Source organism: Notamacropus eugenii, chromosome 4, assembly GCF_028372415.1.
Source record: "Notamacropus eugenii isolate mMacEug1 chromosome 4, mMacEug1.pri_v2, whole genome shotgun sequence".
Classification (NCBI taxonomy): Eukaryota; Metazoa; Chordata; class Mammalia; order Diprotodontia; family Macropodidae; genus Notamacropus; species Notamacropus eugenii.
The window spans coordinates 196,770,863-197,059,220 of NC_092875.1; positions in this window are offsets into that span (position 1 = coordinate 196,770,863).

A 288,358-nucleotide genomic window follows, 5' to 3' on the forward strand; every position below is an offset into this window, starting at 1 on the left:
TTGTAGCAATTTTTAAGAACTTGAAGACAATTCTTCATGTAGAAGAATTTCCACTTGACCCCAGTGGTCTGAACTAAACATAATGGATGAATAATTATAGGGTATACATATAGTCCTGATTTAAGGGGGGATCCTAAATAATTGAGCTGTTCAAAAGCCAAATGGCCCAGAGCAGTTTCCCCACCCTTGGGCTAAAGAAATGTTAGGCTTCCCTTCCCTGGGAAGCAGTGCATAGAGAACTACTTTTTAATAATATTATTGAGTCGATCCTTGGCCAGACAAATATTGGAGTAGATAGTCCCTGAAGTCTCTGCCAACTCTTCCATGATTTTGTGAAGTATTTATTAATTTGGCTCTGTCAATTTGGACATTATTTTCTATAGAGTCACATCCCTTATTTTAGAATGGATATCAATGGAAAATTAGAATTAACTTTACTGAAATTTGTTTTACAGTCAACTTTGTTGAACCACCTATTTTGTTCAGTATGAGTTAATCATAGCTCCTTCTATGTGTTTAATAAAATGGTTTGAGATTCTTTGACTTCAGAAACAATATGGTTATGTTAGAAGTAGGCATCACTCACATGGAAGTCACTGGTAACCCAAGAAACTTCTTTCACTGTCAACCATATACCTCTTTCTTTAACCTCTAATCCTGTCTTCTTTCTTCTGTTCCTCTTTTCCTGTTCTTTCATTTTTCCTCCATAGTTTCATCTTAGACCTGCCAGTGACACCTATGGGTGTTATTTGATCAAGTGATACCCATTGGGCTTGGGGAAAATTCTTGTCTTTGGACAGCAGCCTGTACTCTTAATGGACTGTTTATCAATGACTTTGTTACAAGCTTGTTGAAAGGCATCAGGCAAGTATGTTCAGTCCTGTGTGTCTCAGAGACATCTTCACTAGAACAGGTATAATGTCAGACCCCACATCCCATATAACTTAAAGTGATATGATGCAGCTGAATTAACTTAATTAAAGGAGAAATGAATGTGTCCCTGAGCTTGTATGTTATTTAAAAACAAAGAGCTATATTCCTTGCTCTTGTGTTGATATTTCTTTCTGTGACCTTGCATTGTGATTTCTCCCACTGTCAAATGAGATGATAATACCATATGCTACCTACCTGCCTCTTGACCATGCTGTGAGGATTATTAACCTCTGAAGAGGAATTTTCTCATCTTGAAATGAGAAGCACTGCACAGAGGCCAATGTTTATGATATGGAGGTGTGAAGGTTTGCCTGTAGCTTCTCACTCAAAGAGATATAGATACCTCTAAAGCTTGATGATAGAAATAAATGTTTTGCACCTTTCATCTTCACACCTAGCAACACTTAATAAGTCTTGGTTAATGATACCCTGGCAGGCAGATAATTGCTTGTCTCCTCATTCTGAAGATGAATAAACCAAGTCCCAAAGGTTGTCGTGAGAAACAGGATGGTACATTAGAAATAATGCTGGCCTTGTAGTCAAGAAGGTAGTTGGTTTGAATTCAACTTCTGACATTATCTGTCAGACCTCAGGCCAGTAAGTTAACCTTTCTGATCCTCAGTTTCACCATCTGTCTAAGGAAGGTAACAATGACCGCATTACTTGTCTCAGAGATTATTGTACGGACAATACTTTGGAAGCTTTAAGGAATTATAGGAATGTAATTTATCATTATAACTTACACAAAGTCAAGTTGAAGAAGGAAAAATGTTGAATAAACTCAAGTAAAATTGGCTCCCATGCATTGTACTATGGAGGCTTCTCTGGCAGTTATCTGCCTCAGCTCTAAGTAGTGGCTCTTAAGTTTTTTCCATCATCCTCCCTTTCACCTTCACTCCTTTAATTCCTCTTTATTCCACATGGAAGTAAAAGTTAGTAGGTACTCAAACAAAAATATCATCCAAAAATCCATACCTTTCCCACATCTCCATTTTTTTCTAAACATGGAACTTGTTTGAACCTGCAATAGCTATCCCCAAAGCTGCAAAACAAACACTCTAACACCCCAACAATTTTGGAGGAATATAAAGTGAGACAAGAGGAAGAAGCAAGGGATTTATAGGGTGGTGAAAAGAGCAATGAGAAGCAGAGCTAGTGCCCTTCTCTACAGCTGTGGAGAAATGTTATAGTGTGAGCAAGTGGCAGCTAAAACAGATGTATAGGATGAGGTGAATCTGAACTTGCTTTTGGGTTCCTGGTTGACTCTTATGGTTTCACTTCTTTCCCAAGTACAGGTGGCCAAACAACAATCCTGATATCTCAGATGGGTATTAGATATTAGATAACAGTTTTGTGAGATCAAGAGGTCAGAGATCATGAGTTCTTTTCATCTGAGCTGACTGGTGGCAAAGGGAGTTTCTGCATCTGAGAGGTTAACTACTAACAAGAGGAATTCATTCAATTCCTGAGACTTTGTCTTAGCCATTTATGGGAAACAGCTTAGCACTTGAATAGATATATTCCAATCTAATTCATGTTACATGAAAATTAAGGGGATTGCACAAATTGATATCTAAGTTCTCTTCTAACTTAAATATATGATTATATTTATTATTCTATCTTTTCAGCACCTTATGCATCTGCCCCTTTCTCTTCCAAGTTCAAAAAATGTTTAATAAGAACAGAGACAAAACAGGAAAAAACTCCCCTCAAGGAGTTTATATCCCATTTGGGAGATAGGGGTGATTCTGTGGTTCTAGGTGCATGGGAGGAGACTATATGTCAAATCAGAGAATAACACAAAGTAAGGTGTGATAGAAGAAAAGATGTGATCAAGAAAAAGCAACATAGGAAAATATTAAAATGGAGAGGTGATTTTCAGTTGGAGAAATAAAGTGAGGCTTAACAAAAGAGTTGGCACCTGAGCCAAGCTTTGAAAGAAATGGAAGTTCCTAATGGAGAAGATAAAGGAGCACAAAAGAGTGGGAGAGTCCTGCATTATTGTGCAGAGTGGGGATGTAACATGCTAAGTTGAAGAAAAAAGAAAGAAGTCTGTTTTTGGTTTTTTTAGAACACTATACATGAGAAGTTGAAAATGGTCAGATGCATGAAAAGGTATGTTAGAGGTAGATGGTTAAAGGTCTTAAATGTCAGGTTAAGAAATTTCTATTTAATTAGATGGGCATTAGAAAGTCAATAAAAGTTTTTGATCATGGGAGTTCTTAGTTAGACAAACATACATACATACATATATACAAATGTACATATAGATGTGTGTATGTGTATATATACATATATATATATGTGTGTGTGTGTGTGTGTGTGTGTGTGTGTGTGTGTGTGTGTGTATGGTTATATATAAAGAAGATTAACTTGGGAGGTGGATGAAGGAGAGACCAATGTGGAAAGAGACTGAAAGCAACGACACCAATTACAAGACTACTACAAATATCTAGGCAAGAATGATTACAACCTTGTTGGTGGTATGAATGTATACAAGGGACCAAATGGGAGAGAGATTATATAAGTAAAATTAACAGGAATTGGCACCTTTTGGATATGTAGGTTTAGGGAGGAGACAGACTCAAAGATGACTAGAGTTTCAAGTCTAGGAACTGGGAGACTGACGAGGTCATCAGTAGGAAATACAGTAAAAGGGAAAGTATTTGGGAGAAAGAAAATGAATTCCATTTTGGACTTCAAGTTTAAGACATCCAGGAATGTGCTGAAACCAGTTTGAACCATTTCTTGAGATCTTATCGTTAATATTTTCAGAATGAATATTTACACCTCTGAAACTGAAAATCAATATAAAGCAAGGTTTAATTCATTATTTTAAATATCCAGATTTAATAAAGTGCTGGATTAAATGTTGATAGTGAAAATTAAAATGTGCCATATACTTTTTTCCCCACAGAGCAGATAGTCAAATATTTGCTAGTTACCCCTGGTAGATATCCTAGTAGAATTACCCACCAAGCAACTGGAAATATGGGAACAGATATCAGCAGTAGATTATAGCTCAATATGCAGGGTACCCCCAAAATCTTAGTGCAGTTTTAAGCCGCTTTGGGACACCTTAGATATTGATCTGGGAATCATTTTCATAGAGGTGAGAAATGAATTCACATAATGAGATGAGGTCAACAAGGAGAATGTTAAAAAGAAGAGAAAAATGGACAAAGGCATAGCCTTAGGGAAGGTATCATCACCATTTGAAATCACAGGTGGAATGATGAACTGAAAAATGCTGAGCAGAAGTCAGACAGGTAAGAGAAATAGACTGTAACAATGCTATAGATGGCCACAAAGGGTAGATGATCCAGCAAGCCAGAATGATCAGTCATCCAATCAAGCAGGGAATATGCAATGAGGTATCATAGCTCAAAGTAAGCTAATGAAATCTTGGCATGCATTAAGATGTGCCTTCAAGGAAGAAAGAGGCTACAAGGAGCTTGCAGTAGCACAGTTTATGAAGGATACTGATAAACTGGGGATTATACAGAGGAAGACAATCAATACAGTGAAAATTCCTGTATGAGAATGAGTGAGGTTGGACTTGTTCTGCTTGGTCCCAAAGGACAGAAATAAGAGCACTGGGTGGAAATTGTAAAAGATGCAAATTTAGTTGGGGGTGTGTGTGTGTGTGTGTGTGTGTGTGTGTGTGTGTGTGTGTGTGTGTGTGTGTGTGTGTGTGTGTGTATAAAATACCCAAATAAATAGAAGGACCCAAAGGAGAATAGATTGTGTGAGAAATGGGGATAGAGAGTTCTTCCTTATTAGCTATTTTCATACTGAGACTAAATGACCATTTAGAGGTTATTTTGAAGTGGGAATACATTTTTTCAATATATTTCACTAATTGGCTGCTAAGACCCCTTCCAACACAAAAATTCTATGTTTATGAGTATTTTCCTGGCATGCATGAGAGCCAATGACCTGATAAACTCATGTATATAGATTTCCATAGAATTCTGGAACAGGTTTTATTCATGAACTTAAACCTTTATGTTGGAAAAGTAGGTTAAAAATGTAAATACCAGCTGATGACCCAGGTTTACTTTTGTCTGTGTTTCCCATTAGAGTCGCAACATTTGAAATAATGTTTTTGTATCCTGAAAGAATTAATGCATTTCCAAAATGTCTAATTAGGGAGTATGTCATAGGCATGCGCAAGATGACAACTTTCTTATGTGCAATCTTATGTATGCCTTCATGGAATATATAGCATTCTCCTGTCAATGGCCACAGTCTTTTCAGAGAAAAAAAGACAAAAAGATGTTAGACTTCATCTGAAAAGCTAGTTTATGGAAGAATATCTGATTTTATTGATACTGTAATGATGAGAAAAGTCATTTTATCTTGGTGCCATCCCATGGGTGATGTTACCCGCCTCTCTTCCAATAAGTATACACAGCAATAACAAGTCCGTGACTGTATAGGATAATTGGGTCCTCCTTGATGCATTTGAGGATAGTCAATCTGAGAATTACTGTAATTGAACAAATGCCACTATGAGTGCAAGAGTGAGGCCTCTATTGATCTGGTAGGAATAAAATTGGTTCTCTCAAGTCTAGGTGGAATACACTGTGTTTCTATGGGGAGTACTCTTTCCCAGGAAAAAAGATACAATTATTCTCTCCAAGAAAACTCTTGAGAAAAACAGAAACAAAGATTTTTAAGAGAATCTTGAATACACACACAAAATGCAGGCCAGCTTTTGGATAACTTCCTGCTTGGGTAAACATTGCACTGGGGCTGTCTCATCCTTCTCAAGGCTCATTTATTCTATCTGAGCTTTTTAATTCTAGTATTCACATTTTAAAACTCTAGTTTAAAACCTTTGCTTGAAATGGAAGGATGCTGATCACTGCTTTGTATATGAACATGAAATGCACAATAATTGTTTTGGAAAACCCTAGAACACAGAAAGCAGAACCAGCTGTAAATAGGAATATATGGGAGGCCATACAGAGAATTTTCCATGGCCTCCAGCAGCCATAGTATATACACTGTAGTCCCTAAGGTGTCTGAACAGCTAGACAAGCTGTGGAAAGAAGAAAATTAGATATCAATGCTGAAGACTTGCCAGATGGATGCTGAATCAAGCCACTTTGTATACAATTCTCTCTCTGAATAGGATTGAAAGAATTGAAGAAATCACTGCATTTTGCATATAAAAATTAACAGCTTTGTTTTCTAACACTGCTCCTTGACACGCCTGCTCAGCACCAAAAATACAGAGTGAATGTGGATTTGCTACATAAATCTGCAGAGCCCTTGAAAATAAGTGTTAAGGATAACAAATAGAATCAACCAAAAGCATCTTGGAAATAGACTGCAAAATGGTACACATAAAGAAATTAGTATTATATTCCATCTGAATATTTTAAACATGTTTAATATAGGTTTAGGAAGTACTAATTCCCTAGTGGTTAAGAAATAGCCTTTTAGTTGTTTGTTTGTTTGTTTGTTTTTAATTTTCTTTCATGAGATAGCAGTTTTTAGCCTGAAGAGAAGGGTCAGGTGGGCCATGATATCTGTGGTCCAGTATTTGAAATGCTATTATGAAGAAGTGATATTGGACCTGCTCTGTTTGGCCCCAGAAGTTAAAAGTGGGAGCAAGAAGTAGAAATTTAAAAGAATCAAATTTCAAATTGAAGTTAAAGAAAACTTCATAATGGTCATAACTATCTCAAATTAGAAGGTGCGCCTGAGACGATAGTAGTTTCCTCCTTATTGGAGCTCCTGGGGCAATCTTTTAGTGAAGGCAGAGATGTTAGAAAGGTTGCAGTAGGAATTCCTTTACAGTATGGTTTGGACTAGGCAGCCACTACATTCCTTCCAAATCAGAGATTCTAAAATTTTGTAATACCACGACTAGACTCAGCTTCCCTTCACCGAGATTTATTATCTTGCTCAAATCATTTACTTGGCTCCCTATTGCCCAATAAAAGCTCATATTTTAATGGCATTTTAAGGTCTCTGGAGTGCTTTTCTTGTGATGGTCTTGTGATTACTTAATATTTTCCTCATTTTGTAGATGAGCCAAGAGACTAAGACAGGTTGGATACCTAGCAGAGAGTAACATGAACAGTATGTGCCTGGGGCAAGACTCCAACCAAGTTCTTCTGGCTCTGACTACTCTTCTTTCCCATACCAACCTGCATTTCATGAACTTCACTAAATTCAGAAAGCACTTGTTAAGCTCCTACTATATGTCAGCCACTGGGCTTTAGACTCTTAAAGGATGGCCTGAGGCACTGAAATATTCTGTGACTTCTCCAGGATCACAGTTTGGGTCAGAGATAGGATTTGAACCCAGCCCTGACTCTGAGGCTAACTCTCATTATTCCATGTTTCATCTCATCTGTTTTGTGTCTCACATTTCATAGTATATTTATAATAATTATTATTATTAACTAAATTAATTTTGCATGAAAAGAATGCTGGATTTTAAATCAGAGAATCTGGGTCTGAGGCAACTCATCTCAGGTAAATATTGGGTAAAATGTTTAACCTTTCTGGGCCTCTGTTTTCTTATCTGTAAAATGAAGGGGAGAGACAAGATTCTAAAGTCCATCGCATTTTATCTTTGCTACTGTTTTTATTTTATTGGAAGTTTTAAAAACATTTTTCTCACTATAAGGGGAGAAAGAGAAGGGAATAGACATTGATAGAGCACCTACTGTGTGCCAGGCAATGTGGCAAATGTTTTATAAATATGACCTCATTTCATTCTCCCAATTATTCTGAGACATGTTATTATACTCATTTTATAGTTTGGGGAACTGAAATAAACAGGGTAAGTGACTTGACCAGGATCATACAGCTGATAAAAATCTGAGCCCACATTTGAACTGCCTTCCTGACTTGAGGCCCAGTTGTCTACCCACCACAACACCTGGGTAATTTATAATTCCTTGAAGTAGGAAGTGTACTATTAAAGAAGTTATTTTGAAGTGTAACTGTTTAGTCCTTCTGGATTAATAATAAGATACACTAATATGTGAGTGTGTATATATATACATATTTATATACATATACACATATATGTGTACATATAGATATATATCTATATACACATATATACACATACATATATACATATGTGCTACTTGTCTGGCAAATTCAATTATTCAGGTGTCAACCAATTAGCAAGCATTTATTAACTGCTTACCACTTTCCTGGAACTGTACTAAGCTCTAGAATATACATAAAAAAAGAAAAAATAATAATTCCTGTGTTCAAAAAATTTTCATTTTAATAAAGGAGATAAGACATATAAATCAGTCTATATAAGATGACAAGATAGAAGGTTACCTCAGAGGAGATTAAATTAGCAACCAAGGGGATGTGGGACATAGTCATAAAGGAGAGAGCACTTAAGTTGAGTCTTAAAGGAAGCCTGGGATTCCAAGACAGGAGGCTGAGAAGGAGAGAATTTAATGCCTATAGAACCACCAGTGAAAAGTCACGGAGATGAGCTATGGAGTGCTGTTTGAGAGGAAGGAAATAAGTCAACTTAGCTGGAGGAGTACTTGGAGGAAGTACTGGAAAGTCACAAAGATATAACTTGTGAATAGCTTTAAATGACAGATGACTTTATATTTTATTCTAGGGGTAATACTGAGTCATTGGAACCAAGAACTAAAGTGAGAGAAAAGCAGGAATTGACCTCTAGGGCCTAGGAACTTCATATACATGTTTCCTATGCCCTCATCCAGTGGCTGCTGTTTTTAATTTTAGGTGCAATTCTAGCAGGCTTTATAAAATACAACCAAACAGCAACAATATTCTATTCCTTCAGCCACAATAACTTTAGGCACTATTTCTCCCCTAAAAATAAACTCTCTCTCCCCCCCCCTCCTCTCTGTGAGTATGTGTGTGTGTCTCCTATCCCCTAGCTACTCTTGAAAGTCTCAGTTCAATCAGTCTCTGAATCAATGTCCCTGACAGTATCAGGTGAGCTAGAAAAAAATTAAAACATTATGAGGGAAACAAAATCATTTTGGTGACTTTTCTCTTTTTCTCCAGATGTAGATTAGTACATTCAGCTCCATAAATCAATGGACAGTTTTTAGTCTCTACATTTGTCAGACTTTAAATCATTTGCTGAGCCCAGATTTCATAAGTGTTGGCTTTGGAATGAGAAGGAGCCCAGGAAATACCACTGATAAGGTCTGGCATTATGTTTCTCTCTCTGACACTCACCAGATCAGCACTGGCTAGAGTATAAGCTTTCTTTATAAGTCTGGTAGGAGGCTGCCTTCATGGTATGTCCCTTTGACCCTAAATATCTCCTTCACAGTGAGGCACTGCTCATGATATTTTCTTCTTTTCCCATTCTAAGAAAGCATAAATATCCCTAAAAGGGTAAAGTCTTAATCCTATATAAGCTATACCTTAGTGAGAATTGTTTGATTTCAAGGAACAAGATAGGCGGATGGGTGAAAAGATTAGAAATATCAGAGAACGAGATAGAATGGGGAGAAATGTAAGGAAATGGAGAAGTAGGATGTGAAATGCAATCTAGGAGCTAGACATCAAAGGTAAACCTTATCTAATTCATTATCTTCCTTACAGTCATCTTTGATGATATACATATTCAGACAAGCAACCATTTGGACTTTATTAAAACAACAAAAGAATTTTTAAAATTCTAACAACTATTATATGAAGTGGGGACCTTTTCTTGAATTAAAAAAAAAAATAGATCAATCCCAGATTTTTTTTAAAATCAATTACCCAATGGGAAAGAGATGGATGAGCATTGATTACCTCCTATATGTGCTGGGGATGATGGATGATGGCAGTCAGAGCATTGATCGTTGGAAACAGGCTCACATAGGCCACATATCTTTTATTGGAGGGCCACCCACTCTAAGGATTTATATATAAGCAACAAATTCCATTGCTTAACTTCATGTTGTGCCAAGGCAAGGTCTTTGGAAAGGCTTTGAACATTGACTACAATGTCGTTTAGGACCAAGCAATTTTTCAAATTTATTTTTCAGAACAATTTGTCCAGACATAATGAACATGAAGCAATTCCAAAAAGATTCTGTTTATAAAGCTGCGAAGCCTAATGGGAGGCTCACATAGTGGGATTCCTATCATGACTATAAAATAAATTCATTTTGGATTACACACTAGAGATCCAACCTTGTAATTTTGCTTTATTATGCTTTTGGAAATTAAAAACTCTGTTTTTAAAAAATCCTTATGAATTCATAAAAATGGCAGGTCTGATATTCTGGATAATAACTATTTAAGATCAGTATCATTTTGCCATGCCTCAAATAGGACTTCAAATATGTGAGTTAAATCAAGCAGAATGTACTGCAAGCAGACTGACTGACTATATAAGGCATATTTCTTTGTATGGCTCATTTTTTTTTGAAAACTATCTTCAACTTCAGCCTTATCCACTCTTCCAAGAAACACATGAAGTCCATTTTGGTTACAAAGAACAATTCTATGTTCTATAAAGCATATGCTATTCCCTTTATGTGTTTGTTGAAGGCAGCATTTGAGAGAAGGTTGGTAAGTCTAATGAACATTTATAGTTGCTACTGGGTTCAATAGTTTTGTACTGCTTAACTCACTATCCAGATCATTGTCATCAGAATTTCACCTTACTACTTGTATGACCTTGGGCAAGTCACAAGCTTTTGGGAAGCTAGTTTTTCCTTATCTGTGAAATGATAAGTTCCAAGTAACTTATCACAGATGTTTCTTCCAGTTTTAAATCTATAATCTTATTAAGATTTAGGACACTGCAAACACTGTAAAAGAAAAAAAATCTATCATATGGAATAAAGAAAAGAGGTTGTGTCCTTCTTTTTAAAATGATATCTTCCAATTGGAGGTACTTTAAGAGATGACAGACATGAATTATTGTCAGTATAAAGTATATGGAATTTGATAGAAATGGAATCAAGCTGAGCTCCTGGCAATGAATTCTGTAGGATAAAAATGCAAATAACCTCTTCACTTTGGAACCAGATCTCTGATAAAAATGATTTCAAACTTTCCAACATTGAGGAACCTATGGAATATTGTATAAATCTGCAAACATTAGTCATTAGATAAGCCCTAGATTATTCTGGAAGTGATATGGATGCAAATTTAGCCAACACCTAAGTAGCATTTTACAAATGAGGAAATGAAGTAATCATAGTCTAAGAGTTTCCATGTGTCTCAGAGGCCAATCCTTCTACAATATACTCATGTCATCCCTCCTCAACAAAAACATGTAGAGTATATTTTCATGTCACTGTGCTAGCAGATGAAGAGAGTATTAAGTATTAAGAAAGTATTAATTTGCATTCTTGAACCCCCAAATCCAAAAATCTAGTTGGAAAATCAGTGTCTATGAATTTAAGTATAATTACACATAGATTCAGATAGTGAATAATACTTCAATAATACAAGGTAGGAAATATAAAAAGCATAGTGAAATGGATAATAAATGGCATAGGAGGTCAGAGGAAAGAGGCTGCCATTTCTCACCAATTCTCAGAGAAATTAGCAAGAGGAAGCATTTGATTTACACCTTGAAGAGCAAGCAGGTCTGAATAACTATGGAGGACAGAAATTATTCAGGGAACATCTCAGTCAGCCCACACATGAACAATAATCCCCTCTGCAAACCAATGTAACATAAATGTTTACAAAGTAAGCTATATACAGGACACATAGGAAATAATTAACAAAGAAAGTCACTAGAATTAGAGGGACTCAGAAAAGCTTCCTGTCAAAGATGGTGGGACTTAAAAGGATGCCAGGGAACTCAAAAGGAAGAGTTGAGGAAGAAAGAGCATTCCAGACATGGGAGATATGCATAGAAAATGCCTGGAGACAAAAGATGGAATGTTTTGTTTGTGGAACAGTGAGAAGGCTATTGTCATTTGATCAAAGGGTCTGTGATGGAAAAAGATTGGATTGGTTGATCGTTGTCCTTCATTCTCAAAGAGGAGTAAAATGACATCATCATGATAAAGTCAAGTTTCAATGTGTCCAACTGTGACTGATCAGACCAATATGAGCTCAGAATGCTCTACTACAGGATGGGCACAAATAGTTTGTGTGAACATTTGGGCTGGATACTCCAAATTTGCTCATCCAGCATTTTCTTTGACCTGTTTTAATTCTGCTTTGCTCATAGAGTGCAGCATCTTTTCTGATGTGGATACACCACGCTGAGCACTCCTGTGCCAGTGTCTCTCATGTCACACAATCAATTTTAAAGTTCTTGAGAGAAACCTTGAGAGGGTTCTTGTATCGCTTCTTCTGGCCACCACGTGATCGCCTTCCCTGTGTGAGTTCTCCATAAAACAGTCTTTTTGGCAAGCATACATTTTACATTTAAACAATGTGGCCAGCCCATGGGAATTGCACTCTCTGAAGCATAATTTGATTGCTTAGCAGTTTAGTTCAAGCAAGGACCTCAGTGTCTGGTACTTTATCTTGCCACATGATCTTCAGAACCACATGATCTTCAGAATCTTCCTAAGACAATTGAAATGAAAGCGATTCCATTTCCTGGCATGGTACTGGTAGACTGTCCATGTTTCATAGTCATACAACAATGAGATCAACACAATGGCTCTGTAGACCTTCAGTTTGGTAGTCAGTTTAATACCTCTTCTCTCCCATACTTTCGTTCAGAGCCTCCCAAACACTGAGCTAACTTTGGCACACATCAACCTCATTATCAAGAAGACTGGATAAGTAACTATGTCCATATGAAGGATTTTGAATGCCAAATAGAACAATTTTACTTTCATCCTGGAAGCAATATAGAATCACTAGAGTTTATTGGGGAGGGGGAGGTAAAAAGCTCAGACCTTTTAGGAAAGTGACTTTGAGGACAAATGGAGGATAAATTGGAGTAGGGAGATACTTAAGGCATACAGACCTATTAATAGGTTATTATATAATTATAATAGTGGGTAATACAGTACTATAATACCTGCAGTGTCAGAGGAAAGAAGGAAGCATACATGAGAGATGTTTCAGAGGAAAAATCAACAGGTTTTGGCAACAGCTAGAACTGTGTTGTAGAAGAGATGGTGAGAAATCAAATACTATTCCTAGATTGTTAATCTAAGGGACTGGTAGGATAGGATTGCCTCCTATAGTAATAGGGAAGGTAAGAATGGAAGAGAGATTGGGGAAAAGATAATAAGTTCTCTTTTGGACATGTTTAGATGTCTTGTGAGTGAGGTAAATAAGATTTGTATGTAAGTGCATCATTTCTCTGAGGTGAAGAAGCAAAATCAGCTCAGACACAAAAGAAAAAGACACTTCATGTCTGGAGTTAAGCTTCAGGGTTTAGGAAAAATAAGTAAGGAATAAAGGGCCATAATCTTAAGTGGTTTCTAGGAAAAGGAAGATGTTAAATGACTTACTCGTGGTGTCATAGCTAAGTGTTAGTTTACCTTCTTGTTAGAAGGTAAACTGTCTGACAGCAAAACTACTTTTTTTTTGTTGTATCTCTAGCACTTGGCACAGTGTTGGCCATATAATGTGCACTTCATAGATGCTTTTGGATTTATTTGACTGATGTCCTAAAGAAAAGGCAAAACATTCCCCTACCCCAAGTTGTTTATATTTAAAGAGCAAAGGGAGGAGATAATGGTTAGTTAAATGGGTATGTATATGATGTATGTAGTCTGAGAAATATTGTACCACATAAGTAATAGAATTCATGCACATATAAGAAGTATACGCTGCCTCTTTTTATTGGTTGCTCTAGTGAATCTGTCAGAAAATATTCACAGTGAAAGTTGAAAAGCTATAGTCAAATTAGAGACATAGAAGAAAAATTGAACAATTATTTTAAAAAATACAGTTGACAAAATGGGGGGGACAATGCATTGAAGAAAACAACTCCTTAAAAAGTAGAATTGGCCAAATGGAAAAGGAGGTACAAAAGATAACTGAAGAAAACAATTTGTTCAAAAATAGAATTGGGCAAACGGAAGCTAATGATTCTATGAGACATCAAGGATCAGTCAAACAAAAGCAAAAGTATGAAAAAGTAGAAGCAAACATAAAATATGTCACTGGAAATACAACTAACTTGGAAAATAAATTCAGGAGAGAAAACTTAAGAATTATTGGTCTATCTGAAAGCCAGGATAAAAAAAAAAGCCTGGACATCATCTTCTAGGAAATCTTGAAGGAAAACTGCCCCAAGGTCCTACAACCAGAAGGTAAAATAGTCATTGAAAAATTCACCAGTCACCTCCTGAAAGAGATTCCAAATTGAAAATGCTGAGGAATATTATAACCAAATTTCAGAATTATCAGGTGAAGGAGATAATACTACAAATAGCTGGAAAAATACTCGAATATCATGGAACAAGAATAAGGATCATGTAGGACCTTGCAGCTTCCACATTAAAAGACTGGGTGGCTTGAAATAGGATATTCCTTAAGGCAAAGGAACTTGGATTACAACCAAGGATCAACTACTCAGCAAAATTTAGCACAATCTTTCAGGCAAGGAGATGTGCATTCAGTGAAATAGGGGACTTCCAGGCCTTTCTGATGAAAAGACTGGAGATCTATGGAAAACGTGATTTTCAAATACAAGACTCAAGAGAAACATAAAAAGGTAAATAGGAAAAGGGAAAAATAAAATATGTTATTCAATAAAGGCAAATTGGTGCATCGCTACATGGGAACATGATTCTTGTAAATCTTGAGAATTGCATCTTTATTATGACATTTTAAAGGGACATACATAGAGAGAGAGTGTAGGTATAAATTGACTGATGTGAAGAAAAAAATATAATTAAGGGTTGAAAAGAGATTGTATTGGGAGAAAAGGAAAGGAGGAGGCAGAGAAGGGTAAATTACATCACAAGAAGTGGTACAGAAACATATTGTAGTAGTGAGGGAGATGAGCATTATTGGACTTTACTCTCATCAGATTTGGCTCAAGGAGGGAATAATGTGGCCAGTTAGACATAGAAAACTAACTTGCCCTACAGACAGTAGGAGGGGAAAGGAAAAAGAAAAGGAAGCAGGTGGTTAGAAAGGAGGGATAAAATAGCAAGGGAAAAGGGAAAGACAGGTGAGAAGATTGAGAGAAGCGAAGGAAAATTGAGGGATGCAGTAGTCAAAAGTAAAACTCTTTTGAGGAGGGAAAGAAAGGAGAAACAAAAGCATAAATGGGGAGAGATAGGATGGAGATAAAGACTCAGAGAATACTTATAACTGTGAATGTGAATGGGATGAGCTCTCCCGTAAAATGGAAACAGATAGCACAGTAGATCAAAAAAACATAATATTACAATATGCTATTTACAAGAAACAGGGGGATATACAAAGGGAGAATATATTATGCTTTAGCTGAAGCTAAAAAAAAAAAAAGCAAGGGTAGCAATCCTAATCTCAGACAAAGCAAAAGCAAAAAACTATGGAAGAAAGCTATATCCTACTTAAAGGGACCACAGACAAAGACGTAATCTCAATACTAAAGATATATTCACCAAGTAGCATAGGATCCAGATTCTTGGAGGAGACATTAAAAGAGTTACAGAAAGAAATAGCAAAACTTTATGAGTGGGGAATATTAACCTCCCCCTATCTGAACTAGATAAATCTAACCACAAAGCAAACAAGACAGAACTTAAGGAGGTGAAAAGAATTTTAGAAAATCTCATTATGGTAGACCTCTGGATACAATTGAATGGGGATAAAAAGGAATATACCATTTTCTCAGTGGTACATGACAGCTACTCAAAAGTTGACCATGTGTTAGGGAATAACAATCTCACAATCCAATGCAGAAAAGGCAGAAATATTAACTATATCCTTTGTCAGTTCAAGATACAATCAAAATTACATGAAATAAAGGTCCATGGAAAAATAGACTGAAAATTAATTGGAAGCTAAATAATCTAATCCTAAAGAATGAGTGGATTAAACAACCAATCATAGAAATAATAAATAACTTCATTCGAGAGAATGACAATCATGAAACAGCATACCAAAGTGTATGAGATGGAGCAAAATTGGTTTAGGAGAGGTTTTATACCTCTGAATGCTTACATGAATAAAAGAGAGAAAGAAGAGATCAATGAATTGGTCATGCAATTAAAAAAGCTAAAAAAAAGAAGAAATTAAAAATCCCCAATTAAATACCAAATTAGAAATTCTGGAAACCAAAGGAGAGATTAATGAAATTGAAATAAAAAATTGTTTAAATAATCAATAAAACTAAGAGGAGGTTTTGCCAGGCCTAGAGGCCTGAGGGCTACCCGAGTCTTCTTACCTCTATCCCGAGGTCTTCGGTTGGCCAAACCGGATGCTCGTATGAGAGAAAGGACGTTCCAGAGTCGAACAAGGGTTGAGCTTTATTTCAGGGTCTAGTTACAAGTGCAGGGGAATTCTTCCTTAGGAGGGAGCGAAGAATCTCCCAAGGAGGCAAAGATCTTACAATAAGAGATTGGAAGTAGAAGTATAAGTGGGGAGAGAGGGGGAGGGGAGAGAGGAGAGAGGAAAAGCGGAGCCTTGTTGTCCTGTCCGCTCCGCGCCCCTCCACCCAAGAGAGCTTTCAGGCTTTCCTGATCCTACTTAAACCCTCCAGCAGCATAGTTTGCATCTGAATACCGTGCTGTTAGATAACAATAGTGTGCCCAGATCCAGGACAATCTCGAGGGCAGGGAGAGCTCTCTCCCATCACGTTTCTCACGGGAAGAGGCGGAAATACACGAGATAGCTCGGTTCACCTCGATTCCCAGTCGTTTCCTGGGGGGTCTCGTGAGAACTCTAAGATTTAGAAGTTCCCACCTTTACCCGCCCGAGACTGTCCACCTGGAATTGAGCTTCCATCCCCAACAAGGTTTTATGAAAAAAAAACAATAAAATTGATAAACCCTTGGTTAATGTGACTTAAAAAAAAAAGAAAGCCAGTATTAAAAATGAAAATGGTGAATTCAGCACAAATGAAAAGGAAATTAAAACAACAATTAGAAACTGTTTTGTACATCTATATGCCATAAATTTGACAATCTTAGTGAAATGGAAGAATATTTACAAAAAATATGAATTGCCCAGATTAACAAAAGAGGAAGTAAAATGCTTAAGTAATCCCATCTCAGAAAAAGAAATTAAGTAAGCCATTAATGAACTCCCTAGAAAAAATTCTCCAGTCAGATGGAATTATTAGTGAATTACAACATTTAAGGTACAATTAATTCCAATACTATGTAGACTACTTGGGGAAATAGATGAAGGGGTCCTACTAATTTTTTAAAAATTGATTCATTTATTTTTAGTTTTCAACATTCATTTCCACAAGATTTTGAGTTCCAAATTTTCTCCTCATCTCTCCTCTTCTCCCACACCAAGACACTGTGCATTCTGATTACCACTTCCCCAATCTGCTCTCCCTTCCATCACACCCCTCCCTTCCTTTCTCTCCATCTCCTCTATTTTCTTGTAGGGCAAGATAGATTTCTATAGCCCATTACCTGTATTTCTTATTTACCAGTTACAAGTAAAAACAATTTTTAACATTAGTTTTTAAAACTTTGAGTTTCAACTTCTCTCCGTTCCTCCTTAACCACTCATCCCCAAGGAGAAGGCAAGCAATTCAATACAGGTTATATATGTGAAGTTATGCAAAAGATATCCATAAAAATCATGTTGTGAAAGATAAACTGTTTCCCTCCATCCTATCCTGCCCCCCATTTATTCTATTCTCTCTTTTGATGTTGTCCCTCCCCAGAAGTGTTTACTCCTAATTACCCCCCTTCCATTTTCCCTCCCTTCTATCATTCCCCCCAAACTCCACTTCTCCCCTACTTTCCTATAGTGTAAGATAGATTTTCATACCAAATTGAGTGTGCATGTTATTCCCTCCTTAAGCCAAATCTGATGAGAGTAAGCTTCACTTTTTCCTCTCACCTCTCCCTTTTCCTCACCATTGAAAATGTTTTGTCTTGACTTTTCTGTGAGAGATAATTTGCCCCATTCCATTTTTCCCTTTCTCCTCCCAATATATTCCTCTCTCACACGTTAATTTTATTTTTTTAGATATCATCCCTTCCTATTCAAGTCACCCTGTGCCATCTGTCTGTATGTATATAATCCCTCCAACTACTACAACTGAAGACTTAACAAATATTATCTTTCCATGTAGGAATGTAAACACTTCAAAGTTAGTAAGTTCTTATGATTTCTTTTTCTTGTTTACCTTTTCATGCTTCTCTTGATTCTTTTGTTTGAAAGTCAAATTTTCTATTTAATTCTGGTCTTTCCACCAAGAATGCTTGAAAATTCTCTATTTCATTGAAAGACCATTTTTTCCCCTTTAGTATTATACTAAGTTTTGCTGGTGATTCTTGGTTTTAATCCTAGCACCTTTGACTTCTGGAATATCCTACTCCCAGCCCTTCAGTCCCTTAATGTAGAAGTTGCTAGATCTTGTGTTATACTGATTGTATTTCCACAATACTCAAATTATTTCTTTTTGACTGCTTACAATATTTTCTCCTTGATCTGGGAACTCTGGAATTTGGCTACAATATTCCTAGTTTTCTTTTGGGATCTCTTTTAGGATGCAATTGGTGGATTCTTTCAATATTTATTTTGCTCTCCAATTCCAGAATATCAGGGCAATTTTCCTTGATAATTGCTTCAAAGATGGTGTCTACACTCTTTTTTTAATCATATTTTTCAAGCAGCACAATAATTTCAAAATTATCTCTCCTGGATCTATTTTCCAGGTCAGTTCTTTTTACAATGAGACATTTCACATTGTCTGCTATGTTTTCTTTCTTTTGGTTTTGTTTTATAATTTCTTGATTTTTTTCATAAACTCATTAGCTTCTATCTGCTCCATTCTCATCTTTAAGGAATTATTTTCTTCAGTGATCTTTTGTATCTCCTTTTCTATCTGGCCAATTTTGCTTTGTAGGGCATTGCTTTCAGGATCTCTTTTGTCACTTTGGTTGGTCTATCTTTTAAAGTGTATTTTCTTCAGCATTTTTTGGGTCTCCTTTAGCAAGCAGTTGATTAGTTTTTCATGATTTTCTTGCTTCACTCTCATTTCTCTTCCCAGTTTTTGCTCTACTTCTCTTAGTTGATTTTCAAAATCCTTTTTGAGCTCTTCCATGACCTGAAACCAATTCATATTTTTTTTGGAGGCTTTGGATGGAGGAACTTTGACTTTGTTTTCTTCTATTTGCACACTTTGGTCTTCCTTGTCACCAAAGTAAGACTCTATAGTCTGATTCTTTTTCTGGTTTTTGCTCATTTATCCAGTCATTTACTTGACTTTTGAGCTCTTTGTCAAGGTAGTTCTCTGCTTCCAATGGAGGTTGAGGAAGTGTACTGTCAGCTGCTTGATGCCCCACAGTCTGTGAATCTACAGCTTGAGAAACAATGACTGTGTCTGCCCCTGCTGCTGCTGTGGCTGCTTCAGCTTCCTCCACCCCTTCACCCCTCTGCCACCTTGGAGCTGGGGCCAGATCACTCCATTCTTCTGCACTGGTTCCACAGGTTTTTTCCACTGACTTTCCAATTTATCCTCAGTGTTTTGAGGTTATGAAGTCTGGAAACCATCACAGATGTGAGAGATTCAATCTCCCCAAAGTCTGCTCAGGTCCTCTCTGTGCACTCATGGCCCTCATTGGTCTGTGCTCTGCTCCCTACGTGACATGATAGATATTTCCTGGCAACCATCCAGCTTGGAAAGGGGATTTGCTTCACTCTGTTATTCTGTGGACTCTGCAGCTCCAGAATTTGTTTAGAGCCATTTTTCCAGGTGTTTTGCTGGACTTGCCACAAGCACTCTAGAAAGTCTGTGCTATTACTCCACCATCCTGGCTCCAACCCCCCTCCCCCAATTTTTTAATTGTACAAATATGCTACTGATACTAAACCGAGAAGAGTAAAAACAGAAAAAGAAAATTATATACCAATTTCCCTAATGAATATATATATGTAAAAATTTTAAATAAAATATCAGTAAAATGATTACAGCAAGTTATCACAAGAATAATACAATATAACAAGGCAGAATTTATACCCAGAATGCAGGGCTGGTTTAATATTGGAAAACTATCAGCATAATCGATCTTATCAACAACAAAACTAACAGCAATATTAAGATCATCTCAAAAAATGAAGAAAAAGCTTTTGACAAAAAGCAACACCAATTTCTATTAAAAACACTAGAGAACACAGGAAAAAATACAATCTTCCATAAAATGATAAGTAGTACCTACCTAAAACCATTAGTAAGCATTGCATGTAATGGGGATAAGCTGGAAGCTTTTCCAGTAAGATCAGGTTGAAACAAGAATATCTATTATCAACACTTATTTAATATGGCATTAGAAAAATTAACTTTAGCTATAAGGGATGATAAAGAAATTGAAAGAATTAGAATAGACAAAGAAGAAAATAAGTTATCACTCTTTACAGATAATATGATGGTACACTTAGAGAATCCTAGAGAATCAAGTAAAAAACTACTTGAAATAATAAATACCTTTGGCAAAGTTGCAGGATATAAAATAAACTCACATAAATAATCTGCCTTTCTATACATTACTTACAAAACCCAACAGCAAGAGATAGAAAGAGAAATTCAATTTAAAATTACTGTAGACATTATAAAGTATTTGGAAGTCTACCAGCCAAAACAAACCCAAGAACTATATGAACACAATCATAAAACACTTTATACACAAATAAAGGCAGATCTAGATAATTGGAAAAACATCAATTGCTCGTAGGTAGGCCAAATGAAAATAATAAAAGTGACAATTCTAGCTAAATTAATGTACTTTTTCAGTGTCACATCAACCAAACTACCAAAAATTATTACATAGAGCAAGAAAAAAATAATACAAAAATCATCTGGAAGAACAAAAGGTCCAGAATATTAAGGGAATTAATGAAATGAAATGCTAGGCATATGAGATCTTAAATTGGATTATAAAGCAGCAATCATCAAAACTACTTGGTACTGGCTAAGAAATACAGTGGTAGATCAGTGGAATATGTTAGGTGCAGAAAACAGAGTAGTCAGTGACTATGACAATCTACTGTTTTATAAACCCCTCGATTCCAGCTTCTGGGATAAGAACTCCTTATTTGACAAAATATACTGGGAAAACTAGAAAATATTATGGCAGAAATTGGGCACAGAACAATACAAAAATAAAGTCCAAATGCATACACAATTTAGATGTAAAGGCTGATACTATAAACAATTTAGTGGAGCAAGGAATAGTTTATCTGTCAGATTTATGGAGAATGGAGGAATTTATGACAAAACAAAAGATAGAGAACATTATAATGTAAAATGGATAACTTTGATTACATTAAATTGAAAAGGTTTTGCACAAACAAAGCCATTGCAACCAAGATTATGAGGGAAGCAGAAAACTGGGAAAGTATTTTTACAACTAGTGTCTCTTAAAAAGGCCTCATTTCTAAAAACTGAGTCAAATTTACAAGAATACAAGTCATTCCCCAGTTGATAAATGGTCAAAGGATATGAACAGGAAGTTTTTAGAGGAAGAAATTAAAGCTATCTATAGTTATATGAAAAAAAGCTCTAAATAACTACTGATTAGAGAAAGACAAATCAAAACAACTCTGAGGTACCATATCACACCTATCAGATTGGCTTACATGACAAAAAAGGAAAATGATAAATGTTGGAGAAGATGTAAGAAAATTGCAACACTAATTCATTGTTGGTGGAGTTGTGAACTGATGAACCATTCTGGAGAACAATTATGCCCAAAGGATTATAAATCTGTACAAACCTTTCGTCCAGCAATACCACTTCTAGGGCTGTATCCCAAAGAGACCATAAAAATTAGAAAAGAATCCATATGTGCAAAAATATTTATAGCAGTTCTTTTTGTGGTGGCCAAGAACTGGAAATCAAGGGGATGCTCATCAGTTGGAGAATGACTGAAGAAGCTGTGGTACATGAATGTAACATAATACTCTTGTGGTATAAGAAATGACAAACGGAGCGACAGAGCCAAGATGGAGGAGTAGAAGGACTGACTTGCTCTAGCTCTCCCCATAGCCCTTAAGATGCCAGTAAAAATGATTATAAACAAATTTTAGAGCAGCAGGAATCACAAAATGACAGAGTGAAACAGATTTCCATCCCAAGACAGCCTGGAAGATCAACAGGAAACGTGTATCACATTAGACTCAGAGTGGAACGCAGCCCAGTATGAGCCATGTGGCATTGATAGGACTAGTATAGGCTTCAAGGTACAAAATCTTGGACAGTTACTGCGGTTTTCAGATTTCTCAATCTATAAATGCCAAGAAAGTAAGAAAGCTCTTTCAGCTGGATGAGAGGGGAACTCATTCTGACCCAAGCCCTGACCCCAGGGCGGCTGCAGTCACTGCCTCAGCAGTCTCAACTTTTGGGATCCTTGGCCTAAAGACCCTGGGGAAATAGAGCACCTGACCTGGGTCTCAGTCCTGAGTGGTGGTCCTAGGGTAAGGAGTAGTGCAGGCATGGTCAGCTGGTTGCATCTATGGAGAGGGAATACTACTTACAGTTCAGGGCAGAAAAAGATTATTTTGGTTTCTCACAGACCAGAATCCAGGCAAGGACAGAAGTAACTCCTCTCACTTGATTTTGCCACCTTTAAGGAACTGAAAACTTACAGGTTCCTAAAGACATCTCAGAGAGCAGTTGAACAAAACCTCTGAAGCCTGGGGTAGTGTACCCTCCACTTCACAAAGGACTAAAAAGTCAAGTAATTGGCTGGGAAAATGCCAAAAAAGGGGGAAAAATTAACACTACAGAAGGTTACTTTCTTGGTGAAAAGGTATTTTATTCCATCCTTTCTGATGAGGAAGAGCAAAGCATACAATCAGAGGAAGACAGCAAGGTCAAAGCTTCCAAAAAAAAATGCAGTGGTCTCAGACCATGTAAGAGCTCTAAAAGGATTTTAAAAATTAAGTAAGAGAGGTAGGGGAAAAATTGGGAAGAGAAATGAGAGTACTGCATGAAAATCATGAAAAGCAAGTCAGCATCTTGCTAAAGATGACCCAAAAAATGCTGAAGAAAATAACACTTTTAAAAATAGGCTAATTCAAATGGCAAAAGAGGACCAAAAAGCCAATGAAGAGAAGAATGCCCTAAAAAGCAGAATTGGCCAAATGGAAATGGAGATTCAAAAACTCACTGAAGAAAATAATTCTTTAAAAATTAGAATGGAGTTTCATTCCTTTACCCAGAGTATCTCTAACTCCATCTCTATCTCTATCTCTGGCTCTGTCTCTATCTATCTATAAATAAGACTGACCAGTGGTTTCAAAATTAACCCTGCTGCCAACCTACAAAAGAGATTTGCTACAATGTTAAGAGAAGAAGCATGAGAGAGTGGATAGAGAAATTGACCCTGTATGTAGCACAGTGTATGACACATTGTAGGTACTTAATAAATGTTTATTGATTGATTGGATTCAAATAAAAAAATAAAAATTAGAATGGAGCAGATGGAAGCTAATGACTTTATGAGAAACCGTGAAATTGTAAAACAAAGCCAAAAGGATGAAAAAATAGAAAACAATGTGAAGTATCTCACTGGAAAAACAACTGACCTAGAAGACAGATCCAGGAAAGACAACAGAAAAATTATTAGTCTACCTGAAAAACATGATCAGAAAAGAGCCTAGACATTGTTTTCCAAGAAATTATCAAGGAAAACTGCCTTGATATTCTAGAACCAGAGGATAAAATAGAAATGGAAAGAATTTCCCAATCACCTCCTGAAAGAGATCCTGAAAGGAAAACTTCTAGGAATATTGTAACCAAATTCCACAGTTCCTAGGTCAAGGAGAAAATATTACAAACAGCCAGAAAGAAACAATTCAAGTATTGTATAAATACAATCGGAATAACACAGAATTTAGCAGCTTCTACATTAAGAGATCACAGGGCTTGAAATATGATATTTCAGAGGTCAAAGGAGATAGGATTAAAACCAAGGATCACTGACCCAGAAAAATTGAATATAAAACTTCAGGGGGAAAAATGAATGAAATGAAATAGGAATAGAAGATTTTCAAGCATTCTTGCGGAAACTACCAGAGATGAATAGAAAATTTGACTTTCAAATACAAGAACTAAGAGAAACAAGAAAAGGTAAACAGGAAAGAGGAGCCTTAAGGAACTCATTAACGTTTATCTGGTTACATTCCTACATGGAAAGATGTTATTTGTAACTCAGGAGACCTCTTTCACTATTAGAGTAGTTAGAAGAAATATATAAACACATACACAGTATATATGTATGTATATACATATATATATGTAAGTATGTATGGGTATGTATGTATATGTATCATATATGTGTAGGTATGTATATGTATATGGGGTTATATGTATATGTGTATATAGATATAGATAGTCAGAAGGCACATATGAAGGAAAAATACCTAAAAAATAAAATTTTCTTTTGAGTGGAATGTACTAGGAATAAGAAAAAGGGAAAAGTAGAATGTAGCAAATCATCTCACATAAAAGAGGCAAGAAAGAGCTTTTACAATGGGGGAAGAGAGGGAAATGAAAGGGAATAAGTGAGCCTTACTCTCATGAGATTTAGCTTAAGGAGGGAATAACACACACTCAGTTGAATACGGAAATCTATTTTACCCTTCAGGAAGGCAGAGGGGAAGGGGATAGGAGAGAGAAGATAATAGAAGGTACAAGAAAATGGGGAAAGAGATCATCAGAAACAAATATTATTGTGAGAGGACAGGTCAAAGGAGAGAATGGAATAAATAGAGGGCAGAACAGGACAGAGAGAAATGTGGTTAGTCTTTCACAACATAACTATAATGGAAGTGTTTTGCATGGCTTCACATGTATGGCCTATAATAAATTGCTTGTTTTCTCAATCAAGGTGGGTGGGGAGGGGGAATGGGAGAGAATACGGAACTCAAGGCTTTAATAACGAATGTTAAAAATTGTTTTAGTATGAAACTGAAAAATAAGATGTACAGGCATTAGGGTATAGAAATCTATCTTGCCCTACAGGAAAATAGAGGGGGAAGGGGATGGAGGAAGGGAGGGTAATAGAAGAGAGGACAAACTAGAGGGAGGTAGGGATGGAATGCATCCTGTTCTGGAGTTGGGAGAGATGGGGAGAAAATTTTAATTCAAATTTTTGTGGAAGTGAATGTTGAGAACTGAAAAATAAGTGAATTATATATTTTTTAAAAAAGAAATCACAAACAAGGCAGACTTCTGAAAAACCTGGAAAGACATATGAAATGATGCTGATTGAAGTGAGCAGAACCAGGAGAATATGGTACACAGCAACAGCCACATTGTGCAATGACTGACTTTGAGAGACTTAGCTCTGATTCTCAGCTATACAAGGACCTAAAACAACTCCCAAAGACTCATGATGGAAAATGCCATCCACACCCAGAAAAAGAAATCTGGATTCTGAATGCAGATTGAATAATATCATATGCTTTCTTTTGTTGTTGTTGTTTTTCTTTCTCAAGGTTTCTCCCATTTGTTCTAATTCTTTTATACTAATGTGAAAATATGTTTAATAAGCATGTATATAGAGAGCCTATATCAGATTTCTCCCCATCTTGGGGAGGAGGGAAGGGAGGAAGGTCAAGAAAATTGAAAACTTATGAAAATGAATGTTGAAAACTAAAACTAAATAAATTAATTTAAAAATGAAAAGTCATAAAGAACAATGCTATCCCCAAACAAGACATATATGAAGATATTCTTTTTCAGAAGTGAGAGGTCCATAGATGTGGAACAATGCAGATTTTTAAAAATATTTTTTATGTATTCATCAGTTTTTCCTAATATTTTTCTTCTTCCTCTTTTTATCCTCTCTTTATTTGGGAAAAAAATGTTATATGGGGTGGCTTTCTTGGAGAAAGAAGAGGAATGTATACTATTCAGAGAGATTTAGGTGAGATATATATGTAGATATGTGTGTGTATATATGTGCATGTATATGCATATATGTGGATATGCAGATAGATATGTATATATGTATATACATATATATACACATACATCATTTATTTTTATAAAGTGTCACTGTCCTCAAAGAGCTTATATTCTAATGGGGCAGACAACTTGTATATAAATGGGCAAATGCATAATGAATAAGGCATCTGAAAAAATTGGGCCATAATATAATAATGACATTCATATACATTTTAGAAAATATGCACTGTCTCTTTATTAAATTTTAGGGTTCTCTGGTGAATCAATTAACAATCAATCCTTAAGTATTTACTAAGCACCTACTAAATACCAGTCACTATACTAGGCACTAGGCATTCAAGTCAAAAGAATCATATGCATCATTTTTAAGGAACTTAAAATAGACCTATGACTTCAGGATAATTATTCCATGTTGAGTGACCTCCACGAATGAAGGTTCACAGGAACTGACCTACGTGTCTCTGAAGCCTCTCTGCTCCAAGATCATCTGTCTGCAAAGACAAAAGTTTCGGAGTAAGGTTTCTATGATAGTTGCCTAAGCCTGGATTTCAAGTTGGCACCTTGACAAATAAAGTGCAAGGCTAGAAATTGCACATCTGTTTACCAATAAACAATAACCCTTTATGTGTTGATATGGAGGAAAAAAGATTGGCACCCTCCCTGCTCTAACCTGTTCTTTAAAATATTTATGCTTGTCCTGTAGTCACTTATAACCCTCTACTGTGGTTAATTGGAGGCACTTAGTCCCACTGCTGGCCTCTTGCTGTGATAAATATTTAATCACAGTGGGGGGAAAGCTCCTAGTTGAGAAAAGACATCAGTCACTGGCTCTTGAAAACAGAACAAAGGGCATAGTTACCTAGAAGAAGCCTTCACTCTATAGTCCAGGGTTAAGAAAGGTCTACCTAATTACCTCTGCTGAGAAACAGCAGTCTTTTTCTCACTGACTTTCTGACATTTAGACTCCCCCCACCCCCCCACTTCTTCCTGTTGGTGTAAAAATGGACTGAATACAAAACTAAAGTCCACTTTGCTAGTGAATTTTCTTTTGGTCACTGAATTAGGTCTTGAATATCTGGTGTGTCACCCTTACTCTGTCATTTTTCTCCCCAATTAAAAATAATGGCTGGCATTGTTCTGTCAGGCTACAAAACATTACTGTAGGGAAAAAAATAGCTGGTATCTCCACTGAGCTATTGTCCACTAATTTGAAGTTCAATCTTTGCCTCCTATCCATGTCTTTGCCTCTCCATGTATTATGGTGACATCAAGAAATTCAAGTTCCCATGGGAAAGTTCTTGACAGACACCATTGCACCTGACCCCATTTCTAGTGAAACAACATCCATGGAAATGGAGTGGCATAATGACATGCTTTAACCGTAGTGCCACCACTGAGTCTCATGATTTCCTCGAAACAAACTTCTTTGAATCTGCACTCAGTTTCTGCTCTTTCGTTATGCTAGTTGTGAATTTAGTATTTTGGTCCATTTGGTATTCTGGGCAAGTCTGTCTATTAGATAAAAACATTTTAGTGAAACACATGGGGTGATGTTTCAAAATATATTTTACACAAGAGGACAAAGGAAAGCATGTTCTTTTTATTGATTAAGCAGATTTACTTATTAATGAATTGTGTGTATACATAAGTATACACACATATACACGTATGTACATGTGTATATAATATTTTCCTCCTTGGCTTTCTATTCCTACCCCAAAGTTTTGAGGAGAAGATCCGAGATTTTGTTTTCACTTTCACCAAGTATTCTAGTTCCAGGAAGCCGCCAGTACTCTGCAGTGCACATTCCAAATTTCTGTTGTCTTGTCATGAATACATCAACAAGCTTGACTGTGTTTAAATAAATCCTACTTGCAGAAATTTAGAAAAAGAGTTAAATGTAGTTCACACTTGTTTGATTGTACCGAACAAATTTTCAAGATATTCTTTATGGAGGAAAGTGTTGCTATGAAATTGCACCTACAATTTTCCTGATGGAAAGTATGGTTTAAAAATGAGTTATAATCCAGGTTCTTCCACTCATCAATACTTTATGAGTGACCTTGAACAAATCACTCAGTCTTACTGAGAGTCAGTTTCTTGAATACTCAAATGAGGTTAATTAATTTCAGTTCAAAAATCATTCATCCATTCACCAAACATGCAATGAAGAAATGAATGAAAAAGTATTTATTAAGCATTTAACATATTCAAAATACTGTGAGTTGGAAAGAGAAAAATTCGACAGTCTTTTCTCTCAAGGAACTCACATTCTAATGAAAGAGACAGCATATATGGGATGGAAAGATCCCATGATTCTTAGTGTACAGTGGCAAAGCATATGGCGACACCTCATCTTTCATTTCCATTGATAAAAATCATCCATTTCTGATGTTGAACAATTCACAGTTCCAAGAAATTTAGTGGCAAAAACTTTCTTTTCTGGGTCTTCAGATGTTGTGTTTATAGCACATACAAGAGTAGTTGCCAGGCTGCATCTTCCCCTGGGGCTGCTTTCCAGGATGATGGCTAAGTGTGCTGAGTTAAATATATTGCTATTCTGAAAGTTTGAAGGTACAGGGTTCTGAGCTGTCTCCATATACAAGAATAAAGGCTGTAACCAATAGAAGATTGCTCTCAGAGCCACGAATAACCAAGTTTAAGTCCTAGCTCTGAAATACATTGTCTGTGGGACTGAACAATTCACTTAACCTCCAGTGCCCCAGACAACTCTCCAAGACTAAGTTATAAAACAGTTGTATTGGTATAAGAAGTTCACTGGGGAGCCCATGAGATAGATTAAATAACAGATCCAAATTGTTCAAAAATGAATAAACCAGTGTACTGTATGGCAAATGATGCCAAGATAAAAAAGACTATCCCTGCTTTCAAGGAATTTGCAATCTAGTGGAAAGTATTTTTGAAACTCTTTATAAATTGTAGAGCACCATACAAATGGAAGGTGCTGTTGTTAAACAGTATAATGGAAAGGATACACTAAATTTGGTCACAGGATCCAAGACCATCTATCTAAACCTGGAAGGGAGTTGAGAAGCTACCAAGTCCAACCCTCTCGTTTCATAGGAGAAGAAATGAAGCCTAGGAGGTTAAAAGAGAACTAGATTAAAACCTGAGCCTGGCCCCTTACTCTTTGTGTGACTTTGAACAAGTAACAACTTTTCTGATTACCATTGTCCTCAACTCCAAAGTGGGGGAGAACTGTGGATGAGAATTTTCATCACATACTGAGTTGATCTTCTTCTGAAACATGTTATAGAGAGTTGTCTGTGGGCATTTAAGGCAAAATGAATTATCAGGCATCTTTTGTGATTCCAAGGGCAAACCCCCATCCTTATCCATCTATGCCACACTGCCTCAAAATAGAGACCAAAATGCTTTTTTATTAACTAATTTATAGTCATGGTATTGGAAAGATATGATATATGCCAAACATTTTATCACTATTACATAAAATAAATATTTTAGTACTTCCGGGATTCATTGCTTTATAATTGTAAGTATAGATAATAGTCAAGTTATCAAGATAAGTAATTATTAAGTAAACACTATGTGCCAGGCACTGTACTTAATAGAAGGGAATACAAATACAAGTTAAACAAACAATCCCTGCCTTCAAGAAGCTTACATTCATAAGAAGCAAGACAACCTGTTAAAATTAAGCTGAAAAGGGGAAAGGTATAAATAAGAGCAAAGGAGAGGAAAATCTGGAAATCAGAAGTAATGTCTTGAAATGAAGGCAGAGTTGGCCTGGGAATCAGATAATCAAAGGAAGAAGCTGCAGAGACAGAAGGTACTTTCAATGTGAGAAGTCTAGATTTAGAGTAAACTTTTTGAGTGAAGTATCTCAAACTTTCCAAGAATCAGAAGTATATCCTCTCTCTGTCTCAATCCCTCTCTCTCTCTCTTCTCTCTCTCTCTCTCTCTCTCTCTCTCTCTCTCTCTCTCTCTCTCTCTCTCTCTCTCTCTCTCTCTCTCTCTCCTCCCCTTCTCTTCTTCTCTTCACTCTCCCTCTCCTCTTTATCTTTGAAATAGATCATTTGTGAAAATCATTTGACTGTAAAATTTATTACACCATCACCAACCTGCTGATGAGTCTTTCTTACTTTACTTAGATTGGGAGTTGGAAAAGAGGCATACAGTGCATTACTGGACCTCTACTGAAAGGTTTTCCAAATTGTTATAGACTGTGAGATTCTAGTCTTTTTGCAATCATTAACTTGGCTTTGAAATGAAGGATTGCTCTCATCCAGTCTTCTTTGAAATGAGTCCAAGAAGTCCCTCAACATTATAAAGTGGAAAACTTAGTACCCACTTACCAAATTTTATCTAATGCCTAGTAGTTAATTTGTGGAAGGAAAATATACATAAGTACATTCAAAGAACATGAACAAGTTATAATGGACCACAAAGTAAAAATGAGCTCTCAGGATAACCGAGATATTAAAAATAATAAGAACTAACATTTATACAGGACTTTAAAATTTTCAAAATGTTCCCCTATATTGTCTCATTTGATTCTTGATGAACCCTTCAAGATAAGTAAGAAACACATTATTATACCAATTTTAGTTGAAGAAATTGAATGTTAAGGTTAAATGATTTTCCTCTGATTACTTAGCTAGTAAGAGTCTCATGAAGGATTTAAATTGTGGTCTCCTAAGACCAACTTTAGTGCTCTAACCATTATACTAGACAATTTTTCAATAGCATTGGTTGGGCAGGTTACTCAATTTCCCTGGGATTCAATTTTCTAACCTGTCAAATGAGGTTTAGGATTAAACTAGATGGTCTCCTTCCAGCTCTAAATCCTATGAGTAAACAGAAGGTTAGCATAGGAACTTTAATCCACTGGCATCAGTCCATTCAACATTAATGAGGCCTTTAAAAGAATACTCTATATTACTGAAGCCTGCATCAACAATTGAAGTGAGCAGTAGAGAGGATCCTGACAAAAACAAAGAATGAAAAGTCTGAGCCATAGTCACTAAGAAAAAACTATCACCTTAAACACAGCCATGAGAAGAAAGGATTATAAAGTGGTACTTAAGAAGTTCTCAGGTTCATAAAGTGATATTGCAGGAAGGATCAGCAGCTGTTACCCATTACTCTACCGTGTGAATCAAGAAGTAGCCCTGAAAATCACGAGAAGGTACTTAAATTGGACACATAAAAATAGATTATAAAATTTCTGAGGTACTGAAGTTCATTGCCTTGGGAGGTTATGGACTGTTACTTTCTAGAGAATTCTTAAATGCAAGACCAATATCTGGGCAGGAGTTTTTAACATGGAATCTATGTAGGATCTGGAAACTTAGATGAGAAAAATACATTACATCTTTATTTTGACTAACATCTAAATGAAATCAAACTTTTCCTTCAAGTATTTAATGACATGATTCTACAAAGTAATCTATAGTCTTCACCAAGCCTCCACTGAGGTCTATGACAAACAAAAGATTAAGAGCCTCTAGTCTAGAAGAATAAAATGGATTCCTGTTAGATGTCAGAAAATGGCTCCTGAAGATTTTTCCAGATCTGTAGTGCTTTCTGTCCTAGTGAATAGAAACACATTTGTAAGACTGAGAACAACCCTTTGAAGATGTTATAAACTTAAGCTTTTTAAAGAAAATTATGTGATGGATGAATCTTTATAGTTTGAGACAGTGCTTAGATCAAAATGGAAATGAACTTAATGGATCAGACACAAGTGAATGCATGAATGATATCTCCTACCATAAATATACAGTGAAATATATTACCAGGGAAGGAAATTGAAAAAAAAGTTCTATGAATAATGATGAAGAATAGGCAGATCAATATGGATCTCATTGTAGTTTGAGCCCACTCTGAAGATAGTTCTTCCCTGAAACATATATATGCGCATTAAAAGAATTTCTTAGAAGGCAAAAGAGGTTAGTATTGCATTTTGTGCTATCTTAATTGAATAAAACCCAGGCATTCCTAAGATGACTTTTGAATTTGAAGAGTACTTAAATGAAGGGGATACAAGGCAGTCAAAAACTGATACATTTGGGAATGAGTTCTGAGCTTGAGGAAGAAATTATTCTTAGATCATTTCAATTCAACTTAACAGATTTGTTCACTACCCACTAAATGTTGAGTAATATGCTGTGCATTGAGAGTTTAAAGATAAAAAACAAGACTCTCTGACCTCAAAGGACTTACTTTCTGAGGCTGGGGGGCAAGGATTAAATCAGTTCAAGAATTATCTGACTAGCACTATAGTACGTTTGCTTTCCAAGTATTCCACATAAGGGAATCTCTCTCTCTCTCTCTCTCTGTCTCTCTCTCTCTGTCTGTCTGTCTCTCAGAATTGTTCTTTGATTTCATGCAATATATTTAAATACAATAAATCTGACAAACTTTTGTCAAGTGTCTGCTATGTACAGGGTATTGTGCCTTATTTATTATGTGTTATTTATCATGTGTTCAATAAATCAGCACAATCCAATGCACATTTATTTAGCAAGCACTGTGTGCCAGGCACTGGGTCAACTTCTAAGGACACAAATAATAAAAAAGAGAGTTTATCTTTGTCCTCAAAAAGCCTACAGTCTATTTGAGTAAGACAACACAAAAAATGGAAAGCTGGAAAGTTGGGGGATGAGATGGGGAGGGAAGAGTGTACCAGCAAAGAATACTGAAAAGGAAAGACCAAATAGGCAAGAGGAAAACAAGGAGAATAATTTATGAAAACCTAGATAGAAGAGAATGTCAAAGAAAATAGCATGATGGACAGTATCAAAGGCTGACAAAAGATCAAGAAATACTAGTATTGAGAAAAGGATCACAAGATTAGGGAATGGATTAATCATTAGTTACTTTAAGTAGAATAGTATTAGTTGAATGATCACATCAAAAAACAGACTGTTAAGAGTTAAGAGGAGAATGAGACCAAAAAAATGGAGGTACCTATTATGAGTAGCCCTCTCAAGAAGTTTAGCCAAAAAAAGAGATACATAGAACGACATAAGGTGGAGATAAATAGATCAAGTGAGGGTTTTTAGAAGATGGGAGGAATACACAAATGTTTCTAGCAATAAGGAAAGACTGAAAATAAGTGATAGAGTTGAAATGTTAGATGGAACAATCTCCTAGTGAAAATGTGATCATTTTTGTGGGTAAAAGGGTTTGCCTTGGCAAGAAGAAAGCCCACCTTATTGTAAGATACAAAGTGAAGGCAGGCATAGTGCCAGAAAGCATCTGGATGACATAAAATGAGGGGTTAGACAAGGTAGCTCTAGACAAATGTCCTCAATTTTTTCAGTAAAATATAAGGTGAAATTCTCGGCTGAGAAGGTGAAATGGGCAGGAGATGAGAGGTTTATAGAGTCATTGTAGTATACGGGTTTATGAGTTAATTACATAAAAATAGATGGATTGCCTTCTAACAGAAAGGGTCCAATTGAAGTTATGTTACATAAGTGTGTAGTGGACACAAATCTGCATGGTTCTGTAATTTTCTACACCCTTATTCAATAGCATTTCTGTAGAAGTAAAAGCAATTATGGTATGAATAATCCAAGAGGGAGGCATGACAGAGCAAGATCAGTGATATGAGTATAAAGTACTCAGAGGAGGAAAGTCCAGAGCTGAACTAGTCCCACAGAGGTCAGGATGGGGAAAGAAGGAAAGAGTGGCTTATGGATAGGTGATTGGGAAAAAACTAAAGAATCAAAGTATTGGAATTTATAGTGTAGATGAGGAACAGAGTTTGAAGTTACAAGGTAGAGTGGGAATGAGAGTAGAATGTGATCAGATAAAGGAATTTCAGAGTTCATGAACAGGGAAGTGGTACATTTATGGGTAAGAGCAAAACCATGATGATCTTCTTAGGTGCTTGATTGGGGGTGTAGTAACAGGTCATAAAATTAATAAGCTGAGGTACTAGGAGGTTCAGGTATTTGAGGGAAGAAAACAATCTATGTGGTACTAACCAGATGGAATCTTAGAATCAGAGAATGTAAAAGAAGAAACTTCAGGGACCATCTGTCTCAACCCATAGAACAAATTAATCACTACTGCACTGTGCTTGAGGGACAGGTGTTAATCCTGAGTCCACTTAACAACTCTCAAGGAATGGGACCTCCAGATCTAATGAACCAGCCCAAACCCATTTTGTGCAGCTCTAATTTTACAAAAGTTGTTGTTTTTCTATGAATTCAAGACTAAATTTGTCTCCTTGAATTTTCTACCCATTGCTTGTGATTCTACCTTTGGGGTCAAACAGAACAGTCTTTCCTTCACAAGACAATCCTTCAAATACTTGAACACAACTATCATTCCCCCTACCCTCTTCCTGTCAGTTTTCTATGGTCTCAATTAAACATGCCCAGTTTTTTCAACCATCATACATCGTGTTTCTCATGTTTCTCATACATCATGAATTCAAGGTGCTTTAAAACTCACATGTATATAGGTATACATATATATGTACATATATACATGTGTGTGCATATATATATACATATATATGTATATATATATATACATGTGCTTGTTGCCTCATCCCCCACACCGCAATTAGAATGAAAGTCATTGGAAGTAGGGATTTTATCATTCATTGTATTGTACCTCCCAGGTCCTAGCACAGTATCTGGAACATAGTAAATATTAATATTCACTAATTTATTGACAACTTTTTTGTTTCTTTGGATCTATTTTCCCTGTTTTTATTCTGTACAGTTGTGTTCCTCTACAAAAGTTCACTCCACAAAGCTTGTTGAATTTATTTTATTTAAAGATACTACATGGAATCAAAAGTAATTATTTCCAGAAAGAGTCCTTGAATATCTCAATCAGGACTTCATAAACATTTCTACTGGGAAATCATTTGCTTTTAAAGCAATTCATATCTAAAAATGATTCAAAAAATTTCCTTTCAGTTGTAAGTTCTTATGATCTAACTTATAGCTTTATTTACAAGTTATATGTATATATAAATATACGCATACATGTATGCAACATATATATTACAGTGTGTATACATGCACACACGTATATGTATGTATGTATGTTTTTGCATGAATTTGTTCACTCATTAGAGGGTAATCCATTTATTATAGTTGTATCCCTAGTGCTTATCATTGTATCATTGTACTTGCCACATAGTAGGTCCTTGATTTTCTTTGTTGATTGATTGATTTTAGAGCAATTTATACAAGATGAGCAGCCTCTCCTGGAGGTCTGGCATTCACCCAGATTGCCAGGTATCATTTAGGCTGTAAGGAAATTGGCATAAGTGCGCAATCATACATATGGCAAGTCAGAGCTTCCTTTTGCACAGTGTGGATATGACTTTGGACAGAGGTTTGTGGTTGAGTGATGTCTTCGTCCAAAATGTAATCGTTGCTGATCATTTTTAAATCATTTGTCCAAATAATGAAAATACAGATGTACTGCTTTGTGAATAAACTGAGGAAATGGAAATTCAGAGTGAATAAACATATCCATTAGGAAATTATTTGCTTTTAAAAGAATTCACATCTCAAAATGTATCACCAAATATTTCCTTTCAGCTGTAAATTGTTCTTGTAATATAACAAATATCTATATTTACATATTGAATATAACAATACAATAAATAATACAAAGTAAGACAGACTACCAATAGCAATGCTGAGGACATTTAACTTTTTTTCCCTCAAATTCAGAATGATCAGCCTCATATATTCCAAAGCAAAGAAAAAAGGATCCACGAATTCATTTTAGCTGTCATTTACATTTCTCAAGACAAATTCACTTTTTCACCTTCGTTTATTCAATTGGGCTTTTTACAGACCCTAAATTCATAAGGGCATTTTCCAACTAACTTTGCCTTACTTTGTACTACGAATATCTTCCCTAAGAGGCTCATGGTATAAAAATCTCTTGTTAAAATAAATGTATTAAGTAGGGTTTTCCCTACTTCCCTTCACCATCGAAGCAGAGGAAAAATGATGTGCCATCAGTACTGACATGTTTTTACTATACTATTATTTCTGGACCACCTTGACAGTAGAGTACAATAAAGGTTCATTTGTTATATGTATGCAACAATAGATTTAATTTTTTTTCTATTATTGCATTCACAGCAATTCCTTATTATGAAATACAACATGATATATGCAAGGGTGTAGAAAAAAATCCCTATGTGGCTTATCTATTTTCTGGAACAGCACAGTTAAACAATATAATGTTTTACTACTTGTCTAACCTTCTTATTGTTTTGATACACTTCATGGTAAGTAGTGAACCATTGTTCATTCCCACCTTGTTTTTAATCTTAAGGAAAGCCAGAGAGAAGGTGTGCCCATTTGTATTCTAGGTCATAGTCCTACACACAGTTCAAACACACTTCTTAAACATTTATCTATTTCCATTTGGGGTTTGTATTTCCTTTAGTTGAGCTTTCTCCCTTGCTCATGAGCTTTCTTTCCTCCCTCAATATAGAAAAGCATATTCATCTTCTACATTTCATTTTACAGATCATTTCCCAAAGAAAGAATTAGGAAGAAAAAAACCTGGATAAAAATTCTATTAAGATTATTACTATAGTCAAAAACAACTCCATCAATACAAACAAAATGGCATGTTTCACACTTTAGGAATATCACTTTTTCATAACTACCCCCTGCTGCCTTTTCTCTTCCTAAAGCTTCAGAATGTTAACCACCAATATGAAGACCATTTGGACTACACTGAAATCAGTAAAGTATGGAACACATCAGAAGAAACTGATCTATGTACACAGTCTGTCTGTAAACTTCAGGCAAATCCCATCATTCTCCTTTAATAATAGATTTTGAAGTCTGAATTATTACCTAGATTCTGCACCTTACTTTGACTACATAAATACAACTATACTGAATGCAGAGTTTAGAATGGTGTCAGTGGATGACATCCATATTAATATGATTCCTATACTACAAGCATCCTCCCTCCACCCCCAATCCCTGCCTCTGCTATCTACAACAGGTTTGCCTATGTCCAAAAGCTGTCATCTCAGGGGGTTTGTGACCTACAAGTGATCTGTCTTTGAGTTGGAAGAAGCTGACAAAAAGATGCCAAGCCCCCTCTGCTTTAAATCAATAATCTCGAGTAGAAAGTTAAAACTCTACTGATCTTCTTAAGAAAAAAAAAAACCCACTGCTGCAAAAAGATGAAAATGATTAAGCATGGGTTTGCCACGTACAAGCACTGATGCATTTTTCATTTTCAAAGGGTTGTAAAATGCAGCTTGTGGTTTTTAGCAATGGCTATAGTAAATTTACTCCACTTCACCTTATACTCTGATAGGCAAGGGATAAAGAAATAGCTGACAAAATACAGCTCACCAGAACACATTTTTACAACACACCTTCGCCACCATTTGAAATGCCTTATTTCATCACCTCACTGGCTGTCAAGGAAAAAAACTTCAAGATATTTACACATGCAAATACTTTACTGATGGTAGGTAGGTATTCTGTTAGATTGCATGTGGTAACTGAGTTAGTTTGGTCAAACAGGGAAACAAGAAAATGGAGACAGATGAACAGAAGTTGAATCTGTATTTTAGTACTGGAAATTTGGCAGGTATGTGGAGTGGATAAAGTTCAAAGAGAGGGGTATTCAACCCACAAATGTGCTGATTTTAGGGCTATGCCAGAGAAATGAAAATTAATTATTTCAAAGTCAATACCACAAAAATTGCTGGGATAAATATTTTTGGGATATGTGGTACCTTGCTTTTTTGTATTCTTCCTTACTCATTAATTTTTCTGTCCTTGGATATAAAAACCTGACAGCAAGTTGTGAAGAAAGGCTCTACGCCAACCAATTGCTTTGATTTGATCCTTTTATTGACAAAACGGTTCACTACTAGCAGAAATGTGAAAAGCAATTAAACATTCAGCTTTCACAGGTTATTTTTCAACTAGTAAACATTTTTAAAAGAATTCTTTTTCATTTCTTTGCAATGGTTTTTCACTCAAAATAATTTAGCTTTTTCTTTAATTCTGAATGTTTTGTCTTCAAATACAAAGAAATCATTCTTGACTTGATGCCTTTGTTTGGCAAAAGAGCTCCATAAATGACATATTGTGACCTTAGACTATTGCAATGGCCTCCTAAGTAGTCTTCCTACCCCATTTCTATCCCCTCTCCCATCCTCCACATTTCAAACAAAATTATTTTCCTAAAGTACAGGTCCAGGTGTATAAACCTCTTCTCATTAAACTATATTATATCAGTATTACCTCTAAAATCTGTTATAAATGCTCATATTAAACATTTAAATCTCTTCACAATCCAGTCCCTTCAAACCTTTCTGGCCTCCCTATACAGTACTTCTCTCCAGACATTCTGAAATCCATGCATACTGGCCTACTTTCTATATTATTCACATTCTGCTTCATCTTCTGACTCTCTGCTTTTGCAATGACTCTTCCCCATGCCTGGAATACTCTCCCTTCTCAGAGAGACCACCCCACCCGGAACTTTATTCCCCAACCCACATAATTTTACAATGACATTGGTACAGTTCTTAAGTACATTACAACACAATTCTTACTTGTTGTATCATATGTTCGTAGATCTAGAGCTACCAGGGACTTTAGAGGTCATCTAGGCTGACACCTTTAACATATTAAGAAAACAAAAATGTTAAATCACCTGCCCAAGGTCACAAGGTTATAAATGGTGGCACAAGGATTTCAACCCACACATCCATTGCTCTTTCTACTGTTGTTGCTGTGCAGCCATTTCAGTTGTGTCCTATTCTTTGTGACCATTTGGGGTTTTCTTGGTAAAGATAGTGGAGTACTTTTCCATTTCCTTCTCCAGCTCATTTTACAGATGAGGAAAATAAGACAAACTAGGTTAGGTGACTTGCCTAAGGTCACATTGAGACTGAATTTGAACGCAGTTCTTCCTGACTCCAGGCCCAGTGCTCTATCTACTGTACCACCTAGTTTCCTACTATTCTACATTAGAATTGTCTTTCATGACTTTGTAATAGCTTCTGATGATTCTCTCTGTCTTCAGTTTATCTGCTCTCCAAACCATACTCCCCAGTACTGTCAAACTAATGTAATTGGATATCCAGATCATATCACTTCTCTGTTAAAACACCTTCAGTGTTTCTCCATGGCCTTCCCAATAAAATATACATTTCATTACCTGGCATACAAGACACTCCAGTATCTGAATCCCAACCTTACCTTTCCATACTTATCTCATATCACTCTTCTTATCAAACTCCAAAACCCTGGAAAATTGAGTCATGAGCCATTCTCTGACCTTACTTCAACTTCTGTCTCTATAGATTTAAACAGACCAAATCCTGTTCCTGGAACAAAGAAATCTTCTGTTCTACAGCTATGGACATTATTCTCTGCTTTCAAAGTTCCATACATATGCCCTTCTCTTCCTTAAGCACTCCATTTAGAAACTCTTCCCTCACTGATTATTTTTGTACTGATGTTTTATTTCTCTCATTCACTTAATTCTTTTCTAACTTCCTTTACATTTATTTGAATATATTAATACATGAACCTTTTTCCAAGACACTTCCTTACCTTCTGTATTTCCACAACCCCTTGGGAATTCCCCCTTTATGTGCCATTTTAGACTCCTACTGGGACAACACGGACTATTTTATTTATTTACACTTGTTTCCTTGACATTTTAGCACAATGCCTGATCTACAGCATTTAATGAATGCTCACTCATTCACTCTATCTGTTTATCTATCTATCTATCTTCTGTCTGTCTGTCTGTCTATTAATCTACATATTTCACTCCCATCCCTTACAAGATTGTAAGACCGTCAAAGAGGGGAGTCATATTATTTTTCTTCTTGCATCTAGCAGTATGGTTTTGATAAAGTAAGTACTTAGTAAGTGTTTCTTGAACTAAAGAGGCAGTATTTAATAGCTATGTGTAATGTTAATTCAAGGTTAATGGTGGATGGGGGGAAGAGTTAAAGATCTTCCTCACCCATTAATAGACTTCAATACTTTTTGCTAATTTCCATTGAGGCAATGGGTCAGAGAGTCATTCCCTCTGGCTCTGAAAAGTGTATATATACTCTGAGGTGAGGTTTTATTGGGGGATTACTCATTGGAATGTTTCTTTAGACAGAGGAGATTCCCGGTAGCTGCTAAAGACCATCTGGCTTTGAAAATCCAAATGCTGGTGCTTCTCTCTCTGGTAACTATGCATGTAATAGTCTGACAATTGGATCTGTGTGTTGATCTGTGATATCTGTATTGCTTATGATCAGACGATTGGAAGTCCTATCTGTTAGTCTCCATTTCTCTGTTTGTATTTTCTCTGAAGTTTAGGGTGCTGACCTTTTTCCCCTGAACTCAGTAAATGATATATGTGCTTTCCTTTTAGAAAAGTAGATAGAAGAACCTATGACAGCAGGCCGTCCTGTGTATGTTGAGGTCCTTGCTGTTACACTATAGTCTGAAGACTGTACTACCTCCTGTTTGACTGAGGCTATCTGTAGGCAACAGATGAAAGCACAATGTTACTTCAGAGATAATTGTCTTAGAGGGAGAAAGTCACCCTTCAGTTGAGACATATTGATGCTAACAGTTCACCTTCAGGGTCTTATTGTCCAGATGACTTTCCCCGTTTCTGTGTGTGTATGTGCATCTACTCTGATGTGGAGTTTAAAATGATTTCTCTGAGTATCATGTTGTTGCTGCTATTATTTCCTACATTTTTCTTGTCCTTAGGTCTTCAGTGACTTCTGTGAAAAGGACTTGTCAGTTCTTTAGCATGATAATTCTGGTAACCATTTTTCGTCTCTATAATGCAAATCAGCCAGTCAGGTACGCTAAGTCACTTGGGGGAAAAGGAAAAGAAAAAAACCTTGTTTATCTTTTATTCTGAACTTCTTTTCCCCTGTAGCTCCTCAGAGTATCTCAGTCTAAATTTGAAAAAGAATTTTGGTCCAAAATTCCTTTTAAATCATTTGATATATCACTAATTTGGGTCAATTTTAAATCATCCCAGAGATCACACTTGGCAAAACTGCATGGGTGCTGGCCAAAGTTGTGGAGAAAAGATTCAAACCCTTCATGCCTGGAAATAAACTCATGAGTAAGATTTAAAAAGGCCAGGTGAGGTTGAGAATGTGTTCTATATTCCTATTTTATTGAGCACTCTTGCCAGAAGAAAAATCACTGATTTTCTTATAGGACATTAGAAAGAAGAGTATGTAAGGAAGAATAAATATAAAATCATGCCATAGTCCAAAAAGAATGGTGTCATGTGTGCTAAGTTTCAAAATAAGCTGAAGCTGATCAGGGAAAAGTAAACTTTTTCATCTCTACTTGGGAAAAGAAAATTAAAGAAGGGATAGGAATGCTTAAGGTGGATGGGATAATAATAAAAAGTGACAGGGCCACCAAATATTATTTGGATTTTATTCACCTCTGTCAAAGAAAATGATCTTTCAACTGAAAAGGACAAAATAATGTCTAATAGGGAGGTGAAACCTAAGATAAAGAGGAAAATAATAAGAAAGTCCTTAGCTACCTTTAATGAGTATAGGTCATGTGGCCCAGAAAAGTTACAAGTCTGAATGTTGAAATAACTGGCAGATATTATGGTCTAGAGGAAACAATAATGGATTTGGAGTTATACTAACCAGGATTCAAACTTACCTTATTTCCCCCTTGTGATCTTAGGCAAATTACATAAATGCCACAGGTTTCATTTTCTTCAATTTTAAAGTACAGCATTTGCAAAAGAAGATGTCAAAAGGACTTTCTATCTAAAGATCTATGATATTATATGATTACTGAAGAACTGCCAATAATCTTTGAAAAAACACGAAAAACTGGAGAAAAAGCAAAACATTGGAGGAAGACAAATATCTCCCCGTTATAAAGAGAGAGGGCTATACATTTTAAGATAGGGAATTTGACCAATTCCTGTCAAACATCATATATTATATTATTAAAGCATTGTTTAATTAACCGCTTATAGAAGATGAAGTGACCACAAAGATGAAGCATGACTTTTACTAGTAATACACTGCTATGTATTAACCTTATTTTTTATTTTTATACAGAGTAACTAGATTGGTAAATTAGGGAAATATTGGAGTTATAATTTACAAAGGTTCTCATGCTATTCCTTTGTAAGAGATGGGAGATTTGGGCTAAATATTAATATACTTAAATGTATTCACAACTGGCTGAAAAACTGAACTGAAAGAATAATCATTAATCATCCAGTCATCTTGGAAGAAGGCTGCCAGTAGACTTGGCCAGAAATGTGTTTTTGGAAGAAGTTATTTGATTTAGCATTTTCTTGATTATTGGTAACTTTGGAGAGAGTAGTTTCACTTGAATGAAGTGATTGGAAGCCAGAATGCAGATATTGTAGAAGAATTGGAGAAGAGGAGGAAACAATAAATATAAATGCTTTTGGTTTAGGTCACATTAATAAGAAAATCAAAATGTATTTTTTAAAGTTATATGCACAAACACCACTTACATCCACTCTAATATCTTGTCATGGTACAGAAATAAGGCTGAGCTCTTGAAGGTTATACAAATAGAGAATGTGATATGGAAGGTCCTACTTAACTGGAAGGACTTTGAGTGAGAGTTTGATAAAAAAAAAACAAAAACAAAAAACTATGTGCCTTTAGTTTGAGGACCAGACTGGCTAAGTTTCAGTACTCTCATCACCAGAATGGCCATGGAGTTGTATATTTTATGAAGATAGAAACTATTAAATGTCTTTTTAAGGCATAAAAGGGTTGTGGTCCAAGTAGAGTACTATCAACAGGCGACCCAAACCAATTGAAAGGAAAGTCTTTGCCATATTAAGGAATTATTTCTTTTGAAAGCAAATCTCTGCTCTCAAGGAACACATATTCCAATGACACTACACATATACTAGATTTCAGCTTCAAGTCAGATGAAAACATCCCATAACCTTCAGGATACATCATCAAAGCAGATAGTAATGAATATTCCATGATGCCATTTCCACTGATAAAAACCATATCAATTTTTGATGTGGAACCTCTTGACAAGTTCAAGGTTATTGATGGTGAGAACTTTATTTTCCAGGTCCATAGTAACTGTGGCAGTGACAATAAAGGCAATGTTTAAGTTTACATTTTAGGATAAAGAGAATTTCTCAGAAACAAGAGCAAATTAAATCACCTTAACTCTCCCATATTTACCTCCAAACAACTATAAAGTAGGACCTCAAAACAAATCCTGGAATAGGAAAACCAGCAAAAAGATGGAATGAAACAATCTTTGAGACCAAGAAACTAGGAAGATAGGCAGGAAAAGTCAGTCTTCTTTAGGTAAAAGGGGAGCATAGTCCAAGACAGGAGGCTTCCCAGCAAGTCCCACCCCAACAAATCAATGGTAGATCCTGAGTCCTAGTGCAGTTTAGCTGGCAAATACCAACAATATCACCCCCCACCCCCAACACACACACACACACATGCTTCTCAGTATATCCAGGGGAAGAGGCATATTCAAGCTCTACAGACCACCACATACTTCAGTATAGCCACAGACAAACAGACAGCCACTACCAACCATACTACCACAAGCTTCTGTATATCCCTGGCAAAGGCGAAAACACCCTACAAGTCTCAGCACACAGCAGGATAAAGAACTGGGACTCTAGCTCAGCCTCAGGTAAGCTACCAGACCCCTATGGTCTCTAGCAGTACCAGTAAACATTCACACCTACACCCACCCTTTCAGCACAGCACCAGACACAAGAGTCCTCCATGGGCCTCAGTGCAGCATTAGTGCAACACCACATAGACTGCCAAGGCCTGCAGCCCTGGCACAAGAACCCTGAGACAATGCCCCTTCTACTCTGGGAGATCAAATTTAAAAGAAATGAGAAAGGCTAAAATAATGAATAAAAGACAACAAAAAAGAATCAGACCATAGAAAGTTATCATGGTGACAGGGAAGATCAAGACAAACACAGAAGAGGACATCAATGCCAAAACACCTATGGGCAAAACCCCAAAGAAAAATAGGAAGCCTTCTGAAACCCAGAAAATACTCACAGAAGGAGTCAAAAGAGAGGTGAAAAGTCATATAAGAGAGGTAGAAGAAAAATAAGGAAAGGAAATGAGAGCAATATAAGAGAATTATGAAAAAAGATACAATAGCCTGAAAAACTGCTTAAAAAGTAGAATTGGCCAAATGGAAAAGTAGACACAACAATCAAAGGAAGGAAAAAAAAAAACTCCTTAAAGAGTATAATTGGCCAAATACAAAAGAAAGTACAAAAACTAATTGAAGAAAATAATACCTTAAATGTTAGAATTGAGCAAGTAGAAGCTAATAACTCTATGAGATATCAAGAATCAATCAAACAAATTAAAAAAAATGAAAAAATAGAAGAAAATATAAAATACTTCATGGGGAAAACAGCTGGTCTGAAAAATAGATCCAAGGGAGACAATGCTGGATAGCATCTCTCAAGATATTATCAAGGAAAACTGCCCTAATATTCTGGAACCAGAGGGCAAAATAGGCATTGAAAGATTCCACCAGTGTGTATGTTTGTTCTTCATTGCTGAAAAAGACTATGCCATCAGAAAAATGATGACATGGCTTGTACTTGACTTTGTTTGGAGTGAGGGCGGGCTGTGCAGGTCACCAGCCTCACTTCTCCTCCAGAGCCATCTGAATCCAGTGACCAGATATTTATCAGGATGACTGGAGATGACCCAGGATGAGGCAATTGGGGTTAAGTGACATGCTCAAGTCACTAGCACACAGCTAGTAAGTGTCAGGTGTGGAGGTGAGATTTGAACTCAGGTCCTCCTGACTCCTGCACTGGTGCTCTATCCACTGTACCACCTAGCTGCCCTATCACTAATAGTACAGCTGGAAAGGATATATATATATATATACATACACACAGACACACACACATATATACATACACACACACATATATACACAGAAGATATGGGTATAAGGTGAATTTAAGGGAATGGCATAAAAAATTAAGGGATGAGAAAAAGGAGTACACTAGGTGTAGAAAGAAAGGCAAGGTAGGATGGGGTAAATTATTTCCTGTAAAGAGGTGCAAATGACCTATTACAGTGACAGTGAAGATGGGAAGTTGGGTGATGGGCATTGCTTGAACCTTATTTTCATATATTGCCTTATTGAGGGAATAATATCACATCAATAATATCACACATCAGCTGAGTATAGAAATCTATTTTATCTAACAAGAAAGTGGGAGGGGAGGAGACTAAATAAAGGGAGAGAGGAGCGATAGAAGTGGAGGCAGATTGGGGGAGGTGGTAGACAGAAACAAAACACTGATGAGGAAGAAAAGGATGAGAGAGGGGATAAACAGGAAACAAAATAGGATGGAGGGAAATACACAGTTATTATAACTCTGAAGGTGAATGAGATGAACTCTCCCATAAACTCCTATAAAGTGAAAGTGGATTACAGAGTGGATCAAAAACCATAATCTTTAGCCTACCAAGGACTCACTCAGGCTTTAGTGGACAAATTTTACATAGCAGCAAATTGCAAAACCCATACCCAACTGCACAGTGTAGTGCTTGCACCGGTATAAAAGGAAAATTCTCAGTATGGCCAGCTTAATTCCATTTAATTTTTGCTTTACAGAAGACCCTGGCCAAAATGCATTCACTTGTAGCTTTCCTACCTAATTCACTAAAATGCAAAGCAAGTGATTCTGAAAAAATAGTAGTGAAAATGTTCTCTCTCCTATGCTACTTGTAAGTATTGCCATTGTGGGGCTACCAAGAGTTTTGGTTTGGTTAAAAAGAATAATGTCAGGGACTGCAGTCCTTTTCCATGATTCTTCTTTATCATTTCCATTAATATGCTTATAATACTAGTGACAGTTATGTTATTTAATAATACATATTATATTTGGATATTGTTTTGTAATCCAATTTTACTCAATAATTTGTATGTAAATTGCATACCTGAAATAAATGTAAGTACTTAAAAAAACATAATCCTATAATATGTTGTTTACAAGAAACATGCTTGAAGTAGAGAGACATGCACAGAGTAAAAGTAAGGGGCTAAAGCACATTTGATTATGCTTCACTAAAGTAAAAAAAAAAAATCAATCCTGATCTCAGACAAAGTAAAAGCGAAAACAGACTTAATTCAAAGAAATAAGGAAGGAAACTCCATCTTGCTGCAAGGTACCATAGAGAATGAAGTCATATCAGTATTAAACATATATGCACCAAGTGGTATAACATCCAAATTCTTAAAGAAGTTAAGAAAATTACAAGACTTAAAAGACAACAAAGCTGTACCAGTGGGACAAACCAACTCTCCCCTCTCAGAACTAGATAAACATGATCAAAAGCTAACTGATAAAGAAACTAAGGAGATAAATAGAATATTAGAAAAATTAGATATGACAGATCTTTGGAGAAAGCTGAATGTAAACAAGAATATGCCTTTTTCTCAGCAGAACATGGCACTTACACAAAAATTGACCACATGTTATTAGTGCATAAAACTTCAAAATCAAATGTAGAAAGGCAGAAATATTAAATGTATACTTTTAGGTCATAATGCAATAAAAATTTCATTCAACAAAGGACAATGGAATGATAGATTAAAAGTTAATTGGAAACTAATGATCTAATTCTGAAGAAATGAGTGGGTTAAAGAATAAATCATCGAAACAATCAATAACTTCATAAAAGTGAATGACAACAATGAGAAAACATACAAAAATTTATGGGATGCAGCCAAAGCAATACCTAGGGGAAATTTTATTTCTCTAAATTCTAACATCAACAAAATAGAAAAAAACAGATCAATGAACTGGGCATGCAACTAAAATAATTACAAAAAGAACCAATTAAAAGTCTCCAATTAAACACCAAATTGGAAATCCTGAAAATCAAAACTGAGATTAATAACATTGAAAGCAACAACAAAAAACAAAACAAAACAAAACTATTGAGCAAATAAATAAATATAGGAGCTGCTTTTATGAAAAATCTAACAACACAGATACACTATTGGTTAAAGTGATTTAAAAAAAAAGAAAAACAAATATCCTACATTGAAAACAGAAAGGGTGAAATTACCACCAATGAAGAAGAAACTAACGCAATCATTAGGAACTATTTTGCCCAATTTTATGCCAAAAAGTATGACAATCTGACAAAATTAATAAATATTTATAAAATATTAATCACCCAGATGAAGAAATCAGGAAATAGAGTGCCTAAATAAACACATCTTAGAAAAAAAATGAGCAAGACATTAAAGAACTTCCTAAGAAGAAAATCCCCAGGGCCAGACGGTTTCACAAGTGAGTTCTACCAACAATTCAAAGTACAATTAATTCCAGTACTATGTAAACTATTTGGAAAAATAGATGATGGAGAAGTCTTACCAACAGAGAAAGAAAATTATAGACCAATTTTTCTAATGAATTTTAAAGCAAATATTCTGATCAATACCTTAACTCAGACAATATTATAAAGTACTAATCATCAAAACTATCTGTCATAGGCTAAGAAAAAGAGTGGTGCACCAGTGGGATAGAATAAGCACATAAGACACAGCAGTCAATGGTCATAGTGGCTTAGTGTTTGAAAAACCCAAAGACTGTAGTCTTTGGAATAAGAATTCATTATTTGACAAAAATTGCTGGGAAAACTAGAAAACAACAGGGTACAAACTAGGTAGACCAACATGTCATGCTATATACCAAGATAAGGTCAAAATAGGTATATGATTTAGACATAAAGGATGACAACATAAGCAAATAAGAAGAGTAAGGAAAAGTCTACCTGTCATATCTATGAAAAAGGGAAGAATTCATGACCAAACAAAAAATAGAGACCAGTACAAAATGTAAAATGGATAATTTTGATTATATTAAAATAAGATTTAAAAAATTTTGTATGAATAAAGTCAATGCAACCAGAATTAGAAGGAAAGCAGAAAGCTGGGAAACAATCTTTAGAGCAAATGTTTCTGATATAGGCCTCATTCCTTACATATATAGGGAACTGAGTCAAACTTTCAGGAATGTAAGCCATTGCCCAATTGAAAAATGACCAAAAGATATGAATAGAAAGTTTTCAGATGAAAAACTCAGTGCTATCAATTGGCATATAAAGAAGTGCTCTAAATCACTTTTGATTAGAGAAATGCAAAATTAAAATAATTCTGAAATACCATCTCACACCAATCAGATTGGCTAATATGACAAAAAAAGAAGAAAACATTATAAATGTTGGAGAGGATGTGAGAAATTGGGAGACTAACTCTTGTGGAGTTGTGAACTGATCCAACCACTCTGGAGAGCAATTTGAAACTACGTCCAAAGGGCAACCAAACTGTGCATACCATTTGATCTAGCAATACTACTAGTAGGTCTGTTTCCCAAAGACATAATAAAAGAGAGAAAATGCCCTGCATTTGCAAAAATATTTATAGCAGCCCTCTTCATGGTGGCAAAATATTGGAAACTGAGGAGATGCAGATCAATTAGGAAATGGCTAAATAAACTGTGGTATATGAATGTAATGGGATACTATTGTGCAATAAGAAATGCAGGACAGGTGGATTTCAAAAAAAACCTAGAAAGACTTTTACAAACAGTTACCTAGTAGAACCTGGAAAAGATTTTACACAATATCAAGAACATTGCTTGATGATCAACTATGAATGACTCATTTCTCAGCAACAAAATGATCCAGGACAAGTACAAAGGACTCACAAAAGTAAATGCTATATCCAGGTAAAGAGCTAATGGATTCTGCATGCAGATTGAAGCATATTTTTTCACTTTATTCTTTTTTGTGTTTTCATTCCTTTTTTCTGTTTCTTCTTTCACAATTGTGGCTAATAAGGAAATATGTTTTACACAACTAAGTTGAGTATCATTTTAGGAAGAGGGAAGGGAGAAAAATTTGGAACTTAAAATCTTATAAAAATTAATATTAAAAATTGCTTTGACTTATAATTGGGGAAGAAAATAAAATACTATTTTCAAAAGTTTACATTTTAGTCATAAAGGAATGTTCTATAAAAATAAAATACTCAATTTCAGTTTTTTAAGTGAGTAACTTCCTTAGTTCTTGGTCAACTTTATGCCTTGAGACAATAAGGAATAGATGAGATAGTGGTAAACAGCCTAATGGAATATTGTGTTTCTGGAACCCCAAGCTATTTATCAATGTAATTATCCATTAACAATCAATTGCTAAGCACCAGGTAGATGATTTGTGGAGGCAGATGCTCATGATGGGGAATGTCAGGACAAAGAATGAAACATCCCTACATTCAAAAAGCTTACATTCTAATAAGGGAAGCAATCAGTACACACACACACACACACACACACACACACACACACACACACACATACACACACAAATATACAGAATAAATAAAAGAATAAAATAAATGCAAAGAAGCTAAACAAGGCAATATGGGAGGGAGGGAAGGCACTAACAGTTGAGGGAATCAAGAAAGACTGTATCAAAGGTAGTTTCAGAACTGCAGCTAGAAAGAGAGGGAGAGAGTTTTTGAGATAAAGATGAGAAAGTTATATATTCCAGGCATTGAGGAAGAAAATACTATAGCAAGGACTACATATAAACTCTCATTAATAGCTGCAAGATATTCCACTTCTTACTCTAGACTTCCCCACATCCTTTCATTACTTTTAAAAGAACTACCTTAACTTTCTCATTGAAATCAAATGAAGAAGGTCTCCTCAATTTCAGCTAAAGTTTGGGGTCTCAGAATGCCCCCTCCCTTTCAAATAGTGTCTAGCTGAAACGATCCCACCAGATTCTCAAACCACAGCATTGAAGGAAGATCTTTATTGACTGATGCCATCAGTGACAGTGTTTGTTGGCTAATGTAAGGACTTAATTCCTTATTTTACATACCCTTCATGCCAATTTGCTTCCTCTAGTTTTCAAGTTATTACTTTATTGCTGGCTTTTGGGACCATCGTTTCCAGGAAAGAATCAAGAAAGGGGAAATGATTGTCATGGGAAAAATCCCTTTCTCTTTTTGTAAGTGGACAGTAAAAGCAAAATCCTTCTGAATGTACTTCTACAGTATGGGTTATTTCTGAAAGAATATTTGACATCACACTACTCCACCAGTTCTCTTATACTGTGTCAGGTTGGGATTGAGATGAGCTAAAAAACAGGCCTTCACTTCTTGTCCATTGCAGAATCCAATGTACATTATTAATGGATGCCACATTTTATTCCAAAGATGACTGAATTTCAATGGTGAGGGAAGTGAAAATGCAAATAATGAAACACAAATCCACATGGAAACATATGCCTTAGAAACCTGTGGATTGAAAGATGTAGGAGGCATAAGTAAACTCTTAGAGGCAACATTAACTTCCTCATGTTGTCTCCTATCCTTGTAGCAGATTTGTTCAAGGAAAAGACCACTGACAAAACATGGAGAAACTAGTCCCTTCAATACTGCCCTCACAAGTCCATAGAGGAGGAAATTAATTGCTAAAGCACCATTCCAAAAATAAAGAATTTTGATTACGAGAAGGAAAGAATCCAAAGAAATATAAAGAATTAGTATTTCTAATAAAAACCAACCACAGAAAATTATTCCAGATATGCATACAGTAACAACAGGAAAATAATAGGTAGGGGATGACTATAGTATAGGTTAAAAGAATTACTATTTTCTCTCCAAAGAGAATGTCTTTTGTGTTTTTGTTTTTGTTTGTTTGTTAAGTTTTGTTTTTAGCTGAACACGTGACATTGTAGATATTTGACAGACCACACCTAACACCAGAAGATATGCACAGAATTTCTTTAGCAATGTTATTAGCAATATTAAAAAAAAAAATTCTTCCTTTTCATTCTATCAACAAGCTGAGGAGATAAAATTTGTAATCATTAGAGACTTTCACTTTGCATTATTAAAACTAATGCTAATCCATGAGAAAATTGCTAATATGATAATATTGGAAGGTAATAATTTGTAACACATGTTGATGAGGTGGACTGAACCATACGGGTTTGGCTCAGGATTTTATATATTGCGGGCATAAAAGTCCTCTGTGTATGTTCAGGGAGATATGGAGTCAATTCAAAAAGGCAGTTTACTGCAAAGAATGTATTTTATGGGTTTGATGGCATTAAATCTTGCCAATGGTTCCTGGTTAACAGTCCTCAGAATAAATTGCTGAAGTAGAGTCCTTCTGTCTTATTAGAAGAGAAAACAGGTAAAGGTTTTGTCAGATGAGTAGTACCCTAATTTTCTTGCAGCTGCTTAAAAAACTTGGTGTATATAAATGCTAAAAAAGGAGAGGAAGAAGAGGAACAAAAAAGAAAAATACACCTTCCAGGGTCTACCTATTATTATTATTATTTGCAGGATCTATCTCAGGTTAACAAGGAAGACAGTGTGTCCAAAAAATTGCAGCATTAATTAAGGCAACTTTAAAAGGTCACTAAGAGTAGAAAGCCACATATACTGTAGCTCTTCTCCCACAGCCCACAAAATACCTGTAAAAAAACGACTCTCAACAAATTCTAGAGCAGCAGAAGTCACAGAACAACAGAGTGAAAGAGGTTTCCAGCCAAAGGCAACCTGGAAGGCCAAGAGGAAAGGTCTATCTCACAGGATGCTGAGCAGAGTGGCGCCCAGCCCTGACTGTGCAGCACTGGGAAGAACAGGACATGAACAGACCTCTGAGTCAGAATTCCCAGCAGGAAAGGTCCCAGATGCCTCAACCCACAAGCAACAAAGAAAACTTCAAAGGTCAGTGTGGGAGGGCTTTTCCAGCTGGGCCAGAGGGGAGTGGGGTCCCCTCAGCACTGGCCTCAGGCAATGGCAGAGGTGGCAGCAACAGCAGCAGCAGGTGGCAGGCAGCTACAATGGCCGTGGAAGCAGCCTGGGTTCATTGTCCAGGCAACTCAGCTTAAAGTCTCTGGGGGAATTAAGCTGTTGATCTGAACCTGAGCCCTCACTGGCAGCCCTGCCCCCACCCAAAGCCCCTGGGGGAATTGAGCAGCTGATCTGAATCTCAGCCTTGAGCACAGTACTGGGGGAAGGAGGAGCACTAGGACCCTCTTCTTGACAAAGAATTCAGAAGTCAAGCAACTGGCTGGGAAAATGCCTCAAAACAGAAAAAAAAAAAAATAAGACCATAGAAGGTTGCTTTCTTGGTTAACAAGTGTCTCTTTCTATCCCTTCAGATGAGGAAGAACAATGAATACTGTCAGAGGAAGTCAAGGATTCTGCCTCCAGTAACTCCAAAACGAATATGAAATTGGTTCAGGCTATAGAAGAGCTTGAAAAGCAAGTCAGCAGCTTGCTAAAGGAGAACCAAAAAAAAAAAAAATGCTGAGGAAAATAACACCTTTAAAAATAGGTTAACTCAATTGGAAAAGAGGTCCAAAAAGCCAATGAGGAGAAGGAGGCTTCAAAAAGCAGAATTAGCCAAATAGAAAAGAAGGTTCAAAAGCTCACTGAACAAAATAGTTCTTTAAAAGAGAGAGTGAAGTTCAGGGAAGCTAATGACTATAACATAAACCAATAAGTTAAAAAACAAAACCAAAGGGTTGAAAAAAAATAGAAGATAATGTGAAACATCTCATTGAAAAACAACTGACCTGGAAAATAGATTGAGGAGAGACAATTTAAAAACTATGGGACTACATGAAAACCATGATCAAAAAAAGAGCCTAGACATTATATTTTATGAAATTATCAAGAAAAACTGCTGTGATATTCTAGAATCAGAGGGCAAAATAAATATTGAAAGAATCCACCAATCACCTCCTGAAAGAGAACCAAGAAAAGAAACTTCTAGGAATATTGTGGCCAAATTTCAGAGTTTCCAGGTCAAGGAGAAAATATTGGAAGCAGCTAGAAAGAAACAATTTGAGCTTTGTGGAAATACAATCAGGATAACACAGGATCTGTCAGCTTCTACATTAAGGGATCGAAGGGTTTGGAATAGGATATTCCAAAAGTCAAAGGAACTAGGATTAAAACCACCAGTCACCTACTCAGCAAAACTGAGTATAATACTTCAAGGGAATAAATGGTCATTCAGTGATATAGAGGGCTTTCAAGCATTCATGATGAAAAGACCAGAACTGAATAGAAAATTTGACTTTCAGACACAAGAATCAAGAGAAGCATGAAAAGCTAAACAGGAAAGATAAATCATAAAGGACTTTCTAAAGGTGAACTATCTACATTCCTACATGGAAAGATAATATTTGTAACTCTTGAGATTTTTCTCAGTATTTGGGTAAGTGGAGGGATTGTACACACACATACACACACACACACACACACACACAGATATAGACAGAGACCACAGGTTGAGTTGAATCAAAAGAGAAGATATCCATAAAAACAAAATTAAATTAAGGGGTGAGAGAGGAAAATATTGGGAGGAGAAAGGGAATGGGGCAAGCTATCATTCATAAAAGAGATAAGAAAAATCTTGTTCAATGCAGGAGAAAAGGGAGGAGGTGAGAGGGGAAAAGTGAAGCTTACTCTCTTCACATATGGCTTAAGGAGGGAATAACATGCTCACTAAATTTGGTGTGAAAATCTATCTTACACTACAGGAAAGTAGGGGAGAAGGGGACAAGTGGGGTGAAGGGAATGATATAAGGGAGGGCAAACTGGAGAAGGGAGTAACTACAAGTAAACACTTTTGGGAAGTGACAAGGTCAAAGGAGAGAATAGAAAAAAATGGGGGGACAGGGTAGGATGGAGGGCAATATAGTTAGTCTTACACAACCTGACTATTATGGAAGTCTTTTGCAAAATGACACACGTATTGTCTGTATTGAATTGCTTACCTTCTCAGTGGGGATGGGTAGGGAGGGAGGGAGGGAGAGAAGTTGAAATTCGGAGTATTAGAAATGAATGTTTAGAATTATTATTGCATATAACTGGGAAATAAGAAATACAGGTAATGGGGTATAGAAATTTATTTTGCCCTACAAGAAAAGAGAGAAGATGGGGATAAGGGAAGGGTGGGGTGTGATAGAAGGGAGGGTACAATGAGGGAAAGAGTAATCAAAATGCAAGGTTTTATAGGATGGTGGGAGGGGAGAGATGGGGAGAAAAATTGGAACTCAAAATTTTGTGGAAATGAATATCAAAATCTAAAAATAAATAAATAAATTAAAAAAGAAAAAAGAAAAAGAAAATGTCACTAAGCAGTTAAGTGGTACAGTGGATAGAGTGCTGGGCTTGAAATCAAGAGGACCTGAGTTCAACTCTGGTCTCAGAAACTTACTAGCTGTGTGACCCTGGGCAAATCACTTAACCCTATTCACCTCTATTTTCTCATCTGTAAAGGGAGCTGGAGAAGGCAAACCACTAGAATATCTTTGCCAAGAAAATCTAAATGGGGTAATGAAGAGTCAGACACAATGGAAGTGAAAGAAAAGTAACAGCAAAGGGTCACACAGCTAGTATGTGCCAAAGCCAGATCTTCCTAACTCCAAGATTTGTATAATAATACATATATAATAATATGTGTAATAATAAGTGTGTTCATGTTAGGCGCCAAACATTTAGAATTTAAAAAAGACAGTCCATTAAGATTGAGGACGATGACACCCTTACAGCAGTCTGGAGACATGGGGTCTTGAATCTCTACTTTGACACTATCTGCTCATTTTTCCAAACCAAATAATGCAAAGAATTAACTTATATGTATACTCAGAACACGGAATATTCTGTGTTTCATTTTGGAGCAATACTACTTTTTGAAAATGAGCAAGAGAGATACAAAAAGGTTGTGGCTTTTCCTAAAGAAAACCTCCCCAGGCAAATATCCTCTGGAAATGAAAAACAGTTCACTTTTCATGGAATGGTAGAGAAAAATTGTTTGAGTTCATTGGCCCCTCCATGAAGAGCCATTTTGGCTGAAATCAAGCATGTAAATGATGGAAGGTATTTTTTAATATGCATTATTAGACTTTACATCCACTCACCATATTTCAGGACTGAATTTCAGAAACAAGGGTGTCCTATAATAAAGATATTTCCTCCATGAGGTAATATACTTGAAATTACTGCTTAATCCATGATGTGCCTAATTCATGAGGTAATGTGCCTGAAATAAACCCTGTAATTCACAGTAATGCCCCAAGGCCACGTAAGTGAAACCTGGAGATTACTTTGCCAAAGATTAGGAGGGACTTGTGGCTAAACTTGTGCTTCTTCTCTCTCCATTCATTGTTTTTTTTAATGATGATGATTCAAGAAAATCCAAGTCCATGCTGATTAGAGGAAGCTCACTACATCTAGCTAAACTTACTATCCCACTAGGTTATCTTCCTGTCATGTGATCCTTCTTCCCTTTTTTCTTTGTACTGTGGAAACATTAATCAATTCAATGCTGCTTTTACCTCTGGAAAAGGCACATCATTTGTTGACTGTAGAATTATTCACTCTCTCAGTGACTTCATCCTCCTCTGGCCAACCATTCTCTAGGAGTGTTGTACACCCCTGAAAGAATACAAATTTCTTGGGATCAAGAACTTTCTTTTTTTTTTTGTGGATTTATCTCAAAGATCTTTCCATAAATATTATCATTATTGCTATTACCTCTAAATATTCTGGGTTTAAAATAATTTTTCAGCTCAATTATTGATAGATTATAAATTAGTTTCTCTCTCTCTCCATATACATATATATGTATGTATGTATCTTTTACTCATGCTACCGACATTAATTTTTAATTTTACTGAATTCTGTTTTGTAAAATAGTATGCAAAATTTTTGCTTTTTGAATTTACCAAGGACCTCTTCATGATCAGTAATCTATTTTTATGAGTTTTCCACTGTTTTCATCAGCTTCTGCCATTTATTTACCTCCACTTTAGGATCTATGATGTCTTTATAATAGTCTCCTAATTAGTCTCCCTGCCTTAGGCCTCTCCCCTCCACAATCTACCTCCACACAAAGATATTCCTAAAACACAGATGTGACTATTTCATTTCCCTTCTCAATAAATTCCAGTGCCTTCAGATTATCTCTGGAATGAAATACAGATTCCTCTGTTTAAGACCTGAAACCTTTTACAACATGGCTTTCCAGGCTTAACATACTTTACACACTTTATAATGCAGCCAAACTGCCCTTCCTGCTGTTCTTAACATATAACACCAGGTCTCCCACTTTTGAACTTTTACACATGCAAATACTCGGTGCCCAGAATACACTCCCTCCTCGTCTCTGCTACTGCTCCTGAAATCACAGACTCCTTCAAAACTCAGTTCAAAAGCTACCTGAGGCTCTTGACTCCCCTGCCAATATGACTTTGTATCTCTTTTGTATATAATTTTATATACTTCCATGTATACATTTTTTCTTCTGATGGAATGTCCCAGGAGAGTCACAGTTTCATTTCTGTCCCCAGTGGCTAATACAGTGGTTGGCACATAGTAGGTGTTGAATCAATGATTGCTTATTTGTTCATCTTTTAAAAAGATTTCTCATATCCTAGTAAAAGATTGAAATCTTCCTGTTTCAATGTTAGCTTTTATTAATTTATCTACCCAATTATTTGGTGTAGATCTATTAAGAATGGGTAGTTACTTCCTATACCCCCAAAATATTTTTTCTTTCTCTTTTGAAAATTTTTCATTTGAATTAAATTTTATTTGATATCACACCTGCTTTCCCCCCCCCTGAAATTGTAGTCACATGATATATTTAAGACCAATTGCCTACCTATAACTTTTTGTAAATATGTATTTCCTATCAAAAACATATTGATGGACTTTTAAAATATGTTCTATTTTCTGTTTAATAAGGACATTCAAATCACTTAAGGTTATAAGTGTTAAATCTGATTTATCTTCTGCCATTTATATTTTTCCTATTTTTGTACTTAGTATTGACTTGAAGGAGTAGTCTGCACCTATCTCTACTTCAAGAACTAATTCATGAGCCAAACTAAATTTTTGGTTTTTTAAACTAGTGATAAATATATGACTACTGAAGCCTTGAGACAGCCTTTGAACATGGGGGACTATCCTTTGGCCAACTCTTTTCCTTCTCCCGATACCCTCCCTTCCTTTTGTGATTGTTTCTCTATATTCTAGATTCTTCTTCTTTTTAAAATTTATTTACTCTTAGTTATCACTATTCACTTCCACAATATTTTGAGTTGCAAATTTTCTCCCCATCCCTCCTCTCCCCTGCTCTGAGGCAGAGTGAATCTGATACGGACTCTCTCTCTCTCTCTCTCTCTCTCTCTCTCTCTCTCTCTCTCTCTCTCTCTCTCTCTCTCTATATATATATATATATATATATATATATATATATATATATATATACACACATACATACAATACACACACACACACACATCATATATATATGTTGGTATTAAACATATCTACAAATTAGTCATGTTGTAAAGAAGAATTACAACAAATGGGAGAAACCATAAGAAACAAAGAGAAAGAGGGAAAAGAAAGAAAAAGAAAGAGAAAGAGAATAGTACATGTCAAACTACATTTAGACACCATAATTCTTTTTCAGGATGTGGATAGCATTTTCCATCATGAATCATTTGGAGTTGTATTAAATCCTAGCATTGCTAAGCAGAGGTAAACTATCAAGGTCAGTCATTGCACAATGTTGCTGTTACTGTGTAAATTGTTCTTCTGGTTGGGCTCATCTCACTCAGCATCAGTTCATGTAAGTCTTTCTAGATTTTTCTGAAGTCTGCCTGCTCAAAATTTCTTATGGAGCAATAGTATACTATTATATTCATATACATACATTGTTCAGCTATTCCCCAATTGATGGGCATTCCCTCAATTTACAATTCTTGGCCACCACAAAAAAGCTGCTATAAATATTTTTGTACACATGGCTTCTTTTCTTGTTTTATGATCTCTTTGTTATATAGACCTAGAAGTGGTATTGCTCGGTTAAAGGATATAGAGAGTTTTAAAGAACTATTTTCTTCAGTGAGCTTTGGAACCTCTTTTTCCATTTGACTAATTCTGCTTTTTTAAAGGATTCTTCTCCTCATTGACTTTTTGGTCCTCTTTTGCCATTTTTGTTAGCCTATTTTAAAAGGTGTTAATTTCTTCAGTATTTTTTGGGTCTCTTTTAGCAAGCTTTTGACTCGCTTTTCATGATTTTCTTGCATCACTCTCATTTCTCTTCCCAGTTTTTCCTCCACCTCTCTTACTTCATTTTCAAAATCCTTTTGAGCTTCTCCATGGCCTAATACCATTGCATATTTATTTGGGAGGGTTTGAATGCAGAAACCTTGACTTTTAGATCTTCCTCTGATGGTATGCACTGTTCTTCCTCATCCCAAAGGATGAAAGAAAATACCTGCTCACCAAGAAAGTAACCTTCTATTGTCTTATTGTTTTTCCCTTTTGGGGGCATTTTCCCAGACAGGTACTTGACTTTTGAGTTCTTTGTCAAGAGGAGGGTATACTCTGGGGACCTGTAAATTTTCAGTTCCTCCAAGGGGGCACAATCAATGGAGAGGAGTTTACTCCTCTACCGACCTTCACTCTGGTCTGGGAACAACTATAAGCACTCTTTTCTGGCCAGTATAATTTCCTCTCCAGAGCCTCCACCAGTTCCACCACACCAGCCAGAGCTCCTCCTCCTCACCCCAGGAATACCACTCAGAGCTGAGATCCAGATCAGCAGCTCATTCCCCCAGAGGCTTTAGGCCCAGAGCTCCAACAATGGAAGCTGCCTCTGCCTGGGACCACCTGGGGCCAGAACTATGGCAGGAGGACCCTGCTCCCTTCTTATGCAGGTGAAAGAGCTTTCTCACTAACTTTTGAAGCTGCCTTTGGCATTTGTGGGTTGAGGAATCTGGGAATTGAAACTGCTGCCAGTGGCACCTTGAAGCCCACTCCAGTCTGTCCTTGCCATGGTACACCTAAGGCTGGGCTGTGCTCAACTCCACGCCTGGTGCAATAGACCTTTCTTATCAGCCTTCCAGGCTATCTTGGCCTGGAAATCTCTTTCATTCTGTCATTTTGTGGCTTCTGTTGCTTTAGAATTTGTTTAGAGTCATTTTTACAGGTGTTATATGTGCTTTGGGGACAGAGATTCTAGAGGTGCATCCTTCTATTCCATCTGTTCTCTATACACAGCTTTATAGCCCTTTGCACATAGTTCCAAATTGTTCACCAGAATGGTTTAATCAGTTCACAGATCCACAAATGGTGCATTAGTGTTTTAATTTTCCCACATCTTCTCCAACATTTATCATTTTCCTGTTCTGTAATGTGAGGCCAATCTGATAGGTGTGATGTGGTTACTCGGAGCTATTTTGCTTTGCATTTCTCTAATCAATAGTGATTTAGAACATTTTTTTCATATGACTATGGATCACAACCCTGCACATAGGCTACCCAGGGAACTGCTTCATCTTCTCACTGGACTGCAGCAGCAATGACATTTGGCAGCCCCCAGGGCATCTGAACAGACCTTTTCCCTTTTAAAAAAAAAAAATTATTTTTAGTTTTCAACATTCACTTTCACAGGATTTTGAGTTCTAAAATTTCCCCCTTCCATCTGTCCCTTCTACCCAAGACAGCATGCAATCTTACATAGGCGATACATGTACAATCATATTAAAAATATTTTCACACTAGTCACATTTTGAAAGAAGAATCAGAATAAATGGGAAAATTATGAGAAAGAAAATAAAAGAGAAAAAAGTGTACTCAGACCTGAATTCAGACTCCATTGTTCTTTCTCTGGATGTGGATAGTGTTTTCCATCAAGGGTCTTTTGGAATTTTCTTAGATCACTGCTTTTTTGAGGAGAGGTAAGTCTACCAAAGTTGGTCATTGCACAATATTGATATTGTTGTGTACAACGTTCTCTACTCATTTCAGTCAACATCAGTTCATCTAAGCTTTTCCTGATTTTTCTGAAATATGCCTACTCCTCATTTCTGTGAAATAATTGTATTCATTTACATTCATATACCACAGCTTGTTCAGTCATTCTCCAATTGATGGGCATCTGCTCCATTTAAAGTCTTTTTTGAAGATCACACTGCTCACCTCCTGGCATGAGGAAGGGGCTAGAAAAGGCTTTCTTTTTATCCCTAGGGTTTAGCACAGTCCCTATCCCATAGCAAGCACTTCATGAATATTTATTAACTAACTGGCAGAGCTGCCAAGTTCAAGGAAGAATTAATTTTTCTTTTGTTCTTTCTACTTGCCCAGTTTTAAGCACAGCAATCAGCTCATAGAAAGTAGTAAATAAAAGCAGCATTTTGTAACTTACAGTATAATGACCCTAATTATAAAAGGAAAGAGGATTACACTGTCCATGACCTGGCCATGTTAAAGGCATCTATTTTGTTTTGTTATCACCATTTTCTTTTCTAGATTTTCACTTCTTGTTCATGTAGTTCAAGCACTTTAGCTTATTATTAAGAATAATAAAGTCCAAAAGGGATGGGTGTTTTTCCAGGGTCACATAGCTAATAACAGAATGGAATCTAAAATCAAATTCCCTTAAATCAATTTGACCCTCTTAAATCTCTTAGTTTTTTTGTTTGTTTGTTTATTTGTGTTTGTTTGTTTTTAACTTTGATACTTTTTATCATATATGATTAACATTTAATTTAAACTCTTGGAAAGAAAAGACCAGGACTCATTTTCTATTACCTTCTGCAAATCTTTTGCTGAGAAAAACTATACCTCTAATGCTAGAACAGTAGCTGGGAAATTTTTTTTGGAGTATCTGATGCCAATGGAGGATATAAAGCAGTGATCTCTTAGAGGGAGGCAAAGAGAATGATACTAATTGAGCTGAGCTCCTGTCTTTCTTTTTCTTTGCCTTGTTAAAGGCACCATCCCCTGGCTACTTCTTAAAAGGGCTTATTCAGTGAATGGGCATGACCTCACCCTAAGTGAGGACCTGAATACACCTTGACCTAAAGGGACATCCTGGGTCATCTCCAGTCATCCTGATGAATATCTGGTCACTGGATTCAGATGGCTCTGGAGGAGAAGTGAGGCTGATGACCTGCACAGCCCTCCCTCACTCAAAACAAAGTCAAGTGCAAGTCATGTCATTATTTCTCCAATGGCATGGTCTTCTTCGGCAAGGAAGAGCAACAACATGTAAGAAGGTAAAAGGAAGGTCACAGAGATAATGTAACCCATTGTTTCTCATCCATTTTGAATATGTGACCCTTTTGAATAGTTAAAAGGGGGGACCATTTACCATGTAATAGTTTACATTATTATGAATGAAGGACTGAGTAACAAAATAGTTATTAATTGTTTTTTATGTTCTAAGCACTATGCTAAGTGCCAGGGATGAAAATAGAAAAATGAGACATACCCTGTTCTCAAGAAGTTCTTGTTCTAATAGAGGGAGACAACACATATAGTTAGTTTGACTTAAAGTCAGATGGAAAAGCTCACCAGTGATCCTTAGGATACCGTGATGAAGCAGATGATAATGAGTGTTGTCTACTATAATTCTGATAGATAAAACATTGTCTCCATGAATTGAGAATATATAGAATGAAAATAAATTACTGCAATGTATTCAGGACCACATTTATTAATTAATCACAATGGCAACCATATATATTTGAAAAAGCAGAATACATCTGAGGAAACCATGTGTTTTGCCAGCCTATAGAAAGCATGTTCGTTTATTTATGTATTTTACTTTTGCATATTCCCGGACTAACTACAAAAAAAATTTATTCCAACCCTTCACTTTGCAAATAAATACACCAAGATTCAGAATAACAAAATAATTTGCATTGGATCCCATTGATCCTAAGTAAGAGAACTGGGAATTGAACCCAGTCTTCTGTCTCCCATCCAGTGGTCTTGTCTGGAATTAAATTGGCTATGGCAATCTTTGGGTAAAGGTGTAGAGTACTGGGCTTTTACTACTCACACAAAATATGTAAGGTGCTTGTGAATAAGGATTGTTTCAGTCTTTGTGTTTGTATTCATAGTGCCTCACAGCTAGTGGGTATTTAATAAATACTTGTTAATTTTGCTTCCAAAAGGCTTGTTTCTCTTTGGTACATCATATTACATGTGATTATAAATGGGAGAAAGCTGTGCTGTCCATTCCATAGGTAGATTGCCAGTTTCAAGTTCTGGTTTCTTTGTTTCTCTTGACAAGATAAATACGTCAACCTATAGAATATGACCTGGACTCTTTGGCCCACAAGCCCCTATGACAAAAGAAATCTAGAAAAAAGACTAAAGAGATAGTTGGCTTATTAAAGACGAGTCAATAAAACCCAGCTGCACTGCTAGATGCTTCTATTACAGACAGAGGCCAATTTTGGAACATAGGCTTCCCTTTTTCCCCACAGAATCTGCTGAAATCTCAGGATACTTAAATTATCCTGGCTTTTTTCCTCCTACATCCTTCAATTAAAAATCAATTAACAAGCATTTGTTAAGCATCTACTATGTTCAAGATGCTGTGCTGAGCTCTGGCACTATAAATACAAATAACTAAACTTTCACTGTATTAGAGAAGACAATTATATATGTAAATATTTATGGAATAGAGGTGAACATACTAAAGAAAGAGAGAAGAGAGAACCCCAGAAAAAGTATATGACTAGTTTAAAAGGCATTGGACTTGTAGATAAAAATCACAATTACGGATTTAGCATTCCCTTTTAGCCACCTCCGCCAAATCCCACTGCCATAGGTAGGTTGGATCCATGGAAATCAATTACCTCTCTCCTTAGGGTACTAGAGGTAACTGTAAGGGGATAGGGTAGTTCTAGAACTGTTGCTAAAGATAGATAGGCAAGTAGGTAGATAGATAAATAGATAGCTAGATAGCTAGATAGCTAGATAGCTAGATAGATGGATGGATGGATGGATGGATGGATGGATGGATGGATGGATGGATGGATAGATAGATAGATAGATAGATAGATAGATAGATAGATAGATAGATAGATAGACAGACAGATAGATAGATGGTAGATACATAGATAGATAGATAGATAGATAGATAGATAGATAGATAGATAGATAGATAGGTAGATAGATGGAATTTAAAAGATAGTAGGGAAGAGAGGAAGAGATGGAGAGAGGGAAGGACAGAGTTATAAAGGGAGAGAAAGAGAGAGAGAAAGAGAGAGAGAGAGAATATTTATTAAAAATTTATATTTACTAGATGCGAAACCCTATGCTACACTCCATGGATGGATAAAAATACAAACAAATGATGATAATAATAATAATAATAATAATAATAATAATTGTTATCCTCAAGGAAATTATATTCTAATGGGGGAAGAAAAGACATAAGGGGAACTAGAAAGTGGAGGAAGAAAGTATCCACAAGAGGACAAGGATACTATCAAAGAGATAGAGAAATTCAGAGTGAATGAACCTTAAAGTGAGCATGAATGAGATCCCTCATGAAGAGGTAGGCTAAGTTAGGGGCAGAGGTATTCCCCAAGATGGAAATCTTATTGGCACGAAGATGCCCCATCCAAAGTATTTTAACTCAAATACACACTGTTATTTATTAACAATTAACCATCCAGATTTAATTAGCTTTTGGAAATGAATATTTACAGAAATATCTCCCAAAACCAAGGGCACATTTTTCTCTTGAATATATAAGCTGTCTGAGGAGAGTGAGTTCAGACTTAGAAAATTCATGTGGGTAAAGAGTAAAGAGTAAACTCAAGGCTCCTATGTGTGGGTTGTCCATTTCTCCCTTAAAATAGTCCTCACAAATTTCCTGTTAAGTATTTTTGGATTTCTTGTGACCTCTGAGGGCTTAGGTCAGCGGATAGTCCTAAGGCTTCCTTTCACTCCAATTCAAAAATGTCAAACTCCCTGAAGGTATGTTTCTTGATATAATTAGTTTGTCCTCTTTCAATTTCCAGTTAGATCAATTATTTGTTATGAGTTTAGTTCTTCTGATCACATGTTTTAGTGTGGAGGTGGGGGATATGATGGTAGAGAATATAACATGTCATCTGGGCTCACTCTTTTTCCTTTCTTTTCTGTCCCCTGGTTATGGATGCAAAGGTCTTTCTCTTCTAAGTGGTACCAAAGTCAGAATTTCTTCCTTTGAAATTCCTTCTGTTATACATAGGCCTAGAGGTGTCTCTAATTATATTAACTATCCTAGTAGAAGTTCTATGTTCACACCCGGTTAATACTTTTGATGGACTGATTTTTTTTTTTTACTTTCAAAAGTTACTCAGGTATTCTGTAGCAGAGCTAGAATTTGATGAACCAAGGTCTTCTGATTGCAGATGCAACACTTGTCACTGTGCTCTGGACAGAAAACCCAAGTTTTATTCCTGGTTCTGTTATTTAGCAATTAAACCCAGGGCTTAATTAGGTTTCTTTTTCTCATCCAGGAAATGGATTTTGATGTTGTTGCTTAGAGACTTTGCAGGCATGACTAACTCTTCATGATCCCATTTGGAGTTTTCTTGGCAAAGATACTGGAGTGGTTTACCATTACCTTCTTCAGCTCATTTTAAAGATGAAGGAACCAAGGTAAACAGATTTAAGTAACTTGCCCAGGGTCACACAACTAGTAAATATCTGAGACCAGATTTCAATTCAGGTCTTCCAGTCTCTAGGCCCAGTATTCTATCCTAACTACATATACCACCTAACTACATTAAATGGACTACATGATCTCCAGTGTCTTTTCTAATTCTCAGTGTTACAGTCCTACTGTAACTCTCTCTGGAGAACTTGGAAGAAATAGGACTGCATACCTATGGAGGAATCATTGAGGAGATTGAAAAAAAATTGCATCATCCTCTGATTCTCCTCAAAATTCATTTCAAGTTGAATCTTGGAATATTTCACAAGGAACATTCACTGTTTTCTTTTGCCTCAACTTCATAACATGCATCCAGTTTAGCAGGCTGTGCTGAGGAAGTGAATAAAGAGGTATGAGCAATAGTAAAGAAAAGTTTTGTGCTTCCCATGGCCTTTCTTTGTTCCTGCCCCCAAATACAGAGAGGGAGAAAAGTGTATATTAAGTTAGTCATGGAGAACACCTTGACATTCCCCTAAAAGAGCTATGTTTGTGCAACTCTTGCAGAAATATTAGGAAAAGAATTAAATCCCTCTTTTCCATGTCATTCCTGCCCACCCCCTCTCCTAGCTTTGAAGCACTTAACAGTGTCTATAAAAATCCAGGAAATGTCTGTTGTATGCGAAGCTGCTGTCTGTGGTATTCCAGTGGAAAAATACATTGAGTAGAATATGTTTGGTTTGGGAAATCTGTTTTTCTCTGTGAAGTGCAATTCTGCCTATATGCAAATAGAAATATGAACCTATTGCAGATTGTCTCGTGTGGTTTTGTGTGTCCCAGGAATGCCACTATGATTATCAGGCTCCATCTGGCTTCTCAATTAGAGCCCAGCATAACAACCGGTTTTCTGGGTTTTTTTCTTCTCTTTTTTTTAACGGGAAGGCAATTGATAATGTTTTTATATCCATCAAAAATGATTGGATTATAGTGAAGTATGATGTTTCTGTCATTTAAGTATGTCTGTTTATTTTAATCTTCATTTTTCCCATTTCCAGACAAGTTTCTAAATTGTCAAGGGCTCTTATCAAAAGACAAACATTTTCCAGTGGTGATTTTTTTTTTGGAAACATGACTACACTTTCTGGTGATCTCACTTACATGACCACTTAAAAGTTTGATAATCAAAATTAAACAGAAGATAATATTTGTTTCCTGCTTTTACAGATTTTTATTTTAGCATTTTTGAAATAAGCCCAAATGAGAAAAATACTGAATTTTCACCTGAAGCTTTCACATGACAGTGTACCTCAAATTTAAGGGAGAGTCACTGAGGATGGTCTTGCACCTAAGATCATGAAATAATATTATTCCAATGCTGACAGATGTCTAAGAAACCACTCACTCACTTCTCTTCCAAACCATGGCTTCTCTTCAAAATAATTCTTAAAAGTAGTCATCCAATTTCCTCACTGGAAGATCTCTCATTACCAAAAAAAAAAAAAAAAAAATTAACTATTTTCCAAGGCAGTTCATTCCACTTTCAGGAAGCACTAATTTTTAGGATTTCCCCTTTCCTCTTAACGTTGAATCGAAATAGGTTTTCTTGTCACTTCTATTCATTGGTCTAAGACATGTCCTCCAGGCCAAGGTGAACAAATCATCTCTTTCTTCTACATAACTTTTTTAAGAGAACTACATTTTCATTGATGCAGGAAACTTCCAAAGAATGATAAATTCTCTGCAATTTATAAGTCTTGTATAGAACACTGAGACATTAAATAACTTGCCAAGATTACAGAGCAAGTATGTAGCAGAGGTAAGGTTTGAACCTCACTCTTCTTGATTCCAAGAAAAGAGCTCTGTGTACTCTTCAATACAGCTCCTTGACATAGTAACTTGTCAAATTACAGTTTCATGTACAATCATCTTTTTTTTTCTATCCTATTATGTTATAAAATGTTTGTTTTACTTCTTAAATTCAAAATATAATTAAAAAAACACTTTAAAAAAGAGAACTACATATCCCAACATACCTAATTGTGTCTCCTTTCAGAGAAATATCCTAAGTTTAGAACTAGTTTTTATTTTTTTATAATGCCTTTAGTTCTTTCACCAAAATGGTTATCCCTGTCTAAATATACTCCAGCATATCAATGTCCCTTCTAAAGTTTAGTGCCTAGACTTTGATATAGCATTTTACATATAATGGTAGATGCACTTCTGGATGCATCATATAAATGTATCACATTGTTTTCATCTAGAAGTTCCATAGAAACGAAGTTAATTAGTATACTGTGATAACTTCAGAACTCCCTTAGCTTTATAACATCTTTTCTTTTGAATGAAATCATTTATAGTACATTAGGGGAAATACAGAATTGGCTATCAAAATAAATTCATTCCAGTTCAAGTTGTTTTCTCTCTTAGCTGTGTAAACATGGCACGTTGTTTAGCTTCTCTGAAACTCATTTTCTTTATCTTCAAAATGGTGTTATCCCTACTGTACTTAGGTAACTGAATTATTATGAGGATCACATTAAACATTGTATGTAAAATGTTTTGTAACTGCAAGGTACTACATAAATTTGAGACTATATAAGATTATATGTAATCTCTAGCCCTACCTCAGAACTTGGGTGAATGGTAATGCAGAGATATTACCCAGACTGCACTAAGTTTCTGGAACTTTTGACTATGGAAGGAGATTTGTTTCACTGAGAAACAACATGCCTGAATTACCAAGAAATGAGAGAGAGAGAGAGAGAGAGAGAGAGAGAGAGAGAGAGAGAGAGAGAGAGAGAGAGAGAGAGAGAGAGAAGGCTGTGAACACTGCTGTTCCCCTATACTTCTTTTGCCAAATGGAAGGTAATGGAAGAACTGTGTTCTTCCCCTAAAGTACCAAATGCTAAAAGAGCTGAGGTCTTTTTAATGTGGTAGAGGATGTACAATCAATGTTGAGGCCCTTTGACTCTATCCAAAGAAAATTTAAAATATTTGAGCCTAGCACAAAAGATATCATATAATGCTGCTCATGAAAATTGACCTCTCACTTTTAATAGCTGAGTTTATTTTTCCTTCAAATGAAAGAATTTATATTTGCAATTACTGAAGAAGTGTAACAGTCAGAAAAATGCTTCACTTTACATTACTTTTAGTTACATTTATTATTTGCTCCTAGCATTGATACGGCATGTTGGTCACAGAAAAACAAAGCCAGAAACTCATTATTGTTTATGATGATAATTTGATGGAAGTCTATCACAAATAAAAATGTTGGTCAAAAGTTCAATAGCTAGTTAGTGTCTCTGATATTGCTTCAGTCAATATACCATTGATACAGAGCAGTCCCACAATGGTGGTCTTTGTAAAATAGTCGGCAGTGATGGATCACATTGATTAATATAAAGGACATCTGAAAAGAATTACTGCAATTTTGAATTGATTAGTAGTGAGAACAATAGGCTTAAGCAATAACATTGGGAGGGTAGTCTACTCAGTGCTATCTCCGGGGGCCAATAAGAATGAGACAATAGAAGCCCTGAAAATGACGAAACAATCAAGTCAAAATGCAACCGTGTACAATTTATAAACAGTTCCAAATGTTGGTAGTGATCGTTTAGCTGAAACATTCTATACACGTGTGTTTATTGTACATATGCACACAAGGCTATAACTATATAGTAATAAAAATAGTTCTATCATAGTCTTGTTTCTTTGTAATCAAGACTCCAACATCTCCAGCATTGAAAAAACGGAAAATACATGAAGGACACTTTGACTGTGTGCTGTAAATGAACCTAGTGTAGAATCACAGATTAGGAAAGAGGAGACCACGGAGGTAGCTGAGTCTAAACCCCTCATTGTAAATCAGTTTTTAATTTTTTTATACCCTGATATATTAAAATATACATATATTAATATATAAATATATGTTTTATATAATAGACAGAAGAGGGAGAAGAGAGAGGGGGAGAGAGAGATTAAAGAAGGATAGAAAAGCCAAATTAATTTCTCAAAATCATATAGGGGTAAGACTTAGCTGGAGCAGGAGTTAAACATAGGTTCTCTGTGTAGTGTAGTGTAGAGGACAGAAGGCTAGACTTGAAGTTAGGAAGAATGTGGTTCAAATTTTGCTTCTTACACTTGCTAGTTATGTGACTTGGAACTGGTCATTTAGATAATTTATAGCCATTCCTTCCTCTGTACAATGATGAAATTCTCTTAGATGAAATTTAATGTGTCTTCTAGCTTTTAAATCTATCATCTTATCATCCTAGGATTTCACCAGTGTGGAATTCTCATTGTGGAAACTCCCTTCACCAATGGAGTTTACAAGTTATCTATAACTTAGTAAATATATCCCAAATAATTGCTGGAGATGACAAGAGGTTGTCACAGGCACAGTTAGTCAGAGGCAAATTTTGATCTCAAGTCCTCTTAACTTCAAGTCTAGTAATCATGCTACCTTTCTACCACCAACCCCTACCCTGTCTCTGACTCTCTGTCTCTCTATTTCTCTCTGTCTTTCTCTTTGTCTCTGTCTCTCTCTGTTTCTGTCTCTGTCTCTGTGTGTGTGTCTCTATTTCTGTCTCCTTCTCCCTTTTCTATCTCTTTATGGGTTATACATATATATACATTATTACATGTTATGTATTATACATATTACATATTAATATATGTGTATGTTATAAATTAATATTTATCAGATCAGAAAAGAAAACTTGAAAATTAACTCATACTAGAAATTTAATTACTTTTTTCCTCTCATAAAAGTTTTTTTCTTGAGTTTTAAGACTGATTTTGAAACCCTAATGGATATATCTGGGATTCTAGAATTAGAAATAGAAGGGACCATATAGGCTACTTAAGTCCAGTCCCCTTCATTTTCAGAGGGAAAACCATGGCCAGAGAGGGCTAAATTACTTCCCCAATGACACATAGTGACAGAACCACATATTGAATCCAGGTGCCCTCTCTAAATCTCATATTCTTTTTACCGTACAGGATGATCTTTACACCATGAACGGCTTCGTATGGTGTCTGGCATACAGCAGGTATTTGATACTAAATGACTGACTATCTAAAATATCTAGTTCAAAAGTAAAACATGTCATCAATTACAGCAGTCAATTTGTACACCAAGTAATCCAAATCATAGAGTGTGGCATGTCTCATCTGATTTTCACTTTGCTGTCTTTGTATCCTGTGAGTACATATTATCTGTTCTTCAACTTCAGATTAAAGAAATGAATGTACTTAAAATACAATAGTTGAGCATTCCTTAATTTTAATATTGAATGAGTGTGCAAGTTGTTATTTGAAATCGCTGGAGACAGTGGATGTGATAAAGCCCATATCCTTGTCTGTTCAGGAATCAGATCATCAGGAATTAGAACTTGGACAATAGAAGTGGCTTCTTGACCACAAAAGGCCCAATCTATGTGGAATCAGGGCATCCAAGGCTTGAAAAAATTCCCTGTGTTGAATGAAGCAAGATAACTTCTTGATTAGTTACTGATAACACAAAAAGAGTAGAGAAATGCCTCTGAAATATATCTGAATCAATAGTATATTCTTCTTAATTCTTTTTTATGATTAAGTAAACTTCACTTTGATAAATAATTGAGGGTCCACAAATGTCTGATTACATTGTAATCCTGAATCTGAACTACTGGACTGACCAAAGTCAAGACTGATACAAAAGACAAGTCTACATGCCTGTGCCATCGTTTAACTAGATGAATAAGAATATTCTTATAAGAACAGCATGATATACACCATCAAGGAGCTTTTGTTTTTGTTATTTGCTTTTCCCTAAAACCTAAGTTAACTGTATTTCTAGTATTTCCATCCTCTATTAGTCTAGTTCCTAGGCAAATGATGGAAATGAGGTTCTTCTGGTAGGACCGTACCCTCACAGACAAATAGAGGGAGGGATAGATGAATGGATGAATAGATAAAGGAATGAGAGAGAGAAAGAAGGAAAGAGGGAAAGAAAGAACATTTATATAGTACTTTGTATGTGCCAGGTACTGCTCAGTAAGTAGAGAAAACATTCATATTAACAACTATAGGAATCAAAAATGATTTCATAAGGGAAATAGTAGGTGAGTAAAGTTCTCAAAGACAGAGGTAAGGAGAGAAAGCATGCCAGGCATGGGGGCACAGCCAGTGCAAAGACCCAGAGGCCAGAGATAGAACGTTGTATGTTAAATAGCATGCCTGGATCATAGTCTACATAAAAGGAGTATTGTATACACTAAGAAGTCTGGATCTGAGTATGGAATCAGAGTTTTACTCAATGTCTGGTCCAGGGTGAAAAGATATAAATAAGAATAATTGTCATCATCATAATTGTTATTATCATTACAATAATACCTATCATTTTAAAGCACTTTAAGATTCATAAATGACTTCACATGTTATTTCATTTGACATGATCCTATTATAACATTGGTTTCAGGAGAGGAGAGGGCTATGATATTCAGAAGCCTGGGGGATTTTAACTAGACTGTATTGTTGTTCCATCATTCAATCATGCTTTACCCTTCACGACCCCATGGACCATAGCATGCCAGTACTGTGCATGGGGTTTTCTTGGCAAAGATACTGGAGCATTTCCTTCTCCAGCAGATTAAGATAAACAGAGGTTAAGTGACTTGCCCAGGGTCAAACAGCTGGTAAATATCTGAGGTTGAATTTCAAGAAAATTAGAGGTATCAAGGGAATGTTTCATGGATATGATAAAAGACAATAATGGTAGAGACAACAGAAGTAGAGGAGATTAAAAAGAAGCAGCGAGAATACACAGAAGAGCTATACAAGTTATGATCTTAGCATCACCAGTAACCGATCTAATGCCAGACATCCTAGAGAAGTCTAGTGGGCTTTAGGAATCATTGCTAACAGTAAGGCTGTTGGGGATGACAGAATTCCAGCTGAGTTATTTGAAATCCTAAAAGATGATGCTATTAAAATGGTCTATTCAATATGCCAGCAAATTTGAAAAACTCAACAGCGGCCACTGAGTCTGTCTGACTACATCTTTCCATACTTGCATACACTGCCCTCAGCAGAGTTAAGAGACTTTGATGGATATAATTCCCATCCTACTCATCATCTCTGGTCCTCCTGCTTTCCAGCCAGGCTGGTGGGAACAGGGCCATGGTTATTATAGCTCTTTCCTATGTGCATGTCATCACTAGTTAAACTAATCCTGAACCGTCCCTGTATGGTCCTTCATGTCAACCTCCCTCCCATTCCACCATGCACACACACACACACACACACACACACACACACACACACACACACACACACACACACCCTTAGATGCTTGGAAAGATAGACTTTACACAGATGTAGAAAGTTTTAAATGACCGAGAAGTTTTTATTTTATTTTAAAGGCACTAGTTCTTAATGACCTATATTAATTCTGTTTCTATGTTCATTGTGTTTCTTTTTGTTTTCAAGTTTTGTATGCACCTTTTAAAAATCGAAATGATGAATAATTTCCCTGTACATCTTTGGAGAGATCCCCATTTTCCTCCTTATTAAAGTATCTTTATGACTTCAAAATTTCACTCGAACATTTCCACTTTCCTCCCAGGCTGATTTTCCTTTGAAGAATTTTAGTTTATTAAATCCTACCTATTTTTCCATTGAACACTGAAATCTTTCTATCCCCAAATAAAGAGTGAATAACATCACTCTAGATGCAATTTTCCTCTTCTTCTGCCACTAACGTGTAGGGAGTATTTTCCATCCAATACATCATTATCTGCTAGCAAACAGTTCATTCTTGTTGGTGAGAATAAGCTTTAGAATTGAAGTTCTCACTGCAGCTTGTTTTTTAAATTATGACATTATCATCTAGTTCACATGACTTTATATAGATAAAGTGTTTTAGGTAATACATATTTAACAGTTCTAAATTTTACACTGTTTGAAAATAGAAAAGAAAATTTATATCAGCTAGCAATTTAACAATATCCTCTTATCGATCTCACAAAAAGGGTATAACTTATAGTTTAGAGAATCATCTATTTGAAGCTGCATAGTACCCTACAGGCCATTCCATCCAACTCTGTCATCTTACTGAGGACTGGAGGGCAAAGTTGATATGACTTTACTTAATATTAAACAGGTATTAAGTGGCAAAACTGGGACCTAAACCCAGTTCAGAGTAATAATCCAGTCTTCTCTGGGACATGATGTTAACCAAATTGGCGTAAGAAAGACTTGCCTTTTCATCTAAAATTCTGGAGATTGTGTGTGTGTGTGTGTGTGTGTGTGTGTGTGTATGTGCGTGTGTGTGCAAGCAACCTAAAAATTTAGGGCCATCAGCATTAATGCATTGTACCTATGCTGCTTGAGAGCTTTCCAAATGGATTGTCCTAAAGGCAGAATTTGCTACACTAAGATTCTAAGGACATCATGTCATTTACTTACTTTGAACTTTTATTCCCATTTTTGTCTAGGATTGCACTTTACTGAAACTGAAATTGTCAATAAAGTATAAATTTAAAAAATATTGTGGAGATTTTTTTTTCGCTAAAGGCTTATTTATCAAAGGATATTTCCTTTGATTTTTCTCCTCCCTTCCTCATCTCCCAAGTATGATGATCATTGTCTCTGGCCTTTGGCTCTAAAAAGAATTGTCCATTGCTGGATAAGGCATAGAGCATGACTTCTTAACCATGTCTGGGTCAGGAACCCTTTGGCAGTCTGGTGAAACCTCTGAACCCGTTCTCTGAATAATATTTTTAAATATATAAACCAAAACACATAGGATTACAAAGGAAATCAATTATATTGAAATACAACTACCAAACTATTTTTAAATGTTCATACACACATATAAACACACACACACGAGGTTAAGAATTCTTATCCTAGAGTTAATGCTTAACACAATAAATGCATGCACTATAAAAGTGTATTTTAAAATGCACCAATACTAATATATCAAGGCCTCTACTTCATAAGAGGTATGTATACAAAGAGGTCATAGAAAAACTTCGGACTAGGTCTGTGAGGAGAGGTGGTGCAATCCTTTTAGCAAGGAATGAGTTTATTAACTATTAAAGCAGGAACCCTGGTCAAAGCCCTCTGCCACATCAATCATAAGTGGTCTGAGCCCAAGTTGAGTGGTTAACATCACCCTGAGTCCCCAAGGATGCTCCTGCCTGCCATTCTTTACTATATATTACTGAAGCATGGGGATCATTTTAACAGAAGCCAGAATCATTATTGGAGGGCTTCATCCCAGGTCCCGTGACTATTATTTCTCATTCTCTTATTGCTGGCCTCATCCTTTCCCAGATTCCCCCACTGCCCTTCTCCAGGGTACTGTAGATGTCAGGTTAATTATTCTTCCCAAGGAGGGGCTGCTTGCTGGAAAGCTCCAGCAGCCTCCAGCTATCTCTGAGCACCATCACTCCCCATGTCTTAGTTTCTTGCAGAAATCTGCACAGTGGTTTGCTTCAGAGCAAGCTCTAAAGAGGTTCCCAAGAACACTGGCTTCATTGTCCTCTCTCCAGTGCCACCCTCCTCCCAATATAGGCCTGAGCCAATCCCACACTTTTACTACTATTTGAATCCCACAATGTTAGGTCAGCCTGAGGTCCACTTGCCAGCACCAGCTGAAGCCTGTTGGCTCTGCTCAGGTCTGAGAGCCTCTTTCAAAACCTGTGATCAATGAATCCATGTAAAGCCTCCAGGTGGATTCAGCCCAGACTGATTGCTGCCAGAAAAGGGGAGATGGTAACATATTATCCACCCATATTATTTAACTATTTTAACACAGAAAAAGAAAAGCGTCTCACCAAAGCATTCTCTCAAGAGTATTAGTCCCACCCACCCAACCAGAGAAACAATGGACAAAAACAACCCTCTCAGTAACAATCTCCCCTCCCCTTCCTTTTACCCTCCACCTCCCCAGCCTGTAAAAAGCGAGGACTTGGAAATGGATTGAGTGAAATGACAGATGGTAAAAGACAGAAAGTGTGCACAGCAGCTGCTTTGTTTTCCTTTTGGGGAACCAGGAGGAGAGAGACTCATGACACAGAAGATGTCCAGGACAGGTACAGTTTATCTAGGCAATAATTTATAGTATTCTGCTAGCTGAAAAGAGAGTGACTGCAAGTAGATGGTGGAAAGAGATGAACTAGGAGACAATCCTGAGGAAAGGAGGTGAGGATTCTGAAGGAAGTCCTTTCTTTCCCAAGTTCAAGGTGGGGGTGGGGAGGTAAAATGTCAGGGGAGAGAAATGATGCCTTAGCATGGGTGTACCAGCCTTTGAAGTCAAGGCATCCTAGGCACCTCTGCAGGGTGGCAGAGTCCTCAGAGCTTCTTCCAGAGCCCTGAGAGCAGGCTGGGATGCATGTCAGTATAACATTGTAACATCCATTCGCATCAGTAGGAGCTCCTGTTGACACTTTACATCAGTCATGGGCTGAACCCATCTGTCTCACTGCCTTACTGCCCTTGGACACATTCATCTCTGACCCTCTCCATGCTTTCAACTCCCTCCTCCCCCTTCTCTTATTCTCCTTGGGCTTGCTTGAACAATTTCAGTGCCCCTGTTTTTGACCCTCTCCCTGGTGGACAGATGCTCCTGAAAATGCAGTATATCATTTTCCCAGAAAATACTATTCTCTGCTTGCCGTGCCTTCCCCACAACTCCTTCCCTCCAGCCCAACACTTACATTCCTTTGTCAATTTGCCTGTGCTGTCACATAAAGATAAACATAATGGCTCACGACATCCCTCTTCACTGCCCCTAACAAAAGGGGGAGGAGGGCACAACTTTCTGCCTTTCAGTGTCTTCCAGTCATGATAGACTCATTATTCTTCCATTCTACCAGTTTTGGACAATCACTTTTTCCTTCAGAGTTTTTAAGCATCAGTGTTGATCAGCAAAAACTGATTAACATCCTACTGTGTGCACAGAGTTAGGAATTATAAGTGTCATAAGAAATGGTCCCTCTTTCCAGGAGGTTTTGGTCCAGAAGTGATGACGATGATGATGATGATGACAATGACAACCCTCAAGCGAGTTATGTCAGCACAAAGAACAAAATTAACAATTCAACATCACTCTTTGCTCCAGAGAATTGAGAAGCAAAGAAATCAAAAGAGGGAGGGAAGGAGGGAGGGGGGGAGGGAGGGAGAGAATGTCCAAAGAAGATAAGAGTTCAGAAAATTTAGATTATTTTTATGGATTGCAAGAAGATGAACAAACCAAAAATCAAGTTGAAACCAAAAGGAAATAGGCAATGTACACAGCATGAGTGTAAAAATGTATTCAAAATAGTTATCTAAAGGGAGATTACTGACATGATAGCTCCTCTACAGAACTGGAAAGCAGTAGGGCCAGATAGTATTCATATCTTCATTCATATCTTCCCCAGTGGCACATGAAATACTAGCAAAGCACTTTACTAGCTTCCTCACAGGTATAAACTTGAGCCCGCTTTTCCTAAAGACAGCGTGTTATTTCTGTTAACTAACAAAAATACTACAGACTGTTCCAAATGTACGCTAACTATATGTTTATACATGTTATAAAAAACATGATAATTTGTATTACTGATAGCAAAATTTATAAAACACTAATAAAAATATATATTGGCTGAGCAATAGAATGTTCCCAAAATTTCTAGGAGTGCAAATAACAGTTTGTTATTAATTCAGCGATTATTGAAGAATTCACCCAAAAGTACTATCATAATTATACTGACCTTTAGTGTTTCTTCCAAAGCCTTTGAAAGTGTTCAGCACTCATGACTTATTTGTTTTCTATGAATATATAAAGTGTCCCCAAGTTATAGTAAGGACACTTGAGGATTTGATGACCACCAAGAAAACTGTTTTGTATTTAAAACATGTCACCAATATAGTTATGTCAAAAAATGTTGACATAAAATATGACACTTTTCAGGAAAACATTTTAAGTCCTTCATGTGTTTGCATAGCACCAAGTCCCTTGTTACTCTCTCCTAAACTGAAATAAACATGGTTTCCAAATTAAAGAGAATAAAAAACTTTATTAATCACTCAGTGTATATGAATAACATCAAGCTATGTGACTCTGTTGAAATACACATTAAATAGCTTCATCTTGAAAAATATTAATTCTATAATATCTAAATACCATTTGTATACAATAAACACAAAATTCTTAACATTTGACAAGGAAAGAAAGTTATGATTTGAGCTTGGATCTGAAAGTCAAATTGAACCACTAAGTGAAAGAAATACTTATAAAAACTTTTGTCTCCTCTAGGAAAAACATAATGCATAAAAATCTATCAAGGACAAAGCTGTGACTATATATGTCAAGCATCCTAAGTTTACTGGGAAAAATAGTAGCAGGATAGCTAATTGTCACAAGACTATTTCTATCTGGAGTCTATCAAAAAAGATAAGAATAATATGTAAAATAATAATAAGTGCATGCATGTGCTGCACTTAAAGTTTTTCTTTTGTCAAAAAAATCTAAAGGGTGGGTAATGCAAGTCTTAGTAACCTTTCTTGACTCCAGGTCCAGCATTTTTCTAATACATTATACAGCCCTTCACACTATAATTGATATTTGCCAAAACCTCCAGAGTTCCTGATGGAGGGAAACTGAAGATTACAGTCACAAGTAGCCCCTAATCCTGCAGAAGCCTCCAAGTTCATCTGCCAAAGGCATCAGTTTCTCCTAACAACTCTTCTCTCCTTTGCCTGTAAGAGTACAAGACTTTGATATTTCTGAATATAGATGAGTACACTGACCTGTCATTTTTCGTCATTGGTTATATCTCATTTCCCTCCTGTGAAGTTTTACTCCTTAGTATTCTATGCTCAGTAATAAGCTGCAAGATTTTATCTATTTCTTGTCACACTTTTGGCCCAGTCTGATGTCTGTCTTCTACAATCCATCTGAAATATTTCCATCTAAATCATTCATCTGAAACAGCCTTTTGACCAAAGAACTCTCTTCCTCATAACATTAAAACTATCCTTTACCCTTTAACTCTAGAGTTCCCATCAATTGAGCCTACTCTAACCAATCTCCTTCTTTCCCATCTACAACCTATACACCCTTAGTCTCAATTCACTCTTTTTCTTCCTGTCCTCTGCACTGTCTAACCTTTAAATCTTTTCACAGGCTAACTCTGACTTATGAGTAGATATCTTTCTTTTCTCTATGGTAAACTTAATAGATTACTTTCTTTAAAACATGAAATTGTGTAAGATACTCAAGCTTATCTTATCATCATTTACATAACTAATCATCCCATGTGTAATGCCATACCTTCACTTAGACTAGAAAATGAAATTGACTTAGCTGTGATTACCAATTTGTTTCTCTGAGGGATCAGTCAATAGCATAACAATAATTTTCATAGCACTTTATGGTTTGCCAAGCAGTTGACATACAGTATCTCATTTGATCCTTATAACAATCTTGTGAAGTAGGTGCTACTGTGTGCGGTAGTATTATATCCATTTTATAGATGAGGAAACTGGAGGTCAGAAGTTTATTACTATCATTCTACAAATGCAAAGATGGATCATATGTTTTACTATTTGTATAAATTAACTATATGCTTGTATGTATATACATATTTGTTTTTCTGTCCTGTCTTCCCTTTTAAAAAATCAGCATGTTGAGAGAAGATATTATGGCTTCTTAAAACTCTATAAGATGGTCATGGTATAGAGTCATGTAAACAATTTAGGATAAAAATGCCAGTAATCATAATGATGAGGTAACATATAGTAAGTGACTTTTTTAGACTTATTTTTATGAAGTCCAAAGAAAACTGAAGGGACAAACCAGTTTTTCTTTGACAAAACCAATGTACCCTGATCTCCTCCAAATGCCCCTGAAATATTTCAAAAGCATAATGGATATCACAGGATGCTCCTTATTTCTCCAAGAAAACTGAAAATCCTTTAGGGATGTGGATAGCAGATGTGTAGTCCTGACAACAGAGACTGTGTTGTAATTCTGGATTAAATGTTCATTTAGGGAAAATACCATAGATGAGCTCCATCCTCATGATTTACCACTAATGATTTCCAGACCCACAGGAGTCCTCTTACTTTGTTTTGCACTACCAGCTTCAAGGAAACTGAAGACTAGGAGCATCTCAGGGAGCAAAAGAAAGAGCACTGACACTCACAGAGGTGAATTCTGACCAGATGACCCTGGCATTTTCTCCAGCTAGAATGGTCAAACAGCTTTGTCAATGTTATATGTATTTATCTGTCCCCCATAACATTATTTTATACCCCTAAAATGTCTTCAGTACAGTGGAACGGGAGTAATACTATCCCACATTGAGGCAACAGCATGATAGAGGAAATTGTTTCTTTGAGCCAAAGCAAGGGGCTTGGACATCAGAAGTGAGCCACTTAATATGTCTAAATCTCATTTGCCTCCAAAAAATGAAAGGAAGGAGGGGGAGGCGGGGGGGGGGGGAGGAAAGGTGACAGAAAAGTAAGGGGTATGTAAGAAGTGGAAAGAGGAAAGGGAAGAGGAGAAGGAAAGAAATGGAGAGAAGGGAGGCAGAGGAAGAGGGGGAAAGGGAGGAGGAAAGGGAGAAGGAGGAAGAAAAGGGATAGAAGAGAGGGGGAGAAAGGAAGGAAAGGGGGAGGAGAGGAAGGAGAAGAAGAGGGGGAGGAGGAAGAGAAACAGGAGGAGGAGGAGGTTGGCACGTTTTCCAAGATTATGTGACAAATGAATAACAAAAGTTCCTTCCAAACCACTTACAAATACAAAAGGCTGATGTGAGATGATAGATGTCATGATATGAGACCTAAATGTTTTCAAGACTTTGAGAATGCTTCAGCAATGTACTTGAGGTTTCCTATATCATCAAGGAGCCCATTCTGTAGTGCAATGCTGCAACATCTAAAAGGACTTAGAGATGCCACTGCCCTGTCTTTACAGAGGATGAAATCAAGATTCAGAGTGGTAAAGTTATTTGCCATAGGTCCCACTGCCATAGTGGTCTTACTAAGACTAGAAGCTGAATCTCCTGATTCCTTTTCCATCCACCACCCCAGACGACGGGTTTTAATGGTTTTATTTTGTTTGTCTTATATGTGTTATGGACTGATTTAGCAATTTGCCTATGAACTCCTCAGAGTAATTTTTTTGAGTGCACAAAATAAGATGCATAGGACTACGAAAGAACACAATTATATTGAAATGCTGTTAATAGCGCTTAAGAATCCTTGAACCAAAGCACATGTTACAAATACGATTTACCCCCCCCCCCAAGTTTATTTATGTGAATCCACATTAATATTTCAAGTCTGTTACAAAACTCAAAATGAAGTTCTTCTGAATTAGCAGAAGCCATCTTAACACTTTTTATGGAACTAGGAATGCTTGTAGATTCTAGTCATAGAAAGGGAATGTAAGAAAGCACAAACAAAGCACAAAGAATCAAGACATGCAACGCATTATTCCAATTCAGGTGTAAGTATATAGAGACTAGACTCAAAGTCTCCTCTTGTATACTCAACCAAAATATAATTTACATGCATCCATTAAAGATCTACTGTGTGCCAGAAATTATTCTAAGTGCTTAGATACAAAGACTATTGTGAAAAATTCCTGCCCTCAAGAACCTTACATCTTTTTTGTGTGTGTTTCACATTTCACATTTTTTTATTTGTAAAATGTATTTGATTTTTAATTTATAGTAAAAACAAGCATTTCCATAACATAATAGGATAAAAAAGCATGATTGCATATGAAACTGCAAATTTATTATGTCCAACTTGCTATTCCTTTGAAATATATAATAGTTATATAAATATATATATATTTATATATATTAAATATATATATTATATTTTTTCTTCCCTCCCCCTGCCCTAGAGATGGCTACCATTGGACACATGTATGTGTGTGTGTGTGTCTGTATGCACACACACATACACACACACACACATATATATATATATATATATATATATATGCAGATAGTGTCTTTTTTCATATGTCCTTTGTAGTTAATATGGATACTTATTATAATCAAAGTGACTAATTTGCTCAAAGTTGTTCTTAAAACAATATGATGTTACTGTATACAACATTCTCTAGGTTCTACTCATTTCATGCAAGTCTATCCATATTTTTTCCAAGGTGATGAAACTCATCATTTCTTATAGCAAAGTAGTATTCCATCACAATCATTTTAATGGAGGATACGGTATGCAACATACTTCATAATTATATGAAGAATACATACAGAATGAATGAGTTAGTTTTAGGAAGAAGGCTTCAGTAAAAATGATATGTAGAGATGGCTCTTGAAGTTAATTCTGAAGAAAATCAGGTATGATAAAAAGTAGATTTAAAAATGGAAAGCATTGAAGGCATCTAGGACAACCAGTAACAAGGCATGGAGACTGGAGATGAAGCATTATGTGTGAAAAAAATCACAAGAAGGTCTATGTGACAGAACCTACAAAGCATGGGGAAGAATAATGTGTAGGAAGAATGAGAAGGTAGAAATTTCTTCAGTAGTTTACTGTGAAGATAATGGGTTTGAGTGAAGGAGAAATCATGTTCCTGCTTCTTTTCAGAGAAAGTATACCTATTCCTACAGGTAAAATTATGGCAGCTCAACTTCAAGGCAACAAATCAGAAAAAAATATTCAACCAAATTCAATCAAATATTCAATCATTATACACCAGTCTAAGATTGTTTCTCTATTAGATAGTCACTGTGGTTCCCAAACCTTGATTGTTTATGAGGTGAAAAGAATAGTGGATTAGGAGCCTAAGGGTCTATCAAAGCCCACTTCTTTCATGTGCTATATCCTTGGTTCAAAAACTTAAACTTCCTAAGCCTAAGTTTGCCTATCTGCAATATGAGGGGTTTGAACTAGAGATTATCTCAATATTCTTCTAGCTTTAAATCTCACCATTTTAATAGAGATAATGTGATTACAGTTCCTTAGGTATTTACAAATGCTACTTGAAAAAATAGAAATGCATTTAATATTGATCTTTGATCATTTTTTAAATTGTTGTTGCTTCATTTGTTCTGCGAAAATAACTGAATATCAATTTATAATAAACTTCTTATTTTAACTTATTTTGCTTTCATAGGCTTGTGTTTTTAAAATAAGAGCTTAGTGTAGTCATTACTTAAAATATTTATGAAATTCAGGATTTTTAGAGTAGATGCTAGCATTATGTAGATTATTAAGCAAAACGTGAATTCTTCAAATCTTTCATTCTTGAAATGAAGCAGTTAGAATAGATTTTTTTCTATATGTAAAATTTGTAGTAGCAAATGCTACCAAAGTTTCTAAAGAGAATAACATGAGAATAGAAAGATGCCTTCCACCTTTATTCTAAAAATCAGATTTTTCATGAAAAGCAAAATTGCCTCTGAAATATTTGAATAGGATGATGCTTTTCAAAAAAAATTAGGTGAACATAAGAAGTAAAATGAAAGAAAATTTCTTAGACCTCAAAAAAAAATGTATTTTGGTAGTGAATGGGAGCCATTTAACCCTCCATTCCATTTTGTATTTTGAAATAGACAACAAAGTGTCAATAGTCAGTAAGTCTCGCTCCCATATTTAATTTATCTTTGTCACTTGTATTGCCTGTTAAAGATGGCCTTGTGCTTCCTGACACATTTTCAAATGATTGATTGCCCATGGAATGTTGCTATTTTCTGAGGAAATGTTGCTATTTTCATCGAGTTGTCCGTCAATTTCATCGTCTTTGCTGCCTCTTTTGTAGCCCTAACTTTTCTCTCCTTTGAAGTCACCAGGTCTGCTTTGTGTGAAAAAAAGACACTTTAGTCACTATAAAATGACTTCAATGGAAACAAAGCAAATGTCAAATACAAAATGATTACCTATAAATCTATTCCATACTCAGAACTATTCTTCTTTCATAAAAACCCTCCAAGCAACCTGTTTCCCACTATTTTCTACATATTCAAAACTGATTTGTACTGTGTGTTCAGTGTCATTACCCCCATCTCATTTCACAGTAAACTTGTATCTTCATGGCAGAAAGCAAATGGTCTGACAGGAAATAAACGATTTCATGAAGTTGAGGAGTAGTGTCTTCATATGGAACCAGAGTCCCTATTTGTATCTACCTTGTCTCTGAAATGTTCATTTAAATTTTTTTTCATTTATGAAATACTGCAAGAATTTCTCTAAAACAGTAGAATAATAAAAAAAAATGATTGCATGTAGAAATCCAAGTTATCCATAATTTTAATGAGAATTTTCCAAGTATTAGCATATGGATTGATAACTTTAATTTCTACTTTATTTTTATCATACTCTGGCTATTAGCAACTAATAAACAATGACTATAATACAAACTCAGTAAGTCACAGACGCATTATATTATAACTTGTACATTTCACCTGCATTTCGAAAATGTCAATATGTACTCACTTTCATGAAATTATGACTTACTCCCTCTACCATGACCCATCTCCATTTCTCTGTGTCTTAGGAAGTGGTCTGGTTAGTTACTGTGGTCTTAAATTATCATCACCTGGTAGCCAACTCTCTAGAATTGAACATCTTTAATGCTAGCTGTACTGGATTTCAGACAATATACAAATGGTCTGTTACTGGGTCTACATGTGAAGACTTTTCAGTTCCTAAAAACTCCTATTCAATGAACTCCAGTTCCTTATTATTTCCAGAATCAAATATTAACACTTCTGCCTTTTAGAGCCCTTACTAACCTGTTTCCTTTACCTTTCTGGTCTCCTTACAACTTATTTCCCCTCCACATATTCTATGATGCAGTAATAAAGCCCTACTTGCTGTTCTCACACAAAACTCCATGTTATAACCCTGATCATTTTCAATGGCTATCTGCCATGCCTGGTATGAATTACCTCCTCAACTTCACCTCTGGCTTCCCTGGATTCCTTCAAGTCTCAGATAAAAGTACTACATTCCACAGAAAACCTTTACTTTTTTTTAATTTTCAAAATTCATCTTTTAAATTTTGAGTATCAAATTCTATCCCTCTTTCCCACCCCTTTATCACCCACTAAGAAGGCAAGTGATATGATACTAATTTTACCTGTGAAATTATGCAAAACATATTTCCATATTAGCCATGTTACAAAAAGTAAGAAAAATAAGTAGTCAGAAAATTTACTTCAGTTTGAACTTTGCAACCATCAGTTCATCGAGCTGTCCATCAATTTCATTGTCTTTGCTGCCTCCATTGTAGCCCTAGCTTTTCTTTCCTTTGAAGTCACCAGATCTGCTTCATGTGAAAAAAACACAAAGACACTATAAAATGACTTCAATGGAAACAAAGCAAATGTCAAATCCAAAAATGATTAGCTATAAATCTATTCCATACTCAGAACTATTCTTCTCTCATAACCTCCCCTCCCCCCAAGCAACCTGTTTCCCATTATTTCCCTTCTTTGGTGTTTAATAGCAATTTCATCAAGAATCCTTCAGGATTGTCTTTGCTCATAGTCTTGATCAGAGTAGCTAAGTCTTTCCCAGTTGACTATCATTACAATAATAGCAACAGAAGCAATTTCTTGCTTCTGGTTCTATTCACTTCACTTTGCATCAGTTCACATACATCTTCCCATGATTTTTTTTCTAAAACCATTCCCCTTGTCATTTCTTATAGAACAATAGTGTTCCATCACAATCATATACCACAACTTTTCAGCCTTTCCCCAAATGATTGGTATCCCCTCAATTTCTAGCTCTTTTCTACAATAAAAAGCTGCTCTAAATATTTTTTTACATATAGGTACTTTTCCTTTTTCTTTGATCTCTTCAGGATACAGACATAGTAATGATATTACTGGTCTGTATCCCAAAGAGATCAAAGAAGGATATACAATTTTATAGCTCTTTGGGATAATTTTTCTCTCCAGAATGGTCAGACCAGTTTACAAATTCACCAACAGTTCACTAGTGTACCTATTTTTTGCAATACTCTCTAGGATTTGTCATTTCTGATAGATGTAAGGTGGGTATCTCAAAGTTGCTTTAATTTGCAACTAATCAATAGTGATTTAGAACAATTTTATGCCATTATAGATAGATTTAATTTCTTCTTCTGAAAACTTCCTGATCTTATCCTCTAACCATTGATCAATTGGAAAGTAGCTCTTATTTTGATGAATTTTGCTTAGTTCCCTATATATTTGAGAAAGGAGATCTTTATCAGAGATGTGTACTATAAAAATTGATACTACTTTATTATCCATGGTACCTTTTAGTAAAATGTATTTTCCCTGACTTTCTCTTTTAATTAGATATATTTTTGCTTTTGCTTCATCTGAGATCATGGTTGCCACCCCTGCATTTTTACTTCAACTGGAGTGTAATAGATTCTATTTCAGACACTTATTTTAATTCTGTCTATGTGTCTTTCTGTTTCAAATGTAGCTATTGTAAACAATATATTGTTGAATTCTGGTTTCTAATCCATTCTGCTATCAACTTCCTTTTGAGGATAAGTTTATTCAATCCACATTCACAGTTATGATTGTTGTTTAATCATTTTAGTCATGAAACGTTTGCCACCTCATTTGGAGTTGTTTTGGGGAAAAACATACTGGATTGGTGAGCCATTTCCTTTTCCAGCTCATTTAATGGAAATGAAACTGAGGCAAACAGGGTTAAGTGACTTGTCCAGGGTTATGTAGCTGGTAAGAGTCTGAGGCCAAATTAGAAGTCAGTGAAGTGAGTTTTCTCTCCAGGTGTGGTACTCTATTCACTGTGTCATCTAGCTGTCCTGGTTATGATTATCCACTGTATATTTCCCTCCATCTTATTTTCTTCTGTTTATCCTTCTCTCTCTTTTTTTTGTCTAATCTCCTCTCAAAATTCTATTTTCCTCTTACCACTGCCTTGCTTAATCCACCCTTCCTTTTTATCACTTCTCCTCTTTTCTCCTCCCTTCCTGCTACTTCTCTGTTGCATAAGTGCGATTTTTTTTTTACTCAGATAGATAGATAATTAGATAGTTGAATATAGATATATTCTTCTCTCTTTAAACCAATTTAGGTGATAATGAGGTTCAAGCATTATCTATTTTGCCCTGTACTATAAAAACTCTTCCTTGTATACCTCTTTTTATGTCAAATAACTTTTTCCAGTTCTTTCTCTCCCTTCTCCTTTTTTCTAGTTTATCCCTATCTCACTCATCCCAACATAATCGACTCACATCCAGGTCCTCTGATTATGTAAACTCCTATTAATTGCCCCCAAAATGAGAAAATTCTTGGGAGTTACATATATCATCTTCCAATAAAAGAAAACAAATAGTTTAGCCTTATTAACTACCCTGTGATTTATCTTTCATATTTATGTTTTTTTGCTTCTCCTGAGTCTTTTCTTTGAAAGTCATGTTTTCTATTCAGGTCTGGCCTTTTTCCCTGAGAATGATTGAAAGAACTTTATTTCATTAAATAATTATTTTTCCCTGAAGAATTATACTCAGTTTTGCTGGGCAAGTTGCTGATTGTAACCCTAGCTCCTTTACTTTGTGGAATGTAATATTTCAAGCCCTCCATTCTTTTAATGCTAAATCTTATGTAATCCTTACTGTGACTCCAAAATATTTAAATTGTTTATTTCTGGTGATTTGAAATATTTTCTCCTTGACCTAGGAGCTCTGAAATTTGGTTGTAATATTCCTTGGAATGTCATTTGGGATCTCTTTCAAGAGGTGACAGGTGAATTATTATGATTTCCATCTTATTTTCTAGATTTAAAATATCTGAAAAGTTTTCTATTATAATTTCTTTAAAATGATATCTAGGATCATGACTTCCCAGCAGTCCAATAATTCTTAAATTATTTCTCTTCAATCTATTTTCAAGCTTAGTTGATTTTTCCCATGAGGTATTTTATTCTTTGGATTTTGTTTTATTGTTTCTTGATGTATCATGGTACCATTAGCTTCTACTTACCCAGTTTTGTTTTGCTAAGCAATTATTTTCTTCAGTGTGATTTTATACCTTTTTTTGGTACCTCTTTTCATTTCAAATCTTCTTTTAAAGGAGTTCTTTTCTTCACAGAATTTTTGTATCTCCTCTTCTGTTTCTCTTATTCTGCTCTTTTAAAATATATGTTTTATGTATCCTGTTCTGCTTTTTTTAAGGTCTTCAGTATTTTTTGCTTTTACCAACCTGTTATTTCTCCATTTATAATTTTCTCATATCACTCAATTCTTTTTCCAATTTTTCCTCTACCACACTTATCTTTTTCTTTACCTCTTCTTGGAATTCTTGCTGGGATGGTGTACAATTAGAATTTTCTTTCAGGCTTTGTTTTTAGTTGTTTTCACATTACTGTCTTCTTCTAACTTTGTGTCTTGGTTTTCCCAGGTGCCCTAATAGCTTTTTATGGTCAAGTTATTTTTATTTTTGCTGTTTGTTCATTTTTTCACCCTATTTCTTGACTTTTAACTTTATATTAAAATTGGACTCTGTAGTGGGGAGGCACTGTCCCAAGCTTCAGGGGTTTTTGTGTTGCTATTTTCAGAGCTAGTTCTAGGAGGTTTGAAAGTGTTTTTATTTTTCCAAGGTGGTATGGTGTGAAAAGAATTGTGTTCTCTGCTTTTCTTTTCTGCTCAATGGTGTTTACTAAGGAATGGCCTCTGATTGCCTGTAGATACAAGTACTAGCACCCTTCAGGGTCCTGTAACTAGGACCAGAGCCCCTTCTCCCTTCCTAAGCAATGACAAGTAGTCATGTTCATCCTCAGAATTATCACCAGGGTCCTTGCTATCCTAAAACAGCAAGTGCTAGTGCTGATTTCCACCCTGGAACTGAGACTGAAACTGTGTATTGGCAACAGGGGGCTGACCTCAGGATCCCCTGTAATTTCTTTCTGGTCGGTTGTCCAACTTCCTTACTATCTCTGGACTGAGAGCTACCAAACTACTGCTGTTGTTGTTGCAGTCACCACTAAGGTTCATTGTTGTTACACTTCAAGTCAGTCCCCACCTAAGTTTTATATACCTCTCCTGCTGGCCTCCTAAGTTATTGTGTGCTGGAATAATCTCTCACTGTGACCTTTTGTTGACTTTGTTGCTCTTGAATTTTGTTTCTGGCATTATTTTAAATTTGTTTGAAGGGGAATTTTGGCAGTTTGCCTGGGTTGCTGCCTCTGCTCTGCCATCTTGGCTCTTCCTCATAAAGAAAACCTTTACAAGTCCTTCTTCATCTTGTGTTTTCCAAATTAGGCACCAGGATTTAACTTTGAGAGAATTTGATATAAATGTAACTTAAAAATTTGGGATTGTTGCATAATAAATTAGTTATTTAGAAAACCTAAAGGACTGAAATATTCATTTTGAGAGAAATTTTTATGGACAGCAACAGAAGGAGCATAGCACAATGGAAATAACAGTAATTTTGAATGTGAGGCCCTGGGTTCTCATCCCACCTCTAAAATTTACTATCTTGGGTTGGTCGATTATTTTCCCTGGTCCTTAGTTTCTTCATCTATATAATGAAAATGTTGTACTGGATGGCTTCTGAGGTCCTTTTCATATATATATATATATATATATATATATATATATATATATATATATATATATATATATATATATATATATATATATATATATATATATATATATATATATATTTCTTGACTTATTAATGATTTTATATTTATGATTCTGTGATTGCAAACATAGAATACATATATATATGGATGTGCGTATATGATTTTCCTGAGCACTGAATCCACCTCTCCCACATGCCAGAGAGCTGATTACTATGCAGTCATCATGGGAAGATGGCAGAAAGAACAAATGACTAGGCTATTGCCTGCTTTGCCAAATTTTGTGGAAAAGACTTGAGCTCCACCTTAATATCCTGGAGAGTCTACAAGGAAGGATAAACTATGCTCAGTTAGCCACCTGGGACATTGACTAGTCTTGGGTTTATGAGTCTGTCTTGGTTAACTATTTTTAACATCTGTGAAACTTTGAATGTCATTTTCTAAGACAATTAGATCACTGATACAAAAAAAAAAAAATGTAATGCCAGCATCTGAACCAGTTTGTGTGCTGCGATAGCTGCTGCTGCTGCTTAAGAGTTGTTTGTATGAAGACAGGGGAAAAGGTTTATCCACACTGAAACCTATCCCGATTTTTTCATATGAAAACTTCAACAAACAAGAAAGAGCAAAGTTTTATCAAATTCAAATTTCCTACAAACTGTATTTTACTGTCATTCACTTCATCTTAAATCATCCCATTTTCTTAGTAGGTCATATAGTTAGAGATGGGAGTAGGTTTGCAATAGTATGGTGGTGACACAGCTTAACAGGATTATCTAACATCATCTGATTACTTTCTAGTGTCAATATAATCCTAGAATCACTTTAGACAGAAACTTAAAAGAAAAAAAATAAATACCCAAGACAATGAAGATAGGAATGCAGTTCCTGAAAGGAAGGAAGAAAGGAAGGCTAAGTATTTCTTTTCTGATCACACTGACATCTGAACAGATAATGCTAATTAAGTCACATTATGAAGGTCAATGAGAAGAGTTCTCAGAACTTCATCTGTCTCTAAGCAACTCTGGAGTAAATTCACTTTTATGTATCTGAATTTGATTCTATTCATTATCTCATTTTAGAAATAAAAATCTATTGTTTGAAAATCATGCAGAGTTCCAGAAATGCATATGATCCAAGCATGAATAAAAGGGTGCATAATAAGGTATGAAATCTAATATGGTCATTGAGGTGCCATAGTGGCTGACTATGTAATTTAGGGAAAATCATTTAATAGTTTGGATCATCAGCTTCTTCATCTGTTAAAAGTATTATTTTTGATTATGTAGAGGAATGATAAAAAAACAGATGACTTGGATAATATTCTGAATGTCTAAGAACCATAGTTATTACTTAAAAAAATGCTGGGTAGGCAATATTTCATAATGGATCCTTGTATTCTGCCACTGACCACTAATCTCAACAAATAATTCCAAATGGACATTTTTAGTAGAACATAGAAAATACAAATATTAAGCAATCAACTTTTTTAAAAATAGAATTTCATTGTTCTTTGTTTTTTATATAACTTAGATATTCTCCTATATCTCTCCCTTGACTGCCTCTCAAAGAACCACCTCTTAACATAAAAATTTGTTTTTAACATCAATAAAAAAATAAACTCAGCAAAGTTAGTCAATATATTAAAAAATCTGATGTTATTTGAAGTGATTCACAAGTATAAGCCCCCACTTCTGCAAAGTGGATGTTAATGTCTTCTCATATCTCTTGGTTGAGGCCAAGTTGAATCATTATAATTTTTTTCACATGCTACGTACCAGGCAATCTCCCAAGTACTTTACAAATATTGTCACTTACAACAATTCTTGAAGGTATGCAACTACTATCTTCATTTTCTGATTGAGGAAACAAAGGCAAAATTTTAATGAGTTGTCCAAGGTTGTACAGCTAGTAAAAATCCAAGGCTACATTTGAACTCAAGTCTTCTGGACTCTAAGTCCAGAATTCTATCCACTGTGCCACCTAGTTACCCAAGTTGTTTTAAAAAAGGTAACGATTCTAAGATAGGGAAGAGAGGAGATAGATAATTCCAGGTAAGGGTGATATCCAGTTCAAAGGCATGGAAATGAAAGATGGCATCTTAGGTATTAGAAATAGCAAATAGACCAATATGGTTAAACTGTCCAATGACTGATGTGAATTAAAATTGAAAATGCCTAAGTATTTTATATTTCATCTTGGACATAGTAGGGAATAATCATGTCATCAGAAAATTATTGTGGTTTTGCCTTGTTACTTGTTTTTATTTTGTCAGTTTTATTAATAAATTTGTTAATGTTATTTTCCTCATTATTGGTCTACATAAAGATTAATCAGTATTGTCAGTGTTTGCACAGAACCAGCTTTAAGCTTTATTTTCATGTCTACATGATTTCTGCTTTCCAATGTATCTTTTTTTAATTTTCAAAGTTTTCTCTTTTGTGTTTGTTTTGGATAATTTCATTTGTGTTTTTTGTAATTTTCTTTCAGTATGTTAGTTGATCCTCTTTTTCTGTTTGTTAAAATATTTTAGGAGCATAACTTTCCACTCATGACTACATTGTAAGTATTCCAGAAAATGTGGTGTGTTTTCTTGTCATTATCATTGCTTATAATACAGTTCTTTTGATTTATTTTTGACAATCATTTGTGATTTCATTATCAAGTTCTTTTTTTTGTTTCTATTCTGTGGTTGTGAACCTTAAAATTTTTTTTAAAATTTTTATTGTGTTATGATCTACATTAGGTGTATGTAGTTTCCACTTTAAAAAAAAAAATTAATTGCAGGGGGGAGGCAAGATGGAGGAGTAAAAGCAGAGACTTGCTACAGCTTTCTCCCAAACCCAGTCAAATACCTGTAAAAAATGACTCTAAACAAATTCTGGAGCTTCAGAACCGACAGAATGACAGAGTGAAACAAATCTCTAGCCGAAGACATCCTGGAAGGTGAACAGGAAGCATCTATCAAGCCTGGTTGGGATTAGAGCACAGTCCAACGTGGGCCATGCTTGCACAGATGAGACCTGAACAGGCCTAAGAGGCACACAGGTGCCTAATCACTGGCACCTGTGGCGGTTTCCTGACTTCATGACCCCAAAATGCCAAGGACAAATTGGAAGGTCAGTGGAAACCTGTCTGACCTCTATGAGAGAGTAGAGGGGTCCAGCCCTAGCCCCAGGGCAGCAGAGGGGGTGGAGGAACCTGTAGCAGCAGGGGTAGTGGCAGCTGCTGTTTTTGGAGCTGTAGGCCCACACCCCCACCCCCAATGGAAACAGAGAGCTACCTTGACAAAGAGCTCAAAAGTCAAGTAAATGACTAGGGAAATGAGCAAAAACCAGAAAAAGAATAAGACTATAGAATCCTACTTTGGTGACAAGGAAGATCAAAATATACAAACAAAAGAAGACAATAAAGTCAAAGCTCCTACCTCCAAAACCTCCAAGAAAAATATGAAATGATCTAAGGGCATAGAAGAGCTCAAAAAGGACTTTGAAAATCAAGTAAGAAAAGTAGAGGAGAAAGTGAAAAGAGAAATGAGAGTGCTGCAAGAAAATCATGAAAAATGAATCAACTGCTTGCTAAAGGGGCTCCAAAAGCATATTGAAGACAATAACACTTAAAAAATAGACTAACCCAAATCGCAAAAAAAGATCCAAAAAGCCAATGAGAAGAATGCCTTAAAAACAGAATTGGCAAAAGGAGGTCCAAAAGCTTACTGAAGAAAATAATTCCTTAAAGATTAGAGTTTAGTAGATGGAAGCTAATGACTTTATGAAAACAAAACCAAAGGAATGAAAATAGCAGACAATGTGAAATATCTCTGAAAAAAACAACTGACCTGGAAAATAGATCCAGGAGAGAGAATTTAAAAATTATTGGTCTACCTGAAAACCATGATCAATAAAAGAGCCTAGAAATCATCTTTCATGAAATTATCAAGGAAAAGTGCCCTGATATTCTAGAACCAAAAGGCAAAATAAATATTGAAAGAATCCATCAATCACTTCCTAAAGATATCCAAAAAAGAAAAACTCCTAGGAATATTGTAGCCAAATTCCAGAGTTCCCAGGTCAAGGAGAAAATATTGGAAGCAGCCAGAAAGAAACTATTCAAGTATTGTGGAAATACAATTAGGATAACACAAGATCTAGCAGTTTCTACATTAAGGGACTGAAGAGCTTGGAATATGATATTCCAGAAGTCAAAGGAACTAGGATTAAAACCAAGAATCACCTACCCAGCAAAACTGAGTATAATAATTCAGGGGAAAAAAATGTTCATTCAATGAAATAGAGGACTTTCAAGCATTCTTGATGAATAGACCAGAGCTGAATAGAAAATTTGACTGTCAAACACAAGAATCAAGAGAAGCATGGAAAGGTAAACAGAAAGAGAAATCATAAGGGGCTTACTAAAGTTGAACTGTTTACATTCCTACTTGGAAAGATAATACTTGTAACTCTTGAGAGTTTTCTCAGTATTAGAGTAGTTGGAGGGATTGTATACATTTAGACAGAGAGCACAGGGTGAGTTGAATAGGTAGGGATGATAACTAAAAAAATAAAATTAAGGGGTGAGAGAATAATATATTGGGGAAGGATAAAAGGAAAAGTAAAATGGGGTAAATTATCTCTCACATAAAAGAGGCAAGAAAAAGATTTTTCAATGGAGGAGAAGAGGGGAAGGGTGACAGAGAAAGAGTGAACCTTACTTTCATTGGATTTGGCTTAAGGAGGGAATAACATGCACATTCAATTTGGTATGAAAATCTATCTTATGCTACAGGAAAGTAGAGGGGAAGGGGATAAGTGTGTGGAGGGGGGGGTTGAGGGAATGATAGAAGGGAGGGCAAATGAGAGGAGGGCATAATTAGAGGCAAACACTTTTGAGGAGGGACAGAGTCAAAAGAGAATAGGGTAAATGAGGAGCAGAAAAGGATGGAGGGAAATATAGTTAATCTTTCACAACATGATTGTTATGGAAGTGTTTTGCATGACTACACATGTATAAGCTACATCAAATTTCTTGTCTTCTCATTGGGGGTGGGTGGAGAGGAAGTAAGAGGGAGAAGTTGGAACTCAGTTTTAAAACTGAATGTTCAAATTGTTTTTACATGCAACAGGGAAATAAAACATGCAGGCAATGGGGTAAAGAAATATTTCTTGACCTACAAGAAAATAGAGGGGAAGGGGATAAAAGAAGGGAGTGGAGTGATTGCAGAGAGGGCAAATTGGGTGAAGGAGTAATCCTAATGCACACTGTTTTGGGGAGGGCAGAATAGAGAGATGGTAAGAAAATTTGGAACTCAAAATCTTGTGGAAGTGAATGTTGAGAACTAAAAATAAATTTATTAATTAATTTTTAAAAATGTATTTTCAACTTCCCTATGTTCCAATGCCTTACCCTTTTATTTTTATAAAAGTGATATGTAGTACTCAGAATATGTAGATTCTTTAATGACTATTCTGATGACATCATAAATCATTCAAATATTTTCACTCAATTCTCTGAAAGTTTCTTCAATTGTATATTTCCCTATTACTTTTTTCTTTCTATTCAAATTGTCCATTTCTCAGATAGTAACGTTAAAGTCTCCTTTTACTATCGTTATATTACTATTAATTATTTTTTGCAGTTGAAATAATTTTTCCTTTATGAATGGACCTGCTATGTTATTTGATCTTATATGTTTAATATTGATATTAGCTTTTTGACTGTGTTGCTTTTATGCACAATGTGATTTCCTTGATTCTTTCTAGCAATGTTGCAAATTTTTATTTTTACTTTGCTAGTACCATTGAAACTTTTGCTTTTTTGGATTGATTTGATGCATACAAATTTTGTTCCAACGTCTTGGTTTGATTCTATATATGTCTTTTCTTTTTAGATATGTTTCTTGTAACCAACAAATTGGAAGATTTTGTGCCCGTATCCATTATAACACCCCCCTTCTTTTGTCCTATTGGATTGCTTTCTCCATCCAAACTTAATGTAATAAGATTTAGGTTTATGTTTTTCTTCATTTGTGTCTCTAATATTATTTTAAGGTATTTTTTATTTCCTTCCTCTCATGTTAATAATTTGCTTCTATGATTAATTTTGCTTAAACCCACTTTGATACAACTACAGTTTTTTCACTTCCCATACCCTATTCCCACTATCATTTGCCAACACTTTCTCAAGTTACTTTTTTTTTTTGTATTTTTTTGTTATAGGTTGCTCTTGCCACAACCTATTCTAACCTCTATTTATATTTATCATTTCTGGAACCTCGCTTATTTTAGTCCAAGTTTCTTATGATTATCCTTTGGATACCATCTGCCAATCAGCTGATAACTTTTTTCCCCTGCTTCACTAACAAGTTTTGGCTGCAACCTTGAGGTATTGTTTGCAAACATGGTTTTATCACCCTCTCTTTTATATCCTGAGAGTACCACCTTCTGTTTTATTATCTGACAATCACTTTTAGTTCTGCCTTCTTCATGGAAGATTTCTTGTTTTAAATCCCTAAGCTTAAGAATAAGAGATACTCATTTTCTCCTCCTTCACAGTCAAGACCTCAACCCCAGACAGCTGAGACAGGACCAAACCTTCAGATAAACTAAGGATTGACCCAATCTATATCATGCAACTGGTATGATGGACTATGTGCATCAGTTACAATAATGAAAAGGAATTGTTATTTCCTTGGAAGCTGGAAGCTCAGGGAGGTGCTCCAGAATCTGTTTATCATCCTTAAACTCCATGGTATATTCCCAACCTCTTGTTGCTGTTGTAACAGAGAGAATGTTTATGTTTTGGGCTTTAGATATCCAAATAATTAAACAGTACTCCACAAACAACTTCAAAGAACACGTCATAATCATTCTTGAATTTTTCTGGTCTAGGAAAACTTAACATTCTCTCTATAGCAGTTACTTCTTCGCTGTTCTTAATACTAAGTTCACTGAATCCTTCAAGATCATTCAGTACGAAAATTCTCCATTCTACTAGGTCAACCTTACTGTCATGGCCCTTGTCAAAGTACCAATTACAAAAGTGATATAGATGCAGAAATTTTCAAGGCTGATTACTATATATTCTAATCTTAGTTTCCTTTGTTCAACAAGATCTTTGCACTCCCAATCCTTTGCTTGCACATACACACACACACACACACACACACACACACACATACACACACACACAGACCCCCCAGAAAGCCCATCCTTTCATAGAAATAGGATTTAATTTCTCTACCATATGAAAAATTGAAATACTTAAGTAATAATATCCAGCAGCATCATCTGCCATTTCATAATGCACAGAAACTGGGCAATTATGTTTCGCCTCGGGTGGCTAATGAGACCCATTTCAAATTTCAGGCATTATCTAATAATAACCCTGACTGCATCTGAGTGTGTTATTATAATTATTAACCATAAAGAAACTGGGGGTGGGTGATTGTTTTAATTATTTAATTTTGTGGTACAATACAGCCCTCCCATCATCATTAAGCATGAATTGATTATTGCTTGGGTTCTGTCTATATTGCTGCTCTTTTCAGCTCTGCAAACCTTCTTCATTGATTGAGTCTTCATAGTGTCACAGGTACCACTTAGGACAGATTTGATTGGCAATAAAAAATAATGATTCTCATTGATCTGTGCTAAGGCATCATTCCTTCATGGTAAACAGTGGCAATACTCTACCACCAAGGATTCCAAAGCTCATGATGTTCAAAGATTTTCTGCTTTAATAGCTCCTTCATGGTCAGCCTGCCCTGAAGCAGCACTTATTTCTTTTCTGATAAGTCACTTAGGAGCATCTGGGGAGGAGGTCTTTTATTTGATTCCCTGATACGATATACTTAGGTGAGTTAATTAAACAATTATCTCTGGTGGGCATGCTATTGTAGCATATTAAAAACATGAATACACTGACCTAAGTAACATATAATAATATTTTGATACTTTAATCATATTATTTTATCAGTGTGGGTACTCCCACCAGTGATTCAATAAGTCAATCAATAGACATTTATTAAAGATTTACTTACTATAAATTCGGAGATAAAATAATAAATATGAAATTGTCATTGTTCAGCCATTTCATTTATGTCTTACTCTTCATGGCTCCTCTCTCTCCTTGAGAGATCTTTCTCCATAGTATTTATTTGGCAAAGATACTGGAGTGGTTACCATTTTCTTCTCCAGTCGGGAACAGGTTAAGTGACTTTGCACAAGGTCAAATATCTAGGAAATTTTTGAGACTGGATTTCAATTCAGGCCTTCCTGACTCCAAGCCCAGCACTCTATCCACTGTACCATCTAGCTGACTCAAAGAGCTTATACATGTACATGTATAAAATGTGTATATATGTGTGTGTATACATGTGTGTAGTCTGTGTGTGTATAGTGGAAAGGAAGAGGCTGACCGGTCATTACCATCTCTGGGAAGGAACTCAGTATACCTTTCATTATCTTTCCTAAGTAACTCATGGCTATTATTATTGATATTATAATGTTGATTGGGCAAGATCAGGCTATAGGGCACAAGTTTAAACCATATAATGACTTATATGTCTGATAAAGGGTGAGAGATTAACTATAAGAAAATCTAGATCCCAGTCCCTTGGTTAAGTGTATAAAATATACATTGGATGGGGAGAACCCTCACCATTCCAGATGAAGCTCTTAATAAATAATTGACACTTGTTTCCCTACAAACTAAAAAGGAAGCTTAAAGATTTACTGGGTTCAGGGTTTGAAGACATTCAAATTCTATATTTGAATATTTTAATGTTCCTTGTTGGTTGAATTATTATAATTTGCCTGTTTTCAATGGGGAACCAAAACAGGCTATAAAGTCTTGAAAAATTTCCAATTGGCTCTTCAGCAGTCCCTTCCCCTTTGGCCCTTATCATTCTATGTGACCTGTGTTCTTGGAGATTTCTAGTCTTTGTTCAGAGGGATCAAGGTGAATGGTAGTCAACAGAGGGTGGCCAAATCAGATGACTTTAGTTTGAGAAGGAGAGCCAGTGTAATCAATTTACTAATCAGTGGTAGGTCAAAAACCATCTGGAATCATAACATACCAATACAGATCTTAGCTCAGTACTTGGCATATAATAGGTACTTAATAAATGATAGTAAACTGACTGACTTAAAAGATGAATTGTCTGATTGATATGACAGGTATCATTGGGTAGAAATGTCTCTGTGATACCAGTTGAAGGGATCATAAAATCAGATTCCTGATATGCCATGACACCACATCAAGGACCTAATTACAGCTGTTCTCATGAAGGCATTAAAATTTTTCTTCAGTTTAACAGAAAGTTTATGATATCTCTGAGGGGGAAGGGTGGAGTGGAGGAGGGTAGTTTTGAGATTGTTTCAGTGGTAAAAATTCCTCTAGAAAAATTTGGATACCTCATCACTAAAGAGTGGGCTGCAGTGGAAGATCTTCCATAAAGTACCATAGCTATTTGGGTTTGGATTTTACAATAAACACAAAATAATATTGATCTCTTCTTTCTAATTATTCAAAGAACTTATGTTTTGGCTCAATTTTCCTCCTGGGCTAGGCTTTTGGGGTGTCACTCCATCACACTTACCTTTCCATCCACAGCCATGGTCATGGGCCACGGGCCACCCTAATCCCTCAAACCAAAGAGGGAATAATCCTTCAAAAGGAAAGAAACCTCATAATGTACCAGCGCATCCCCAGGGGAGCTACCTATCCTGTACTTTTATCATAGGTGTGAAGATTATTAATTCCAGCTCTACTCCAATGTTAGGGAAGGGGCATGTCACAATAAAAGGCACCAAAAAGCTCTTCTTTTTTCTTAGCCACATCGAAGCGTCACCTTTGAACCTCCTCCCAGGGGGTCAATATCTCATACAAACAGATGTTTATTTGCTTGGTTCAATTCCTTATGTTGCTGTTCAGTTTTTTCTCTCCTTACACTTGATTAGCTGTTGAAAACAAATCAAGGGGAGAGGCAGGAGTGGTAAGCCAACACAATCCATTTCAGCGTCTCTCTCACTCTGATATCTACATGAAGGGTTGCCTCTTTAGATTGAAAACTTATGTTTGTCTTTAATTAAGAAGAAAGTGTGTGTTTTATTGTCAGATTAAGCTGATCCTCTTGTATTCTTTTCCTTTGATACATCCATTCAGGTATGTTTTTCTTTCTCTGTTCACAGATTTCACTTTGACATGAAATCAATGGGATAAATCTGAAAGTTTACTAGAAAGCTTGCTTTGATTTGGAGTGAAAGAAGGGATGAGCCTGAGATAAGGAGGAGTGACATAAACGTGAGGGTATGGAGTCTCAGAAGGTTTCCTCAAGCTATAGCAATGAGAGTGTCTTTCTAGAGACACCGAGACTCTTTAGAACATGTTAATAACTTTTATGTACCCATTGCAGAATAGGCCAAAGTACAAGCCACTCTAGTGTTCTTTACATTTGTGCATTTGTTTATGTGTGCACATGTGCAAAGCTGTGTGTTTCTGGGAGTATATGTGCATGTATGTGTACAAACCACCTGTCTAAATGGAGAGAAGCAGTCATCCATCTTGGTCCATTTCCATCAGCTTTATCATGCATTGTTGTCTCTTTGAAAGAGTAGAGCCCAAAAAATACTTGATGCCCTTATTGTTTTTGCTTTTAATACTAATATTCTCTTTTGATCTCATTTCTACGTGTTGTTGTCTAAAGAAATAGTCAAATCTGGTCTCTTAACAGGGAATAAACTGATCCCCTGCAGTATTCCAATTCCAAAAATCATTCAACCCATGTATCTGTATTTGCCTATAAACATTCCCATGTCTACAGTGTGTCTCTCCTCAATGAAAGCTTGAGAAGAAATTCTAATGAAAGCATTGACATTAAAGTATAAAATGATCCAGAGCTCCTATATGATTTTAAGAAAGGACTTTACCTAATAATATATTTTTAATTCATAGAATTTCAAGTAATATGGTTAGTTGAGTCAAGTAATGCAAGAAAGATGAAGTATATTTTAAGACAAAGGACTTTACATTGTTGTAACAACTTCTGTGGTGAAGTAATGACCTAAACATCCCCATTCAAATGCAAATTTTTCCTTAAAAGTTATCAAAAACCATTTTTAAGACTTAATTGGCTCACCAGAGAACATTGTACGAAGTAACAGCCACATTGTGGAATGGTTAATTTTGATGGATTTAGTTCTTCTCAGTTATGCAAGGATCTAAGACAACTCCAAAAGACTTATGATGGAAAATGCCATCCTCATTCAGAGAAAGAAATACGGAATCTGAATGCAGATCAAAGCATCTTATTTACTCCCTTTTGTTTTCTTTCTTGTGGTTCCTCCCATTCGTTCTAATTCTTCTATACGACATGATCTAATGTGAAAATATATTTAATAAGAATGTATATGGAGAGCCTATATTAGATTGTATACCATCTTGGCAAGGCAGAGAAAATGTAAAATGCAAGAGTTTATAGAAGTGAATATTGAAAACTAAAAATAAGTAAATTAATTATTTTTGAAAAGAGACTTTTCGTTTGTGAGATGGAGAATCACCATCTTGCAGGATTCGAGAATCAAATAACGATGTATATAAAACATTTAGTGACCTTGAAAGCACTATGTGAATATTATTATTCTTAAAATTAGCAAAAGACTTCATGGTGTCGTCAATAAAATATAGACCCCAGAGCTATGAAGACCTGAGTTTAAATCCCAACTATGACAGTGAGTATATGGCTCCAGGCAAGTCACTTAACCTCTCAGTTCTCTAGGTTACTCTCAAAGACTACATAATTTACAGATAAAGGTGGTGATCAGCATTAGTAGAGGGAGTTTCCTTCCCTGATAGCAATGAAACCAAAAATCCACTGCCCAATTCTATTAAAATAATTGCTATTATCTTGTTCTTCTCCTTGTTTGATGTTCTTCAGATAGAAACAATCCTCAGACAGGTCACTATAACACTATTATGCTTTCATGGATAGTTTTCTATGCACTATTGTACAGGTGGGATATAATCTTATCCTCTACAGGATCAATGAAAAACATCTTCTGGACATCTCTAGCAGCAAGCAAAATGATAGGGATATTATAGACCTCATCTTATTCCTACCTAGTTTTTGTTTCTTCTGCTAGGTCTCTATTTGGAAAACTTTTCATTCTATGTTTCTTGGAGGCAAAGTGTATCACCATTACCTGTCTCATTCATACTTTTGGAATCATGGGGAGATCCTCTGCATGCTACATTTTCAGCAGCCATAATGCTATTTCATTCAGTCTCTGGAATACTGCAGAATCTCCTAAATCAGATGCAGAATCATCCAAGAGTTTGACCTAATTACCCACCCCTGGAAAAAACAAAACAAGCATAACAGCCAATAACAACCACAACATAAACCTTGTGGATGAAAAATTCCTGATATAACACTATTCTACTGTAGCATGGACAACCAAGAGGATTTATCCATCAAAATAAACATATCACACACACACACACACTTTACCAGAGGCAACATGTTATAGTAGATAAAGTCCAAGTTCCAGAAACAGGAAAATCTGTTTCCTGCTACTGACACCAAGTGCCTCTGTGACCCTGGGAAAGTTGTTTTCTTGTTGTGATGTTGTTTGTTATTTTGCTTGTCTTACTTTACCTTCTCAGTCCCCAGTTAACTCTCTAAATTAGGGCAGAAGCTGCAGAGAAGGCTTTTGATCGGTCTTGGTAGAAGTTCCTTCACTGGGGAAATAGATAAATGACAACGATATACAGATATGACAGCTACATACATATAAATATTTAGAGATCTGAGGGCAGCTGGGTGGCACAGTGGATAGAACGCTAGTCTGGAGTCAGGAAGACTCATCTTCCTCAGTTCAAATCTAGCTTCAGATACTTACTAGCTATGCAAACCTGGGTAAGTCATTTAACACTGTTTGCCTCAGTTTCTAATTTGAAAAATGTACTGGAGAAGGAGATGGCAGAATATTCCAGTACCTCTGCCAAGAAAACCCCAATAGGGGTCACAAAGAGTTGGACATGACTGACATGACTGAACAACATCAAATGTACAGATTTGTATATGGGTGTGTGTGTGTGTGTGTGTGTGTGTGTGTGTGTGTGTGTGTGTGATTTCTCTGTCTTTGCCTCTCTGTCTCTCTCTGTCTTTTGGTCTCCTTCTGTCTCTCTGTGTGCATGTCTCTCTCTCTTTTCTCTTTCATTTTCTCTCTTTTTTTCCTCTCTGTCACTCTTTCTGTCTCTCTGTCTCTCTCTGTGTCTTTCCCTCTCTGTCTGTCTGTCTCTGTCTCTTTTTTCTCTCTCTGTCTCTCTATACACACACACACACACACACACACACACATGCATACATACATACATACATATATGTATGTGTGTATGACAGATACCACAAAAGGACAAGAAGTTGGGTCCAGAATTGAACAGAAAGAGAAAGATGAGTTGGATTATCCTTAACCCCATCTTTTTAATGCCAGTATTTCCCCTCATGATGTATAAATATGAGTCATGGAACTCTCTAATCTATGAAAAGTTGAAAATGAAGACCACTCAAAGTGAAATGGAAGACCATAGAATGGATATATGGATATAATGGCCTATCACAAATAAGGGATTAAATAGGAAAAAAAAAATAAAGTACTTAAGAAAATATACAGTAGGGGGGAAATGAGCTAGTGCTGGTTGACAATGATGAATAACCTGGAGATAGCCCATATGCTTCTTTGGCACATACACAATTTCAGGAGAACATGAGGGAGGCACATCAGAAGCTCCTTGTGGTGAACTTTTGGAAGGACATGGACATGAATCACACAGGATGAGCAAACATGGCTAGGTCACAATAAACACCATTATAGACAATGTCTGCATCAAAGAGATCACAGATTGCTTGGACTATTGGAATAGTGGAAGAAGCCAAATATATAATGGTGCTTACTGGTCTCTGGAAATTCCAGCATCATTGGGCTAACCTTTTTCCCATCACATCAGTATATTTGTGAAGCAAGTTATTACTTAGATCAAAGAGAAAAACTATTCATTTATGATGGAATTCATCTTATTTAATGCTTCCTTTTAAGTATTGTAGATGAAGAAGAAAAGCATATTATTGTCCTTTTCTTTCAAAAGCATATATTAAATTAAATCTTTCAATGTTATGTACTTTAAAATAGAAATTACATATCATCCACATAGTATGTTGCATATTGTGAATATTAGTTATTCTTCAAAATCCTGAGACTTGTAGTATTTGATTAGACATATTTATTTTTACTAGGTCTAATACTGTCTTTAAAAAAAAGAGAGAGAACATTGAATATAAATCTGTGTTCCAAAACTGTATTAATTTACCAGGTGCTCATTTACATAAACTAGGGTAAAAACAAATGTCTTAATCTGACATGTTGCTTTCATTCAACAGGTCTAGAATTGAAACTGTGAAAGCATGGAGATATTTTATCTGTTATTTTCACTTTTTTGTTTTTCAAAGCTCTGCACCCTTCTGTAGATGAATGAAATTTGAATTTGAGTTTCATTACTTTAAGAATATGGCTGAATCAATTTTGGATTTGTTTATGCAGAGACATACCTAGTCCTCTCCATCTCCCATCCCCCCAAACCCTCTCTACTACTTCTTTTTTCACTAAATTCCATTTCATCTGGAATTCATGCCCAGAGTCTTTTCTTGGTATTTGTTAGGCCTATGTTTTCCTTGGACTCCTAACTAATAAAGTCCTTCTTTCAAAGTACAATATAGCCCTTTTTTCCAATTTATAGTCTCAGAGAGTTTCCTGGGGTATTGGAAGGTTAAATTACTTTTCCAGAGTCACAGGGCCAGTGTGAGTCAAAGGCAGAACTAGAATCCAGATCATTCTTACCAGGAGGTGAGCTCTCTATCCACTAATGAGTCAATGCCTAAACAGTAACCAAACTTACAGGTTTAAAATTCCCATTTGCAGAGATACCAGGTATCTCCCAACCTAATGCCTCAGAAGAAGGAAGTCAGTAAAACTCTCTGAGAGGAGTTACCTTTAATATGCCTAAACTGTCCCGATCCTACAGCTGCCCTTATGTATGGAGTATTAATTCATGATTTTTTTTTATTAAGGGTCACTATGTACTGGACATCGTTCTTAGTCACTAAAAATGCAAATACAAAGAAATGAGACTGCACCTAAACCCAAAGAGTTCATATTCTAGTAGAGTAAGACAATCCATCCATGGAAGTGTTAGTCAAGGAAGGGAGGTTCAGTCTGAGAAGAGACAAAGACATTGAGTGGAGCCATAAGAAAGTCTTTTGATAAGCCTTTTTCAGAAGCAAGTATTGAATTGATGACTGTTCTCTAAGAAAGAGGTAAAAAAGTGGAGTCTGGCTCAGTGACAGAACGGATGACAAGAAAAAGTAAAATGTGGATTGGGGTCTAAGGCTAAATAGATAGAAAACTTGATGTAAATTTGGATTGGCTCATTCACCAAAAGCAGGGTCATATGTGGTGATGCCAAAAGTAAGTGGATTGGGGGGAAGAGCCAAGATGGCAGAGTAGAAAGAAGCATATACGCTTAGCTCTTACCCCACAGCCCATAAAATACCTGTAAAGAAGAACTCTGAACAGCAGTTCTAGAGTAGCAGAAGCCACAGAGGAGGAATGCAGGAGATTTTTGTCCCAGACAGACCTGAAAGACCAACGGGAAAGGTCTGTCTCAAACCAGAGGCGGAACAGAGCCCAGCCCTGCCTTGGCTACACGGCACAGAGAGCAGCAGATCTGAGCAGGCTTCAGGGACAGAATTTCCAGCAGCAGCGCAGATCCCTCAAACCACAGGTACCAAAGGTCAGTCAGAGGGTCTTTTCAGCTGGCCGAGAGGGGTGCAGGGTGTCCCCATATCTCAGGCCTCCTCAGGTGGCAGCAGTAGAGGCAGCAGCAGATGGGGCTCCCAAAGCAGGCAGTAGCCCACATCTATTGTTGAAGGTCTCATCAGAAAGCCCCTGAGTGGTGGCCCTGCCCTCACCTGAGCAGCTGAACTTAATCTCACACTTAATAGCAGCCCCTGAGGCTTGGGAGTAGCTCATTTGAATCTCAGCCCCCAAGTGCTTGCTTGGCAGAACTGGAGGTGAGGTGGTTGTGGAGAGGAAACTCAGAAGTCAAGTAACTGACTGAGAAAATGACCAAAAGCTGAGGAAAATAACAGCTTTGAAAAGAGGCTAACTCAACTGGAAAAAGAGGTCCAAAAACCCAACGAGGAGAAGGAGGTTTTAAAAAGAAGAATTATCCAAATGGAGGAGAAGGTTCAAAAGCTCACTGAACAAAATAATTCTTTGAAAGAGAGAATTGAGTTCAGGGAAACAAATGATTTTGAGTTAAACCAAGCAGTTAGTAAACAAAACTGAAAGTAAGTGGATTGGGTCACATAGCATGTTCTCCAGGGGCCCTGTGATCTGGAGGGAAGAGCCTTACGCGGACAATAAGATGATGACTATGATGAACAATTGGATGAAACTTGGAGAATCTACCCAGAAATCCCAATCAGAAAAATGGTGAAAGTTTTGTGCAGTGATTAGGAGTAGCCTTTCTTATAGCCATTATAGCCTCTCTTTTCATAGCAAGATATGAAGACAATCCTCCCCAAGGTTACTCACTGATATCTCTGGTTGCACTTGTTCCCCAACTTTTCCTATCCTGTTTCGTAGAGATAACTTTTGGTCCCAGTTAGTTGAGCTAGATAAAACTCCGCTTCAGGGATGTAGAAGTAGGTGGATGTTGCTCTAGAAATTTTTGTTTATCTTTCCAGCCTACTCACTCCTCTTTCCTTCCTTGGATGTCCGTACTTAGGCCACCAGAGAATTAGATTTGTCTTAAATTTCCCAAGAATAAAACCCCATAGCTTTCATCAACTGGATTTCCAAATCTTCTGTGAAGCCTGTCTAAATCCTAACAGGGTATCCAATAATGGTTAAACAAACTCCTCAAGAAGTCATTTTGTTATTTCATTTTATATACTCCATAATAATAATAATAATAATCTCCTCTGGATATTAAAAAGAGGCTACTATATGTGTGTATATATATTATGTAAATATATTTATACATAAAAATAAGATTATTTCAATGAGGACTGAAACTTTATTTTTGGTTAAGGTATATAATTGAATATATAGGAAGTAAATAGGGACTATATGTGAAGTAAATAGTTTGTCTAGTGTATGTTTCAAGTACCTTAAGAAAAAAGAAGAAACAAGGTCAAGTGCCAAACCAAAAGCAATTTCTGAAGGAAGTCCCTCTTCCTACCAATCATCATGGCACTGACACATTCCAATAAAAAATGAGCAAGGAAGGACACTCCTCTAGCTGCTTTGTCTACACAATATTAAATACCTAAATGTTTTAAAGCATTTTACCAACTAAAACTGGAAACAAACCAAGTCAACAAACAATTATTAATGCCTACTAGCCATCACAAATAACTGAATATTTAACATCATGCCAATAAAATCTCCAGATGGCTGAGTGAATTTTCCACTTTTTACCCAGATGTTTTGACATGTGTAGATAGAGCCTTAATCTGCTTTCCCTTGCTCTCTCCTTCTCTTCACACTTGCCACTAATTTGACTGTGATGAATGTAAAGTGCTTAGGCAGTAGAGCTAGAAGAGCTTAAATAAATACTTGTGTAATTATAGGTTAGTTTGAGAAGGGAGCTTTTAAATGGTTTCTAAACTCTTGAAGTGCCCTGTCCAAACACTTAATCTCCACTGTACTCTCAAACCAATTGCCTTTCACTTGGATTAACCATCACTGTATCTCATTTCTGGGAATTCACACGGACTCAAGCTTATGTCTCAAAAATGGTATGACTTCAGTTTTTACTGAAGTATCTGTCCATACCAGCAAACCAGTTTTATGGAATTCCATTTTTTAAAAAATAGGAATTCAGGTTTTAAAAAGCAGCTATAGTTTGTTGCTTGCATGATGTCAAACAAGGAATATGACAGAAATGTTTACTTTTCAACAGGCAGCTTTGGCATTGAATAGACAGCCTTAGGATGAAAATTGATTAATGCATTGAGAAGTATAGATTGTAGATTCAATAAGGATGAGAGAAAATAAAATTTCCTGGATTCACGATGAATAAAAATGGGTTTGGTTTGTTGAAAATAAATCATTTATTTTGGTAGTGGAGCCATATCCAAAGGCTGTACTTTCAAAATACCAAAGCAACCAGGTAATCAATGAAAAGAGGGAGGAAATCACTAAAATCAATTGTGTAGAATCAAGAGGGAGGAGCCCATTAATAGGATCAAATTTCATTTTTCTACCACTCACTTTAGATTGTATGGATTAAATTAAAGCTAGGCTAACTGAGGCTTACAAAAATGAGACATGGGAGGAAAGAAAAACCTTTTTACTTTTTGAGTCCTAAAGAAATGTCCAAGTTCACCTGCTTTGCAGAATATTCTTTACTATCAATCAAATATTGTAGCTAAAATGAATTAGATCAATTGGAACAAAATACACAGAGAATTAAATTTTCCTAGCTTTTCTGAAAGTATAAGTTAGCATTAAGATTGAAGTACCATTTCCCCATATTCTATTGAAAAACGTGCCTCAACTGAGAATCTTTGGTTCCTACTCATTATATACTTTCTTATTGGAGTATCAAATTGACCTTGATAAACTCTAAATGCTCTTTCAACTTCCTATTCAGTGATGCCATGGATATCATTTGCATTATCCCTGTGATTCCCAGTACTCTACCATTATTTGATTTCCCCCAAATGTCTTGAGGGTGGGAGATTGCTTGAATGTAATGATTTTTTTTTGAATATACTATAATGAAAAAGAAATAGGAGATACCTGTCATGAAATCAAAGGCAGGAAATTGATTTATGCTCAGAAAATAAAAAATGCTAAATTGAATAAAGACAAGAGAAAATAAAATTTCCCAGACCCAGAACGAATGGAAATTGATTTAATTTACTGAAAAGAAATCACCTCTCTTAGTAGACTAGCAGAGCATTAAGATCTTGCTGACTACCAGGAAAGGACAATTTAGAGATTGAAGAATCTATGAGTATTTGGACTCCAAATTACTTTAGTAACTTTCTGGTAAAGTTCACCCTTTTACACAAAATATTATGTGACATTTCTGGAAAGAAAAGCACACACACACACACACACACACACACATACACACACCATTTTCTCTCTCTCTCTCTCTCTAAAATATAATTACATTAAAACATTTTCTTTTATTCTTAATTTTGGCCAGATGATTTTACATTTTGGCATAATTTCCAGGAACATAGCATATTTGTTCATTGAAATATCTCATCACTTAATGTTAGTATCCTGTTTTCTCAGTAATTTTCCTATAAATTTTGAGGGATATTTCATATATCACAAATAAACTGTATTCCAAGACCCATTTTTTGAGCAGTTATAAGCTGTTACAAACCATGAGAGGATAGAGTTGAATGTTGGTCATTTCTGAGTATTTTCTTGCTAGCACAAAACTGTCATCTGAATACACTGTTTGGCTAAAATTGGAGAGACAATGTGATGTAGAAAAAAGAATAATGTTCAAAAGAATCAAAGAGCCAGTGTTTGAATCTCAACTCTGCATTCACCTGTGAGACTTTAGGCAAGGCCTTAACCTCTTTGGGCCCTAATTTATTCAACCTTAAAATGAAGTGATTGAAATAGGTCCTCTCTAAGATTCCTTCCATCTCTAAATCCTATGAGGCTAAAATGTAAAGAAGTAAAGTTAATGATGTTACATGACATCTCCTAAAGAAGAGTGATTCAGAACTCATTTCAAAAAGCATTTATCAAATTTCTCTTAAGTGGAAGGTGTTGCTGTAGATGCTGGAAATATGAGAACAAAATTAAAAGAGTTCCTGCCATCAAGATCTTGTTTTCTCCTGGAGCAGACCTATATGTATATAGATAAGTCAATTCAAATATATACCAAATAACCCTGAACATTTGGTACCACTTGGGGGCTGGAGAAGACTAAAACCTAGCCCTCCTTCCTCACCCAATGCACTTTGAGCAGAATTTTTAAGGGAACTGCGAATGTTAAGAGGTGGAGATGAGGGAAAAGAGTATTCTAAACGTGGAAGACAAACTGCACAAAGGTATAAGATAGGTGGTCACCTAGAGAGACCTAGGGAGTAAGTAGAGCTGATTGACTGGAAAATGTTGAGTGAAAGAGAACAATGTAAAATCAGTCTGGAAAGAGAGCCTGGAACTAAATTATGAAAGTCTAGAATCCCTTCTCTAACCTTCTCTTTTCTTCCTTTCCTTCTTTTCCTTTCCTTCCTTTCCCTTCTTTTTCTTTCCCTTCCCTTTCCTTCTTTTTCTATCCCTACCCTTCTCTAAATTTCCCTTCCCTTCTTTAAGCTTCCCTTCCCTTGCCTTCCATTATATTCCTTTCCTTCCCTCCTCTTTCCTTCCCTTCTTTTTTCTTTTCTCTATTTAATAGAATAAGGAATTTTGTTTTGCTTATAACTCTTCCCTCTCCAATATTATCCTCTCTCAACCACAACCCATCCCCCAATGAACTTAATTTCTACACCAAACTGTGTGTGTGTGTGTGTGTGTGTGTGTGTTTCCAACCCTCATTTGTGCATCTCAGATAAGAGTAAGGTTTATCTGATGTGCACTCATCCTTCCATCTATGTTGAGATATAATCTTACACACTGCAATTATTAAAAATAGTAAGCTCCATCTCATTCTTCCTCCTTTCTATGTGAGGATATTTCTTTTACCCTCCTGTTCCTTTCTCTTCCTAAAACCCCTAAAACAAAACCAATCCATCCCAACATTCTCTTGTTTTGTTTTCCTTTTTTTTAACTCCCTCAATACTGTTTGAGGATTTTGAGATTCTAAAGGACAATTTTTATTTTTTTTTCTCCTATTAGAATGTTAGCACCACATCAACATAAAACCCTACTTCAAATGTCCAAATAAATTACCTTTCTAGGTTCCTCTTTGTTTTTCTGTTTGTACATAAAAGTTTCTACTGAGTTCTGGTCTTTTCAACAGATACAATAACAGGACCTACCTTCCAGGGCTGTTTTGGAGACCAAATGATATATTTGTAAAAAGCTTAGCATAGTGCCTTGCATATACTAGGTTGAATATTTCCTTCCTTTAACCCCTGCCACATCTCAAATGCCTCTGGTCATGCTGGGAAGCTCCAGGCTTATTTGCCTGTGCTGTTACTTGTGTTCTTACTCCCCTTGCAGAAACTCATGGACTTCTGGTTGACTGTTCATAAAGTTTTAGGGTAGAAGTCATTTACTCTAGCTTCTTATTGGATATTTTGATCATTGTATTGTATGGTGTGAAGTTTAGATTTTTGCCAAAGTAGGTATATGAGAACTGGATGGTCTATATCTTTTCACTTCCCTCTGGAACCTATTGTATCCTGATTCACATACTCAGGGGTGACAGTAGGCTACCAACATGGGCATATTAGCCAGAAAGAGGATCTAAATAACAAATAGAGGAGGTCATAGTTCATCATATTAATACCAGGAAACTTCCTAAGCAAAGAGAAAAATGACATTCATTTGAAAGAGAACCAAGAGAGAATTGTCAAAAAAAGAGAAGAAAAAATAATAACAGTAAGACACCAGTAATATCAAATACTGCAGAAAGGTCAAGAAGATTAAACTGAATAAGGACCATTCCATTGGATTTAGAAACTGAGAGTTTTGACAACCTTGGAAAGAGTAGTTTCTATTGAATGCTAACCTCAAAACCAATTAAAGAAATGGGAGATGATTCAGTCGAGGCAGTGAATATAGATAGGGTTTTCTTTTCTTTTCTTTTTCCTGTGAATTTGCTTGTAAAATAGAGGAGAGATATTTTGTTTGAAGGGAACCCAGGTCAAATACATTGGCTGGGGAAGGGCAGGGAGGTTTGAGGGGGCACAGATCTGCTGTTTGTTTTTAAGAATGAGAGAGATCTGGACATGTTTTCAAACAAGAGCAAAAAGTCAAGAGATAAAACAGTCATAAGATTAGAAAAAGAAAGAAGAAACAGTCAAAAAAGCAAGCTCCTGAAGAAGTCACATGAGGATGGGTTCGATTATATAGGTATAGTGGTTGGTCATAATGTGGGCCATCTTGACAACATCTTTTAATGACTAACATGGCCTCCATCTTTAATGACTAACTTGGCTGAAGCCCTTATTGTCTCGCACTACTAAAATGACCTCCGGATTGGTTTTCCTGCTTCCAGTCTCTCTTCTCCAAACCATTCTCCTCATAACTGCAAAACTGGTATCCTAAAGCCCAGATCTGACCATGTTACAGTCCTCAAGAAGCTTCGTTGGCTTTCCATTACCTCCTGGATAAGATGAAAACTCACATCTTCATTCAGTATTTAAAGCAATTTATTATCTGACTCTTCTCACCCAGCACCCAAGCTTTCCAAGGTTATTGAATATCACCCCCCTTGAGCCACCCAAACTGCTGTTTTTCCTCATCTACTTCCTCACCCAAGTAACTTCATATTTATTGTCTTTAAATATCTATGTACATGCTGTGTAATGTCTTCTACTTTCTGTTCTCAGTAAATATGTATTCCCTAACGAAAAGGGGAGAATTGAGATAAGAAATGTCTTAAATGGCAACCACCATGTGCAGAATGGGCCGATTTTATGCCTGGTTGGGGATAATTGCCTTATATCACATATGGCTTTTCTTTTTAGATAGGATTCAGAAGCCATCCAGCTGCGATAATAATGCACCCATACCACCATATACGTATGTATATATAGTGATATGTACCTATTGCTCCAGCTTTCTCTGTATTGTTGCCATTCATGGTTAGGAGTAATATTGAGGAGATCTGATCTTTTTTTCCAATGCTATATTGACTCATATTGAGCTGGTAGCTATGGAGCCAGATTTGTTGGTATTCAGTGCAGATAAAAATCCTTTCTCTCTCCATAATAAAAAAACAAAACAAAACATCATGCTCACTAAGGTTCATATCTCCCCACCTGTAAGCTCCATGTGTCTCACAGGCCTCCTTTCTCTCAAATGTCACTCATGTAGAAGTCCAAGATTTCGCCCCTCTATTAAACTTTTAATGTCACTGACATTTACTAGTATAGCTTTGCACATTCCTAAATCTTTGGATTTAGGAAGCAGAATCCTCTTTTTTTTCTTTACAGTACAGTCATATTGTATTTGTGTCAATTTGTCTCAGTTTTGGAGACATGATGACCTGGAACCAGATAGACTGGTATTCTACTTATATGCACACGTGCTCTCTGTTTCTTCCAAAGTCATGTTCTCACCATTTTCCAAACATGACCCAAATTTTTCTGCCTCCACACCTTGACTCAAAGAGTTTTCTCCACCTAAAATACTACATTTCCTCCTATCAAAATCCAACTGGTCTTTCAAGGTTCATCTTAAATGCTACCTGCTATCTGAATCCTATTTTGATTTTTCTGTTCATTAAATTTAAAACTTTGTTTATACTATAAGTAGTTAGGTTGTTCAGATCTGAGTTTGAATCTTGCTTCAGATACTTCATTATTAGTTCTGTGACCAAGTCACTTAACCTCTTGGTCTCAGTTTGATCTCTTGTAAAATGGAGATAATAATAACATCTACTTTGTTGGGTTGTTCTGAATATTAGAGGAAGGTTTTTCACAGATACACATGTCCGTGTTATTCACAATACCAAAGAAATGATCAATCTTGGTTTACTCCTCAATTGTAGTTCTCTCCCTTGATGACCCTCAGCTTTATCTTCACATCTACAATTCCTGCAGCTCAAGGCTTGGAGTACACACACAGACTTATATACACGTGCATGCCTTGTACATATGAGAGTGATTATCAAGAGTAACTGTTGCTGTTTCCCTCCCAGCCGAATGTCCTTTTTTTCTATGCCTTACTAAAGGGGCCATCCCCTGGCTACTTCTTAAAGAGGCCTATTCACTGAATGGGCATTTCCTCACTCTAAGCGAGTACCTGAATAGACTTTGACCTAAAGGGGTAAAGGTCTGCTATTGCATCCTGGGTCATCTCCAGTTATCCTGATGAATATCTGGTCACTGGCTCCAGAGGGCTCCAGAGGAGAAGTGAGGCTGGTGACCTGCACGGCCCTCCCTCCCTCAAAACAAAATCAAGGGTAAGTCATGTTGTCATTTCTCTGATGGCATAGTCTTCTTTGGCAACGAAAGACAAACACAACAATAACAACAATGTATGTAGATATATACATACATGTATATATAATGCTTTGCAAACTTTAAACCACTATGGAAATGCTAACTACTATCATTATTGTTTTGATTTTGTTTTTGTATTCCTAGGTCCTTGCACAATGACAAGAACTTACTAGATGTTGACCAAATTCTTGTAGATTAATTTATTATACATCTATCACAACATTTATCACACCATGTTGTTATTTTCTCCCTACTAGTTCTACATGAATTCAGCTTTCTTGAGGGTCAGGGCTGAATCTTGTTTGTTTATTTATCCCTTATAAGGGACCTAGCTTCTTTTCTTCCTTCCTCCCTTCTTTCCTCCCTTCCTTTTTCCCTTCTTGCCTTCTTTGATCCTTTCCTTCTTCCCTCTCTACCCTCCTGTCATTCCTTCCTTCCTTCCTTGCTCCCTTTCTTCCTTCATTCTTTTCTTCTTTCTGTTACTCACATACACAGGCTTCCTATTCCTTCCAAAGTCTTACTGTCTCATCATTTTTCAACCATGGCCCAAATTTTTCATCCCTCATGTATTTACTCAAGCAGAAAATGGGAAGAAGGATCTCTAGCATAATGGTCTGCATAAGAAGATAGTCAATACATTTATACTGAATTGAATTAGTATTAATTGAATTTATAAAATGTTTTAAAAAGAAAAAGATTATGTTGCCCATGATTTAAGCAACTTTCATACCTCTGAAAATTAGAAACCTGTACATCAAGGCATTAATATTGGTAATGATGACTGGTTGCTGTGCTTCATTCTCAAAGAGGACCGAAATAACATCACCATGATAAACTGAAATTTCAGCGTGTTCGACTGTGGCTGATGACACCAATATGAACAACAATATTTGGGGTAGATATCCCAAATTTGCACATCCTACTTTTACTCTGTGCTGCTTCAATTCTGCTTTGCTCATAGAGCACAACACCTTGTCTTACGTGGGCATACCATGCTGAGCAGTCCTGTGCCAGTGTCTCCCATGTTGCATAGCCAAATCCAAAGTTCTTAACAAAGACCTTGAGAGTGTCCTTGTATCGCTTCTTCTGATCACCATGTGATCACCTACCCCATGTAAGTTCTCCATAAAACAGTCTTTTTGACAAGCATACATTTTGCATTCCAACAACGTGGCCAGCCCATTGGAGTTGCACTCTCTGAAACATAGTTTGAATACTTGGCAGTTCAGCTAGAGCAAGGACTTCACTGTCTGGCATCTTATCCTGCCAGGTTATCCTCAGAATCGTCCTAAGATAGTTCAAATGGAAGCAGTTCAGTTTCCTGGCATGGTACTGGTAGACTGTCCATGTTTCACAGGCATACAACAATGAGGTCAGCACAATAGCTCTATAGACCTTCAGTTTGGTAATCAGTTTAATACCTCTTCTCTCCCAAACTTTTCTTCAGAGCCTCCCAAACACTGAGCTAGCTCTGACAATGCATACGTCAACCTCATTGTCAATGTGTACATCTCTGGAAAGGGTACTACCAAGGTAAGTGAACTTATCCACAGCATTCAAAACTCCATTTATTGTAATTGATGGTTCCACATATGGATGGTATGGTGGTAGCTAATGGAACACCTGTGTTTTCTTGGTGTTAATTATTAGAAAAAATTTAGCACAGGCAGCAGAGAATTGATCCATATTTTGTTGCATCTCAGCTTCAGAGGCTGCATTGAGTGCACAATCATCTGCAAACAGAAAATCATGCATCAACACTCCCTCCACTTTGGTCTTGGCCTATAGCCTTTTCAAATTGAAAAACTTACCATTAGTAGGGTAGTTGACCTTGATGCCATGTTCATCCTCATTGAAAGCATTTGACAACATGACTGAAAACATCATGCTAAAAAGCATGGAAGAAAGCCTATAGCCCTGTTTCACTCCATTGGTGACTGGGAAGTCATGACAGCATTGTCCACTATCCAGAACTTGGGCAGACATACTGTTATGAAATTGATGTACAATACTGATGAACTTCTCTGGGCAGCCAAATTTTGACATAATTTTCCATAAACCTTCATGACTAACAGTGTGAAAGGCCTTGGTCAAGTCAGTAATGTGTTGTACTGTTAAAAATATTAGTAGGTCTTGTCTCCATCATTAACTCTCATTTGATCTTGATCAAGTTCAATCAAAACTCCCCTGTCTCCTTGTCCTCATATATAAATTGATGATAATACCTAGCCTATCCACTTCATACTATTTTAATAAGAAATTTGGTTGCTGGTGAATCTCAAAAGACCATAAAGCCTCTGATGCAGTGTACACAAATGAAAGCTGTTTTCAAGATTTCCATGACCTTTCATGAACAAATTCCTACAGCCATTGGCACAAAGAAACCCTTAATAGCATGTCACTGGTTCAGAAAGTGTTTTTTTTCAGAGATGTTGGTAGCACCCATGGATCCTAGGCATAGCTTCTTCCTTGACCTCAACATAAATATGTCTGCTGTCAGATAGCAAATGCACAATTACCCTCAAGGAATCTCAGAGACATCAAGATGAGAACTCCCTGAACACTCTTACGAAAGTAAGGGTGATAAGGATAGTATGTAACTAATAGTCAAAAGGGCCCCAACTGCTATATCTGTGCAATGCAGCTGTGCCCAGAAGCTTCAACTGACAGTTCCCTCATTCTTTTCTGTCTGTAACATGAAGCCCATCTCAGCCCATTTGCTTGAGGGCATCTGTTGTTTAAATTTGATTTGGTTTGCTTCCCTTGAGTATCTTAACCACAGAAGCTCCAGGTTAAAATTCTGAGGTTTAGACCAGGTGTTTTCTGTAACACTAACACATTGAAATCTCGGGGAATCTTCTCTAGGGGCATGAGGGTACTATCTCTCCCTTCTTCTATCTCCATCCCCTGCACCACTTTTCTCCCAGTCATACTGACTGATAAGATGGTGATGGTGATGATGATGATAAAGATAACAGAGGAGCACTTGGCACTAGGAGAGACCTTGATCTGACAGCAAAGCACTTGAATTGGAGTCAAGAAGACCTACCATCAAATCCAGCCTAAGACACTTACTAATTGTGCAACTCTGGACAAGTCACCTAACCTGCCCCAGACTCCCTTTCCTCATCTGTAAAATGAGAATAATAATACCTACCTTCCAAGGCTGTGAGAATAAAGTAAGATAATATTTGTAAGGTACTTTGTAAACCTCAAGGCACTACATAAATGCTAGTTATTATTACTGTTGCTATTATTAGTTACTGTTATTTAGCTATATGAGGATGGTCAAGTTATTTAATTAATGCAGGCCTCAGTTTCCTCATTTATGAAATGTGCATAATAGTACCTTTAATATCAGTCAGTCAATCAATAAGTATTTAAGTACTATTACGTGTCAGGTACTGTGCTATGTAATATGTATTAAAATCAGAAATTAAACCTAATGGTTATGGTTCTGAGGCCAGCTCTCTATCCAATATATGGTTCTATCTTTCTCTGTAGGTATCAATAAATATAAAATAAGTATGTAAGAATTTGGTTCCAAAGTGACTGTATCTGTCATTTAGGGTGGCAAATCCGTGGTCATTCATTCATTCATTTTTTTATTCATTTCAGTTGCATTTATTAACACATAATATGTGCTAAACAACAACATGAAAATAGAATTGATTATAACTTGACAAGTTATAACTAGGTACTGATGTGTGAGTCATTTCAAAAACAGAAATCTGTGGATAAGCAATCAGACCATCAGTTAGACCAAAGGGCAAACTTTGATCAACATAAAATTAAAAGAAAGGATAAAGATTAAACGATACTGCGATTATTTAGAGGCAACTCCAACCTCAACTATTTGAATAAGCTATTGATTATTTAAAAATTAGAACGACAGGGGGCGGAGCCAAGATGGCGTAGTAGAAAGACGCACATACACATAGCTCCGAACCCACAACCCATAGAACAACTACAAAGAAGTAACTCACGGCGAATTCTGCACCCAGAGGCCACAGAACCTTGGAGCGAGGGAGATTTCTGTACCGGAGAGACCTGCAAACCTCTCGTAAAAGGTCCTTCGTGCTGCGGACTGGGCACCGGGACTGGGAGCTGAGTACAGCCCTGCCGTGGCCGCGGCACCGAGAGGAACAGATCCGAGCGGGCTTCAGGGACGGGATCTCCAGCGGCCGCACAAGTACCTCCACCCACAGGTGACGGGGGTCGGTGAGAGAGTCCCTTTGGCAGGTCGAGGGGGGAGTGGGGTGCCCCCATGGCTCGGGCCCCCTCGGAAGACAGAAGCTGAGGGGCAGCGGCAGACCAGGGCTCTCCAAGCAGGCAGGAGCCTGGATCCATTGTTGAAGGTCTGTGCATAAACTCCCTGAGGGAACTGAGCCTGAGAGGCAGCCCTGCCCTCACCTGAGCATCTGAATTTAATCTCACACTGAATAGCAGCCCTGCCCCCGCCCAAAGCCCTGAGGCTGGAAGCAGCATTTGAATCTCAGACCCCAAACACTGGCTGGGAGGATCAGGAGGTGAGGTGGGTGTGAGGAAAATATTCAGAGGTCAAGTCACTGGCTGGGAAAATGCCCAGAAAAGGGAAAAGAAATAAGACTATAGAAGGTTACTTTCTTGGTGAACAGGCATTTCCTCCCTTCCTTTCTGATGAGGAAGAACAATGCTTACCATCAGGCAAAGACACAGAAATCAAGGCTTCTATGTCCCAGCCCACTCAATGGGCTCAGGTCATGGAAGAGCTCAAAAAGAATTTTGAAAATCAAGTTAGAGAGGTGGAGGAAAAGCTGGGAAGAGAAATGAGAGACATGAAGTCAAAGCATGAACAGCAGATCAGCTCCCTGCTAAAGGAGACCCAAAAAAATGTTGAAGAAAATAACACCTTGAAAACTAGCCTAACTCAATTGGCAAAAGAGGTTCAAAAAGCCAATGAGGAGAAGAATGCTTTCAAAAGCAGAATTAGCCAAATGGAAAAGGAGATTCAAAAGCTCACTGAAGAAAATAGTTCTTTCAAAATTAGAATGGCACAGATGGAGGCTAAGGACTTTATGAGAAAGCAAGAAATCACAGAACAAAGCCAGAGGAATGGAAAAATGGAAGATAATGTGAAATATCTCATTGGAAAAACAACTGACCTGGAAAATAGATCCAGGAGAGACAATTTAAAAATTATGGGACTACCTGAAAGCCATGATCAAAAGAAGAGCCTAGACATCATCTTTCATGAAATTATCAATGAAAACTGCCCTGAGATTCTAGAACCAGAGGGCAAAAGAAATATTCAAGGAATCCACAGAACACCGCATGAAAGAGATCCAAAAAGAGAAACTCCTAGGAACATTGTGGCCAAATTCCAGAACTCCCAGGTGAAAGAGAAAATATTGCAAGCAGCTAGAAAGAAACAATTCAAGTATTGTGGAAATACAATCAGGATAACACAAGATCTAGCAGCTTCTACATTAAGGGATCGAAGGGCATGGAATAGGATATTCCAGAAGTCAAAGGAAATAGGACTAAAACCAAGAATCACCTACCCAGCAAAACTGAGTATAATACTTCAGGGGAAAAATTGGTCTTTCAATGAAATAGAGGATTTTCAAGCATTCTTGATGAAAAGACCAGAGCTGAAAAGAAAATTTGACTTCCAAACACAAGAATGAAGAGAACCATGAAAAGGTGAACAGCAAAGAGAAGTCATAAGGGACTTACTAAAGTTGAACTGTTTACATTCCTACATGGAAAGACAATATTTGTAACTCTTGAAACATTTCAGTATCTGGGTACTGGGTGGGATTACACACACACACACATGCACACACGCACACACACATAGAGACAGAGTGCACAGAGTGAATTGAAGAGGATGGGATCATATCTTAAAAAAAAATGAAATCAAGCAGTGAGAGAGAAAGATATTGGGAGGAGAAAGGGAGAATTGAATGGGGCAAATTATCTCTCATAAAAGAGGCAAGCAAAAGACTCATTAGTGGAGGGATAAAGAGGGGAGGTGAGAGAAAAACATGAAGTCTACTCTCATCACATTCCACTAAAGGAAAGAATAAAATGCCTACTCATTTTGGTATGAAAACCTATCTTACAATACAGGAAAGTGGAGGATAAGGGGATAAGCAGAGTGGGGGGGGATGATAGAAGGGAGGGCATGGGGAGGAGAGTGCAATTTGAGGTCAACACTCATGGGGAGGGATAGGATCAAAAGAGAATAGAAGTAATGGGGGACAGGATAGGATGGAGGGAAATATAGTTAGTCCTATACAACACAACTATTATGGAAGTCATTTGCAAAACTACACAGATTTGGCCTATATTGAATTGCTTGCCTTCCAAAGGGAAGGAGTGGAGAGGGAGGGAGCTAAAGAAGTTGGAACTCAAAGTGTTAGGATCAACTGTAATGTTCTTACCACTAGGAAATAAGAAATACAGGTAAAGGGGTATAGAAAGCTATCTGGCCCTACAGGACAAAAGAGAAGACAGAGACAAGGGCAGAGAGGGATGATAGAAGAGAGAGCAGATTGGTCATAGGGGCAATTAGAATGCTTGGCGTTTGGGGGGGGAGGGGAGAAAAGGGGAGAAAATTTGTAACCCAAAATTTTGTGAAAATGAATGTTAAAAGCTAAATAAAAAAAAAAAATTGAAAAAAAAAAATTAGAACGACAAAAAGTAAAGATATTAACTCTGACTATCACCATACATTAGGAAAATTCAACTGATGGTTACAACAAAAATCCAATACATTAAAGGAATTTTAATACTCTCTTTGAAGTTTTGTTTTCTTTATAAGCAGTAAGAAAAATATAAGTAATTTATTAAATTAAGTATCACCAATTTGTCTATTTGTTTGAGAGATGGTAAATTATATTTCATTCTAGAAAAATGAGTTTAACTTCCAAATATCAAAGAAGTTATTCTGTACCTGATAATTCAAATTCTTCCATAATTTATTCCTGAATTAAAAGATCAAATTTGTCATAGCAATAATAAATAATTAACAATTAACTTTTTTTCAGCATACAAGACTTCAGTTTGACCTGCAATCACTAGAAAAGGGGAAAAATCCTTCTCTAGTTAAGAAAGCTTTTGCATGCTTAATAATCTACTAACTGTGGTCAAAATAGATTTAAATGGGTTATGTATATTGAAGAAAGATAGCTTATTTCAAAGTATGTGAAGGATTAAAAGGTAAGACAGATTTCCTTGTCCTTTCCTTTAATAAACACCATTAAAATTGACCTTTACAGCTGATAAAGCTATAAGAGAAGACAAGAGCAGATGCAATATTCTGCTGAACTCATATGAATACATTTAACAGATGGTCAGGGTAATGATTTTTTTTTTTCCTTCAAAAGGAATTTCTAGTTGATTTTTTTTCTGTGTTTATTCCTGCAGTTTCTTGATTTCATGATCTTTCCCTAGGTCAAGTGAATTGGAATAGGAAACCAGCACCGACCAGAATCAAATTTGGGTTTGATGCATGGGTAAGAAGAACCCAGGCACTGAGGCAAATGGTGTTCAGAGGTCTGAATTGATGAAATGCTAAGTAAGCATCAAAGTATACTCCCTGAACATTGGACTCCTGAAGCAGATCTCAACCCTCTCCAAAGGGACAAGGGAATTAGCTTGCCTTTTATTTGACCTCAAGGTTTCTGATTTGTTTTATTGCCATTTAGTCTGTGAAAATGTTGAACCTAATCTTTCCAGAATCTTATAATCAGCGAAAGTGGTATTGATCTATCACTCTCTTAGGTTTGGAAATGGTGTATGAGGGAGAACATTCATTCTCTTATGAAAGAAGCTTACACTATTCAATACACTCTTAATTATAAATAGCTCTTTCTAAATTTGCCAGAGCTATAAACAACATTCACTGAGATCCCCGTATTCTCCTTTAAATGTTCATACATATATGCATTGATTGTCATGCATTTATAGTCACATATGCCACAAACTCCACTCCCAGATGTCTTACTACCATTTCTCTGCTATACTAACCCACAAAACAACTTAAAGTCATTAATAGATTCCTGGCTAGGAATATCAATTGCACAAGCTCCCTGGCTTACCCTGGAAGGAAACAAGCAGCCCTGAGGTATTTTCAATTTGTTCTAAATTCTTCTTGCTAAGGGTGGAAGATCACTCAGAACCTACTAAATTCATCCCCTTCAGGGGATGGTGACTCTAGAAAGAAGTCTCATTAACTATGCAAGAGTTAACTTGCAATTCTTTTTGGATTCTTTACTATTAATCCCAGAGCAAAACCACCATTGCAGGCAAAAGATGAAATGGAAATGGAAAGCCCAGATACTGAGTGACTTGATTAGTCCTTAATAGGGTACTTTTAGCTAATGGAAACCTTTTGTTAGAGAATAATAGACAATCACCCTTGGATGTGCCCCATTTTAAAGATACTATGCATGAATATTCAGTTGAATAAAACAGATGAACTAATATATTAACAGTGTTATCAAATGATTCTTCACTTCACAGAACTGTGGCATTCTATTAAATATTGAGTTTTCTAAATGAATTTAGGTGTCAGGCTGGGTAGTGGAAAATAGGAGTTTGGGGGACAGAGAAATTTAAGTATCAAAAGATACTGCCAATTGGAGATTAATCCCTAAAGAAGCATCTCACAAATTCACAGGTAAAAAAGAAGTGAAATGTGATTAAGGTTGCCAGAAAAAAAGAGAGAGCAAAATTCCTCTCTGTCCATCTCCATGAAGGACTCAAAAATAAAAAAAGTGGAAGCAGCAAGTGATCTTTTAGAAGTAAACATAAGGTTACTAAAGATTTTGGGTCTTCTTATGCATTTTTTAATCTATTCAAGAGGCAGTTTATTTGGTATGTGCAGGTTTTTAAATTTTTTTTAATTTTTAATTTATGGGCTCAAACAAATATTTCCGTAACAGTATAATCTAAAAAAAAAAAAAAAAAAACGAGTGTTCATGAAACTACAACTCTACTATGCACTACTTTTTCCTTTTATATAAAACAAAATTATCATGTAATTTTTTCCCCTTTTTTCTTCCCTACCCCTTTCCTATACATTTAAAAAATATTTTTGTTGATATCATGTTTTTGTATTGCATACATTTTCCCTTCTTTTCTCCATGTTTCTCACTATCCACTCCCTGAGAACTGTCATATTGGAAAAAAAAAATAAAGTGCAAGAAGAGAAAAAAAAATGATAAAAATAGATTAATTCATTAAAAACTGCAAATATCTATCTGTGGATGATCTTTCTTCTACAAAAGAGTAGGGGGAAGTGCTTTCTCATAGCTCTTCTTTGGGCTACAATGACTAATTTTGCAATATTCACTTTCTATTGTTTTGTGGTATTTGTTCTTTCTGTTTACAGTGTTATTCTTTGTGTATATTTCTTCCTTGTCTCTTTTTAATTCACTCTGCTTCAGTTCATGTAGATCTTTCCATACCTCTCTCTATTCATCATATTTGTCATTACTTACAGCAGAGTAATACTCAATTTTTTCCATGCATGACAATTTTTTGGACCTTTCCTCAATTGATCTACATCTACTTGGCTTTCTGTCCTTTGCTATGACCAAAAAAATAAATCTGCTATAAATAGTTTGGTACACAGGACACTCCTCACCCCCACTTCTTTAAAATTAATAACCTACTTAAGATATGTACCCAATATTTTCCTTAAAATGGGCACTAAAACCATGAGATCATTTGGTTAAATTGTACAGAAAAGGAAACTGAAACAAAGAGATACATAGAAATATAGTGAAGCAAGGACTACCACTTAACGTTCCTAGTCTGCTATTCTTTCCAATATATCACATTAGGAAGATTATTGGAAATAAAAGAAAAAGAGCAAGTTTACCTTTGTAATAAACCTCAGCTAGTCAGAGTATGAAGGTTGTTCTTATCATCAGATCCCAAGAATTAGATGATATTGGAATGGTATTCAGCAGCTTCCATATAAGAATATAGACTAAAGAAAGTTAGAACTCTTCAGCATGAGAAACCAAAATATGAGGAGAGAAATGATCCCAAAGAAAAATTAGCCCCAAAGGCAAACATAGACTTTTCAGTAAGTCCTCAAATACTAAACTTAGCAACCCTAAGCCTGAAAGGTCATTTTGGAACCAATTGCACTTTATATGTGAGTAGTAGTCATACAGAAGGGACTAAGCTGAGAATCCTAACTAATGCTAACCCTAACCTAAAGGCAACTGGGTAGTACAATAAATCTGTCACTGGGTTTGGAATCAGGAAGACCTGAGTTTATATCTGACCTCAGACACTTAACTAGTTTTGTGATCTTGGACAAGTCACTTAACCCTGTTTGCCTCAGTTTCCTTTTCTATAAAATGAGCTGGAGAAGAAAATAGCAAACCATTCTAATATGTTTGCCAAGAAAACCCCAAATGGGATCATAAAGAATAAGACATTACTGAAACATGAAACTGAAACAACCCTGACAACCAGTATAATATAAATAAATAAGATGCAATATAAAAATATAAATTGAGTAAGGATTTAGAAAAACTCAAGGATGTCAGTTACACAGCGCCTTACTAAGAGGTAGTTAAGAATGTTAGGGTCTCAAAGACAGCAGCTACCTTTTTCTCTTCTGTGCTTAAAATAATCCTTTATTTCTCTGAAAAAAAAATCTGGGTGTAATCCTACACATATTCCAGTTGTTATATATTTTAAACAAATTCTTGAGATTCTTTTTTTATGTGTATTCATTTTATTTATCTCTAATGTTCTACAGTCACTACCACAAAACTTAGATTTTTTTTTCCCCAACTACCCCCCCACACCCCTCCCTCACCAAGATGGCATACAATTCTATATAGGATCAACATGTACATTCCTATTGAATATATTTTCACTATAGTCATACTGTGTAGAAGAACTAAAATAAATGGGGGAAATCATATAACAAACCAAAACATAACACACACACACACACACACACACACACACACACAAATGATCTGCTACATTCTGCAATTGAATTCCATAGTTCTTTCTCTGGATGTGGAAAGGCATTTTGCCTTAGAAGACCATTGGGAATTTTTCTTTTTATGTCCTTGCATTGCTATGAAGATCCAAGTCTACCAGAAAAAGCTTTCATACACTGAGGTCGTTGCTGTGCACAAATTTCTCCTAGTTCTGCTTCTTTTGCTCAGCATCAGATCATATAAATCTTTCCAGGCCTCTCTGAAGTCTTCTTGTTCATCATTTCTCATAGCACAAGAGTATTCCATTAAATTCATATACCATAATTGATTCAGTCATTCCCTAATTGATGGGCATCCCCTTGATTTCCAGTTTTTGGCCACTACAAAGAGTGCTGTTATAAATATTTTTGTACATGTGGGACCCCTTCCCATTTTTATGATCTCTTGGGGATACAGTCCTAGAAGTGATATTGCTAGGTCAAAGGGTATGCACATTTCTGTCGCCCTTTGGGCATAGTTCCAAACCTCACTCCAGAATGGTTAGATGAGCTCACAGCTGCACCAACAATGAATTAGTGTTCCAATTTTCCCACATGTTCTTCAACATTTATCATTTTCCTGTTCTGTCATATTTGCCAATCTAATAGGTGTCATGTGGTACCTCAGAGTTGTTTGGATTTGCATCTCTCTAATCAAGTGATTTAGAGCATTTTTTCATATGATCATAGAGATCTTTAATTTTTTCCTCTGAAAATTGCCTGTTCGTACCCTCTGACGATTTATCAATTGGGGAATGACTTGTAGTGTTGTACATTTCACTTAGTTCTCTATATATTCTAGAAATGAGGCCTTTATCCCCAAGATTAGCTGCAAAATTTTTTCCCCCAGTATACTATTCCCTCTGAATTTTGGTTGCATTGGGTTTGGCTGTGCAAAACCTTTTCAGTTTAAAGTAATCAAAATTATCCATCCTGCACTTCATAATGCTTTCTATTTCTTGCTCAGTCAAAAATTCTTCCCTTTTCCATAAATTTGATAAATACATTATTCCTTGCTCCTCCAGTTTGTCCATGGTATCAATCTTTATACCTAGATGGTGTACCCATTTGGACTTTATTCTTCTGTATGGTGTCAGGCATGGGTCTATGCCTAGCTTCCGCCACACTATTATCCAGTTTTCCCTGCAATTTTTGTTGAACAGTGAGTTCTTATCCCCGAAGCTGGGGTCCCTGGGTTTATCAAGCTGGAGATTGCAATATTCATTGCCTACTGTGTCTTGAGTATTTAGGCTATTCTACTTGTCTGCCCTTCCGTTTCTTAGCCAGTACCAAGTGGTTTTGATAATTGCTGCTTTATAATACCATTTGAGATCTGGTAGGGCTAGGCCACCTTCCCTAGCATTGCTTTTCACTAGTCCCCGTGATGTTCTGGACCTTTTGTTCTTCCAGATGAATTTTGATATTATTTTATCCAGCTCTAGAAAATAATTATCTGATAGTTTAATTGGTATGGCACTAAATAAGTAAATTAGTTTAGGTAGACTTGTAATTTTTATTATATTGGCTCAGGCCTACCCATGAGCAACTGATGTTTTTCCACTTACTTAGATCTAACTTTATTTGTGCAAAAAGTGTCTTTTAATTGTGTTCATATAATCCCTGGGTTTGTTTTGGCAGGTAAACTCCCAGATATTTTATAGTGTCTACCCTCGCTTTAAATAGGATTTCTCTTTCTGTCTCTGGCTATTGGACTTTGTTACTAATATACAGGAATGCAGAAGATTTGTGTGGGTTTATTTTGTAACCTGCAACTTTGTCAAAGTTATTTATTATTTCAAGTAGTTTTTTAGTTGAATCTCTGGAATTCTCTAAGTATATCTTCATATCATTTGCAAAGAGTAATAACTTAGTTTCTTCTTTGCCTATGCTTATTCCTTCAATTTCTTTATCTTGTCTAATTGCTTACATTTCTAGTACCATATTGAATAATAGTGGTGATAATCTCCATTGCATATAATGCTTGCTCAAGGTTTTAGGTAGATAATGCTTATTATTTTATGGAAGGTTTCCTTTATTCCTATGTTCTCCAGCATTTTTAATAGGAATAGGTGTTGCATTTTGTTGAAAGCTTTTTCTGCATCTATTGAGATAATCATGTGTTTTTGGTTAGTTTTGTTGCTGATATGATTGATAATGCTAATAGTTTTCCTAATATTGAACCAGCCCTGCATTCCTGGTATGAATCCTACCTGATCATAATGTACTATTCTTGTGACAAGATGCTGTATTCGTTTTGCTAAAATCTTAATTAAAGTTTTTGCATCTATATTCATTAGAGAAATTGGTCTATAATTTTCTTTCTCTGTTTTGTCTCTTCCTAGCTTGGGTATCAAAACCATATTTGTATCATAAAAAGAATCTGGGAGGACTCCTTCTTCCTCAATTTTCCCAAATAGTCTATATAGTATTGGAATTACCTGTTCTTTAAATGTTTGATAGAATTCATTTGTAAATCCACCCAGCCCTGGAGATTTTTTCCTAGGGAGTTCATTGATGGTTTGTTAAATTTCTTTTTCTGAGATGAGATTGTTTAAGTTTTCAACTTCCTCTTCTGTTAATCTGGGCAATTTGTATTTTTTAAAATACTCATCCATCTCATTTAGATTATCGAATTTGTGGCCATAAAGTTGGGCAAAGTAGTTTCTAATTATTGTTTTAATTTCCTCCTCATTGGAGGTGAGTTCACCCCTTTCATTTTTGATATTAGTAATTTGATTCTCCTCTTTATTTTTTTAAATCAAATTGACCAAAGGTTTATCAATTTTACTAGTTTTTTCATAAAATCCACTATTGGTTTTATTTATTAATTCACTAGTTTTCTTAATTTCAATTTTATTAATCTGTCCTGTGGTTTTCAGTATTTCTAATTGATATTTACTTGGGGATTCTCAATTTGTTCTTTCTCTAGGTTTTTCAGCTACATGCCCAAGTCATTGATCTTTTCTTTCTCTATATTATTTATGTAGGCATTCAAAGATATAAAACTTTCCCTAAGAACTGCTTTTGCAGTATCCCATAAGATTTGGTAGGTGGTCTCATTATTGGCATTCTCTTGAATGAAATTGTTGATTGTTTCTATGATTTGTTGTTTAACCCACTCCTTCTTTAGGACTGGATTATTTAGTTACCAATTGATTTTTGGTTTCTTTTTCCACGGCCTTTTATTACATATAATTTTTATTGCATTATGATCTGAGAAGGATGCATTGACTATCTCTGCCTTTCTGCACTGGATTGTGAGGTTTTTATGTCCTAGTATATGGTCAGTTTTTGTATATGTGCCATGTACTGCTGAGAAAAAGGTATATTCTTTTCCATTCCCAATCAATTTTCTCCAGAGATCATATCTACCTTATCTAGAATTTTATTTACCTCCTTAACCTCTTTCTTGTTTATTTTGAAGTTAGATTTATCAAGTTCAGGGAAGAGAAGGTTCAAGTCCCCAACAGTATAGTTTTGCTGTCTACTTCTTCCTCCAACTCCCCCAACGTCTCCTCTAAGAATTTGGATGCTATACCACTTGGAGCATACATGTTTAGTAATGATATTGCTTCATTGTCTATGGTGCCTTTCAGCAATATAGTTTCCTTCCTTATCTCTTTTGATTAGATCTGTTCCTGCTTTTGCTTTGTCTGAGATTAGGATTTCTACCCTTGCTTTTCTTGCACCAGCTGAAGCACAATAGCATCTGCTCCAACCTTTGACCTTTACCCTGTGTGTATCCCCCCATTTCAAATGTGTTTCATGTAAACAACATATTGTTGGATTATGCGTTTAATCCATTCTGCTATCTATCTCCATTTTATAGGAGAGTTCATTCTGTTCACATTCAAAATTATGACTACAATCTGTATATTCCCCTATATCCTCTTTCCCACTGTTTGTGCTTTTAGTTCTCCTGACTCCCTTCCCTTTCTCAATAGTTTTCACTTTTCACCACCACCTCCTGCAGCCTTCCCTTCCTTCTTTTAGCCCTGTTCCCTTTTACCCCCCTTTACCCTTACTACTTCTTCCCTCCCTTTTAGCTTCCCCTCCCCTTTCTTCCCCCTTCCCCTCCTACTACCTATAGAGCTAGTTAGAATTATATACTTGAGTTTATTATTCCCTCCTTGAACCAAATCAGATGAGTGTACCTCTGAAACGTTGCTCATCTCCCTCCCCTCTTTCCCTCTGCTATAATTTTGTACTTCTTCCTGTGATGTAATTTACTATTTTCTGCTTCCTCCTTTTCACACCTCCTGTTACAATCCCTTCACATGCTTAAATCATATTTTTATCATCACATCATTTACTTTATACCTGTTCCCTCTATGAATATTTTTTTTTAATTTCATAATAGATGTGCAATTCTCAAGATTAACAGGTATCATCTCCCCTTATAGGGAGGCAAACAGTTTGCCCAAATTGAGTAACAAGTTTTTGTTTTTTTTTCCCACTGTTTACCTTTTTATGCCTCTCTTGAGACCTGCATTTGAAGATCAAATTTTCTATTAAGTTCTAGCATTTTTGTCAAGAAGGTCTGGAAATCCTTTACTTCATTGAATGACCTTCTCCTTGTCTGAAATGTTATGCTAAACTTTTCTGGGTAGTTGATCCTTGGTTGTAGTCCCAGATCCTCTGCCTTATGGAATATCGTATTCCAATTCCTTCGATCTTTTAATGTAGAAGCTGCAAGGTCCTGTGTGATCCTAACTGTAGCTCCTCAACATTTGAATGTTTTCTTTCTGGCTGCCTATAGTATTTTCTCCTTCACTTGATAGTTCTGGAATTTGGCAAGGATACTTCTTGGGGTTTTGAGTTTGGGATCCCTTTCAGGAGGTGAACATAAGGACGTAATCCTAGAGAGATGGGCTGAACACTTCCATAGTGTTCTCAACAGATCATCATCAATCAATGCTGAGGCCATTGACCATTTACCTCAGGTTGAAGTCAATCCTTCCTTAGCTGAACTTCCAACTGAAGAAGAGGTTTTGAGGACCATTAGGCTCTTTTCATGTGGCAAAGCACCAAGTGCTTATTCTATTCTAGCTGAGATTTACAAGGTGGGGAGACCATCGCTCATACAAAAGCTGACTGAATTTTTCCAAGTTATATGGCAAGAGGAAGTTATCCCCCAGAAGTTCAAGGATGCCTCCATTGTCCATCTCTATAAAAAGATTTTATATATATATATATTATATATATACATATATAATATATATATGTATGTATGTATATACATACACACACACATATACATATGTATGTATATATACATACATGTATATGCATTATACATGCTTATATGTATATATGGTACCCAAATATTTTATCTTTTACTACCATAATCATTCAAACGTTTTCTCTAGTATGAATAGAGTGCCAAAAAATTTTATAAGGATTTTCCTACTCATGGGGATACAGTGCCCCTAACCCTGATGTTATGGAAGGGATTACTGTATATTTATCTCAACTCTGCAGCATCAAGGGAATAGGAATCCTCTAGAGTGTGTCTGGAATGCTCTCATTTCCTAACTAAAATCTTTCATCTTCTATGAAATCCTTTCCCAATCCCTCTTAATACTAATTCCTTCTCTCTCTCAATTATTTCTTATTTTCCTGTATATAGTATGTTTGTAAATATTTCTTTGTTGATTGCCACCCTCATTAGATTGTGAATTGCTAGAGGGAAAGAACTATATTTTCCCTCTTTTTACATCCACAGCTTAACACAATTCATGGAACTTAGTTGGCACTTAATATATGTTTATTTCCAGACAAAGGCCTGAATTGCCAACGTGGCATGAGAAATTTTTCAACGTGAAGACCTGGTCTCTATATTCACAAATAAATCATCATCATCATCATCACTCATATATAGTCATAGGTCTGGTAAAGAGAAGAAATTGTTTTCAAATTGTCAAAATCCATCTTTTCTTACAAAATATCTAAACAAATTAAGTAGAAGATGGTCAAGTCTCAGTCTTTTCAGCAATCTAATGACTTTCTTCTTAGGGTACAGATTTGTCTTATATAGCTCTTTCCCTTCACCAGGTACTTGTTTAGCACACATACCCAAGAAACAGCATTATGACCAAGGCAACAGGAGGTAGTCTACCCTGATAAGTTGTATTTTTCCTTGTTCTCAAACAGGGTCATGACATCAAGATGATGAGGTGACTTGCACTTGACCTTAATTTGAGTGAGGGAGGGCTATGCAAGGTCACCAGCCGCAGTTTCTCCTCTAGAGTCATCTGGGTCCAGTGGCTGGATATTCATCACAATGACTAGAGATGGCCCAGGATGAAATGTATGACCCTGGCCCTTTTAAAATGAATAGCTCTTTTTAAGTAGTAACAAGGGATGACCCCTTTAAATAAAAAAAATTACAAAACAATCAAACTGGGAGGGGAAGACCCTCAGAGTTCCTACCTAAAAAAGAAACAGTTACTATTTAGTATTTACATTCACTGTGTGCTAGGTGGGCCTGGACCTGGTGTCCAAACAATGAGCTCCAAAAGTTGATCAGGAATGTCCCTAGTTACTTGTTAGGTGCAAGCAGTGTGGGGTCCATACAGCTAATGAAAAGCAGGTGTAATGAGACTGTGTATTCAGCCTAGGAAGGAATAAAGCTGGTTGAGTCAGGTTATGCTATCTGCAGCAGAAAGAGGGCAATTCACTCAGGTTTAGTATATTTAGTCTGCAGCTCAATAAAGGGTACGGAGGGGAAAGTCTGCCTAAGACCAACCATGCATTCCAGTAACAGGATTATTTTTCCTCCGCACCTACCCTCCCACCCCACCCCCACAAAAAAAAAATCTGTCTCTGGAAAATTTATCAAGGTGCCTGAAATTTACAATTAGTCACTCATTAAAGATTCTCATTAAAATAAACAGGCTAGTAGGGTTTTACAGATTAAGTCATTACCACTCATTAACACTTCAGGACTAATTAGTTAATCAGATTAGCTAGCCACTCACCCCAGGAGACACTCTAAGAGGGGGGATATAGAGGAAAAGGAAGAAGTCCCTACTGGAACTCCACAGTGAAAAGGCCTAAGATGTAAAGAAAGGGTTAGATTCTGATAGTCTAGATGGATGAGAAATGAGAAGGCTATAAGGAAACGAGACTTCAGTGGATCCTGGACAAAGGTGTCAAACAAAACTTTGTCAAAAATCTCCAAAGGCGGGGCAGAGCCAAGATGGCGGAGTAGAAACACACAAATATGCTTGCTCCAAATCCACAGCCCATGAAATATCCGTAGTAAAGAGCCGCCAATAAATTCGGGAGCAGGAGAAGCTCCCGAATAGTGGAGCGGATAAGATTTCTGTTCCAGAGGGACCTGCAAACCTCTTGTAAAAGGTCCGTCATGCTGTAGATGTGGAGCCCAGCCCAGCCCAGCCCTGCACCGGCCCCAGCAATGAGAGGAACAGATCCGAGCGGACTTCAGGGATGGGATCTCCAGTGGCCGCGCGGGTCCCTCCACCCACAGGTGATGGGGGTCAGTGAGAAGGTCTCTTTGGTGGGTCGAGAGGGGAGTGGGTTGCCCCCATACTCAGGCCCCCTCGGAAGGCAACAGCGGAGGTGGGAGCAGACCGGGGCTCCCCAAGCAGGCAGGAGCCCGGATCCATTGTTGAAGGTCTCTGCATAAACCCCCTGAGGGAACTGAGCCTGAGAGGCGGCCCTGCCCCTACCTGAGCACCTAAACTTAATCTCACACTGAATAGCAGCCCTGTCCCCACCCAAAGCACTGAGGCTGGGAAGCAGCATTTGATTCTCAGACCCCAAGCGAGGGCTGGGAGGATCCGGAGGCCAGGTGGGTGTGAGGAGAATATTCAGAGCTCAAGTCACTGGCTGGGAAAATGCCCAGAAAAGGGAAAAAAACCAAGACTATTGAGGGTTACTTTCTTGGTGAGCAGGTTTCTCCTCCCCTCCCTTCTGATGAGGAAGAGCGGTGCTCACCATCAGGGGAAGACACGGAAGTCAGTGCTTCTACATCCCAGCCCACTCAATGGGATCAGTTCTGGGAAAAGGTCTTAAAGAGCCCAAAAAATTTTCAAAATCATGATAGAGAGGTGGAGGAAAAACTGGGAAGAGTAATAAAAGACTTGCAAGCAAAGTTTGAACAACAGATCAGCACCCTGCTAAAGGAGACCCAAAAAAATGTGGAAGAAAATAACACCCTGAAAAATAGGCTAACTCAATTGGCAAAGGAGGTTCAAGAAGCCAAGGAGGAGAAGAATGCTTTCAAAAGCAGAATTAGCCAAATGGAAAAGGAGATTCAAAAGCTCACTGAAGAAAATAGTTCTTTCAAAATTAGAATGGAACAGATGGAGGCTAATGACTTTATGAGAAATCAAGAAATCACAAAACAAAGCCAAAAGAATGAAAAAATGGAAGATAATGTGAAATATCTCATTGGAAAAACAACTGACCTGGAGAATAGATCCAGGAGAGACAATTTAAAAATTATGGGCCTGCCTGAAAGCCATGATCAAAAAAAGAGCCTAGACATCATCTTTCATGAAATTATCAAGGAAAACTGCCCTGATATTCTAGAACCAGAAGGCAAAATAAATATTGAAAGAATCCACCAATCACCACCTGAAAAAGATCCAAAAAGAGAAACTCCTAGGAATATTGTGGCCAAATTCCAGAATTCCCAGGTCAAGGAGAAAATATTGCAAGCAGCTAGAAAGAAACAATTCAAGTACTGTGGAAATACAATCAGGATAACACAAGAAAATTTGACTTTCAAACACAAGAATGAAGAGAAGCATGAAAAGGTAAACAGCAAAAAGAAGTCATAAGGGACTTATAAAAGTTGAACTGTTTACATCCCTACATGGAAAGACAATATTAGTAACTCTTGAAACTATTCAGTATCTGGGTACTTGGTGGGATTACACACACACACATGCACATGCACACACTCATAGAGACAGAGTGCACAGAGTGAATTGAATAGGATGGGATCATATCTTAAAAAAAAAAAAATGAAATCAAGCAGTGAGAGAGAAATATATGGGAGGAGAAAGGGAGAAATGGAATGGGGCAAATTATCTCTCATAAAAGAGGCAAGCAAAAGATTTTTTTTTAGTTTGGGGAAAAAGAGGGGAGGTGAGAGAAAAACATGAAGCTTACTCTCATTACATTCCACTAAAGGAAGGAATAAAATGCACACTCATTTTGGTATGAAAATCTATCTTACAATACAGGAAGGTGGGGGACAAGGGGATAAACAGGGTGGGGGGGACGATGGAAGGGAGGGCATGGGGAGGAGGGTACAATTTGAGGTCGACATTCACAGGGAGGGACAGGATCAAAAGAGAGAATAGAAGTAATTGGAAGCAGGATAGGATGGAGGGAAATATAGTTAGTCTTATATAACACGACTATTATGGAAGTCATTTGCAAAACTACACAGATTTGGCCGATATTGAATTGCTTGCCTTCTAAAGGGAGGGGGAGGGGAGGGAGGGAGGAAAAGAAGTTGCAACTCAAAGTTTTAGGAATAACTGTCAAGTACTGTTCTTGTCGCTAGGCAATAAGTGCCCGGGGCGACTCCCGGGCCTTCACCTTCTACTTACCTATCCCTGGTCTTCGGACGTCTCCGGTCCCTCTCCCGGTTGGGGGAGGGCAATAAACAGGCAGAGCATCCGAAAGGAGTTGCAGTCAGCAAGCTTTATTGCGTTTCCTCTCCTCCAGCTCTCGTGGTCATCCCCTTTTATTATCCCCTGTCTCCTCCCCTGTACCTCCCATGGGCGGGCGAGCTCCTCCCTACTGCCTCCCCGTGGGTGGAGCCAGCCTGTTACCAGGGCCATCCCAGTACCCCACAAGGGGGCAGGTTTGGACCCTCAGGCGTCTCATGGTCCTCACGGGGGACCCCGGTCCAGAGCTGTCCCCCAACATCTCCCCCTTTTTGTTTTACACGGGTAGGTTGGGCGATTCCTCCCATGGGGACCTGCCCTCGCAGTGTCTCAGAGACAAGACATCGCCTTTAAGACTCTCCAGTGCCCGTGTCAATAATTGCAGGAGGCACTTCAGGAGGCACGGCAGGACGAGACACATAAGGACAAGAACTGCAACGGAGGAGAGCACGCCTGGCAGCCAATGCAAGTCCAGGATTCGTTGTAACCAATCGAAGATGGAACGCTCTTCTTGTTCACGCTTTTCCTCAAACGTTCTGGAAAGGTTATTCAGCTGATCAATAAGCAAGTCCAACTGATGGATGTCATCTGTGGCATTGTAAGCCAGCATAGCCCCCTGGAGGGCTTTGCGGACCGCCGGCCATTGATTGGGGAAGGTTGAGGAATCAATTGGGAGGTTAAGCACGCAAAGCGGGCGATATTTATAATGGCATTGTAACATCTCATAGCGTTGATGTAACGCCATTTGGTCTCCTAGCCAAATTACCGTGTCTTGCAGGGCGGTGATTTGGCTTTGGAGGAGATGGTCTATGTGGTCCTGACAGTGCCACGCCGCTACCTCTGATTTCATGAAAGATTGAAGACTGGAAGCTAATAATTGTCCTTCCTCTATTAGTCGTTGAATCTGAAACTCTTCATAAGGCAGGGAGTCCCTGTGCTAACGCCCAGTAGGTGTTGCCCCTTTGATCCGCGGCTCGCTGCTCTGCGGGGGTGGCATTGTACCATTTGGACTGGACAGCCTCGGACCCAGGAAGGAACTGTTGTAAGGCCATCAGAAGTGTGAGCATGGTTATCTCATGCTGTTTGCACACCCACTTTGGACAGTGCCTTCCTCTCCGCCCTCGTCTCCTCCTTGCTTTCGGCTTCTCGCAGCTCAACTGCCCATCGTGTGGGGATCCAGATCTCCGTCCCTGGGTCGGCTCCATCTGGTTGGACACAAAGATACCCCTGACCTCTCGCTATAATTACTCCAGGGCCATGCCATTTGCCTTCTTGGTCCCTCCACCGGATTCGAGCTCCGGTGAGGCAGGCAGTAGGGGCCTTTAACGGCCTTTCCCTTCTGCCTCCCATCTCGTGGAGATAAAATCTTTGTGCGGGGCATGTGCCATCATCTCGGATTTGCAAAAAATTGTGAGTGAAGACGGCTTGTGCCAGATCACCTCGGGAGAGGCGCCCCGCCGCCCTTACTCCCCCTTTTTGTTTTAACAGAAGAGTTTTTATAGTGCGGTTAGCACGCTCAACAACAGCCTGACCTGTGGGATTATATGGGATGCCAGTAATATGCATAATAGAAAATTCTCTACAAAAGGCAGCAAAGGCAGAGGAAATATAAGCTGGCCCATTGTCTGTCTTTATGGCTCGAGGCACCCCAACCATGGCAAAGGTGGTCGATCACTGCACGGGCTGTTTCCTTAGGCTGTATAGAGGCCATAATAAAATTGGAGGCCGTATCAATACAAACATGTATAAGAACTTTGCCAAAATGTGTTACATCCATTTGCCAAAGATCATTAGGGAGATCACCACGGGGGTTAATTGCGGTGTCTCGGGCAAGAGGGCGAAATGGGGCACAATTGATACACTGTTTGACTATTTGGCGAGCGTTTTCTCTGGACAATCCATAAAGGCGTCGCAAAGATCGGGCAGATAGGTGATACTTATCATGGGCTGCCTGTGCTTCTAAATGCAGAGGGAATATAAGGGCTTTATCTACAATATCATTACCCTGATAAATGGGTCCTATGGTGGACATATGTGAACGAATATGCAATACATAAAGAGGAGTAGAGCGTTGTAACATGGACTCTTGAATATCATATAGGATTTGAGCTATAGTTGAAGCACGGGGATTAATGAGGGCAAAAGGTAAAGCAGCAATAGCATTTGCACAATACAAGCTATCAGTAACAAGATTAAAGCTCTCATTAGGTAATATGGAGAGAGCATATTGTATTGCCAGCAATTCATTTTTCTGGGCTGAGGAATGCTCGGTGGTGTACACCTTAAGGAATTGCCTGGAAGGGATATAAACCGCAGCCCTATGGTTTTTAATAGCATCCGTAAAAACAGTGGGTCCCGTAACTGGCTGTAGAGATACAATAGTAAAAGGCATATGGATAGGAAGGACTTCCCATCCTCTAAGCGCTGGGGGGAGCAGAAGCTTTATGGTATTACACATACATAAAAGAGAGGCCCATTCTGGAATCTCATCGGAGAAGCACCTTAAGGCTTCCTCTGATGCCTCTAAATTCAAAATGGGAAATCTGCCAAAAGCCAATAGGCAGCGTTCGGCACTTAAAAGAAAAAATTGGGCGACCATTCGCCATTTATGTGGAAGGGACTTTTCGTTGGGAGGGGGGGTACAGCCACTCCAAAATGCCATGTGATTGATAGAGGCACCCAATGAAAGTACTGGCTTTTAATATAGTGGCATAAATGGGTTGGTTGGGTTCCTGCCACACAACAACTGTGGAGCATCTGTTGAGGATGCTCTTGGCTGCCATTAAGGCCTCGGATGTCCAATGTCTGGGTGAAAGCAGAGCGGGATCCCCTCGCAGCAAATCATACAACGGGTATAATTCACCATCAGGGATAGGAGTAACTGCCTGCATCCACTGTATAGCGCCAATCAGCTTTTGAAAATCGTTGAGAGTGGTGAGCTGAGAAAGATCAATGCTCGGAGGACGGCGAGCAATCCGTCCTTGTTTCAATTCATGGCCAAGATACTGAAAAGGGGGTGTAGTCTGTACCTTGTCTGGAGCCACAGTTAGCCCGTGGGCAGCTAAGGTATCGACCATAAGTTGAGTAAGCGCCATCGTGGAATCCTGACTAGGTGTGGCAATAAGAATGTCACCCATATAATGAATAATGGCCTTGGGGAAGCACTGTCTGAGTGGGGAGAGGATGGCGTGGACATACATTTGGCACATAGTAGGACTGTTTGCCATCCCTTGAGGGAGCACGGTAAAATGATACCTTTCATATGGCTGCTGGCGATTTTCCGAGGGAATGGAAAAGGCAAATTTGACTCTATCTTGTGGATGTAAGGGAATGCTATAGAAACAATCTTTGATGTCAATAATTGTCATACTAAAATCTCGGGGGATCGCAGCAGGGCTAGGGAGACCAGGTTGTAGCGCCCCCATAGGCAGTATGCATTTATTAATCTCTCTAAGGTCTATGAGCATGCGCCAAGATCCATTTTTCTTTTTTATAACAAAAACAGGAGAATTGTAAGGGCTTGTAGTGGGCTCAATGCGGCCCTGCTTCAAAAGGGAAGTAACTATAAAGCGTAAGGCGGTGAGCTTTTGAGGGGTTAGGGGCCACTGCTCAACCCACACAGGGGTCTCGGTTTTCCATGTTATAGGTGGGCTGCTCACCGTCACAGTGGCCCCGGAATGTTTAATTGAAGGTGTTCTGGGGTGGTAAGGTGTAACCCAAGTTGCTGAAGAAGGTCGCGCCCCCAAAGGGCGTAGGCAAGGCCGGTCAATTTCAAAGGCCTAAAATACCCCTGATGATTCTCAAAGGTCCAATTCAAATGTTTAGCAGCCCGTAGTGCCAAACTGGCACCCCCTACTCCAGCAACCTGGGCAGCACCATCGTTCACCGCCCAACTGGGGTCCCATTGGGATGCATTAATAACTGACACATCTGCTCCAGTATCGAGCAGACCCATGATTGGACGCCCTTCAACCAGAATCTGTATCATGGGGCGATCGCCTACAATGGGAGAGCACCAATTAATTTGATGGGTGTTCTGCTCAGGCTCTTCAATCCAAGGCAGGGAGATACCCCTCCCAACGGGAGTCCCTGGGGCAATATTTATAGGATAACAATGCGGGTTAGTCAAATAAATCATGGAGGACCTGCTGGACAACAACTGAGTATGGACTATGAATGGCACATAGCCGGAGGGTCCCACCACCAAGCGGGGAAAGGGAGCGGGGGGCACATCAATCCCTTCAGTATGCCAAGGCCTTATAACTAAATCAGTGTCTGAGGGATCCGTGGCAGACGTGCATATTAGGGTTGCAATTTTTGGAGAGCCTGTTGATACTGCTGCGGGAATGATAGGGGTACAGAATTCCCAGGCTGGGGGGCAGGGACAGGGCCTACAGCCTCCACTGGGAAGATCTGTTTCTGGGGTCGGGGCCCCCCCGAGGGAGGCCCCCTTTCCCATTTCCCGACTGAGGTGGTTGAGGCTGCTGCTTTAGACAGCAATGTTTGGCAATATGGCCCAGTTTCCCACAGCGAAAACAGGTGGGCAATGCTCCCATTTTAGCGACAGGGCACTGGCTCTTAAAGTGCCCCATTTGGCCACAGCGATAACATTGTTTCTGGGCCTTGGTACCTTGAAGGGCCTGAGTCACCCCTTGGGCCACCGCCGTCACCATGGCTTGGTGGGTGTCTTTAGGTGGAATGTCTAACAGCCTCTCTACTATCTCTTCGAGGGAGGCGAGAGGCCCCAAGCCCACTAGGGCTTGGGAGCATTCAGGACGCAAGCCATCTCGGACCAGCTGAGCTATCAGGGAATCCGTTCCTGGTCCTGAGCCAAGAGACCGCCGGACCGCAAGCTGGACCCGACTCACAAAATCAGTGGGGGACTCGCTAGCCCTCTGCTTTAGCCCTACCAACTTATCCCTCATAGTCCCCGGGGCGTCAATCTTGGCAAAGCCCCTAATATGACAATACTGTACTGCAGCCATCACCTGGGGGTCGAATTGGAGCTGGTCAGCAAGCTGCGAGTATGGCCCCGCCCCTATTATCATATTCACAGCGTCCTCTGTCCCTGCAATATTGTGTTCCTTGACATATCTGAGCGCCTCTTGTCTAACGGCAGCGCCATAAGCCACTAACTGTCCTGGTGTAAGGATAGCCTCCGATACCTCCCTCCAATCAGCTGGGACCCACGGCCAAGTGGCTGTGGCATTCGCAAGGAGATGTTTCACATAAGGTGACGAAGGGCCGTATTTGGAGACGGCCTCCTTCAGTTCTTTCAATAATTTGAAGGGCACCGGTCGATGGAAACGGTTCTCATTTCCCATCGGATCCCGCTCCACAATGACAGGGTAAGCGCTGGCCCCCTCCCACTCCTCTAAATCTATATCCTGTCCCTCCGCCAAAGCTGCGGAGAGGCTCTGAGTGAGTACGCTCAGAGGCTCCGAGGGCCCAGACCGCCCGTAGGTAAATGACCGCGCTCCTTGTGATGATTGTGACAAGGACGTGGCGGCTGGGGAGAAGGAGAGGGCATTCAGCCCGACCTCGGGAGGACTGGGAGTTCCCAAATTCCATTGAAACTTCTTCCTGCGAGTTCCCCAGCCCTCTCTTGCTGTTTCAGGGACTTCCCATTCCTTCTTGAGTATTCCTCCCTCATCGGACTTTCCCTTTGTCTTGGGAACTTTCCACTCCCTCTTGGGCGTTCCCTCCTCATCAGACTTTCCCTTTTGTTCTTCCCCTCGGGGCTCTAGAGTCCCGCCCCTTGCTCAGCCATGCGCCACCTTGAAGGGCGCGGTCCTGGTCCCTGTCTGCACATTCTCTTAACATACCCCATGGATATAAAGGCTTGGGGTTGGGATCATCCTCATCGGATTTCTCTTCTTCTTCTGTCGTCCCTTGAAGGGACTGCCCTGTCTGGGTCTCGCCGTTTGATCGCCAGGGGGGACGGGGATCCGAGCACAAAAGTGTGGCGACCACTTGAAAGAACGTAAAGTCCTCCTCTGTTAATACACCCGGGTTCACCCTCTCATAGGCAACCATCTGTTGTCCCACTATGCCCCATTTAGCTGGGCGTAACCCACAATGCTCTAGCCAAGGGGAGACATCCCAGATCTTTTCCACAAATGCTGTACAGTCCCGAATGTGGGGCTTAAGCCCATGGATCTTACAAAGCTTATACAGCTGACAAGCAAGTACTCCTTTATCTTCGGGCTTTAAACTGGGAAAACTATTTCCCTGACCCATCCTGGCCACTTCCCAATATTAAGACTGCCTGAATCTTCCTGCAGTAGCGAGGCAAGGCCACTTCTCAATACTGAGGCTGCCTGAATCTTCCCGCAGTAGCGGAGCAAGGCTACTACTGCGGGGCAAGGCGGATTCTCCTCTCCCTACGGCAGTCCCTGTTCAGGGCGCCAGATGCCCGGGGCGACTCCCGGGCCTTAGCCTTCTACTTACCTATCCCCGGTCTTCGGACATCTCCGGTCCCTCTCCTGGTTGGGGGAGGGCAATAAACAGGCAGAGCACCCGAAAGGAGTTGCAGTCAGCAAGCTTTATTGCGTTTCCTCTCCTCCAGCTCTCGTGGTCATCCCCTTTTATTATCCCCTGTCTCCTCCCCTGTACCTCCCATGGGCAGGCGAGCTCCTCCCTACTGCCTCCCCATGGGTGGAGCCAGCCTGTTACCAGGGCCATCCCAGTACCCCACAAGGGGGCAGGTTCGGACCCTCAGGCGTCTCATGGTCCTCACGGGGGACCCCGGTCCAGAGCTGTCCCCCAACAAATAAGAAATACAGGTAAAGGGGTATAGAAAGTTATTTGGCCCAACAGGACAGAGGAGAGGATGGAGACAAGGGCAGAGAGGAATGATGGAGAAGAGAGCAGAGTGGAGATGGGGGCAATTAGAATGCTCAGTGTTTTGGTGGGGGGAGGGGACAAGGGGGGAGAAACTTTGGAGCCCAAAAATTCTGTGAAAATGAATGTTAAAAGTGAAATAAAAAACAAAAACAAAAACAAAAAACCACAAAGTAACAAGCAAAACAGGTACAGGATAATTTTCAAGGTGACTGAATTTGTATTAAGGATTTAATGGTCATTCAGTTGTTCAGGGGTTTTCTTGGCAAAGATATTGGAGTAATTTGTCATTTCCTATTGCAGTCAATTAAGGCAAACACAGGTTAAGTGAATTGTCCAGGGTCTTGGAGCTAGTGTCTGAGGCTGAATTTGAACTCAGATCTTCCTAACTCCAGACTAGCACTGAGTCACCTGATTGCCTATACTACAGATCTGAAAATACAAGTAAAAATAAATCACATTTTTTGCTTTTAAAAAAAAAATCTCCAAAGGCTTTTGGATTACAAATCTGTGTGTGTGTGTGTGTGTGTGTGTGTGTGTGTATTTAAGAGTTTTGTTAAGTCAGAAGTTCTTAATCTGGGGTCCATGAATTTATTAAAAACAAAAATGATAACTATTTCAATATAACTGGTTTCTTTTGCAAAGTAGTAGTAGTAGTAGTAGTAGTAGTAGTAGTAGTAGTAGTAGTAGTAGTAGTAGTAGTAGTAGCAGCAGTAGAAGTAATACTTCACGCTACATATTTAAAAATATTATTTTGAAATGGAACCATGGGCTTTATCAGATGGACAAAATAGTCCATTATAAAAAAAAAAAACACAAAATCTCTGCCTTCAGTGAATCTGAAAAAACTCTACATCTCATTGAAGCATCTCTATTGGGATAATGCCTTTGCAGACCTAGGGAAGTGATGTTTTATTTTGTAAATATTTCATAACTTTTACAGAACAAGTTTCTTACTGAAATGTGAGCTCCTTACAGGGATACTCTTTCATTTTTCTCTTTTTAGTCCCAATCCTGCACATAGTAGGAACTTGAAAAATATTTGTTGAGAAGTTTTTATCAGAATCATTCTCACTAAAATACTTCCACTCAAAGATAATGATGGTGAATCTCATATGGCCCAGGAAACATAGAGTGCCAGAAACAAATGGAAATAACTTGCAGGAAGGGCCACACTTAATTTCTTTGTATAAATTCAGCAGATGTTAAGCAAGCTTTAACAACTAAGGGGCACAATGGATAGAGCTCTAGGCCTGGAGTTGGAGTCATCTTCATGAGTTCAAATCTGGCTTCAGACATTTACTAGCTGTGTAACTCCAGGCAAGGTACTTAACTTTGTTTGCCTCAGTTTCTTCACATGTAAAATGAGCTGAAAAAGGAAATGGCAAACCACTCCAGCATCTTTGCCAAGAAAACACCACATGGGGTCATGAAGAGTAAGGTAACTGCAACAACTGTACACCACCACTAAAGATGGACATATTTATGTACTAAAGTTTATTTTTTAAGTGCATTTGGAACTCTTGGTTGTCAAATATTAAATTAAAGCAATAAAGTAATTAATTAGTATTTGTTGAATGAATAAGCAAGACATTTTTGAGGTTCAGGATGCTGGGGACCCCAAAATGTCGACACACCAGGTCTTACTGAATGAATTCAACTCAAGCCTTCTTTAAACCAAAGAAAATCAAAGATTATTAAAGATTTGCCACATTAGGTTGACTCTTAAGGAGCCTAAGCATTTGATATGCTTATGTTAACTAGCAGGCCAGATACAGTCTCAGCTAGGCAGAGTCTGAGATGGATTGAATCTGAGCAACTTCATGGAGGCAAGATGGAACTGAAACATAGAAAAGATCCTGGGCAAGACCTAGAAGTGGTCTAGTAGTCTGGGAGGAGGGTCTAAGGAGGATGTTGATGAGACTGAGGTAACTAGTGATGTAATCAAGGGTGGGAAATAGCTAAGTCAATTGAGAGGTATCAGACTATGGAGGGTTTGGGTAGGAAGCAGGTGGGGCAATCCAGAGATAACAGAGAATGGAGGGCTAGGCTTAAGGGTAACAGATGTGAGTATGATAGCCCAGATTAAGTGGGAAGATTCAAGGGGAGTTCAAGGAGGTTCCCAGAGTTTGTACTCCATCATTCTCTCCTCAAACAAATGGAACCCAAATTCTTTTGGAGTAAGGGGCAAAGGTCTCAGCTTCCTGCTGACAAGAGGCATAGAGCTGTCCCTGCCTTGATGAATCCTGTTCAAGGGGTTTATAGCCAGAGTAGACATCTGTAAGTTGATGGCTTGCACTCTGGAAAAGACAAACCTGGCAAGGAAGTTAAGCACACAAGGACCAAACAGGCACAAAAGAAATATAGAAAAAGACAATTTCCCTGGCATAAAAGACAATTTTTCAGAAGAGAATTAGAGATGACTATGGCAAGGCCAAAACATAAAAGGCCATGTTTGATAGGGGAGTTTTTTGCTCTCAGAGATCCCTTTTCTTTCCAAGTTGCTTGATGGGCATGTAGAACAAAGAAAGCATAGTCTGAGTAATTAAAAACATCAACTGGCCTGGGGTCAGGTCCTAGAGAATGAGTTAAGACTCTCAAAGCCTGTTCTCTCCTTTCATCAACGTACAGAGTGAATGGTTTTTCTAGATTAGGTTTAGTTTTCAAAGTCTCAAAAGCTTTAGTGTTAGAGCCTTGAGTAGAGTCGTAAAGGGGTTTAACAATAAAACTAAAGTTAGGAATCCAGAGTCTACAAAACCAAATCATGCCCAAAAAAACTGTAAGTTGTTTCTTAGTGATTGGAACAGGGATAGAGAGAATTGTCCTTTTACTCCTGGAGGTTAAGGAGAGGGAGGTGGGTGTGAGTTCATGGCCCAGATACTCTACAGACTGGCACGCTATCTGGACTTTGTTCAGAGACCCTATAACTTCAAGTGCCCATGAAATTAAGGGCTTCTGTAGCAGCAGCCAAAGAAGCCTACTAGGTGGGGCGACAAATAAGAATATCATCCACATACCGAATTAAGCTACAATCGCTAGTTTCTTAAATACTTTCCCAAATCCTGGCCAAATAAATGAGGGTTCTATCAAAACCCTTGGGGCAAGACTGTCCATGTTAGCTGACATGGACTTGATTCCCCAGGAAGAGTCCATTCAAAGGCAAAAATAAATTGTGAGTCTATGTGAAGAGGCATACAGAAATCCCCAGGGATCTGAGTGAGTATCATGTATGGGTTGGGGACTATTGGAATAACAGCTTCATTAAAAGCCCTGAGATCTTGAACCATTTGGTATTCTATATTAGGCTTTTATTTTTTTTTCCGGGAAGGATTGCAGCGTTGCATGGAGATGAACAAGGGACAAAGATTTTATACTTAAAGAATTTTTCAGTTAAGGGTTGCAGTCTTTCCCAGACCTCAGGCTTAATCAGATATTGGCCATAAAGAGGGAATACTTTAGGGCCTGGGAGGCTAACAATGGCTGGGGTGGCTGAAGTAGCTCACCTAGGAATTCCCGATTCCAAACAATTGGCTCAACTGTCTCTCACACTTTCAAGTGAACATAGGGAGATCTAGTGAACAGAGGGAAAATGGAGATGGGAGGTTTAACTAGAGAAAACTGGTTCCCCAATTTCACCATCAGGTCCCTTCTCAACAAGGGGTCAGGGTCAGAGGAGGGCATAAGGAAGGAGTATTGAAACAACAGATCCTCAAATAGGCTGGGGAGGAGGTATGTCTGTAGACATTCCTTAATCTCCCTTTCAATACTCATGACTAGATGCTTGGAGGGGAGGGGAGGGCCAGAGAAGTTAGTTAAAACAGAGAACTTAGCCATGTTAAAGTGGGCAACCTTACCTTCAGCCTTGATTTTTGCCCAGGACTTGACAAGAAAGGTGGAGAAAGTGGGAGCACTGATGGGTCCCAGGTTTTCCTGTCCTTCTGAGTATTGAGAATACTGGAGAACAGGGTACTGGGAAGGGGGGGGGAGGGGCGTGTAGTTTCTCTACTTTTTCAGCCTTGGGGAAAATCCCTCCTCCAGTTTCCCTTCTGGTCACATGGGCATGATTCCACAGGCCTTGGTTCCTGGGGCTCCCTCTGGGGGATTGGGGGTTGCACCCTCGAGGGGCACTCCTTGGACCAGTGACCCTCCTTATGGCATCAAAAGCAGGTTTCTCCGCCGCCCAAGTAGCAGACTTCCTCCAAGGGGGCGCCCTGGAGGGGCACTCACTGAGTCTTTTCCTGGTCATGGCAACAGCCAAGAATTGAGCATGTTCTCTGCCTCTAGACCTTTCCCTTCGTTCTCTTTCGTCTGCTGCAGCTAGGTCTCTGTTGTTAAAGATTCCAAAAGCCATCTCCAGTAATTGGGTCTGAGGTGTTTGGGGTCCAATTGCCAATTTCTGCAGTTTTCCCCTAATATCTGGAACAGAATGATTAATAAAATACATGCCAAGAATTGCTGTCCCTTCTACAGAGTCAGGGTCCAAAAAAAAGGGCAGGGTTTTCCTTTTCTCCCTGAGTAATTTCCCTAACTTTTTGAAACTTTATTTATTTTTGAAATGCAGTTCTTATGCCTTCTAATAGGCAAATTATCATATGATCTCACTTTCCCTTTTCCTCACTCTTCTGATCCCATCCTGGGTCACTCGTGGGAACAGCAGCTCTTCTAGGAGGATATTTTGTGAAGTCATCACTAGCCAAATGATCCCCAAACTTTTGGGCTTGTACCCAGATTCTCCTCTTCCCTTCAATGGTACAACAGGTAGAGAAGAGGACAAGCAAATCACCCCAAGAAGGCTTGAATTGTAAGGATATATCCCTAAAACTCTCAGTAACCTTAGTGGGATTTTCTGAGTATCACTCCAGTTTCTCTTTAACTTGAATGAAGTCTGAGATGGAGAATGCGGCATGCACTCTAATTGTCCCACTAGGTGAGGGAGGCACTTCCCTCAGGGGAGAAAACCTTGAGGGCCTAGTGAGGACTGGGGCTTGGGAAGAGAGATAGGAAATTCCACTTCTTGTGAGGGAAGGGCTGAGGAATACTGGCTGAACTGGATTAGGCTGCAAGTCCAGGGCATCTGGCTGGCAAAGGTAAAGATCAGCTGGCATCTGAGGAGGGGAAGGGTTAGAAGAAGAGATACCCCAGAGACTGCTGTGGGGGTGGGGCCTGAGGCCTGAGTGGTGTACCTTCAGGGGGAGGGGCTACAGAGGGTGCCACCTCAGCAAGACCCTTGGCTGGGAACTGGGTAATGTCTCTAAGGGGGAGTGGCCATGGGAGGAGCTACAGGGTAGGAGACATGGAAGGTAAGTGAGGTAGGAAACAAGAGGGGTTGGGCTAGAGGAAAAAGGAAGGGAAACCAAGGGAAAGAAGAGGTGGTCAAGGAGGGGGAAGTGAGGGTTGGAGGGAGGTTGAGGAGCAGCACAAGTGGTTAGGGGAGGTTGGGTGGGATAAGAGTTGGGATGGTGGGAACGGAGGCAGGAAAGAAGGGGGAACTGAAGTCCCAGGGACCATAAAAAAAGGCATCATCCAAAACATCCAGTTCACACCTATTGCCCCTTTGTGGGGCTGCCCTATCTATGAGCATCTTGCAATCTTTTCAAAGAATGGGGTTCTGAGAGAATTGGACGAAGACCACTAGATAGGATATTTCTACCCATTTTCCTTCTTGGTGACAATATAATTCTAACTATAAAAGAGTATTATATTGTAAGGTCCCAAAAATGGGACACTTTGTGGTCCTCCAGTTGATACTGAGGTCAAACAGTGCTGCAAAAGAACACCAACTTTTTCTTTTTAAATTCTTTAGTGAATCTAAATTTTTTCCCATTTTGTAAAAGACAATACAAAGGCAAACTTTTGGAGACTGAAGAGGATTGACCCATTATAGACATGGGGCTGGAAGTCTGCCCCTCCATAAAGGAGGATCTGGGAGTAAGCCTTGGGAAACAAAAAAAAGAAAAAAAGTACCTGAAGTTTTCCCAATTCTCTGCCTCCAAGAGAACTGAGAGAGTTGGGCATATACTTCCCTTGCCTTCTATGCTTTGGAAGGTGTGCCATTGAACATAGCCACTGGACTAAGAACCTGAGAGCTTCATGCTGGAGCCTCCTAGCTGTCTGACCTACAGGGACCTGAGATGTCAGGTCTGAAAAGCACCTCCAAGATGTTTGAAGAGAGAAAAGGGTATAGGGAGAGGGGGAGGCTTACGTACCTTCCAATCTTGCCAGGAGAAGAACTTGAAATTAGCAGCTCTTCCTGGTCAGGGAGCCAAAATGCTGAAGTTTGGGGTGCTGGGAACCCCAAAATACTGACACTCCAGGTCTTGCTGAATGAATTCGGCTCAAGTCTTCTTTAACTCAAAAAAAACCAAAGTTTATTAAAGATTTGCCATACTGGGTTAACTCGTAAGGAGATTAAGCATTTGGAATGCTTGTATTAACAAGCACACCAGATACAATGTCAGCTAGGCAGAGTCTGAGCTGGATTGAATCTGAGCACCTTCATGGAGGCAAGATGAAACTTAAATACAGAAAAGACCCTGGGAGAGATTTAGAGGTGGTCTAGTAGTCTGGCGGGAGGGTCTAAGGAGGATCTTACTGAGACTGGAGTAACTAGTGAGGTAATCAAAGGTGGGAAATAGCTTGAGTCAGTTGGGGAGTATCAGACAATGGAGGACCAGACTAGGTTAAGGGTAACAGATTTGAATATAAAAGGCCAGATTAAGTGGGAAGATTCAAGGGGAGTTCAAGGAGGTTTCCAGAGTCTGTACCCCATCAATATAATTTTATTTTCATAATAATCCTATGAGAAAAGTATGGAAGTATTATAATCCCCATTTTACAGAAATTAAGAAAACTGTCTAAAGCCCAAAGTAAAGCACCTAAGAAAATTTAAAAAACAATTCCCCCATTAAAAAATCTTTGCTATGTAATGATAGTTAACATATCAAATTCAATACCAGTCAAAATTGGACATTTAAATGACCCTGCAATTTAAACTCTCTTTACCTACATAACAAATTTTCTATATGAGTAAGGAACTATTTTTTCTCAATTCATGAGACTAAGAGAATTCATAATTCATAAACTAAGTGAATTTATTATCAAGACTAGAGAAAATACTACCTGGAATACTCCATATAAGGTTGCCCTAACCCATGCTGTTTTACAATAGCATCATTAGTACATAATAACCAAAACAAGTCCTACTGCTTTAGCTAAGACAAGAATGATAGGTTATGGCACTTTAAGATTTCTCAAGTTGATACTTTACCCATTGCTGCCATTGTGTTCTTACTGCTGCAGTTGTTTATCTTTTGTTTTAGATCATGATAAGGATCATGGGATTCAGACGTGAAAGAGACCATTTTGGGTAACTTTCATAGATGAAGGAACTTGAGACCCAGATGGTTTCACTTGCTTACCTAAGGTCACAACTCTAGTAAATGGAAGAGTCAGAATTGGAAACTAGGTTATCTACTGACAGTATCATATTTTTTCCAACTAACTGGTCTTCCTGAAAGCGTGGGCTGCTTTTTAGTTGAACTAAGAGATTATCAAAGATGTCTGTGTGTGATAGATATTTAATGTTTGTAGAATGAACATAGGGTTCTTTCTTGATTCTCAGACGCTGTGAGGTTACTAGCACAGTTTTTTCCACTTTAAAAATGAGCAAACTATTGTATAGCTTTCTGCCTCCCCTCTTTAATTATTCTTACTCCACTTCCATGGTAATATTCTTGACACAGAGATATTTATCAGCAGGGATGTGCTGGAGCCCACTACTGCTGGCCTGTAAGAGCTGATTGTAAAATTTTCCATGTGAACACTTATACCTCAGAAATTGGCAAAGCTAACAATCAGGGCTTGATTTATTATTTTATTGATTATCTAGACTCAGGAAAGAAAATGGAGAAAATAGCATCTAATGCCTGTCAGACTTAGATGTTTCTTGAGGGGGTTTGCTGTTGCTGTGATTGTTGATATGGTTTGTTCATGATTCTCTAATTTAGGAAAATTCCTGACTTTTTCCACATGATGCTATTTGTACTGTCACCATTTTCCTGATCCTTCTTATTCCCCTCCCAACTGAACCTTACATTCTGCTCCCTGGGCCTCTGGGCTCTGAGTGGTGAGCTTTTACTTTATCTTGCAAGGGAACAAAGACTATATATTTTTTTCTATGTCATTTCCAGTCCAGATAATTTGTCCTTACCCTCCCATCCCATCCATTCTGGTTCATAGGGGTGTGTGTGTGTGTGTGTGTGTGTGTGTGTGTGTGTGTGTGTGTCCATGTGTGTGTGCGTGTCTGCATCTGTGTATGTGTGCATGTGCACCATGTGAGAGACCATTCCCCTTCGCAGTGTAAGTTCTTTGAAGAAACTATCTTGCTTTCTATTTATAGCTTCAAGGCTTATCAGAGGCCCTAGAATGCAGTAATGGCTTAATGTATGCCTTATTATTCATTAGGTATTGTTCATACCCACCTAATGAGATACAATTTTTTTCGGTGGGGAGAGTGGAATAAATGTCCTTTCCAGCGAGTGGCAAACCAAAACAAATGAAATTAAAGGGCCAAACTTATAGAAAATTTAAGTGTGAGAAGCAACAGAGCCATTCAACTTCTAGTCCTTTATCATCAACCTGGGCCTCAACAGAGAAGGGGAATGAAAAGGTCAGTGTTAAATCTCTGTCCCCTTCTAACCTCCTAATTGGTAAATAATATTCATGTCCAAGTCTCTATCTTTTCAGTCTCCTCCCTTCCCCCCAACCTTTCAGTGCATCCCATCATAGATACTTCTCCACTTCTAAGTATTCTACTAGGGCTATACAGCTTAAAGGCATCCTGGGAACTCAACTCATGTATGTCAATATGAATCCCATCCTCCCCCCACTCCCCAATTCTTCTGGCCTCTAGTATTTCTTCCTTCTCTGTGATTAGTAATATATTAGCTTTTTGTATTAACAGGAAGAAATAAACAGAAAGGAGGCAGGAACAAGAGAGAAAGGAGCTCCGGAAACCAACTGAACAGAAAGCCAAATTGTGTGAGTCCCTCTTTTGTGTTGCCTGAGATGTAAGAGAGTAGGAATAAACGGTTATCCTGAAGGTCAGGAAGTTTTCAAAGGGGCCATGTTCACTGTGAAGGACTTTATGAATTGTGGCAGTAGCAGCAGGTGTTTGCAATAAGGCAAGCTATTACTGCTCTAGACAGCCATATTTGTATAAGCAGGTGTTATATCCTCTTACTTGGTCTTTGTATTCATGCTTCTCTATGTACTTGGACTAAATAATGTTGCTGGCTATTTTTAATAATATTTTATTTTTCCCAATTACATTTTTAAAACAACTTTAGCATTATTTTTAAAAAATTGAGTTTCAAATTTTCTCCTCTTCACTCCCTGACATGGTAAGCAATTTTATATGGGTTATACATATGCTATCATGCAAAACATATTTTCATATTAGTTATGTTGTGAAAGAAGACACAGACCAAAAAAAAAAACCTACAAAAAAGTGAAAAATAGTATATTGTGATCTGCAGTCAGATTCCATCAGTTCTTTTCTCTGGAGGTGCAAAGCATTTTTCATCAGTAGTCCTTTGGAATTATGTTAGATCATTGTAATGCTGAGAAGAGCTAACTCATTCACAGTTGATCATTATATAATATCACTACTAGTATGTACAGTTTTCTACTGGTTATCTGCTCACTTCACTCTACATCAGTCCCTTTCCAGGTTTTTCTGAAATCTACCTGCTCATCATTTCTTACAGAACAATAGTGTTCTATTACATTCATAGTTCATGGTCATCTCCTCAATTTCCCATTCTTTGCTACCTCAAAAAGAGCTGCTATAAAAATTTTAGTATAAATATGTCACTTTCCTTTAAAAAAAATCTCTCTGGGGTACAGACCTAGTAGTGATATTGCTCGTTCAAAGGATGTTGCTATCTTGCGAAGGACAGAGGACAATAGGGCCTCCTCATTTGTGTGGGCCACAAACAACCATGATAATTACCTTTTGTTTCTTTAAGGATCTGGGTTTGGAGACTTAAGATCTAAAAGTGGTGATTCCAGATGCTTCCAAAACCAAATATTAAAAAAAAGTTTCTTTTGGATTCCAAAGTCCTGTACTTTATAGCCCTATCCCTCTTTTATAGTCTTCTCATACTTTTGTTGTTGTTCATTCCTTTTAGTCATGTCCACCAAATCATTGTGGCTCCATCAGCACTGAGTGGTTGTGATGCACCATAGGTTTTTGATCCATAAATAGCTTTCAGGGAATCATAAAAGTGCTTTGGATTGTTACTGTCAGCATAAAACTGAATTTCATCTGCCTTCTTACTGAGTCAGGAATCCTGCATCTCTCTAAGCTTTGCTTATAATTTGCTTTTGATGGAATTAAATGTTGCTTTCTTAGAGGTGGATGAACTCTCCTGCTGGTATATCCTGTGGAATTCTCATTTTTCATCTCATCATTTTCATCAAACCAGTCTTGGTATTTGCAAGTGTTCTGACCCAGATGAACAAATGCAGTGCTGTACACCAAATCTCTGAAAGATGTCCACTCCTTTTCTGCTCCACTGTTGCCAACTATCTGTTGCCTCAACTTTCCCTCCAAGTTAGCAAGAAAAACTGTTCATGCTCGGAGAAGTGCTCTAATTCGTTGACATTGATTCTTCTTGCAGTCATTTTGTCTTGGGGTGGCACTTTTGATGAATGCAAATATTTAGCTTGGAAAGTATAAGTCTATGATCAGTCCAGCACTCTGCACCACACACTGCCTTTGTCACTCTCATATCTTATCTGTCTCGTCTCCTTACAATCACATAGGCTATTAGAAGCCAATGTTTGCTGCAAGGGTGCATCCATGAAGTTTTATTGCATTTAGGTAAATGAAAAACAGTGTTGGTGATAAGAAGGTCATGTGATGCACAAGTCTTCAGCAGCAAATGACCATTGCTGTTGCTATTTCCAATTCCATTCCTCCCCAGGACTCCCCTCATTAGATTGTGAACTGCTAGAGGGAAAGAATTATATTTATACGAGGAACATGAGATACGGTAGTTTTGATTGGACTTGATCAAGATCAAGTAAGACTTAATGATGGAGATAAGACCTACTAATGTTTTTAACAATACAACTGATCTGACCAAGGCCTTTCATTAGTTAGTCATGAGGGCTTATGTCAAAATTTGGCTGCCCAGAGAAGTTCATCAGTATTGTACATCAATTTCATGATGGCATGTGTGCCCAAGTTCTGGATAGTGGACAATGCTCTCATGCCTTCCCAGTCACTAATGGAGTAAAACAGGGCTGTGTGCTTCCTCCCATGCTTTTTAGCATGATGTTTTCAGTCATGTTGTCAAATGCTTTCAATGAGGATGAACACAGCATCAAGGTCAACTACCCTACTGATGGTAAGTTCTTCAATTTGAAAAGGCTACAAGCCAAGACCAAAGTGGAGGGAGTGTTGATGCATGATTTTCTGTTTGCAGATGATTGTGCACTGAATGTAGACTCTGAAGCTGAAATGCAACAAAGTATGAATCAATTTTCTGCTGTCTGTGCTAAATTTGGTCTAATAATTAACACCAAGAAAACATGGGTGCTCCATCAGCCACCACCATACCAGCCATATGTAGAACCATTGGTTACAACAAATGGAGAAGTTTTGAATGCTCTGGTAAAGTTCACTTACCTTAGTAGTGTACTTTCCAGGGATCTATACATTAACGGTGAGGTTGATGCACGCACTGCCAGAGCTTGCTCAGTGTTTGGGAGGCTCTGAAGAAAAGTTTGGGAGAGAAGAGGTATTAGACTGGCTACCCAATTGAAGGTTTACAGAGCTGTTGTACTGACCTCATTGTTGTATACCTGTGAAACATAGATATTCTATCAGCACCAAGCCAGGAAACTGGCTTCCATTTGAACTGTCTTAGGAAGATTCTGAAGATTACCTGGCAGGATAAGGTAGCAGACATTGAGCTCCTTGCTTGAACTAAACTGCCAAGTATTCAAACTATTCTTCAGAGAGCTCAACTCTAAAGGACTGGCCACATAGTTCAAATGTAAAACATATACTTGCCAAAAAGACTATTTTATGGAGAATTCCCATGGGGCAAGCGATCACATGTTGGTCAGAAGAAGTGATACAAAGGCACTTTCAAGATCTCTCTCAAGAACTTTGGATTTGACTATACAACATGGGAGACACTGGCACAAGACTCCTTAGCATGGCGTGCCTGCTTCAGAAACGATGCTGTGCTCTATAAGCAAAGCAGAATTGAGACAGCACAAAGTAAAAAATTTGGAGTACCCACCCCAAAAATTCACACAGACTATCTGTGCCCAACCTGTAGTAGAGCATTCCAAGCTTTTATTAGTCTGATCATCCACAGTCAGACACACTGAAACTTCACTTTTTCACAATGATGTCATTTTGATTCTCTTCGAAAATGAAAGACAACAAAACAATATATAAAACATACATTTTGTGTGTGTACATGTGTGTGTTTGTGTGTGGGGGGTACACACACACACACAAACACACACACACATAATTTCTGAGTTTCTAAAATTTTTTTTATGTTGTCTGCTGGCCTTCATGTATCATGTACGGCTTCTGCAAATCTCCCCCAAAATTCCCAGACTGACCCATCATATATTGAAAACTCAATGGGGAAAGTTGTGATGTAGAAGGCATAACTGTATTTTAAATTGACAAAGGTGGAGTGTGATGACTATGCTGGATTTGGACCCTGGATACTCCCTTGGCTTTGACAAACCAGCTTTTGGCTTTATTTTGCTCCATGACAGACCTCAATAGCAGTTCCCAGAACTCAGCCCCAGAAGCAGCTGTGCTTTTAATTCTGTTGTTCTTCTCATTCTTTTATGTGCTATTTTCACTTACTAGAATGTAAACTTCATGAGAGTAGGGAATATCCAGCATGATTTTATTGTATCTCTAGCTCTTGGCACAATGCTTAATTCATAATTAGTGGTTAATAATGCTATCTCTAAATTGAATGCTTATCTGGAGAAATGAAAGTAATGTTATAAACCCAATTAATTGTTTTCTCATAAGGAATAAGATCATTCTGAACTAAAATTCTCAGTCTATTTGCCATTCAATAAATGTTTCCAGGTCATCATATCCTATTTTTCTTTCATTAAAAAAAATAATATTTAAAAAATATGAAAAATAGATGAAATCAAATGTATCACAATCTGTTAGCATCACCACTTCTGTTAGTATTTTTAATTATTTCATTTGCCTTTCATGTAAGGGGAAATTGATCTTTTCCTTCATCTTGAAAAATCAAAGAACTAGATGTAATTCCTTTCCCCCATTACCAAGATTCCTAGTCTTCCATGGTGATATCCTAGGTAGCTGGGTAAAAAGGACATCTTGACCCAGTCCTATGAATGTTGGGGGTGTGGTGGGGAAGGTGTATGTAATGGGCTCTGTCCCTTGCATTATCGAGGTCCTCTAGTATTTTATTCTCTCAGTAATCCTAGTGAAAATGCAATAGACAGTCCATACTCAGACAAAAATAAAATGTTTCAGGGAGCCCCCAAATCATTCACTTTGTCTTCAAACAAATCCAACAAAAGCAGTTCAGTGAGATTCATCATTGTTTGGAAGGGAAAAAAAAACCTTTGGTTCTTTTAATTTTTTTACTGCCCCTTTCCCTTCTGGTTCATGTTTCTCATTTGTTTAGGGGCTAGGCTTTCATCCATTCAAGAAAGGGGTGACACCACATCCATTTCAAGTGACAGCTAGCAAATAGCCTAGTCCTGCCTGATTAAGTGGATAGGGAGTTCTTCCTTTTCTCCTTTTCCTTCTGAGAAAGATTATCCATGGAGAGAAAAAGAAAACAAGCAAAAAAACAATACTCACTTCCCTAACTCTTAACAGTTAAAATTTTAGTCTATTTTGAAGGACTTTGTAGGATAGGGACATACTTTGTTTCTGGAAAATGTTAGGTTAATTATTTGGAGAGTATGAGTCATTGTAACCATGGGAACTCTTTAGACAACTAAAGGTAATGATGAAGGAGGGGGGAACTTGACCCTCAGGAACTGCTTTAAGCTCCTGTGGGGGATGCTTAGATTGCTTTGTTTATGCACACCTGGTGTGTTAAGGATGGTTAGTTGTGAATCAGTCAAGTGAAAAGTTTGACTTATGGAATATACATTCTCGCATATTCACATTTTCACTGAAGTAGTGGTAAAGAGCACGAATGTGAGAATTATGTATATCCTTAGCTACAGGTAGAACTTTTATAGTATTCCTTCCCTCAGGGGAGTATAAGTGAATGCATTAAGAATTACTGAAGAAAAAACAAAAAAAGGAGATTCCAATTGGGGACATATTACGGAAAGGACGAAAAATGAGAAAGGAACTGGGGACAAATTGGGGAATTGAGAAAAAAGACTGGATTTGGAATCAGTAGGACTTGCATTCAAATCCTATGACATCTATGGGTGTATAATATGAAATAAATCACTTAACCTCTATGCAAGTTAGATAACTTTACCTTGAGGTGAATGAAAACTCAGAGACAGTATTTCATAGGTAACTAATAATCAATTTATTAATTAGCCTAGGCTACAATTAGTAAATTGATGGTCAATGGTTTCTCTCAGTAACCAAAGATGAAATGCTTTAAATCCCTTCTGAAAGGGAATTTCATTTACAAAATGAAGATCAATCCTGAATGGTGGATGTATAATGAGAAGGTGGGTTAAAAGTCTTCAGCTCCTCCTCTAAAGAACATGACTTGATCATGAGACCGAGAGACCTCAAGGCACATGGACAGGAAAAGCTATCTCCATCTGGACCTCTCTAGCTACTTTCTCCTTCATGAGCTGGGTTGTACTGAACTCTAATGGAGGGGAACAAGGATAGGGGGTTTCAACATACCTACCATGGATGCTGCTTACGCTCTAAACAGAAATTAGGTCTGCTGATTAGGGAGACCTAATTAAACTTAAGAGTGAGGGGCAAATCCCATCCCTCAGCCATACCCTTCAGAAACTGACTGACCTTTTCAGGAGATCAGTTTTAAGAGAAATAAAAGGAAAGTTATTAGTATAATATTATTTCCTCTCAGCCTACTCAGTCATAATTGGGTCTTGATTAGGACTGCTGGACCATTGAGATGAAATCAAAGATTGTTCCAGTGCAACAGACTACTTTGGACCCAAGTGCTTAAAGGTCAGATTTGCTATATTTCTTCTTTCCTGTTAGATTCTCTAGCACACTAAAGTAGGTTTGAAAGGGTCTACTTTCTGCTTTTGGCTAAATTCCCCGATGATTGTATGCCCTCATCTGTAAAGAGTTTCCAATGATCCTGCAATATAATAATGAACTGTCTGATTAGCTTTTATAAAGGAATACTTACTTCAAAGGTATAGCAATAACAAACTTACAACTACTATCCCCAACACCTGAAGGGGTATAATTGCCCCTCAGGCTTGATTTCTGAACACTGAATAATAAGGGCTTCCCTTCTGGGTTCCACCTGGAATCCTAGCTCTAAGTTCACCAATGCTTGAGGTACTAGGTCTGGGGACCACACTGCCTATAACTAGACTTAAAAAGGACAAATGAAAACAAACCAAATTCCTCAACCTTTCCCAAGGCCACAAGTCTTAAAAGGGAGAGGGAGAAGGTAGCTAGTCCCCCACACTTAGCTCAGTGTATGGTACAAGGACCTTTCTGGAGAGGCAGATATAGAGAGAGTAGGGTAGGGATAAGAGAGAGAGACAGAGAGACGGAGACATAGACAGAGACAGAGAGAGACAGAGACAGACAGAGAGAGAGACAGAGACAGACAGAGAGAGAAAAGAAGAAGAAGAAGAAGAAGAAGAAGAAGAAGGAGGAGGAGGAGGAGGAGAAAGGAGAAGAGAGAAAGCAAGAGAGATACAGAGACTGAGAGACAAATACAGATAGAGAGAGCACTGTGGTATGTGCTAGTGATCTAAAACATGAAAACAGCAAAGTCCCTAATTTCAAGGAGCATACATTTTAAATTAGGAAGACAAATTACAAAAGGCAGCTGGAAAGAGGGAAGGGGTAGAAGGTACCCATGAAGGGGACAAGGTAACTTGTGGGGAGGGTGAGAAGGAAGTAAAGAGAGCAGTGTGATTGGGGATCTTAGTAATAATATTTCTTTACATTTGCATTCACCAACTGATGGGCACCAACTTTGTTCCCAGTTCTTTGCCACCACAAATGTGTTGCTGCAATGTTTATATTTTGTATGCAAGGATTTTGTTTTTGATCTCACTAGGATATATATACATAGTAGTAAAATCTCTGTGCCAAAGATTATGAACATTTTAGTCATGTTTTTGCATAATTCTGACTTGTTTTACAGAGTGGTCATACTAAGTCATAGCTCCACCCACAATGCAATAGTGTAGTTACATGTAGCATAGTAGTAGTTAGCCCTACTGCAAACATATAAATACCATCCAAAGAATCAGAGGGTCAAAGATTTAAAGCTAGAAGGGCCACTGGATCAGATATCTCATAACACTACTACTTTATTTTATTGACTCCAAAGAGCTAATTGTCCAAGAACATAGAATGATTATATGATCATCCATTAGGTACTATCACTTTTCAGATAAGGAAACTGAGACCCAAGATATGAGTTTACTTAACCAAAGACACAAAAGTGATAAATGGCTGAACTGGGAAGTTAACCTAGGTTCTTTGACTTCCAAATTCATCCCATGCTACCTCTCAAAAACTAAAAATTAAAAAAAAAAAAGATCAGATCCCACAGGCTTACACATAAAACGATGTGTCAAGACTTGGGCTGTATGATTTTATTTTGCCAGTGTCAGTGTCATTCAAACCTCTCTGTAGCTTTAGTGTTCATAAAACAGTGACTGAGATCCCCTCTATATTAAACTAAAGCCTGAACCCTTAGAAAATATCAGATGGCTGTGGAAATTGGAAAGCCAAGATTGCAATTCAGGTTCTCTACCTCCAAGGCTAGAGTACTCTTTTCTCTATATCATACCACCTTTTCATCTTCTCAGCTATATCAGAAATGGTTTGTGAATCTATAACTCTACCTAGGGGATGGCACAGTAGATAGATCACTGGACCTTCAGAAAGAATCATCTTCATGAGTTCAAATCTAGCCTCAAACATTCACTAACTGTGTGATCTTAGACAAGGGATTTAACCTTGTTTCCTCATCTGTAAAATGAGTTGGAGAAGGAAATGGCAAACTATTCTGGTATCTCTGTGAAGAAACCCGAAATGAAGTCATGAAGAACAACCTTACCTCATCTCTAATTAGTGAGCTGCGTTATCCTGATCTCTTTTTAACAAGCTATTCACTTCTTTTCTATTTATAAACTCTTAGTAATCATCTTCTCATCTATCTTGCTCTCTTTTTCTTTATATACACACTCAAAATGCACATACCTATATTATGTACACACTTACCTATATGTATTAGCTACATGTAGATTTGATGTATACATTCAAGGTTGAAGGGGAGTAGATCATTTCTGCCTGGAACAATTAATGAAGGTTTCATAGAGGAAGCAATATTTTTAGTTGGGCCTTGAAGGAATGATAGAAATTTAAAAGTGGGACCTGGTGGGAGGGAAGGTACTCTAGGCAATGGGAAATAGAGTGGAAAATCCAAAGGATCCATTGTTGTCTTGGAAAGGGGATGGAAAGTAGAAATGAAAATATTACCTGTGTCCCCAAGGTCTTCCTTTATTTGTCTTTCCTCTCTAAACTCTTAGCTACTAATATTTCTAATAACATACTTGGTTATGTAGTACAAATAGATTTTCTACTCTGATACTGTATACCACCCTTTTACAAAAAGTACAATCAACACAAGCTGAATTTTGATAAACTTTATTTCCTCTAATTTGTTTTTGAAGAGTAGGGAAGAAACATATAGAGAAGGACAATTGACTTGAATCATATATGCTAATAATGAGGAACAGAGAGTATGCGAAGGAATGAACAGGGGGCAGGGGAGAGATAGTGAATTCACCAGAGAATCTGATAAAATTTGTAAAGAGTAAAACTTGGTTAGAATATCAAGAATTTGGGGGGCGGAGCCAAGATGGTGGAGTGAGAGCAATGACTCACTTAAGATCTTAGACAAATTCCTTCAGATACCTCTAAAAAGACAATCTGACCAAAATTTGGAGGTGCAAAATCCAATAGGAGACTGATTGTGGCAGATTCACAGCTCAGGACAGACTGGAAGGTCCACAGGAAGGATCTGTTCCACAGGGGAGAGCCCATAGCATCCAGCGCAGCAGAGTGGGAGGGCCTCAGGGAGACCTGAGGCAGCAGTAGGTAAAACTGGTGGAGCAGCAGCCCAGGGTGAGAGACCAGCAGAGCCAAGCAAGTGACAGCCACTGAGCCCCAGATATCAGCCACAGCAGGTTCTGAGACTTTGAGCCCTCAGATTAAATGTCTGTAAGTCACCTACTTGAACTTCTGGGAGCCAGGATGGAGGAGTGATCAGTAAATGCTCTTTCCTCCCCCCTTGATGACCTCAAAAGAATCATAAAATATTTCCCCAGAAAAATCCTGGATCAGTGGAAACAGCAGAGCAGTCAAATAGTCTCATAACACCTGAGGCTAGGAAAATAGCTAAGGGGGATTCCTCCTACTGTGGCAGAGGCTAACCAGAAGGGGCACCAGGGCAGTGGAAACTCTCACTAGGACCCAGGTGAGCCTCAGTGCTAGGAGAGGAGCCCCAGGAGGGGTGAAAACTCGCACTAGGATCCAGGAGTGCCTCAGCACTCCAGGGAAAATGGGAAGAAAATAGGGCAGCTGGGATCACCATCCCTTGAGCTTGCCTTTGCCTCAGCTCAGCTGAGGAGATCTCCCATGACCAGACCACCCCTCCCCCACACTTAACAAGGTAACCCCAGGGCTGATTGGGGAAACACAAAACAAAAAGGTAAAAAGACACCTGCTCTTAGCTTTTTCACACCAGTCAGATCAATACCAAGTTCTGCAGCTTCTAACTGAAAGAACTAGAAGCCACAACACACAATCATCATCATGAGCAAGAAAAAAGCAAAACAAGAGCCATAGAATCTTCCTATAGGGACAAAGATCAAAACACAAATACCAAAGAGGTCAGTAGTGAGACTGTACTTCCACCTGAAACTTCAGAAGGGGCTGTGAACTGCCCCCATACACAAACAGCCCTCCTGGAACAGCTGAAGAAGGAAACAGAAGAAAACTGGCCAATGATTTTAAAAGTATGAAGAAAGAATTCACTGATGAGAACACCTCTTTAAAAAGAAAAATTAAATAAATGGAAAAGGAAGCACAAAACATAACTGGGAAAATTGGACAAATGGAAAAGGAAGTATAAAAATTAACTGGAGAAAATAACTCCTTAAGAGGAACAATTGGACAGATGGAAAAAGAGATGCAAAAGTTAACTGAAGAAAACAATTTGATGAAAATTAGAATTCGGCAAGTAGAAACTAATGACTCTATGAGACAGCAAGAATCAGTCAAACAAAATCTAAAGAATAAAAAGATAGAAGAAAATGTAAGATATCTAATTGGAAAAACAATTGACCTGGAAAATAGATCCAGGAGAGAAAATTTAATAATTACTGCCCTGCCAGAAAGCCACAAAAAAAAAAGTCTGGACAATATCTTCCAGGAAATCATCCAGGAATACCACCCAGAAGTGAGATGTCCAGAGGGCAAAAGAGTCATCGAAGGAATTCACTTCATGACCCCTTTTGGGGTTTTCTTGGCAAAGATACAACAGTGTTTTCCATTTTCTCCTCCAGCTCATTTTACAGATGAGAAAAGTGAAGCAAAAAGGGTTAAGTGATTCACTCAGGATCACACAGTCATTAAGTGACACCATATCTGAACTCAGGAGGTTGAGTCTTCCTTGCATCAGACCTGGCGCGATATTCACTGTACCACCTAGCTGCCCCACTCTTACATTTTTACTTTACTCCCATCTAATTGTTCTATGATCCAGCAAAATCACCTACATGCTGTTCCGTGTACCTACCACTGCATCTCACTGGCTGCCCCCATGCCTAAAATGCTTTCCTTTCTCATCTTTCTGTCTTCCTTCAAGACTCAGTTAAAACCCTACCTTCAAGAAGATAACTTTCATTATCCTTCCACCACCTCTAGTCTCTTCCTTTTGAGCCCTCCCTTACTCAAACTAAAGCCAACTGCAAGTCATCTCATCATCTCCCTGATATCATGGTCCTCTTCAAGAATGAAGGACAAATACAACAACCTTTCCTCTGAGATGACCACTCTTTAACAATGTATATGCATAGTTGTTTACATAATATCTCCCCTATTAGAATTAGAATGTGAAATCCTTGAAGGCAGAGATAATGCTTTGGCCCTTCTGTTGGGGGATACAATCCCCAAACTTTAATATAGTTCCTGAAAGACAATAATAAGTAAATAAAAGCTTGTCAATTAAATGACTAACTTGCCTGCCTCTTGATTTAGGCCAGTCCTCAGTGTTGCTAGTAAAGCAGTAATCCATGGTCCTGGCCAACTTGAGATGCCCAAATACGTAGAGATCGTCTCTTACAGGGACCCTTTCCTATCAGATGATTTGCCTGTTCATGCCCACAGGACACTTACCTGGTTAAGTTTTGCAAATTTAGTCCTTTATGGAATTTCTCTGAACATGAGAATTTAAGTAACTTGCAGCAAAGTTGAAGGTAGAAAATATTTTACAGCTTGGAAAGCACTGGTAACATTGGAGAGAGCAGTTTGAGTTGAGTAATGATATCACAAGGAAAACTGCAGAGGGTTTAGAAGAGAGTGAGAAGAGAGGATGTGGTAGTATTGAGAATACATAGATTTTTTTCAGGGATCCATTTTGTAGTTATTAGTGTGTTGACAATGTCTAAGACAGCAAAAACAATATTTCATTTTTAGTGTTTTAAGGTTTGCAAATTTATCTATATACCTTGACTCATTTGATTCTCACAACAACCTTCTAAAGCAGATCCTGATAATACTCCCATTTTGCAGATGATAAAACCAAAGCTAAAAGGCTAAATGACTTCTAAAAGATTGCAAAGCTACTAAATTTCTGAAGCCAAAATGGAACTCAGTTTATGCTGAATCGAAGTCCAGAGCTCTATTCACTGTACTACCTATAAACAGAATAAAAACCTTTAACACAGACAAAGAATGTCACACAACAATTACAGTGAGGAAATTGAAGTTTAATTTTTAAATAAACATCAGATTTCAAGATTCAGAAGAAGACAGCTACCATAAAAAAAAATATCAATTCATCTTTAAGTAACTAACAGTATTCTCAGAATAATTATAAAGAATCTTCTTATATAGCATCTATAATATTCAAATACAAATCTCTAAAGGAGATACATTGCATTTCTACTATTATATACACTGAATAGCTAATATACATAAAGATGTATTATAATGTCTTCCAACACTGTAGAAAACCTCTGATGAACTTACCTGGGCTTCTTCCTCCCATAGGTTTAAGTAGACAGTAATCCCAGGTGCTATGTGGTTGCAAATATTCTTTATCTCTGTTTCTTAGACTATTTTGATTAATGAGTGTGTTGGAATTATTTAAATACATAATTTGGGAAATATAAGAGTTCCCTTCCCAGGGATTTTATTGCACCTCAGTCCCCAAACAGAATGTTAATTTTAATAATAAAGTTACAGAACAAAATATTTAGTTTTAGCTATGCCTTGGCAGAAAGGTAGAAAAGATCCTAAAGGAAAGTATGTATGATTTTCATATAAAATACTTTATCTAAGGAAAATGTTACAGATATAAAATCCAAATCCATAAAATATCAAGCATCATGACGCATTAAAAAAAATTCGGAGAGAAAATGTGGACATTTCTAAAGCTATAAGTAGGAAGGTAATGGACAAGTCTTTGTCCAGGTTACTGACATTTATAGGGAACAGTCTTTAGACTCCTTTAGCAGCTAGAAACAATTGAACTTAGTGCTTAATTAACAACAAAAACAAAAATAGTCAAGATACCGAACGTCCTTCTGTGTTCCCTTAATTCACCACATACATGTCCTTGTGGAAGCTTCCTGAAAAGAAGTTTTATGAGTTTCTAGAGCTTCAGTTTTTTCATGGAATTGAGAGCTGGAAACAGACCTTAGAGGGGAACAGCATCCAACAATATTATTTTATAGATGACAAAAATAAAGTTTATACAAACAAGTATACAAAGTACAAAGTCCAAAACAGTCAATCAGTCAGTCAACAAACATGTAAGTGATTATGTGTTAATCACTGGAAATACAAATGTAAGCAAAAAGACAAACCCTGTCCTTAAGGCATTTACATTCTAATGGCAGAAAAAAATATATAAAAAATATAACACAAAAAGCAAAACTTGAAAAGGGAATTGAGAGGGAGACTAAGATAGTAGGTGGGGAGGGGACCATAGTAGGGAAATCCAGAAGATAGTCTTGAGAAGAATGAAGACATGATTGGCCTGTGGTGTAAACAGTACACATAGAGAGCACAGATTCAAAACTGATTCTAATGGTAACACCTGTCATCTATGCCAACCCATTGTAACTTGACAATATTATAATTGTGATATTATATATTATATGTATAATATGTAATATAATTATAACACTACAATCTTTCTAAATCTAACATGTGTGTGTGCATGCATGTGTATGAGAGATTGTGTGTGTGTGTGTGTGTGTGTGTGTGTGTGTGAGAGAGAGAGAGAGAGAGAGAGAGAGAGAGAGAGAGAGAGAGAGAGAGAGAGAGAGAGAGAGAGAGAGGTGGACCCCTTTGACAACAGGATGAAGGATCTCTTCTAAAAACAATTTTTGTCATTCTATCCTTTCAGTCCTATCACTGAGAGTCTTTGAGAATGAAAGGTTAACAACAACAATGGTTCAATTCTTCATGGCCCCATTTGGTATTTTCTTGGCAAAGATACTGGGGTGGTTTGCCATTTCCTTTTCCAGCTCATTTAACAAATGAGGAAATTGAGCCAAACAGTGTTAAGTGACTTAGACCAGGTCACACAGCTAGTATGTGCCTGAGGTTAGATTTGAAGTCATGAAGATGAGTCTTCCTGATTCTAAGCCCAGTCACTCTATCTACTACACCACTGAGGTGCTTACTCAGAACAATAAAATATACAAAATAAACTATAGAAGTTTATTCTTTAAGGATTATATTGAGCTAGTTACTGAGATATTTCAAGCATGAATTTATGGATCACAGGTATAGAATCTTCATTCTAGAGGATTTTAAATAATGTCAGAGTTAGTAAAGACTTGGACAAAATTACAGATGAGGAAATAGGCCAAAAGAAGCTAGTGGACATGCTTCTGGTTAATAGCAGAAACAACATGAGGACCAAATTCTCTTTAAAAAGTACAGTTCTTTGTAAGTATGGCATGACTGGTTCTTATAATATTCCTTTCAGAATATCAGTAATTTTCCTATGTAACTTTGGCATAAGAAATTATTTTAAAAGCCAAGAAGATGAGAAGAAAAAAAAAGAAATATGGATTTCACAAATGCCATTCTTCCAATATCAAAAAATACCAAAAATGAAAGCCCTTTTAAATGATGGAGATACATGACATTTGGTTCAGTTTCCATAAAGAATTTTGCTGTTGTTTCTCATAGTTAAGGGGAATTAATGGAGGGGTAGAGCCAAGATGGTAGAGTGAAAGCAGAGATTCACCTGTCCTCTTCCACAAATTCCTTAAGACATCTTTAAGAAGTGAATCTGAACAAATTTTAGAGGGGCAGAATCCACTAGGTGACAGAGTTTGCCAGATTTCCATGGAAGGGCAGTCTGAAAGATTGATTGCAAGGGTCTGTTACACTGAACTGAGGGAACACAGAGGGCATGGACTGTACCAGCAGAGATTCTGCCATAGCACAGCAGGAACAGGCAGTCTGACTCACCAGCTGCAATCCCCAAATCTCTCATCACAGGACAGGAGTCAGTTAGAGCTGGGTGAGGGAGAAGTGCTGGTCCTGCAGCAACTACTCCTGGGGCTATCAGCCCACAGACTGAATGTTTGAGAGTCACCTACTTGAACTTCTGTGAGCCAAGATGGTGGAGGAAACTGTAAGTGCTCTCACCTTCCCTTGTTGATCTTGAAAAACCCAGAGAATATTGCCCCAGGAAAAATCCTGGAATAGTGGGGCCAGCAGAAGGGGTACAGCACTGTTTTAACTCAAGGGGCTAGTGAGATCAAAGCAAAGGGTACCTCTTTCTGTGGCTGAATGCAGGACCACAGCCATCCCAGCAAGCCCCACCTCAGTCAACTAGCAGGAGATCCTGAGCCCCAGAGGGGTAGAGCCAATAAATGCCAACACCAGGACCCCAGGCATACCTTAACATAGACAGAGAAATTGGACAGAGATGAGCATGGATGGAGGTCAATCAGCAGCTTAGCCTGCCTGTGATCTACCACAGCTCTAGGGGAGGGAGAGACATCCAGGAGCTATACCACCCATCTACTACACCTCAAGCTTCCAGTTTCAGTGTTACCCCAGGGAAACTCAGAATTCACCTGGCCTTGGCCTTGGCACACAACAGCTAGCTCAGCACCCAAGTAAGCTGCAGCTTTATATAGCTTCTAGCTGAAAGAACCAGAGGCCACAGCACAAAAAGCTAGTAATCAGATCCCAAGCTCCCAATACAAGAAATGTGGGACAGAGCTCCCTGTGCCCTAGAAGCATAGATCCACTTTAAAAGCCAGGAAAAAGGCAATCACCATGAGAGGATCAAGAAGCAAATTAGGAAAGCAAAGACCATAAAATCATATTATGGAGACAGGGAAGAACAAAAAACAAATTCAGAAAATGACAGCATTGACATTGTACCTACATGTGAAAACTCAAAAGGGAATATGAACTGGTATCAAGCCCAAAAAGCATTCCTGAAGAGCTCAAAAAGGATTTTGAAAGCCATATTATAGAGGTAGAAGGAAAATTGACCAATGATTTTAAAAATACAATTGACAAAATGAAAAAAAGAATTCACCGAAGAGAACAGCTCTTCAAAAAGTAAAATTGGTCAAGACCTAACTGGAGAAAACAATTCATCAAAAATTAGAATTGGGCAAGTAGAAGCTAATGACTTTACGAGGCATCAAGAATCAGTCCAACAAAATCTAAAGAATGAAAAAAATAGAAGAAAATGTAAAATATCTCATTAGAACAATAACTGAACTGGAAAATAGATTCAGGAGAAAAAAAAATCTAAGAATTATTGCTCTGCCAGGAAATCATGACGGAAAAAAGAGCCTAGATAGTATCTTCCAAGTAGTAATCAAGGAAAACTGCACTGAAGTCCTAGATCTAGATGGCAAAATAGTCATGGAAGCAACCCACCAATCACCTCCTGAAAGAGATCCCAAATTCAAAATGACAAATCTAATATTGTTGTCAAATTCCAGAATTATTAGGTCAAGGAGAAAATACTGTAAGCAACCAGAAAGAAATAATTCAAATATTAAGGAACTACAGTCATGATCACATAGCATCTTGAAGATTCTACATTCAAAGATCAGAGGGATTGGAATATGATATTCTGTAAGCCAAAGGAGGTTGGACTACAACCAAGGGTCAATTACCCAGCGAAATTGAGCATAATCTTTCAGGCAAGGAGATAAGGGATTCCCACAACTTCCTGATGAAAAGGCCAGAGCTTAATAGCAAATCTGATCTTCATATACAAGAATTAAGAGAGGCATAAAAAGGTAAACAGGAAAAAAGGGGGTTATTCAATGTAGGCAAACTGTTTACCTCCCTATATGGGAGGGTGATACTTGTTAATCTTGAGAACTGTGTATTTATTAGGATATCTAAAAGGAATATGCATAGATAGAGGGTGTGGTTATAAATTAACTGATGTGATGATAAAAAACATAAGGGATGTGAAGGGAGAAGAGGAAAGAAGGAGGCAGAAAAGGATAAATTACATCACATGAAAAGGAACAAAAAAAAATTATAGTTGAGGGAAACAAGGGAGGAGATGAGCATTGTTTGGCCTTTACTCTCATTGGTTTTGGTTCAAAGAGGGAATAACATACTCAGTTAAGTATAGAAATCTAACTTGCCCTACGGGCAATAGGAACGGAAAGAGGAAAGAAAAGGGAGGGGGTGGTTAGAAGGGAGGGAAGAAGTAGTAAGGGAAAAAAGGAAAGAAAAGGGAAGGGGAGTGATAGAAGGAAGGGAATATTGAGGGAGGTGGTGGTCAAAAGTAAAACTTTTGAGGAGGGAAAGGGAGAAGGGAGAAATAAAAGCACAAATAAGGGTGGGGGAGGAAGACTAGGATGGAAAGAAAGACACAGTAATCATAACTGTGAATATGAATGGGATAAATTCTTCTACAGAATGGAGGCAGATAGCAGAATGGATTAAAAACCATAATCCTACAATATATTGTTTACAAGAAACACATTTGAAACAGGGAGATTCACACAGAGTAAAGGTAAAAAGGCTGGAGGAGAATATATTATGCTTCAACTGAAGTAAAAAAAGTAGGGGCAGCAATCCTAATTTCAGACAAAGACAAAGGAAAAATAGATCTAATCACAAGAGATAAGGAAGGAAATTATACCTTGCTAAAAGTCTGCATAGACAATGAAGTAATATTATTATGAAACATATATGTACCAAGTGGTATAGCATCTAAATTCTTAGAGGAGAATTTAAGGAAATTAAGAAGAAATAGATAGCAAAACTATACTAGTGGGGAACCACAACCTCCCCTCTCTGAACTTGATAAATATAACCTAAAATAATCAAGAAATAAGTTAAGCAGGTAAATAGAATTTCTGAAAAGGTAAACATGATAGACCTCTGGAGAAAACTGAATGGAGATAGAAAAGGATATATACTTCTTCTCAGTGGTACATGGCACATATACAAAATTGACCATATATTAAGGCATTAAAAACCTCACAGTCCAGCATAGAAAGGCAGAAATAGTCAATGCAGTCTTTTCAGATCATGATGCAACAAAATTATATATTATAAAGGGCCATGGAAAGAAATTAAATGGAAACAAAAAACATCTAATCCTAAAGAATGAGTAGATCAAACAATAAATGATAGAAACAATAAATAATTTCATTCAAGAGAAAGACAATCGTGAGACAACATATCAAAACTTATGGTTTGCAGCAAAAGCACTTCTTAGAAGAAGTTTCATATCTCCAAATACTTACATGAATAAAATAGAGAAAGAGAAGATCAAATAATTGGGCATGCAACTGAAAAAGCTAAAAAAAGAACCAATTGAAAATCTCCAATTAAATACCAAATTAGAAATACTGAAAACCAAAGGAGAAATTAAGAAAATTGAAATTAAGAAAATGAACTAATTAATAAAAGAGAGAGCTGGTGGTTATGAAAAAAAAATAAAATTAGTAAACCTTTGGTTAATTTGATTTTTAAAAAAGAAACAAACCAAATTACCAGTATCAAAAATGAAAAAGGGTGAATTCACCTCTAGTTAAGAGGAAATTAAAACAATAATTAGAAATTATTTTGTCCAACTGTATGCCCATAAATTTGACAAGCTTATTGAAATGGATGAATATTTATAAAAATGTAAATTGTCCAGAATAACAGAAGAGGAAGTAAAATACTTAATAACCCATCTCAGAAAAAGAAATTGAACAAACTTACAATGAACTCTCTAGGAAAAAATCTCTAGGGACAAGAGAATTCAGTCAAACATTTAAAGAACAACATTAAAGAACAATTAATTCCAATACTATGTAGACTATTTGGGAAAACTGGCAAAGAAGGACTCCTACCAAATAAACTCAGATTTAAATAATTGGAAAAACATCAGTTGCTCATGGGTTGGCTGAGTTAATATAATCAAAATGTCAGTTATACCTAAATTAATTTACTTATTCAGCATCATACCAATTAAACTACCAAAAATATTTTCTAGAGCTAAAAAACATAATATCAAAATGCATCTGAAAGAAAAATCCTCCAGAACATCGAGGGAGTTAATGAAAATAAATGCTAGGAAAGTTGACCTAACCATACCTGATCTTAAATTGTATTATAAAGCAGCATTCATCAAAACCACTTGATATTGGCTAAGAAATAGAGGGGTTATGGAATGGAATAGGTTAGATACACAGACACAGTAGTCAATGACTATAGCAGTCTACTGTTTGATGAACCACAGCTTTTTGACAAAAACTCCTGGGGAAACTGAAAAATAGTGTGGTGGAAACTGGGCAGAGACCAATGCCTGACCCTGTATACTAGAATAAAGTCCAAATGGGTACACGATCTAGGTGTAAAGTCTGATACTATAAACAAACTAGAGGAGCAAAGAATAGTTCATTTGTCAGATTTATGCAGAATGGAGGAATTTATGACCAAACAAGAGAGAGAGAGAATATTATGAAATGCAAAATGGATAACTTTGATTACATTAAATTGAAAAGCTTTTTGCACAAACAAAGACAATGCAACCAAGATTTGGAGGGAAGAAGAAAACTGAGAAAGAATTTTGACAACTAGTGTCTGTGATAAAGGCCTCATTTCTAAAATATACAGAAAACTGAGTCAAATTTACGAGAATACAAGCCATTCCCCAACTGATAAATGGTCAAAGGATATGAATAGGCAGTTTTCAGAAGAAGAAATTAAAGCTATTTATAGTCATATGAAAAAAAAAGCTTTAAAACACTGTTGATTAGAAAGATGCAACTCAGAACAACTCTGAGGTATCACGTTACACCTATTGGATTGGCTAACACAACAAAACAGAAAGACGACAAATGTTGGAGAAGACGTGGGAGAGTTGGAACACTAATTCATTGTTAGTGGAGCTGTGAGCTGATCCAATCATTCTGGAGAGCAATTTGAAACTGTTCCCAAAGGGCTATAAATAGGTGTATACCTTTTGACCCAGCAATACCACTACTATGTCTGTATCCCAAGGGAATCATAAAAATGGGAAAAAGACCCACATGTACAAAAATATTTATAGCAGCTCTTTTTGTGGTCAAGAACTAGAAATCAAGGGGATGTCCACCAAATGGGAAGTGGCTGAACAAGTTCTGGTATACTAATGCAATGGAATACTATTTTTCTATAAGAAGTGATAAACAGGTAGACTTTAGAAAAACCTAGAAAGACTTATATAAACTAATGCTGAGTGAAGTTAGCAAAGCCAGGAGAACGTTATACACAGTAACAGTCACAGTGTATGAGGACTGTTTCTGGTAGACTTAGCCCTTCACAGAAATGCAAAGATCTAAAAATTTCCAAAGGACTCATGATGCAAAATGCCATCCACATCCAGAAAAAGAACAATGTAGTCAGAACACAGAATGAAACAGACTATTTTCTCCTTTGTTAAGTTTTGTTTTGTTTTTCTCATGGTTTCTTTCATTTGTTTTAATTTTTGTTAAATTTGCTTTAATTCATCTATGCAACATGACTAATGTGAAAAAGTGTTTAATAGGAATGTATGTGTAGAACTCATATAATATTGAATGCCATCTTGAGGAGGGAGTGGGAGGGAGGGGAGAAAATTTGAAACTTAAGGAAGCGAATGTGAAAACTAAAAACAAATAAATCAATTAATTTGTGAAAAAAGATGAGAACAAAAAAAGGGAATTATTGGTAAGAGAAGGAAGATATAAAAAACTCTTTCTGTATTTTTTAGAAATAAGCTATTTAGATCAAATTTCCTTTAGAGATCAACAGAATTTAATGATGAAAATAATTAAGGAAAATAGCAAAAACAAAAATGTAGCTGCAGCTTTATAAATTGCTTTAATGACTGTGTATCATTTAATGGCAGTTTGACCACTTATGAAACTGAATTCAGATTTTTTTTCTTTTAGGGGAAAATTAGAAATTTATTAGGAAAGATTAAATGGACTTTTGGTTGCCAGGGTAAGAAAGAAGAATGTCATATAAATCCAGGCCTCCTTTCTTGTGGTGCATGCTTATTGAATTGTGAACTTACATTTGAACTTTGTGATCAATAATAGGGTAATATTTCAAAGTGACGACTTTTGCCACTCGATCTTATTCTGGTGATTTATTTGTGAAGCATCTTGCAGGTACCCCCACAAAGGTCATAACACTGCTGTCTGAGGGGTAAATAGTATTTCTTACTTTTGAGTAATTGACATCTTAGAATGAAAAGGTGCTCTCACTCTCTCTTACACACACGTGTGCACACACACATACACACAGATACATGCATTCATGCACACATGCATCTCCAGAAAGAAAGCCTCTCAATAATTTTAAAACCAGTGGAAAGATAACTTAGAACAAAGGATTCTCTGACTTATTAGCCTGTATTACCATAAATCTTAAAAAAAAAGTTATTTAACCAAAACCAAATAAGACAATACTAAGTATAAGAATGGAATCATTATTTTGCTGTCAAAACATTTTCAAACCTTAGTTTTATTTTTAAAAATATAAATCACTATAAATATGGACATGTTTAATATTCTTTTTATTTATTACTTGAGGCATAAAAATGAAAAATTTAATATAAATGCCAATGCTGGAAAGCCATTAAAATATTTTACTCTCTGAAGGATGTTAGATAAGTCCCTAATTCCCATTCCAGACATGGTAGTGATCCCCTTAGCTATGCTATTAGAACAAGTTTCTTGGACTCCCCAGTTCAACAGAGCACTGGGTAGAGAAAGGATTTAGCTATCACATTTACTATTATAAAAGTATTGTGTTCTGCATACCAGCCCAGTTTTGGCAGACCTTTAAATGACTCTGGAGAACTGCATAATCCTTTGAGACCTGGGCTAGCCAGCTGAGCTAGGAACTGCATGGGACCACACACAGAGTGAACTGGTATAGGAGGAAAAGTAGTGGTGCTGCTGCTAGAAAGGGATAGAAAGATATATGTTAATCAGTGCCTGGTGGGCCTGATTCCTTCTGGAGCCCCATCTTATTGATCTATAAATCATTCAACAGCCTTCATTCTGCAACAGCAAAGGCAAAATATTTAGGTAGCAGGAAATTAGTAGCTCCTTTTTTCATCCTATCTCACCACTGGAAGGATATAGACTTTTAAGATATCTGAAACTCTAGTTTCTACTTTGAGCTGGCAGTATTTATGAATATATTCATCCCTGTCTGAAAAATACCAATATATAAACACCTGAGAAGATTTGAGGACCAATGTGTATTTCATATAAGTAATCTTGTAGAAAGGATAAGGATTGGTCTCAAATCATAGAGATATTTTCAATCTTCAAAGTCACTTTATTTCAGTAACATAACTCAGCTGGAAACTTAAAAAAACTTGCATCTAGCCACCAGTCTCCCTCTTTCTTCCTTCCCCTCCCATTTTAAGGTCCAGGTAAAATTCATTAAATAAGCCACCACAGCAGATCCAGCTCATAGCCCAATGGCCAACACACATAGTATATATGTATATATATAATAAATGATTGTTGACTTGATCTATGTCATCACCCTCTCTGAGTCTGTAAGTTAGCAGATCTTGACATGTTGTTGCTGAGTTATTTCAGTCACATCTGACTCTTCATGACCCCATTTTGGGGTTTTCTTGGCAAAGATACTGGAGTGGTTTGCTACTTCCTTCTCCAGCTTATTTTACAGGTGAGGAAACTGAAGCAAACAGGATTAAATGACCAGCCCAGGGTCACACTGCCAGTAAGCTTCCTGAAGTCATATTTGAACGCAGGTCTTTCCAACTCTAGGCCTGGACATCTATCCACTGTGATATCTAGTTGTCCCCTGAAGAACATGATCAATTGATATTTAGCTACCACTAACTTCTCTCTCTAGAATTCTCTCTCTAGATTCTCTAAATCCTATAGGACACAGACTTTTACAATCCATGCATCTTATAAAAAGCATACTACCCATTTCAGGGCATTTTAAAGGATTTTTTTTAAATATACATATAGGGGATTACTATAACAATGAAAGGAGAAACTTACACTTTTGCATGATTACATATACGTTACTTTTTTGTTTGTTTATTCATTATGCTTTGCTTTCTATGTGTATTCATAGTAGTATGACATTTTTCTTGGCCCTACATGAAATTCTTAGTATCTTATAATCTTTGTATATAACCTTTGACAAGTCATTTAACCTGTTTGGGATTCATTATTCTGCTCTATAAAATGAGGGGATTAGACTAGCTAAACTCTAAAATCCGTTCCAACTCTAAGTCCTACAATGCTTCCTTCTTCTTGGCTGACTTTTGATTTTTCCTAGATTTGGTCCCAGGGAAACCAGCTAGATGTTATTGTGGTTGGGAAACTCTTTCAAATAGACTGGGTTTGGTAAGGGTGCACATGTCTTAGCCCTCTTTAAATCTACTTCTCTATCCCTTATCTACAGATTTGGAATATACCAAATTTGACAGACCACTTTTTTCGATGCTCCCACTAGGTAGTCTTATCTTATCCTTCAGCTCCTCAGATGAGAAAACCATTTCTTTTCCAGTCTTTCCAAGAATTCTTCCCTATCTCTCCCAATTTTTTTTTTGGCTCTTTCTTGAAGACTTTGAAGTCCTAACCATCTGGAAGCTTATTCTCTCCCTCCTGGATACGTCATGTTTTTTACAATTGCTTAAAAGTGATTCTACTAACCAGGTGTCCTACTAATATTTCTTTATTATTAAGCTAGCTTTTCTTCCTTATGTTCCTAGATTATAGTCTGAATTTCTTCCTTTCTGGAGATCCCATGAACATCCTTCAGAATCATGACGGACTAAGTCACAATCTACCCCTTCCCTAAGTCACTATCATTCATGCGACCATCCAATATGGTTCTAATTCTAATTATTACTTAAAATGTATTCCCTCTGCTCTCTTTTAGGTAAACCTCCTTGTATCTAGTCAAAGACCTAACTGTACACCTTTCTTTTATTTTTTTTTTTTGGTCTTAATTTTATTCTCCTAGCCATCAGTTCTCCCTAGCCTTACATTTATGACTCATGTCTCAGGACTCATCCCCATCCATGGTTTTCTAGACTCTGGTATTTCTAAAAGGGAAAGAAAATGCTAACAAAGCCAGAGTCCACAATTTCAAGGACATGTCAATACTTTAGGAACTCATGTAGAGCCTTGTACCACTGAAGCAGACTATGACCTTCTTAGATCTTAGTATATGATCTTCATGAGTTGTTAGGGCCAAAATCAATACCCAGGTGGCAACTTTCTCATAATCAATTGCATTGAACTTGCCTGTGCTATGCTTTAGACAATAGACATGTCATTCATTATCACATTAATACTGAAACCCTTCTATCTTTGTAATATTTTCCAGAGTTATGTTTCTGTGGCATTGTCTTCAAAATTCCAGGGTTTCCTTTCTGTCATGATGAGGCAGTACATTAGGATAAAAGTAAAGAAAGGGTAAATTTAAACCAACACATGCAGTTCTATCACCCCAGATGCTACATTAAGTGGTCAGATGGTTAAAAGTCCATGCTAGGATGGCTGATAAGGATGAAATACAGAGGGAGATGGAGCCCTACTTGACATTAGTGATTGACAGTTTCTTCTTTCTGCATTAGGGGAAAATGGAAGCCAATATGGTACTTTAAATTCTTATTCACAAACTTAATGCATATATTTTAATTTTGGAATATGTGTCATTCACAGTCATGTAATAATGAATAGCTTGCTTTTTTTGTAGTGCCTTTTTTATAATTATGCAAAGTGTATTGCATAGATTAACTCATTTTATCCTCACAATGACCTTGGTAAATAGTTTCTATTATTATGAAGAAAGTAGGAAAATGTAAATGATTTGGCCAGGGTCACAAAACTAGTAAGTGTTGAAAGCTGGAATTGAACTCATGTCTTCCAGCATCCAAGGATAACATCTGATACACTACAGCTACGTCATGTTTGGCATAATGCAATTTTCTTCAATAATTCTCGGTGCCTTGATAAAATTTCCAGATGCCACAGAGATCAGGCCTTCAGGGTTTGTCAAGCCCTGTCTTTCCGAAGGAAAGAATAAGGCTTTCACATCACATTCATGGAAATTCAAATTAAACATGACCTTTCATGAATGTGTTTTCCTGGAAATTCTCATATCATATTTTCTTTGCTCCTCAGCTCTACCCCCAAGTAAAGGATCAGTAACACTATACTGCCTTGAATAAGGTATTAAAATGAATGTGAAACAATACCAATTAAAGAATGATTTTATTTTACAAAAGAATTCCTGTCTTTGCTTTTCATGTATCTTTTCCTTTGAATATATTATTTTCTTTTAACTTCTTCAGTAAGCCACACCTTGTTACAAATGAGAAAAATAAGGGGAAAAAAGTGGTTTAATAAAACCAACCTATACATTGACTGACTTTCATGCTTATAATCTCTCATTTTTGCAAAGAAGGGTAGCATTTTCTCAAATTTTCACCTGGGCCAAACTTCATGATTATTACAATTAGACAGTGTTCAGTTTCTTTTTTGTTGTTATTCTTTCATCTAAATTATTTTAGTCCTTATTTACGTATACGTACATACATTCACATATATCTATACTTCTTCTTAGTTCTACTTTGTTCCACAATTTATATTTTCTTATGCTGATTTAAACTTTCCATATTCAGCATTTCTTACAGCCATTTTCCAATCAAAGGATGTCTACTTTGTTTTCAGTAATTTACTACCAGAGAAAGTGCTGCTGAGAATATTTTGGTGCATGAGACCTTTCTTGCTCTCTCTTTGACCTCCTTAAAATATATGTCTAAAGATGGGATCTCTAGGTCAAAGGGCATGAGCTTTTTAAGAACCTTTCTTTAGTAGAAATTTAATTTTTCTTAAAAGAGGTCTTAAATTTCTTTCATGTAGTTGGAACTATTGAGTTAAAGTAAACTATACAAAAATATTTTCTGGTTCTTTTTATCAGGCAATTATGTGTTTTATTCTATCAATTGAAAACACATTTTAAAGCAAACTAATGCATAGAGCAAACATAAGTAACATGATTTTAAGATAACTTCTTCTGTTCTTCAAAGAGTCCATGGACTCCCACAAAGATCAAAGCATATTTGACCATCTGACAACTTAATGTGGCTTATGTGGTGATAGGACTGTGTGCTGATTTAAAGGATGGATTTATTTAATGTTCTTCTACTTATGTGCTAATCTATAGTCTTAAAATAATTGAAACATGATTGTGGGTCCTGCATTCCCCAACCTATGGCACATCCCTTCTATGCCATAGTAAATGGTCTTCATCAGTTTCTGGAGTCAAAATCACATCAGTACTTTGTGGCAAATGGGCTCTGTACTTAGAATCATTGATTCAGAGCTAGAGAGGGCCTTGGAGACTGGAGAAATGGTGAACCAGAAATTAATTGGTGCACAATAGTTGATGTTTAACAGTAGTGTTTAATATACACAAGTAACTGGGCACAATCTTTTTATTTTGCCAATGAAAAACCTCCCCAATATTACATAAGTAATAGGCATCAGCTAGAATTTGAACCCAAATCCTCTGTCACCAGGCCTATTACTTTTTCAACTATACAGTCATAGATTGCCACCACTTTAGTTTTAAATAGATGGAGCATTTAACTCTCCAAAGCTGTTCACTCACCCATGCTAAATGGATAAAGTCTATTGCAATGCAGCTTTAGCAAAGTGGGAGGCCTTGATATAAGGTGCTTGTGAAATCACTCCAGAGAGAGAGAATTTGACTTAGGTCTTTATTTGTGTGGAGTACTGAAGGTACATTTCTCTTGCTGGCTAATTTACTTGCGTATGTTATACACTCCCACCACATATCAACAGCCATGCACCAGTTGATTTCTGGTTCACTATTTCTTTGGGGAAGCTAAAACCTGAATGGGCATTTAGAATGAACTGTTTTCTGACTGTGAGAGAGTCTCCTGAGGAAAAAGAATTTGAAAATCTACATGCAATTCTGGCACACAGTTCTAACAAATTCTTCAATTCTCCAGGCTTCGTGACTGTCAACCTATCACTCTTCACCAGTCCCCAGTTCATTTTGTATGTGCATTTATTTCAGGGGGAAAAAGGTGTGCTGTCCTAGCAATGTCCTCAAACACCTTTCAACCTTCCTCTCTCCACCTCTATAGAATATGTAGTATTTGACACGTAGCTTAGGGCTTTCTTTTCTTTTTTCTTTTTTTTTATTGACCTTGTACAAAATGAATTAGTGGTATTAAACAACTCAAATTTGTAACTAACATATTTTGTATACAGCAGTCTTGCATTCATTTGTTTCTCCTTCTTTACCTTCTATTCCATCTTTACAAGCACATTTAATACTTGACTTCAAGGAGGTCTAATGAACTCTCTTGAATGTTACTAGAAAGATAGCAGAGTCAGGGGGGAAAGGGCCATAAAATATGAACGAGAACAGTAGCAGTGTCATTGCCACTGCTCAGAGGCAGATCGCAGGGAGATTGCCTTAGTCTAAGTCCTTTCCTCGCTCAGTAAAAATGAAAACAATGTTGTAATAAATTAGCTTGAACTCCACATCCCTAGGTGTGCAGTGACAACATGATAAATAACCTCTCTCATGTACAATCTGGGTTTCTCTCTGCCAGAGTTTTCCACCATAATATTTTCAGGCCTAAAGTCATGGTCATCAACATTTGATTAATACAAGAAGAGAAAGTTAAGATAACACTAAGGACATTTTTCACTTGGACAGTGCAATATATTAACCACACGACACCGTATCTGGGTTTGCTTTTTACCCATCATCAGAGGAATGGACAATTTTATTTATAATTAGTAATGGTAATCCTTCTATTGCTTCACAACGGCAACATACTACAGATATAGTTCAGATTTAGTTGTCTGCATTTTGAGATATAGTCCTTTCTCTTACTATTTGGGAGGTGGATTTTGGAGCCCTGAAGAATTATTTTCTTCTGCTGAATCTATTTCCCAGTGTATTTTTCCATGTTCTATATATAACGATAAATTATGTATATAATACAATTGTGTTTTCTAAATATTTATACCACATTCACTTAACTTCAATTCATCAAATAAATTCAGTTTTATGTGTACAAGTTTCACAGGGAAGGAAAAAGTAAGAGTATAACTTTTTCAGCCAATCTTCTATTACCAGAAATAAATCCATATTTACACTCTATAGTGTAGTCATGTTCTTCTACATTGATGAAGAAAAATGGCCACCATAAACATTCCTTTGCCATTAATTACTGTGTCTGGGAAAATAAATGTTCAACCAAATACTACAAAAGTGTATTATTACAGGGAATGGCAAAATTGGGTAGGATCAGGATAAATAATTTACTTTCAGTCCTTGAGGAGTGACTTGCATAATTAGCTTAGCTCTAAACTACTGCAAGTTATTTAGACAATGTCTGGAGATAGTTTTTAAAAAATCAGGAAATCTCCTGTACTCTAAAAGAAGATATGTATATATATATATATATATATATATATATATATATATGTATATAAAGTTGTGAGCTAAAGTTCCTGCAGGTCATCCTGTCAAGAAATAGATTTGGATCATTTTCCTGTGCAAAGATAGCAATAGTAATTTCCCAAGTATATACTGGCAACCCAGGAGACCAATGGGACCAATCTAAATTAAGATAATTATTTTTAGTCATTTCTCCACGAAGAACTTCATTCTTTCTAAATGAAGATATTCATTTTATTCCTCAAATTCCGAATAACCTGATTCACCTAGAGTGGGCATTGACTTCCTCTGGGAAACTTCCCCTGGTTAAATGCAAGATTTTCTAATCCTTTGACTACTTCTTCTGTGAACTACCCTACCCAGTAGCAATATTGTAGTATTGCATTTTAATGAGATTGTCAAAAAGTTTGTTGAAATAGAAAAATCACACCTTATCATTATAAACTTGTAGCCTTCCACTGCGATTTATAGAAGTATACCATTTTAAATTAATTTGCTCTTAATTTAAACTAATAGCAAAGGAAAGGTAATAGAAGATGATGGGTTTTTTGGTTTTACATTGGTTTTTATTTTTACTTTTTTGTTTGTTTTTGGAGGACTGATACAAGTGCTGTTGATGTATTTATCTCTTTGGCTGTAACTATGAAACATAGCTTGGTCTTAATAAAATCTAACGTTTCTCTAAATGATCTGATTTTATTTCTATAGAGTGACATAGTATAAGTGATTTTGAGCTACAGAAAAGAGTTGTTGGTTGTCTGTTCTTTGTTGAATTTCTGTCCAAAATGGTTGCTTTAATCACATTAGCAGAGAGAACAATGTGAAGATAGGCTACAGAAATGACTTCCTCCTGTAAAACTGGAAATTATAATAGAATTCATAAAAATGTTACTCACTTGCACAGGAATTGGAACCATGGCATCTCCTGCACTTTATGTGTTCCTACACCAGTGCCTACATAATACTAAAGGAAATGGTCAATTTGGTGAATAAATCAGTCAAAATAGTTATTTAATATCATGTATTTGTTATGAGATCATCTGTACCACAATACTTCAGTGTTTTATCCTTCAGTATACAGCACAGAATGAAAGAATTTGAGGACTGACAAGAGCCTCGGGGGCATCTTGTCTGATTCATAGAGGAAAAGAATTCCCACAATACCTGAAAAGTGATCATCATATCTCTACTTAAAGGCTTCCAAGAAGGGAAAAACCAGTATCCCTAGAGGTAGCCCATTCCACTTTAAGGTAGCATTCATTTTTAAATACCCCTCCCCCCCACACACACACCTTAAACCTAAACATGCTCCCTTGATTTTTGCTCCAAGTACAAAAATTCCAAATTATAGATCTGCCCATCCTCCAAAACATTTCTGACCTGATAGGATTTGACAGAGACTGTGAACTACTGATGTAGCTTTCAAGAATCTAAGGTCTTTTCCAGGCCTTCAAGAGACATCAAGAGAAGAATTTGATGGAGGCATAATATAATATTTGTTTGAGTACCTTAAGGTATGCCTTCTTGTTAGTAAGACTACTTTCTTCACCAAGGAAGAGCATAGACCTGCTTGAGTTAAGTAGATAATATTTGAGAGTTTCTGTAGCCCCAAAACATCTTTATCCTGCAGCCAATCTGGTTATGAGCTTCTCTGAACTTAAGCAGCCTGGTTCTTTTATAACCAACACACATATGTCATCAGACTCATGCTCCATAACGTGTTATCGTAGTTTCTTTATCTGGCATTTTACAATTACATGTCATTTAATGGGTATTGCCTCAGTCAACCTCAGACCTGTTAAAGACTAGTTTGAAAAGATCAAGGTCCTCCACTGCATTCTAAGCCATCTCCAGTCATCCTGATCTCTATCTGACCACTGAACTTAGATGACTGTGGAAAAGAAGGTGAGACTGGTGACTTTTCACAACCTTTCGTCATGTAAATTCAATTCACTTGCATGTCAGGGTATCACATCCCTGATGTCATAGTCTTCTTCAAGAACAAAGAATAAAGAGCAGCTTACAGTCATTTGATGTACAGGATGCCTTTAAGATAGATATTGCAAATATCATTGCTTCTTTTTTACAGATAAGGAAACTGAATTACAAAGAAGTCACATGATGACATCAAGGTTACCATTTAAACCAATGACAGAACTGGGATTTGAATTTGTCTTATAACTCTAAGTCCAATGCTTTTTCTTCTATCTTTTTTTTCAATCTTCAAGAAAAAAAGAACCTAGTATTTTGAGTGAATTTTTCACTTTTCAATCACTTGCTTTGGCATCAGGTTGACATGCCTTACTTATTTCATAAGTGTCTGCTTCTGTCTTCCCAAATAATCTGTGAGCGACATGGCAGCAGGAAATAAGTCTGCTGTTTCTTTTGTAACCCCCACAAATGCCATGGAGTTATGGTACCATATGTCCTGGATTTTCCAGGAGAGTTCTGATTTCAAGAAAAGAAAGTGTACTCTTTTCAACAAGACTTCACAGAAGGGATATATTTTGTCTGAGCACATGTCTGGATTTGGGGTTTGGAAAATATTTTGGTCATCTTAAGTATAATGCTCTGTTTTCAGTGCCAGGGACATAGGATCATTCATTTAGAGATGGGATCTCAGAGGCCATGTCATCTAACCTCTTCCTTTTATAGAAGAAATTGAGACCAACAGAAGCTAAAAATGATTTGCCCAAGGTCACATAGGTGCTAAGTGACAGGGACAGGATTTGAATCCATATTCTCTAATGCCACATCCCTTGTTCTTTCCAATGTATCATGGACAATTGTAGGTAAATGGGATCAGGAGCAGAGCACCATCCAGGGGCAGTAATAGTTGAAGCTCTAATTGTGGGGAAAGTAGAGAGCATGCATGGGAATAGAATGGACTCAGTAAAGTATTTAAAAGCTTATGATTAAGGCAACACCTAGGGTCAGAACCTGGACAGTAGAGCCAGGTAAAATCAGAGCATATACAGCTACTAGAGTTCTAAATAATGCAGTGAGCTAAAGAAGGCAGGCAATCAGAACTCAGTGGAAGTATGTGTTCCTGAATCAGAGCAAAAAGCAAGACAATAGCTCCAACCAAGCAATAAGACAGGAGGATGGAGGAAATAGATACTGGGCATAAAGGTAAAGCAGTGGATTAAAGGATAGTTAGGCAGCTTAAAAGCATGAAATTCATAGGAACCAGGGGAAAATGATTTCATCACCCTGTCAAACAGGGATGCTGAGAGGTTAGGAGCAATATTCACTCGAAGTTATGAGCAAGCGAGGCTACACCAAACAAAGATGGCTCTGTATACATTTGATGGTAAGTTAAAACCAACTCTAGACAAAACTATGAAAGTGGTCAAAGTTTATCCTCCCCATCTCCAGCCTTCTTTTTCTTTGTCTAGTCTGAAATTGTCAATCTATTGATGGCTAAACACAATAATGTCAGCATTTACATAGCCTTTTCAGTTTTGCAAAGTGCTTTGTATATTTATCATTTAATTCTTACAACAACCCCAACTGAATGCTATTATTATCCCCATTTTTATATATGTGGAAAGTGAAGCGTGGAAAGATTAGTTGACTTGCTCAGTGTCTGAGCTAGTAAGTGTCTGAGGCAGGATTTGAACCCAGGGACTCCCTGACTCCAAGTGTAGTTCTCTATCCAACATGCTAGCTACATGCCTCCATTGTAACAGAATAGAAAGTATATGATATCATAAAAACCTATTAAAAATTTCATTAACTGATGCAGAGTGAAGTAAGCAGAACCGAGAAAACACAGTGCACAGTAATAACAATATTGTACAATGATCAGTTGTACAATGATCAATTGTGTACTCAGAAAACAATGATCAAATACAATTCCAAAAGACTCATGATGAAAAATGCTATCCCTGTCCAGAAAGAATTGATGGAGTTTGAATACATATCAAAGAATACAATTTTTCACTTTATTTTTCTAAGCTTTTTTGAGGGGAAACATGTTTTCTCTCATAAATGACTAAAGTGGACTATTTTTGCATAATTGCACATGTATTATCTATAATAAGTTGCTTACTATCTCATGGAGGGGAAAGTGGAGGAAGGGAGGGAGAATATAGAATCCAAAATTTTCAGGAACAAATGTTAAAAATTGGTTTTATATGCAATTGGAAAAAATAATATAATATTTTAAAAAAATAATATACCAGTAAGAAAGAGACCAAAGTCCTCAGTGAAGTCTTCTTCACAACAGGTAAGGCAGAGGTTGAGAAGAATGAGGGAAAAAAAGTAACCCATAGAAGGAAGGAGGCTACAAAATGAGTATCTGTAGAAGTAATATTGTTGGCCGAAATAAGAGTATGTATGTGAACATATGTGTATGCGTGTACACATCAAAAATGAAGAACAAGTAATTTTTGTTCTTTGATCAGTTTCATTCAGTTTGACCTGCATATGAACTAATCCATTCTGGGCTTGGAGAAACTCAAGAAGAAGGTCATCCTATCTATTATCTCCTAGTGATGGTGTAGTGCTGTCTGGGGTTTGTGATCTTTACTAAGCACTGTTTCACTAGATGTGCAGTGACTGTTAGGCATGAATCTCCCAGCACACAAGGATGGAGTTTTCCTCTGATAATAACTTCAGTCTTGAGCTAGAGCTCTTATATTCCATCCTTCCCATATGATGAGGAATGGGTGCTGCCATTTATTAGCTTGAAGCCCTGGGGTTTTAAACTTTAGGCTATTTACGAGGGCAAGACATTCATGGGCTGGTAATAGACCAAGAACAAGCTTTTGCTACATTTATTATGTTATGACATGTCTCAGTCTCAGACAAAGCTGCAGGAAACTTTCCTTTTCCAGAAGAGTTTATGCCTCTAGGAACCAAGATTTTTTGGACCACGGAAAAAATAGCCAGCTAAGTAGAGCTCATGGGCATCATGTCTATCATAGTGATTCACTATGTCTGCAGTTGAATCACAGACTTGATAATGATTTGATTTAGGATAAAAAAGTATTTTCTACTTTAGTAAATTTCTAATACTCCCCTCTTCCAGATCTGTTATTAAAGGACGTCCTTTCAACATAACATAAGAGAACGTCTGAGTCTCAGGATCCATTTTTATTTTTTAAATCCATATGATTCTTCTGTCTCCCATGCCAATGAAAGGGAAGTATGAAAAGTCAAAAATTAAAATTCTTGTGCATGTATCCTTTGTTTCAAATTCCTACCAAGATCTGAGGCACCCTAACATGTTTCAGGGTAAAAGTGAACAAAGGGGAGGGAGGTAAGGATAATAGTGCATTTGGCGATTAAATCAGCAAAATTTATTGTTTTTCATCATAATAAATCTGTCAAAACTTTAAAAGACCTTTTCCTAAGTAATCAGTTTGGATAGGAACATGTGGCCTGAACTATTATTCTTTTTCCTCTTACAGACCGAGAAACGGAACCCAAACTTGCCTGAGGGCATATATATATTTCCACCAGATAAGTTCTCTTCCTGATCTCCATTACTTCTCTTTCCCTCTTCCTGGCTTACTGTCTACCTAGATTGCATTCTCAATGTTTCCTCTCCCTTCCTGAAGCCACCATTTTCAGATGTAGCCTCAGCCCTTGGTCCACAATTCTTCTCTCAACTTCTTTCTCATCGAAAACTGCAGTAATCTTGCTGAATCAGTTTTACATAATTTGATGTATCAAAGATTCTGTTATATCCAGATATTTAGCATAAATTTTAAGAAAGGTAGGTCGTTCTAGGCAAGGGGCAGAGACTACAGAGCAGTTGAATAGCTTTCTTTAGAATCCCCCAATAAAAGTCAACTGGAAGAGAGAGAATTTGGAAGGTATAGAAGGGAGTTTCAGAACTCAGTGTTGGGGTGATGGGGCAGTAGGAAACAATTAGGCTGTGATGGAGTATGATTTTTTTTAATTAGTCCTCACATCAGGATTATCTTTCTATGATGAGAATTACACAATACCCCATATGGGTAAGGAGAATGTTTTGTTAATCTGCTTAAGACATCTATTTTCATTATACACCTGGTTTCTGGTAGATCACTCCCCTGAGAAGAGCGCATATAAGGCACCTGTAGTATTCTCAGATAGGGGTTCTGGATGTGGAGTCAGGATGACTTAGTCACTTAAGTTTTATGTACCTCAGTTGTCTCATTTGTAAAATGAAGGGTTGGACTGAATGGCTTCTTAAGGTACCTTTAACTCTAAAATTATTATCTTGTCATGCACAGTTGAAGTCAATCACTGAGTGCTGGCTCAAGTATTTAGAATTAATTGGTTCTAGACTAATTCTGTCATTCCAGTAAAGAAAGAAGACTAAGAATCAAAGACACTATTAGTAGGGGAGAGAAATATTATGAAGGGAACAGGGTCAGGGAGTCTGATATGAAGGGCTAGTCTAGTGGTATTAGAGTCACAGAGTCTGATGTCCCCCATGCCCAAAATACACCTACACACAACTCCCAAAAACTATGATGAAGCAGATGACAACTGTAAAAACAGAAACACTTGCTATAATCTGGCTCAGAGAATTCTATTTTTGGTAAACTAGTTGGAAAGAGATACAGTAAAGACCATGGGGTAAAAAAAAAAAAAAAGTGTTTTCAGCTCCAAAAGGGTTATTTCTCTAGTGAGACAGAGGCCAAAAGCCCAAAGAGATAGTTTGGTGTGCCAAAGACAAAAACAAGTCAATTTTAGGCTACATCAATAGAAATCAGATGTTTAGAACAAGTAGTATTTTAGTCCCATTGTATCCTATCCTGATCAACCACTCATTTGATATAGTAGACTCAGATCCAGGTGCCACATTAAAGCAACCAGTTAGCATAGTGGATAGAACACTGAACTTGCTGTCAGGAAAATTTGAGTTTACATCCCACCTCAGACAGTTTGCTTAGGGTCTGTGTTCCCCTAGGCAAGTCATTTAACCTCTACCTACCTCAGTTTTCTCATCTGTAAAATAGAAAGTCTTTACCAACTCTACATGTAGGATGTTTTGAAGGACATCGAAAAACTAGAATAGGTGTGGTGGGAGTACAAAGTTTGGTACTAGGTATGTTTAGCCTGAATAAACAAACACTTCAAAAATACCTAAAAACCAACTATAAGTTTTTAAAGAGCTGTCATGTGGCAGAGGTGTAATACATGTTCTCCTTATTCCCAGAGGTCAGACATCTGAGCAATGGATGGGACTTATTAAGACTCTCATTCTGGTCTGATTTAAGGAAGCATTTACTTGTGTTTCAATTCTATTCCAAAGTGGATTGGCATGTCTTAGATTGTAGTGCATTTTCTGTCATTAGAATTATTCCAATGGTAACTAAATAAACATATTTTGGGGATGGCACAGAGGCCATTCTTGTCCATTCTTGTCTTGTTCAAAATTCTTGTCAGAGATTTTCTCTGACTTGATCCCATAATTCTCCGACAATATTAATGGGCATCAGACTAACTTAGCTGCATTTGCAGATATTCCATATGTGGTCATAGCTGAAATGCAGAGCAATAATTCACATACAGCTCTGCACTGCTCATGTTGTACAGTTCTGGAGCATTACTGTCTGTTCACAATCAGTAAAAATGAAAGGGAAACTTCAATGAGAATACATGCAAGCTATTTGAACAGCAGACCTAAGTGTTTCAAGGAAACTTTGATGTGAAAACCACCTTTCCTCTTGATAAGAAAAACTCAGTCTCTTAATAATAATGAAAAGCATATATTCTATGCACTTGCAGAAGAATTTGCAAAACATTAAATACAAAAGAATCCTGCTATTAGCCAAATGGTGACTTGTTCTCTGATCATGACTATTTGAATCTCATCAAAAAAAAAAGTGGAGAATATTGATGTAACTGAGAATAATAAAATAATAGCAATTACAATAATAATAAAAACAAGCAGAACAAAAATAACATTTCGTATTCATAGGATACTTTAAGATTTACAGAGTACATCTTACGTATTATTTAATTTGATCTTCAGAAAACCCCTTTGAGGTAAATAATATAATATTTTTCTTCCATTTTGAAGATGAAGAAAGTAAGGATCAGAAAAGGAAACATCAAAAGCAGACATTATTGACTAACTACATCTTTAATTGTCACAAATGCAATTATACATTTTTAATTTATTTTACTTTTAATTTATGGAATTTCTATTTTATATGTTAATTTAGATTTTTAACATTTTAAGCACTGAAAACAAAATAAGTAGGTGCTATTATGCCTACAAAAAGAATAGGAGAAAAATATTTAGGAAAGATAAAGGATGAAGAAAGCATTAATACTAACATCTTCTTGAAACAGAAAAAAATATCCTATGCTAGGAGAAGTAGCAAAGGACAGTATCTGGCTGAATTAATTAAAAAAATAAGCAGAAGCAAGATACAGCCATTTCTTCCAATGGTATCTAGCCCATCTGCAAGTAGTAAAGGATAGCGGGGAAAAGGTCAACTCATAGAGAAACCAACATAGAAGCACAGTGAGAGGAGAGATAGAGAGAATCAGGAAACAGATGCACAGAGAACATAAAGACAGTTTTTAAAAGGCAAAACATGCTTGAAAATTCTCCACAAAGCCCTTGAATGATGATAAATGTGAGTATCGTGTATGTATATTTGGAAAACCAACTGTGCCTTCTGCTTTAGTTGCTTGGGTATTTTTTTTTTAACCAACAACTCCTTGCACGATATTCTATTTCAGCAGGAAGGACTCTGTCCCCTTAGTGTAGATGAGCTGTTCTCTGACAAATCTAATACTAAATAATTCAGTGCTGCTCCAAAGGGAGAAAAACACATGCCCCATTCTGCCAGGGAAACTTGTCTTTCCCTTTAAACCATGCAGCTTAACACTGATAGGCAGAAACATGTTCTCTCTATGTGCAACTGCTGTTAGAAAGAATGGGGATTAAGTACACACATCAAGGAAAATAACACCCCCTCCCTCCCGAGTCTGCAGTCTGTTCATCTGATAAAAATCTTTTTTGTGTTGTTGTTTCAATAAAGTTGGTAATTGGGCATTGCTTTAAAAAATTCCCTAGTCTTAGAATGCCATACTATAGAGAAATACATTAGTTTTTTCTCTAAATAAGCCTCTAAATGAGTACTATCATTTAAGCATGAAAGAAGCACTTTAAATTCAGAATAATTGATTAATGATATGCCATTTCTGCAAGGTTTCTTACCCCTCTTAAAGAGAGAAAGAAGGAATAGGGACACAGACAGGGTTAAAGCCAGAGAAAGAGACAGACGCGAGGATAAAATGACAGGAAGTTATGGAATGACACAAATTTGGAATAACTAGACAAAATATAGCACAAATTACAAATGTTTAAGGTAATAACCAATAAAACTCTTCCTTCAAAAGCAACTGCATTCAAAGTCCAAAGAAATAGAGGATCAGAATTCTACAGAACCCATGGTAAGTTTTCTAGATAAATGAAAAATGCTTTTCTCTGCTTCTTCACCATTGTATATCAGACTGTTGGAATAAGGCATACAATCATAATATATTTATGTAGAGTCTCTCCAGGGGACTCAGAGTGCTTTTCAAAATTCATCCCATTAATTTTTACTATGTCCCTGTGAGATGGGTAGGTAGCAGATATTATTAGTCGATCATATGAAATAAAATGTACATAACTAGAAGCATGGAAAGCAAGTGATGTCTTGAGAAGGACCCTCAAGCAGTAACTGTTCTGCCTTTGGGGGCAAGAGTATATCCGCATGGCAGCTACATTTCTGTTTCAATCCACCAACCTGCTCCTCAGCATGGGCACTCCCTGTACTCCTGGACTTTGGTCACCTAGGAACATTAAATATTCTCAAAAAAGCAGCTTCAGCACCTGTAAAGTTGTCTGTAGACAGTTGTGGGCTGGTGGAATTCCTATTCTCTGCTCCTCATTCTTTTATATCTCCTTCCAAACTTCACCCAGGAGTGTGTTAGGGGTCCCTATCACTGTAAATAGACATAATATATTATCATATGTAAAGGAAAGCAAATATGCTTTATTTTTGACAATTTTTAAAATTCTAAGATCCAAATTCTCTCCCTCCTGCCTGCACCTACCCCACCAATTGGGTGGTCAAACGATATGATATTAATCATACATGTGAAGTCATGGAAAATATATTTCTATATTAACCATGTTGCAAAAGAAATAGAAAGCAAAAACATAGATAAGGTTTTAAAAAAAGAACTGCTTTAATCCTCACTGAGTTCATCAGTTCTCTCTCTAGAGACAGGTAACATTTTCCTTTATGGGTCCTTTGGGATTGTCATAGATTATGGTATCTATCAGAGTAGCTAAGTTTTTCACAATTGATCATCATTACAATATTTCTATTACTGTGTATAATATTCGTCTGGTTCTGCTCACTTTATTTTATATCAGTTCAGATAAATCTTCCCAGATTTTTCTGAAACTATCCTGCTCATCATTTCTTATAGCACAATAGTATTTCCTCACAACCATTTAACCTTACTAGCAAATGTATTTTAGCTTTCACCTGCCCTCTGTAAAGGTGAAACTGAGGTTGGAAGAAGTACAGCTTAGTTCAATGGCTGGAACATAGTTGGCACTTAATAAATGTTTGTTGACTTGACTTAACTTGATATAACACAAGGCCATAACAGAGCTAGGACCCTGACCAGCATCCCGGGCCTAATACATTTAACCACATTGTTTACCTACCAAGAAATCATTTCCAATTATTTCCAAGTGCTGGAAATGTGTTGTGCCAGTGAATACTGATGTGTATAGATGTGGATAGATGGCTAGCATATTATTTACAAACACAAAGGAGGCTAGCTGTTGTATTCCTTTTCTCCTTTTTTGCAGTTTAGAGGTCAAGGCTTTATGTAAAGTATGTGAATAATGCTATCCTTATGCTGAAAGAAAAATAATGGGTTTGATATCAGGGTTTCTCTCCCCACCTAAGTCGTGAATAGCACACAAGCCCTGTAAACTTCAACTGTGCCCTGTAATTTATTTGAATGTGCCTGCGTGTCTCTGGAAATCTTGGGGAGGTTATTTTCAGAATTATTGTTTAGTAATGTGCAGGTAATGCCAGGGTATTAAGAACTCTTCTCTCCAAGCTTTACCCCAGTTTAATTTCATACAACAGCACGGTGAAGGATGACAGACTCACAGGGTCACAGCTTCCAGATGTACATTACAATAAATCAAAAGCAGGGATGGGTAAATCTGGCAGCATCCTGAGTTTGTCAAAATTCTTAATGCAATTCTTCCTTCACCTTGGGTTTGGCCCAAACAAGAAAGCCATTACCCAGAACCATCTCCCCTTCATTTTTAAGCCTTATATGCACTTTGGGGGAGGTATAATGTCAGAGTTTTGGTTCTTTTTTCCGCTTTATTCATCAAAATGATGTTTTCCAAAATTGAGACAATATCTAAAACCTTTTTTTTCCTATCAGAGTCTCAGTGCTACTTTTGTAACAGTGAGTGGCAGATTATCAAGAGGAAATTTCTTTAAGTGTTTAGGCACAGATTCAATAAGTCAAGCTTATATAATTTCAGATTGTTTCAAATTCTAAGGCCATGCTTTATCTCTCTTTTAGCCAAGATACATATTATCAGGAAAAGGAATTGAGGCACATGCAATAAAATGCCAACTTTTTCCACAGAAAGTAAGTTCCTTGAGGGCAGGCAATGTTTCATTTTCGTCTTTGTGTACCCAGAGCATTTCAAGTAGTTTGTGCATGTATTGATGCACTGTGTATCCTTGAGTTGGCGATCTAGCTTCTAATCCCAGAGTTGCCCTTTGATAAGTCTTTGTCACCAAGTCATTTAACTTGCTCCAGAATCTGAGCCTACATTTTCTTACCTGTAAAATGACATAGTAATGCAGGATGATTGTAAGAAAAGCAATTTTCTAAACCTTTTTGTTTGCTCCCTCACAAGATGAAGAAAAAAATTGTCAACTGTAAAGAAGTGTATAAATATGAATTATTGGTATCATTCTTCTACTAATGTCCCATTCTCTTACTTACGGTACAAAGGTAATGCAGGCTTTTCAAAGCAACAGAACATTTCTTTGAAGTTGCAGAGGTTTCCAGAATAGGCCTGGTGCTGGATCACAAGTCTTTTAGGTCAAGATCTATCTAGTTACATTTACAGAAGATAATCACCCTAAGAACTTGCCTTTGTTGATGTATATAACATATAGGGTACATAAAGGCAAAAAGAATTGGGTTCAGATCACACTTAAGATACTTATCACCTGAGTAATCTTTGGCAAGTCACTTAAATTTTCTCTGTGCCTCAGTTTCATAAATCTATAAAATGAGGGGGTTGGATCTGTTGATCTTAAGGTCCCTTTCCCCTCTAAACCTTAATTCTTTTGATCGCTTTTTTCTATCCACATCATCTCCTGGCAAAGTATATTGTGGTTCAGTCATGTCCCCACTTGGGGGTCTTCTTCAAAGAGATACTGGAACATTTTGCCATTTCCTTCTCCAGCTCATTTTACAAATGAGAAAACTGAGACAAGAAGCATTTTAGTGACTTAGCTTACCTAGTAGTGTCTAAGGCCAGATTTGAACTCATGAAGATGAATCTTCCTGATTCCAGGCCTGCCGCTCTATTTACTATGCCATCTCATTATTCTGATGATTTCAACGGCAACCTAATAAGTCATGATTTTTTCTCTTAAACTTGGGGGATAGGGAAGACCACCTTCATTAGTCTCCCATAGCCAGGAAACCAGGCTTAGCTGACAACAGAGAGAAGAAAGGAATGACTGCCATGCTTTGTCCCTCCTGCTGAGCCAAAAGGCTTCTGGGTTACTACTGCCTAAGATATCTGTCCTTAGTAACTAAAAGGAAGGAAAAGTATGGTTCCCTTGGGATGCCCTGTAAGGCCTTTTTTGTAGTTTTCCAGGGTTTGGTAAATGCAGTGCTAGGCTTAGAGTCAGCAAGACCCACCTCTGATGCTTAGATGTATGACACAAGGTCAATCACATAAACTTTCTCCGCCTCAGTTTCCTCATTGGCAGAACGGAGATGAATTATAATAGCACCCGTTTCACATGGTTTGATACAAACTTCAAATGAGATAATATGGGTAAATTGCATTGTAAAGCTTGAAGTTCAATATAAATGCTAGCTATCATCATTCCTAATAATGATTCTCAACACATAGAGCAATCGACTCTGCTGCTCTCAGTAAAGCAATGTGTTTCCAAAACAGCTAGAACAGTTTCATGTGGGGGATATTAAACATTGGCCTTATTTTTATAAATATGATGTTGTAGGACGAAGGCTGTACCACAGAGTAAAGTGAAAGATGGACTCATTTAAAGAAGGGGAAACAGATTGCCCAATATAATGCAAATTTAAATTGGGCAGGCCAAGCTCTAACCTTGAAGAGTTTAGGTATCTGGCTGACTATGGGGTATTTTCTCAGCCAGACACCTAAACTTTTCAAGGTTAGAGCGTGGCCTGTCTAATTTCCTACAGTTGTGTAGCTCTGTTGGTTATAGCAAGATTGGTATTTTCTGTAAGCAGAGTAAATCCCAAGGCTGCTTACCCCTGATGCTTTTTCTGCACACAATTTCAGCTGAGTCTGACCTACCATGGCTTTAATTGTGAGAGGCTGATTTCCAAATGTACTGTGCCCTGTAATTCTTCATGAGGACAGTTCTTTAAAATGGTAAAGCCATCAGATTCTTTGTCTGGAAGGTAAATTGTGTCTTGTTGTAAATTGTGATCTACAGAGAGGAAATGTAGTCTGTCTTGCTCTTAATTTTGGCTTAAACATTGGGGAGCATTGTTTACAGTTCCCTCATCCTATTACTAAGGAGGCCAACTCCATCAACTTGCTCCCCATGAATTCCATTTGATTTCTCCTTACCGGTCACACTTCTAACCTGGACCATCCTTCTTGCAAGAGAATTCTGTAGCTCACAAGTAGGGCTTATAGAAAAGGAACTGAGTCAGCACAAGATTAACAACAATAGTGGAAGGCAATAGCAGAAGGCAATAGTGGAAGGCAAGTATTTGCACCTACAGGTATTGGGAGTGCAGGGGGGCGCACAGAGTCGTGATCTTATGCAAAGGACAGTAAAATATTATTATGCCTGGCTAACAAAATCAAAATTAGAAAATAGAGATCTTCTCAGAGAAAACTGAATGATAAACGGCATTTTGCTATCTCTGGGTATGGGAATGAATTGAGGAAAGGATGGGAATGAAGAAAGGAGATATGTGTTTGTCTAACAACCAAACAAAAGTCAAAGATCCAGGAAGATCTGAGAAGTCAAGGAAACTTGAATATAGGTTAGGAGCGGAAGGACATTCTCAGTTTCCCCAGAACTTTAGGCCCATGTCCCTCAGTTATAAATTAGATATTTCAAACTAGATGTTCCAGAGATGTCTGAAAGTCAAAACGTCCAAAACAGAACTTGTTCACTTTCCCCCAAAGCCCTCCACTCTTCAAATATCCCCTTTACTCCTGAAGACACTGCTACTTCATGCCATCTTTTGCTCCTCATTCTCTCACCCAGCATACCCAATCAGTTGCCCAATCTGACTGTTTAATAATTCCGCAATAATTCTTACATCCAACTCCTTTTCTCTATTCACATAACTACCACTTAGTTCAGGCCTTTCACCTTTTGTGCAATGGATTTCTAATTGGTCTTCCCATTCCAAGTCTCTCTCTTTCTTGGTCCATTCTTAGGCTACTAGGCTGCACAGTTGATAGAGTACTGGACCTAAAGTCAGGGAAAACTTGAGTTCAAATCTAACTTCAGATACTTTCTAGCTGTACACCCCTGGGCAAATCACTCTGTTTGCCCCAGTTTCCTCTGCTGTAAACTAGTGATAATAATAGCATATAACTATTACTAATGGTAACAAAATACTAATAAATAGTAATAATAATAGCACATAACTCCCAGGGTCATTGTAAACATAAACTGTTTAACATAGTGCCTGTCACACAGTGGGTATTTTAAAAATGCCTTCTTCCCTCCTTTTCTTCTTTCTCTTTTTTCCCTGCTTTCTTCCTTTCCTCCTTTTCTTACCTTTTTACTTCCTCTTTTTCTTCCTTTATTCTTTCCTCTCTTCTTTTCTCCATATTTTTACCAAAGTGATTTTCTATATATGCAGATATACCAATGTCATTTCTCTCCTCACAATAAAAGTCCATGGCTTCCTATTGCTTCTAGGGTGAAATATAAATTCCCCTAGTTAATATTTAAAGATTCTCACAACATGGTCCTGTAGGTCCTGTACTTATATCTTCATCACCCTCCTTTTCATGTGTTAAGATCCAAGCAAATCTGTGCTCTCTCTTTTCCTTCACACATAACACTCCAGATCCCATATCTGTACCTTTGCACACATTCTGTCTTCCATGCCTGAAACACACTCCCTCCTCACCTCCATATTTTAAAATCCCTCTCCTCATTCTAAATGCATCACTTTTTACATGAAGCTTTCCAGATCTCTTTAATTTCTAATTACATCCCTTTCAAGTTGCCTTATATTTAGCTATTCATATTTATTCTTTCTGTTTTTATTCTACATAAACTTATACACATAAAAATATTTATTCACAATAAATTATAAGGTCTTTTGTAAGGGGAGAATGTTTTTCATTGCATTTGTTGGTAATACAGAAAGTGTTTAATAAATGTCTAATAACTGACTGATCAAGGATGAAGGATATATGAAGGATAATTCATTTTACTCAGAGATGTATTCCTGTTCCTTGTCTTTTATCGTGTTATCATCAAAGAGAGGAAGCCATTTAGGAGCCAGCAAGACTGTACTGGAGCCAGCTCAAACCACCCCACAGGAGCTGATCATCAAATTTTCAGTGAGAACATTTATACCTCAGAAACCTGAAAACACTATAAATCAGGGCTTGATTTATTGTTTAGTTGATTGTCTAGATTTATGAAACTGAAGGGAGAAATGTGAATAACATAAAATTAAAAGTGTATTATACGTATTTTGGTTGTTTAGTCATTTCAATCATATCTGGCTTTCTGTGACTTGATTTGGGGTTTTCTTGGCTAAGGTGCTGAGCTGGTTTGCCATCTCCTTCTCTAGTTCTTTTCATAGATGAGGAAACTGAGGAAAGCAGGGTTAAATGAATTGCTCAGGTTCATGCAGCTAGTGAGTGTTTGAGACCAGATTTGAACTTAGGTCTTTGTGACTCTATACTTTGCCCTCTATCCACTGTGCCACCCAGCATACCATATGTACATTTTATTTTTTAAGAAATTCAGTTGTTAAACATTTACAAGTACACCCATGGAAGGCATCATAGTTCAGTGGAAAGTATTCTAGATTTTAAATCAAAAGACCTGAGTTCATGCCCCATTTCTGCTACTTTTTATCAGGGTGACATTGCACAAATGTCTACATCTCTGGGGCCTCAAGTTTCTCATCAATGCAACTAGGGAAGTGAATTAGATGAACTCTGGGTCTTTTATCTTTAATTCTATGAACCCATGAAATTGTTTGGGTTTCAAATGATTTTTTTAAACTATAATTGTGATTTTATCAGTGTAGGCAGTTTCCAGGGAGAAAACCTCTTTCACCACAACCAGTGGTCAATTGCTTTACAATTTATCATTTTAGGGAGTTGCCTGAGTCACTGAGAGTGACTTGTCTAGGGTGGCACAGCTGGAACATGTCAGAAGTGGAATTAGAATCCATGTCTTCCACTTACAAAGCCACTTATGCCACTGCATTATGCTGCTTCCCCAAATACCACATCAAAAAGGCAGGGGGTGGGGAACCTGCAGCTTTGAGGACACATGTGGTTCTCTAGGTCCTCAAGCAAGGCCCTTTGATTTAGCCAAAGGCGTCAAGGCTGTTGGCACCCCACCTCTGGGCAAGTTAAAAAGTGGAACTGGCTTAACAATGGTGATTCCCAAGCCTGGGGGTCCGTATACCCTTTCATTGTAAAAACATTAAAAAGGAAATCCTTGACCAGATGACAGCTTGATCCAAACTAATCACAAGGCAGCATCTGGTGGGTGGGTGCTTTCCTTGTCCATGTCCTGTTCCTCCATGTCAGTAAGATGATTATTAGAGACCTAAAGCCATGAGAACTGACAGGTAGAACACCACGAGCCATTGCTTCAGGTGCTGTTAGTTAAATGTAGTTTCTCTGTTGCTTAAATGTGAAGAAGCCAAAGACAGCAGTGAGACTAACAATCCATCACAACTAAAGTTCTGTTGCTGAGGCAACAACTTTTGGATTGAATTTCATCAAAGGTCTGTTCAGGTCCTCTTTTTCATGGAGGCATTTCATTTAGATCCCCGTTAGAGTGAAATTAAATTGGTATTAACCTTGTCTGCACAAATGGCAACTCAGAAAGGTAGATGTACCATCCTGACATGCATGGAAATGAAATGATAAATTGATACACAGAACACTCGTAGTGGATGGAGTCCTTCTAATGAGTAATTACCTGTGGTGTATCTATATTGATTGTGTTTGTAGATGTCAAATGAGACTGGTGAGGATGAGCTTGAAGAAATCAATCTTAAGACTTGCTAAGAGAGCAGCCTCTTTACTGGTGCTAAATCAAAAACCTGAAAAACACAACCACACCTTTGAAAAGTATCAGCCTCTTTATGATACTAGTTGGCTCTTAAGTGAAATTCTCCATGCAAATGAGAAGCAGATGTTCAGACGATATATTGATCCCCACTCAACTGGATAGACTCAATTCCAGCATTAACTTTCTTAGGTTAACTTGAGCCTACAATTATTAAACTCCCTTTTGGGCAATCACACTTTTCTACACGTCTATTTGGTAATATAGAATTTAATTCAGCGTATTGTCCTTTCCCAGTTGTCCTTCTCATTTGTCATCTTAATTTTTTTTCTGGAGAATATGGGAGAAGGATCAAAAAGTGATTCCTTCAATTTAGAATAATTCCAGGAGTTCATGTAGTTTGTGTGTGTGTGTGTGTGTGTGTGTGTATGTATGTATGTGTGTAATGTTTCACTCTCTGAAAAACTTTGGAATTGATTTGTGACATGGGAGACACTGGCACAAGACTGCCTATCATAACATGGCCTCATCAGAGAAGGTACAGTGCTCTGTGACCAAAGCAGAATTGAAGTAGCTTGAAAAAAAAACACAAGATGTGCATATTTAGAGAATCCACTCAAAGTATATATATAGACTACTTGTTCCCAACCTGTGGTACAGCATTCTGAGTTCATATTGAGATAATTAACCACAGTTGGACACACAGCAACTTGACTCTAACACAGTGATGTGATTTTGATCCTCTTCAAGAACAAAGAACAACCAACCGACCAACCAATATTTTATCATAGGTAGTGACCTAAGTCAATCCTTTATCCAGATTGTATAGCAATATTTGGCAGTGGGGGCTCTAGGAAAACAATAGAGTAAAATGTCCTGCCTGGCATATTCTGCAATTGGATTTCATGCTATTAGGGTGTGTCAACCTGCTGGGTTTCCATCTGTTTTGAAATTCTCCATCAGTCTAGAAGGACATTATAAAGGAATGTTGAGTTACATGGCCTTTTTCTGAGCTGTTCCATCAGCACTCTGAAATCAAGCAGATTGTAGGAGGGATTGAAGCATGTTATCCCATGGTTCCTGAATACAATGCTCATTAAATCTAGGCTTCTACAGAGCAGGAAGAGCTTTACTGACCCAAATATTTGCCTTCTGGCAGAGCATGATCATCTTGTGTTTTCTCTTTTAATAATGAGAGGAAGAAATACACAAACTTGGGATCATTCATTCTGTCATAAGGCATGACAGGGCAATTCATTACTAAGCAGTCCTGGTAATATTTCTTCTATAGAGAAGACAAGCAATAGACCAGATCAGTGCTTCATTGTCTCTGGGAGTACTTTGAAAGTGAATTGCATGTTGAATTTTCACTTCTCTTAGCTGAACAGTCCCAAATTAAGGTTCTATCTTCTCCATGTTCTTTCATAACATTCTTATGTGGCTAATGTGAGATAAAATATTAATTGAAGTAACATTCCCCAGAAGAAGATCAGCTCACTTTATAACCTATCTGCCTTTTAATCCTGTCCCTCAATGTCCTGGATGTTCTCACTACTATCATAGAGGAAAGTTGATCACCAGAGTCCATTTCTCTCTCTTGAGAATGCTGCCGTAGATTAACCATATTGAAAAGTCAAACAGATTATTTGTTTTAAAATTATCAGGGAAGCCATAGGAATATAACCATCAAAACATATTAAATTCACAACCTAGGGGATTAACATGCTAATTTTTTCGGGTGATTGTGTCATAGGACCTGAGTTTAAATCTTTGTCTTGCCACTTATTATCTGTGTAACCTTGGGAAAGTCTCTTAATGTCTCTCTGCCTCAGTTTCCTCATATTTTAAATGGGGAGGCTGGGCTAGATGGACTCTAAGGCTTCTTCTATCTCTAGATCTATGAAGTCTGACAAACCTAAGATAACATCAATTGCGTAAGTCTTCTTAATTAACCTAGACCTAATTTGACAAAGATTTTGTCTTTGACAAAGAATTTTGTCAATGAATCAGTCATTCTGTTACACCTGTGATTAAGTATGCTCCCAGGCGCTTAATTTATTACAAAATGACCTTCACATAGGGCCAAGTTAAAAAGGAATAAGTCCATGGGTCATTTTTGAAAGAGAATGAACCTGGGAAAAATCACTCTGCGTGACTCCCTCCAGTGCGCAGCACATATAGATAAGGGAAATCAGATTTTAAATAAAGTCTGGGCAATGCTGAAGAAAAAAGAAGTCACAAAAAGACCATGGGGAAGAAGAAAAGGGTAATCCCAAACCTTTGATCTGGTAGGCATTATGGGTGCTTAGGGGAAGATTACATGGAAGCAATGTCCTGTAGTGAAAAAAAAAATAATTGTGGCCAAGGAGTTGGGAGCCCTGGGGGCTATTTGTAGTTGTCATTAAATAACTTTGTGACCTTGGACAAATCACTCTGTCTTTCTCAGACTGCCCTATTTGAAGTGGTGGTTTTCTCATCCTTAAAAATGAAAGGATTGGATTGATTCTGTGATCATTGAAAGCTCTACAAATTTTTGACCCTACATGTGAATTAGGAGATTATCTTTAGAAACCAGCAGACAGCTACTGCCTTCTTTCCTCCTCCACCTTTCCCATCTCACCACCTAGTAACTGTCAGGCATTGTCATTGGTTCTTGTTGTTGTTGCTGTGTCGTTTTCATGTCTGATGCTCTGTGACCCCATTTGGGGTTTTCTCTTCAAAGATACTGGAATAGTTTTGCCATTTCTTTCTCTAGCTACTGAGGAAACTGAGGCGAGCAGGGCTAAGTGACTTGCATGGGTCACGAAGCTAGCAAGTGTCTGAGGCTCTGTTCAAATCCAGCGTTTCCAGACTCTAATTCCAATATAACATGTTGCCTCATGAAAAGTATTGTGCTCAGTTCTCAGTAACACATTCTTTATCTCTAGTGATATTATTAAGCTACTTTTATTTTGTTTATTAAATTATTAAACTAGAATACATTTTTTGGAGAGGGTTGGGATAGAGAGAACAATATGATGAGAGGTTTTGAGACCATTTTGGATAAATTCTAGCTAAAGTAACTTGGAAAAAAATTCCTAGTTAAAGCAAAATTACATTTCATGGTTATCCTGGAAAAGAAGAGGCTAAGATGGAATTGGAATGGTTTTTTTAAATGAAGGTCTGTCATGAAGATGAGGGACTAAATTAATTTTACTTAGCTCTAGAGATTAGAGCTTAAGGAGGGACAGCACAGAGTTTAGCTTGTTAGTTGTTGTTTCTATTTTTTATCTCCTAAGAATCTTTGTTGGGAATCCTGAATATGTATACTAGCCTTACAATGGCAAACCCTGTAGGAAGATAAGGAGAGATTGCTTCCATTCAGTGAATGATGATTTATATAAGATAATGAGTACCAGCAGGGTCATGGAAAATTCCCAGCACAGAAGCAGTGGTTACATATTACTGTTGAACGTAACTATCGCATAATCATTGTGAGCATTCTGGCAAACATTACAACTGAGACAGGATACCATATCGATTGTTCAAAAGAACAAAATTAATGCCATGTTTATGTTACGGTCTGTTAATTTTATGGCCAGTCACAAACCTATCAATACTTAAACCTGCCTTGGATATGATCTGAAAAACTTTAGGAAAGAAGAAAAATGAGTTGAAAAAAATCAGGTCTTCTCAAGCTAGGTTTCATTACACTTGAGTCTAAAACATCCATGTCTAGATATGAGAAAGGTGTCTACATTTTCATGGTGCTTCCCTCATTCATCTGTGCATTTATTCAGAAAGCAGGGATTATGGATCATCCACAGTTCATGGCTTCTCCAGACTCTGACTGTTCCCAGTGGAGTTCTATCTTGCTTGCTACAGAGATAATGATGATATAACTACCTCCTGACCAATGGTTTGTCCACCATCCCTAGCTCAGCATGCACAGCCTTGAGCATTTATCCAACAATAAGTTTGCTTTGTTTTCATCACTGACTACCTGTGATTTAGAGGAGTAACTGTCCTAAAGAGATATACAAACAAATATAGAAATTAATATAAGGTTACACTTTCTACATGGAGCTTGGTAGAATGAGTTTGAATTTAGAAGGACTATATCTGAGTTCTAATTCTGCCAGACTGCATGACCTTGGACTGGTCACTTTTGCTCTTTGAGACTTAGTGTTTTAATCAATAAAAGAGGAATAATGATAATACCTTCATCATATACCTTAAAGGATTGCTTCAAGGAAAGTCCTCTTATAAACTGTAAAGAATTATATCAGTGTTAGTTATTATGAGCATATGGACAGTAACAAATAAATCCCCAATTTCATTACCTTGGTGGCAAAAGACTAAGGGGCTAAAGTTTTACAGTCAAAATTTTTATCAATGTCTCCCAAACAAAGCAATAAAAAACCTTAACTGGCTAGAGGATAGTCCCAGGTTTGACAGGAATTCATTAAATCTGATCACAATGACTTGCTGCTAGCTTGATATGATTTCAATTTGCCTAAAGCACTTCTCTCTGTCTTTCTATCTGTTTCTGTCTCTGTCTGTCTCTGTTTCTCTCTGTCTCTCTCACTCTCTCTTTCTTTCTCTCCTTTCTTTCATTCCCGAATTATTCAGTTTGGTCTCTTTTTTCACCCGTTATCAATTAATCCTTGAAATGTGAACACCAAATTTTGTGTTTAGTTCTACTATTGAAAGCAGAAATACAGGTTGTCACAATATCCCTTTTTGACAAGATGATAGTTGAAATGTTTCATTCATCTGACTAATCATGATGGTCACTGAAAGGAAGGGAATAAGCATTTATTTAGAGCTTACTATTTGCCAGGCACAGGGCAAAGCACTGAAGATTCATTCCACTTGGAAAACAAGAGCTGGGGGAAACTAAAACTTGATGAGTCTTTTTTTTCTAACTGGCAGAGAAAGAGGAGGAGGAGGAGTTGGCAGGGTTGGGATGGGGAGGATCCTATCTTTACTAAACTAAAGACTGTTGCTGAATAATAGAAGAGTATCAAAGAGGTTTGTGGAAAAATGGCCAAGAGCACTTTGTATTTGATCCTGGCTCATCCAATATATTCAGGAAGAAATGACAAAATCCATTCTTTTTCCCCCTTCTCTTTACAAGTCTTGCCAAGACCTCTCACTGTGTTTCATTCCCATTATCCTTTCCAGTCTACTTGCTTTACTACCAACTGGCTTTCTTTGACTCCCCTAGCCTTTTTTTTTTTAATATGGTCTAGGGTATTTTTATTTCTTCACGCTTGATAATTATTTTCTTCAGTCTCTTCTGGTCTTTGTCACCATTTGCAATGATTAGCGGTTTGCACAAGGTAATGAGTTTCTGTCTTTTCATCCTCCATCTCACTCTCTCTTTCTTCCTTTTCTGGCACTGTATTTCAATGGTTCAAAATAAATAGAAAACTGCATAATTAAGTCTGTTAATGCCAACAGGAAAATGTAATTGAACCTTCTAATTGTTGAAAGAGGGGTTTGGTGGGAGGATTTCGGGGCATCAGAAAGCCTGATCACTAAGGGTTCATTGCTTTTCAAGCAATGGGGCCATTTTTTTTTGTTATTTATGCTTGGCCAAGAACAAAAAAAAAATCTTCAGAAAATAGGGTTGAAGGTTAGGGGATAGAAGATGAATGATTTTTATTTTTGCATTATATGTTCATATAAGACTTCCTTTGTTGAACATAGAAAGGGTTATTTTCTTCAAAAAAGAGCATGTTTTAAAATATTTTCTCAAAAATAACTCTTTCCCACCCCACCTCTAACTTGTCAGTGATGCCAAGAATTCTATAGAAAAAGGCTCCTTTTAAAAAATTTCTAAAGTGCACTTGACATTCTGATTTAAACAACACAAATTACAAATTGTAATAGAATGACTACGGGTCAATAAGTCAGGTCCTTTGACTTCTACTGTTGGTTAGCTTTTCTTCTAAGTAACCATGACTCATTCAAAAAAAAATCTTTGAGGACCTAACGTACAACATTTGGACTAAATAGTGCCCAAGGTGTTTGCCAGGCCCAATAGGCTGCAAGCGTTCTTTTTTCTAAGGGTTTCTCTCCAACAGTGGGACACCTGCAGTCTGAAGGCCATATGTGGCCCTCTAGGCCCTCAAGTGTACCTTTTGACTGAATCCAAACTTAATAAAGGTATTTGTTCTGTGAAACTTGGAGTCAATGAAAAGGCCACATCCAAGGACTTAGAAGACCACATGTGGCCTTGAGGCCATAGGATCCATTCCCCTGGTAGACAAGTAATGTGACATAGTATAAAGAGCACTGGTCTTAGAAACATGAAACCGGAGTCCATGACTCAGTTTAGGCATGTATTAGCTGTTTGACCTTGGACAAGTGACTCAACTTTGCTGAATCTCAGGTCCTTTATTTGTAAAATGAATGAGTTTGACTAGAAAATCCCTGAGGCTTCTTCCAGGTCTAATAATTTATGATACCATGTATCCTCCTAAAAATAATTTTTAAAAGCCTCTTGATTCAAATAAATTAATTAACTATTTAAAAACCTCTTGATTAGACCAGTTTCAATAACTATTGGTTGTATTAAAGGTACTTTTTTTTAAACCTTCCAGCTGTGATTATTCACATAGATAATATTACTAAAAAGATTCGCTTCAGATATATTTCCCATTATTGAGCCCAAAAAGTACAATTACATCGTGATCAATGTAAAAAATAAATCCCATAAAGTAGTTTCATGTATTCAAATTCACTGTGTTTGAAGTTGTAGTTATGCAAAATGCAGTAATTGTTTCTAGCACCAGTGGAAATATACAGTGTGAATTCAAACAGTGGGACTACTTAAGGAGATTCATTATATGCATTAGTTAGGATCTAGTGGTACACACATATAAAGCTATGAATATATCATGTTTCTTTTAGTATTTGCAGTAACCAAATCACAATGAGATTGGTAAACAATGAAAACTGACTCTGGCGACCATCACTGACATCAGAGTGGGATAGTCTTTCTTTGGTCATTGATGACTACATCAAGTGCTGCCAGTCTGAAGCAACGGAACAGTAAGAATTTATCAAACATCTACTGTGTACCAGATGCTGTGCTATGTGCTAAGAACATGAAGATTACCCTCAAAGAGTTACATTTTTTTTCTGGGAAAAGGACATGCACAAATACAGGTATAGATAAAAGAAATATGAGGGAGTTTGGGAGTGGGTAGAGAAGACATTAGAAATTGAGATGCCCAACAAATACTTTAGCCATGAGGTTTTCTTTGAGCTGAGAGAACATTGAATGGGTCTTTTGATATTCCCATGCCATGTCCTAGTTGACTAACATCCGTCTTACCTGACTCATCAGTAAGAGAGTCATTAGACAACTAGGTAAGAGAGATGAAGAAAGATGATAAAGAATGCCATCACCTTGAAGACGGGAACTTCTTTTAGATTTGTCTGTTTAATTCCAGGACCTGACACAGAGATTTGTGATAAATATGTACTTACTGAGTTGAGGAATGGGAAGAAATATATTTAATTAAGTCACCCTGCCCTACTTAGAAGTTAGTGATACTTTAACAAGACAAAATAAATCTCAGTCAATTAAATAAACATAAGTGTGTATACACATAAATGTTGTTATTGTTTTATCATTTTCAGTCATGTCCAGTTCTCCATGACCCTAGTTGAGGTTTTCTTGGCAGAAATACTGGGATAAGAACTATGGATGAGTAAACTGAAGTAAATAGGATTAAATGTCTGAGGCCAGATTTGAACTCATGAAGATAAGTCTTCCTGACTTCAGGCTTGGTTCTGTACCCATTGTACTACCTAGTTGCCCTTATATACACACATACATATCTATATACATACACATACATGCATATCTATGTGTATATATGTGTGTGTATGTATATATGTATGTGTGCATATAAGTACACACGTGTATTTGTGCGCACACACACACATCTTTGGATGAACTGGATGAACTAGAATGAAGTTGATAGGAAGAGTGTTTAGGTTAGCCAAAGAAATTTAGATATTTCTTGTGTGTACTTTATAAAAAAAGAAGACTAGTTCCGAACCCAAGTTATTCAAGCATCTAGAAGAGGTTAAGGTTCTAACTAGCAATGAGTGAAGATTATGCCATGAATGACGAGAAAATGACTTCCAGAAACAAAGAGGTATGAGTTACCTTTTTGTCAGTCATGCTTTCTAAGCTTGAGCCCAATTTCCCCTGAATTGTTTCTGTACTTGTGGCACAGTGTATTACAGTCTTTTGGGGAGATGAATGGTTTTTTTTGTTCTGTTTTTTTTTTTTTAATCAACTGTTTTTACCACAGTTAACACTCCTTTCTAGAAGTTATTTCAGTCTGGCTAAATGATTCTCATTTGATAATCATGACAGAAAGTCCACTATTGGGGCTTGAGTACTAAATAGTAATTGTTTCTCTTTTACCCAGGAACCCCTCCCAGTTAGATTTTTTTTTTTTTTTTTTGATGAAAGGGGCCATCCGTTGAGTAACTACCCAAAGAAGCCTATTCATTGAATGGGTGTATCTCACTCAAAGTGAGAATGTGATAAGACCTTAGCCTAAAAGGGCCAGGGTTTCACATTGCATCATGGGCCATTTCCAATACTCCTGACCAATATCAGGCCACTAGACCCAGATGGCTCAGGAGAAAACAGTGAGGTTATTGACCTTGCACGGGTCCTGGTCACTCAAATCAAAGTCAACTGCTAGTCATTTCAACAACTTGATGTCATGGTACTCTTTGAGAACAAAGAACAAACACAACAACAACTTGAAAATATAATATATAATATAATACATTAATATTAATAATAAATTAATAATAAAATATAATGTATACTTGAAAATATGTTATATATATGTAATATAATTCCCTCACTCCCAAATCCTTAAATCGTAGAAGAAATATATATGGGGACACAACTCTGTAATGACAAGTAAAGTAGGATCTTTTGCTGTTTTTGATTTAGTATAATCAAGAAGTATAATTTGAATGTGATTAAGAGGATCTTTTCCACACATTGATGGTCCTGCCCATTGTGGGAAGCTTGATTAGGGAGTTGTTTTGTAGAAGGGTCCCAAGTACACTTTGTTTTTTGTACTGAGGCACTGGTTCAGAGGGTTATGCCCTCTGACTCTAAAAAGTGTATAAATACTCTGACGGTGAAGTTTTACTTTGAGGCTTAGTTTTGGTAAGAAGGTTTGAGTGACAGATGAAGACTCTGGGAAGCTGCTAAGGACCCATCCCCTGGCTTTCAGGACCCAGACGTCATGTTTCCCTCTCTAGTAATTGTGGTTAGACGGCTGTACCTGTCTGCTGAATAATGGTCAGACATTTTGGAAACATATCTGTTGACTTTTAATTTCTCTTCATTTTCTTTCAAGTTCAGGGTGCTGACTCCCCTGAAATAGGTGAATGATACATGTGCTTGGTTAAAGGATTGACACATGTGCTTGATTAAAGTGTTTGTTTACCCCTCAAAAGTTGCCTTTTATTTTATGAATGCAAATCTAAGACCCTGTGGTAGCAGGTCCCCCCATGCATGTTGGGGTGCTTACTGATACAAGCTCATTGGGGGCAAATGATAGGGAGGGAAGGAAGGAAGGGACAGAAAAAGAAAGAAAGAAAGAAGGAAGGAAAGAAAGAAAGAAAGAAAGAAAGAAAGAAAGAAAGAAAGAAAGAAAGAAAGAAAGAAAGAAAGAGAGAGAGAGAGAGAGAGAAAGGAAGGAAGGAAGGAAGGAAGGAAGGAAGGAAGGAAGGAAGGAAGGAAGGAAGGAAGGAAGGAAGGAAGGAAGGAAGGAAGGAAGGAAAGAAAGAAAGAAAGAAAGAAAGAAAGAAAGAAAGAAAGAGAGAGAGAAGGAAGAGAAAGAGAAAGAGAGAGAAGGAAGAGAGAAAGAGAGAAAGAAAGGAAGAGAAAGAAAGAAAGAAGGAAGGAAGGGAGGGAGGGAGGAAGGAAAAATGAGCAAAGTTGCAATTAAAGAAAAAAATGGATTTGGAATACACAGAACATGATTTGAATTCCAGCTGTACATTTGCTACCTATGTACTTGTGGGTCTGATCTAGTCCTGTTTCCTTATTTGTGAAATGGGGGTTGGGAGAAGAATGGATAAGAGCCCAGGCATGTGCATCCCACAAGAATTCTGAGTGCATTAAAGTGTAGTTGAGAAATGCTGAACAAAATAGAAATGTAGTAGAGATAGATAATAAAGGCAACTAGATGTCACATGGGATAAAGTAATGAACACTCATCTAAGTGAGTTCAAATCTGGTTTCAGATACCTACTAGCTGTGTGACTCTGGGTGAGTCACTTAATCCAGTTTGCCTCAATTTCCTAATCCGTAACATGAGCAGGAGGAGGAAATGTCATGCCACTCCAGTATCTTTGCCAAGAAAACCCTAAATGGGAACATTAAGAGTCAGATATGACTGAAACAACTGGGCAACAATAAGAGAGATAATATTAGCATGTAGTTCTCTAAAGCAAAAATCTGTCCATAGGAATCCTTATGTATGGTTTAGTGGCCCCCTTTTTCTACATGAATTTGACACCTTTGGACTAGATCACAGAATCATGGAATCTGAGAATTGGAAGGGACCTCAGTAGCTATCTAATCCAATGTATACATGGAATAAGCTCCCAGGTCCTGTATTCTATCATCTTATGATGCAAAAGGGAATGTAGCTAAGGGCTGAGAAAAGCTAGATATACCTACTAATTTGGATATTAAAAAATAAGCACAAATAACAGTAACTTGAATATGGAAATAATCACTTCACATCTGAACTATTAACTATTAAACATATTCAATACACTGCTTCTCATCTGAAGGAACTTTTGTAACCTTCTGGGGATGTGCTAAACATCTTGCCAGTAGATTGCTTATTAGTTTTGTAACAGTCCCATTTTGGATACTTACAGAAAATATGATGTGCAAATAGGTCCAAAGGATATTTGCTATAGATCTCAATTGTGAAGAATTAAACTTTTAACCAAATGACTACATTTCCTACTATATAAAAAGCAAGTGTTATGGTTTATGCCTTTTTCCCTTCCAGAGAAATTGTCCAAGTAAAAAGGAAAAGAAAGCACACACAATGTATGAATTTTGTCAGAGTTGTATAAAGAATTTGGCTTTGATATGAAGAGGCTTCCTCAAGAGAAGCTCTCAGACATATTCTCTGGTGAACAGCTGGTCCTGTAGAAGTCATCTTTACTCTTGTATACTATAGAATCACTTCTCTTCCTCTGTACCTACTCCCCACCTCTATCCTCTCACTCCTTCTCTCCAGGAACCATTACCCATAACTTCATCCCTATGCAATTTGTAGTGGAAACAAGGCTTTAATTGGAATCATGACACCTGTGCTCAATTAAAAAAATTATTGCGATGGCAGCTACTTTGGGAATCAGTTTCTACTTCAATAAAATGAGAAAATTAGATGTGTCAAAATTGATAGAGTTCTGGAAATGAAGTTAGGAAAACCCAAGCTCAAATCAGGCTTCAGATACTTAATAGCTGTGTGACCTCAGGCATTGTCATTTAACCTCTTTTTGCCTCAGTTTACTCATCTGTAAAATGGGATATATTAATATATATTGTGTTATATATAATGTACTCGTATACAACATAGTATGTAATATACTTATATATAACACAATATGTATAAATACACGTATATACATACATACATGCATATACAAATATATAGGTCCAAAAATCCCAGAGCTGTTGTGAGGATCAAATGAGATTACATTTATAAAATGCCTAGCACAGTGCTTGACAAACAGTATATAGTTGCTATTGGTGTTTTTGGTATTTCTTTAAGCATCAGGTTTATGGTCCCATGATCCCTCCCTCTGGTGTAGGAAATAATCCAGCTATATCTTCTTCTCATACCCTTGCTTTTTAAATCTCTCCCCCGGGTTACAGAATAGTCAACTGAAATGCAGCCTCCACTCTAAAGTATGTCTTTAGAAACTGGGGTAGTCTATAAACAAATCCCTACCATTTTTTTCTCCATACTCCCCAAAGGAAATAGGTTTCCTTTATCAATGACCAAACTGATTGCTTCATGTAGCTTCTTCATTCTCATTTTGATTCCATGTTGAATTCTTGAGTTTATAACTGGTAATTTTTTTTTGGAGTGGGGGGAGGCAAGGTAATTGGGGTGAAGTGACTTGCCCAAGGTCACACAGCTAGTAAGTGTATCAAGTGTCTGAGGATGGATTTAAGCTCAGGATAACATCATCAGGAATGAATGAATAAAAATATTTTATTTATTTATTTCATTAATTATTTTATTAATATTTTAATATGTGTCAAATGTTATCAGACTGCAGGTATAAAAACAGAAAAGCAACACAGTTCCTATTCTCAAAGAGCTTACACTCTAATTGGAGGAGGCGATGTTATGTATATATATGTATACATTCATATATACACAGGAGTACATGAACACATATATGTATACATGATGCATGGATACTCTGTGTACATGTACCCATGCATCGTGTGTGTGTATTGAAGTGCAGACTAGATGGTATCATTTCCAAGTGAGGTGATTAAGAAGGCTTTACTAAGAAAATGGGACTTGAGCTGGGTTGGAAGGAAAAGTATGATTTCAATAAAAATGGCTGTGCAGGGAGCCCATCCTAGTCATGTATTAAATGAGGGAAGGAAAAGAACAAGGTGAGGAAATGCCCAGTAATTCATTTGGCTGGAATACAGAGGATATGAAAGAAGTATGGCTTGAAGCAAGTCTGATAAAGTATAGCTGGAAATCACATTATGGAAGCCAGTGTTGTGTTGAGTCATGTCTGACTGGTGATCCCATGGCCCATAACTCACCAATACTGTCCATGTGCTTTTCTTGGCAAGGCTCCTGGAGTGGTTTGCCATTTCCTTCTCCAGTAGATTATAGCAAACGGAGGTTAAGTGATTTGCCTAGAGTCACACAGCTAGTAAGTTTCTGAGGTCAGATTTGAACTCAGGTCTTCCTAATTCCAGGCCCCATGTTTTATCTATTGAACCATCTAGCTGCCCCTGTAGATGCCAGTAAAAAAAAAAAAAAGGAATTTACATTTTCTTTTGTAAGTAATGAAAAGTCATTGAAATGTTTTGAGGAGAGGAGTGATGTAATTACATTCATGCAATAAGATTATTTTGTCAGCATTTTGAAGGTTGGATTGAAGTAGGCAGAGACTAGCGTCAGGGAAACCAATTAGGATTTATTATTACTCTAGTCTACTCAAGGGTGTCTAGGTGGTACATTGGATAGAGCACTGGCCCTGGAGTTAGGAAGACCTGAGTTCAAATTTACTCTTAGATGTTTATTATCTGTGTAATTTTAGGCAAGCCACTTAAAGTGTATCTACCTCAGTTTCCTGTAAAATGGTGATAATAGCACTACCTCCCAGAATTTTTGTGACAGTCACAAAATATTATTGGCAAAATACTTAGCACAGTGCCTGGCACATAGTAGGCACTTAATGCATGGTTATTCCCTTCTCTTCCCCTTCTACCAATCCAGACAATCCAGATGATGAGGACCTAAACTAAGGTGCTAACAGTAGGAATGGACATGAGATAATGCTGAATTAAAAATCAGTAAACTTGGGATCCCATTTAGATACTGGAATAAAGGAGAATAAAGAGTCAACAATAACTCAGAGGTTTCAAACTTGGTGATTGAGAGGGTGGTGGTTCTCTCTATGGATAAAAGGAAAATTATAAGGTGACACAGATTTAGGGAACTTGTTGCAGAGTTCAGTTTGGGATATATTAAATTTGAAGGTTTTTTTTAGGAAAATCAAGTGGAGAGCCAAGAATCACAGGTTTCTCAAAGGCCACCTAGTCCAACCTGTTCCTCACCAAGAAACTCCTCCCCACTGCCTAAAACAAGTGATCATCCAGTTTCTATTTAAAAGCATCTACAGAGAAAGAATCTATTCCCTTCTTAAGTACCTGAATTTTTAGGAAGTTTTTTTTTTCCTTTAAATTTGCCTTTATCCACTTTTAACTTACTTATTCCAATTCTGCTCTGTGGAGCGATGTGGAGAAAAACCTCTTCCATAATATTTTTATTAAAATAATTTGCAAATAATCATTTTTCCTAATTCCTCTCTTCTCTAGACTGAAAATCCAGTTTCTTCATATGTCATGATCTGCTAGTATGTTCACAACCTTGCTTATCCTCTCCTGAACACATTCCACTTGTCACCCTACTTGCTAAAATAGGGTGCTCAGAACTGAACTCAACACTCCTGGAATGGTCTAACAAGAGCAGTATAGAGTATGACCTCAGTCATTCTGGCTGCCACACCTCTCTTAAAGTAACCTACATTAGTCTTGAGCTTTCATCTGCCATACCATATAGTCACCTAATGTTCAGCCAGCAGTTTACTCAAACTCTAAATCTTTTTTGCGAGAACTGTGATCTAGCCATTGTATCTCCTGTCTTATCTTTAGGAAGTTGGCTTTTTTTAATCCAAAAAATGGAGCTTTATATTTTTGCCTATTAAATTTCATCTTCTCAGATGTGACCTATTACTCTAGTTTTCTTGAAATATATTTGGATCCTGACTGCTATCCAATTTGCTAGTGTCCTGGGATTTGCAAATATGACAATGAACTTTCTATGGTTTTGTTTAAATCTTATGGGAAAATTGTGAATATCACAGGGTCAAGAACATATTCCTGGTTTTCTCTAGTAGAGATTTTCATGCAAGTTGTTATTGACTCCTTAATAAATACTTTTTCTTCTGATAACTAAATATTTTCCTAATCAAATCCTATCCATTGTATACAAAGATGACACGAGAATCTTTGCCAAAAACTTTGCCATAATATGCATTTAATGTCTTCTAAACAGCTGGAATGTGGGAGTTAATTCAGGTGAGAAATCTGAAAGGTATCTTTCTATATAGAGGTCATATATCTCTATATAGAGGTCATACTTTAAACCATTATGTGGATAAAATCTATAAGGGAGAAAAGCCATTTATTGAGAGATAAGAATAAGATGAAGGATAGAGCCTTGATAGTAGATGATTACACTTAGCAGATAGAAGGATGAACAAATGCAGGGGAGTAATCAGAGAAAATGACACAAAATCAGAAGGAATTTTCATATTGTAATCAAAGGTAAGAAAAGATATCTGAGAAGAGATGGAAAAGAGAGTCTCTTGCAATAGAAATGTCTTATTGGTCATATGTGACCTTGGGGAGAGTAATTTCACTACCATGATGGTGACAGAAGACAGATCACAAGAGACTGAGGATCCAATATAAGATAAGAAAGTAAAGACAATTAGTTTGGTAGTGGAGAAGAATATAAAGTTATATCTTGCATCAATAAAGAGATGGAATCAGGGTTGAAAATAGCTATTTTTGCCTGTATGTCTACTTCAGATATGGGATGCTAGTTTTTGGCATTGGGAAAGAATTCAGTACAGAGGGTATGACTGAAGATGTAAGACACAATGTGTTGATCAAGTAGACATGAGATAATAGGATCAAAGAAGTTAGGTTGTCATAGTGTATAGAGCACCAGGCTTGGAGTCAGAAAGACCTAAATTCAAATCCAGCCTCAGAAACTTACTGGCTATTTGACCTTGGGCAAGTCACTTACTCCTGATTGTCTCAGTTTCCTCATCTGTGAAAATGAGCTAGAGAAGGAAATGACAAACCACTCCAGTATCTTTGTCCAGAAAATCCCCAGTAGGATCATGAAGAGTTGGACACCAGTAAAAGGACTGAATCACAAAACTGAGATCAAAGGAAATATCTCACTGGGAGGAAGTCTAGCCTTATCCTTTGAGAATGGAGATGATAGTTGAAGATATTTAAAAAACAAATCTAAAGTATGTGAGTAGATGAGGGAGTTCACAGAGGGTTTCAATCTTCCCAGTGAAGGAGGGGGAAAGGCGTTTTGCTTTTTTTAAAGAAAGAAATAAGTTTAGAGTTGAGAAACTAAGGAAAGGAATTTCAGACTAGCTTTTTGTAGAATGTTAGAGAGGGAGTCAACAATCAGGTTAATAAAAGATTGTCAATGAAGTGAAAGGAAACCAACTAAAGTTAGACAGTATGAATGTGTAATGGAACAAGCAAGCAATTTTGTGGCTCCCTCTTGTGAGACTGTTCTTTATGTACTGAAGCAGAGGAAAGATAATGCGGGAGGGAGAAGTGTATATTACCCAGGGCATTTGTATTAGTGGGATGGGAGCAACAAAGGAAAAAGGGGCAAGAGATTCGTCAAAATGGTAAACTACAGTGTTAAGATTCAGAATGAAGGGTGAGACTGGGAAAGCAAGAAGAACATGATGATATAGTGTTAAAGAGTTCTTTCAAAAAGAGAGTGGTTGTGGTGGAGATGAAAGGATGAGAGATTGTAGTCTGAGAGGGAGTTTCAATGTTTAAGAACTCAAAGGCAGTGTATTGACTGACTGACCAGAACATGTTATACAATTGGACTCAACAAATATATTACAACAATGATAAAATTGTAATAGTGGCCATTGACCCCATGTTTGTTTGTTTTTTATGACCAGTCCCCAAATCTACCCTGTTAATATGATCTTCCCCCCTCCACTATGAACTATATTTCTCATTCCTTAAAACATATTTTAAATGAATGACCACCATCTCATGAAGAACACAGAATCTTTACATCCTCACCAAAATTCTTCCTCTTCTCCAGTTCTCCCTTTACTAATGAGGCTTACGAACATAGAATATATTTTTGCTGCCACTGCAGCTATATAATTTACTAATTTACTCATGCTATCAAGTCACACTTATTTTGAGTATCTGTCATATTCTCCCAGTCAGTGTCAAATCAAGCACTAGCCTAGTCCAAGATATTCCCTGGGCTTCATCTCTTGCAGTCACATTATCTAAACCCATCACTCTCATGCTACACTAATAAACTCACCTACCTTTCCATACAAATGTAGTCAGGGTTCTCTTTCTGACATTTGCTTTTCTCTTTCTTACCCCACAAGTATTCTTCTACATATAGAATGAGATTCCCATCCTTTCCATCAGAGTCCCTCCCATCCTTAGAACTCATATTCAAATTCTTCCCCTTCCAGAAGCCTTTTGTGATTGTTTCCGAACACTATCAGCCACAAACCATCCCAGAAGGCAACCTAGCAGCAACAACTCCTTGATCATCAGGTTGATAAAATATAGGATTGGACTATTAAGGGACTCTGTGGCATCTCTGTCCCTGAAAAGCTTCAAGAAGAGAAGAGAAAACAATTTGTCCCTAATGATTTAGACATGCGCTTACCTAAAGGCAAGACCAACTCATCTCTCAGGGTTCCTCCCAGATCTATTATTCTGTAATTTACACTAAAAAGTGACTCACATTCTCCCTTTATTTTCCATGATACATTTGGAGATTTCTTCTCATATCTCCTGCTGTCACAGTGAGAGGTAAACAGCTAGAGGAAAATCACATATATGTTCCTGGAAGACTTCTGTTAACGTGAGTCTCCTGAGACTATGTAATGAATTCATTCTCTACTTTTCTAGTATCACCACATAATGAAATACACCTGTAACACAAATGAAACAGACCGGAGATTAGGGATGTATTGCAAGAAAAATCTTTGCCTCTAAAATAAAGGCAGCAGGGTACTGTCCCTAGGAAATGTTTAACAACCAACTCTCCAGGAAAACAAAACAAAACAAAACCTGGAAGCATGACACTTTTTAGTTAGTCTGCATCATTAATATTTTCAACATCACTTTCTTAAGTGTAGGCAATCACCAAAACAATAAATCAAGTCCAAATTCATAATGTTTACTGATTTCCAAGGTATAAATTCTCGTATGGAAAACTGAACAATTGGTTCTGTTGGGCTACTCTGAGCTGTAGCTAAAAACGTGTCTTTCTGACAATCTAAATATACTCATTATAAAAACCATAAGCCTCAACAGGTAAAATAATCATTATGCTATGAATAGCCAATAGGTGATTGCAATGAATTCAGTGCTATGAAAATGTAGTCATACTAATTAATTAAGTTCTAGAACCAGAAGCATGAACAAAAATCAACATACACTTAAATTTTGTTTAATGAACAAAAAATAAGTAAAACATAATCTATTGTGAAATGGAACATGATATGTTTTCTCATTACCCTTAATACCATAATTGAGTGCTATAGGAATCACACCTACCACCTTCTAGCTAATCAACCAAGCTTAAGCAGTTAAAATACACATGGAGAGGAGAAAGCCTAGTAAATAAGTTTATAGCCCACTTGAGATTTAGTCAGCCTGTTTTTGTTGTTCTTGAGTTGATTTTCAGTCATGTCTTTGTGATCCCATTGGGGGTTTTCTTGGCAACGATACTGTTGCAGTTTGCCATTTCCATCTCTGGCTCATTTTACAGACAAAGAAACTGAGGCAAATAGAGTTAAGTGATTTGTCCAGGGTCACACTGCTAGTAAGAACCTGAGGCTAGATTTGAACTCATTAAGATGAGTCTTCCTGACTCCAGACCTGCCACTCTGTCCACTGTGCCACACAGCTACAACCCTAGCTATGATAGCTGGTATTTATGAAGGAAGTATCAGGACATTAAACTAAAATTCCACCTCCACATTGTTACTGCAGAAAAAATATCACTGATCAATTGCATTCCTCTACAATCTACCAAGAAATGCCTCAGGTGAATGCTCTATCAATTTATTTATGAAGAAAGAAGGGTAGAAAAATGTCTACTCTTTCCCCCTCTTCCTGCCTGATCCTCTGTGATTGCAGAATCATGAAAATAAACCACCTGTGCTAGCTAAACAGTTGGTTTCCAGATGTGCTCAGCTTTAGCTGTCTACAGCCTAAGGAATGTAGGAAAATGGGGGAGGGAGGCTGCAGCAAAACATATTAATTCTACCTCACCTCGGTCTCTTCCCCAAGGTCCTTATTATCAAGGAAAGTATCACATTATACAAACTCAGTTTGTAAAAAAATGGGAGAGGGGAGAATCTTCCCTTCATGATTTTGTATTAGTTGGTTGACAAGGTCAATTTCCACATATTCCCCTCCATCTAACCTCCAGTACACAAACTTACACACGCATACACACACATACACACACGTACACACATACACATGCGTACACACACACACACGAACGCATGCATTTCTCCCAAACCAGAGAAATTATTTTTCTCCAGTTTTCTAAACATCATCACAACAATTTCAGACATTTATATCCTCACCCTGTATTTCTGTGAGAAAAATGAAGCCCAGAGCAAATAAATCCTATTCCTGACAGTGTGATCTAGTGTTAAAAGTACATGTTGGGCTTGAAGTGAGGAAGACTGAAGTCCACATCCTGCATTATATACTTTCTAGCCACATTATGCTAGGTAAGTCGCTGAGTTTATCTCAGCCATATTTTCCTCATCTGTAAAATGGAAATACTTACGTCTGTAATACTTACTTCTTTTGAGGCTCAGAAGGGACAGTGCATAGAAACAGCTTTGCAAGCCTTATGAGATATAAAAGCCAAATATTATTATAACCTGTTGTCTGACTATTTTTATTTGCAAAACCACAGATTCTGAAATAGTCTAATTTACAATGCAGATTGTTACCACTCTCTCAGTGACCACGGGGAAAGGGTTTTTTAGACTGACAGTATTTTTGTGCCTTAAGTTTATAAGAATGCAGAAGGGATGAGCCCTTTTGCCCAGACTGCATTACCTCCTATGTCTGTGTAACAGTCATCATTTGCCCTGAAGCTCCCTTTGCAGGCCACTAAAAATATTTCTGCTGATGCAAAATGATTACCAAGGCCTTGCCTCCAGCACTTAACTAACTATGCACCACAACATACGCTGGCCAACAGTTTGGGTAGAGTCAACATTCAGTCATTTGGAGAGAAGAGAGTGTTTATTTCCTTATTCTTCTCATTCAACAGACCTTACAGGGTTACTAACACATGAAGAAGTTGTTCAGTTGCTCTCCACATTCCTGTAATGAAATACGCATGGTAACTGTCTCATTAATGACCTCATTTGTGGTCAGTCTATGGGCATACTCCATAGGATCCTTCTAATGATGAAGACTGGAACATGTCCATGTCTTCCTATGCCCATGTAAAAGTCTAACCTATTTCTAGTTTAAATGTGATAACATAAAATAATGTACCTAAATCAATATATTAATCTGAAAGGTGACAGTTCTCCGAAACAGGGTCCTCCATTAGAGTTTCTGGTGCTTTTACCATTTCCTTATCCAGGGCAGAAAGAGTTTCATGCAAATGATTCCTGGATGTGTTCCATGAAGCACAACCAATATAAAAGAATTGTCTTCTGGAAAAGCCCTGTGTTTTACCCATAATAGAAATCCTTTACAGATGGATAAAGCACATTGAGGATCTGTATATGTATGTATAGCTTGAGTTTTTTAGTCATATCCAATTCAAAAGACAAGCCAGTGAAGACTCTTAAATATTTAATAGTGTGATTTAACCAGAAGAAGTGGATCATGCCAGTCATTTTGGAAAGGAATTTGGAATTATGCGGAGAAAGTTACCAAACTCTCCATACTCTTTGAAGCAGCTATACCAATGATAGGCCTATAACCCCAAGAACCAGAAAAAAAAAAAAAACTAGAAAAGGATATACTTGTTCAAAAACAGGTACAACATCCCTTTTCATAGTAGTGAAAAATTGCCAGCTAGGAGAGTCTCCTCCTGCTGGGGCATAATTAAACAAACTGTGACATGAGAATATATGCAATGTTATTATGTTATTAGAAATGATGAAATAGACCATTTCACAGGAAACTGGGAAGATCATTGCAAACTGCTGCAGAGACATGAGCAGAACTATGATAACTGTTTATTCACTAAAACAATTTTGTAAAAGAAAATAGCTTGGATAAATTTTAGAACTCTGACAAACACCATAATGAACCACAAGTCCAAAAGAATGAAATAGAAATCTGATGCTTACGTTCTGACAGAGTAGAAGAACTTAAAATATAGACGGGACATGAATTTTTGGCCATGGCTAATTTGTGGATCTTTTTGTTTTATTGTTTGCTTATGTATTGAGGCCTTTGGTTTTTTTTAGGTTTGGTTGTATATTTTTGTTGTTGTTTTATTTTGCTTTTAATTTGCTAAATGAGAAGGGCATATTAATTAAAAGTACTTATTAATTTCAAAAGTAAAATAATGGAAAAAAAATTTAAGAGTAGACTTTGGAGACCTCCTAACATTAAAACTTCCAGAAAACATATCTCAGCATAATGTAGGATTTATAGTGGTAGTGGCCCAGGGTGTCAGTATTCAATATTTTTCTTGCAGCCTCAGAAAGAAGTTTGGAGTCCTAAACAATGAGCAAAACTCAATTAATTTCTATTTAACTAATATGTACTAAGTCTCTACTATAGTATATATGCAGGACACTGACTTAGGAGCTGATTTAAAAGAGAGACATGCCCCTTTGGGGGCACTGAATTCTACTAAACAGATACAAATAGTGCAAAGATAACTTCCTTAGAACCCATAACTCAGTTCTAGTTGGAGGCTTCTCCTTAGTAAGTGTTTGCAATTGACATAAATTGATCAGGTAAGGAAGTAGAACAAGATGTGCAATTTCTTGGCTCTTGGAATAACAAAAAGAAATTCTTTGTCATAGAGGTGTGTGGTCATGGCAGATCTGCTACAGAGGTGACAGTATTATTGAATAATAAGAAAGTGGTTTCTTGGAGTCCTCAGGCTCTTTGTAGATGAGCAGAATAGCAACCGTGAGGGGTATTATGCCATCGGTTTATTTTCATGAGAGTATGCCAGCATCTATTCAGAAATCAGTAACTGCTTGACATGTTAAAACATGCTGTCATGCTATACCGTCAAATATTACTGTCCAATGGGCAGCTAAGTAAAAATGATAATCAATTAGTAATCAATAATGATAATCAATCAAGGAGCTATTTATGAAGTGACATTATGTGCCAGGGACTGGGAATATAAAGAGCAGCCCCTGCCTTCAAGGTTCCTTCATCGTATCAGTAAAGAGCATATGAAATAGATAGAAGGAGATTTAGAGAAGGTGGCCCTGAGGAAACGCCACACTTAGAAGGTGGTTTGGGCTGATACCTGAATGAAAACAGATTTTTCAGAGAGAAAATTGACACTAACATAGTTTCATACATTACTTTAACTGATCTTCACAACAACCTTGCTAAGTAGCATTACTATCCCTATTTTGCGGAGGAGAGGCTTTTTTTTCAGTTGAGAGAGGTTCCCTGTGATCACAAAATCAACAGTATGAAAAACAGAACTCTAACCTAGGTCTTTCCCAAATCAAAGTATAATAATTTTGCCACCATACTGTCTTGTAGCAACATTTCCACAATTATCTCAGTAGGTCAGCAATGGTTGCCCTTTGTTAAAGAAAAAAATGGTAGAATTTGATTAGTCCCAGGATGACTTAGAACTCTTGTTTTGTTTTTTGAGAAGTCATATCATAGACAGCATTTACATTACCTTTGCATAGGAAGCAGTGAAGGTAAACCTAGAAATCTTGATTCCATATTTCTATTTTTATACTCAGATACTTAATGCACTGAAATGATACAGAATGAATTTGCAGATCATTTTCCAACTACATCTAGTATTAATCATATAAACAAGGTACCATTGAAATATGATTCCGTATCTGAAATTCTAGAAAGCAGGGTGTCTCCAAGAAGAACTGAAACACTTCAAAGAACATGGAATGCAAGCAAAAGAGGGACTCCCTATAGATGGAAGGATAATCATGTGGTCCTATTTATTTACAAATAGCATTGATTAAGTCAATATAATTGAAACATTGCAAAGTCTCTCAACTAAGACCCAAAATCATTCACGAGATTGTGTTGAATTTATCCATACAGGAAAAACCAAGTGCATGAAGAATGTCTATTATCCGCTTTATGATAAGTAGAGTACATCCATCAGTGTGTATATTATGGCTACAGGTAAATAATAGTGACAAATCTGTTTTCTACTCATTGAAGATAATGTATGTTACATTTCATTCTGGTTCTCTTCACAAAAGTTGAGGTTATCTAGTCTCTCTGCCATTGACTAACCCCCAGTGATTGTGTTCCCTCAATTTTAATGGCTCCTCCATCTCAATTCCATTTAACTACTCAAAAGTAAGAGTAGACTTTACAAAATAGTTACTTCAAAGATATAACAACAATAAATATACAAAAACTTTCTCCAACACGTAGAAAATAATCCTTCCTTATATCACCTCAGTCTCTGGGGAGAGAAAGGGGGATAAAATTCAACACTTAGCTCAGTTTCCTATATAGCATACTAGCCTCAAGGCCCAAGTCCAAAATTTCCCTTGGGCTTGATTCCCAGGCACCCAAGATTGTCAGGGCTTCCTCAATTGACTGAGGGTATTTATCTGGCTTGGAATCCCACCTCCAAGGTTGACAAGGCTTGAGCTCCTAGATTCAAAGACTCTACCACCTGTGACTAGAACTTACAAGAAAAACCAAAATAGACCCAAAACACAAAACCTGATTCTCTTGGTCATGGAATCTAAAGGGGAAAAGGGAAAGTATCCCTTCCTCCTATCCAGATTCATGACATGTGCTAAGGATGAATAAGACTTTCATCATTTGGGAGCTGTTGGAAAAAGAAGAAAGATTGTGCCAATCTAGAGGTTTTACAGACAGTTTCTTTTCTGACTACACTGCTAAAAAAAAGAAGCTATTGCCACCCAAGTAGGGGGGGGAATCCGCAGATATCATCTCCTAGAAACAGGTCCCAGGCATCTCTCAACTGGGTTTCTCAATCTCAGGAGACGTGGGTATGTGTAAAGTCCATTGCAGACACAGCTAACTCTATCTATCTATCTCTCTATCTATCTATCTATCTATCTATCTATCTATCTATCTATCTATCTATCTATCATCTATCTTTCTATCTATCTATTTTTCTATTCATCTTTCTACACATACATGTATTTACATGACAACATATCTTTTGGATTAACAACATAAACGAGTGATTAAATTGCCAGAGAATTGAAGAGGAGGATAGTTTACCTTTCAATAATTAAGGAACTCTATATATGACCCAGAGCTTTTCCCTGAGATAAAGCTCATTGTTTTGTTTTGTTTCGTTTAAAACTTATGTTTTTCCTTTGATGTTGTATAACTGAGAATCATTGGACTCTACAATATCCAAACAACTGAAGTTGAGGCTCATTGAAGCAACAATGTGTCATTTAGTGGAAAAGAGCTAGTGTTATCATATTACAAATAGGCAGCTGGGCTCAGTCGATAGAGCGCTGGGCTTGGAATCAGGATAAAAAATCATCTTCCTGATTTCAAATCTGGCCTCAGACACTAACTGGCTATGTGACTCTGGGAAAGTCATTTAACTCTGTTTGCCTCTCTTTTTTCATCTGTAAAATGAACTAGAGAATGGAACGGCAAACCACTTCACTGTCTCTACCAAGAAAACCTCAAAATGGGATCACAAAGAGTTGGATATGACTGAACCAACAGAATAACATATTACAAACAAGAAATAACATGGAAAAAGCATTGTCATTGTTGACATAAAAAAAATTGCATGCCAGAAAAAGAGAGACCAGTCATATATACACATAGATGTGGATATCTATTATATATAATATGCAAACACATACATGTTTATACATGTGTCTATATGTGTATATACATATATAGGTGTGTGTATATATGTGTATACATGTATAAAGAGAAAGAGAGAGAGAGAGCAGAAGTTAATTCATAGATATCCTGTGTACTCTAGGGAGTTCTTCACCCACTCCTTGGGTGCTTTGGGTAGACTTTGCGTGCAAACTTATAGTGGTATTTAGACAAGGGCTACACAGGCTGGGCAGGCATGCCCATTTTGTAATCTGCATTGCTGTAGAGAATACTCCCTTCTATTAGAACACTGATTGGTAACTAGAATACTCTCTATAGAGCAATATTCTCCATAAAATATGGCACCTACAACTAAATACAATAATCCCAGTTCTAGTTTGAATGGAGATTCTGTTATTTTATCCAGAGAACTCTCCTCCTTATTTCTGAACACTATACTTCTCAATGTGGTTTAAAAGTCCATCACCTTTTTTTGAAGGGGGCAGTTAGGTGGTGCAGTGGATATAGCACCAGTACAGGAGTCAGAAGGACCTGAGTTCAAATCTCACCTTAGACACTTGACACTCACTAGCTGTATGACCTTGGGCAAGTCACTTAACCTCAATTGCCTCATCCTGGGTCATCTCCAGTCATTCTGATGAATATCTGGTCTCTGGATTCAGATAGCTCTGGAGGAGAAGTGAGGCTAGTGACCTGCACAGCACTCCTTCACTCAAAACAAAGTCAAATGCAAGTCATGTCATTATTGCTCTGATGACATGGTCTTCTTTGGCAGTGAAGGATAAACACGCACCTTTTTTTGACCACCATAGTTGTATTGCCAAGGAACATTCATATCATCAATGGAGACTATGGATATGCAGGCGTGGTTCTAAATCGCAAAGTATAACAGACTGTCCATATAGAAGGCAGAAGAAAAACATTTATTCAGACACCAGAAAGCCAAATCCCAACATCAGAAAGTCAGATCCATCATAGTAACAAAGAAATCATAGCAACTAACACATTATCAAACCTTCCAACAAACAGGGTCCCCTAAGCAAAATTCCCTTCTCTCACTCACAGTCAAGTGCCTGCTTTCTCTGTCCTTCTCAGCTCTGACTAGTCTGACCAGCCTGACCAGCTTCCTCTCAGCTCTGCTCCAGTTCTACCTCTTCCTGTCCCACCTTTCCTGCTCTACCCCTTCCTGTTCTGCCCATTCAGCAAGCTCCTCCTACAATAGCCTTCATGTGACTCAAACTCATGTGACTTAAGCAATCATATAGGTCAATTAATGGATAGGAAAGATCTTCCCATTCCACTAAAATACATTAATTCCATTAAAAATACTTTAACCATATAATAGCACACAGTTAATTTATGTTAAGCTTGTAATTGCTAAAACACACACACATAGATATATATTTTCAAATGCTTCTTTCTAACTAGGTTTCCCTTACAATGAGGTACCTTTTTTTAACCTAAGGGTAAGAATTTTCATTTATCTCTGTTAAATTTCACTTTATTAGATTTCTCCAAATGTTTTCCTTAGAAAGATCTTCATGGATTCTGACTCTGTTATTCATATTCTGTTATGTTAGTTATCAAATGAAAATTTACAGACTTTGTAAATACTATAAGCATGTCCTCTGTGTCTTTATCCAAGTCATTGATAAACATTTCAAAGATTACCGACTCAACCACTTTTCCTTAAAGCACTACACTGGGGAACCTCCTTTTTTGGAGGTTCTATTGACACAGATAACTACTCTTTGGATCTAATCTTTCAATTAGTTCTGAAGCTATAAAAATGCATCTTTTTTGCTAGCACATCCCTCACCACACATCCCACAGAAATAATATGAGAGATTTTTTTTAAATGCCCATTTGATGATGACAATGTCTCAGCAATCACATCTGCCACTTCTTTCAGGACCCAAGGATTCATTTTATTGGGGCCCGGAGGCGTGAACTCATCAAGGATGACCAGGTGCTCTCTCACTGTCAACTTCCTACCAGCTATTTATATTCTGTCCTTTCCAGTTCAAAGATATTTCTCCTTTGCAAAGAAAGGAGCAATAAAATACAGGTTGGGTAGGTAGGTTAGTTTCTGTCTGTTAGCACTATTTCATTCACCCTAAGTAATGATACTATCCCTTCTTTTCCCTCTTCTTGTCTTCAACAGGGATAAAAAAAATAATTTTTAAAAACCACCATGTTGCTATCCTTAGCTTGTCTCACAAGTCTCAGTTCATTCAGAACGTGAATACTCCTGACATTCTTATAGAATCACTTTCACATTCATCCTCCATTACCTGCCCTTACTTCCATTTTCTGTACACATCTTTAAATGGAAATTGATTGATGAGTTCCCTGTGCCTTCCACATTGCTCTCTTTAGACGGTTTCCCCTTCCCTCATCAGAATCATTCCTCTTTGTGTCTTCAGAATTTCATGGTTGAGAGCTTTCTATCCCTCTGGTACTGATTTCCATTTTAGAATTTTAGTCCTCAGGATCATATACACCCTATCTCTGAACCCTTTGAATTTTGCTCTCCTAAAATCTAGGATGCATGTTAAATATATCCAGTTTTCCTTTTCTTCTCTACCCAAATTTTAAGATTGAATTTTATCCCCACATCATTTTAAAGTTGACATCATTTTAACCAGAAATCAATTCCTCTTTATTGGTGAGACTTAGATTCCCAATAGCAATTCAACTTAATTGTTTCTCCACATTTTGACAGATTAAGTTATCCTTAGACTAAGTCAAGAAATAATCATGTGCTCTGCTTCAGGCAGAAAAAAGATTTAGCAGATATCTGGATAATTGAAGTCCTCCATCTCTATGCCTTAATGGCAGTCATGATTCAGTTCCAAAATTCTTTGTCTCTTTCTTCTTTCTGTCCACATTATCTCTAGTTAACTCCAGTAACAGTGTCATTCCATCTCTGCCTCTGTTGATTTTACCCCAAATTTCATTCATCACTTTGCTATTTCCTAGGTTTTCATACATGACCACTACTGTCACAGGTAGAGGTTACATCTCTACTCCCCCACATTTTGGTCTTTGTTCTCCTTTGAATAAGGTATACATTCCCAGAACTATATTCCAGTTTTAAATGCCACTTCTATAAAGTTTAATAATGCCTATTAGATCAAATTTGCCTCCTTGAGTGAAGATTTTTAGTTCGCTATGTTTATACCCATTGTGGGGGGGGCATTTGTATATAAATATCTGAAGTCATGGGTTTTATAAATCATTCCTTTCTAAGAGCTGACACATCATTAATTTCTGGATGTTTCTATGTACATACATAAGCAGTATATATATACATACTTCTTATTATATTTAAAAGCCTTTCTATTAGATTTTAAAAATTCCAGGCAAATATATCAAATATGTGTTTAACAATCCTTCTTAAAGGAACTCCATCCCTGACCATGAGATTGAAATTCCTATATATTAGGACAAGGTCTATATCTCATTCTCATATACCTTCTTCAACAAAAGCTATTCTTTTAAAAACCTGCCTTTTTCTACAGAAGTCCTTCCTTTTGATCAATAACACAGATGCAGTGCCCCTTAAGACTTCACAAGTCTTAACAATCTGAATGGTTTCTAGATTCCTCCTGGCAATAAAATTTGTGCCCATGAATACCAGCAATGAGTGATATTCATCCAATTTTAGACGTTCTCTCTTACATCTTGGATATATGCTCCAGCAAGGCAGCAGTGCTGTTCTCAGCTTAATAATTAATAATCTCAGTGTCCTTCTCCACAGAAAGGAACCAGCTATGACTGCTGACCTCTTCTTCTGTTGACCCTTGCTGGGTCTCTCATCTGACAGTATCGAAATTTAAATCATCATTCCTTGAAGGATTAGCAGCTGTTCTCCCATTAGAAGAATTTCTTTTTAAACTCCATGAGTTCAATGATTCTTTTCCTCTTTCTCATCTGTGTTCTGTAATATTATTCTAACTTGCGGAACAGGTCAGGATTCCCATCAGACTCCTCAGATCCTTTTTCTTTTTCGTTTTCATATTTAAGACCTCCTGTGTCTTAAAGGAAAACATTCTCCCACATAATGTGATGAGTGGAGAGGCATTCCTTGAATCCCCTACCTTCTCTATGATGGAAGAGTAGCCTATATTTTGAGATTAGATAGTAGCAACTTGATAATGATAGAAATATAAGCATTGCTCACTCTAAGCAGGTCAATGCAAAATTACTACTTGTTATAAGTGACACATTAATCTTAGGTTATTCTTTCTAGAATGTTTCCTAGAGAATTGTTGGAGTAAATGGCTTGTGGATATCCATAGTTCACCCCCCCCCCACCTTGTTAGCAGATCAATAGACCCTTAATAAGCATTCCTAACTTCCTTTCCCTTCCCTTGCTAGACTATCATTTTCTTTTATCAACTTGTCTTACTTCTCTAGACATTCCCCTCCTTTCTCTCTTCTTTCTTTTTTCTTTTTTGAGTCCTCCTTGTGCTTATCCTCCCTTTCCATCTCCTCTTAGTCTCCTCTTACTTTCCCTTAGGTCTTTCTGCTTGGGTCCTTCTATTCTTCTCCTTCACCTCACGCTTTTCAACTTCTCATTTTCACCTAAATTTATATTCTTCAAAATCCACCTCTGACCTTCTTCATAATTTTTGAATCTTTTATATCTCCTTTACAGTGTTTTGCCACTTCTACTCAGGTGGTTCTTCTCCTGCCCCTTTTCCCACAATGCTGAACTGTTGCTGGGCTTAGCAACTAATTGAATATGGGTGTGGAAGAGGAAAATGTCTAAGATGACTCTGAAGGTTTAAGAGTATAGTGACAGGGAAGATGATGGTACCCTCATCGTATATCATGAAGGTTCCTGAAAAGATCATTTGTGAGGAGAAAGTGATGAGTTCAGTATACACACACACACACACACACACACACACACACACACACACATATATATGTATGTATATATGTATATATACATATATATTATATATATATATAAAATTATATTATTAATATGAGAGAGAGAGAATAAACTTATCCAGTTATACATATACTATAAGGGTAGAAATGGAAACTGGATTTATAGGTTTGGCAGTTGTATGTAGAAAGGTGATAAGATGAAGCTGTTCTAGTGAATGAAACAGCCCAGAGGAAGATGGATAGAGAGCAGAAGAAGACCAAAGGCTGAGACATGATCGCTTCCTTGAAGGAAAGGAAAAATGTCCTTTTTGTCTCTATACTTCTAGCCCCTTATATAAGAGTGCCTTAAATGTTTGTTGAATATATGGATACATATATTTAAGGAGTGGGAGAAAAAAAATGAGACAGAGGAGCAAAGTGGTAAGAGACTCAGGAGAGATCAATGTTGTGAAGGCCAAGGGAGGAGGGAATGTCATTGAAGGAGTGGTCAGTAGTGTCAAAACCTGACAATTGTACCACTCTCAAACTGTACAGTTGGCATCGAGCCGATATCTGTTGAATACACTCACACACATACACACAACACACATATACACAATGTACGTATAGATGTTTGAATGTCTGCACAAATGATGCATATGTTTACATAATGAATATTTTTCCATTTTCATTTGAATATTTGCCATTATATAGATCCAATCTGTCAGAGACCCCTGGCTTCATTAAAATGCTGCATTATATTGGTTACTCCATCTACATTTTTATTTGAGAATATCAGCAATGTGTACTTACATTCAGGTGAATGTGTTGCACATATGTTCACATACAAATCTTCTAACAATTAGGACGTATTCACTCTTCCTCTACCCCCTTTACATACTTCTATTTTAGAAAGCTCATATCCAACTATACTTTGAATAGCTGTTATGAATTCAATTATTTCCTATGAAAATGAATGAAATAAAAAAATTAATCAGTTTAAATAATATACACACCAATCTGGCTGGTGCCCTAAAGGAAAATACACATCTTATTTTTTATAGTCAAGAATATAACTGAGACTCCTGTGCCTCTTATGAATTATGGGTCAGGACTCTCCTAAAGGGAGAAAAAATACATTATAACCAAAACGATATTATATCCTTGGGCTCCCAAATTCATTTTTGATTTTTTCCCCTTGTTTCTTCCATTTGCCAGCTATGAAAGATCTCAAGTAATGTGTAGCATGCTATTGTTTGCACCTGTGACTATGCATTGGGGAGTTACATTGGGGAGAGAAGGGGAGAGAGCACAAAATATCCATGTTCTAAATTCAGTGAGGCTGAAGAAGTGATCTTTAGCAGATTAAAGCAATGACTAAATTTTCCTGCCTGTGACAGAGTCTCATTGTTCCAGAAAATAATCCCTTTCCACAAAGGGTGGTGGTGGTGCTGGTAGTGCTGAAGGGGGTGGGATGTTTACTTGTTTGCTAAATTTAATAATTGACTCATCTCCCACCATACAAACCCAACAGCCTGCTAATTAATGAATGGTTTCACCAACGAAACTGTAGTATGTATCTCAGTGATAAAATGTCTCATAAAACAAAAATAACAATCCCTTAGTAGTCAGGGTGATTATTTTTTCAGGGCTCATCACATCTTACTCCTCAAATGATTCTCTTGAATAGGGACTAATGCTGACACAGAATAACACAAACTTGTGCTTTGTTAAATCTGACATGTCAGTGATTTGTAGAATAAATGTGTAGCAAAGGGAAACAGTGGAGTGGGTGTCAGAAGAGCCAGGTTCTAATTTGGGTGCTAGAACCTAGGAGTGGTGTGGTAGATATGGAATAGGATCATGAATTTGTAGAGGAGGGATGGCTCTAGGCTTTCATTTAAAAGGAGGAAACTGAGACCTGTCCAAGTTCATATGTAAGTTAAAGAGTCTATCTGACATCTTCTTCAAAGTACTCCACCATACTATGACTCATTCTTAGTTTTATTCCCTGGAAAATGGATGTAATAGTAATAATAATATATTACTTGCAACATCCACTTAATTGGGTTGTTTAAATAAAAGTATTTTATATAATGTAAGATTTTATGCATGTTTACCTCTATTATTTATATTATGTTTACTATTCTATGATGATTTACCTCATAGAAAAATGTGCTATTATTGTTACCATATGAGCTGAACTCCCTTTACCTTTACCTACTACCAACCACTCCCTCACTCTGTTGTTTAAAAAATCAGGTGGTAGGGCCTCACTTTGAGATTCATATAATATGACTACCCCATGCCTAAGGCCATAAAGTTATAGTTACCCCAAACAGACTCACAATGCTTGCAGTTACAAAGAAAATGTAAAGATGAGGGGAATACAAAGACAGATTTTGTGCATGACAAAGTGGAATGTGGGATGTGGAGGAAACATCTAGAGGAATTAAAGCTCTATTTTTTAAAAAATTGTGTATAGAGCACCAAGATTTAATATAAAGGCTTAAGGTTTGGGCAAGGCTAAAGTGCTGTTTTGAGCAGCTGGTTTTCCCCTATATTTGGTCACAGAGGTGTGGGACTAGCTGGAGAAGGAAAGAGAAGCACCCTGCAGTTATCCATCAGTCAGATAGACAGCAGAGGGGACAGAGCAGAAGTTGTTTAGGACTATCTGGCAAATGACAACTGTTGGACTGGCAGGAAGCCATCCTTCCCATGCTGTGACTTCCAAATAGGTGTCTATCTGAAGTGGAAAGATATTCGAATCAAGTCTCATTGAAATCTGTTCTAGCTACTAAGAAATATCTCATTGGAATTAAGGGGAATTAAAGAGAAGGATGGTTTGTTTCAAGTTTTCAAGTTTCCCTAGCTCATTCCATGGTCATGCAGTCATCCCTTTTTTGTCTTTTGAACATAAGATAATGTGTTACGTTGGGAGGACTCCTTTGAAGTAAATCAAACTCAATGATGAAAAAGTAGCAATAATCTACAAGTGATAAAAATGAATCTAAAACTGGTTGGTACCTTGGATATTACTTAATCCAGTCCCTCTCACTTTAAAAATGAAAACAGCTGAATTACAGAGAGGTTAATGACTTAGAGAAAACCATTTCAGTTCTAAGCAACAGAGCTGGGATTTGAACTGAGGCCCTCTGAACCTGAATCTAGTTGAAGTATTAATAACCACTGGAGAAAGAGGTTGTTTCATCTGAGGATCTGGGAAAACAAGGAGAAGTATGGACAAAGGTGGAAAAGCACCCTCAATATTGAACCTGTTTCAAAGGGTTCAAAGACAGGTTGAATATGATCCCATGGCTGAAAAATCTATAATGGAAATTAATTTACTGAATGATTCTTCCTGGATCCTTATCCTTTGCCCAAATGTAAAAATTTAGATTTGGGGTTTACTTAAAGGAAGAAATACATACCAGGAAAAATCAGTCTAGTCAGCAAATTGCATTTCTTGAGTTTCCACTGGTTGTACCACAGTACAACCTCAGTATTTGTAAAGGAAACAATATATGGCTTTATCCTAAAGAAGGATATTGCTTAGTTGAAGAAGACAAATAAATACAACCTCAGGTGACAAAAGCAAATATAATCAATTTAAACTATTCAGGTTATACATATGAACATATATAAACCAAGCAATCAGTAATAGAGGATGGCTTAAATGAGTCCACATCTCTTCCCTGCTCAAAAAGAAGCATAAGGTACAGTGCTCAGTTTAAAAGCGATAATCGTGAGTTTCAAGAATTCTATCCTCAATGAATTGTCATGGGTTAATGGAATAGTGGGGAAATCTTGCTGCTACAAATGGTGCACTCAAATGAGGACTATATTACAAAAATAGACATTCACTAAATATTTTATGCCCCAGAAGATATTATGTGCAAACAACTTCAGTCAACATATTTAATTATTTACTTTAAAGAATAGTATATTCCATGATATAAGAAGAGAAAATATCCAAATGTGGAGATCTATTAAACTGTAAGATATTTCCTCAGGGATGTGGTTGTTACACCATCTCTAGAGTAGTTTGTACCTGGAATGGACAGAGTACTTGGAATTATATTTTAGGAACAATCTCATTTTAGGACTGGGAATAAGGCAAGATGGACAAGATGCCCTAATAGGACCTTTCAATTTCTGAATTCTTAGAATGAATGGTTATATATGGCTTATTAAATATAGAGAAAATGTACTACATATCCATAAATGCCTTATTAAATTGTTGCAGCTACTCAGCAGCCCCTAAAAATGCATTTATTCTATTCTAAGGGTTGCCCATTTCATTATAAATGGTTTTACAGACATGCCTAAGCAATTTACAATATAACGGGAATCCTTAAAATAGAGTAAGTGCATCTGCCCTGGGTTTGATGTGTTATAACTGTCATATTTCAAAATAAATTATTTGCAAGGCATGTATATACTACTGTACTCTACCACAGCATCCTTATAAATATATTATTAACTCTCCATAACTCCATCATATGAAGCAATAAAATAGAAAACATTGTTACCTTTAAGGAAATGAAAAGTAAGTGTTGAGGGTGGTATAACCCCAAAAGTGAACCTTATGGCTATGAGGTATTCAGGATAAATTGATGTGTCTCTTGCAAATCTTCCTTTCTAAAAAGATTCTGGTTGGTCATGTGGGACCAACTAAGGCTAGATTAAAAAAATACAAATGCTTCCTGGAAAGATCAAAGTTTTCAAAACTTGAGAGTAAAGGTAAAATCCAAAAATCTTCTTTGAATCTCATCTGTTTTGTGAAACATTCCTTCAGCTAGGGGGAGAAAAGGGAAGGTTTCAACATGAGCTTAATGCAACTGAATAGAATTTGGGGTTTGGAAGTTGTTTTTCAGTACTAATAGATGAATCCAGGACATGGGACACTTCAAGGGGAAAGTATGGGACCCCTATGCCCACTGTCAGAGCCCCTGATTTTCTAATTCTTGGGAAAGAAAAACTAATGGAGTTCAGTCTCTTCCCCTATCCCCTTCCCTATTCCTCTTCTCTGACCAGAATGGCCTATGTGTCCTGATTTGTTGGGCTCAAGACAAATCTTTACTATTCTTTCTCTAGCCTTGGACATTTAGTTCTGGAGCCTGCATCAGTTGAGTCCTTTAACCTTCAGGAAGGGAATTGCCTACTCAGGGATTTGGAGACAGTCAGTGGAAGTCTTACTAATATACCTTATGCAGTGAGACTCGCTTCCAAGAGACTGTTAAGCTATTAACTGAGAGAGGGAAATAGGGAAAAGTAAGATAGACACCTCACTAAAGCATCTAGAATGCATATTCTCCTTAGATCTTATAATCATTCTCCTTCTTCTCCACCCCAATTTTTTCCACATACTCAACTCATATTTAGCAAAGAAAACAATTTAATAATCTTGGATTCCTTAAGATGTAATCTTCCTTCAGATAAGACTGTCTCTTTTCTCTAGTGTATTTTCTATCGTGGAAAGGCAATATGAAGTAAGTAATAACAGGCATTTCAAGACTTGTACTTCCATTTCAGATTTTTAAAGAAAGCCTAGCTTCCTAGTTAGTGACCCAGTCTTATTGTTTTCCTTCATAACACTTCCTAAATATACCATTGCTTTCATATTCGTGCAGCAATAGTCAGTCCAGGTCCTTATATGGTAACTCCACTGTGAATTTCCTACTTCTAACACCATCATTGTACCCTTAATTGACAACCTGAAGTTGTCCTCTAGTTCTGATACTTGTATATTTTATTCTCAACTTCTTTCTGTGGTTTGTTTATTTCAAAGTTCTTCAACAATAATATGGGGCTAGAAGGAAAGGAAAGAAGGAAGGAAGGGAGGAAGGGAAGGAAGGAAGGGAGGGAGGGAGGCAGGAAGCAGGAAAAGACAGAGGGAAGGAAGGAAAAGAAGGAAAGAAAAGAGAAAAAGTAAAAAAGAGAAGAAGAAAGAAAGAGAAAGGAAAGAAGGGAGGGAGAGAGAAAGAGAGATTATTATATTCAAGCACTAACCAATAGGGAAACAAATAGACAAGCAAGACAATCCCTGTTATCAAGAAACTCACATTCTAAAGAGAAAGACAAGAATACACACATATGCACACAAATACAGAGATAGATAGATAGAGAGATGATAGATAGATGATAGATGGATAGATAGATAGATAGATAGATAGATAGATAGATAGATAGATAGATAGATAAACATACAGTGCCAAGTCAGATGAAAAGGCTTCATGGTCTTTAGGGTGTGGCAGCAAAGCAAATGGTAAAATAATTTTCTTTAATTGCATTCCTTCTTAATAAATCTATATCAATTCTGAGCTAGTTAATAATGCCAATGACTTTGGTGATGAGAAGTTTCTTTTCTGAATCTTGGATGGCTCTTCTGACTTGAGGAGAAGAGAGCTGCAGTACTTGTAAAGGTGATTCCTCAATCTTGTCTTTACAAGATCCCCTACCCTGCTCACTGCCTTGTCATGGGAGAGGGACTTTCATAGTTCAATGAAACTATATGTCATGCAGGATTACCTAAGATGGACAAGTCATAGTGGAGAGTTCTAACAAAAGATGATCCACTGGAGAAGGAAATGGCAAACTACTCCAGTATCCTTGCCAAGAAAGCTGCATGGACAATACTAAAATTATAAATGAGATGACATTGGAAGAGAAGTCCCTCAGGTCTGAAAGTGTCCCATGCTACTGGGGAAGAGTAAAGAATGACTGCAATTAGCTCTAGTACTAATGAAATGACTGGGACAAAGCCCAAAGGAAGCTCAGCTGCATGTGCATCTGGTGATGAAAAGAAAGTGCTGTGCTGTAAAGATCAATATTGCATAGGAACCTGAAATATAAGACCTATGAGCCAAGTTCAACTAGATGTGGTCAAAGAGGAGATGGAAACATAAACATCTTGGGTGTCAATGAACTTAAATGGACAGAAATGGGTGAATTTAATTCAGGTGATCACTAAATATACTACTGCTGGCAAGAATCCCTTAGAAGAAATGGAGTAGCCCTAATAGTCAATAAAAAGGTGAGAAAAGCAGTACTGAGTATAATCTCAAAAATGACAAAATATTACCTGTTCAAATTCAAGGCAAACCATTCAACATCACCATAATACAAATCCATGCTCCAACCACTGATTCCAAATAGACCAAAGCTTATCAGTCCTATGAGACCTACAACATCTAGGAATCACACACACACACACACACACACACACACACACACACACATTCTCATATTCATCATAGGGGATTGGAATGATAAAGTAAGATAAGAAAAGTTAATTGGAATAACAGGCAAATTTGTAGTTGGAGTACCAAATGAAGCAGGACAAAGACTAATATACAATTACTTACTGGTCATAACAAATCCTCTTTTCCAACAACCAAAAAGGCAACTCTACATGGACATCACCAGATGGTCAATATCAAAATTAGCCTGATTGCCTACTTTGCAGCCAGAGGTGGAGAAGCTCTATACAGTCAGTTAAAACAAATCCTGGAGCTTACTGTGGATTACATCATGAGCTTCTTATTGCAAAATTCAGACATAAATTAAAGAAAGTAGGGAAAACCATCAGACAGTATGACCTAAATAACACCACTTATGAATATGAAGTGGAGGTGAGGAATAGGTTTAAGGAATTAGATCTGGTAGATATGGTACTTGAAGAATTATTACATAGGAGGAAGCAATAAAAAACATTCCAAAGAACAAGAAAGCAAAATGGCTATCTGAAGAGGCTTTAGAAATAGTTGAGGAAAGAAAGAAAGCAAGAGGGAAAGAAAAAAAGGAGAGATATAACCAACTGAATGCAGAATTCCAGTAAGTTGCAAGGAGTTTTTCTTAAGTTTTTCTTAAATGGGCAATGCAAAAAAAAAAAAAAAAGAAGAATGCAAAAGATAAGAAATCTCTTCAAGAAAATTAAAGATATCAAGGGAAAGTTCCATGCAAAAATGGATATAATAAATGACAGAAGTAGCAGAGACTTAACAGAAGCAGAAGAAATTAAGAAAAGGTGGCAAGAATAGCCCAAAGAATTATACAAGGAAGACCTTAACATCACCAATAATCACAATGGTGTGGTTACTGAGGTAGAGGCAGACATCCTGAAGAATGAAGTCAAGTGGGCCTTAGGAATCATTGCTAATAACAAGACTAGTGGAGGTGATGCAATTCCAGCTGAGTTATTTAAAACCATAAAAGATGATTTTGTTAAAGTGCTGCACTTAATATGCCAGTAAATTTGGAAAATACAACAGTGACCACTGGATTTGAAAAGATTAGTTTACATCTCAATCCTAAAGAAGGCAATGCCAAGACATATAGAAATTACCAAACAATTGCACTCATTTCACCTGCCAGAAAGGTTATTCATAAAATTCTGCGAGCTAGGCTTCAGCAATATGTAAACTGAGAATTGCCAGAAAAGCAGGCTGGTTTTTGAAGAGGCAGAGGAAATAGATACCAAACTGCCAACATTTACTGGTTTATGGGAAAAGGAAGGAGGTTATAGGAAAAAAAATTGATTTCTCCTTTACAGATTACACTAAAACCTTTGATTATGTGGATCACAACAAAAGGTGGCAAGTCCTCAAAGAGGTGGGACTACCAGATCATCTTACTTTGTCTCCTGAGGAAATTCTATGGAGGCCAAGAAGCATTAGTTAAACCAGAACATGGAACAATTGATTAGTTTAAGATTGGAAAAGGTATATGACAAGCATGTCTATTGTTACCTTATTTAACATATATAAAGGGTACATCATGAAAAATGCCAAGATGGATGAATCAACATCTGGACTTAAGTTTGTTGGGAGAAACATCAATAATCTTATTTATGCAGATGACAAAACTCTGATGGCAGAAAGTGAAAAGTGCTTCCTAGACTGTAATAGCAATTTAAATGAAAAGATCTTTCTCATTCATTAATAGGAGGATAGAGTAAAAGTTGACTTGAAGCTTAGCCTAAATGAATGAATGGATAAATAAGTAAATAAATAAATAAATAAGATCTTGGCAACTGGTCTTATCATTTCTTAGCAAATAGAGGGAGAAGAAATGGAAGCAGTGTCAGATTGTCTATTCTTGGTCTCAAAGATCATAGTTAGTAACTACAGCCTTGAAATTTAAAGACAGTTGCTCCTTAGAAGGAAAGCTTTGGAAAATCTACACAGTATACTAAAAAGTAGAAACATCACCTTGCTGGAAAAGGTCTGTGTAGTCAAAGCTATGTTTTGTTCAGTAGCAATGTATGGCTGTCAGAGTTGGACTATAAGGAAAGCTGAGCACTGTAGAATCAACTCTTTCAGATTGTGGTGCTAGAGAAGACTTTTGAGAATCCTTTGGACAGCAAGGAGGTCAAATCAGTCAATACGGAAAGAAATTAATTCAGGATATTCATTGGAAGGTCAGATAGTGAACTTAAATATTTTGGGCACAAAATGAGAAGATGAGACTTATTGGAAAATATCTTAATGTTGAGAAAGATTGAAGGCAACAGGATAAAGAGATGGAAGAAGATAAGAGGAATAGATAGTTTCATGGAAACAATGAACATGAACTTGGACAGACTTCAGGAGACAATGCAGACTAGAAGGGCCTGGCACAGAGTCATAAAGAGTCGGACATGATTGAATAACTGAACATCCACAAATATCTCCACAAGTGTTTCTTGCTTCGATATGGCTGTGGAGACTTAGCTAGAAGCAGGGCCTGTGTCATGAGGAATGCCACTAGTGCCAGGACTTGTGGGCTTACCTGTCTGTCGATGTTAGTTGGTAAGGGGCTGTATTGGTATTATATGGGTAAACCCCATCCCCATAAATGTTGTTTGCTTCAAAGATAGCTTCCAAACTGGAAGAAAGATGGGTAACTGTATCTCCAGGACAATATTCACAGCACTGGTGGTGGCTATGAATATGCGGGCATAGTTCTCAATCACAAAGAATAAAAGATTTCCCATATAGAAGGCAGAAGAGAAACATTTATTTAGACACTAGGAAGCCAAATTCCTGAACCAGAAAGCTAAATCTGTCACAGTGACCAAGAAGTCAATAAACATGATCATCAAAGGGGGCAAAGCCATTCCCAAGCTTCCCCTCTCCTCTGCCACAGCCTTCTCACAAGCAAACACGTCATGCCTGCCTGCCTATGTACTCTCTCCTCTGCCCCAACTGTGCTCACTCACTTGCTCCTGGTTTTTCTTCACCCTTCCTCCTCTGCATTCAGCAAGCTTCTCCCACCACAAGTGACTTAGGCCTCCAGGGGATTCAAGCAGGTCACATGGTCCTATTAATGAATGAGAAAGATCTTTCCATTTAAATTGCTATTATAGTCTAGCAAGCACTGCTATTCCTGGTATTCTTGGGTTCAGGCTCCTGGGTTGTCTCCACCAGTGGCTAATCCCAATAAAAGAATCAGTGTGTTATATTTGGTAGGGGGCTGGTATCAGAATTAGGATCACCTAGTTTCATGTTCCACCCCTGACATATACAGTCTACATGACCCTGGAGAAGTCATTTAACCTCTTCTGGTTGTGATCTGACTTAGTAGAGAGACTCTGTTTCCTACAACTTCCCTATCCTAATGAAATCAACTGTGGTATATACTCCAGGTTAAATGAATAATAACATTTATATGTCAATTTAAGGCTTACAAAACACTTGATGTTTGTTAACATTTCTGTTTACCTTGTGAGATGGTTGATATTATCCCTAATTTTACACATGAAGAAAACTGAGGCTGAGAGGTTATCTTTCCAAGGGTCAACAAACTAGTACGGATCTGAAACAAGATTTAGATTTTTCTAACTCTAAGTCTGATATTCAATCTGATTTATTACCTGTCCACCAGAACTGTTTCTTCCTTAGTCACCCCTTTCTTCTATTTCTTTTAGGCACTTTATTCAGCACCTTCTTTTTCTGATCATCCTAATCTATCTTTAGATGCTTTCCCCAGGACTAATTCTTTTACTGTAATATGATCCTTCCCTCCTTACAATGTTCCCTGCCTAATTTAGGGTAGTTGGACCATAACCTTTCAGACAACTCCCTCTTTGCTCGCTTCCCCAAAGTATTAATTTAACAGATACCATGGACCTTGTGAGTCTTTATGTATCCAACTGAAAAGAGCATCAATCTGGGTGTCAGTCAAGAGACTTGGGTTCTTATCCAAGTTATTCACTGACTAGATTCATAGCAAGGCCTATAAACTCTCTGGTTCTCAGTTTCCTTATTTATAAAATATTTTGATTATATTAGGATATACCCAAGGCCATTCAATCAATAAACATTAAGTGCCTACTATGTGCCAGGCACTGTGCTAAGCACAGTAGATTCCCTATTGCTCTGAAATGTGTGAGATCTTACCTATTCATCTCTCTTCACAGTGCATCCCCCTTCAATGTCATTCACAGATAGGAGCCAATAACGTTTTACCATAATTATAAAATATACATAAGGAAATGCTGAGATTATGTTTCATAAATTCCACCATTATTTATACTTATGTCCCTGAGTGAATATGGGTAAATCCTTTCTCCTCTCCAGGTCTCAGTTCCCTCAACTGTAAAAGATGGCAGCTGGACCCAGCGGTCTCTGAGGTCCCTTCTAGCTCTAGAACAATGGGTCTATGGATTATAAACCCATAAATAAACTCACTAAATATAGTGGGAGGGTGGGACATTGAACTTTAATTAAATGAACCTGAGTGTAAGTCTGTAATGGTAATTTAAATGGGAAGATCTTTCCCACTCATTAATAGGCCTATGTGATCTTCTTAAATAACATGGAAGCCTAAGTCACATGTAGTGGGAAGAGCTTGCTGAACAGGTGGAACAGGAAGGGTAGAACAGAACTGGGAGGAAGTTGGTGAGAGCAGTTAAGGTGGAGGAGAGAGAGGACACAGGCAGGCACAGCTAGTCTTGTGAGTGCTTGCTTGTGGGAATGCCCCAGCAGGTGGGGGGAAAGTTTGGGAATGGCGTTGTCCCCTGCAGTGATAATGGGCATTAACTTCTTGGTTACTATGAAGGATATGGCTTTCTGGTGCCTGAATAACTGTTTTTTTCTTCTTTCTGTGTAGTGAGTCTGTTATACTTTGTGATTCAGAACTATGCTGGCATATTCATAATCACCTTAGTTGCTATGAATACTGCCTTGGAGAAACAAAGTCTTACCTTGAATACATATTACCTGGGCTATACAGAGTAATTCACTTTGATTCTCAGTTTCCTCATTTGTATAAAATGGTATAAAATGCTTTTCATTATCTACTTTCAATAAAAATCTTGGCTAGTGATATGATTTAAAGGTGAAATTACCTTAGATGTTATTAGACCAAACCCCTAATTTGAGAGAGAGAGAGAGAGAGATCCCAGAGTGCTCCAGTGATTTATTGAGCATCACACAGGTAATAAATCACAGAGCTAAAATTGGAATATCAGTCCTCTGACTCCAAGGCCAGGGCTTTTGCTACTCCAAGCTCAAAACACATAAACAAACAAGCAAGCAAATAAATAAATGGAAATTTTAAAAAGTCAGATTAGGACAGGGGGAGCTCCTTAAAGCCAGCTTCATTTTTTTTGTTCTATCCCTAGCACTAGGCACATATTACTTTATAAATGCTGGTGAATTGAATTAAACTGCTGCCTTGCTACCTAACTCACAAGTTCATGGTGAGAAAAGTTGTTTGTTAAATTTAAAATGCTGTAAAAGTTTGAGCAACTACTATCCTCCTCCTCATCATCATAATCTTAAACAACATCATCACCATCCTCATCATCACCACCATCATCCTTTCCATTATTATTATAATCATTATTGCTTTGGTGATTTGCCTTTTCAGTAGCCATTCCATAGCAAACAGGAGAATTCCTTCTCTGTGTCCTAGGAGATCATATTCCTCAGTTCAGAGCAAAATACCAAAGCTTATTTCCATTATCCCATATTGTGTGTTGCATGGTATGGCTCCAAAGTTACGAGCCAGCTTGTGGAAGCTCTGCCTTTGCATTTCAAAACCAGCCCAAATAATAGACTGAAAGATATTTGTGGATGAGAAAAGAGTGTTGTTTGAATTAAGCTCTGTGGGCACAGAGCAATAGAAGACTGCACAGCTGATAAGGGTGGAAATTTCATTTCTGCTAAAAATAAAACCTTTAGTGGGAAAGCAAATCCCTGAAAACTTTGAAAGTAAAAGCTGATGATCCTAATTTTGCCCAGGTGGCCTCTTACTTACCCAGCCCCATGTATAGCAAATATCTTCCCATTAACTGGTTTATTCTCCTAGCAGGTGTTGTATTCAGAAGAGATCTTGATTCTACATCATTGATCTATATCAATGAATAGAAATCCATTCACCTTATAGATTTCCCTGCAGTAAACTGGCAAAAGGATAAAGAAGAGGATTGTAAAATTATGCAAGGACATAAGTTTAATTTCCCTCTTCAGAGTAATATCTGGGGTTTCCCCCCTTTCTTTCTGACATATTCTTATTTCTTCAGTCCAACAATAAGTTCTGAATGTAAGACATTTTTTAAGTATGGTATTTGTATGAAACATAATGAAGATGTAAGAGGATCTATCAGTATCACATTTCAAAAGGTACAACAACACAATAGTCATCAAAACAATTTGGAAAGACAGAGATGCAAGCACACACACACACACAGATTAGTAGAACAGATTAGTCATATATAACATAGAAAAGAAACCAATATATAATAACATTGTGTTTGATTAATTCAAAGATCCTAGTTACTGAGGTGAGTTACTATTTGACAAAATCTGTGAAAACTGAACAGTGATCTGTCACAAATTTATTTTAGACCAGTTTCACATACTATACCTTAATATACTCCATGTACACATACATACTTACACATATATAAATACACACATGTGTGCGTATGGCAAATGATAAGCAAATATTAGAGGATGAAAGGAAAAAACTCTTTCAAATAAGACAAGACTCTCCCCAAAAGATAAATGGTCAAAATATATAAAGAGACTCTTTTCTTTTTAAAAAAAAAAACCTTTTTAAATTATTTTATTTGTTTTCAGTTTTCAACTATCACTTCCATAAATCTTAGATTTTTATAGCCCTCCATCCCTGCTCCTTCCCCAACAGGCATGCAATCTTATATGGGTTCTACACACACATTCTTATTCAACACATTTTCACATTAGTCATGTTGCATAGAAGAATTAAAATGAATTAGAGAAACCATATGAAAAAACAAAACAAAGCATAACACAGGAGACAACAGACTGCTTCATTCTGTGATCCAATTCCACAGTTCTTTCTCTGGATGTGGAAGGACCTTTTCAGGTCCTTGCATTGCTGTGAAGGACTAAGTCTACCAGAAAAATTCCTTGCACACTGTGGTTGTTACTGTGTACAAAGTTCTCCTAGCTCTGCTCCTTTCACTCAGCGTTAGTTCATATACATCCTTATATACCTTTTTGAAGTCTTCCTGTTCATCATTTCTTAAAGCACAATAGTATTCCATTACATTCGTATACCACAGACTTGTTTAGCCATTCCCCAATTGATGGACATCCCCTTGATTTCTAGTTCTTGGCTACCACAAATATAAATATTTTTGTACATGTGGGACCCTTTCCCATTTTTATGATCTCTTTGGGAGGCAGTTCTAGAAGTGATATTGCTAGGTCAATGGGTATGCACATATTTATATCCCTTTGGGCACAGTTCCAAATTGCTCTCCAGAATGGTTGGATCAGCTCACAGCTCCACCAACAATGAATTAGTGTTCCAACTCTCCCACATCTTCTCCAACATTTATCATCTTCCTCTTTTGTCATGTTAGCCAATCTGATAGGTGTGATGTGGTACCTCAGAGTTGCATCTCTCTAATCAATTATGATTTAGAGCATTTTTTCATGTGACTTTAATTTGAATTTAATTTTTTAAAATAGCTTTAATTTCTTCCTCTGAAAACTGCCTGTTCATATCCTTTGACCATTTATCAATTGGGGAATGGCTTGTATTCCTGTAAATTTGACTCAGTTCTCTATATATTATAGAAATAAGACCTTTATCACAGACACTAGTTCCAAAAATTCTTTCTACTTTGCCCCTAATCTTCGATGCATTGGGTTTGTTTGTGCAAAACCTCTTCAATCTCTTCAATTTAATGTAATCAAAATTATCCATTTTGCACTTCATAATGTTCTCTGTCTCTTGTTTGGTCATAAATTTCTCCATTCTCCATAAATTTCACAAATACACTATTCCTTGCTCCCCTAATTTGTTTATAATATCAGTCTTTATACCTAGATCATGTATCCATTTGGACTTTATTCTTGTGTACACTGTCAGGCATTGGTCTATGCCCAGTTTCCACCACACTGTCATCCAGTTTTCCCAACACTTTTTGTCAAATAGTGAGTTCTTATGCCAGAAGCTGGGGTCCTTGGGTTTATCAAACAGTAGACTACCATGTCTTGAGTGCCTAATTCCACTGATCTACTCATCTGTTTCTTAACCAGTATCAAGTAGTTTTGATGATTGCTGTTTTAAAATGCAATTTGAGATCTGGTAGGGCTAGGCCACCTTTCCTAGCACTACTTTTCATTAGTTCCCTTGATATTCTGGACCTTTTGTTCTTCCAGATGAATTTTGATATTAGTTTTTCTACCTCTGGAAAATAATTTTCTGGTAGTTTGATGGATATGGCACTGAATTAGTAAATTAATTTAGGTAGAATTGTCATTTTTATTATATTAGCTTGCCCTACCCATGAGCAATTGATGTTTTTCCACTTACTTAGATCTGATTTTATTTGTGTGAAAAGTGTTTGTAATTATGTTCATATAGTCCCTGGGTTTGTTTTGGCAGGTATACTCCTGATATTTTATAGTGTCTACTGTAGCTTTAAATGGAATTTCTCTTTCTATAACTTGCTGTTGGGCTTCAATCTCACACCTCTCATATTGGCAAAGGTGACAGAATCAGAAAATGGCAAATGTTGGAGAGTCTGGGTAAACTGGTACATTGGTGCAGGATTGGTGGGACTTTAAACTGGCCTAGATTTTCCAGAAATCAAAGTATACCCCTAAAGTTACCAGAATGCCCAACCCCTTTGAACCATCTGTACCACTGGTAGACCTATACTTCAAAGAAAGAAATCAAGACTCTCTGGGTACAAAATATTTTCAGCAGCTCTTTTTTTGTGATGGCCAAAACTTGGAAACTAAGGAGGTATCCTCATATTATAAATAGTTAAACAAGTTACGATCTGTGAATATAATAAATGATGATTAATATAACAGAATAATGATGAAATGGAAAATTTCAGAGGAATCTAGGCAGACCTTTCTGAAGTAATGGAGAGTGAAGTGAGCAATTTATGCAACAATAACATTAGAGAGGGAAAAATACCTTTGAATAACTGTAGAAGTCTCATCAATGCAATGATAAACCTGCGTCCAAAAGAATGATGATGAAATGCCCAACTTACCTCCGATAGAGTTGATTCAAAATGCAGAGCCATTTTCAAATAGCATTAATGGGGGAATTTCTTTATGCTAGACGATGAAGCTATGTAGTCAAGGTTTTATTATTATCTTTAAAATTTCATCAATGGGGATGGAGATAAAAAATGCTTGATAATTAAACAATGAAAAAAATCACATTAAAATGAAATATAATGAAGTGTCATTTTCACTTATCCTTACTTGTACAAATTACTTATTTAGGGCTGAATTTAGATTCAAATGAGGTAGCTTCATGTTCAAAATCTTCCATGTCTCATATGTTATAAAAACAAAACAAAACAGAACAGAACCCTAATTTCTGCATATCTACCTTGCGGAAGTGCAGCAATCAATGTAATGAATGTGCAATGTGGGCCATGGAGACAACATGAGTAGTACAAGTATCTGTGAATATGACCAGAGTATTAAGCAAGCAATGAAGAAGGCTCATCAAAGATAAGAGTTATGGCAATCTGAGAAACACTCATTTAGGTCATGGGATCACATATATAGACATGGAAGGGACCACAGAAGACCATCTTATTCAATTCTCTCTGTTTACAGATGAAGAAGGTGACACCAAGAGATGTTAAATGACTTGTCTGTTGTCATACATAAAGAACTGGCAAGGGACAAGAATTCAGAATTTCTGATGGGTCCTCAAATCCAGCACTTTTTCTCCTGCACCATACTGAGTAATCTGACAAGGTCCTTAAAAGGAATAAATTCAGATTTCTATATATTTTTAATTAGTAACAATTTATTTTTAGTTCCTTTTAAGCACATTCCCATTAAATGATATTTGCAAAAGTCAAGCACCATGAGTAGATTTTCTTCAGCTTCTCAATGACACAATGCCTAAAATGAAATCAGTTTGGCATACATTCCATCTACATTTTGGCCCAACTCCTTCATCTCTGAACTTGGGTAAACCCTCATTACTTCATCAGGACTTGGGGAAAAGCCTACATGTTGCCAAGTATAGAACCTATTGGAGAAAGGAAAAAAGAAAAGGAGTAAGGCTAGGGTTTTAAGTCAGTTTTAAATTTGTTTGGCCAAGATAAAATTTGGTTTGGAAAGAACCAGCAGAAGTTACTCAGACCTATGGGGAGCTGAATCAAGTCAAAGAACTATATTCTTTATTGTTTTCTTCTTCTTTTTTTTCTTTGCCCTTTTTCTTTAATATCTAATTACTAGCTTTGAACTGGAAAACTACTGAAAAATTAACTGCATTAATGATTCATTTTTCTCCCGCTCATTAGCAAGTAAACAAATTTAATTGAACATAGCAATCTGTATTCATTTTTAAACAAAAGCAACCTGGAAATACTTGATGTGGAAATGACTTGTAATCCTGGAGGATAGAATTTGTATTACCAATGTTCTTCCAGATACCAGTGTTAAAAAATAAAGTTTTGGATAACACCATAGGAATTTTCCTATGCTATCTTGGTGTACTCAGTAGGTTAGCTATGAGAACATATTCCCAAAAGAAGACAGTACACTCAACTTGGAGAATCAGTGAGCTCTAAGTGGGATGATGAAAATGATAATCCAGAACTCACCATATAAAAGCAGTTCTTAGCTTAATAGAGTTAGATGGCACAATAAATAGAATGCTGAATGGAGACCTGAGTTCAAATCTGGCCTCCAGTATTTCCCAGACGTGCGATCCTGGGGAAGTCACTTCACTTCTTTCTACCTCAGTTTCTTCAGCTGTAAAATGGGGATAACATTGCAACTACCTCTCAGGATTGGAATAAGAATAAAATGAGATAAAATAGGTTAACGATCTGCAAACGTTGAAGAGCTATATAAATACTAGCTGCTGTTGTTATCATTTATTATTATTACTATTAATTATTTCTGCTCATGAAATACTAGGCAAGATTAGAGTATAACAAATCTGAAAGAACCTCCGATCAGTCATTCATTCTGTTTTGCTAATCTCAAAAAATATGATGTACATAAAAAATTTTTTTAAAAGCTTTATTTTTTAACCAAATAAATCAAAGGAAAAGAAAATCTTCTTCATATTCCCTACCCCCAATCCCTTGAGACTGAGAGGCAGTCTGATACAATGCCACTAATATTGCCTTGGGACGCAGAACATCATTTCACATCCAACTTATGATGCTTACCATATGACTCTTTGAGCACTATTTGTCATGTCTCTTACTTAAAAATCATTTGTACCAATGAGAGCATCAGACTTGAGGGCCCCTAAGGCCATCTCTTGAAACTCTTGGATCTGGGATGTTATGGTTATCATCTTCTAGTTGCTACTGCCCCTACCCAGTCCCTTGCCAATCACCTTGCATTTATTTATTTATTTTGCGTATTTTTACATGGTCCCATATAGGTATTTATCTCCTCTAATAACTGTAAGCTCCTTAAATGCAAAAAGTTACACTTTTATGGAGGAAAAAGTGCTCAGCCCTTATTTTCCCCATACATAAGTACTTAATGGCACTTACTGTACTACACTATTTTATTATTATACTGTATTGTATTGTATTATATTGTTATATTATATTATAATTACATAGTAATTACTTAATAAATGTTTGATTAACCACCTTCATCGTCATGGAAATCCTTGTTGTAGTACATCTGAACCTAAGTCCCTTATGCTATAGCACAGAACATAGGCTAAAAATTGGAATTTCGATTTCTTCTTACTCTGAAAAATGACATCGCCAGCTGTTGCATATACTTTTATATCCATTATGAGAATCTCTCTTTACTCTCCTCCCTTCCAAACTAAATAATCCTAGTTCCTTTAACCTTTCCTTAAAGGTCCAATTTTCCAACCCTTTAATCATTTCTGTGGCTCTTGTCTGGATTCTCTACAAGTTCTCAATGTCCCTCTGGGGCTGTGGAGCCCAGAACTGAGTAATAATTTGTCTTGCTTTCATTTGTTGTCATGTGGTAGGAGTTGTGGGTTTGGCCTGCCCTGTGACCTAGATTGTAGACAATCTAAGGATAAATACTGAATTTAAGCTGTTCAGAAAGTATAATGCTAATAACCTTATGGAGATCTCTTTTTGAAAAGAAAACTCTATCCTATGGCTTTTATTTAAAGTATTCCTGTTGTGCTGTCTGATCATTTTGTTACTACCTATAGAATACTTTCTTCAGTATATTTAGGGTTAAATAATAATGTCTTAGAATATGAGTTCGCCAAATATGGCATACTTTTGTGCACTGAATTTGACATTGAGTCAGAGATAAGAGTCACGTAAGAATAATTTCCAAGGAAAAAATAGGCAAGTTTCTTTCATGTCAGAAAAGCATAATTGAACAAATCCAAGCAATGAGAAGTGACAGAGGGAAATTTTGGTTTATGTTTTGTTTATTCATCTGTTAGTCATTGATTGAAACCTGACTGTTCACATCACTTGATAAGAAGTAAGGCACTACCACTCACCAAATGAATAAATACAGTAATGACAGGCAATACAGCCAAGAAGAAAGCAGAATAAGCCTGAATACAAAGTGATTATATAACAACAATAAATACAAATATTACAACAAGATATAGTCATTTTTACATAATTACTATCATATATAATACATGAATATCACCTGATTTTCATGTCTAATCTAATGAGTCAAAGTAATGTTTCCAGAATTATTAACTTCCCTTATCAGAATCATCCATTCCATAACATAGAAATTATAGAAATACTGTTATCATCATCATCACCAGTCACGATCAGTTGTTGAAAGTCATAGCATGTTTCAAAGTTTACAACATGCTTATGGGAATAAAAAATTATTCCATAATTCAGGACAATGTCAAAATGTTTCTTGTCATAGATTTAGAAAAGACCTTAGAAGCCTTTTAATCCACAGCTCTCATTTTACAGTTGAGGAAACAGTGGCACAGGAAGGTTAAAGTGATTTAGTGATTTGTCCAAAGTCTTTCAGGTAAGGAAGCATTAGATTGACGATTGAACCCCAACTCCTGGTTTTACACTAGGAGACTTCAACATATTTGTTGATGTTCTTTCAAAATAACCTCCAAATTCTTCAGTCTCCTGAATTCTCATGACCTGTTCATTCTGTTTCACCTCAGCTAGGGCAACATCATTGATCATATCATCACCCATAAATCCCCATAGTCAAGAATTCTGAAATTTCTTTATTCAGTCCTATTCTCCTATCATTCCATTTCTCTCCCTTGTATCACTCCTTCCAGAAGTACTCTTCATCCTCACCATGACCTTTAATCACTCTACCCTTCAGCATTCTGCTAAGCTCTCAGCACTGCTCTGGCTATATTATCCTTCCTTCCTAATCTTGATCACTTCATGGACCAATTCAAATTTAAACTATTGTCTACTCTTGGATCCTTTGCTTCTTCATTCTTTCACCACTTATGCCATTCCAATCTCCAACCCTTTATTGTTCCCACCATCTTCTTCCTCTGGTACTCATGTGTGTTGTATGTAGCTAAACCAAGTACTGCAAGAGGTTTAAATGAGTTCACCACAAAATTATGTCCTCTGTTCTCAAGAAGGTCCTCAGCATAGCAAAGCAACAATTGTACTCCTCAAATGCTTCTATATGTCACTCTCCACAAAGACTATTCCAAACTTTCTCTTGTCTCTTCTAGCCTCCACAATTGCCACCTCCCTCCATCCTTTCATCTAAGATGCTCTTTTCATAGTACACAGAAAAAGAACCCATTTCCTGAGGAAGTTTTCTTTCTCTTCATCTCATAATTTCTTGATTTCCTCCTTTGCTCCACTCTCTGAAGAGACAATCTCTCTCCTCATGAAGAGAGATGCCTCTACATATAATCTTGATTCCAGTCATTCTCAAGTTCTCCAGAAGCTTTCCCCCACTATAATTATGCCCCTAATCTTTAAATTCTCCATAACAGATCTCATCTGATGCCTACACAAGTGCTGTCTTCCCCCTCTTAAAAAAATTCACTAGATCTTACCATACCTACTCACTATAATCCTCTATCTCTACTCCCTTTTCTAGGCCAAATACCTGGAAAAAGCCATCTTCTCTCAAGGACTTCATTTCCTCTCTTCACATTTTCTTCTTACCCTGGAAATCTGGCTCCTGAGCACATCACTTAATTGAAACTGCCCTTTGCAAAGTTACTGATGTTTTCTTAATGGTCCTATCTAATGACCTCTTCTCAACTTTCACTCTACTTGTTCTCTCTATCCACTGAAGGGAAATAGAACAAGTCTCACCATTCTGCCAAATGATAGCCTTTCAAATACTTGAAGACTGCAGACATGTCTCTCTAAATCCCTTCTTCTCCAGGCCAAATATTGCCAGTTCCTTCAGTTGATCCCCATGTGTCATGGACTGAAGACCCTTCATTATCCTGGTTGCTCTCCTCTTTGCTCTCTTCAGCTTTTTAGACTCCTTCTTAGACCATAGTGCACATAAATGTTCATGATACTCAAGATGAAGTGTGACCAGGGCACAGTACAGTGGAACAATCACCTATCAATTGCTGGAAGCTATCTATGCCCCTCTTAATACAGCCTATAATCATATTACTTTTTTTTTGACTGCCATGTCACACTGATGATTCATACTGAGTTTGTATTCCTTTAAAATCCACAGATCTTTTTCAGAACTGCTATCAATCCATGTCTCCCCCATTTTGAATTTCTGAAGTTGGTATTTTTACCCAAATGAAAGACTTCATATAAATCTATATTGGATTCCATCTTCTTGGATTGTGATCAAAGATCTAACCTGTTGAAATCCTTGGTATGCTCAATTTATCCCTCTGTGTGTTAACTAACTCTTCTATATTTGTGTTATGGAAAAAAACTAATGAGGATACCATCTATGCCTTGTCCATGTCATTGATAAAAATATTGAGTAGCAAGCAAAAATTCCTGGGGTGCTCAGTTAAACACCTCCTGCCATGTTAACATTCAACCAATAACAACTGCTTTTTGAGTCTGACCAACCAATCAGTTCTGAATCCATTTGATTATATCATTATCTATTCCACATCTCTCCATCTCCTCCACAAGAATAATATGAGATCTGAGGTTCCTCATCACACCTATCAGATTGGCTAACATGACAAAACAGGAAGATGATAAATGTTGGAGAAGATGTGGGAGAGTTGGAACGCTAATTCATTGTGGGTGGAGCTGTGAGCTGATCCAACCATTCTGGAGAGCAATTTGGAACTATGCCCAAAGGGCTATAAAAGTGTGTATGTCTTTTGGCCCAGCAATATTGCTTAGGACTATATCTCAAAGTGATCATTAAAATGGGAAAAGGATACAAATGTACAAAAATATTTATATCACCTCCTTTTGCGGTGGCCGAGAACTGGAAATTGAGGGAATACCATCAACTGGGGAATGGCTGAACAAGTTTCAGTATATGAATGTAATGGAATACTATTGTGATATAAGAAATGATGAACAGGAGGACTTCAGAAAAGCCTGGAAAGACTTGTATGAACTGATGCTGAGTGAAGTGAGCAGAACCAGGAGAACATTATACACAGTAACAGCCACACTGTGCGAGGACTCTTTCTGACAGACTTAGCACAGAAAAGCACGGACCTAAAACATTTCCAAAGGACTTATGATGCAAAATGCCATCTACATTCAAAGAACTATAGAATCAAAACATAGAATGAAGCAGATTATTCTCTTTTGTTATGTTTTGTTTTGGTTCGGTTTTTCTCATTCATTTTTAATTCTTCTATGCAACATGACTAATGTGAAAATGTGTTTAAGAAGAATTTATGTGTAAAATCCAAATAAGATTGCATGACATGTTGGGGAGTGAGGGGGTAGGGAGAGAGAAAATTTAAAACATGTAGAAGTGATTGTTGAAAACTGAAAACAAATAAATTAATAAAAAAGAATAATATGAGATGCTACATCAAAGTTTTGCTAAAAATTAGTCAATTACACCCACACTATGCCCCTTCTCTATAAGTTTATTTATTCTGTTCAAAAAAAAAGGGGGAAATCAGGCTTGTTTGGCATAACTTGTTCTCATAGATATTCACTATCTCTCTTTAATGATCCATTCTAGAATTTCTCTAAGAATCAAAATCAAGGTCACTTGCCTATATACTTTATAGAGTCTGTTCTTTTTCTTTTTTTTTGAAAATTGGGATAATATTTGCCTTTCTCCAATCTTAAGGTGCTTCTCCCATTTTCTCTGATCTTTCCCATGTTATTGACAGTGACTTAGCAATCACAACTGATTTTTTATTTTTTTTTCAGGAATTGTGAATGCAGTTCATCTAAGCTGGGTGATTTGAATTCATCGAAAAGCAGCTGATTTCTTTCTTACTATTTCTTACTTACCCTGGGAATTAACACTATATTAGTCATTTTTATTCTGTCATTCCCAGCATAACATTCTCTTTTGCAGGAAAAAAAAAAATGAAGGCAACAGAAGAATGGAATAGCCCTGCCTTATCTACACTAAACAAAGTAGAATTTCTTCTTTGGCCCTTCTGTTTCTTCCATTTCAGTTCATCTTTTTTCCTTAGCTTACTTTATCAATCTCAGTGCATCCTCAACATTAATATCCCTGTATTCACAACATTGTGCCACCCTTATATTCGTTCTCTCTTTTCTGCTCTTATTTCCATCTTATATTCATTTCTTTTAAAAAAAAAAATCTAAGTTGGATGATTACATTCACATTAGTCTCTTCAGACAAATTCAAAATTTCCTAGTCTCTAGAACTGTTTCTCTTTGTGCCTTCAAAATTTAATTCTTGAACATTCTTCCTGGAATTATGTCCCCTAAAACATTTTAATCCATTGAATCTTAACCATCTTTCCTCTAAACTTTTAGAAATACACTTTCCCAAAATCTTGAATATACCAGGATTTCCTTTTCTATTTCACCTACTCTGAGACGGAAGGATCATTTCCCTCAAGTTTCCATTATATTCACTCCAGCAATGAGTTTCTCCTCCTTACTGAAAATCAGGTATAGAATTGAATTCCCCCTTGTTAAGTCTTCCACCTTTTGATAGATGAAACTATAATTAAGGCAATTCAGGAAATCATTTGTCGCTCTATTTTGATGGGGAAAAGATGCCAAAGGATGTCTATATAATTGAAGTTCTCCATCTCTTCATCTCCATCTTTATCTCAACCTGTGCTAGGCTTGTGAACTATTTCGTAAACTTCCTATTCATTTCCTCTTTTTGTCTAAGGAGTCTATGATATATATGCCAATATAGAAAATCCGTCTTAGTTCTTACTCCATTTACCTCTACCCAAATACTTTTAGAGATGTTTCCAATTCTTCCCTTCTTTGCTGATATTGCCTCCTATTCTTTAAGTGACAGTCCCATTGCTGTGCTTTTTTTGTCATTTGTTGCTGGTAAACATACTATGCACATGAATTCTAATCTGAGAAATTTCTCCTGAACCCCAGGTTGTATTCTAGAGGGTAAAATGGTTAATAGGGGTAAATAAGAAATATGAATGAAGATATAGAGAGCACATGTTGCCATTGATAAGTTTAAGCAATATGACTCAGATGAACTGCATGTTCACATATGGAATAAAGGGGAAATATAAAATTTCTGGGCTATTAGTGGTGATATATAGAAGATTGTGAGGAATAGGAGAAGTAATTTAGTACCAGAGGAAAGCAAAATAGTTTTCAGAAAAGGAAAGAGAATTTACATACTTTTGACTAATAAGCATACATAACATTAATTCCTAGCAAAATTCTAGGCTGTTTTATTATTAAAGGAATGATTAGTGAACAACTAACTAGAAGAGGGAGCAGTGTTCTAGAAAAGAGATGAGAAAATGTGCTTTTTTGTAGAAGTGGAAGATTTTTGATGTGAAATATTAAGCATGTCGTGAGATTCAGTTGATGTGTTCATTAATTTTGTGGAAATGCTTTTCTTTTTTTCTTTTTTTAAATTATTATTTGTTAAAGGAGATGGCTCTTCTAGTAAAACAAAGACAAAAGATGTATTTGTGAATAAAGGTGATATAAAAACAAAAGATATCAATAACTTAAAAAGAAAGCAATTGTCATAGAGAGGCATTCTAAATTTACCATGAACAGGTCGTGTTCTATTAAACTAATTTGCTTTTTTTTCACAGGTAAATCAATGGAAAGCTCTTGATGCATATATTGACATCTTAACAAAAAATATTTTAAAATAAATATCTTATATTCATCTTGTGTAAAAGACACAGTTGTAGGATAATACAATTATACATATTCAGAACTCATTAAATGAACTCAAAGATTTTGAACTTCTCTGTCAGCTTGGAAGGAGCACTCCAGTAAGGTAGCCCAAGTATCTGAGCTTGAAACCTTGCTGCTTAAACATATTATTAATGACTTAGGTAAAGTCAATACTCAATTATGGTCACTAAACATTTATTAAGCAATTAGTACCTTCAAGGCACTGTTAAAAAAAAACACTGGGTACACAAATAAGAAGGAACTTGCAATCTAATGGAGGGAAGACAATAAATAAAAGGAAACTAAAAAGGGAGGACACCAAAAGGTACCCAGAATTGTCTGTGTTGTTCATGGAGTGAAAACCAAAAAGAGCAGCTAATGAGATATGAAGTTACCTGGAAAGATCTGATCCTTCTTAAAAGGGAGACATTGGAAGAAGTTGATCACTTTTCCCTCCAGCTCTCCAGTAACTAAGACTACTAAGGGGATGTTGAATTAATCTCTATGATGATGATTTCAGGAGTTGAAATTATTCTGGGCATGGCATAATATTCCTGGGAATGGAAGTACACAGAGCAAATGCTCGAAAAATAAGCTAGCTGGAAAATTCAAGAAAAAGGCATAGATGTCATGTTTATCACATTGTAGTTGAGGGAAACCTAGAAGGGACAGATAACAGATTGGTTGAGAAACCAAGAATACAAAAAAAAATAGATTGTGACAATCTAGAATATTGGGCTGAATTTAACAATAATAAATGTAAGATACAAGTTTGGAGCTAAACAATAAACTCCACAAGTATAGTGGTGAGGCAGTGGTTTATCTGAAAAAGAGCTTGGAATTTTAGTGGACTGAAAGCTTATTTTGAATCAATAAAGTGATTTCTCAGCCATCAAAGCTAGGTCTATTCTGGATTGTATTAAAAGGAGATTAGATCGAAGACTGAGGAAGTGATAGTCTTAATCCTACCTGGTCAAACAACATTTGGAATATTATATTTTAATAAGCACTATGGTTTAAGAAGGACATTGCTAAGCTTCAGAATGTTCAGAGGAGGGGAACAAGAAAAGAGAAAGGCCTTGACTCCATGCTAGGCTCTGAGGATAGAGAGACAGAATGGAAACACTCTTTTCCCTTGAAAAAGGTAAGGATTATGTTCTTCTATCAGGGGCAACGTGATGCACATGTATATGAATATGTAACATTTGAGGTAGCAGTACCACTTTTGGGTCTATATTCTAAATAGCTTAAAAATAAGAAAGAAAAAGGATATATCTGCACGAAAATATTTATAGCAGCTTTTTTTCTGGAGGCAAAAATAAGAAATTGTAGGGATGCCCATCAATTAGTGGATGGCTGAACAAACTGTGGTATATGACTATGTTGGAAGACTATTGTACTATAGGAAGTGATGAGCAGGATGCTCTTTGAGAAACCTGGAAGGATTTATGTGAGCTGATGCAAAGTGAAACGCATTATGTATGAAGTAACAACAATGTTGTAAGATGATCAGCTGTGAATGACTTAACTATTCTCAGTAATACAATGATTCAAGACTGCTCTGAAGGACTTATGATGAACAACACTATCCATTCCCAGACAAAGAATGGATAGTGTCTTAATGTAGATTGAAGGATTCTTTTTATTTACTTTGTTTTTCTTGAGGTTTTTTGGTATATGTTTTCTTTCACAATATGACTATTATGGAAGTATTTTGCATGACTACACACGTATAACCTAAAAAAATAAGTATACATAAGTTCTTTCTCTCTATCACCTACCTATTCATCCCTCTATCATCTGTCAATCTAAAGTAATTTTTGGAGGGTGTAATAGCAACTATAGGAAATCAGGGGGAAAAAAGTCACATATATAGAAAAGGTGGTACTTGAGTTGAGCTTGGCAGGAAATTAGAGATTCTAATTTCCTAGAAGTTGGAATTGGAGTTCCAGGAACAGGGAACAGCCTGTACAAAGGCTTAGGGACAAAGGATAAAATGTTGGATATGAGAAATTACAAGAAGTCCAATTTGGCTAATTTTTAGTATATGTGCAAGAGAACAATGTAAGACAATTTTGTAAATGCTGTTTGAGAACAGATTGCGAAAGGTTTTAAATGCCACAGGAATTTGTAATTGACTCTAGATTCAATAGGGAGTTACTGATGTTTATTGAACAGGGGAGTGACATGGTCACATCTGTTCTTTAGGAAAATCACTTTGGAATCCCTGTTGAAAACAAATTGGAGGCATGGGAAGACTTGGAGCAGAGACACCAATTAGGAGGTTTTGTGACCATCAGGTGAGGGGGAATGAGGGCTTGAACTAAGTGGATTAGTTGAGAAATATGAGAAACAGTTAACACTCTTAAGAAGATCTGGTAGGAAGGCAGGCAACAGGAATTTTTTTAAAGTGTCTTTTGGGTTCTAGGTACTCTGTTTAAGTACAGTGGATCCAGAGAAAATCAAAAACAAAAGTATCTCAGCTCTAAAGAAAACACCATGAAAACAACAAACAAATATGAAACAAGATGTCTTCTAGATTTGTTGAAAATAATATTGAAAAGCTACTAAGTTTACATGCCTGAGAAAGCCTTCTTGTAGTTAGCAGAAATTGAAGGAAGTCACAGAAGTCAGGAGGGAGAGGATTCCATACTTGCGGGACAGCAGTGAAAATGCTCAGGGCTGGGATATGGAGTGTCCTATGTGAGGAACAGTGAAGAGGCTAGTGTTGCTGGATCTAAGAATGCATGGTGAAAATAAATTATAAGAAAAGGGGCTAAGTTTGTTCTGAGGTTAATAGAAGTTTATTGGAATTTATTGGATAAGGTGATGTTATTGGACAAGGTGATGACATGGTCAAACCCGTGCTTACAGAACATCAATTTCGCTGCTGACTGGAGGATGGATTTGAGTGGAGAGTGACTTGAGGCAAGGAGACCAAATTCTCCTGTAGGCATTTCTCAAAATTTGAAGGACAAGGTATTAGATTTATTCTATTTGTCCAATCAACTAATTTAGGTGTGGTGGGTAGAAGTTACAAAGAGGCAAATTTAGGTTTGGGGAAAGGAAAAAAAAACTTCCTTCTAGACCAGACTAGAGTACATTTGTGGGGAGGGAGTAGGGGATTGCTCCTTATTAGTGGTCTTAAAAGGTTAAATGATGACTTATCATGGATGGTGTGTTAGGTATTCTTTTCAAGTTGAGTTAAACCAGCTGACCACTGAGGCTCCTCTATCTCTGAAATTATGTAATTCTCTGATTTTCAATTTAAAATCATCTAAATCTGATCAGTAGATATCTACTCAAATTGATGCTTCCCAGCTCCTGTTAGAAGATGCAGTAGCTCTCTGGCTAAGATATTACCATTCCTTCCTCTTAAGTCAAAGTCTGGAAATACAATTCTTATTGCTAGCACTATCTTCTTAGCCAGATGTCCCTCTATAGTACCCTTCTTCCTCTTTCAAAGTCTTTAATTTTTTGCTGAAAGTATTGGTAGTGATGAAAATACCAACTGTGGACCACTCTGTGTCCCTATTTCTAACCATAGTCTTCATAAGCTCTAGAGTCCCAAGAGGCTCTTAATTTCTTCACTGATACAAGTCCTGGACATCATCAACATAGTTCACATTTATCCAGCAATTCAATAGTCATGGAGTGTTCACTGCAAAATAACTTTCTGAAGTAGTTAGAATGCTTTATTTTCTTTATTTTCTGGATCAAGAAGCTGAGACTCAGAGTTTAATGAGCCTATTCACATTCACAAATCTGGTAAGTGAAAGAACCAGGGCTTGAACTCATACCTTCTGATTCAAAATTCAGTTTGTTCCATTATACAGCACTGGTTCTTAAGTTGTCAGGTTGCTATTACAACTGTTCTATTTTCTTCATAAGTATGGAATCAACTGCAACAAGCCTCTTATTATCCATCAACAATTGATGTCATCACTTCTTGTGACATCTCCAGATCCTTCTCATTCTCTGGAGCCTTGGGACTTGTTTTCTTAGATAGTCCATATCTGCCAACAAGTCCAGGAACCATTTGGAAGACTAGAGAAGCCTATGAACCCCCTTCTCAGATTCACGTCTTTGAATGATTGAATTTCAGTGAAGGGTTTGTTAAAGTAAAAGTGTGAATTTTTTTCCCATCTAGCCTCAGACTCCAAGATGAAGAACCCCTGATCTAAAGGGAAACACTTCACGCCTTTTTCATGAAGTTTCCTAGAGTCCTTCTCTGCTTCCTCCTAGGTATCACAGTCTTCAATGCTTTAACCTGTTAGAAAAGATTTAGTTTTCCTCTGTCTCCTCAAAGTCTTCTTTCCTCTTACCACCTGGACCACCTTCTCCATCCTATCGCTGATTGTTTTCTTTCTTGCCTAGCTAGGGAGTAGAGATTTCTTTTTACTTTTTCACCTTTTCTTTTAGTAAACCCTGGGATGCATTTAAGACAGGCCTACCTATTGACAGACTGGGAAAGAAACACAAGCATAGCACAGTTTCTGTAATTCAGGGAACAGTTTCTTCACTTGGTATGTCTGCGGACATTGAGATCTTCAGTTCTGTGTGGCTTCCACTGGCTCCAGCTCCTAACTACTGCAGCAAAATAACTGGTTGCTGAACCTATTTACTGAAATGTCATTTTTATATCATATTTTCCAAATTTTTCCTACCCAGGTGGGAATGATCAAGTCAGCATATTCCTACTAATTACTGCAAAAGTCTGCAATGCAAACAGGAGTCTTGATCAGCAATTACATAGAAACTGGTGTTTGGGGAAAATGTGAACATCTAACTACTTTGCACTTCTCATGTGTCCCTTCCCCTTCTTCCATTGGCCTGGCCTATGCTGGCTTGTTTTATTTTTCCTCCTCCCTTCCAAGGATTAAAATTCTATGAACTACTCTGTAGGATACTATTTCTTGCCTGCAAGTTCCTCATATAATTAAACATTGGTAGAGCTCTAGAAACAATATTTAGAATAGACGAAGACTGAATTCTTACCTCTTCTGGCTTCACTAGCTTAGCTTTACCTTTATATATTTCCCAGAATTTAGCACAATGCTTACACAATGCTTATGTTGTTGCTTGCTTCAGAAATAAATATCACTTTAAACTCACTTGTTAGAAAATGATTGCAAAAGATAAAAGTTCTAAAGCCTGAGGTGAAAAAAAACTAGAAGATGATGTAATCAAGAGATTGATCATTTGTTAGGTGTGCTATAATTGGGATTGCTTTGATGGTATGAAATTGATCAGATGGTCCCTTACTAATCTATTCCTTGATTCTGTGGTCCTTTGGAAAACAGGAGAATCATGTATAAACAGGATGAATACAGTTAGGTTCATTAAATGCCAGTGTGCTAGAAATAGCAGATACTCTTTGAAGTAGGAAATAAATCATTTTACTATGGGACAAATAAGAGGAAATACTGTTCACGTAATAGGCAGTGAACTCCTGAAATGTATTACCTCAAGAGGAGATATTGGATGAAAATATAATTATCTTTAAAGTTGTTTAGCTATGTTTAAAAAGGCAGGGTCATAGTGGGTATTTAAAACAAAGTAAGATTAAAACAAAGTATTTAAAACAAAGTATTGTTTTGAGATACAACCCTAACTTATGAATTTGAGTATCAAGACCCAACCCTGACATTCCATAATTTATCATATGGTGCCTCTGTCAGAGATAGACTATGGGGCTGGATGGACCAAAGTTCTGACTAAAGTGATGGTCTTAAGATTATTAATCTAAACCTACAAGGGCCCCTAGGGATCATCTAGTCCAAACAATTCATTTTACAGTTAAGGAAACTGAGTCAAGAGAGAATAATTTTCCAGAAGTAGAACCCAGGTCCTGGCACTCTAAATTCAATTCTCTTTTTTATGACTTCCCACTTCCTGTTTCCACTGCCTTTAATGGAGGCAGAATGTTCAGGTTACATGTTAGACTTGAATCATTCTTACTATGTCAGGAGAACATGATAGGAAGAATCACGTGGCTCTCACCAGTAAACAACTTAGCTATGCTGGACCCTTATTTTCTGAATAAAACTGGAAATAAAACCAGCTTCTGGCCATCTAGATAGGCCTAAGAAGGATTAATGAGATTATGTTGGTAAATTACTTGTAGCTCTTTGGGAAGAAATTATTATATAAGTTGAAAGCAATGCAATTTTGAGTAAAGCTGCCAGCTTTAACCTAATATTCAAACCACTAGAGCATGTAGTTGTTGTTAAAAACTTCAAAAATCAGAGTTGGCATCAACTAGTATTGCAAAATTTGGTCCCCAATTTTCATTACCTTTCAAGAAAACTTGTTCAACTTTCCTCCTACTGAGCTCTGTATCTAATTTTTGTGTGCAGTATGGGACTGGATTCAAATATAGACTGATGTTAGGGAGAGAAGACTTAACTTTTTGGTTCTGGGTTCCTGTCACTTATCACCTCACCCTGACTTTATACTATTAGTGGCTTTCTCATCAGGGTTAGGCTGACAGAGAAGAGAAGGGTTAGCCTAGATATTGGCAAAGAGCTACTGCTCTTCTTTTGTTCCACCTCCCCATCTCCATCTCCCCAACTTCCAGATTTGAGAAAGCATGCTTCTCTCCCCAGATCAGCTCTTAGATACCTTCTGATAAAAAATAACCCAGTTAAAAAACAAACAATTGTATTATATTGGCAATATTTTCCTCTCATGAGTCTAACATGAATGGCAGGAGAGACATGATAGCAATGACTATAGTAAGAACAAAAATATGAATAGTTGATATTAAATCACTTTTCTAAGATTTACAAAGCACTTTAGACATATTATCCCCATTTGATCTCTACAATAACCCTCTAAACAGTTAATTAAGTAACTAGGACTTTAATAAATCTGTGATCTCACTGACATAAGTACTTCTTCCAACAACACAGATAGCAGAACCATGCTGGTAGGGTGCATTGAGTATATTTACACACACCATATTGTTCTAGCAGCCCTGACATTGAGGTGGGGCTTCTTGGAATCTAGAGTCCAAGAGCATGGGGTAGCTTTCCTTAGTCTCTCAAGACTTAATTTCTGTAAACACCATTTTTTGCTACTTCTGCTTGGATGAAAATATAATCTCTGCTTCCTATTTGTGTCTTATCTAATGTTTTCTTGAGAGTCTGGTACATGAAGAAGGAGGCCATCTAGTGCCTTTGTCACCTGTGGTATGACGATCCTCTAGGACCCTCTTCCAGGTTCTCTCCATGGTACTGTCTCATTTCTTACAGTGGTACTTCTGTTTGGTGAAATCAGTATCCCTTCTATCTGTAAGAGATACTGTTCCTGCCCAGAGACTCCATGCAGATTCTGGTTAAGGAAAAAATCAGTTAGAAATATTTCCCCCTTCAATTCCTCTGGCTATTTTGTTTCTCTGAGAAACAGCTTGTGGCATGTGATCCTGGAATTAGGCTCAGTTTGGTCAAAGAAGAACAAAAATTAAAATTTAATTTTAAAAGGCTGTGTTTTTGGTGACAAATTCTTAAATTCCATCACTGGACATTCTTGGCAAAGTATGGCACTAAGGGATGACTTAGTCAGAAAGATACTATACAGTCACAGAAAGAAGGTTGAAATATTTATTCGTATTTTAAGGTAAAGATACAGGATAGATTAACTGGAACCTTCAGATAGTTTGTATGTTTAGGTAAAATTAATGTGTTTAAAATTTAAGTTGCTTTTTTATTTTATTTTTCATGTAAATAATGTCTTTGTGATTGAATATTTAGTGAATATTAGCCCTCTAAAAACAAAATAAAACTTCCTAGGTAAACATTTCAATGAAATTTGCTACATATTCTTGTGCTGCTCACTCTGTGTGACTTTGTCCATATTCCTCATATGCACTCTACAAAACATCTCCCAAACATTCTGGGGGACTTTTCTTGACATTGTATTTCTAGCAATGCAACATGTCCATTATTTTTTTTATTCTTGAAAAATGTCTAGTGGGCTCTATTCTCTCAAATGATATACTCAACTCTCTGATAATCTCTTTTTCATAGTTTCTCATATAGCTCTTCACTGGTAATGTGTTATAGCCTCTTCTTAGTCACCAAATACCTCTGCGATACCATTTGGACAACCCTCAACTTTAATTCTAGGCAAGTCATATCATCTCCTTTACATAGATAAGAAAATTGAGACTGACCAAAGAGGGGAAACATAATAACTAAGAAAAAACAGTTCATAATTTTACCATCACAGTTTGGATTCTAGGTCTTCAAGGGAAGTGTTGCTGTCTAATGAATTCTAGTGAAGTTTTAAGGAAAAATTTCAAACCTCATAAATCACAAACACTAAAAATAACAACAAAAAAGATAATGTATGCATTTTCAATTATGAGGAAACTATTATATAACTGTTTAAAATTTCTTCTGCTTAACTTAAATAACATGGTTTAAAAAGGAAAGAGGCCTGTGCCCTTTAAGATAAAGAAAATGGTATGAAAATACAGTCAGAGTGAAGAAAATGGAAAACTTGTTTAATAGTTCATTTCAACTCTTCTATGTAAACTAATCCATAGAAAGTGCTAATAACCTGTTGGAAGCAGAAATATTTTATTGAAGAATATGAAGACGTTGGTTGTCTAAGGTAAATATATTCTGACATGTACTGAGATGACTGCAAATTTAAAAGAAAACAAGTGGAAGGGGCTATCAGTCACCTTGTATGGGGAGGCAGTGTCTCTGCTTCTAAAAACAGTCAAGACCCCAGAAACACTGATTGAGGTGCGCTTGTACCAAGTCTAAGCTGAGGTGAATTGGCACCTGTTGCCATGTTTTCTGCCAATTTTTTCAGCTCCAGATCTGCTCCTAAACTTGCTTGGCCTGGTGAGATTACACACAGATCAACAAGATTCCTCTGGCCATTGCCACTTTCCTAAGGACACAACTGATGCATCTCAACTGGACTAGTACTGAGGGTCACCTTCACAACATTTATAGGTAGGACTAACATCTGAGAACTGCAGGAATACAATTCCTCAAAATGGGGCATCTGAAAATGATCTCACAAGTGCTCATTCAGACTCACTTCTCTGGAAATAATTCCCCACAATCCCCTCTGCCAAATTAGGAAAAAGGCAAATAAAGAATAAGCGTCCTGGATAAGACTAACCAGTTGTAACATCAGTAGCATATCCACTTCAGGAATGACTTGGGGGTGTGGAGAGGAGAGGGAAAACTGTCCCTTCCATAGTTCTCAACCTACACCGCTTCAACCTGAGACATGAGAGTCTTTCCTGAAGCTCATGAAGCATCCATTTTGGTGATAACTCCAATTTTGCTGTTACTCTAAAATGGCACTTTTCCCCTGTCTTCTTGGGGAGAAGAAAATCTCAAAAGACTCAGTCATGGAGTGGTGAAAATATTCTGTAGCTTCACTCTGATGGAACAGAATGGTTCTGATAAGTTGTGATGAAAAATAACATTTGCATGGCTGTTATTTGTCCTTCATTCATAGAGAGGACTGAGGAGATCACAAGGGCAGTGTCAACTTGCACTCAAATTGGATTTAAGTAAGATAGGTCTGTTCAAAGTTGTCCGCCTCATTCTCTCCTCCAGATTCATCAAAGTTCAGTTTGCTTCCTAGGTTACAGAAGTTTCCTAACTACTTAAAGGAATCTCCCAGAGGCCATACTTCCCTTACATAAGATTCTAACTAGAGTAATTAAGGCAACCAGATATCTTAAGGGCTTTTGAAGCAAGAAAAGAGCCAGAAACAAGTTAAACCAAAGGCTTCTTATTTTACGTAGAGAATGAAACTACATCCAATTTAGGCCTGAGTGGTAAACCTGAGATTAAGCTAAGTAGTCACTGGTAAAAATCTAAAGTGAGAAAATAAATCAGCTCCAGGGGGAATGTATTTACGTTTCTTAAATTTCACTTTAGGGAATCTTGAATTAAAGTAGCTTACACTTAATAATTATGTAAAAATGTTATGCTGTTATTTTAATAAAGGGTTATAGCTTTGTAGCCATGCCACACATGTGATTGTGTTGTATGCATTATTTAACCTTTCTTTGTTAGTCAATGAGACCAACATTAGCATGTTATCTTTCCTACCTTTTGAAGATGTCCAGTGATATCATGTGAATTGGATTTCAGTGAGGCAGATTTGCACAAAATCATCGGCCTCACTCTTCCAGAGTCACTGAAGTCCAACAAGACAAAAAGTCAGGATGACAGGTAGCTACGTCACTACTTCTTTGCTGGAAGCTACTGGAATTGTGCATATATTGTCTGGGAAGTGATAAGTAGCCATTATCATTGGCCTTGTAAATACAACTTTAATAAGCAAAACTAAATGTCAAAACTCTGTATTGATGCTCCTATTTTCATGACTACTTCCTGTAGGCTGGCAGCCTTACAAAGTTGCATCTCTATCTCTGACCTCTTACTTTTGCTCCATGTCTGCCTTTCTAATTACCCAGAGGACACCTTTATTTGGATATTCCATCATCACCTCAACTCAACATATCATAAATAGAACTCATGAGCTACCCCCACAGTCTAGCTTGCAATCCCAACTAGCCCCTTTCAATGATAAATCAATTGTTCCATTTCCCTGGCCTAGATACTAAGGAATTATGGTATAACAGGAAGGGTGCAAAATTTGGAATCAGACGATCTGGATTCAACTCCTAGGCACAGGAAGACCTAGAGTATGGGTAAAGTGTGCCAACATAACCCAGTCTATTCTCTTGGTTCTGTTAATTATGATATGAATCTTGATCAAGTCACTTAAGCTCCCTGAGATTCAGTTTCTCTATAAAATGAAAAATTTGGAGTAGATGACCTCTTAAAACTCTTCAGCACTAGCTTTATGATCCTATAATCTTTAAAACCTTTTCTAGATTTAAATCTACTATCTTATAATGACAAGGTAACCAGGTGGTGCAGTGAATAGAGCCCTTGACCTGGAGGAAGACATCTTCCTGAGTCTAAATCTGTGTGACCCTGGGCAAATCATTTAACCCTGTTTGAGTCAGTTTCCTCATCCATAAAACAAGATGGAGAAGGAAATAGCAAACCACTCCAGTGAGTTCTACCTAGAAAATTCCAAATGGGGTCATAAAGAGTCAGAGTGGACTGAAAAATGATTGATCAACAATGAAGACAAGACCTTTAAGTAATTTGGCATATTCATAGTCACCACCAGTACTATGAATATTGCCTTGGCCATACACAAGATCTCTAATGTTCCTTCTCCAACTCTAAATATATGATTCTGCTCTTCATGCCTGCATTCTGTCACCAAGCATTGCCATTCCTTCAGATTGTTTCTCAATCTCATTTTTATCTCTCTTTTCCCAATAAACTCCAGGATTAAATACAAAATCCTGATGGGCATTCAAAGCGTTTTATAACCTATACCCCTCTTACCCTGCCAGTATTCTTACACCTTACACTTTACCACTTTCTCTTTGATCCATGACACTGACCTCCTTGCGGTTCCACATTCAAGACACTCTCGTCTCTCAGTTCTGGGCATTTTCTCTGACTATCCTCCGTGACTGAAATACTCTCCCATCTCTGTGTATTGGTTTCTCCAGCTTCCTTTAAGTCCCACTAAATCCCATCTTTTACAAAAAGCCTTTCCTTTCCTATTTATTCTATATATAGCTTGCTTTTACATCTTTGTTTTTGCTTATTGTCTCCCCCATTAGATGATGATCTTGAAGGCTGGGATTGTCATTTGCCTCTTTTTGTATCCTCAGCTTTTAATTTAGTACGTTCCTTGCATGAAGTTGTTGTTGCTGTGTTCATCCTTTGTTCTCGATGAGGACCATGACACCCAGATGACGCCATGACTTAAGTGCTTAATAAATGTCTCTTGGCTTACTGACTGCCATTAAACTTATTTTAGTCTTCATCATCCCATGACCAAATTCTAGCAATAACCTCCTAGTTTATCTCACTATCTAGTGTTCATCTGGTTTTTGATTGCTAAAGCAATACTCTAATCAATTTTCTATTCAGTAACTTTCACCTCTGTAACAGTAAGCACCCCAACATACACGGGGGTGGGAGAGCCTGCTATCACAGGTTCTTAGATCTGCATTCATAAAAGGAAAGGCAACTTTTGAGAGGTTAACAATCACTTTAATCAAACACATGTATCATTCAGTTAATTCAGGGGTCCAGCATCCTGAACTTCAGAGAAAATACAGAGAAATCAAAAGTCAACACATGTTTCCAAAACCATGACCATTAACATACATATATCTTTACCAGAGAGAGATCATCTGGGTTTTTCAGATGAGGTCCTCTCCTAGCCAAACACTTCTAGTCTGTAAACCCCAAAGTAAAACCTCACCCTTAGAGTATTTATACACTTTTCAGAGCCAGAGGCATGACCCTCAGACCCAGTGCCTCAATAGAAAAAACAAAAGGTACTTGAGATCCTCCTACAAAACAACTCCCTTCAATGGGCAGGCCCATCAATGGGTGGAGAAGATCTTCTCTAATCATATTATTCAATCAGATGCATTTCCACGTAAAACAAAAACAGCAAAAGATCCTAATTTGATTGCCATCACAACTTCTGGTCCTAATTCCAATTTTTCCCCCTGCTTTCAAGTTTCTGCATAATATTATTCCTCTCTACGTATAAGAACATATTTTCCAATACTTGTCATCACACACTTTTCATTACAATCATTCTAGTGTTCATGTTGTTCCCTGAACAGACAGTGCTCCTTCCTGTCCCTATCACATTCATTCATGATATTTCCCCTGCATGGAATGTCATGCAACTTCCACTCCCATTATGTGAATCTAACCTACTCTCCAAGGTTCACCTTAAGTCTCCCATGCTCTGGAATGTCTTCTCTGACATCTTTTGTGATTGTATACAAGTGACTACTCTCTGATTTTTAGCATTAGCCTCTATCAAACGGAGATCATAGTACTAGAACTATCTACCTCACAGCATTACTTTGAGGAAACCATTTTTTAAACTTCAAAATTCTACATAAATATATTATTTCATTTCCATTGTTAAAATCTGACTGCTTCAATCTATGTGAATTCTCTTTTTCTACATTTGCTAATAAAATGTTAGCCATTAGTGTCGTTACTCAGCCGTCATAATTTAGTAATTCACATTTATCTTTCTTTTCTACTGTAAATCATAGGTTGGTGTTCTCCAAGAGATTGTAGGAACTTCTCAGGCAGTACCTTATCATGGGTTTCTTGTTTGTCTTCTACAGTCTCATAGGCCTGGGCCTAAGATAGACATTTAAGAAATAATTGGCTGCTGATTGGGTAATTGATAATGTAGGACACAGGTGTGGCAAATCTGTGTTTGTTTTATGTTCAGTGATGTACAATGAAAGCAGATGGATAGAGAGGAAAGGAGTGACGTTCTTTGTAAAAGAGAGGAACCAGGGAGGTAGAATGGTATATCCCTTAAGCTAACAGTGATGAAGAAAGGCTGTGAACAAAGAAAATGGCATAAGGCTCAGGATTACAGAGGTGGTTACAAGCTAGAAAAGTAAGCTAGAAAAAGCTAGAAAAGTAAGAAAAAAGGTTTGATTCAAACTTGGCATCATGCCTCAGGACACTTGTGATGAATAAAACCTTAGCTTTCCTGGGCTGATTAAAAAAGACTAATCACTCTGCCACCTATTTTGGTCCCAGAAGTGCCATGCCACTATGTAATCAATTTGTGTGTAACTCAGGTCTCAAGCTTGGAGGAGTTGTGTAAGTCTGCTCCCATTGGGGGAGAGAATCATGACTCAACACTGTACACTTGCATGCTTAATAGAGTTAGCATTACTCCCAATACTTGGGAGAGAAAAGACAGTCTTCTTTATTCTTGCTACAAGACAGGTTACCCATGGTTCCAAACTCTCTTCAAGATTGAGGAGAGAGAGAAAAGATATACAAGAAGGGGAAACCTGGTTCCTCAACATATGTCTGAATTCCTGCTTGGCTCCCTAGAGAAATTTTCCCTCGAGTGAGCTTAAGATCTTTCTCAGTTGAATTAAGTTATCTTGCTGCCAGTGGAAATGTTCTGGTATAGTCTCATCCATATAACTTCCTGGTTTCTGTTTAGTATCTGTTTGCAAAAATAGGTTTACCTGCTATTTCCTATTAGTGAGGTAGCTAGTATTTGGTGAAAATAGGTTAAGTGTTTGAATATGATCTTGGTGTACTCCTTCCTCTTTAAGGGATAATGACCAGATAAGTGACTTTAACCTAAGACATTATAATTTCCCTAGTTTAGCAAAATTTGGGGGGAGGGGCAGATAGCCATAATTCTAGTATGACATCCCTTTTCTAAGGACAGCAAAGCATCTAGACTTGTGGACCCTTCTGATTCCCTCTCAGAAAAAAATCAGTTTCCCTTGGAGACAAGAGAACAAGATTTCTGAGACTCTAGGTTTTCCATAAGTAACATTTAGACAAACCCATGTAGACAAGCACAGTACCTGCATGGGCAGTCCAGAATCCACATGTTTTGGTTGAGAATTTTAGGTCCCCTATTCCTAAATCCTTTACATGTCCAAGGCTTGGTTTTGGATTATAAGATTCTAGAAAACTAGCAGACTAGTCACTTGATGCAAGTGGGAGTAATTAGGTATTTATTATAATTTTTACTACCGCTAATGTTACTACTACTAATAATGATGAAAATAATAACATTTATATAGTACTATATGCCAGGAACTATGTTAAGCACTTAAGCTTTACAATTATCTCATTTAATTCACACAACAATCCGGGGACAGAGTAGGCTACAGAAATGGAGGTAAAGTGACTTGCCCAGGGTCACAGTTAGTGAAAGTCTGATCCTAGATTTGAACTCAGGTTTCTTGACTCTATCCACTGCCCCATCTAGCTACCTCCAATAATTATGGCATTGTTATTATTGCAAATAAAATTATGAAATAAAATGAGCACTCTTTCCAAAAACAGAATTGTAGTATACTTTCTAGCCTATCTTTCTGCATGAAGAAACCTAGCTCACACAGCAGAGAAATAGTAAAGACAGTATGTAATCTTGCTTCCTCCAGTCTGTTAACAGGAAGCAGAAAGCCAAGCAGATGAGCTTTCCCAGCAGCAAAGACAAGGTCTTTCTCACTATTCAGGGAGCCACAAATAACACTGAGGCTAGTACTCCTAGCCCAGCTTATGACTCATCTTCATCCACTTCAGAACAATGGTATAGCTCTACTGGGAAAATTAAAATATTGGGAAATGTCATTGGCAAAGGGTGAAGCTGGCAAACCATTGCGGGAAAGAAAGAAATTCCCAGGTTGCTTGCATATTTTCTTTGGTAGATTAATACCCAGAGTTAGGGAGAGAGAAAATGAGTGTACAGCAATATTAGTCCTTTCAGTGTTTGTGATCATAATTAATGAGTTGTGGTCTAGGCACACATCAGCAGGTCCCAAGCAAAAAGGAAAGGAAGGAAGGAAGGAAGGAAGGAAGGAAGGAAGGAAGGAAGGAAGGAAGGAAGGAAGGAAGGAAGGAAGGAAGGAAGGAAGGAAAGAAGGAAGGAAGGAAGGAAGGAAGGAAGAAAGGAAGAAAAAGGAAGAAAGAAAGATAGAAATGCTAGGTGTTCTGTTTGTGTCCAGAGTGATTTGATGATAGATTTTTGGTGCGTTTTCTCTACCCAAGTCCTACTTCAATATTGTGTGTGTGTGTGTGTGTGTGTGTGTGTCTGTCCGTCTGTCTGTCTGTCTGTCTATCTCTGTGGACTCACGCATATATTCTGAAGAGTTTGCTTTCAAGTTCTCAAAGGATTCTGCCAGCTGAGGGCAAACTCATGCTTATTCTACTATGGTGAAGAGGCTTTGGGAGAAGGCATGAAAGACAATGACAAACTTTATTTCTTTCATCTGAAAACTAACCTCATTAAGTTTGGAGGAACTTGTCAACAGAACGATGAATAGATGGTCACCAAGTGATTGGAATGAAGAGGCTGTGATCTTCTCATTCAAGTAAGAAGCATGTACTACCAGTGAAGGAACTATGTATCTTTTGAAACACACACACACATACACACACACACACACACACACATCAAAGTAGAACCAGGACAGAGAAAATGCACCAAAAACTTAGCCATATACCAAAACACTCTAGATGCAAATGAATCTTGTACATATTCATCCTTTTCTTTCTATCTTTCTTTCTTTCTCTTTTCTTCCTTCTTTCTTTCCTTCCTTCTTCCCTTCCTTCCTTCCTTTCTTTCAACAACAACCAAAAAAATAGTAAAGTTCTCAATGTTTTACTTGAGTTAAAGCACTTAGATATATATGATATATAACATAGAAGCAAGTAGGGAGCACACTTAGTGGACCCTTTTCAGATGTTTTTATAGGATTTGGATTGCATCCACATTCATTCATTAGTGTCATCCCTCCCAAATCATCTTGTAGCTATACAAGCTGTATCAATTTGTCATATATGGAAATGTTTTCTCCCCCAAGTAGATTGTAAGCTCTTTGAGGGTCAATGATTTTTTGTTTCTATCTTTGTATTCCAAGTGCCTAGCAGTGGCTGGCACATAGTTATGCTTTAACAAATATTTTAATGGCTAATTCATTTACTGGGAATAGCAAATCTCTCTCCTTAATAACTATTAAGCAGATCTCTGTATTTTCCTAGAGATACTGAAGAGGGGATCTCATTTTATCAGATTTATCATTTTGTCCAGCCAACCTACTTGCCATACATGTCAATAAATGCCTCTTGCATTGTGAATCTGAATTTGACCATCTCTGTCCTTGCAGAGGATGCTACAACAATGAGATTAGTGTTGAGTGAAAACAAGGCAGATCTGCCAGAAACAGCACAGGTTTTTAGAAGATGGCCAGTCAGCTAAGCAGACTGCTTTTTCACAGAAGGAAATTTTATCTTCTTCTTTAAGGTAAGATTTGGGTCCTAGCAAACTGCCTTTTCTAATTAAAATATACACAAAAATGTGGGTTCTCTAAATCATTTAACATCTTTGTGTGTGTGTATGTGTGTGTGTGTGTTTGTGTGAGCCAGAGTTTACTGTACATCAGCTTTTCTGAATGAACCTTGTACAGAAGGAGTAGGGTTTTATTTTAATTTGTTATTCCATGTTGCTTCAGTTAGGAAAAGAGTGGAGGAGGGGAAAAAAAACAGAGCCTGAGCTCTCTCTCAAACTGGGGTGTTACTGCCATCTAGCGTGGTGTTGATAACTCAGAGGGGCAGCAAAGCCATGACGGAGAGCTAAACTGACGTGAAGTTAGGGAGGTTGGGGGGAAGGGACTGAGGACTTCTTCTGGAAATCATATCATACTAGCCAGTTCAAGTGAATTCTCAAGGGCTGACTGCTAGCTAACCTTCCCAAGCAAATACACACGTGTATGTATATGTACACATGCATATGTCCACACATGCACACAAACACATGTGTATATTTCTACATACATGTACACATGCATATGGATATATCAAGAACATCTGTTTTAATGGAATCTTTGAATAAAAACAGTACTGAATACTTACTTTCAGATGTACATTATAAGAATCCTAACTTAAAATTCAAATGTGCTTGTCAGATCTATAACCATATATCACTGAGGAAATTATCTAATGGTGATGGTTGTTAAAGATTGGAAAGAGTAATTTAAGGGAAAGATAACTCTAATTTTTTAAGGAGCTGGGAGACAGTCTCCTGATGTCTGATGACCACAAGGTAGCTAACCTCATCTATCCAGAATTCAGAAAACATAAGTGATGACATATTCAGATCCTTTCTTCTCATTATCTGATATAAAAATAACAATTTACCATTTCTGTACCAAACAGTTAAAAAAAATAATTTGTTGTTGATGGAAACAAGAGGCCAGGGAAAATTTTCAGTTCTCAAGATGGCAAGACAGAAAAGACTCTGGGTGATTCTGTATGTATTATGGTACAGGGTATAATAACCCTATAGTGAACCACAGGGTTCAACATGCCGTACAGAACCACCAGGCCAAAGAAAAACACCAGGAAGATAATGGTACAGAAGAAAGAGCACTGACTCTGGAGCTGGAAGACTTGGGTTTGAATCATACTCCTCACTTATCAAATGTGTGACCTTAGATAAATCATTTAACCTCTGGTACTTGGTTTCCTCATGTGTAAACTAAGGAAGTTATGGTCTCTCAGTTCTCTTCCAGCTAGGGATCTGTGATTCTTTTAACCCATGGTTTTGGCATCACAAAGAGATAAACCCCTGGATGAATTCAAGGACTTGATTAGGTTGCACACCTCAGACTAAGGGGAAAAAAATTTATAAGGATTATGATACCCATTTCATTCGTGTTTCTGTGTATTGGGATGGGGGTGAGGGAAGAACCTCTAATGAGAAACACTACACCAAAGCAATTAAGTTATTACCTATGAAAACAGCTTCTATTTTCTTTTTTTTTTCCTTTTTAAGATTATCTACAGTTCAAGAATTGCTTTTTAAAATACATATAACAAGAGATTCAACCTGGTCCTAGTGTGCTCCAGAGCACTACTAGATACTATAGACTGGAGAAAAGATTAGATTGCAAACTTTAAATTCAAGGCAATTGTAAATACATAGTATGTAAGTATGCTTGGCATAAGCTTGCCCTGATTGTGTGTTTCACACTTTCATTAATATATTATAATTCTGAAATTCATGGTCACAGGCTGGCAGCCATATTCTTGGCAGGGAGGCTGTTACCAGAAAGGTGTGCTTCTCTCACAGCCCACAGAGATAGAACACCTGTCTTCACAGTGACGCTGGGACTGAGCCCTGAGATGGGGCCACCTATAGAACTGTTCTCTTGCTCCAGACAATCTGGTGACTTGCTACTGAAGGGATAGGATTCACTCAATTAATGTAAAGCACGTCTTCAGGCTGACTGTGAAGGAGAGTGGGGGAGGGCTGCAGCAACTTTGATAGGATTCAGCAGAGTGTGTAGTCAGACAAGGAATATCAATGGCATGGCTGGAACTGCCAACAAGACAAACTGCTCCCCACATTTCAGTCCAGGAAGTCCATCAGCCTTACCCCCTTTTTAACCTTCTTGGTTTGGGAGTATTCATAGGAATCTGTACTGGTCCAGAAGAACGTGCATTAATTATTCACAATTGCAGAAGGAACCTGGGAGGAATGAGGTGGCATGAACAAATGGAGGTGGAGCTACTGTACATTTCATGAACTGATTTCTAAAAACAAACTACTATAAAGCAGGGAGAGGTTAGGGTCCTAGACCACCAAGCAGGAAGCCAGCAGCATAATCAAATGTGCAAATCTCCTCTCTCCCAAACCCAACAATTGCCCACTGATCATGCACACGTGTTCTGGAGAAATGCACAGAACTATGCTATCGACTAATAATAAACAAAAAAATGCAATGGAAAGAAAGATCATATTCCCGAGACTCGCATTTTCTCAGACATCCAAACTGATGGGTTAGTGATTTAGTCCTGCGATTTGTTGCAAAAGAGACCCCAAAATAGAAAATTGAACCCCTGTCCTCTGTCAAAAAATGTATGCCTCACATTCACTTACCCTATAGTCTAGATGCCCCATCTTCTGCCTTCATTGGCTCTGCCCTATGGTACTCATCCATGTGCATCTGACATGAATGATGCTACAACTCGGGGCAAATGTAGCTCTGTGATAAGAGGCTCACCTAGCTTTTCCAGGATTAATCACAGAATAAAACAGTAAATAAAATATTGATATATTAACTCCATTAAAATCTAACACGGTGGTAGTAACTTTTGGGAAACCAAGAAAAGGCTTACGAAGAACAAGACGAGATGAGACCTATATAAACTGTAAATCAAGATTGTGATAGAAAGTAAATCAGAATTAAAGGCAAGAGTTGAAATTAAAACCGAGGCTAGGCTGCATTCCCAATCTTTATCACCAAGTCATATATTCTTGCTACTTTTACTCTAAGATCCACTCTGAAACAAAGCCTCCCAACATATTGTAAGTGACTAAGAAAGGACTTTTTGGTCCTATGCAACAATAAAAAGAAATGTAAAGTTAGCTAAAGGGCTTTGTTTTGCTATTCTCGTAAATATCACCTCTTAGTTTTGTAATGGGAATTAATAAAATAATGGATTTGATCAGCCAGAAAGTGAGGAGTAAATTAAATGCTTTTGAAAATTGCACTACTTTAGTCTTGTAGACAAATTTATAAACAAATGAAAACTGTTTTTGAATGCACTGGGATCAAAGTCAGGCTCAGTCTGACTTCTACTGACATCTCTGAGGGTGAGAGGTCTTTTTCAGGGTTACAACCTTAAGAAAGTATATCTGCTTTTTTTTTTCTTGCTATTTTCCGCCTCTCCACTCTTTGACTCTCTCTTTCTCTGTCTTTATGTTTTTAACTGTCTTTTTATGTCTCTATCTTTCTATCTCTCTGTTTCTCTCTCTGTGTCTCTCAATCTCTGTCTCTGTTTCTCTCTTTTTCTCTGCCTCTCTCCATATTTCTCTGTCTCTATCTCCTCTTTGAGTGTAAAAAAAATATTACTGATATAAGAAATGACTAATCTAAAAACCATGTAAGAACAAGCAGCCACAGACAGAGTTCACAGGCACACTTGGCATGGAAGCAGCCCACAACCAGCTTGTGTTCCACTTACAGGAAGACATCCTGTCACTTTACCATTCACCATCAAGGGCCATTTGGCCACAAGAGGATGCTTTACTTGGTCTACCGTTCCCACCATCTTGTCCAGGTCCCTTTAATGGCAACTCAAAGGATTCTATTTAGCTCTTAGGGTTGTCCACCAAGCCACCTATCTTTAAAGACAGAGCAAAGAAAAACCAATGTTGGTCCTGTTACAAGTGAATCTAGGGTAGGGTATGACATGTCTCAGGATAGTTAAATTATGGAATTCTTTCTGTCTTATCCCACACCGCATCTGGGAAATATGCTGATCTCTTTTGACCAGTTTCCAGAAGCACAGGACTCTGTCTAATGTCTTTTTATATAGTCATATTGTATATTAGACATAGTAAAATTGCATAGAAACTGTCAGATGCTTCCTGTCTTATGGAAGATTTTGCCCATTTATCTCTCTCATTCATCTACCTCCTACTGAGTCCTCTCAAATCTCCAGGGCCCAGAAAAGGATTAGGAATAGTTGTTGTATGCTTGAAACCTCAGAATTTAGCTAGAAGAAAAGGCTGCCCAAAGCATAAGGATTCACCACAGCCACTCCAAATTCTGCTGCACATACCTCCCACTGCTCATCATTCCTCCTCTGTGTTCCTTTATACCTGGCTCTACACAATTTGAAATTGATATGGGTAGTGACCCATCTTCCCATAGTCTCTGCTCTAAGCCTCAGTCTCAAGTGTTGTTCAGTCTGCTTCCAAACTATATGAAACAACTTGGGTTTGTATCTCCTGCAATCCAAGTTTATTCTCAAATTAGGCACCATCCAGCAGTCGTTCTAGGAAAAAGACAGGAGACTCAAATTCTCAGAGGTTGATCAGAGTTTCTCTTCACCACAATTCTCTGACCTCTTGGTCTCCACTTTTAGAATGAAGGGTAAACTAGACAGAGAGAAAAAGCAGAATTCGACTAACAAGTAGAAGAGGAGAGAAGTCAAGTACAATCACACTCCATCAGCCTTTTTGGCCACCAGAAGTGGACAGGATCATTAATGCCAGAGTAGGAGATGATCCCAATGGTTAATGAACTGCTCTTCAGTTTAGAATTCAGGGAGAAGGTTAAATAGTCATTGTTCTTTGTCTTACCCCTTAAATTTACTGTTTGAAAAGCATATGGATTTGAATCTAAAATTTTTCTGTTCCCTCTCAAGCTTCTCTTTACTTTTGCAATGGTATTTTTAAACCTCGTTTCTCTAGATAAAATACGAGATTAATCTCAATTATTCTGTGTATATGTCTTTAATTATAACCAAAGAGTGCAGCGGGACAGGCTTTGGTTGTTTAGCTTCACAGGGTATAACTAATTGGAAAGAATTCTTTCCAGCTTGGCAGAGAGATGCTGCCTGGGGGAATAACAAGCTATTATTTTTTTATTTTATTAATAATTTTATAAACTCTCCCAAAAAGCAGAAAAATGACTTCAGTTGGACCCAGGGCTATTGCCTCTGGACATGAACGTATCGTTCTTAAGCTTTGGTTGCAGGTGAATTAAGTCTTTCCCCATGCTTGATCCACTGTGTGGGAGAGGGAACTCTGAAGAAAAGGGAAGGCTCTTCCCAAGACCACACCCAAATGGGTGGAGACAGGCATGGTAGTGTTGGGGCCAGGAGGAATTCCTTTTCTCTCCTTTCACTAGAGGGAGAGAGGAGTAAGAAACAAATAGAGAAACACTAGGGCTCTCTCAGAGATATGGGCCAAGTAATGATCAGATTGACCTAAGTACTAAAGCTATGATCTTAGCCCATGGAAAGTTGTGCATGTTATGTTTTCAGTAATGCTGTGTCATTTGGGGAGATTTTTAGAGCAGTAAGGGAAGAAACAATACTAAATTAGAGGAAGTTTGACTATAAGTCTCTTCAGTTACCCATTTACAGTATCTGTCTCCTCTCATCCTCCTTTCATTATGAAGTCATGTTGTTCCAACTGCTCAAGGCACTTTTTTCTGCTCAGGTCTCCTCTCCCAGATCTCTTTTCCCAGAAGGTCCCATGTTTCAGTCTCCCCTATTGAATGTCTCCAGAGCTATAAGAGCTTAACTAACCTAATTGGCAAAGGATTTCCTAGATTTGGCTCAATTGATTCTCTCTCTTCAGGACCTTATTCTCTCCCAGGGAAAAGAAATTAATAAATAAAGCTAGCCAACTCTTTGAATATCCCTTAACCTACCAGTTAAGATGTTTAAACACTCTTAATGCATGCCTTCTTCTGTAGCAGTATAGGAAATCTAAAAGAAATTTCATGCCTGACTATATCTTCACTCACCGTTTCTTCCTTCATTTTTTTTTTTTTACTCCCATCTCTGAGGAAGAGGTGAAACTGTTTAATCCATTAAGCCTACCTTCAGCCTGGGACTTTGAGTCATCAGTGATTTTATCCTTCTGCTAAAGAAACATAAATGTTTGTTGAATTGAGTTGAATTGAATTGAATTTCTTTACACAAAGGTGCATAGCATCCTAACATTTAGAGTGGAAAAGTACTTCACAGATTCAGTTGAAATTTCTCATTTTACAGTCATTTAATTTTCTATTTCTTAGTAGTCCTTTACATAGCATCTGTCTATGGGAAACAGAATCAAGGCATGATTCCCTAACAGTATTCTCAAGAAGAGCATGAAACAAATTAGGGGGAAATATCCCTATCTCTCTTACTCCCTGATCTCTCCCAAAGATTCTAATGCACAACATAAGCTGGTGAATAGCATGATGAAAATCTCTTCTATGAAGGTCTCCCAAATGACCTGAGAGTTTCTCTTCAAATTCAGCCAAACCTAGAAAATCCTTTGCCAAGATTTTTTTCCCCTCCCAATTCCCAGTGCTTTATCTTGGCACACTGAATCTTGTTGCCTTTCCAAGGTTTCAGCATACATCCCGAGTGGAGCACAACACAATGACTGTGGTAGTGTGTCCAATCTGGTGAGATAAAGAGTGCATTAAGTATATTCTCTCTGACCTTCTTTTTGAATATTTAATCTGTTTTCTTTTGAATTTTCAAATGCAGCAGCTCTACTTTGTTCTATGTGGTTTGGGTTGTGTAAATGATCAATTTTATTTGTATTTTATTTTTAAATATAAATCCCTTTTCCTGTTTGCCATCCCCTGACCTGGAGTCCCTGAGAGATCAAGGCTTCTTTGTAAGCGCTGCTGTGGAGAAGTGCATCCTTTCCAAGAAAACATCACATCAAAGGCCATTCCCATCCTCCCCCCAATAATCAAAGGGATAAAAATGGAAGAAGAAAATGAAAAGAGAAAGTAAGATGCTGCTAAATCCATTAATCACATCTGCCTGTCCAGAGCCCTTCTTTCTTTTTTCTGTCTGCCCTCCCAGGGAATTATTTCTGCAAGGTTGCCTCGCACTGAAAAGTGGACACTACAGAGATGTGCTAGGCTGTCCATCAAGCCTCAATTGCTAGATAGAAAGGGGAGCTGGATTCTTCCCCCTCCTCTCCCATCTTCTACTCTGAATGTAAGATAGTCCTATTATCTTGGAGATCTTCACTGCCTCTTTCTCTGGGCTGTTTTGTTTTGGAATCTGATTGAAAAGAGCTTCTGTCTCCACTCCCCTCTCCCTCTAGCACCACTCTCCCCAGCTGTGACACTTTCTGACATTTCTAAACAACTCACACTCTTCCTGCTACCTCCCTGTTGCTCTCTAAACCTTTTTAATCCCATAGAATGCAAACTAATCTACTGAGAGAAAGACACTGAGCCTGGTCTGGCAGCTGAAGCTGGAAATGTCAAAGTGGGAGAAATGATAAATACACCTGCCACAAAAAGAAGGAGAGACATAGTCAAGCCTGCTGCAACAATCAGGGTGTTTAACGTACAGATATACAGGCTACTCTTCTGCACCCTTTCACACAGACTGCATAGAGGTGAGTATTTTACAAAGAAAAATGACAAGTATTGATAATGTGCTGGATCTGGAGGGGGCCCTCGTGGGCAGAGGACATGGATACTAGGAGGATAGATTTCCCCTACATCTTTCCTGCTTCAAGGGTGATTGAAATAGCTACTTATTCATTAAATAACCTTCTAACATTGACAAATAACATCATAGGTGAGGGGTGTGTGTGTGTGTGTGTGTGTGTGTGTGTGTGTGTGTGTGTGTGTGTGTGTGTGTGTTTAGAGAGAAGGGAGACACATTTCACTTTTACAGCAACTGGTCTTGGAAGCCCACCCAATTCAACATTAGAACTGTGAAATAGATGAAATTTCATTTTCTTTAGAACTTTGAAGTTCTCCCACTCCCCAGACTATCAGCTTTGACCTCTTAAGGAATCTCCATTGTGCCCACCCCAACCCCAGCCCGCTTTCTATTAATGATTTCGCTGCCCCCTGGTGTTAAAAACCCTCCACTACTGCACCAAATTTAGCATAAACATGCTTTACTCTCCATCAATTTCCACAGGATTTCAAGATTCGAAAAAATGAATTCAGAGCAAGGAAAAAATAGATGATAATATATTAAGGTATTTCAAAAGAAGAATTATTTGCATTTTATGGGAGAAAATAAAGAAGGAGAGTTTTTCGTTTGGAAAGAACTGAGGACATTTGGCCTGGGGAAAAAAAAAGAAAGAAAAAAAGAAAATGGGCAAGAGGAAGACTTGATCTCCATATTCAACAACGTGATGGGCTGTCTGGTAGCAGAGGGGTTAGTTTTGTTCTCATGACTCTAGGGAGCAGAGCAAGAAGCAGTGAATGGAACCGGCAAAGAGGCACATTTAGGATTGATATTGAAAATAATAACAAACTTCCAAATAGAGTTAACATAAATGGAATACATAAAAGGGCTGCCAAGGAAAAGAATTCTCTCTCCTTACTGATCTTTAAGCTGAGACCAGATGACTATGTGTCATCTATGTACAGGGCTCATTCTTTTCCATTTCATAGGTTGAACTAGAATGGTTCATTAGGTTCCTTCAAAGTCTAAAATTTTGTAATTGCAGAATCAAAAATAATTATCTCCTAAGGGTTGAATTTCGATGACAGCAGGATGTTTACATGAATGAGAGTAGGGGGTTGATATGAAGATAGCCCTTTGAAATCTCTCAAATTATCCCACCTATTTACTCATAGGCAAATTCAGCTTTGCTAAAGACTCAGCTTTGTAACCTAGGTAATATAAGATAAGATAATGAAGATCATTCCAATTACCCATGCCATGTGCTCCAGTGCTCCTTCCCGTCAGTTACTAGGTACCTAAAACATGGCATATCCTGATGCAAGACACAGACCACATCAAACATCTTCACCTCTAAGAGACATTTGTTCATTAATCATCATCATTTATTAAACATCAACACTCCCATTTACAAATGTTAGATACTCTCATTTACAAATGTCAAAGAATTTCACTTTGGACAACTATATGAACTCAAGAAAGCATCATTAAAAGAATCCAAGTCTTCATTGTTCAGTACCAATCTGCTTCTGTTATCTAGTATCTCTGTAACCTTGAATAGTCAGTTCACACTCTGGAGCTCAGTTTCCTCATCAGTAAAATAGACAGGGTGAACTAGATGACCTTTAAGATTCTCTGAAGTCCCATATTGAATGATCTCATTACTCTTGATGTTTTTTGATATGAAGAATGATGTTCAGATTCTGCACTGATTTCATAGTCATCCAGCCTTTTAGGGTGAACTTTCTTCTTTCTTCCTTTTTCCTTTCCCTAAATATATCTCACATTAAATGGAAGCTAAATGTCATTTTCCTCCCTGATGAGCTGTCGTCAATCAACAACTGAAACATCCCACAATACCAACACCAGGAAGAACAAAACTTCACCCCTACATTCTTGGAAAAACACTCTGCAAAACGTTCAGAGAATATAACCTTATTTTGTAGTTGGTTTCCCATATTTGTGTCCTCATAAAATGCACATTTGCACAAAGACTAGTTTCACTGCTTTTTAATACCATCAAATGTTGAACCTGGAAGATGGGTTTGGGTAAAGAGGGTAGAGATGGGCTTCTTATAATAAATCTTCATCTTTGCTTCAACCACCTGACAGGTCTCTACAGGTATGTTCTTAAAAATAACTGCCAGAAATGCATTTCCATACAAAAATCTAATGCATTCTTCTAAAATAAAACAACAAAAAATAACAAAAATGTGTAATAAAATACAATTAATGAAAAAGAACAAATGAAATTGCTCACATCCTAGAGCTAATCTAGTTCAGTCCATCCCTGAAAATGACCCCCTATGTAATATATTAGGCATAAGAATTTGTGAATGTTCAATTTTCTATACAGCAGCAACAGTTGACACTTTGCATTCAGAGTCTTTTTTGGAGTGAAGGGTTGTTGTTTGTCCTTCATTCTCAAAGAAGACCATGACATCAAGAAGGTGATGCCATGATATGCAAGTGAATTGGATTTAAGTGAGCGAGGGCTGTGCAAAGTCACCAGCCTCACTCTCTCCTCCGGAGCCATCTAGGTCCACTGGTAAGATATGGATCAGGACCACTGAATATGGACCTGAATGCACTGAGAGATCTTGGCCTTTTAAGATTAAGGTCTTTCATGTTGTCATGAGTCAATACTCATTCAATGATTCAATGATTAAGACTAAGTAAGTCAAAAAAAATAACATCAGTCTGAGGTGGGGAGGAACATCCTCAGGGATTCTGGTCTAGACAGAAAGAATTACTATTTACACTCATTTTAGCTCTCATTGGACTGAGGGTGTAGGTTGGGAGGAAGAAACAGAGGACTTGTCCACATCCTTCACTGTCTCTGTTTCCTGACATCAGGGCCATAACTAGTATTTGTTACATCTGGGACAAGTATCGTAAGCCACTCTTTACACAATAAAGTGCTGTAAAGGATACCTAGTGGCAACTAGATAATGCATTGGAAAGAGCCCTTTAGCTGAAGTCAGGAAGAAATAGATTCAGATCCAACCTCAGCCACTTAATAGCTGTATGGCCCTATGTAAATCACTTAACCTCTGTCTGCTACAGTTTCCTTATCTGTAAAATGGGGACAATTATATGTGCTATATATGTATATGTATAACATATATACACATATATAGCACATATAATTGCTATATAATATATATACATATACATATATAGCACATATACACATATAGCACAAATCTCCCAGGGTTTTTGTGAGGATCAAATGAGATAATATTTGTAAAGAACTTTGAAAATCTTGAAGTGTTTTTACCATTATTATACCCTTGTTGGAAGAAAAAGAGTATGTTGGTACCTCCCAGCTGAACACTACAAAGTTAATGCTAGGCTGCCCCTACACTCTCCAAAGAGTAAGTAGGTCATTTGGTATTTATTTGCTAAGTTCTCAAGTCAATTATTCCTTCATTCCTGATATCCAACAAACATGATTGCACAGATGGGTTGTAGGGATATAAACATAAGAGAATAATAATGATAATAACTATCATTTATGTAATGGTTTCTAAGGTTTGTAAAGCACTTTAGATACCTTAAATCATTTGAACCTCACAGCAACCCAAAGATATTGGTGTTATCTCTATTACATTTACAGATGATGAAATTGAGGTATAGAAGGATTAAGTGACTTGCCCAGGGTCACACAGCTAGTAAATTTCTGAGGCATGATTTCAACTCTAGTCTTCTTGACTCCAAGTCTTGTGCTCCATCCACTGTGGCACCTATCTTGAAGGCAACCCTTTCTACATCCTCAAAATATGATGTCAGGCTTATGAGGAACTTTAGGGATCACTTCATCTACCTCCATTAATTTATGGAGCTGGAGACTGAGGGTCCAAAGAGGAGATTATAATTGTCTAAATCACAGAGGAAGAATCGTTAAACTCAAGTTTCCTTGAGTGGTAATCAAAGGAAGAACAACTTTCACTGAATCACAATTTGCTAGAACTGAGAGGCAACAAAAGGCCAGAGATTGTGTTGAAACAGACACAGGTATTCCTGGACTATCATCCATACTTTTTTTTTTCAATCAGATTGCTGAAATTTTACCTGTTTTATAATTATAAGTTCATCAAGGACAGCATCCTGTGACATCAGGACTCAGGATAAGCAGCAGAGAAGAGAGCCTTCTCTCATTCTTCTTAGGAGGAAACCCAGGAGATAGTAAAGGGGTTTTAATACTTTGTCAATGGCCCTCTAATCCACCACAGCTCAGGCTCCCACTCCTAGTTCAGGACCTTTAAATATCCTCCCCTTAGCAAAGCTCCTCCCTGTGGTAAAGCCCAGTTCTCTTAGGCTTATTTTCCTGCTCTTTAAGAAATAGATTCTCTGAATAATCAATATAAAAAACAATTCAAGCCCTCATTGGCTCCATGGTGCTGAATGGCTAGCTTAATACTACTTGATTCCCAAAACTTTATGCCTAGCCCTAATAGATGTGGAGCCCCCATTAGTACAAAATTCTATACACAATCCTGAATTTTGCCTTTAAAAAAATTCAACATCCATCCTTCTATCAAGAACACTATGAAAGTTTATTCTATGTTGTAGAAAGGGAGAAATTTATCTAAAAGTAAATGCAATTATGGACAAGAAATTATTAAAATTTGACAATAAAACATAGTACTAATGATGCACACTACCTTCTGTTTTACTAAATATGGGAAAGACTACTGGAAAAAAAAAGACCTTGCAGACTGGTAAAATGTCTGATCTTATGCGCAAGACTGCCTTCACTGAAAATTGTTTAAAGCTACAGATTGGAAAATGGAAACTACATCTGTTCACTCCCTGTTGCATCCACCATGCTACACACCTCTATGCAGAGTTTGGCACAGGTGCCTTCTGATGACAATGATAACAAGGTACTTTTAAATTGTTAAAGCAAATTTAGATTATGACACAGGCAGGTTAATCAATTTTTCATGAGTAAAATGAAATCAGTTAGTTGAGATAAATGGCTAATGACAGACCAAGTATCTAGGAACTAGACTGGAAGGCACCACACGGGTGCTGTACTTGAAGAGAAAGCCAGGCATTTTTCCTCCAAAAATATAGAGACAAAACACTTCAGTTCTACTATCTGACACTCTCCATGTTTGCTAACAAAACTAAGGCTGGACAAAATTAAAATCATTTCACCTGGGTTAAGAATTAGGCTGATTAATGAATTATGTGCATGCCTGCCTGCTTCTGTTCAGCTGGGTCAAGGCATTGGCCCTTGTCCTATGTGATGTCTCAGTGACAGTTAAGAACCTTGACACAAGCTAATCTAAAAACAGATGAAAGAGAAATGGAAAAATCGTAATACTTCATGTCTACATCTTTAAATAAATTCAGACTTTATGCTTTTCTGTAGAGCAGTCACAATCATAACCACATAGTTTAGAAATGCCCTTTTCAAGCTGTTTAAATCTTTGCATTATAATTTTACAGAGCTATGTATTTCCAATATACATTGCAATGAAAATGACCACATCATGAATAATGAAATTCTTATTTAAGTTGTTTTTGAGGATTATTTTTTACCTATGACACTCATCTCAAGAGACTTCAGTATTATGGCCCCAAATGCCAAAAAGTATGTCTGTCTGTCTCTTCATATCTTTCACCAATTATTAAACACTACCCACTGGGCTTTGAGGTCAACACTAAAATTCAATGTCTTTTTCAGTATATCAACAATTATTATGCATTCTGGAAGCAGATATCACCCACAGTCCCCATCCTTGATCAGTGCCCTGACAAGAGTCAACTGGTGAAATCATCTTTGGGTTTTTTCCCCAGAGATTAGAGAGGTTTTTTCTGGGAAATAGAATAATGACCTTGCTGGAAAATAGGAGGGAGTGGAAGGAATGCATGGTTTTAAAAAAAAATGTCTTTGAGATGTAAACATAATAAAAGGAATCACAGTATCTGAGGAGGCAAAATTATTACAACTCCCACCAGTCTGTCCCAGGAGGCTGAACTTTCTCTAAAGGGACCTTGACCTCAGGTTTTGTACAAAAATTTCTATGTTACAATAAAAGAAAAAAGTTTATTCCCCGTGATCTATAAGAGGCTGCATCACGTATATTAAATAAAGATGAATCCATATATAACCTGTATCAAATCACTTGCTTCTCAGTGAGGGACTTGGGGAGGGAGAGAATGTGGAGCTGAAAGTTTTAAAAGCGAATGTCAAAAATTGCTTTCATATATAATTGGGGGAAAATAAAATACCAAGTAAATAATTTCAAAAAAATGAATGAATGAATGAATAAGGATGAATCTTCCTTGAAAAAGCTTCCAGACTTAGCTAGATGAAAATCTTTGAGAAGACAGGAAGAAGTGCTTTTAATTTACTTCTTTTTAGATACTGGATCAAACTAAGGAGGGCACCTCTCTCCTTATAATCACTCTGTTCACAACCTTGATATCATTCTCTATTCCTCACTTAGACATTCATTCATCCCACAGATCCAACCAGTTGCCAAATCCTTTCATTTCTACCTCTATATCATCTATATATCATCTCTCAAATCCATCCCATTTTCTCCACTCACACATACACTAGGATATACTCATGACCTCTAGCTTGAGTTATTAAAATAGGCTCCTTATCTTCCTACTTCAAGTCATTCCCCACTCAAATTCATCCTTCACACAACTGCCAATATAATTTTCCTAAAGTTCAGGTGTGACAATGCTAATCCCCTACTCAATAAACTCCAGTGGCTTTCTTTTACTTTCAGGAGCATATATAAGTTCTGTTTGACATCTAAAGATATTTATGATCTAGATCCAGCCCACCTTTCCAGCCCTTTTACACATTACTTCCCTTAGCATACAGCACAGTTGAACCAAACTGACCTTCGATGTCTATATTATCCACAGCCATACCTTTGCTCCGCCCTCATTTCCCATCGCTTTGAATCTTTAGTTTCCTTCAAGACTTGTCTTTTAATATATATATATGTGTATATTTGATATTTTATTTTCTCCAATTATATGTAAAAACAATTTTTAGCAATCTTTATTTTTTAATTTTGAGTTCCAAATTCTCTTCCTCCTCTTGCCCTTCATTGAGAATACAAGCAATTTCCTACAAATTATAAGCACCACTGTCCAAACAAAGCCTTTCATGACATCCTTGACCACCAGGACCTCCCCTGCCACCGCAAATGATCTTCCATCTACTTTGTATATATCTACATATGAACATATGTTTCCTGTGGTTAGATTTATAAACTTTTAAGTGGAAGGATGGTTTTTTACTTTTTACTTTGAAGCCCAATTGGACAGCACAATACCAGGCACATAGTAGGTGATTAATAATGCTTGATTGATTGAATAGTGAAGAAATAATATCCATAATATCCAGACTTGATTATTCATTTTCTAAAATTCTTAAATATTATATTTCTGAAGCCTAACCTTTCTAAATTAAAGTAAATAAAGAGAATTCTGAAGAAAAATAATTTGATCATTCTGATGGTGAGATCTTATTGCAACTTTGAAGTAGGTATAAACTAACTTCATATAATTCCAGAATTTCAGAGTTTGAATTTAGTCTATTCCAGGCCTAGAAAAGAAAGTGTTTTATAATATATCTGTTAGGCTTCCTAGAATAGTGCCTTGAACTTAAAGAATATTTGTTGGGTGTAGGTGAATTTCATGAAGCCCAAATTCACTTCCTTCCAGCCTTTACCCTTTGTTGTTAGCTCTTTCCTCTGGGGTCAGGGTGAATAAGCTTAATCCTCCCTCCATGTGGCAAGACTTTGACTACTAGAAAATATCCATGAAATTTTCTTCTTTAAGTCTTCTCTTCTCCAGGCTAAATATCTCCAAACTAAGCAGAATCTTGTATGAATGAATTGAACAATGTTACTGGCTATTTATTCATTTATTTATATTACCATTGAATCATGAAGTTAACACTAGAAGAGATTTTCAAGATGCTCTGGTTCAATGTCTTCATTTTACAAGAGGAAACTGAGACTGAGAGATTTAGCAATTTGTCTGTGATCAACAAGTTAGTAGGCAGCAGAGGGATGATTCACATCCAGGTCTTCTGACCCAAAATTCAGTGCTCTTTCCACTATACTATACTGCTAAGGAAGCTTACGCAGTTTACTTCCCTGCTCTGATCATCTCAGTTCCATTTTGCCTGGATTTAACAAATATGAAAGAAAAAAATCATTATCACATATTTACACTGTAAGAGTTTGAGATCCTCTCTCTTTTTCATCATGAGTCTTTTGGAATAGTCTTGCAATTGATCAGAGTAGTGAAGTCTTTTACAGTAGATTATCCTTAAAATATTGCTTACAATCTTGTTCTGGTTCTGCTTACTTTGAGTTCATATAAGTCTTCCCAGGTCTTCCTGACACCAAATTCACCTAGTTCTCCTTTGATACATTCTGCTCTGATGGAGAATTCTGGACAATTCTCTACACTTTTTTTTTTTTCAGGTAGCATCACCTTTTTGATAAGAGAGCCCTAAAATGACTCAAGCCAGAGCTCCATAGGATCAAATAATAGAATCTCATTTTAAATGAGAGAATGTATAATCATTCCCTGGACTTCTCTTTGTATAGACTATGTGCACCTGTATAAGCAGCATGGACAGGGGAGTTGATAATGCCAAGATAATCAGTTCTAAATTGGTTATTCCCTGTTTGCATTGCAAATGAGTAGAGCGGTGGAGTTTCCTTTCATGGATTTTTTTTATTTCTTTCATCTGAAGTCTCTTGTGATTGAGGAAATCAGAGTTTGCATTGATTGGGGTGGGAAGAGGCAAATGATTCAAGTTGACAACTAAATTATAATGACTGGGGAGTACTTTTGGTCTCTGTTCACAAATGGCATCCTGACATAATGGAACTGTAGCCAATTTGAGAAAGGATAGAAATTTGAAAACAAGTTTAGTGCTACTTTGACACTAGCAGCAGATAAAGTTGAGCCAAGTCTCAAAAATTCTGCCTGATAAACCAGAAGGGAGGTTTCGAGATGTCCTAGAGATAACATTATGTTTGTTTGCTTGATTTTTTTTTACACTTTACTCATTAGCACCAAATCATTTTAGAGTTTAAAAGAGCCATAGAGGTCAACCACAATCTCCCAGTGTCCCAACCGAGGAACCAGCTTTCAGATGCTGAAACTGAAATCCGAAGTTAAAAGGACTTACCTTGGGCTCTATCACTAGTTCATAATACAGCCAAGACTAGAATCAGAAATAGAAATGTTTAAAGCTTGAAGTCACCTTAGAGATTAACCCCCTTTTATAGGTAAAACTTAGACTCTAGGTCTCAAGATTCATTTGTGTTCTATTTTCACGTGTTGTCTTAAAATTCAACCCATGGTCTCATTTCAGAAAGCTATCAGCATAGGCAATTGCTTTATTCCTTCCTTCCTTCCTTCTTTTCTTCCTTTTCTCTCTCTCTTCTCCTTCTTCTCCTCTTTCTTTTCATCTTCTTTTTTTCTTCTCCTTCTCCTCTTTCTTTTTCATCTCCTTTTTTTCTTCTCTTTCTTCTCTTTTTTCTTCTCCTTGTCCTCCTCCTTCTTCTTCTCCTCCTTCTTCTTCTTCTCTTTCTTCACCTACATATTCTTCCTCCTCCTCTTCTTTTTCTTCTTGAAATCTTATATGAACATCATTTTAGATAAGAAATGTTATCATGGTCAACAAATTTAAAATACTTGAAAATTGCTATTTACAAAGCTTTTTTTTTTTTTTAGGATTCTGTCACCATGAATCTTCACCTCAAAATATAAAAGGGACAAAGTTATTATCATTCATAGGTCAAAATTTCGGATGGTCATTGTTGTCCCCTTTCACAAAACTTACTTTTGTGTCAGTAAGAGAACAAACTTTGATCTGATCCCATAAATTATTCACTAGCTATTATAATTTCCTAGCCTTCCTTTACTCCATGTTGAGTTCTGTCTGAACACATACACAAAACACACACATACATGCCCATACATGCACACACACATGCACACACACACTAAGCCTGACACTGAAGAGAGTATTATAGCATTAGTCTAATGAATCAAAAATCTTCATACCTTGGGAATGGACAGAGAAGACTTTCTTCTGTGATCTAAATCCCAGAAACAGACAGGTTATTTCAAGGAAGAATATTTGAGAAGAATATGGGAAGAGTGCAGCTGTGGATTGTTACTCCCTTTCTGAGGCCCATTTCACACAATATTTTAAAGATGAATGTCAGGACTCAGAGAATGAATGAAATCAGGAAACCTAGCCCTCACAAAGACATATAAAAGAATTTGTCCCAAATTTTCAAAAAGAAACCTAAATATTGATATTCTTGTTCTTTTGAAATTGAGGAGAAGTTCATAAGAAATTCCCAGGTTGTCAGTATATTCTCCAGGTATTCCATATTCCTAAAATGGGTGCAATGGTTCCCCCCAATATATCAAAGATTAATCATAGAACAAAGTAAATATACCTATGTATTGTAGTTTCACCTCTAGTCGGGAGCCACTTTTATTATATCTGCCTCCTTCCCTTAAGTCCCACTTCCTTTATTACCATCTTCTATGTAAAACCAGCATTATACACTGTAAGGAAATCATAAATGGCAGTTTTGAGAAGTGATTAGAAAATTCACAGTTTATATGCTCCATTTATTTTAATTTACCAGTTATCTATTTAAGGTGCTTACATTTAAACAATCCATAGCTTCCGCCTTTTAAAAACCCTTTCTAACAGTTGTTAAGTATATTGAAGCCAAGATCTTCCATTAAAGTAGGAATCTAATTAGACCTTCAAATTCAGAATGACTGCTGAAGCCTTTTAGCTCCATTATAGAAATGTACAGTAAAGCCTTTGTCCTTTTCGGTGAAAATAGCAGTTATCTTCAGGAAGGAAAGAAAAGAATGTGTATTATCCTGCATCAATTTAAGCTCCAGGAATAAGCAGGTGGCCCTAGCCTTTTACCCTACAATATAACCAGGAGGGTCCATGGTATTCTGAATTTTTTAAAGGAAAGATGGGAATGGGTGTATGAGGAGAGGACAGGGTTGTAACTGCCTTTAAACCTTTAAATTCAGTAAAAAGAAAATAAAGTGACTTCACATTAGAAGCATGGTGATCTGGGGGACAGGAAACAAGTAGTTTAAATAGGATTTCTGGCTCCATCACTGCATTCACAAGGAAAATGAGTGAAGAAACGTGTGAAGAAAAGCAGAGCTCAAAGCTTTTCCAGTTCCCCATAGGAAGGAGTATAAAATACCCCAAATCGTTGCCAGAATGTAAACATAAAACTAACACTATTTTCCAAAGAATTCACTGTTAACGAGGATTCATATAGTAAAATTCAGACTATAATTGGGAACAAAGAATATCTAGGAAAGAGAAGCAGCAAAAAAAAAAACAAAAAAAAGTCAAAAACTGAAATCTCTCACATCAGTGCCAAATGACTCACACCAACATAATTGGGAAATAGAAAGAGTTGGGGCAGAAAAGAAAAACAACTTTAAAAAATCTCCAATAGGGTTAAATCTGGAATGGCTTACATCACTCCCAAATGAAATAAGCTCAAAGATGAAGCCCATAAAACTGCCATGTGGGATAATGAAGAGTGGAAACTTTGGCCCCAAACCACCTCAGAGCAGCAGCTCCACCATAAAGATTCCCATCATTTTACACCTTGCCCTGTAATCCTCGACATTATTTGGAAACAGATACAAAAGGCCAGATGCTGCCCTTACATAGGGTGACTAATGCAGGACGCTAATAGACCAGAGGTCTGATAGAACAACTGTCCAGTGATTAACTCCATTAGCAAATTTGGCAGTGATGTCATTGGAGATCATTGGTAAATTGTGTTTCTTTTCACCACATGCACTAAATATCTAAAACAATGTTAAATATTATTTTAAAAGGTTGCAAGGGCTCAGCAAATATAAAAGGCCAGGCCCCCAATAGCAATTATCTAACCTGGTTATTTGTGAAGTCCTCGGAGTCAAACTGTTATTGGGGTTTTTGTGGTAACCTGGTGCATGTGCCTTCTGGCTGACAATCCCCATTTCCTTTCAATTTTCCTCCCTAAACCACACCAGATTTTATACAAGACTGGGGAAAAGACCTGGGGCACAAATGTGAACCCAGTAGAAGTGACAAAGACAAAAGGCAGAGATGTAACTGGGCTTTGTCCCAGGCTGTTGAAATTTGGAAGGTGTTTATAGCACTTATGTTCCTTTAAAGGGTTAAAAACAACTTAACAAGAGTAGTTATTCCTGGCCTCTTCCTCTTTACCACCACCTCCTGGCTTCCCTGGTTTTCTTCAAGTCTGCTAAAATCCCACCTCCTGCAAGGAACCTTCACCAGTCTACCTGCGATTATTTCCAATTTCTCCTGCATTTATCTTTCTTACATAGAGTTATTTGCATGATACCTGCCTCATTAGATTGTGAGCTCCTTTGAGGTCAGAGATTGCTTTTGTCTTTCTATCCCTAGCATTTAGCAAAGTAGGTGCGTAATAAATACTTGTTAAGTTGACTTGAATGGCAGTCACTCTCCAGATGAGCTTCTTCTTAATGTCGCCCAGCCTGCCCTGCTCTCCCACCAGTGGTGGCCTCCGCAGTTGAGAAGGCTTTATACTGATGTTTCTATTCTTTATGCTGAATTTCTGTATTTCCCATGGAACCATTTACTCAGCCTCTCCCCATCCCTAACATTGATAGGCTTGTGTCTTGTAGGTCAGTCTCTCTTCCAGCATACTCCTTTATCTGTCAACTAGTCAACTAAATTTACATTTGTCGTGGTCATGTTTCATGACATTTACCCAGTATGGTAATCACTGATTACAGTTCTGAGTACTGGTGTACCTCGAATCCCCTTGCTTAAGTTGACCAGGAATCCAATCCAACCTCCACATCACTACTTCCCATGTTTTTGGCTGGCAATAGCACTTGATGTTATCCAGAAATTCCTGAATAGGCCTCTGGCTAGATTCCACCTGGTTGTGTCTATAATGCAGCTAACAGAACAAACTACAAGGGCAGAGAGTCACCACATACATTTATTAGAATCTCCTTCTCATATTAATTGGTGCTGATGACCTAGAACAAGAAGCTTTTCCAGATGACAGCACAAGAAATTGGGTACTCAGATTTGTATGTGTACGTGTGTGAGTGTGTGTGTGTGTGTGTGTGTGTGTGTGTGTGTGTGTGTTTATAGCCAATTTGCAGAGTAAAGTCCTGGAAACCCAAATTAAGCAAGTGCAATTAGTATATATTTCAACCCAGTAGTGCACAATTGGAGGTTACACCTTTTGAGGTCAGGTTAAACAGACCTGAACAAATTTATGAAACTGCATCACATCTGTATGAACCAAATGGAAATTGTCATTATAGTAACTCCATAACTGGAGCCCAACATACATAAGGCTACTATAATGATGAAAGAAAAGCAAAAGGCCTGATTCTCTATTCCTTAGAATGTGGGCTCTAGAAAAATTCCAGGGTAGAATATTGAATGAAAAAGATACTCTTTTTTCCCTTCCCAAAGTGGTTGGATGAGAAGGTATGTGCTCAACAAATACACAGCCATGTTTTATCAGCAACCACAGGTTCTAGTCCCAGATCTGTCACAATAATGTGTGGTCTTAAACTAATCATTTTACTGTTCTGGTCTTAGTTTCCTCATCTGTCAAGTACAGGAGTTAGATTTACTCTCTAAACTGCCAACTAA